A 288358-nucleotide genomic window follows, 5' to 3' on the forward strand; every position below is an offset into this window, starting at 1 on the left:
AGACAATCACAGTTACGGGAGGGTGACCAGATCACGGAGCAATACTCGAGGGTATTCCTCACGAGGGAATTGAAGAGAGCTATGGAGGGTTGGATGAAGTCAAAATTAGAGGAGGAGCGAAAAATAAAGCCTGTCAATTTGGCTACTTGATTGATGACATCGAGGCAATGGGTGTCAAAGTCGAGCTTATTGTCGAAAATGACTCTGAGGTCTTGAATGGAATTTAAGCAGGATAAGGAATGCCCGTTAAGGGAGAGGAGAAAGAAGTGTGCGAAGATTTTAGGGAGTAGCAAATAGAGTGATACTTTCTGAAGTTTAGCGCTAAACCATTAGTCGAGCGCCAACGAACGAGAGTGTCCAGGTTAGATTGAAGGGAAACACAGTCCACAGGCGACGAAAAAGCGGAAAACAGCTTAGGGTTGTCTGTATAGAACAAACAGAGGCAATCAAGGAGGGGAGGAAGGTCGTTATTAAAAAACAAAAATAAGGATCGAGAATAGATCCCTGTGGGACGCCAGGGGAGGGGGAGAAGGAGCGGGAAGAACAGCCATCAAAAGAGACGCGGCAGGATCGGTGGGAAAGGCAAGAGGCAAGCCATAAAACAAGGGGTATGGGAACGTTTAGAGATGAGAGTTTGGATAGGAGTATCTTGGGATCAATAGTGTCGAAGGCTTTAGCGAAGTCATTGTAAATGGTATGCACTTCTAGCCGTGAATGGTAAAGTCAAGCGGGTTGGAGGCAGTAGACCTACGTTTAACGAAGCCGTGTTGCTCTTTCACTATGTGTTGGCCAAAGTGGGCAACTAGTCGCTGACATATCTTTCCAGGATTTTGGAGCAGGAGGAGAGGAGAGAAATGGGACGATAATTCTCGGCAAGCGCACGATTCCACAAGCCGAGAAAATGATTCTCTCCAGGCTTTTGTTGAAAATAAAAGATAGGGGAAGGGAGATGGACTTACTAGTTTTGAGCAAAAAGAGGTTTGGAAGACCATCGTAGCCAGGTCTGACATTGCATCAAGTTTGCCAATGAGGTACTCGACAAGGGTAGGTGTAAGAAGAGGAATGGTAGGAGATGCGGGGCAGGCTACATCGACTATCGGGAGGAATTCGGAGGAAGGAGGGGAACATAGACTGAGGAAAAGTAGCGGCAGAGTGAATCACAAGATAGTTGAGGGGAGTTAGCTGAGAAGTCAGAGAATTTAATGGACGGAGGGGATAACTGGGCAGGGCAGCGGGAGTTACGAAAGTGGGACCAGAAAGGTTTCAGGTTTCCGTGTTTTAGTGAGTCTTCCACACTGGCCAAATATTCGTTTCTGGACTTACGTATTAAAGATTTGATAGAGGAACGTAGAGATTTGAAAAAAAAACCAAGTCGGCATCGTGTCTAGAAGGCAGGAACTTCTTCCTCGCAATCTGTTTTTGACGTAGTTTTTTGTGAACTTCAGTGGTGAATCAGACAGGGTAAGAGAGTAAGCACTTAGGAGAGGCGGGAACGCAACAAGGAAGAAGATCAGATAAAGTGGTATAGAAATTGTTGAGTGTTTGGTCACACGTAAAGGGTGAGGAGGGGGATCCAGGTGATTGACGCCAGGGCTGAGTTCAGCCCTTCGAAATTCGCTTTACGAAAGTTGAACTAGGTAGGCTAGCGAGCGACATAAGAGTGGAGTCGGGATATCTGAACATCGAACACGAGAGCAGGATAATGGGCGTCAGTGGCAACGTAAGACGGAGCATGAAGGGATTGGGAAAGACAATGCAAAGGAAGGTTAGAGAAGAAAAAGTCAAGAGTGCGATCTAAGTGGTTTCTAGAAAGGTTAAACTGGAGGGCGCCACAGGTGCACATGAAAGTGGATAGAGGAAGGGAAGGGTGGGTGGAGTTATTAGAGAGGGAGCGAAGGCCAAGAGTAATGGGCCAGGAGAGCGTAGGAAGATTAAAGCCGCCACAGAGGATGAAAGGAAGTGAGGGAAACAAAACGATTAGGACCTTTGATAATCTGTCCAAGAAAACCTCGTACAGGGAAGGCGGGCTTACGGGCACGATATGATAAAAAGACATACGTTTAGCGAAAAGACACGTATGGCTGCCTTGTCCGAAGGATCTGGAGGAGTTCAATGGAGTATGAGATCCTTGCTCAAATCCCTTGACTACGCTGATCAGATCTGTGTGCACTCTCATCGGGTAATGAACCTTGGTCAAACGGCTCTGGATTTGGAAAGAGAGACTGGTAGAGTTGGACTAAAGATAAACATGAACAGATCCAAGGTTCTCAGTCTGACGGAACATCGTACTCTTCCCTATTACCCCTGAAATTCCTTTTTATCCATTTTCTTCAAACTAAGAAAAGTTGCTTCATTCAAAATGCTTTATTCCGCAAACTAATCGTCCGACAGCTGTCAAATTTTTACACGTGTCTCTTGAAGGATAGGGTTAGCGTTACGAGTAAAGCGCCGGAGAAAATCAGACCGGCGCCAGCTTTGTTTTAACCTTTCTGTAAATGAATTAATGTATAATAAATTAGCTTAAATTTAAATAAAAGTTGTTTTAACTTCTATAATATCAATAGCTGAAATCGTTCTTGGGAAAACTTCCTATGATAAATAGACGGACAAAACCGATTTTATTAACATTTTATTGTATTTCTACACGAAACCCTCAAACACTCACATACATACTTTCAAGTTACACTTTTAATGCATTTGCCAAAAAAGTATCTTAGTTTTATCACTTCCGGGGATGAACAAGCAAATTTTCCCAGACTTATTGTATAAAAATAATTGTCAATTCATGCTTTGCTCTGAATTTCGATTCTGCGTTCTTCTAGTTTTTTCCGCCTTACACCGATAACTATCTGAAGATGATGAGGTAACTGATGATTGTTCCGTACTGCGTTCGGCTAACTGACAAAGAATCGTGACTGATTGAAAAAAGATATTCTGGTAATATCCATAAAATAGTGCAATTTCAAGGGTCGATGACCATTGCATTTGCAATTTGAGTTAATTGAATTTAGATATATTGGTTTAGAGATTTATCATTTTTCCAAGAAATATCTGTATCTGAACAATCTTGCAGGATAGAAACTGATTTAAGCCAGACGCAAGTTTACCGAACTTAGCGGGTTTAGTACGTGCAGACGTGGGGCGTATTTGGATTTAAATATTTTTTTTTTTTATATATTTTCGGTTAGGTTTTTTAATTGGGGCCAGAAAGTGCATTGTAATTAGTGATTCTGGCCTAATGAACCTGGATGCAGACGCTTCCTCATGGTTCCTCGAGACTAACGTGATTGCATGGTTGAAAGGCGGTTACGCGGTCAATAGCCTCCTTCTAACCACTAGAAGTTGACTATTGAAATTTATGGATGGCTTTGGATATTCCAATTTATTAGGTTTCGTTGGAAAACGGTGCTTTTCTTTATTTCCGCGGTTCTATTCTTCTTTGATAGTAGGCTATATGCCCGTGCCTTTCTCAGATTCGTAAATTTTTCATTGAATTTAAATAAATTTGAATGGCGGAAGGGAAATGATGCCTCGAAATTTTGTCAAACCTACTTATCAAAGCGCATCGTCGGCTTATCTAGGTATATCGATTAGCTGCTTTTGGAACATTCGCGGAATTGGATTCGCTCATTAGAATTGGAGATTTCTACTCTTCTTTCTGAGTGTAGGAGCCGAAGCTGTTGCCACTAAGCACCTACAACAATATTTTTCAGAAACTTCCAACTGAACTCTAAGAAGCTGATCCGGCTATACATTGTCTCGTTTGGGAGACTTTGTGTTGTGAGTCAATCTCCTTTGTCTGTTGTTCATTTAAGCTGAATTGCTGTAAAGGTCAATATGTCCTCTGCTCTGCCAGGGTACCTGTTGTAGTCCATCGATGCCATTGCAAAGGCTCCTTTCCATCTAAATTTAATGCCATCGTAAATTGGAAGCTTAACTCCCTCGTGTCAGTGGATTGCACTAATGAACATTCCTCGGTGTTAAATTATTGCATTTACTGGTTAACTCGAGCTTTCACGGCGAATTCGTTACAGACATTGGGGGTGTACCATCCAACCCACCCATTTCTAAAAACACCTGTTACCTCCGCCGAAGAAGTCTCCACATGATGTTGCCTTGCCGTTTGGAAATGTTGAGGAGCTTTTCTGAGGGGGCCACGACATTTTCCCACAACAGGTGCCGGTGGGTGGTGGGCGAAAAGCTTGTCACAGACTCCGCTAGCCAGCCAAGGTTCCGCTCGTGCTGCTCCATGGTACCATAGTGACGGTTACTGTGCAAAATCTGTTAAGCCAGGCAGTCTGAGGAGTGAATGCCGTGGTGCATACGGAGATGGCTCCATTGACCATGTCGCATTGTGTGGTGGTTTGGCAGTGAAAGAATTTCCAGATGCCGGCATCGCTTTGGCTCAGTTCTTCGGTGAAGGCTCTGTTGTCGTGACCGACCGTTGAGTGGCTTCAAAGAAATTTTCTGGGAAAAGCTAAAAACAGTCGGAGTGTCTACTATCTTATTAGCATCACAGTTGGCTGAGAGCTAGTAAGCTGGTTCCTCGTCGTTAGACTAGGGGGAGGCGAACAGACGATTGCCTTTATCATAGATAAAATCGCAGAGTTGTTTTTCTAGATGGTGATATTGAACGTCTTGAGATCCGGTATCTTCAGTTATCATAGCGCGGTGACCGCGAACAGTTTTCGGCAAGGCGCTGGTGAAGCACCAGCGGACTCAGACGTTTCTCCCCCTCTGCGTTAAACGAATAAAACAAAAAAATTCAAAAAATCTACAAGGAAAAACCATCCCAAATAATATTATCATAAACTCCTATAAAATCTCAATGGAGATCCCGACCTTGATCGCTTGACTACAGAAAGAAAGTCTTTTAAGAAAATTTTCTTGAAATTCCTCCCTTGGGTGGAATTCTCCAGCTTTTTCCTTTCAACGCGACTTTTTGAAATTCCATTCGCGAATAATTCGAAGGAAACTTGGTCCTGATCCTTTGTGTGTTGTATTCAGTGAGTCAGTGCAGCAGTTATGCGTATTGTCCTGAGTGCAATTATATCCTGAAGGTAAATATTTGCGCGAAGAGTGGCTTGTGATTATCTTTTCCTTGCAAATATTTGAGTTCCTCTCGACAGTGCTTCAGTGATTTCCTGGAATCGAAGGGTTCCTCCCTTGGCTCGATTTTATATCTGAAATGAAGCGAATCTTGAAGATAGTGCTCGTAGTGGAATAGTTTGTTTGTCTGTTTCCATGCAAACGGTGGCGTTTGAATAGTCATAAATTCAAATCAAATGTCGATAAATTTTTGAAAAAGTTTTACTCCAGCTAAATAACCGGTCGTAGATATCGGAATAAGGCATTTATGCGTGGTTTTGATATGTCAGCGTTGTTTGTTGTTCGGCCCGTTTGTGTTTAGTGTCTGTGAATCTGTAACTAGATATTGTCGATATTAATACATATTCATAAAGAGTCTTTGAATATTATCGCAGTACCTACATGTTCGTATGTAGGTTTAGTTTCGGAATATATGTCATTGTTATGGAGATTCTGATCGGAAAGATAAGTGTTTAGCTGTTCTTTGATGTGGCATTAAGCGGCTAATTAGGTAAGTAGATGCCAGACACACGTCTCAGACATCTATCAAAGACGTTAATTATGAATCTACCCATTTTCAGAAACCTTTGAAAAACTAGTTGAGCTTGGGTAATCGTTTTTGGTGTTTGATTTTGGCAATTTCTGCTCCAAATTCACTGGAAAGGTATCTGAACTGCTGCGTGAAGATTAAGAGAGTAATGAACTAAGTTGTAGCGTGAAATTCCGTTTAACCTTTTTTGGCCACAGCAAACATTGACTCTTGCATTGCAGGTTCTTAGAAAACGGAGTTTTTTTTTTTGTCAGAAAATAGAAAGATCCAACGTTGCATCCGAGAATGAATCTTAGTATCTTTCTCTAAATAAATCATGGGTTTCCAATACTTTACTAATGACTTTGGTTTCTCCTAATGTGTCTCGTAAGGTCCGCTAGCGATGTTCTTTTGACTCAGTCAAGAATGACCTAGATCTATCTTTTGAATTTGACTGAGATTTTTCTCATCTTATTTGCAATGGCTGTTTTAGGTTCCACCCTCTGAACTCATATGAATATTAAAGTTTACTTTATTTTTTCAAAAATACCGCGCCATCCATCCCTTTCGCTTTCGAAAATATTTCTTTTTTTTCAACAATAGATGCTACTTTATAAAATATTAAACCTTTTTTATCTCACATTTCCAAAAGACTATGTAATAGGTCTTACGGACGTCTTACGGACTTTGGCCCCAGATTTGAATTCTGATTTGGACATGGGAATTTATGTATGACATCGCTCGCCCACCGTTGGAGGCTCGCTGTATTCACAGAGTTAATTATAATTATAATGAATGCTAATGGGAGATACTATGAATAATTTAATAGGAACTCACAAAACAGGGAAGAAAAACTACGGTCTTTAGTCGCCTAATACTAAACGAAGGGACAAACAGCAGACATGTTATTCTTTTTCGGGTAGTTCCAATTCAGTCATAGGAATCATCTATGTAAATATTTTGGGTGAGATATATGATTGGCATAGTATATAGGACATACTATTCCTCTACGCCATCGTTGTCGGTTACTGGCATTATCTACCAACTCCCTCCACGATTTTCCAAGAATTTAGGGCTTCTTCCGTGTCAGCAATACTGGGATAGTGGTTTAATAAAATCTATGGTATTCGGTCAAATAAGGGAGTCATGGTCTTCTGCAATGAAAGCTCCAAAAGATTTAGAACTAATCCTTTGATGTGAAATTAGTGAGAATCAACGATACTAAGACAATACTCATTTTGGGACCTACTTGCGGTTATCAGGAATCATAATTGTTCTTCCTCTACCGGAGCAAGAACTAATAGACCTGGTATTGTATGCAAAACTAAGTAATTATGAACTACGCTGATTTTTTTTTAGGTACTCATTCACAGCTGAATCAACTGGTAAACGACGTCGAATCACGATAAAAATCCCACTGCCATCAGTGAAATTTGAACCGCGACCTTCCGTATGACAGCCTAGTGCCTTAACCATTGAGCTATCCGAACACACTGGACCACTAGAGCTAGAGCCCCTCAGAGCTAGAGTCAACGATCACCATCATCAACGGCACAAAAGTCGGTATTCGGTCTTGGTCTGCTTTAATAAGGAACTTCAGACATCCCAGTTTGCGCCGAAGTCCACCAATTCGATATTCCTAAAAGCTGTCTGGCGGCCTACGCCATCGCTTCATCTCAGGCAGGGTCTGCATCGTCTTCTTTTACTACCATAGATATTGCTCTTATAGACTTTCCGGGCTTGATCATCTTCATTCATATCGATTAAGTGAGCCGAATGTTATCCGCAACCTTACGGTCATTGTATGGCCTATAAATTTCGTCGTTATGTAGGGTACGCAATAGTCCATCCTCATATAGTGGGCCAAAAATTCTTGGGAGAGTTCTTCTCTCGAACGTGGCCAAGAGTTCGACATTTTTATTGCTAAGAACCCAAGTTTCTGAAGAATATATAAGGATTGACAAGTAAGTGCAGTAAGAGTTTCGACCTTAAGGTGAGAAGTTTCGAGCGGTACAGTTTTTGTAAGTTGAAATAGGTTCTGTTGGGTATCAACAACCGTGCGCGGATTTCATCGACGTAGCTGTTATCGGTTTTGATTTTCAACCTTAGATAGGAAAAATTTTCAACGGTCCCAAAGTTGTAGTCTTTATTCTTCCCGTTTGACAAGTGCGATTTGATGTTGTTGGTTGGTTGGTTTTTGGTGCTGACGTTGCCACCATATATTTTGTTTTGCCTTCATTGATGTGCAGCCCAAGATCTCGCACCGATTGTCGCCTATTCGATCTGGATGAAGGCAGTTTGTACGTCTCGGGTCGGGTCTTCTCATGATGTCGATGTCGTCAACATAGGCCAGTAGTTGGGTGGATTTAAAGAGGATCGTACCTCTTGCATTTACCTCAGCATCACCGATCACTTTTCCCTGGGTTAGGTTAAAAAGTGTAACCGATAGGGTACCTCCTTGTTTTAGACCGTTGTTGATGTCGAATGATCTTGAGAGTGATCACATTGGTCAAGGTCAGCTGTCAGCCTTATCAATTTCGTCAGGATACCGAATTCTCATGGCAGTGTACCCTAGTTGTGCCGTTACAAGCGGCTTTAAAGTCGATGAAAGATGGTACAACTGATTGCCATATTTTAGCAGTTTTTCCATCACTTACCCGAGAGAGAAAATTTTATCTGTTGCTAATTTTCCTTGAGTGAAGCTACTTTGGTATGGACCAATGGTGTTCTGGGCGTATGGGGCTATCCGGCCTAGCAGGATAGCGGAGAATATCTTATAGATGGTACACAACAACGTAATACCTCTAGAATCGCTGCATTGCATGGTATCTCCCTTTTTATGTATGGGGCAGTTAACACCTGGTTGGCATCTGATTTGTAAGCCGATGGATTGTACGGATTGTTCCTTCTATGCTTCTGGGTGTTGAGTAATTCATCACAATATTCTAAGTGGTATTGCCATTCGATTCCGGAGCACCATGCCAACGAGATAGTGGTCCAAGTCTATATTGGCCTCCTTATATGTTCTAACATTCGTCAAGGCTGAAAGGTGGCGGCGTTCAATCAACACGTGGTCAATTTGGTTGAAAGTGGTCCCATCTGGAGAGACCCATGTTTGTTTGTCGACTGTTTTCCGCGCAAACCAACTTATTCGAACAATCATTTTGTGTGACTTTGAATTTTGTGTGACTAATTGTGACCAATGTGACTAGCACAGCGGCATTGGTTTATATCTTCATATCAGTAGACATAAGGCTTAATTAACGCCCCTGCCGCAATTAAGGCGAACGGTTTGCAGATTGTGCAACTTTACGCATTTATTTAGCAAAAAGCTCTGGCGATATGGTCGTAACCACAACTTATATGAACAAGGGGGAGGGGGGGACCGGATCAAAAGCACACACGCCACGTATGTAGCATAAGCTCTAAAAATTTCGTCCCTGTTTCCATGGTACCAGATCATTTGCGGTGAGGTTCCTTGACAGGAGCCACAGATTGTATTGGCAATAATGGTGTCAATATCAGAGCTTATATCCAACTCTAGTTCCAGTCCGTCGACTCTTAATCTGAATAATATGTCCAGTTATGGACGAAACAAGCAGCAGATTTTTGGTAGTTAAGCACTCCAGTTCAAACGAGTAGGATTACATCCACTGGCGGAAGTCTTGCGGTTCGTAACCAATTTTTTCAATTTTTTTTTTCTTAAAGTCTGGTGAGTCATCTAATGAAAGGCTTCGGTTAGTACTTTTGGAAACTAGTCCTTTTTTGATATCGGGTGAATTATAAGGCAGTGAAAGCTCGAAGTGTGTACCGCAAAACGGAAGTATACTTTCTTTTCTTTACAGGATTGGTATGAAAAGTTAAGAAACACGCTGTTGCTTTAGGTCTGCAATTCACATGTCAAAAACCACCCGAAATGTTATTCTGCTCCTAATCGCGCCAGCTTGCGTTTTCCCGGTGCCCATCTTTTTTAAAGCCACTATTTCGTCTTAAACCGAGATGCAGTGATGAGTCCTTGATTACATTGTCGGATTGAATATTCATATTCACGGCGTTTCTTAATTGCCCCCTCTCCTCCGTAGAATTCAGGTAGTCCTGAATAATTGGACTCATCTAACTCAAAGCAATGCAAATATTATAAGGATTTATATCATGTTAGGTTATTTTTCCTTATTTCCACTCGACTTATTCTTCATTATCTGCCTCCGTTGTCGTGACAAACTGTCTGTCTATGACAATCACAATGTCAATTCTGTTGTTGTTCAGAGAAAGCGCTTTCTCCGGTGTATACATTTAGGAGTAGGTTCTTAGCCTTACACTGTTTTGATGACACTATAATTGTACTTTCAGAAGCTAGGTTGAAAAAATGGGGCAAGGGTGGGGGATTAAAAAATGACCACTTAAATTAAGCATGCATTCCAACTAAGACCCGAATAGAAATGTACGAAAAAAATCTCAATGATTCCTGCATATGACATCTAGGTTTCAAAATAATCTTTATCCCATGTGACCATATTTTCCGTTTAAATAGGATGGAACCTGTAAATTTCCTTTTCATTCCCTTATTAACCCAGGTACTATTTCCCACCTGATTTGTCTTGCGTCCTCCTCTTTCTTGTTTAGCCTTCTTTCCATTCAGCAGTGGGGTCGGCTCATTTCGATCGATTGTGCCATTTCGTTCGGTCATAAACCCGATCTGGGATCACCCTTTAGCGTATCTAAACGTCGTGGTTTGGATTGGCCTTTTGGTCGTTTTGACTTCGATGCTCAAACCCATATCTTATCAAGTGAGTTCTCATGTTCATATCATCGAAAAAGTCTCTCTTGCAAGTTTTGCATGCTCGATGAAACCCTATATTAATTGTGAATTTATTTGGAATGCACCCAAGGTTGTCTTACATTACTCATCCAATGCAACATCTTCGTTTCTATTACCGCGAGCTGCCGTTAATTGTTTTTGATAGTCGGCCAGTGCTGAGAGCCATAGAATGCGTTAGGGCGGACAACAGGATTCGAGACGTCTGTTAATGCGTCAATCACAAAAAATAACAAGCTTTCGCGTGAATAACGAATACAGGGGGCTGAACGTTGAATATCTCCTGCGACAGCGTCATGACAATAACAAAAAGGAACGAAGAGGGAGAGAAGAGAGATATGAAGCGGTTTTGATATGCCTGCTACACTTCGAACTTCATGGAATGCTATTGAGCAATGTATCCCATTACAAAGGTTCCTCTGGGAGAGCATACCAGATGAATTTGTGTGGCTCATGGTCAAAAGGCTTTCTTTAGATACAAGGATGCAATGTAGAGAGGATGACTATTTTCAGGATGCTTCTGCAGGAGCAATCGCGCGGCGTGCATTGTGTCAGTAGTTCCGAAGTTTTTGACAGATCCATCTCGGTTCACGGTTATTTGAACGATGTTGTGAATACAGTTGTCAAGAATGGGTTCAAAAATCTTTCTGATGGTAACTCTTTCTGCTGGAATGTCTTTCTTTTCTCATATTAGAACGGTCGTACTACCCTCTTAATAATAAAATTAAAAAAAAAAAAAAAACACGGTGGTGGGTCAAAGCTCTTCACTTTCCAGAGTTCAGCTGTTATGTCATTGGGTCCTATTTCTTCTCACAATTTGATTCGTTTGATGGCTTGCGTGGGGGGTTATCAAATTTTTCCGTCGAAATTTGTTCAAAGTATTCCCGCCATCTGACTGTTGCTCTTGTTGGTCGGTAAACATAGCAAGTCAAAGATTTGTGTGCGCTGGTGTGGGTTTTTGAAAAGTTGATGCAGATCTCGCCATCCTGCATATTCAGTTTATTATAAAGATCTTCGTAAGGGGCCACTATGATAACAGCGATGCTTCCATTCGTTCCTGGTTGGCATTCTGGCTTCAACATCGTCATTCAAAAGCCAAGTAACTCAGTTGATGAAACGCTTATGGGATTTGGTGATCCCAAGGGTTGCGTAGACCGATTTTTGTATTTAATTATTAGCTTTATTCCATTTATTTGCATTTTCTTAATGGTCGACAGTTGCAGACCTGACAAAATTGCGCTTTTCTTAGGTCACCATTTATTGCGTGGTATGCCAGTGCCTTTTTTACGTTGTTTAAACGTTAGTTTGATTCACAAAGGCCCTAGTTGAGACACGATAGTCTCATAAGGGACCGCGTTGATATCAATCATTGGAAAAATAATGGCGTCTTATGGGAATATTTCGATTTGTATTTTACTGTTTCAACTATAGAATTTATGAAGGTGGTATTAATAAACCATATATTGACAAGTATAAGGCTTGGCAAAATCGTCACTCTCATGGTCCACACGCTTTCCCCTTGGTCCCTGTTGCCGTCTGCCTTTTCTGACATCTGACCGTAAAGGGCACTCACAATGACTGTACGGTCGTTGCCAGACACGTTACAGGTCTTTGTGCCAAGCAGTGGTCAGATGACATCTTTCTGGATATCGAGTCGACTTGCCTGGGGTGCCTATGAGGCGAAGAAATGAATCGTGCTATCAGTTAAGATAATAATGAGCTTCATTAGCCGATCATCGAATCACTCAACTTCTTCAATGGGGCTGCGGATACTCTCAGAAAGTGGGGAAGTTTATAGCCACTTTTACCGGGTTCATATTGTATGTCGCACCTCTTGGCAGCACATCATTGAGTAGAGTAGAATGCAAATATCGATGCGTCTCTTCCGAAGGGATCTTGGGATTTCTTCCCTCTTACCAGTGTTAGTACAAATATTTAGTGTACAAACACGTTTTTTCTTATCTGGATTAATTAGTTTACATCGTGACACGCGCCGCTCACATGTCGAGAGCCCTTGCTGATTTCTCAGCAGGCCTGGGGCCCATTCAAGCGCGTCGAATGAGCTGGACACCCTAGCACTTTCGGAGGCTTGTTAAAGGTAGTGATCATTTTTAGTAACGAAAATGAATGCATTTTCTTGATCGGCCTCTCGTAGAAGTTGTCACCAATGGCGATGAGGTAGGAGGATAGTGTCGTAATTCCAACTAAATTTTATTTATTTGTTTCCCTGATTTTAGGCCGTTTTTGTTTGCAAAACAAAACCTTATTCAAATCGGTTCAATGTCTGTCTGCCCGTCACACGTGATTTTCTCAGAAACTTCGATGCCGGTCTTAGTTTTGTAAATTGTATATTTACTGCAACCAAGTATCAATCATCACAATCATCAGCAGCGCAATAACCGGTATCCGGTCTAGGCCCGCCTTAGTAAGGAACTCCAGACATCCCGAGGTCTACCAATCAATATTACACTAAAGTGAGTAGTCTGACATGATAAATGCATATACATTAAGAACTACGTACAAGTGGGATAGTTCTGCACTGAAATATGCTGATATGAGAAGCAAACCAAATCTTCCATACCAGAAGCGCCAAGCTTTCGGTTTCGCGACTTGTTTAGGGTTTTGTTTATAAAACAAAATCTTATGAAAATCGGTTCAAAGCCCGTCTGTCTATCACACGCACTTTTCTCAGAAACGACAATACTGTGTCACACGAAATTTGGTGAGAAGGTGGGAGCTTTCTACGTTGGGGCTAGGGGGGACATGCAAATGGGCGGTGTACAATTTTTTTTCCAACGAATATAGTGATGTTGGGTATCAAACGAAACGTCTCGATTTGCGTCTCTGGAATCCGGTCTTGGTATTGGCAGTTTTTGGGAAGGTGGGGAAGCTGTGGCTGGAAGGTGATCATTTCTTTAACGGACCCGTTCTCAGAAACTATCCAATCGAAACGTCTGAAAAAAAAATAATGATGCTGTCCCTGTACCGTGTTCAGGCCTCAAAATACTAGAAACCTTTCTTGGGTTAATCCTAGCGTTATACAAATTTGCAGTATTAATGGCTATAGTATGAAGCATGAGATCCCCAAGTCTCATAAAAATCTTACCATTGCTGATAAAGCTACAGTAGCTCAAAATTGTCTTAACTTGGAGCCAGAATTTTCCCTCTATGGCCCCATTCCTCCTTATCTGGGCCTGGGACCAGCGTGTCATACAAATTACATAGCAGAATTTGTAACGGAGGCTGCGAGCTCCGCACAATGAATTAATTATGAGTTAAGGATTTGTTGGCATAATTCCTGTATTAAACACATGAATAGCAAGTACAGCCAGTACTTTATTTTTTGCCAGCCACAGCACTACTGAAATTATTTCACTAGGTTTGAACCCTTTTCACCTTTTGACATTCCTAATCCAAATGAATGAATCTTAAATGAAAACCTGAAATATTTCCACGGCTTCACTCCTGCAAAAGTCTGTTCGATAGATGTATGGATGCAAGGATATGTAGTGAAAAAGGCATTTCTGCTCCTTGTTCTGCTCAAACCTGAAGCCACAGTCTCACCCAATTTATTGCATGAACAAACTCTTATCCTCAAACTCAAACGGACTGTTGGAAGTTATAACGTGGTCTGATCCCAACGCCATCAGAAACACATCCCGCTTGCACATCCTGAACACCATATGTGTTCCCAGCTTGAAGCTGGCATAATCCCGTGTGCAAACTGCAAGGAGTAGAAATAATTAAAGTAAGCTACCCGCCACATATTATCCCTTAAATTAGGAGCGTGCTCATGTAGTATCTGAAATATGTTCCAAATTACATTCTACATTGTTTTAACTGAAAATCCTCTCGTGTCCCGATTTTGCCAAAGTAAATTTGACATAATGAATCCTTTTTTCAGGACTACATAACGATGTTTTCTTGTTTTAGCTCCGAGCTGGTTGCAAAATAACGAGTAAGTCTCCAATTACGAATTATTTTCCTTGTACCCTTCCCGTACCTCCGTACCTTCATTCGCTGGTTCAGTTGTTCAGATCGCTATTGTACGAGTACACTTCTAGTGAGAAGGATTAATTAGGAGCAATTTTTACTCGACATCATGATAATTTGTTCCCAGGACGTGTTCACCTTAGCCGTTGTAAAGTTTTAATTAAAAATTGAACGACTGTAGTTGTGTCACAACTCGTTAGTTTCTTCAATCAATTCTGAAGGAGGACTCCAAGGACTCCCAAGGATAATATGCAAACCGTTTTTTTTTTGCTCAAAGTAGTTTTTTCTCGATTGTTATCCTGAAAAGGCAACATAATTGGAGCCAATATATTCAAATGATTGTGCTTATTGTCGCTTACAACAGTTCTGGGTGAGGGATGAAAACGAAGGACATTCAGTGGATCCGTTCTCCATTCCATAGAGAAGCATAATGACTATGTTTTCGTCCCGCAAAGTTTTCATTGAAGCAAACGAAGTACTTGAATACTAATCTGACTACTTGAGGGACATTTAGAATTCAATAGAATAAACCCCAGAACTTTGCGAATAATTATTCCCACAAGAACATGTAGAGGCGATTATGTAGGTTTTAATGCAAATCGCAGAAGGATACACAATTTCTTACTGCTAAGCTCCCTAAATCGTGGCAGTTTAGTCGGTTGATAAGTGAGTAAGGCTTCGTGGGTATCCTTCTCAAAGTCGGAGATATTCAAAAAAAGTTAAAGGGAACTAGGGCGTGGAATAATTTGGAACGGTGTAGGCCAAATATTTGCGGTGGTTTTCCGGACGGTGGCAGCATATTGGAAATGTTGGCGCTTGTAGGTACACTTTTCCAGGAATTGGACTGATGGTTACGCTGGATTTTGAAAGAAGTATAGACGAAGAGATTGAATGCTTTAGGAAAGTTTTTCAAGGTTGGATGTACAGCTGGGACTAGCCGATGGTGTGTTTCACCGAAATATCAAAGGACTATGGCCATGAAGTAGTTATTAAGCTCCATCTTCTTTATAACACCAGGTGTTAAAATATATACATAAAGATGAAGTAAAATGCGGAAAGATGCGTGTCCTAGTTTGGATTAAATCGATGATGATTTTCTTTGATGAAAATTTGATGGAATTCAAAGCGCTTATGTAATCTAGATGGAAGGAATAGATAAAATTACTTATTAAGCCTGTATATCGAGGTGTCGGATTAATCCAATTTTGCGGACAGTACTACCAAGGGCAAAATTTCTAGGAGGAACTTAAGAGGGGTTTTCCTGCCAATTACTAAAAATTATAGTAATGTACTATTATTAACTTTATTTGATGAGCAATGTACTATTATTAACTTTTATCTGATTTAAGGAACTCCAGACATCCCGGTTTTGCGCCGAGGTCCACCAATTCGATATCCCTAAAAGCTGTCTGGCGTCCTGACCTACGCCATCGCTCCATCTTAGGCAGGGTCTGCCTCGTCTTCTTTTCCTACCATAGATATTGCCCTTATAGACTTTCCGGGCTGGATCATCCCCACCCATACGGATTAAGTGACCCGCCCACCGTAACCTATTGAGCCGGATTTTATGCACAACCGGATGGTCATGATATCGCTCATAGATTTCATCACTGTATAGGCTACGGAATCGTCCATCCTCATGTAGGGGGCCAAAAATTCTTCGGAGGATTCTTCTCTCGAACGCGGCCAAGAGTTCGCAATTTTTCTTGCTAAGAACCTAAGTTTCCGAGGAATACATGAGGACTGGCAAGATCATAGCGTTGTACAGTAAGAGCTTTGACCCTATGGTAAGACGTTTCGAGCGGAACAGTTTGTAAGCTGAAATAGGCTCTGTTGGCTGACAACAACCGTGCGCGGATTTCATCATCGTAGCTGTTATTGGTTGTGATTTTCGACCCTAGATAGGAGAAATTATCAATGGTCTCAAAGTTGTATTCCCCTATCCTTATTCTTCCTGTTTGACCAGTGCGGTTTGATGTTGTTGGTTGGTTGGTTTTTGGTGCTGACGTTGCCACCATATATTTTGTCTTGCCTTCATTGTTGTGCAACCCAAGATCTCGCGCCTCCTGCTCAATCTGGATGAAGGCAGTTTGTACGTTCCGGGTGGTTCTTCCCTTGATGTCGACATCGTCAGCATAGGTCAGTAGTTGCATGGACTTAAAGAGGATCGTACCTCTTGAATTTACCTCAGCATCACGGATCACTTTCTCCAGGGACAGGGTAAAGAGAACGCATGATAGGGCTCCCCTTGTCGTAGACAGTTGTTGGTCTTGAGAGTGATCCTGCTGCTTTTATCTGGCCTCGCACATTAGTCAGGGTCAGCCTAGTCAGTCTTATTAATTTCGTCGGGATACCGAATGCTCTCATGGCCGTGTACAGTTTTACCCTGGCTATGCTGACATAGGCGGCTTTAAAGTCGATGAATACATGGTGCAATTGATGGCCATATTCCAACAGTTTTTCCATCGCTTGCGGCAGAGAGAAAATCTCATTTGTTGCTGATTTGCTTGGAAGCCTCGTTGGTATGGGCCAATGATGTTCTGGGCATACCGGGCTATCCGGCCTAACAAGATAGTGGAGAATATCTTATAGATGGTATTCAGCAACGTGATACCTCTATAACTGCTGCACTGTGTGATATCTCCCTTTTCATGTATGAGACAGATAATGCCTCGTTGCCAATATTCAGGTATTGATTCGCTGTCCCATACCTTGAGCACAGGTTGATGAACCACTTGGTGTAACTGGTCGCCTCCATATTTAACCAATTCGGCTGTAATTCCATCGGCTCCTGGCGACTTATGATTTTTTAGCCGATGAATTGCACGGACTGTTTCTCCTAAACTTGGTGGTGGCAGTATTTGTCCGTCGTCTTCAGTTGGCGGGACCTCCAATTCGTCGATGTTCTTGTTGTAGCTCATCAAAGTACTCAACCCATCGCTCCAATATGCCCATTCTGTCGGAAATCAGATTTCCCTCTTTGTCTCGGTAAGATGAGCATCGAGGTGTATAAGGTTTCATGCTGCTGACTTGTTGGTAAAACTTCCGCGCCTGGTGCGGATGCTCCCTGTACTTTTTCAGTTCACAGACTCATTGCCTCTTCAAGGCTTCCTTTTTCCGTCTGTGAAGTCGCTTCTCCGTTCGACGGAGTTCGCGATAAGTTTCTGGGCGTGCCCGCGTTCTTTGAGAGTGCAACATTATTCGGTATGCGGCATTCTTTCGTTCCATTGCTAGCTTATATTCATCGTCAAACCAGCCGTTCCGACTCCTTTTGCGGCTTGGGCCAAGTGTGTTTGTGGCCGTATCCATGATAACGTTCTTCAGATGGTTGTGAAGATCATTTGTTGATGCTTCATCTCCAGAACCTCTGTTTACTGCGGTTATTGCGGCATCCATTTCCCTCTTATAGGTGTCGTGGAGGGCTGTGTTATAGCTTCAGTGTTAACTCTCACCTGATTGTCTGAGGGGATTCTAGGTGGTGTTGTTATTCGGGCTCGGAACACCATGTCAACGAGATAGTGATCCGAGTCTATATTTTTTTTTTGGGTAGGGTAGGTGAATGCATTTACGCACACAGTGTTGGACTCCCGATTCGGTACATCGTCGGACTACCAACTAAACACCTCCCCATCGTCAGAGAGCTAGCCTGGAACCGTTTGTCACATTACTTCGGGCCAGCCCCCAATCTCTCCCGCCTTGCGGAGCCTTCAAATCAGGGAATTCCTTTCACCAACGGGAGGGGAGAGGAGGAAGGGAACTGTCAGTTCAAGGAACTCCCTGCCATCCGGCTCCTCCACCGGTCGAGTTCTATCTTCTTAGCAACGAGAAGGGCCCGAACGTAATGGGCAACACGGTTCCAGCTGTCAGCAGTCCTCAGCATCTCTTCCACAATGTTGTCTGGAGAGAGATCCCCTGTGTTTAAATAGAGCTGCTGACGAACCCCATCCCACCTTCCACAAGAAAAAAAAGTGTGGTGGGCATCGTCCACAACTCCATTGCAAAACACACAGTCCGGAGAATGCGCCTTTCCAATCTTGTGCAGGTAAGACTGAAAACTTCCATGCCCACTTAAAAATTGGGTAAGGAAATAGTCAGTCTCACCATGCTTCCGATTCAGCCACGCACCTAGGTCGCCGATGAGCCGCGCAGTCCATCTGCCTCTAGTTTCATTTTGCCAAGAGAGCTGCCACTCGTCTAGAGTGTGTTGCCGTTCTTCGCGAGCAACCACCTCCCTTGGCTCATCTCCCTTGCGCTTGTATATGGCCTGACGCTCCCTAGCAAGAAGGGCAACGGGGATAACTCCCGCGATCACCATCACGGCCGGTTCAGAGACTGTGCGGTACGCAGACGCCACTCGTAAAGCTCCCCGTCTCTGTACTTGCGCGAGGCGTCTACGATATACCTCCTTGTTAAGAGCGCCAGCCCATACCTCTGCGCCGTAGAGCAGGGCAGACTGCGTTGAGCTCATCAGGAGACGTCGCCTACTAGACGTAGGACCCCCAATGTTTGCCATTAGCCTACTTAACGCCGAAACTCCAACCGCAGCCTTGTTCGCTGCTGCTTGGATTTGCTCAGAAAAGCTCATCTTTGAGTCAAGAGTCAACCCGAGGTACTTTACCGCTGATTTTGACTCAATTATCGTCTATATTGGCCCCCTTATATGTTCTGACATTCATCAAGGCTGAGAGGTGACGAGGTTCGATCAACATGTGGTCAATTTGGTTGAAAATGGTCCCGTCTGGAGAGACCCACGTATGTTTATGGACCGGTTTCCGTGCAAACCAGGTACTTTCAACAACCATTTCGTGCGATACGGCTTATTAAATAATCCGCAGTCCGTTATCATTTGTATTTTAGTGTAAGCTATGGGAGCCCACATATCGCCTGAATACGGGCTCCTTCCCTACTTGGCTCTTAAAATCCCCAAGTATGATTTTGATATCATATCTGAGACAGGCTTCGAGGGTTCGTTCTACTGCCTCGTAGAAGGTATCATTCTCCGACTCTGCAGTGTCCTCTGTAGGGACATGAACATTAATGAAGCTTATATTTCTAAACTTGCCTCGTAAGCGCAGAGTGCATAGCCGTTCGCTTATGTTTTCAAAACCGATAACAGCAGGTTTCATTTTTTGGCTGACTAAGAAACGTACTCCGAGCACATGGTTTACTGGATGGCCACTATAATATATGGTGTTGCGGCTCTTCTCCAGGAAACCGGTCCCTGTCCAACACATCTCCTGTAACGCTGTTACATCAGCCCTATATTGGGACAAGGTATCGGCTAGCTGCTTATCAACTTCATCTCTTTACAGGGAGCGCATGTTCCATGAGAAAATGCGCAAATCGTTATTCCGTTGTCGTTGCCGGGTTCGTCGTTGTATAATCCGTCCAGTCCGAGGCTCCTGTTGCGGCTTCGTAACAAGTTGTTTTTCATGTAGGGCTGTCAGCCCTACCCAACCCCCAACCTGGAGGACCAGTTGGTACAATTTGTCCCGTTTTTAGGTGCGATGAGATTAGATGAGATTCGCCTTCATCCTTCTCCGTCTGCAGCTTTTCGTTAAGAAAGAGCTTCCAGCGGTCACCACGTGGAGGTGGACATAGGGTTTGGTAGTAGAGCTGTTGGTGTTGGTTGAGCAGACATTTCCCAGGTTTTATGCTCCATCGTGGGTGCCAATCCACATTTCGCCCTGGGACCTATACTGCCCTTTGACCACCAGTTTCTGAGAATGGGTCCGTTAAAGAAATGATCACTTTCAACCCCCCACGCTCCCCACCTTTCCAACAAATGTTAAAGCTAAGACTGGCTTCGAAAAGTGCTAACCGAGACCTTTAATTTGATACCCCACATGACTATATTTGATGAAAAAAAATGTATACAGGGCGAAAACTTGGGGTGGGGCAATTATGGTGCAGGGTGCTCTAAACTTGAAAATATCTAGTGAATACGAATCTTGGCAATGATCAAATAAATGACCCAAGTTGGTTACTATCAACCAGAGAGTGTAAAAAAACTGATAACTATTGACCTGAATAGTTACAGTAAAGTAATTTTAGTTTTCAGCGTCTTATGCTATCTTTCAAGCTTCCGATTGGACTGCGGATGGTATGTGGTGTTTCTGTAACGTTTGAAACCGAGAAGTTTGCCCACCTCCGAGAAAAGGGAGGGCTCTTATTGCATACTCTGGTTGGTGATTATAATTGCTGAAATAATGAAGCGATCGAGGTGGATTGGGAATGAATGGTGGACCGGGGGGACACCCCTGTCTCTTGCAATTCTGGCATGGCACTATCTAGTCCAAGAATTAATGTCCTAGTTTATAGACGGTTAGAAATACTTTCCTGTGAATGTTGCTCGGATGCCTGGGAGATCGTGAATGGCTTGAAACACTTGGCTACGGAAATCGAATGGAATATAGGCTTTGATCTTTTGTCTGGGGTCTCGCAGTATGTACTGGACGTTGAGCCCTAGATAGGAAACTCCCTAAATGTATAATTGGAGTTGGTCCTACGGTTTTGAACAACTACGTCGTACTTCTGCGCCTCTGAGTTTGCCGGTAAATCAACTGTGGCGGAGATCTTGACCTCAGCAACATTTGACAAAGTGTCGGCAATTACGTTAATTTTTCCAGCCACGTGTTGAATGTCAGAAGTGAAGTGGCTGCCGTAGTTGGCGAGGGTATGCTTTGTCAGGCTTTTGTTTCAAAACAAAAGTCGGTGGCTTAGAGTCCATGAACACTGTAAATGACCTGCTTTTAAGGGAATATGGGAAGTATTTATTGCAATTGCGAGGTACGCGGTCAGATCCTCAATTGTTTTTGGAAGAAGGAAGCTTGAAATTGCTTTTTCTTTGATTAGGTCCGGTCGGATACGATCAGTGGTAATCAAGTGGCCGCAGCGTGTCTCCTACGATTGTTAGGATTTGCATTGCTCAACGTTGAGTATTAGACCGGCTTCAAGGAGACTTTGGAAAATTTGTTCGAGTTGTTCCAAATGTTCGGACTTAGACGAAGATGCGAACAGAACATCATCCAAATAAACGAAACAAAAGTAGAGGTTTCGCAGCACAAAGTGGTCGAATCCCTGAACCTGTGCGCCGAATTGCATAGTCCAAAAGTCACCTCAGTAAACTCGAAGAGTCCGGGAAGTGTCCATATTGCCATTTTCGGAATGTATTCGGGTGCCACTGGGATTTAATGGTATGTCGGCAGTTTGGACTAGAGTGCTAAAAATCGTGGATGTGTGGAGTTGGGTGTCAGCCTGGAATCGCTTAGGCATTTAGATACCAGTAATCGACACAAGGTTTCCACTCGCCATTGGGTTTAGAAATCATGTGAAGTGGCGAAGACTAAAAAGTTCTTTGAACTGTTTCCGCGCAACTGCGAACTTCTGTGGTGGTAAAAAGATATTGGGAGTGGATAGTGTTGGTATGGTGCTAAAGATTAGGCTTAACAGGCCCAGAGAGACTATCCTCGGGAGCTGCGTTTCGGGATTTTTGAAGAAGTGCTCGAATACGTTGGTCGGCAACGTCTTCAAAAACGATGGAAAGAGTGTTGGGCTTGCAGGTTTAGATTCTTCCTGAGCACCTAAGAAAAGTTGCTGGGTCAATGAAAGACATGTTATGTAGATCCGCTAGCAACCCATGGTAGCACAGGATGTCTGAGCTTAAAATAGGATTGCTGATATTCGATATAATGAAGCTCGTTGAAGTTCTAATGACTAATGTCTACCTGCCTGTAGCATTACGTGCGGATCGGAATTTACTGCCTTGAGTTTCAACGATTGCGGTGTTCAATTATGACTCCGGTATACGGGAAGACCAAGATTTCAGCCTCTGTCATCGTCTACTGCCGCTGAGCCACCTGATTTGATGTTCCACGAGACAACTCGCCAACCAAGGATAGTGCGCGGTTCTGGTGGATTTTGCCTACGGTGGTGGACAACGTGTACGAAGACTCCGAATCCGCCCATAGTAAGATGGCCGGTGTACCCTTCTGAAGTCCCTGCAGCCACAAAGAGTGTAGCAGCTCGACGCCAACTTTGTCAGCACCCAACTGCTTCATTTCATGCAGCAGCTGTTTTGGCGTACGGTCACCAAGCCTACGTTCTGTTAGTAAGCGAGTAAGTTTGACTGTTTCATTCATTGACAAGCGCTTTATGAACTGCTTCTTTAGATTCTTATAGGAGTAGGCCTCGAGTACGTCGTAGGCAAGCTCAATTTTCTCCTCATTCAGTCTGACAAGTGCGTGATTCAAATGCCTGGCGTTCAATGTGAATTGCACTTGGAGTTGGCGGAACCATACTGCCGGGTTTCTATGCCAAACTGGTGGCACCTGTATTGCAACGGCAGTTATTGCCCTCATTTTGTCCCTGGACGTCTTAGGGCGAAGCGACACAACCCGCAAATAAAAGCGAATATCGGGAAAAACGAGAGCTAAAAAAAATGCGGAGTCTTCTGCCGTATTTTGCGGCATTTTCTGTTTTGTTATTATTACTTTTTTTTTAAACAAATTGACAATAATTTAATTTTTATTTGAACAACAAACTAAATAATAAAGGTCTTTTTCTAACTTGCTCCTAAATTGGCCCCATTAAAACATTGATTATGCCGCTCTAGAAATCCCGGAATCTTTTACAAGGATTTTCGGCTGTTGGCCGGAAATCCATTTTCATCATTCAGCTGCTTGAATCCTTGCAATTTCTTCAACAGACTTGACAATGGATGCCAAATGCTAGCTTTGGTTCCACCATTGTGGATCCTTTGCAAACGTAGGTTACCCAACTGCTGACTCGGTTTTTTGCAGCGATCCGCTTCAACAACAAGGTCCGCTTAAACAAGATAGTCTCTTTTAAAAAACCTCCCCATGATGACCGTTTAGCCGAGTTTATGCTCTTCTTTAGAACCTCAGGAACCTTTTTGCACAAACTTAGCCCAATAGTTGAGATAGACTTCAGAGCTCAGTTGAGAAGTGTCCTTAGCAATTTTCTCTGTGTCGCCTAATCCCAGCGCCACCAAGGTATTTTCCCCTTTTCTAGCGAATTGAGTGAACAGCTCTCATCTAAGTTGTGACCGTTTGAGTTGTTTTATTAATTCCAACAATGGATTTGAGGAAGACGAGCAGATTAGCTGAGGTGCACTTGTTGGTTCATCAGTCCCCGTTGGACCGTCGATCTTCATCTCCTCCAAGAGCTCGTTGGAGGAGTCGAGTCGATCTAAATTGTGGTCCGGATTCGCGGAGCGGAACGCTTTTACCTTTTCATTCCTGACTTCGAACCGCACTTTATAATCCGCCTTTTTCAGTGCCTCTAGGCCGTCTTAATTTATGCGGAACAGAAGAAGTTGGCCTGGGGTTCTTCCTCTTCGATAACCACTCAGTCGTTCATGGAAATCCTGGAGATTGAACGCCTTTGTCCTTATCCAAGTGGATCTTCGACAACCCGATGCAACCGACGGGCCTCCTGGCACTCTCATCCTTTGGGATGACATTGAACTTTACGCCTTGCCAGGTGTCGTTGATTTCAGTGAAGTACTAACCAAAAAAGTCCTTGGGGAATGGGTCCTCGCATGCTATGATATGGAACCCATGGACTACCTGGGAGGAATCCAATCATCTGTCGCCACTATTCCCTTTTGACGTCTAAGAAATGCTCGCCAGTTTGTCGCTAGTAGAATTACCATCCCCTAATGCCACATGTAAATGATTTCTGGCCACGTCGTTGAAGGGTTTCACAATTCGTGCTTCGTCGACTGGTCGTTGTAGTTTACCTATTTGCAGAGGTTGCTTGGCGTCCAAGCCCTTGCACATTCTACTCCGTATGTCGTACGTCGTCTTGAAATCGACTGAGCTTGAAAGCGGTAGGTTGGTTTAATAGGCGTTTGTCGTTGCATTCTTTAACAATCACCTCGTATTTAGCGAGGTCCTTTTCATCCCAGTGGTTGACAATACCGGCCCCCTTATTCTCCGCAATATTGCTTTGAATATGTTTAGCTTTCTGGTGCTAGCTTTTGAACAAGAGTTTAGTGGACTTCCGTTTCTTTGTTGGTGTTCGGTGGCCGGCATTCTTATCAGCCCTTGTTGTTGAGGTTACGCTATATTCAATGGCTGAATGCCAGCAGCTCTCAGGAATTTGGTTGGCGAAAACTACCTACTTTCCTGATGACAAGATTTCTAACGACGAAGTTACTAATTTTGTCGCGCCCAACTGACCTTTTACAATTTAGAATTTTGGTAAGAACTATGTGTGTTTTGATAAACTCCCCCATTCTGATTAACTGCCGCATCATCCCAGCAGGTGTGCCTTGATTTGAAATTGCTACCGAAGATGGGATATTTTTAAGACTTTCAGGTCATGGTCTATTTCGTCAATTAGAGTTCTGCATTTGATATAGATGGAAGAAGAGAAAAGCAGGTTCTCAATGATAAACTCCGCAAAGTCACAGTATTTCTTGACTAAAAGAACAGCGGCGGTGTTGGAGGATAGGGATCTGGTGAAGTTGCCATGATGTTAGACCATTAAATGAGTCTCCGGAATGCAGCAGGGGTCAACACTTGGACAATGGTAAGTTGGACGTGTGAGATTAGGGATGAAGAGTTGAATGTAATGACATTTAACTCCACAAATTCATTATAAGTTTGATAGCAGCGTACTGTCATTGTTTATTATTTTGGGGTGGAGCGAAAGTTTCAACCACATTTCAGAAGCATTGGAAGGAATATCTTAATAGAAATAGGATGAAAGCCAATTTTAGAGGTCGTCTAGTGGCTTGGCTTTGTGACATTTGTGTCTGTTTGGCGCATGTTAACACCTCTAATAATAAGATGCTGAGTCTTTATGGTTAGTGGAGTTCTTGTTTTCCCTCCGATAAGAGAGAATATTTAGCTCTGCCCCTCAATGAACTCATGCTGTGTTTCTTAATAACACTTCATTCGATAACAAAAGTTAAACAGGTCTTCGTCAGGACACATATATTCATTTCCCTCCTTCCTACTTCACTCACGAATTCCATGCTAATAGTCCTGGTCAACGCCGTTCATGTTGGAGTTTTTAGCGCAGATGAAGACTGTTGCGGAGCAGGTAGTTGGCGCATAGAAGGAATCGCTACCTCGAGCTTGCTTTCTAAGGACTTCATTGATTAGCTCCACTGTTTGTTTCCGTGGGTTTTATTTCTTGGACACAAGTTCGGAGTCTTTGCGATTACAAGGCTTGGATGCCATGGTCTCCTCCCCTGGGGTGAACGGCATGTCGCTTTCCCTTCCGCGTTTCGAGCCGCTAGACGATTTACTCATTTCCAAAATCAACAAAAAGACATATAGTAAATGTTATTATGAAATACAAAAAGAAATAGCTTCGGTAAAGACAGAGAACCTGGGCATATATTCCTAAAAGTCCCTGGTGTCGTTTCTGCGTCAGATGGCTAAATAACCTCAATCTAACAAGTTAATTTACTATATTCAGGGAAAAGTCCTGTCCTGGAAAAGTAAGGTGTGTATTTTTTAAGGTGTGGGGCACTTTCTGCGCTTGGCAATGGAGTTATTCCATATGGGATGGGAAAATGTCGGTCAAAAAATGAAGCCGAAAATGAGAAGGGTTGGATAAACTGCTTGTAGCCTTTGTACCTTCTGGGACGGTCGGATGTTGTATTTAATGATGAGGGCATAAGGATCTAGAGGCACACAGTACCTTGGTGATATGGGATACGCTGGACCGATTGGAGTTCATGGTTTCCCTAAGATAGGCCACTTCTTTGGTGGTGGAAATGGGAATGTTGTGGAGTCTGGCGGACAAGTGGCTGTTTCTATGGAACAGGAAGGTTTCGCATTACTGGGAATTTAGAAGTAGTTTCCATAAGTATAGTATGACATAAGCACGTGGACTTGCGTTTTCTGCCCATCTAGGATGCTAAGGGTTAGCTTTCAGAGGTACGAGTGGAAGTTTAGGATCTCGCGAAGCTTAATGACGAGTCCGTACCGTCATACGGAGTGGAAAACCTTCATTAGATCGAGAAGTCAGGCGACTGTCCGGATTTTCCAATGAATAACGGAGAAGGCGAAGAACGTCCAATTTCAAAATGAGAAGGGCTTGTTCAAGAGAGTGTTTAGGTCGGAGAGCCGATTGGAAGTGGTTAGAGCCCTGGGCTGTTTTAGCGGAAGATCGCAGTTCAAATATTACTGGTGGCGGAGGGATTTGCTATCGCGGGTGGATGTCAGATACCAGTCGATAAAGCTGTGAATGAGTACCTGAGTCAAATTAGGGTAATAATCTCGGGCGAGCGCAATGATGACCACATTGCCTCCTATAGTGTACTGTAGTGTATCGTTGCGGTCTTGAATGAAGTGTTCTAACACACTCCAAGACCCTGATCCAATATGGATTGTTGCGCCAACTATTGACAATCTAGATTTGTGGGATGTTTTGCTGGAGTTCGGGGTCAAGGGAGGTTTGGAAGACGAGGCTCGTGCTGGCTTGTGGCGATGGGGAGGTTGGGTGTGAAAGGAGGTTGCAGATGTACTCATTGGGGTTTGGTGGCAAAGTACTGCAATGAAGTATGGAAATATGACACAAGTTTTCTATGAAAATTCATCACACAAAGGCTTACACACATACAATGCACACATTTAAATTTTTAATTCCACGATAAGGAATTCCCAAAATTCACCCAAGACATTATCACACAGATTAAATGTAGGCACTTATCTCTTATTACTGTTGAAAAAGTCCCCCAAAATCCAGACAAAGGACTCAATGTAGAGTGATTCAATTTCAAATTAACGCCATAACATCAAAGTAGTCGTATATTTGCATAAACACGCAATTTTGCGCTCCAGTCCACACAACGCCTTCATATAAATTACCACATCCAAACAAAGATTTATCGTCTAATTTTCGGTAATTAAATTGAAATGGAATCATGTTTTCCTATTCCTAAAATTATCCGCTCCCGGCATTTAATACCAGGACATTTGATCCAGCCCAGTGCGACACATGATGAAGTTGTCTAGGGTTCCCAAATTATTTACGGATTTAGGAAAAGTATGTGGAGCTCACAATTTAATTAAATTTGAATGTTATGTAATTATCGCTAGTTCTGCTGTTGGTAAGGTGCTCCAGTGTCCAGTGGATTAGCTAAAAGTCTACGGAATATGGGAAATATGCTAACAAATGTAATTAAAAGTTGGAGAATGTGGAACTTTCGGTAGTTCAGAGGAAAGTATCTGAGTCGAACATCAGGATGTTTGTGTCGATAAGCATCTCTTGTTGCATGGAATTACTGCCCGTAATGGTCACAGGAAGCAAATAGCGGAATGTTAACTGTTGAGAATTCAGAAGCCAACATTTGTTACATTGAGGAATTTATCTGATAGATTGGAGATCAAGTGCACTGGAATGGCTACAATGGCTAGTTTCCGAGGAAGTTTCGTTAGCAATGAAACTTTATCCTTATAGGTTAATATTGAGATGGCACAGATTGATTTTGACATAGAATGGACGAGGCAATCGATTAACGAGGAAAAAAGTTGATTATTTTCAAGGATAAACTTCAAATCTCAAACTGTGCTTCTCTTAAAATTGTATGATGTAGACAGGACCTGTTTGAGAATCCGAATAGGTGCGAGAATTTCACCTTAAATATCGAGCTATTTCTGAACAGAATAGGGAAAGCTCCTCTATATCCAAATCTGCCTATCTCCCTGACATTTGTCAGATTAAGTTTGAAGTGAGAGAAGGCTTTCAGTTAGATCCATTCACTTTTGTTTGTCTTTCGTTTGTTTCCCAGTGAAGTCAATAATTTTCAATGAAGAAGAACAACAAAACAGAAGATATACTATTGAATCCTGCATGCTTGGGGAAGTATTAGTAGCACGATTCAAACATCACTGAATATCACAACAACACCGAATCACCCAATAGAGAAGTGATGATGATATCACTCTTGTGATAAGTAATGTTTTGCGCTGGTGGAACCTGATCAATTATCACCTTCTAGTACAAAAGGTGGTGGCGAGTACTAATCCTGTCTATCGCATAGGGGATCTATTCTCTTGTCTTGGGGAATGATTTAGGTTTCATGTCTGATAACATTCAACTATGAGGTTTGTTTGCAATCACGAGCAAAGCCATAGAAAATACATATATTTTAGTGAAGTGAAGTAATGTTCGCTCGTAAGAATTATGATTCCGTACTTTTTGTATGTGGAAATATCTTTTTCATTTCTTGCATGACAGGTTCATTCCTACTTACCGCTTTTATACATTGAATGCAATAAATCTATCCCAATACCATTCTAGGAGTTGCTAATGTTTGATTGATATTTGGTGACATAAGATGACAGGTACGGTTAGAGTAATTAAAAGTGATTTTGGTGATATTCTTTCGTGAAATTACGTTTGTTAAAAGTGATGGGAAATCACATTTTCTACTAAGGTGATGTTTTCTTTCGACTAAGGCCTTGCATGTATCTAGGGAGTTCCTTACTATATTCAGGCAGCAGGTTGATCAATCAGTGATGCCTTTATATTTGTTAGAAGGTCCTGTTTATACTTATCATCCTTGAGTGCTTTCAAAATATGATCTGCTTTAATCCTTTGAACATACAGTTGTTGCTAGCATTTTAGAAAGATTCTTTTATAATCTAAAATTATCGACAAAGGAAACTTTCGCCTTTTCTCGAATCTAAATTTAAAGATCTAGGATGGTGGCTGAGGATTTCCAACATTCCCAACCGCTCACCAAACACATTGATTGTTGTTGTAGGAAATTTTTTGGCTTTTCTGAGTCGCTTTTGTGGTACCAATCTGGACCTCGATGGAGTCTGCAGAACAAGATTTTCAGTAATAATTTTAATTGTTGCCGTGACAACCCAATTGGATATGTGCCTTGAAGTTTGTTAGACTATTTCATTCCATAATGGTATACTACAGGTGCAACACTGTTGGAGGCAATGTGGTCAGCATTGCCCAGCTGAGTGGTTTTTTAGTCACGATACAAATCCCTCAGTACCTGGTGAGATTTTAGCCGCGGCCTCCCGTAGCGGTAGTCTAGCGCTCTAACCACTAAGGTTTCCGTAAGATTGGAGATATTTGGGATACATTCTCCATCCATGTTTCTTTCAATATTGCTTTATTGCACAGTTCTATGATGATTTGAATTTAGTTTTGGTTTAGTTTTCGCATTATACATCGAAACCTCCAGCAGCTTTGTTTTGAGTTCCTCGTAGATGATCTGTTGGTTCTCAAAGCATTCTCCACCACAGAAAGGCTCTCCTTCGGTCATACGTATCCTCGGTATCCTCCGGTATCTTCGTTACTTTTAATACCACCTCTTCCAGTTAGTGGTGGACTTCATGCTCTCCACCAAATCTTTCTCTTTCAGGGATTCAGGTCTAAGACTGAGTATCTGGTTGCTTACATAACTCAGCCATTGATATTCAGCACTCGCCATGATGGTCTGTGTGTTCACAGTTCCCATATTTCTTCCAAATTTCATGTCAATCGATCCAGCCGTTGAGCTCCTGCTCTTCGAGCAGTTTTTTTTAGGTCTCAAGAAAACCAGAAGATTTAATCGGGATTATGGGCGCAGCATGACATACACCACTCGACCTGTCATTAGGGGCATCGTAGTCGCAAGAAAGATTCCAGTGGAGTGGAGATAATAGTCAGTCGAGTTTTCCTCAGAGAAGGAAAGTTATTACAGATGTCTGCAGTGGATTATCTGCGGTACTCGCATTATTAGCTTTAGGTTTAGTTTCGGCTTGGACGAAATAGTCAACCGTTAAATTCGCCCAAAGGCCCTCCAAAACATATGAATCTCCATCTGCCTGTAATCATTATGGGCACTAACTCTAAGCAAGACGTACAACCGGAGTAAGTCGCATATCCTGAAATCTCTCTTTCTGTAATGAGTCTGTGTGGGATGTAGTCGGGAGGCGCCTTGTATGGAGGACAATTAGACCTTTGAAATGATGGTTTGGGGGGTCTAGGAAAATGGCCGTAAATTGGAGGAATCTTTTGGAAAACTTTAAACGGTACTAATGGGGGTCTTAATAAATACATAAAACCTTTCATAACTGAAGCGTTCAGTTTCCGGCTTGTTTGATACTAGAGCGATCAGAGGGAATTAAGGTCGACTTTATTTCTTCTTCATTGTGCTCATTATCAGCATATTAATTGTAGGATCATTATGGAATAGAAGCAGGACTTGCGATTTTGTCCAAGGCAGACGCAGCCTTAATCCTGTTCTTGGACTATTGTGGTTAAAAGTCGCTCCTAAGTATTATTCGCTCGGTTAAGTAGTTCCGTAAATCACGTGGGTGTGAATTATGTTGAAGACGAGCAAAGCATAGTTCAGGCCAAAGCTAACTGGGGAGTCCAAAGCCTGTCATTCACTTAATGACGGATTGGACTGGACCAATTGAAGAGAAACTTTCTCTCACTTCTTGGTCTGGGTTTTTTTCATCCAGAGCAGAAGAAACTCATCGGACGCTGATGTTTGCCATACGGGATAAGGCCCAGTTAGCGCATATGGTAGTTTGGGAGTCACAAGGTAGTTTTGATCCTTGGTCTGTCGCGTTACCATGAAATGAATTGCAACGCAAAAGGTTCCGTGCTGTATTAAAGTAAACTGCAACAGAAGTTTGAAGTCCAAAGCGGAAACTACCAGGGTTGTATTTTCTCGCCGATATTTCGTACTCGTTCGTCATGTTGCTTTGACCAGAGGACGTGAAGTGCTTCAATGGACGATAGTATCTAGAACATCTCGAGTTCGCTGATACATCTACTTACTCTCTTACTGAGCTATGGACCTTGGACAAATGACTCTTGATTTGGCTAAGGAGTTAGAATCAGAATCGGATGGAAGATAAACCCCAACAAAATCAAGGTTCTCATTCTGCCTGGTCATTACCTACTTCCCTATTTAGAAGGGGGGGGGGGGTGTACGTCATTCAAAGCGTTGATGAGTTTATATATTTCGAAAGCATTTCAGCGTTTGATACAAGTTGAAATTTTTCTGCACTAATGTTCTTGCCGTGTTACTAGATGTGAGGGGGGGAGGGGGCGGGGGGTTGACAGATATTCGTGGACGTGTTGGAGAGAAGGCGGAAAGAGTAGTGGATAGATCATACATTTAGAAAGGACGAAAACTCCATTGTAGGTACCCCTATACAATGGGATGTAGTAACTCAGGATAGGCAAGGAGTTAGTTGCTCTAGAAATGAATGGCGCAGAATATTGGAGACGGAGTGCAAGCTTTCTGGGAAGTGATGGAGGCAACTGAAGTATATTTCATCAAACCATCAATGATAACACGTATTCGCGGTTGACACGATGTGCCCCAATTAGTGACCAATGACAAACATATGGAGGGAAGACTGCTCTACAGTAAACCGCAGCCATCAAAGGGGAAATCCTCTGATTTACTGAGCAACTTCGAGCAAATATGGTAAAATGCTCTTCTCTAATACAGATGTAGAAAATTAACAGAAACCATACCAAGTAGTAGGGACGTTCCATGTGGTTTGCACGTTATTTCCAGATATATTGAAATAATAGGGGAAAGTTAGAGGACTGCTTTAGGCTGAAAATGGAAGAACATTTGGAAGATGAAGTATAGATCAAATCTGACGGTATGTGTCAAATAAATGTGCCTAAGCAATAAAAAGGTGTGTGAATAGTTGTTTCCATCAGGAGAGAAGGCCAGCACTCTTGCTATATTATCACTAGCGTTTTTCCCTACCTTCCAAAAACTAACTATTGTGAGTTAAAGAGATTGTAAGTTAAAGACGGCTACGGTTTCGTACCAGGGCAGAGGCAACTCATCAGATGCTGCTTCACCTCTGCCCTGGGAGTAGCGTGACCGAAGCGGCTCGCAGATGTTATACGCTCCTTTTTATAATTCCCAAAATACAACAAGAGTGCGAATTATATTCAACGTATATCCGCCCGCAGTTCAGACCAAAGCTTGGCCGGGGCTAGACACTTTTTTTTAGGAATTTGGAGGTCCTAAGTTCGCATTGATGCTATAAAGGACCAAAAGGAGAGCAACTTGCTCCCACTCTATAGTCCACGGACTCCTCTTTTTGAGTTTAACTGCCCTGGTACGAAACAGTAGCCGTCTTCGTCCCTCTTTAACTTTTTGAACCTTGGGTGTTAAACTCAATAAGACAAGTCCGTGGACCATAAAGAGTGGGAGCAAGTTGCTTTCCTTTTGGTCCGGTCCCACATCAAGTGGATGCGGACTTAGGACTCCTAAGTTCCTAAAAAAAAGTAAGTAAGTAGCATCTTTTCAGTTTTGCTTCTTCAGTATGTTCTCTAAAATTAAGTAAAAATTCAATTATTATAATTGTCATTCAAATAATAAAGCTTGAACCCGTATGGGGTTGAGATAGAAATTACAATTACTGCAAAGCGAATGATGGTACTCAGCGGATGTTTCTCTGATAGGTTCAAAACAAAGAGACAAAAGATACATTTTTTTGGTAAGGTTTATCAATGAATGTAAGTTACATACCGACCTCAAACTATATCAAAGTAGAGCAATGAACGATTTTGCCCACATAACTTTCATTGCAAGAGATACTTATATATATTCATGTCATAGAAACCCATGAACTTTCAAAAAGATATAAAAGAAACGCGAAAAATTTTAATACCATTAAATGCTCTGGACTACTGTAGAAAAGATAAACATTTTGTATTCAAAGTCTGCCCATAGTATCTCATCTGATTTACGGCACTAAGTCTGCAGAGTGCCGAAATACAGGCGGGTAATCCTCAAGTGTTTAGAGTAGAATACTAAACGAAGCCATTTGCAAACAAAGGTATTAGTAACCAAACCTGCATTGGCCCCCGCTAAATTAACACCGCGAATTAGCGATAGCGCCAGGTTAGATACCACATTTGGAAATTTCAGCTAAATTTATCTCTCGAATAGGAAATTCCGGATGACATGTAAAACAAGAAAATTATGAAATGAACCGGCGACTTATGACATTCGATTTGGAATGAGAAATTAAAATAATTACGTATTCATATTTATGAAAATTAACAATTTTTTTTATGTATGATGGATGGATATCTTGTTTGGGTTGATTTTCAAATCTTTTCATTGATTTTTAAAAAAGATCAAGAGTCCAGTTGAAAGCATGTTATATTTTTAGATTGGGATATCGAAAAATAGTTCCACATTTTTAAGTAACTTTCAAAAGGTTAACAGCTCTATATTCACATTATATCTTAAGATAAAACAATATTAGATGAATCTAGATTAAATAAAAGGTTTCCTCTTTTATTTGGGAGGTCAATGGTATAAGCAAAAAATTAAATAGAATTTTACAGCCTCTAATGAAAATTTACGATGTGACAGAATCCTTTAAATAGAAAGAGCTAAATTTAATTCTTTTTCTAATTTTATTTCCCAGGATTTATCACTTTAAAAATTTCTTTTATTTTAATTTATTAGTGGATTCGATTAACAGCCTATAAATTAACAATGGCATATTATTAGTATAGATAACCGGTTCAAACCATACACTAAAGCTCGGGAAGTTCAAAGCTATTTACCTTTATTTATTTATCTAATATATTTACTTAAAACATTAAGTGTTAAAACTCAATGGTTCCTTCTTATATTGATAAATAAATTATCGACTTTTTATGTGGTGACCATGTTTCCAGTAAATCTTTACCTTGAAATTCCGCAATTCGTACGAGACCGTATTTGTTGAATATTAGATTAATTAGAAATTTCATTTTTAGATACTTTTTTGAATAAAACAAATTTTCAATTGAAGATACACGTTTCTCACATTGAATTAACTATGAGACGAAAAAGTTTAATTTTGGAGGTCTATTTTAAAATAAAAAGATTTTGACGTCATGATTTTTTTACGATTTCCAAACTAAATATGTCAATAAAATAAAATAATCGTGAGAACTTCGTTTATACATTTGATTTTTTTATTGTCCTGGCAACAACGATCGCTTGATACGTTTGATGGTAATTTGAGGGTTTTTTAATTCCACCTTGATTAGTCCTTTCAACCAAAAAATGGCGAAATCAATCGAGATGAGTCGAACAAAGGTTAAAGATTGCATCTGGTTGCTGAAGATCCGCAAGCTCTGCGCTTTCAAAATTCTAGGGTTCCTATGGAGGATTAGTTGGTTGTGAAGGGGGAGGAGACACAGACGAACAGCTAGCCTTTCATACTCCACACAAACAGAGGATGCTAGAAGGCCCTGGAAAAGGTGTACTACAGACTATAGTTCATAGTCAGGAATGCAAAGGTCAAAGTATTCCGCTCCTCGAACCCATATGTCAAATTGGGACCCAGTCGACTCCGCTAACGAGCACTTGAAGGTCAACAGTTCTAGGCAAGTAGATCATTCTCAAAATAAGGCAGGTAAATCTGCAGTTCACGAAGTACGTCTTGGCTTATCTTATGGCTTTCCCCCAGAGGGAAAACATCGAAATCACACTGATACAGGACTCCTGGATCGGAGATCCAAAGCTCCAAAGCAAATTTAACAACATATTCCACATTTATTACCACTTCATTATACCTGATTTGGCGTCCCTTAACATGAGTCCGTATAGGACTTTCGGTCAAGCAGTTTTGCGTTTGGCCTAGCCCACTGGTAACTTCACAGATACTGCTCTAAACGACGTTATTAGCGCAGTTGAGTGATTTTCTAGGTAAATAGCAAAGCGACTAAGGAGGCTCTAACCACAATAGGAGTTGGGGGGGGGGGGGGGGGGGCGATTTACGACCAAAGAGGCGCTAACCATTATAGAGGGGGGGGGGGGGGGTTGGGGTACCTTGCGAAATAGATAGAGCCTATGCGACGAACCAGGGTAATCCAATTTGATCTGGGAGGTAGCTAGTTGACCACAGTTTTGAGTAGAGGGATGCCCCAGGTTGACGCTTGTAGTCTTTTATTGAGAACTAATGATCTAAACATAGAACTGAGGGTTAATAAGGCCCGTATAGCTCTCAATGTCTGCAAGAAAATCTTCGCAAGAAAAGCGGATCTCTAGCCGTGGATGGTATATTATGTGTTCTGTTGTAGCTCAAGATCTGGTTCTATTGTGTCGTGAATGGCACTGAGGAGGGAATGCAAAAGGACCAAGCTTAATAGGCTCGAAAGAACCGCAAACCGTATGGTGGCAGTAACATCCTAGACGAACTATCACGGATACTATAGGCATTCCTAATAGGCTGCGCCATATGCAAGTCAAGCTTTAAGAAGAGAGCCGATAACCGACGCAAAGAGCGGGAATATTCTCAGGTACGCACAGTGCTGCCTACTCGTCTTCTAAGATACGCCCTTGTATTTCAAGCCGATGCACTGGCGAAAATGAATCGTTATCTGAACTCCAAGTGTAACATAGTCATTTTTACCTACAGCTACGCCGCTATAACACCTTCTTCTCCAGGTTGGTGATGCGCTATAGAGCCACGCTAAACTGTTTGGACGGTAAAGGACAAAGTCACTTTACTCTGAGTTTAGTCACACGCATAGGCAGGATGGACTAGATGGGATTTCGTTCTTGACAGTCTCTTCTTAGGTATAGTTTGCATCCTAATCGTAACTTTGAAGGGTGGAATCTGTTCACACGATTTAATAGCCGCTGATTTCAGATGGTGAAAGCTTACAACCTTTCGAAAAACATCTGGCCCTGCTAAATCAAAACCCGATAACAGAGTTTTGGGCAAGACAACTGCAAGTTATGTGAGTTTGCACGGGGATTGACCCGTAGCCAGCATTGCGGAACGGAAAGCTAGACCCACAGACAATTCCTTTGCGTTGGCTCAATTCTAACTATTATAGAACCATGCTGCGGACACTAAATAATCAGTTCTTTTGGGGGCCTGAAAGAGAACTTTTATCCTTTGTAAATGCACTACTTGCCTCTGAAAATCCAATCCAGCTAGCTTTAATTCTTATTTACATAGTTCTCGCTTCTTAAAGTAGTGATGGTCTTCGAAGTTCCTATGTTCTTCCCCTGAAATCGTGTCTGGTTAGAATAACCTGATTTTATCTTTTAGAAGTCTTGATGGAAGTTAAGACCGTAGTAGGTTTCCTTACAAAAATGTTCGGAAAATACTACAGGATGTCTTGATGAAATTCGAACTCTCGGCAGGCCAATCTGTCAGCGTCTTTGTTACCAGTGATGTTCCAGCACCCAGACACTCATATCAGGAATGTTCCATTCAATTAAGCGATTTGAAACTCTATCTAGTGACCCCTCCATATCAATTAGTTTGACATATCTTGTTGATCGGACGGCAGATACACCGAATAACCCGCCTGAGAATATCGACGAGCAGTAGGGTGGTTTGGGTGCTTTGTAGATCGTCAGTCACGCCTCGAAGGGGCGTCATAAGATCTGGCTGATTGTGGAATCATGGAAGCAGATCGATGAACGGAAGGGGATGAAGGCTCTATTGATTGGGTGAGAGTCCAACGCGCCGCGCCAAAAGGGAATTTATTATTGCACTGAACAGGTTCAGAAGTGTATTCCGCTCGATATTATTTGTTCTTGTTATCCCGGGGCGTGGAAGAATCCAATGAACGGTGACATCTTTTTTCAACCACCTCGACTATGCTCTCTCACTGTGTCATGGAGCTTGGCCATTTGGCTACGGATTTGGAAAGCGAGGCAGGTAAAATAGACAACAATAAAATCAGTCTCAGTCTGTTGGGTCAACGAACTCTCCCTATCTACATTAATCAAAAGAGCCATAAAAGCGTTGATCAATTTGGATGTCCAGAAAACGTGGTTTTTCTCGAGGGTGGTACCGAATTCGGTGTGGCCCAATGCATTAATAGGGCTAGATCCGCTTCGCTGTCTTGTCTAAAATCTGGAAATGCAGTTATCCCAACATCAGGATGAAGTTCAGACTGTCCTGCGTTAGCATGCTTCCTGTGTTGCTATATGGGAGTAGCACATGGAAAGTCACCCCCATTGTTACTCAAAAGCTCCATGACTTTGTCAATACCTGTATGCTTTATATCATTGGAATACGCTTGACTAACATGTAGTACTATAAACAAAGAACTTGGTCGGCGCCCAGGTCTACGTAATGTGATAGGAAGGCGGAAGTGGCAGTGGATAGGTCGAACATTAAGGAGGGGCAGCAACTGCTATGTTGCTCTCGCTATGCAGTGGAATCCACTCTCCCAAGATGGCCGACGAGTGAGTCGCTCCAAAGGTACTTTGAGCAGAACAGTAGAGAGGCTTTCTATGCCAGTGAGAAGAGTACATTTGTGATGGCCCGAGGCTTGTCAATTTTCTCCGAGGAGCTGATCAGTATGTCTTTCGTCTGGTCAGAAAACTAGTGTTCCAACTATCGAATTACAAAAGCAGGCCCCTGAACTTTTAAGTTCATGGAATACGCAAGCGGCAGCAAGCAACCATTAAGTGATTAACTTTTTTCGAAGATGATGGTAGTGCATCTACAGTTGCGTACATCCAGAGAATAACTGCTAAGTTTACTACTGAGGTTAATTGTGTTCGAATAGTGTGCCGCCAGTACGAAGGAGGTAGAAAATGAAGAATACCATAAGCCTCTCACAGTTGTTAGTCGATGAATCTGTTCAAAAGTCCTACATATTACTAGGCATTTGCCAGTCTGATAGAGCAAATATAACAGAAAATTGCGGATACTACCATTGCGTAGGCCGACATAGTGAGTGACCCGGGGAAAGCAGTCTGCGACGAAAAATTAGCTTGGTAGTTAAGCTCATACCAAAGAAATAACACGGAATAGCTCCATAAATAATTGGCACGAAGATAATGGGTTACCGATTTTCCCGTGCCCAAGGAGTAAATCTGACAACGAATAGTGGGCAAAATGGTCAATTGGTTTGAACTATTGTGTTAATTGGATATTGTACGCAAAATGGCCAACTCGAGTGATATCTAGTTAGGATTTATCCTAGACAGCTTGGTTCGTAACGAGGAAAGGGAGCCGACCCTGAATTACAAAACTCCTTTATATCATTAAGGTTGCTCCCTTGGATAATATCAGAAGAAAATCTTTGCGCTGAAATAAGAAATGGGTAGGGGGATCCACCCGCAAAACAGTCCACATAACCATTTCTTAATTTACATTCCACTTCAGTGTGGAAACTTACGTTATGGATTCTCTGGTAGGGTTTCTACGAACGAGGCCGCCATAGTTCATAAGCTGGCTAATAGATAAATGGCTTGGCTTGGTCCGCGTTCGATAAGAAGGAAGGTATTGATTTGATTTTAGGCGCCAAAGTCTTTGAGGAAATGATCGTACGACGCCCTTTTTCCAGCATAAGAGACCAAACTAACTTAAGTAAGTTAACGTTTCAATCTATCCAGGTTAACATCGTGTTGTCAAACATATCGACAAACGGGCGCCTGAGCACAAAATCAACTAAAAATGAATATAAGATAAAATATCAAGGATCATTCAAACTGCTGGAAGACAAATGGTACCCTTCAACGTAGTTAGCAGGATATCCAGTCTGGCTGCAATTGCAGCAGGTTGACGTCTCTGCCGCCGGTTTTGGCCATTCCCCGCGCATGTGGCTTTTTGTGCACTTCACATGCACAATGGAGCAATTAAGGGCGATGTGCCTAAAGTTTTGGAAGTTGTAACACTGCGATTCCTGAATGTGGTGTGGTGTGACTTTCTCAAGCGAAATCTTTTGGTGTATATACTTCACCTTGAATGCTTCATTGAGCTCTTGAGAGGGCTCGAAGGTAACCATGAACTGCCCTGATTTCGACTTCAACGGTGGTGTTGGGTTCTGGCTATGATGAAGCTCGCGTGAACAGATTTTGACACGCTTTTGATCTTCAAGTGTGTGTGCTTTTCATTGAACTCTCGCATTATGTCAGCTGGATTTGTCTCTCTGTGGAGACCACGGATTACCAAGGACTGCATCCTGGTTGTTGTGGCGTGTACCTCCTTTTCTTTAATGAGGTTGAAGATCGTCGCATGGTCTTCAATGCTCTGTGACAAAATGAGGGTCATATCGGTCCTCGTTTTCTTTAGGGTTGCTTTCATTTCTTTTTCTTTTAATATCCGGAGGAACTGAGGGGGATTTCTTTCTTTTTTTGGGCGGTTAATTGTCTATGAGTTTGCCGGAAGGGTGCTTACACGACTAACACTAACCCTATGTTTTTGAGTCCTTTTTTCTTGAAATAGCACTTCAAATCATATCTCTCTTTGCTGCTCCTGTTGTTGCTGTTGTTTCTGGCGTTGTCGACGTTGTTGTTGTTGCTGCTACTGCTCCGTTGTTGTTACCGGCATTATTTCTTCGAGAGATGCCAAGTGCTGCTCCAATCGTTTAAGGATTCCCAGCTGGCAATCCAATTGATAGGCCATGACAATCTTTTCTTGCTTCAATTCCAAGATTCTTTTGAGCAGGGTGGTGTTGACTTCTTTCAGCTCCTCCGATGGTAACTCTTCCGGAAGTATAGTCTTACATTTCTTGATGGACATCCTGTCGCCAAGCCCGTCTCTGGTGTTGGACGAACATTTGAAATTTTAAAGAGATTTTTTCTTTAATCGGGTTTTTTTGTTTTTAATTTACTTTGGACGAAACGGTCGCCAATTTTTCTCGGTGCCATTGGTAGGATCGATATTTCCTTAGATTTTTCAATTTCGCAGGTCTCGAGAGGCTTCCGCTGACGTTTGATCGCTTCAACACATCAGAGCGAACTGACAACTTCACAGAGGTTGTAAGGGTTATACGTTCAACATGTGCCACTCGCGACCTAGAATAAGAGTGGTTTGGAACTCACACGGTTGGGTGTCCTTTATTTATAGGTTTAAAAACTTGTTTTGAAGAGAAGCTGCTGGAAGAAATTTTAAAAAACTGAATTTTGCGATAAATGCATAATAATTGTTTTTACTTATTAAGTACATTGCTGGAACACACCTTATATATGCAGCAGACAAGTCACTTTCCCTTGAAGCTTCATTGATAGACCGAAGCGAATGCTACTAGCTGGTATCATGGTTATTCTTCAGGCAAGTGAACGAACAATCAGGCAGTGAATTGATTTGGCAGTACAAAAATATGCTGTCAGCTTACATTGACTCATCCAACCGAATTTGGCTGGATCGTGACCAAACTCTGGAAAAAAAATAGTCCTTCAGAGAGTTCGTTGAGAGGACACAATCAAATATTTGTCAAGCTAATTACTGATAAGAGTAACCCTTCCAAAGAAATAATATCTGGGTTGTACTCGTATATAAAATCTAGAAAATTTGCTTTTGTCTGCATTCTCCATCGGTACCATACTGGCAGTCTACAAGTAACGACTTGGCTACCTCCAAGTAAAGCATTCCAGAAAAATCCTCTCACTTCCATATTCTTATTTCAAAACATTCCCATTGAAATTCACTACAACTCGTGTCTACAATTTAAAGGAACCGATAATACCAGTATCTATATTTAATACATTCACCGCGAATAGGATCAAACAAGGCGCAAGAAGTTATTCCACCCACTTAACCCTGAAAGAACTGACGCCATGTGGAAAGCAAAAAGAAAAACATGAAAACCACGCTTGAATGTGTCTGAAAAATACACCCCATAGTTCATTCAAAAATAAATTCAACTCCTTCCCCCAAATTTACATCAATCGTCTTGTACCACAAAGGATCCTATAGACCGGACAGATTCAAAGACGACGCTGGGTCGCTATTTGGTCTGTTTTCGTGGAATAATTTACATAAATGCTTACCCGTTTGGAAAATTCAATAAACCGCCATGCATGCATGGTTGTGTACGTTCGACAATATTTAATAATATTCAGGGTTTGATAGGAACGAATTCCAATGAGACTGTATCGGAATATTTTCCAGGATACAGTCAGATACATCTTTGTAGTCAGGATTAAGTTTATCTGAAGGGAAGGGATCGCTGTATCATGTGTGAAATTATCAAAAAACGTGTCTATTTATCATAATACGTACGTATTGAGCTTACTCGTATCTGGATCTTTCTGCTTAGTAATATATGTAAACAAGATTGTAGACGAGTAGATACTGTATATTGTGCTCTTTGGCTTAGCCAGTGGAATATTCCTTGAATTCCCATGTGCGTGATTAAGCCTAATCCATATATATAGACAGAAAATGATTGCAATTATCCTGGGATAGTATTCTATTAGATACGTCAAGGAAGTGGAGAAGTTTGAACATACATAGACTCTCTCCAGTGCACACCTTACCCTGTTGCAGAACAGAATGGAATATTTTTTGAACCAATCTATATTTATAGAATTCTCATCTGTTGGTAGCATTTTGTTACCAAGAAAATGAATTATTATAGAGGTTAACTGTTGTGAACGAACGGACTAGACTCAATTGAAGACTAAGGACCAAAAATGGAAAGTTTCAAAGAGACGAAAAGAAGATGTTTCACATTCAGCCCAGGTGGATACCATCCCTTTTCTGTACAACGTCCAGAGGGCACCGGATCCAAAGCTACAAGATGAAAACTGTAGTAAATACCCAGCTCATCAGGTCCTTTTGTGGTGGTACTGCCAAAAGCAAGATTGCAGTCAGTGGACAGATGCCAGTAACTTTCTCGTTTCACCTTCACGTCAAGTCTTTGAATTCGACGAGGACCCTAAGGAACCCTAAGGCTTCTTGCCTTTGTGAATAAAAAAGAATATACTCCTATATCCGGCCATCTTTATTGGGTTCATCAAATCGAGAGTAAGATTGTCTATTTCCGATCGCTGAATGAAGATTCATCCCAGAGTTTTGTCAAAATTGACTTTTAACGGCGCGATGGTTGAGGGGATGGAGAACCTCTCAATATCGCTGGTCTGAGTTCGAATTCCAGTCGCTATAGATGATTATGTTTGTCTCGCTGCTGTGAGCTTATTATATGCGTTAAGATTGATGATACTAAAACTGAAGCATAGTCTTTTCGAAAAATGGAGAGGGGGGGGGGGGAATAAAAAACAATAACTACAAAGAGACACTTTAGATGCTCTATGCTTCACTAAGGAGCGAACTGTAAACACTATTGCGATCTGACCATTCGACTTTAAGAGTACTACACTATATATTCTTTCAGAGGCTTCTGGAACACACTGAATGTAAGACCGTTTGCACATCTTTTCGTCAAGAAGGCTACAACAGGAGATTTGTCTCGTGGCGCATTGCTCAAATTTGGATGATGAAAGAAAAGCATTGCGCATGTTCACCTTTCTGCCGCATTCTGCCCACATACACAACCATCTATGCGTTTTCAATATACTTACCGTATATGTAACGACATTTCGTGCCGCCCAGAATCTCCATTTGGATCAATCTTCCAGTCCTTCGAATCTTAGGTGTTCTAACCTGGTCAAATCAATCGCTGGGTAGATTTTTCCTTATTATCTGTTAGCATATGGACATATATCTCTTTTGGATAACGCCGCTCCGCAGGGCAGAGAGGAGACAGTGAATGATAATTTGCCACTACCCTGGTCCGTGCACCATAGGTAGAAGTTAGTTAGTTACTCTTCGAAATGAGTGCAGTCCCCATTAAGTGGATGGGGAACTCAGGGTTACTAAAAAATTAAACAAAAATGTTTTTATCTAGGACAAAGTTATTGATAAGATATTTGATGATCTTGCTGCGCTGAATGGTCCAGTCACCGTTGGTCCCATTTCTATTTTGTGTAAAGAATGTACTCAGTACACATCTTGCCTCCTCCCCCTTGGACGCCTTGGACGACAAATTGTAGATCTTTTCATACTGGGAATGCTCGCCTACTATTTAGGACATTCAGGATTCTAAGTATGAACGCCATTGAGCTGCTGGAATTAAGCTAGAATAGGAATGAAATTCATAAATATAGCGAAACATTCAACCAGTGTAATTTTGCATTCGCGATTGAGGCAAATATTTAGACGGCGACCTGATTGTTAAACTACAGAGGCGTTGGTAATTCGAAGACAGTGTACACCGAAAACAGAGCCCGTTACCAGATAGGACTCTTCGGCCAACAGCACTAGTTGGAAGAATGACAGTTTTTGGCATCTTCTCAGGCGTATTTCCAGGCTAGATGAACGATAGGATAATATATTGATTGAGGCTTTGAGTACCCATGAATGTAACATTTAGTAACTGGCTGACTTATAACCCATGCAGTCTGTCGAAACATTTCTTTTTTAGTCAATAGCCGATATTGTATCGATTAAAGCTGTTCTTAAAACCACCGGAAGCCTCTTCTGTATTCTTTCTGTTCCTCATCTACCAAGTTTTGAATATAAAGATATATTTGAGATGCGGGGTAGGCAAATAATTGGTCGACAGTTGGGAGAGCAAGAAACACTGTCTCTTTGGGGGTTAAATACCTAAGTTTGGAACTAGGTCTGGGCCAGGAACAATTTGCAATGTTCTTGACCCCTTCCAATTATTTGCTTTTCCACGGGCCAATTCGAATTGCAGTAGTTGACTCCAATCACCTTCTCAGGAGTCTGGTCCTTGTGTCCGATTGAGATGGCTTGATCAGTCGATATTTTTATAAAATCCCCTTTGGTTTTGGGTGAGGAAAATGCTTTTCTGTCCTCCGTTGAAAGCTTCCACGGGTTAACACCCGGTAATATGAGCGTATTTCATTATTACTATGTAGAATGGCGTTGAAGTCCTAGCAGCAAAATTTGTTCTGACTGCAGGATTCATGGAGTGTCAAAGTCACAGTTAGTGATACAGATAGAGTATTCAAATTGCTTTTGTTTTGCGCCGAGGAGATATTGCCCGTATAGGTTTTCCGGACTGGATTATCCCCATCCATACGGATTAGGTGACCCGCCCACCATAACCTGTTGAGCTGGATTTTATCCACAACAAGACGGTCGTGGTATCGCTCATGGATTTCGTCATTATGTATCATCATCCTCATGTAGGGGACCAAAAATTCTTAGGAAGATTCTTCTTTCCAACGCGACCAAGAGTTTGCAATTTTTCTTGCTAAAAACCCCGGTATCCGAGGAATACATGAGGACTGGCGAGATCATAGTCTTGTATAGTAAGAGCTTTGCACCTATGGTGAGACGTTTCGAGCGGAACAGTTTTTGTAAGCTGAAATAGGCTCTGTTGGCAGCCAGCAAGAGTGCGCAGGTTCCATCGTCATAGCTGTTATCGGTTGTGATTTTTTATCCTAGATAGGAGAAACGGTCTTAAGGTTGTACTCTCCTATCTTTATTGTTCTCGTTTGACCAGTGCGGCTTGATGTTGTTGGTTGATTGGCTTTTGGCGCTGAGGTTGCCACCATACGCTTCGTCTTGCCTTCATTGACGTGCTGCCTTAGATCTCGCGCCGCCTGCTCGATCTGGATGAAGGTAGATTGTACATTTCAGATTATTCTTCCCATAATGCCAATATCGTCAGCGTAGGCTAGTAGTTGGGTGGACTTCAAGAGGAGGGTGCCCCTCGCATTCACATCTGCATCACAGATAATTTTTTGCAGGACCAGGTTAAAGAGAATGCATGGTAGGGCATCCCTTTGTCTTAGACCGTTGTTGATGTCGAATGGTCTCGAGAGTGATCCTGCTACTTTTATCTGAGCTCGCATATTGGTGAGGGTCAGTTTAGTCAGTCTTATTAATTTCGTTGGGATGCCGAATTCTCTCTTACTCAAAGCGCTGAAAATGATATACTCGAAGGATTAAGAAAGTAGAAATATTTAAATACTAAATTTTTTTATCTAAATACTAAATTTTAGTTCAATCTCTCTTTGTCCGATGAAATACCGAAAACTTCAGCTGCGTTTTCTCGAAATTACATTTTTCGAAATGACCGAACTCATAACTTGAATAAATCTTGACCAATTGTCCAAGTCTGATTTCCATCTGTTCGAGATTGCGTTCAGTAACAAGCTCCGTGACATGATCTGCATAACCGATGAGTCGCGACTATTTTGGCATGTCGAGTTTAAGCAGACTATCATAGGAACCGCCGACGTCATCTCCATTCACTTCTAACCCTCTAGCGTCTCATAGAGCAGGAAGCGGTTCTTTAGATAATCCCTCGATATCCATAAGAGATAGCTCGATACTCGGTATATATTGTCTAGTGTAATACGAATGTTTTTTTATCTTGTGGAATTAAAAGCATTTCTGACGTCAAGTGTTTTGAAAAATATCACCCGTTGAACTAGGCGGTTGTGTGCCTCCAATCGATGAGTGGTATCCACGACTTGCATGGCATCTTCAACTGTGGATCTCCCTGCTTTAAAGTCAAATTGCTGTGGGGATAAGTTTTGCGAATCTACTTCTGATGAACGTTTTGAGCACTTTCCTATTAGTGTCAGCATACAAAGTGGTCGGTATGAAAATGGCAGCTCAAAATCGCCTTTCCCTTTGTTGATCAGCGCAAACTTCGCAACCTTTCAACGAGAAAGGAAAATACCCTCTTTCAGGCAAACGTTGAATGAGCCAAGCAATATGTCTGGCCGATTTTGGAGCACTAGTTTGTAACTTCTCCCGGGATACCATCGGGTCCTGGCGCCTTTTTGTTTTTCACAAAGACGATTGCCTCTTTCAAATCTTTTATGGAGAAAGGCAATGTATTGATGGTCACTTGTCGAGAATTCATACAGAACTCGCCACCTCTCCACTAGCGGCACCAATGATTACGACCCGAAGGTTACGTCGGGAATGCTTCCTTCGCAGCCCGAGCGCCGGAACGTTGGGGTGGATATGACTTTTAAGTCCGTTTCGAGAATTCGTTTCAGTCCGGAGTCGAGTGAGACATACCCCATTCAAGTGCCCTGGCATTGAGGTCACCTCTGACCAGCATCCCCCCTCTGTGCCCGAGATTAAATCCTCTAGAGCATCAAGCCTGGGTCGAAAGTCTGGCATCGGCTCATTCGGCTTTAGATAGACACTGAAAAGCGTTACCTGTAAACAACGAATTCAGACAAAGCCACCCCCTCGACCTTGGGCAAAAACTCGAAAGTAGGTGCCCTCCCGAACCAGCAGGTGGCATGAAGCTGGATCCTTGCTTCGGCACTGTTCAGTGATGAGCGTTAGATCAGCTTTGATCTCCGCAGCCAACTACGCTACCAACTCGTGCGCGGTTGCACTTCGGTGCATATTAATCTGTAGGATGCGGATCATGTTAATCGTGTTCTGATTATCATGTGTACACAGGATTAAGGCCCTTAATCCGAATTTTAATTTACTTCATTGTTCCGCTGAAAAAAAAAATCGAAAATTGCCCCAACTTATTAGTCCACTCCAGCAGCCTAACCCTTTAAAAAAGGCCATCTAAATTCGTCCACCATCTCCTAATCTTTACTGACTTGAATACTTTTCCCTCTTCTATAATGGATACTTCGAAAGAAAAAAAAATCCTAACGGTTCAGGCAACTTCTTAACTGGTCCGATCTAGGCAAAACCTAAAATGCGAATCGCACTGGAACAGCAACACGCAAGCGAAATGTCGCCTGAGATATGCTAAGCACCTGTTGCCCTTCAATGCGGCTGACTCACAGCACAACGATCAACTGACTTATTTAAATTGTTAAAGGGAACATGTCTATGAAAAATACATGTAATTGCACGCTGCTATGGGCTAGTAAATAGCGTGTAATTAACATTTCCAATTCAAGAGGGTACAATGATCGTTTTAGTTTTAAATTAATATAATGGCTCGCTTAGGCTGACCTTACATGATCAGTATTTCATCAGTCTGGCGTCAGTTTGAATGATAAAATTATGACAAACAGATCGTATTTGGCAGTGACTGGTGGACTGATAAATATTTAAATTTTTAAATAATAACTGTCAGTCTGTCTGGGCTGATGATGAGTAGAGTTTAGTCCAGTTGCCATTGTGTTGTAAATCGAAATTTGACTTCCTAATGGTTTGGATATTTAAATACATGCAACAAAAATGTCTGTTTGGTCGCCTTGTTTACATCAAACATTCCTTCAGTTTTTCATCAGTCCATTTTTGATTAATTGGCTGATGAAGCTGATGAAATACTGATGGTGTAAGGGGAGCCTTACACCATTGGATTGAGGGTTGCGGAGAGTTTTAAGATTGATGAGGAATATTTTGAAAAACATTTATCATTATTAAGGTGGAGTCAAGACAAAATGTAGGAATTTGGAAAAGTGGCAAAGGCTGCATTAAATTAAAGGAATTTATCCACTGAGTTGACTCTAGGCAATGCAGAAACAAGATGATTTGCGGATAATACATGGCAACTGGGTTTCCAGAACCTGCTTGAGGAATGGCAGCAGAGGGATAACACAGGCGTGGCCAATACACTCTCTGAAATGCCCAAAATGGCCTTTCATTGTAAAACATTTTCAAAAGTCGGTGTTCAGAAATCTACAAATCCATACGTACCATTAACCTTAACAATAAATCAAGCTCGGATTAGCCAAGAGGAAAAATCCCGTTGGGATACAGCTAACTTATCAACTCTCCACCAAGTGAATTGTCCACATTGCAATTCGGTGCGGAAGATAGGTAAGCTCTATCTTAAAAGGACTGTTGGAAAGTAGCTAACTTGGCTACTCCTGAACGAACAGCAGATACGCAAGTGATGACGACTGTCAAACAGCAGGCCGCTTTCGAGAAACTCATCAGGATGATGAGCAACTTCCGTGAGGACAGCCAGGATCGGCATTCGTATGGATACTTCAAGGCGAGGCCACAACGTGTAGCGGAACTCTGGACTGCGATCACCACAACACACCAGGCGATCCTGTCCAACATGAAAATGACGAAAGAGCATCAGCTCAGTATTCCGAAGAGTACGATAAGGTAGAGGAAGTCCCTTTGAAGCTCCTCTCGATTTTTGAGATTGGTGTCAAGGAGCACACCAGTCTACCGCGAATACTTGGAGCACCTAAGCAACATCTGGCTCCAACAGAATCAGATTGGAACGAATGACTATCCCGCAGTTTGATGGCAACCATGGTCGATGGAGATCATTCTACGACCTTTTCTCGTCAATAGTGCACCACAATAAAGAGCTGTCAGCCGTGTAAAAAATGCAGTATTTGAAAACGCATCTTACAGATGAAGCCGCTCGAGTCGTCCCACATTTGGACATCAGCAACTAGAACTACGAATCGGCATGGAAATTGCTGATCGACCGATTTGAAAACAAGTAGGTCTGGAACCACATGCATAAATTCTACCACCTCCCAGCGGCAAAGGAGGAGCGCGATTCAGCGGTAAAGAATTTAGTGGATGCAATAGCTGAATTCCTCGTTAACATGAAAGGGATTGGCATCAACGTCAACCATTGGAATGCACTTATCATCTACATGATCAGCCAGAAATTAGACATCCAGTCGCAAAAGCTACGAGAGGTCTCCCTGCGATGCGCTTCTGAGATACCAAAGCTAGGAGTATTCATGGATTATTTGACCGGTCGTTTCCGAGCGCTGGAAGCATTGGGCACGACAAAAAAATAGGTAAATTAGATGCGCTCATGGCGAATGAAGCAATCGCATGCAGTTGTTGCCGGAAGGATCATTTTAGTATTCAATGCAGCAAGTTTAAGGCAATTAGTATTTCTCAACGAAGAGACCTAATTCGAGAACAAAGGGCCTGCTACAACTGCATGAAAAAAGATCACAGTGTCAAGGACTGCTCATCGAAAAATCGTTGCCGCACGTGCAGCAAGAAACATCATACAGTACTATATAGTGATGGTGAGGAGAAGACAAACTCCAAGGAAGTCGCAAAGCAGCTAGCCTCTGCAACGGCAGCACTCATGACGAACCATCCCGAAACTACCCAGACCGTGTTATTGGTCACCGCGAGAATCAAGGTGATAGTGTAGGTCAACTAATCATCTTAAGAGCCCTCCTTGATTCGGGCTCTTAGCGAAGCATCATCATCGAAAAGGCAGTCCAGTCAATAGGGATAAAGCGGCAGCACGCAAGCTTCGATGTCAGGGGGCTTGGGTCAACTTGGGTCATAAAAATAAAGTCTCTTACTTAATACCAAAGCCTGACAAAACTTTTCGATCGGAGCTACGGTTGTTGGTGAGTCTGCCTCAACATTTTGGTTTAAAGAGCGAATTTGGCACGTTGCCAGTATTGTGGGTTAAGTGACTAACCAGTTGGAAATAATAAGGATCTTATTAAAAACTCTACTCGGAATCTGCCGACAAACTGACGTACTACAATGCTGGCAGGCGAAAATCCTTGTGAAAGAGCCTAAGGTCACTATAGCAGCATTTTTGTTGTCCCTTAAGAAGTGGGACATGAAAACGCTAGTAGGACACTGCTCCTTAAACTACCATATGGAAAAGTTTAGGGTAGTGGTTTCGGCTATGTGCAGTCAATGTGAGGAGGAGGAGGAGGAGACGGCCCTGCACTTTTTATGCAGATCTCAAACGAAGATACATTGGCAAGGTTTTCTTCAATGAAGAATCCGCACACCCTCTGCCTCTGGAGAATATTTTCAGATTCGCTAAAGCCTGCGAACACCGTAGGCGGGAAGCCATTGAATAGGCGATTTACGGGGATAGTACAATGGGCCTAACAATGACCTGAGTGCTCGGAGCTGCGGCTCCCCCCAGCAAACAAAACTAAACTAAACTACTATGGAAACTACATTGGCCAATTTTATGAGCTCGCATTTTCGTTTTGACCTCTTGGTATGAAGGACGAAGAAATTGGCATGGCGCATAAGATGATGAGCTTGACACATGCGCGCCAGAAAATGCGGCTCATATCCTGAACCCTCCTTCAATTAGCCATCGGTAATTATCACTTTGTCTCCGGTTGGCTGTTTGTTTAGAGTACTAGGTTTGTACAATGCAAGGTCGCGGTTTAAACCTCACTGGTGGCAGAGGGATGTATATCATGACCGGATTTTGGATATCACTCGACTCAGTTGTAAATAAGTACCTAAGTCAAATAAGGGTAATAATTACGGATGGGTGTAATGCTGATATTTGGCCTCCTAGGGTACCGTTGCCGTTCCGAATGCAGTGCCTTAACAAGCTTCAAGGACTAGATCCAAATGCATTATTGCGCTCTTCCAGTTCTCCTTGTCAATTGACCATTTTTTTACAAAAACAATATAATCTGCCTTCAACCCTCTTACTTTATTGGGTCTTTACTTCCCGTGACTTGACACGAGTCAAATTGGTTTGCTAAGTGCTGTTTCGTCAGAAAGATGTTTGTCTTAAATTTGTGGTAGAAGTTCTTGACAGATACTTCTGCAGCAGTTCTTCCGTCTCAAAAGATTTCTTTTGCTTTTTTTTGGTTTGACCTACTTTTCTAGGTCTCGCTATTTAAGTACTATCCCCCTTCACTCTTACGTAACGTCAATATTGTTTCAATTCCTCCATTATAGGAAATTATGCAAGAGAAGTCACCCACGAATCATAGCAATGTCAATTAAACTACGCAGTATAAGCCATCAATACCAAAGATACGCATTATGTGATTCAGGACTATTTTCTATGTTCTCTATATATAAACACTATTCGAGAAAGGAGGGTAAACTGCCCTAAACATATCCTTGTCATCTGATATGCTCCACACCTTGCCACAGTCAGGACAGCACACATGAGGGTACGACCAGGACAGACCAACTTTATTAATTCATAGAGAAGAGATAATCTCGAAAATCCAAGGATAATCAAGAGCTATTTGTAGATACCCACAAAAACCTTTGGATTATGTAACACCAAGACTATTTGCTTGTTGATTCCACCACTTAATTGTGTATGCTTGTCATTTGTCAGTCCAAGTTTCAGGCCGATGTCTGCAGCATATTCCATCAAAGTGAACAACAATCTCGTTTCTAAATAATGATTGGATAACCTAGTTTCCGTTTTAAACTCTATTAGGATCCCTTTTCCTTCATCAAACACATGAACAGCAGGAATGCTTTCTTATGCCCTTTACAAGTATGTCTTCATGGACGTCATGGGAATTCCTTTTCTAAATCGGTCAAGTCAGCCCTTTCCTTCAATGACCTATTTCTATTTTCGGGTTCCTTTCCAAGAAAAGAAAATAGCGTTTCGTCTTATGAAAAATATCCCTTGATATGTCCTTTGACACGTTCTAGGTACGCCCAACATGTCAGGCTATGTAATTTGTTATTTCTCAATTTAATTCAGATAAAAGCTATGAATATTGTTATACGACACTCGTCTGTGATTTAGGCACCTTCAGTAGATCAAATACAATATGTTCGTACGTAAACACGAGGCTGGTACTTCCAAGGAAACTTTAACCCCTATATAAATATACATAAGTACAAACCACAATCGTTCTGATATTAGCATGAATCCTTGTATTTGCAAATGGCTCCACATTCTGAGTTAAGCTCATTTGCACAACCTCGCTCCATGAAACGCTCCAAAACGCATTTCGAAACCTTAATTAGAAGTTATGCTCCTCAAAGGAAAATAAGGCACCGAAATTCTTCCCTTATTCATCTTAGAATGAAAGGACCAAGGAGGGTCGTGTGCAATTAGCTAGCCATTTTTTGGAGACCCCACTTCAGTACCTGGTCCCAACTAATTCTCGGTATGTTTTCATGAATGGATTTCTTTTTAGAGGAGTCTACTTGCTGCAAAACTGTAGCTACATGTGTATATGTTACATTAAGGATAGGACACCGCTCCTTCCTTATCAAATTCAAAGGATAATTTATCATGTAGTCAGATGGTGACCTGATTTAACTGGGAATTGTTTCATTGGAAAGGAATCCACTTGGCAGTAGAATGTCTTCATGTCAGTAACACCTTCCTTTTCACATCCTCTCCAAAGGACGAAATTGTGCTCCGTCTTCGGAATGTCGCCAATGTACATTTATCAAGGAATGTCGTCAATGTATCTAAGATGATTGAATGCAAATTGCGACGATACGAAGACATCTGCTTTGCATGACTTGAAACCTGTATTTACTTTCATGTAATGGGATAATACTGGAATCACCTTTGGGGGGAACCACAGGGAGTTGACAGGCTTTCCTTGATAAATCCTAGAATTGATTGGCTTCGTTCATGATGGTTGTGAATATATTGATTGTTTCATGCTACATTTCTCGGTAAACGCTTCAAGGGCGTTTCGTTGACTCTCCTCATTCCACCTGTCCTTTTCCATACAGACGTAAAGTTTAACTATGACGATTCTGGTGCTCAATCAATAATGTACGAAGCGTAACTTTAAGAGGATTAAGATTGATGAAATTAAAAACTATGTAAATACATAGGCATCACTATTCTCTCCAAAGACGAATTGACTTTACGGACAAACAGATCGCAGCAGGTGCCGCTTTATTTGAGTGTAGGTTCTGTATTCATATGATTGGGTGGAAATCTTGTTCAATTTTTCTGTAGCAATAAATGGGTACATCTGTCGGAATAACAACTTCACTTATCGAGAGCCCAAGGAGCTGCTTTGTTCGCCACAGCAGCATTAAGAAGAACCCATTATCGAATCTTTAAATAGAGGGAGATACTGGCAAAAGACTACCAAATTACCCGGAGACCTCCTAGAAAGTGAGCCTTAAGAGATTTCTCCCAATACAGCATACACTAGTGGCATCGATCGGTCCGATTGATGTCGGAGGATGTGGGGAAAAAGGACATATTGCTAAAGAGTGCAATAGAGACCCCAAATGCATTTTGTGCGAAGGAGAGGAAGGAAGGGATAACCGGCATATCGCCGGAAGTGGTAAATGCCCGGAATTTAGGAAGGCGTTAACTGCAGTGAAAAAATGAGGTTAATACAAATAAACCTCAACCATTGCAGGGTCGCACAAGATTTGCTTGCGTAGACCACTTACGAATCTGCGATAGAGATTGCTATCATTAGTGAGACATACAAAAATCTTGACGGTGGTGTATGGGTCACAGATTCTACTGGTAGAGCGGTGATATGGGCGTGCGGTCGTCAAGCCATACAACATAGCATGGGTCAGGCGGCTTTGCGTGGGCAAAAATAACCGATATATTCTTATATAGCTGGTACGCCCCACCGAGCCTCACACTGCCTGAGTTTGAAGACCTGTTTGACGATTTTGTTCACGACACAAGGGGGGGGGGACACAAAGGTGATAGCCGGTGACTTCAATGCGTGGACTATCGAGTGGGGCAGGAGAGAGACTAACGCAAGGTGGCGGTGCTTATTAGAAGCATTCGCCCAGTTAGATGTAGTTCTGGCCACCGAAGGTGTTATAAAAGCTTATCGGAAAGGGGGAACTGGTTCAATTGTAGATCTGACTTTTGTCCTGGCAAGTAAGCGAAGACTTCACGTACAGCGACTACCAGGCAATCATCTTTGAACTAAGGGCGAAGCCACAAGGTAGGAGACACGCACCCCGGAAGCCGAAATCCACAAAAACACGAGGATGGTCTGCAAAAGCGATGGATGAGCAAACATTCATGGAAGTGTGGCTAGACCTGCCTACCAAAGCAGGCACCTCCACGGATAGAGCTCTCCATGTTACACAAAGCATCTCTAAGGCATGTGACTCGTCGATGCCTAGGAGATGCTTATTCCCCATTAGAAGATCCAATTATTGGTGAAATAGGGAACTTGCCAGCCTTCGATCGATTTGCCACAGAGCACAAGGATGTGAACGGCTCAGAGGGCAATAGGCAGGATCGATCAAGGGCAAAAGGAGAATGCCTATAGTGAAGCTCGCAAGAACTTCAAGCTGCTCCAGCGGAGTAAGAGGGAATGTTTTAAGAAGCTCTGTTTGGAAGCGGAAATAAATCCGTGGGGTAGCACCTATCAATTCGTGACAGGACGATTCAGAGGCCGATAATCTCCGCAGATCACATACTCTATGCTCGTGTGGAAAATAATCGCGGGGTTATTTCCCCAGCAAGGGGGGGTATTGACACCTTCCAGAGTTCCTTGAATGTGACGCCGATTCCATCAGTTACCAGGGACGAGCTACTGGAGGTCTGCAGTCGAATAGGCGACGGCAAAGCCTCGGGTCTGGACGGCATACCGAATAAAGCCCTCAAACTTGCCATCACATGTAGACCGGATATGTTTGCGGAGCTACTCGAAACGTGCATGCCCGTGGGTATATTTCCTGTACCATGGAAGCGGCAGAAGTTGGTGCTGCTGCCTAAGACTGGTAAACCTCCAGGGGAACCGTCCTGCTATAGACCCTTATGTCTTCTAGACACTATGGGGAAAATGTTGGAACGGGCTATTTATAATAGATTACTCCCAGCGTCGGGAGCCAAGGGGGCCTTTCAGATAGGCAGTATGGGTTCCATTAAGCCAGATCAACCATTGACGCCCACCACAATGGTTACTGCTTTGGTCGAAAATGCAATTCGCGGAAGGAGTTGATATTGTGTGGTGGTCACCCTGGATGTGAGGAATGCATTTAACTGCTGTGTATTGGGCCGACTACTGTGGAACATCATGTATAATGATGCACTTAACCTTTCGGTTCCGGAGAGGCCACGGTGGTGGGTTATGCCTATGATGTGGTCGCAAAGTATCTCGAGGATGCCGAGTTGTACTCAAGCGAAGCAATCAGTGTTGTTGGGGCTTGATTAGAGAGTGTTGGACTGGCACTCGTGGAGGAAAAGACGGAAGCGGTCCTCATCATTAAGCGCCGCAAAAGAAATTACGCCTGCATTAGAATCGAGAATCGTATCATCACTTCCAAGTCGGCCATCAAATACTTGGGTGATGATAGACGCAAAACTTAATTTTAAGCAGCACGTAAAGCATACTTGTAAAAAAGCATTCACCACGAGTATGGCTCTCGCAAGGATGATGCCGAACGTAGGAGGACCGCGGCATACTTGCAGGGTGCTCATATTCAGTGTGGTGAGTTCTATCATGCTGTATGCAGTCCCAGTTTGGGGAAAAACGCTGCAGGTTTTAGGTAATGCACATAAACTGAGTACGGTTTGAAGAACAATAGCCTTAAGGGTGTGTTCTGTCTTCAGGACCGTCTCAGACGATGCAGCGTTCGTCATCTCGGAAATGATGCCGATTGACATTTTGGCAACCGAAATGATGAACATTTATAACACCAGATCCATCTCTCCCTTATCGCAAGTGGAAAAAGCTGAAAGGGAGAGATCCATAAGCAGATGACAGCAGATGAACTTACAGGTTGATCCCTTCCATCCGGGAATTGCTGGAGAGATAGCATGGGGAGATAAATTATAATCTCACTCAGTTTCTCACTGGCCATGGATGATACCGTCAATACCTGTACAGGTTTAAATTGGACACCTCAGCTAATTGTCCAAACTGCGACGGGGTCCCAGAGGACCCAGCGCACGTATTCTTTCAATGTTCTAGGTTCGTGGAAGAAAGGAGGAACCTAGAGGAAACTCTAGGTAAAGTGCTATCACCGCAAAATTTTCCCCGGAGAATGGAAGTTTGCTTGGAAGACTGGGATGCGATCAATTCCATGATCGGAGGAATCTAGGTCGAAGGCAAAGAAACAAAAACTGATTGCAATTGTAATCTGTTTTCAATAATGAATAATCAGATTTCAATAATCTTATATATTCCGCGACGGCTGTCATTTTTCCATATTTATTCCTCTTCTCTTTCTTCACAAAATGTCTTCCAAATATTTCTTCTAAATGAAGTTTTTCAATATTCTTCTCTAAGACTGATTACGATCAAGGCACCTAAATAGAAGTGTAATGCCGGTCGTCCTCCACAGTTCCGATCTGTGAGGAATCTGACTGCGATTGCTTGCAGTGCATTATCTTTTCAGCATTTTCTTTTGAACTCTCTTGATCTGGTACCACTCTGAACACTGAAGTTCCCGTCTCGTTCGGCGCTCCTGTACCGCACCCAATGCCCCCAATATCGGAGGAATCAAACCATTTACGACGAAAAGGAGAGTATCCTCTGGGCGTATAGTCAAATCAGAGGGTACTACAAGACATAGTTTTTCTTACCTAACTCGTCAATTCTCGCTTTTTGGGCCATCGTCACGATAAACGGCATCCTGTCTGGATAGTTTTTCCAATTGCGCCTTGAACTTAAAAGTCTATGTCGAGCTCAGCGTCAAAAGCAACGTACACTGTCGCTGAAGTGTGCGCCAGGTCTTTCTCCTCAGCCAATAATGTGCAATATAAGTTTATAAAAAAAAAGAGAATATGAAATGGGTTAGTTGAAGTTGAGCTATGAAATTTAAGGGAAAGGGACCAGTTGTTGGATTGATAAAAACAAAAAAATGTTATTACCTGAAGTATTAAGTATTGTATTTACATGAAGGACGGGATGGAAATTGTGAAATAAAGAGGGATAATTGGGAAAACTAAAGCGGTAGAAAAAATGTGAGGATAAAGAGACTATTACACATTATTGAATGTATTATTTGGTTGACCCTGGAAGATCAAGATATATTACGGATGAATACCATGAACAGGGAGTAGTAGTTTAGTTAACTGGGGGGAGCCGCAGCTCCGAGCACTCAGGCCATTGTAAGGCCCATTGTACTATCCCCGTAAGTTGCCTATTCAATGGCTTCCCGCCTACGGTGTTCGCAGGCTTTAGCAAATCTTAGAACATTCTCCAGAGGCAGAGAGTGTGCAGATTCCTCATTGAAGAAAACCTTGCCAAGGTGTCTTCGTCTGAGATCTGAGGATGCCGGATAGCTGCATAAAAAGTGCAGGGCCGTCTCCTCCTCCTCCTCACATTCCATATGGTAGTTTAAGGAGCAGTATCCCGTCAAAAGCCCTACTAGGGTTTTCATGTCCCACTTCTTAAGGGACAACAAAAATGCCGCTCTAGTAGCCCTAAGCTCCTTCACAAGGATTTTCGCTTCCCGGCAAAAGTCCAAATTTCTCCCCTCGGTTGCGTGAATCTTTGCAATTTCACCCTTCAGAGTAGACTTGACAGTAGATGGTCGAATTTCAAGAGCTGGTTCTGGCCCCACCATGGTGGATCCGGACCCTTGGCGAGCCAGTCGGTCAGCCTCCTCATTACCGGCGATGTTAGAGTACCCACATCAGGAATGTTTTGTTCAGTCGGCCAAGTTTCAGCAGCATCTGATGACAACTCCACACCAATTGGCTTGATATGTTGTTGCCATTTAGTCCTGATAGTGCCGCCCGACTGTCGGAACAGATTCGAATGGTGCGACCCCTCCATTTTTGTCGCAGACATTCGTTTGCTGCCAATGTAATGGCATATATCTCCGCCTGGAATATGGTCGTCATTTTTCTATAATCGGATTCTCCGAGAACACCCCTGCGCCCGGTCCATCCTCCATGATTGACCTGTCGGTGAAGATTATTAGGTCTGTAATCTGAAAAGACTCATGGTTACTTGTGTAACCAAGTCTCTGAATCTGCGTTAGCAGCTTCCTGCTGTTAGCAAAGTTCAGTCTTCGCCACCACACGATGCATGCATACATCAAAATGGGTTTTATTATGGATGTATACATCCAGTATATCCGTTTAGGTGAAAGTCCCCAGGTCTTACCTATCGCATTCCTACAGCACCAGAGCAATATGCAGGATTTCTGATACTGTTCCTGGATATGATGCTTCTACGTTAACTAGGAGTCGAAATGTACTCCTAAGTACTTGACTGTTTGTGCGAGCTGGATTTCCGCCCCTGCTAAGGTAGGTAGCATATAGCTGCCCCACCTGACGTTCCTAGTGAACATAACTAGTCCAGTATTCCTAGCGTTCACCGTGAGTCCATTGCGGAGGCACCAGCTGCGGATTACATGCAGAGTTGCATTCAAGCGGTCACATACTGTGTCCGCAAACTTGCCGGTAATTATTACGGCTAGGTCGTCCGCAAATGCTTGCGCGAAGACTTTTTTGTCCTTTTATCCATCACCAAGAGCCATAACAGTAGAGAGAGAACCCTTCCCTGTGGACAGCCCCTGAGACATCCTGTTTCAATAGACTTCTGGCCGACCGATATGTGAATTTTTCTCCAGTCTATCATGTGAAAGATCCAACCGATTAATAGCGGTTCGATTCCATGCATGCATAATTGAAGGCACCTTCGATGTCCATGAATGCGCCTAAGGCATATTCTTTTTCGGCCATCGCCTTTTCAATTTTTGCCGTAAGTTCATGGAGTGGATTTGCCTTTCTGGTAGGCGTGTTGCCTATGGTGAAGTGGCCACTTAGGAATGTGTGTATCCCTTATGAACCGATCTACTAATCTTTCTAGTCCTTTTAGCAGAAAGGACGTTAGGCTGATGGGTCGAAGGGTTTTTGCGTCTGTGTAGGTGGGTTTTCCTGGTTTGGGAATGAACAACACCTTCACATCCCGCCATTTAATTGGAATATAAGCGTGCGCTAGGCATGCACGATATATATTCCGAATGTGTAGACCCAGGACATCCATTCCTTCTATTACTAGCGCAGGGATGATGCCATCCGGACCTGCAGACTTGTATCTATGGAACGAGTTAAATGCCCATTTCACACGCTCCGGTGATACTACTTTGCATGCCAGATTCCAGTCTCTCGGTTGAGGGCTGTATGCACCTGTTGGCCCCAGATTAGATTTTGGATGCTGCCTGGAAAGTGCACTTCAAGCAAATGATTTGCCGTTTCTTGATCGCTTTCTGTGTATCTCCCGCTCTGTAAATGTAAATAACCCAGTTTTTGGCTACGTTCTTTGACCAGAATCCGCTTCAGCTTTGAGGTTGCCTCAAGAGAGTTAGTCTCTTTGCAAAAGCGTCTCCAAGATGATCGTTTAGCCGATCTTATGCTCTTCTTTAGAGCCTTCTGTGCCTCTTTATAGCGATTCCAGCTAGTGCTTGAATCACACTTCAGAGCACGATTGAAGAGCATCCCTCTCCTCTGTTTTGCCAAATCCGAGTTCCACCATGGTGTTTTACCCTTCTTTGGCATCTTGAGTGGACAGGTTTTTTCGAAAGCTTCTCTCATGCTAGTTGTGATCATATGGGTTGTCTTCTCAATTCCAGCAATGGATTTGATGCGCTTCCCAGGGATCGTGACTCGGGCATTCAATTCAATGTGTCTGTGATCCGAGACTGTGATATCGTTTGATACTCTCCACTCTTCGATCAGAGCCGCGATGTCAGGAGATGCCACCGTGATGTCGATGATCTCTCGCCTGACCATGTTGAAGAAAGTGGGTTCATTACCCTCATTTAGGATCTGCAAATCGGTTCCTACTAGATGCTCCAGTAGTCTCGATCCTCTTGTATTGATGTTCGAACTTCCCCAGCATATGTGGTGAGCGTTGACATCACATCCTGCTATTATCCCCATGCCTCTACTTTTGGCATATTGGATAGCTCTGATGAATGTTCCGCTGGGAATGTCTTCTGCGTCATGGGAGAAATATGCAGAGCACCATAGTATCTCTTTTTCTCTCTGTTGACTTTTTATGGTTAGCTTAGTCGATGTGGTGTCGTCATCACATAGGTCGTTAACCAGGTTAGCCTGGAAGTCTTTGGAGACTACCATGCAGGTGCGGGGTCGACCACTTCCATTGGCATACAATAGGTCAGCATGTTGGAAGTTTAGGCCCCTGACTGCCCCACCAACAACCCACGGTTCTTATATGAGGCATATAAATGTCTTGCAGGTATTGATCCGACGACTGCTAAGTGCAGTCACCGCTTTACAATGCTGCAAACATGAACAATTCTTCACGGAGTGGCTTATGAATCCTTATCCAATCAGAGTTATATGTGCTATATATATACATAGCATGTCTGCAATTTGTTTGATCATGCGTGCCGCATTGAAACGTCCGAAACATACTATTTTCTACTGTCTGAGATCCCAGGCTGACGCGACGCATAGTCTGGCGCGATCAGATCGAAAGATTTGATCAGTTACGGAAATTCAAGGCACCACCTGGGTAAAGGTGTGATTTAATGGTTTGTTCGAAAGTAGTAGACCTTGTAAAATTGGTCATATTTTAGTGGCTCGGATGATTATAGCTTAATACCATAATATTCTTATAAAGTTTCCTCCAATCTGTTTTATGGTTAGGGTTTCTTAATTGGAGAATTGCCGATATTCCTGGACAAAGCTGCAAATCTTTTCCCTCTTTTATAGGTGAGTAATTAATGGACTTGTATTGAAAGATTTGGCGATTTTAATCGAGTGATTTAACACAGCTCGCATAAGTTAACGTCTTGGTACCAGTTTCGCCCTCTTGCACCCCCGCTAAAACAATGAAATTTGAACTCCTAAACAATCACTTTCCACACAATACAATGCAACAAACTCCAAGCATCGCAAATTCTATTAAATCAAAGTTACCAACTGACCTTCTCATTTCCAATACAACTCACGCCACCGAGACTTTGTCAATTAGGCAATAAGCAACCAAGGCCTCGCCCAAATATCAGTGAAATAATAAAATGGAGAAAGGCAATGATGTGTGCAAACTTGCAACTGCAATTTCAGAAAACTAGACGTGAACATGGAGCTCACTAGTTAGCGAAATAAAATAAATGAACCCATCACAGCCCATAATGACCACATGCCCAATGAACGAAAATGGAGAGTGAACTAGTAGCGAATTTTTCAGATACATCTTTTGGTTGTCATTCAAATTGGCTTAGTCAAACATAAAATCTGAGATTTATGAATCCTGTTCGCGGTAATAGGCTAGCAAATATCAGATAAAAGTGGGCCAATAAATTTCCGTATTTGTTTTTGATTCCTGTTTCCCAATTCCTTGAAGCAAAATTTATATTGTTAAAAGTTTATTGTTTGCATTTGCAATTTTAATGTTTTCGCGGAAACCAGATTTTCAACATTGAATGAATGTAAAGTTTAAAGAAAACTCTTTTAAATGATTCAGTGAATCATTTAAGAATCAATCGAAAATTCTTTTGAATTGTTTATCATTTATAATCGTCTTAAACGGGTGTTCTCAGATCCGTGTCATGTTTTTGTGTTTTCTGTAGGAATTCACGGTACTTCCCCTCGTTTTTGTAATATATTTTCATATTATGTCGAATGGGAGGCTGGAAGACCGCCTCCTAATACATAGATTTAAGGAGAGAACGTTTTCAGCCTCTTCGCCCAAATATTCTAAAATATATCTAATCTAACTCCTAGGATACAATTACTCTAGAAAGTATCTTAACAGAGTTTTGAGTAAATTATCTTTGGAGGTACTCGCATACGATATTTATTTCCGGTTTTGTTTGATGCGAAGGGGTTCAAAATTTGAGTGCATAATTGGAAATTCAGACGAAACTCCGCGGTACACACGACAAAACCTGGGAGATGCCTGCTGAACCAACACCAACAGCTCTACTACCAAACCCTATCTCCACCTCCATGTGGTGATCGATGGGAGTCCTTTTTTAATGAAACACTACACACGGAGAAGGATGAGCGCGAGTGTTCCGCGCCTAAAAACGGAGCAAATTGGGGGTTGGATAGGTTTGGGTAGGGCTGACAACATCATCATCATCATCAACGGCGCAACAACCGGTATCCGGTCTAGGCCTGCCTTAATAAGGAACTCCAGACATCCCGGTTTTGCGCCGAGGTTCACCAATTCGATATCCCTAAAAGCTGTCTGGCGTCCTGACCTACGCCATCGCTCCATCTTAGGCAGGGTCTGCCTCGTCTTCTTTTTCTACCATAGATATTGCCCTTATAGACTTTCCGGGTGGGATCATCCTCATCCATTCGGATTAAGTGACCCACCCACCGTAACCTATTGAGCCGGATTTTATCCACAACCGGACGGTCATGGTATCGCTCATAGATTTCGTCATTGTGTAGGCTACGGAATCGTCCATCCACATTCAGGGGGCCAAAAGTTCTTCTGAGGATTCTTCTCTCGAACGCGGCCAAGAGTTCGCAATTCTTCTTGCTAAGAACCCAAGTTTCCAAGGAATACATGAGGACTGGCAAGATCATAGTCATCATACAGTAAGAGCTTTGACCCTATGGTGAGACGTTTCGAGCGGAACAGTCTTTGTAAGCTGAAATAGGCTCTGTTGGCTGACAATTACCGTGCGCGGATTTCATCATCGTAGCTGTTATCGGTTGTGATTTTCGACCCTAGATTGGAGAAATTGTCAACGGCTGACAACACTTCACGGAAAACCGATGTTACGAAGTCACAAAAGGAGTCTCGGACGGAATGGACTTTGAAACAACGGACCCGACAACGACAACGGAATAACGATTTGTGAATTTTCTCATGGAACGTGCGCTCCCTGTATAGAACGAATGCTGCTGAGCAACTACCCGATACCCTGCCTCAATATAAGATTGATGTAAAAGCGCTGCAAGAGATGCACTAGACAGGGACCGGTTCCCTGGAGAAGAGCCACTAGACCGTATATTATAGCGGCCATCCAGTAAACCCTGTGCTCGGAGTAGGTTTCTTAGTCAGTCAAAAAATGAAACCCGCTGCAATCGGCTTTGAAAACATAAGCGAAGAGCTATGCACTCTACGTTTGCAAGACAAATTCGGAAATATAAGCCAAATTAATGTTCACGCCCCTGAAGAGGAGACTGCAGAGTCGGAGAAGGATGCCTTCTTCGAAGCAGTTGAGCCTTCGAAGCCTGTCCCAAGTATGAATCAAAATCATACTTGGAGATTTCAACAGTCAAGTAGGGACGGAGCCCGTATTCAAGCGATACGCCGGCTCGCATAGCTTACATAGGGATACCACTGATAACGGACTGCAGATTATTCAGTTAGTCGTGTCACATGAAATGGTTGTTGGAAGTACCTGGTTGCGCGGAAAGCGAATACTGAAATCATTTACAACACAGCCCTCCTCTCTAAGCACGTGGGCACGCGGAGAGACTTATCACGCCCAGAACATAATTGGACATTACCAAACAGGCTTCAATCTAGCAAATCAGCAACAGATCAGAATTTCTCTGTTGGGCAAGTGACGGGAAAACTGTTGGAATATGGCCATCAGTTGCACCATTTTCCTACCGACTTCAAGGCCGCCTATGGCAGTATAGCCATGGTAAAACTCTACAAGGCCATGAGAGAATTCGGTATCCCAACGAAATTGATAAGACTAACCAGGCTGACCGTGATTGATGTGCGAGGCTAGATAAAGCAGCAGGACCATTCAATATCAAGAACGGTCTAGGACAAGGGGATACCCTATCTTGGGTCCTCTTTAACCTGGCCCTGGAAAAAGTGATCCGCAATGCAGATGTTAATGCAAGTCCAAGTCCACATCTACTGGCCTGCCTTGACGATGTTGACATTATGAGAAGAAGAGTCGAGATGTACAGTCTACTTTCATCCAGACCGAGCAGGCGGCGCGAGAATTTGGACTGCACATTAATGATTAAAGGCAAGACGAAGAACATGATGGGAACATGTACATGAAGATGGACGATTTCGTAACCTACATAAAGACGAAATCCATGAGCGATACCCGGCCATCAGGTTGTGGTTAAAATCCGGTTCAACACATTGAAGTGGGCGTGTCACCTAATCCTTATGGATGAGGATGATCCAGCCCGGAAAGTGTATAGGGGCAATATTTATGATAGAGAAAGAAGATGACGCAGAACCTGTCTGAGATGTAGCGATGGCGTAAGTCAGGACACCAGGCAGCTTTTAGGGATATTGAATTGGTGGACCTCGGGGATGATGAGGGTCCTTCTTTAAAGTGAAAATCATAAATGGTGTACTCAATCAATAAGAACCTACCTCATCTAGGCAAATTCTCTGCAAAGCTCCAATGATCAACATGGAAAAGTATTTTTTACTTTCAATTCGAAGAAGTTGTGTTTTTCTGACTTGCGTCTAAAAATTGTCAAATAACTTTCGGGGACGCTTCGCTATTAGGATGTCACATATCAACAGGCCAGCAGGGAACGTTTACTGATAAACCTTGGCGCAAAAATAAGCAGGGGGGCTAGGGATAATATGGAGAACGAACTAGAAGGTCCTTGGAGAGTGAGGCTCTCAAGGTGCTCGGGCAAGTAGCTCTGACCCACTAGCTGGCTTAACACCTGCGCCCTAGGTAGAAAGTTTGAAAAGAGAATCGTGAGTGGACGGAACCGCCGACAAGTCTCTATCAACATCAATGGGGTATGTATTAAATTGATATTAGTAGACTACGTCACGAGCGCTGACTCGCCCGTAAGTTCCAGGTTCAGCCAAACGTAAGTCAAGCATCAGACAACTGGAATAGGAATTTTTGTTCCTGAGGGTACGTCCCTGACTATTGTAACTTGTCCTCTTACATACAATTTCCTGATACTGATTCGACTGTCCCGAATCGAAGATTATGTTCTATTTTTTCAGGAATATGGACGAAGAGAGAACGCTGCTATCGACGGTGTTATGAAAGAGGTCAAAAGCAAAATGGGGTCTGTGAAATGCGCCAATAGCGATACAAAAATGAACTTGGAAGTCAATTAAGTGTGGAAAGCATGAAGGACACATAATTTTAATGTGTCTTTTCTATGAGGTATTACTTCGCGGTGATCCCACCTCAGCGAGTGGGAAGTGTACTTCGTATGAATATGAATGTCATTTAGTTCCGTTGCTTCAAAGATTTTTACACGATACTCAAGAAAGCTGTCTTCCATCGTCGGCTCCCTCATATTTTTTTCTCGTGGATAGTTCTGCTGAGAGTAAGATTATATCGCTCATCTTTGATTTATTCCATAATTCGGCTTCATTATTTTCTTGAAATTTGTCGTGTCTATTAGAGCATTCTGTCAGTCTGTGACATCTCAACTTTACTTACTCTCAGCTGGCATGTAGTCAACCTGTCATTCAAATTGCTGCTATTGATTTTAACCTTACCTGTGCTGGCACATGGATTACAGTCTGCATCCTACAAAAAGTGTTCATAACACTTATAATTTCTGATCCTTGTTATATATTTGAAAGTCGGACGAACTTTCTCTTTTCTCATAGTTCTACCCGCGGCTTTCCTTGTTTCAGCACAACATTTCCTGACTAAAAGATTCGAACACTAAGTGAGGTGCTACATACTCCGTAGAGTAGAGAAGGGAAGAGCTCTGGATACACGAGCTTCCTTCAGAATTAACGTATATATATGGTTGCCATTTACTCCTAGATGGGGTATAGTGGATCAATCACATCCACGCGCCATCGTTCACGGTTATCCGAAATGCCCTTCAACTTCCCACACGAATTACTGAGATGCCTGCACTCCTTCTCTGCTATTCTGCGCCAAGTGCCCTTGGAGCGACTCATATTGGGAGAGTGGATTCTCCTGCATGCGTGTAACATACGATTCGTTGTTACCGGCATAAACCATACTTTCTAGATATATAAATTGATTGAGGCCTTGGATGCTCTGCTCATTAATACAGATAGGGAGAGTGCGATGACCCTCAGACTGAGAACATTGGTTTTATTGGTGTTTATCTTCAGTCCAACTATGCTTGGCTCTCTTTCTAAATCCAGAGCTATTTGGTCAAGGTCTATAACCGATGAGAAGGAAAACAGATGTTCTCAGCGTAGTCGACGTGTTTGATGTCACCGTCCATTGAATTCCTCTACGTCCTAAGAACAAGGCAGCACGAAGAATGCCACCGATAACAATAAGAAATAATGTCAGTGACAGGCTACTTTTGACCTCAAAATCCTCCAAAATTTTACAGCGACGCAGAATATGACATTTTGGATCATCATATGTCGCTCTGATAAAAGCTAGCTTCTCCGGCATGCGCCCTGCGTAAAGTGCTCCAGATTCACTCCCTTTTCAAGCGAGCAAAAATTTAAATAGCGCGCACAATTCAGGAGGATCCGGAGCGAAAACCAGTCTGCTCACTTTCGATCAAAGTTTCGGGATAGCAGAGAGCACGCAGATACGATTCCAATTGTTACACTCATTTTTGGAATCACAGCGATTACCCCCCTCTTCCACTCTTTGGGAAACGTTTCGGATTCCGCAGATTTTCGCGATAAATAATTTTACTGGCAGACCATCAAGTTCAGCGGTTTTACTCTGTTTGAATACTTCTTTTCTGCTTAAAGGAACAGTCGCTATCCGCGACTGGATTCAACCCGCAAGCGGAGGGACCTTACTGGATGTGGTACATTTAAGAAATATCCTTCCATCTCTTCAGTTACTTGTCATCATCGATCAGAAGTTGAAGTTAACATCCTTCAAAGAACCATTGAAAGATTTGCGATCATCACGTAGCACATTACGCTGAAATTTTCAATAAAGCCTTGAGCCTCTTCCGTTCATCGATCCGCTTCCACGATTATGCAGTCATTCAGATTTTATGATGCTCCCTCGGGACTTCGCCGACGACCTGTGTAGTACTTCAGAAAAGGGTATTTTTGATGACGGCTCATCGATATTCTCAGACGGTTTCCGCAGCGTACTTGCAGCCGGATCAGAAAAATAGCTCCCCCCACTGTTCAGAGACAGCTGAGTCATAAAAACCGTCAGTGTTGAAATTTGGGGATCACAGATCTTCAACGCTGCGTGAAGTGGCGGACGCAAGACGCAAGCGAACGTAATAGATCGTTAGATGATGATCCCTTTCGAGGCTGATGTCAGCACCTATCTTGTTACGCACATCTGGGGAAGAACTCCTAAATCTACTGTTGATCACCAAGTGGTCAGTCTGATTGCTCGTGCAGTGTCGTTCAGTTGAGACCCAACTGACCTTATAGCTAGTAGAAAGCTTTCTTCTCCACTATATCTTGTAATTACTTTTTATGACATGCCGGGAAGACTTTGAGTGTATTCTTAAGTCCCACACACACGTGCTCTCTTTAATTGCTTATGCTTCTCTGCATAAGTGCTTCTTGCGTGGGGGTGATAGGTTATAAATCTTTATTTCTGATGTCCCTATCGATGTTTAACTTCGTCTTTCTTCTCAAATGAAACCTGCTTCTCACGGTTGACTGATTCGGTTTCAACGCTTTGTTCTTCCTTTGTTCCCCTTGGTTTTGAAATATGTCATCTAATCAACACATGTTATCATCCATTAGGATTGCGTTTTGTATGCTGAAATTGTGGAGGTCAAGTTGACAATGATCATGAACATTGCCCGCTTGCTCTTTTTTTCTAACGTCATAGAGGTAATTTGAAAAGGGGAATCGTTATTTTCTGGTGCCCCAGTACCCCAATTCTTCTACACCTTGGACCACAGGGATTCTTCTTTATGGCAGGTTTCCATTTGCCTCTTGTAGATTGGCTACCATTGTAGCGAACCTTTTTCTTGATTACGGAAATGACATCCTTACCTTATCTCTCCTTTTGTTTTGTGCAATATTTTAGGTACCTCCTTTATCCCTATTTGGCTGACATGAGAGATTCACAGACCACGCAAAATCCATTCATTTCAAGAGTGTATCCATGAGTATTCTTTCACCGGGTATCCAAAGACGTGCCTGAAAACTTACACATGTACTCTGTTTCCCTGTTTCTATCTTAACATTTGTCTTGGAAAAGCTACAATTGGATTCAATCCTTACATTTTCTATAGGATCTTCTTCGTACAACTTGTCCTTACAATATCAAAATTTCCATGATAAATTCTCGGATTACTACTAAGCAAGAAATCATACTAAATCCACCCTTTTTATTTCCCAGCGTCCTAATAACGCATTCAAGGTATGCATCCGTTCCTCCGAAGCATAGAGGGTCATCTTTCAACTGTAACTCTAATTCCAACTACCTCTAAGCTTCCAAGGTAGTTTTCCCAACTTCTGTTGATTTTCACCGGAATTTCGCCATCATCTCAAGTTCTCAAGTGGGATCAAGAGTCACATTTCAAGTTTCTTCGATTATAGCTTCCTTCCGGGGGTTCTCCCTCACGTCACGAATCGCAATTCGAAACTAATATCAACTAAATGAAAAAGTAAAATGACCACGAGCAATTGGGTGGAAACTTTTACTTTCCTGCTTCACATTGGACATGCCAACTTCCAAATGCCCGACAAGTGCAAAGCGGCTTGTATACACGAAATCTCCTCGGATCCCTCGATGAATACCAATGAGGGTGGGTCCTATCTACATATCTACATATCTTAACATTAACAATTACGAAAAAGGCACCTGCAAATTACGGAGTGGAGCAAGATTTCGTTTGCAGAATACTAAAATGTGGGACAGGGTGGACTGGCTTTGATCCCGTGGAAACAGGAAGGAGTTTCGGAATTTTATGATATGATCTGCTGTGATTTCGGGGGTAATTAATTATATATACAATTCGTTAGATACGTGCGGTTGCTGGGAATAAATTGAAGACATTGTCTGCGAGTGCTACTGATTGATATACATTACATAAATATGATTGGACGTGAAGAGGATGTCAAGTGGGAAATCCAAATTTCTGATAGAAGAAATGAGAGGATTGGGAGTTCCCACGTTCATTTTGGTTTTTCTGACCTAAGTTTAGAATAGGAGGATTATGGCTAAGATTTTAGATTTTTCTAGGTACAATTTCGTACCGATAGTGGTCTTGGATTGCTGTTTTCCTTTTTGGTATTCTGTTGTTCTGCTATTTATAGTGATATTTACTGCATAGCCCTATATTTAGTTTTCACCTGTGCACTTTAGATTATCTTTAATTTTCGAGATTCTCTGCTCCACTTTAATCATATTTGATTTTTACCGGAAGAAAATTCTAATCTTTTAAAATATTTTCAGGAGGACAAATTTCTCGGAGATCTGGTGAGTGATGCACAATTAAGGCATAAATCGTATCTAAGTCAACTAAACACAAATAATGCATTTAAAAACAGAAAGTTGTAGTTTCGTCCAGGGCAAGGGAAATCCATCCGATGGTATCCCTTCTCTGTCCTAAGAGAATGAACTTAAATTTACCCTCCAATACGTAATGTTTCTCGCTTAAGTATATTATATTATAGTATTCGTGCTTTCTCGGCATGGAAATTATTTCGTTTCGCCATTGTCTTCCAATGAGCCAAAAAATATTTGTAAATTTTCATTCGAAAGTGCTATCACCCTAAAACATATGTAATTATTACCTAATGAGATATATTTCCGAAGGTCAAAATGATGCCCATGCTCTTGTATTAACAAATGCATTTTTGCCCAGCGGATCGGCTCAGGCAATTGCGAAACATTAATGTATTTACGTGTTAGGAAACAGGAAAACGCATGCTGTGTCTGGAATTTGTGTTTCTTGGGTGCAGTTGAAATTTTGGGCAATAGAACGAGAAAAGTCCCACTGATGCTGCCTTTTAGCCTCTGGTTAGCGACCGATAAATAACGAGTAATTAAAAGGTTGTGTACCTGGATAGCTGAGTGGTTAGAGCACAAGGCTGTCGTATGGAAGGTCGCGGTTCAAATCTCACTGGTGGCAGAGTGATTTGTTGTCGTGACTGGATGTCGGATTCCAGTTCACTCAGCTGTGAATGAGTACCTGATTCAAATCAGGGTAATAATCTCGGGCGAGCGCAATGCTGACCATATTGCCTCCTACAGTGTACTGTAGTGTACCGTTACGGTCTTGATTGAAGTGCTCTAACACACTTCAAGGCCCTGATCCCCTGATGGATTGTTGCGCCAACGATTATTATTTCCGAGTAATCACAATCTCGGCAGATGCCGGATTTTACCTAATACTAGCACTAAGTGCCAAGCATTTAGACTCGGACGATCCTACCTACTTAAAAACTAAAGGGGTGCTGGTGGTGGTGGCCGGTGGTTGGTTAATGGGAGAATGCGTCAAGAACTCCCCGGAACATCGAACACGCATGCAGAATGGTGAATTTCTGCATGGTTTGAACCAGACTGTGCGAAAGTCCCAGGACATCAAGGGAAGCCATGAGGGATTTAGGTAAAATTCGTGTAGCTGACAATATTATGGCAACTACAACCATCCGCTCGAGGCGCCAAATTTCTTCGATCTCCCGAGCCAGTGGCTCATAGTTAACCTTCTTCTCCACGTATTTCCGTTCGATGTTGCTGTTATGGGGGATAGCAACATCAATAATATACGCCGACCGGCCCGTCTTGTCAACTAACAGTACGTCAGGTTGTGTAGAGTATGGCGATCAGTCAAAACTTGCCGGTTCCAATACATGCTGTAAGCAGAACTATCAAGTACTAATTGCGGCTCATATCGGTAAACCGGACATGTTCCCGTGATCAGCCCATGCATGTGTGCAAGGTTTTGATGGATAACCTTACACACGGCGTTATGCCTGGTGATGTACTGCACCGGTGCCATAACAGTACAGTCAGAAATGAGATGGTCCAACGTCTCTAACGCCGAACCACACATTCTGCGCTGGTTGTTCTCCACCCGTTCTTTCATGATGAGCTTTTTATAAGCTCGGGTGGCGACCACGCCATTCTGAATGGCACACATGAACTTCTCCGTCTCAGCAAAGAGCTCCCCAGCACAAAACCATCTGTTCGATAAATGCAAAACGACAAATTTCTGCCAAAGACAATTCACGTGTTTACCGTGCATTGCTTTCAGCTTACATTCATCTATTTGTTCCTGGTCCGACTTCACTTCACTCAGAGGATTGGAAGATCGATCCTTCAAGTTAAGTGGAGTCAGTCCGCAGTCTGCCTTACAGACAGCCACATGCAAGGGACTCGTCTGCTTTTTGCTGTAAAAATAAGCGCGCAGCGAGTCGACTTGGCGACGATGTTGTGCGCCACGTCAACCACGCCCCTACCTCCGATGTCAGGAGGCGGGTTCATCCACTCCACGGCAGACTTTGGATGATGCATTCGGAATTTGGACATAGTTGTCCGTATCCGCCGCTGGACGTTTTCCAGATTGGTCAACGCACTTATTTTATTCTTCCCCGAGAGATGCAATTTCAGCACCAGCTTTACACATCGCAGGAATTCGGACAACACAGCAACCTTCAGATCACCAACTCGAGCACGGGTTCCTTGCAGAATTGCAAGGTACTTGTAGAAGTCTGTCTCGGTCATAGCCTCGATGTGGAGGTCACCAATGCTATGTCCGGCATGCGACTCGTGATTACCTTTGCGGATGGCTTGGATTCGACACTTGTCTAATCCAAAATCCGTCCGAATATCGTGGCTAAACATGTCTATTATTCGCAACAGACTTCTAAGATGGTTGTCAGTACCAGCATACAGCTTGATGTCATCTAAGTACATCAAGTGTGCCAGTTCGCACTTAGCACGTAGGCCATACTTTATTACAAAACCATGCCCTCTAGCATCATTCGGTAGCCAGGGGGTTCAGTGCCATACAAAACCAAACGGGACTCAACGAATTACCCTGGAAGATGCCTCTCCGTATACGGATGGCGTCTTAGGTATAAGCACCCTCAGATGTACGCACTGATAAGGTGGAATGCCAACCTTCCATTACTGTCGCCAAATACTTTATTAGTTTCGGATCAATGCGATACAGATGTAGGATATTGATTAGCCAGGTATGCGGAACGCTATCAAAAGCCTTGGGATAATCGATATAGCAACTGAAGAGGTTTCTTTGGCCTCTAGTTGCTTGTCCTACAATTACGAATCGATAATGAGTTTCTCTTTGCAACCCCTTGGCCCAAATCGGCAGCCCTTCTGGTCCTCGGACAGAATGTTATTGGTCTCGAGGTGTGCATTGATCCTTCCACTAATAATAGACGTTATGAATTGGTATATGGTTGCTAAGCAAGCAATCGGTCTTGTATTTGCGGGTTTCTGCACCGTGTCTTTCATAGGGATAAGGCAGGTAATCCCCGCAGTGAAGAAGGGTGGAAATTCCGCCGGCCGACTCATGACCTGGTTTATGCTGTGTGCCAACCGACTGTGTACACTGGTAAATTTCTTATACCAGAAATTCTGCACCCGCTCCAGACCTGGGCCCCTCCAGTTCTTCGAGCTGTTTATGGTTCGTCGAAATTCCTCTTCGGTAACATCCGCAAAATTGACGTATTGGCGTATTGGCATGGGGGGTGCCTTCGGCGGTGATCCACTCAGCATGCTGAGCGGGTAACCCCCAAAGCCCACCACAATACTCTTTCGCTTCCGCTACCGAAAACTGCACTGTCTGGACACTCTGTTGGGATTCGTTGAGAGATCTGAAAAAGCTCCGTTGATTTCTCGCGTATGTTGCATTCTGGACACGTCTGGAATGACTTTCGGCATACCATCGAAACCGACTGCATATGACAGAAAGTTTCTGCTTTAGTGTGTTCAGAATTTCAACTACGGGTGTCTCATCGGGGATGGCATAGTTCCGGTAAACCCTCTGCACTTTATTTCTCACTCGTCTGCTGTCATTGCCAGTGATGATCTGAATCAGTCTAGTAGCACCAGTAGCTGTCCTGCCTTAGTGAGTCCCGCCGACATTTCAGGTGAGTTTTGCATGGTGGATCTCTTCGGTCACTCAAACCAATAAAGCGAAAGCGGATCTTCTGACCGTACAATTTGACAGCCGTAACTGCACCACAATACACGAGTGATAGTAGTTGCAGCAGCGACATATCAGCACATAGTCGAGATGCAATCTCATCATTGATTTGAGATAGAATTCCCGGAGTTGCTAGAGATGCATAGAGCCTGGGAATACCTGGAGGATCCATTTTCGAGAATTCTACACACGCTCTTCGGAATTCGTCTCGAACCTCGGCGGGGATTTCAGTCGTACGTTGAATTAGAGTGCTTCGGCGAGTACTGAAACTGTTGTCTGCAATGCAGCGTGTTGTTGATGCCGTCATTTCTGTCTCCATCAACCTTTTGCCACCAGTTTCCACGATGACCTCAAATCAAACATGTTCCCTGATGATGATCTGGATTGTGTCGCTGTTGCGAAAAATGTAGCGGTACGGGTCTGCGGCTCGCTGCGCGACTTACAGGAAACGCTTGACGAATCTCTGGTGTAACAAGGGGTGGTAAGATATTGAACCTGCTCCCACTGTTATTGTGTAGGTAAAGAGGTTCATCTACTCAGTCCACTTCATCCGCTGCCTTCGCAAACCTGCGGAATTGGTCGCCACAGATTGTGGCGCAATAGCTGCATCAGACTGAGCCATCGTGGCGCTCAGATGTCGAACCGGCTGGCGATTAGCGGTTTCGACGCCGTGCTGTCCATTACGGGAACCGACCCAGTCATTAAGTCAGACTACTCCCGCCGATTATCCGTATCAGACCTTAGGTTTCTCCTCCTCCTGTCAGAGTGAATAGTCTGCAAAAGTGGAAAATTCCTGCACTTTCTTCACCTACCCCCGGAGATGCTGCGGTGTCATACAACCATTCAGACTACAGTTATCCATCCCTCCTGCTTTGTCAACCGGGCTTGGGACCCGCTGCACCGGGGTTCTGTTTATTATAATTATCATTATAATTAGAGATTGATTGATTGATTTTTAAAGTCCTTGTCTATTTGCGCTGAGGATGTTGGAAGGCCTGAGTCCGCATAAACTTGACGGATTTCACTTCAATGTAATTCGCACTCATATCGTGTTTGCGATTATATATAAATGGAGCGATTACCACCTGTCGCTAATTTCAGTCACGCCGCTCCCAGGGCAGAGGTGACGCAGCGTCTGATGAGTTTCCTCTGCCCTGGACGAAATCGTCTGTGAACTTTTTTTCCCGTCCAAGTTTGCTTTTCGAAGCCTGCCGCCCCCCTTAATCGGAAATCGTTATCGTCCGTGAGTGACTCAAGACTAGTTCGTAGTTTTTGTATGATTTTCTGATAGCCCTTGGTTCCTTAAATCTGGTATCTTTTGGGCTAATTTCTTCTACTTCTGCTTATTACTCTATTTGCAATAGAGTCCTCCAAGGTCGTCGGGCCCTTCCCTATTAAAGCTAGGATGATGGTGAAATCACATCCACATCGTACCGCAACCTCGTTAGTATCCATACCGGCAATTGTCCCTTGCATAAGCTCGGCGAGGAAAACAGCCAGTTCAGTTCCAATCCTGGAAGCGTCATTCTCACTTTTATAGGAGCTATTTCACTTTGTACACATGGTAAAGATGTTAGAATGTTGCGTTGTTTGTCAATAGTCATGGAAGATATGACCGCCTATTAGTCACAAAAACCTGTGCAATTCCAATCACTTCATTTTGGTATACTCTGACCAACGCAATCGGTTGTACAGAACATAGCTATGCGATTGTGGTGATCAATTAGACTAAAGTCTATATCATATTGATGGGTGCGGTGGTTGAGATAGTTGAGCGCCAGCCACTCGATCTCGTTACTTCTGTTTCGAATCCTGGACATCATGGATGCTTGTATTCATCTCTGTGCTGTATCGCTGCGATAGGTATATCATTGGCACAGCAATAAGTGCGATGATAACGATTCTGAAAAACACTCTCATTGTAAACTACGGCTGTGTGGATGAGGAGGCATAGTATACCGCTCTGCATAATCAATATGGGAATCGCGTAAGTTGTATTTCTGGATTAAATTTGGTATGAACAATGGTAGCACGGGAACTCATAACAGTCCCTCTGGGGCCTAATTTTGGAGTTATATTCGCATCCAATTTATTTTAAGCCCTGTCTGCTTCCGCTTCGATGAGGTTATATAATAGTAATTGGTGATTCATGGCATTATATAATAGTCGAAGACGTAACTAACATTTAAGATAATACAGCTTGAATTTGATGAATGAATGGATCAGAAACCGTAAATCGGATTAAGCCACCTACACGTAAGTGTGACCAAGTCTTTCCGGCAATACCCGAAAGTTTTCGTTAATTTAAGCGGGTCGTAAAGCTGAAATAGTGCTTCCGCTTTTACTGCTGTTCATCTTTAGCTGAAGTAATCCGAGTGCATACTACATAAGCCAGTGGTCATACGACTGCCCGCAACTTTGAGATCTTAAAGATGACATTTCCATTATGGTCTTGAAAGCCTTGGCACCCTGATTATAGACACGCAGTTTTGATCGACGAAGCGAAATACTACGCCAAATAGATTTTTTGTGGAATTCGCTGGTCATTTGCTGAAACCTGGCTAAACGAGCCTCGTACGAATACCAGTCTATTTTTATTGAAATTACGATCATAAATAGTTCCATAACTATAAGTGGGTAATCCAATAAATTTGAATATTCGTGATGAAAAAGTATTTTGGGTTCGTTTTTAACTATTTTTAGATCTAAAATTCAGAGTTAAAAATATTCCCATTGTAGCGGAGTAATCCGCGGAGATTGAGTAGTGACGCACGACCATAATTCACGTTATCAACTCGCGATTCCTTTTAATTTTTTTCTAGCATTCGCCGTGGTTTCGCTTTTTATACATTCATAATTAGAGGTCTTTACCAGAAACCATTATATTCTTGTCTATCAATTGGTTTGATTATTGAAAACGTCTTTTCGGTTAATGTTTAAATCAATGAAGTTAATGCTTGACTTGGAAGTTTTTGCAGCAACAGATACAGGTGAATCAGTGACCAAAGCAAACCAGTTCTTTATGAAAATCCTAATGAGGATTGACATACACATAAATATTAATGTAGTCCCGCGACAGACATTTCATAAAAGAGCTTTATTTTTTTTGAAGATGCAGTTGAAAAGTGAATATGACATCAATTATTCCATTTATGGGAGAATCGTGTCACCCATTCAGAAACCCGATTTGTTGATATGTCCATGCTTATGTGCTCCAGCGGGGACAACTTTCCCCGGTTGATAGTTTCATCTATAATAAACGGAAATTAAGTTATTTTCAGACTAGACTACAATGTCGAGTTTTTTGCTGGAGGCTGTGACTTTGTTTCCAGTTAAAGTCTTACGTATGCAATTGTGGTATGGACTTTGGAGCCAGGAAGCATAAATTAGGTACTTTATGGTTCTTCAAGTTGCATAGAAATTAAAGGTTAAACTCGTGTCTTCAGATATTCAAATCACCGACAGGACCAGAAGACTCTTCGCTGAATGGGACATTTTTATTTTAAAATATTTGGGACCATTGCCCCGGATTCATGGTGAGCAATTTTGCATCATTTGCAAATCATCCCCTTTGTCAATTTTTTCAACGAATACCTTATTTGTTATACATCCATTTTTTGTATGCCACCTGCCCACTGTAGCTTCCGGAAATTTGGATAGTTCTTACATCTGTTGTTTGCACCCCTTTCGCTACTGATCTCCTTCTGAATTTGTTCTAACTATTCATTTAGGAACCGCCCTTCGAAAGCATTCAATGAGATTGAATACAAGGGTTTATGCGAATGTTTAGTCAGTCTTTCAGGCTCCTCCTCTCTGGGTCCTCAGGTGTGCAATATTCAAAGCAAAAGGTAGAATCATCCAACCTGAATTGGTGGAGATATTTATTGTAATCCCATGCCCTCACAAGAATTGGATGAGGCGGTACTTAATCTCATAGTGTCCACTCTTCAATACGAGGAATCAGAGTGTGGGTCTAGCGGCCCCTCTCGGAATCATCCCACCATTGCTGTCACTTTTGCAGCGTCTTCCACCTTGTCGCTTTTCAGTATTCTGTATACTTTTCAGATATTTTCCTTTTCTTACACATACCACCATCGCGATCATTCTACCTTTAGCGGCACTGTACGATAAGACATGTTCCTCCTCCGGCTGTTCTTACACACTAGTACTTCCTTCCTGGCCGGTGTTGCATATAATAGTGTAAAACGAACTACTCTGGCCAAAAGACATAGTTTAGGTGTCCCTTGAAATCTTAACTCCCATCCAGCATGTACTTCACCATCTCCAGCTTATTTCGCAATGACAATCATGGCTAGATCAAAACCGATAATTGTGGTCTCCTTTGGCATGCGAAGGACAAGAACCTCGTTATACACCATGTTCCATAGGAGGGAGCCCTGTGGTACGATGATGGTGTACTGTTTAGGTAGGGGAACCCTTTCCTTATCATACTAGAGTGTCCTTTCCGAGAGATAACTTTCGAGGAGCTTAGTCAAATAACTAGGAACACCCTATTTACCCAGTGAGCTCTTTATACACTCCTAGCTGGCTGAATTGAAGGTATATTTGACGTCCACTGTTATCACGGCACAACATTTATTAAAGGCCATCCGGTCTTGAGCCAGCTTCAAAACCGCATCAACGGCATCAATCGTTGAATGAGATTGATGAAAACCAAACTATCGCTCCGATAGACTATCCCTATATTCAATGATAGGGAGAAGTCTATTGTAGATGACCTTTTCGAGCATCTTCCCTACAATGCCCATAATGTAATATAGATATCCTGGTTGCTTATTGGGCTTCAGGAGCAGCACTAGTTTCCGCCACTTTCACCGATCGGGGAAAACTCCTTCTACCATGCATGTCTCAATACGCTGATAAAACAGTCGGGTCTGGTCTTAACAGCGAGTTTAAGGGCTCTATTGGGAACAACATTTAAACCAGGAGCTCTATTGTTTTCGATCCTTCGGACAGTCTCCGCAAGTTCCTCCACGGTATGGTGAAGTCGTCCACCACTTGTATATATTTTTTGCACTCCCTTTTATTCGGGGGGAAGAGCGCCATAACTACATCAAGAAGATGATACGGGCAGATCTGCGGTGATGTTCGCCCTTTTATCTTCTTCACAACAATCCTGTACGCTGTTCTCCAAGGGTGCCTTGAAACATTTTCGAAGGTTCGCGTGTACTTCCCGTTTCTCATCGAAGTCTGCTCTTCCTCCAGATTCTTCTTGCTTGGGAGCGTGCATGCCTTCCCTTAGATCCCTGGCAGATTCTTCTTGCTAGAAAATTTGCATATTACAATTCCTCGATTAGAGAGCACTCGCCGCCTCGACATGGCAGCATCGCATGCTGTTGTTATGCGTTTCATCATCTGTTTCTGAAGCCATTCTACCGGGATCATAGCCTGCTAGTAGCTTTTCTGTGATTGCATCCTCTTTGAAGGTTTTCACGGGCCGGCCCTGATTTCCAACTCCTCGGAAAGGCACCTCGTTGCTTGCTGCATTTTCGATTGCCTGGTGGTCGTTATGAGTGCAGTGCTCACTGATCAACCGGACCGTTCTTCTCGCCAAAGTAGCACTTACAAATGTCCAATCCCTTACTGAGTTGGAGCTTATTCCTCGAAAGTGGCTACATTTCCAGTGTTAGCAAACACCAAGTCTATCAACGCGAAAACCAGCAGCAAAATAAGACCTCTTGTGCTCGTAGTTCAATTGCTCCAATCCAAAGCCCCCGAGTTGAAATAACCTGCTATGATTTTAGGGTTTCAAATTCTTGCACAACAAGCATATCTAGCATTTCTTCATATTGTGTCTTCTGTGTTTCTTTATATTGCATATATGTTAATACCAGCTATTTTTGACTTGGCTCTGAATGTGTAGATTTCCGCAAACCTATATTGCCACCTTGCCAGTTATATGTGGGCTGGACCTCACTTTTGAACGGGAAAAAGGCTGAAGAGAAAGAAGGTCAGCAGTTCGCCCCTTTTCTGGGAAAAATAAAGTGTCTCGGCGTTGATAATTCGTATGCCGGCACGATGCACTCATGCCTCAATGAATGGTTCACATAGTGCAGCCTGACTCTAGTTAGAGCTAGGCAACCGCAAAAGAAGTGGCTGAAAGATTCTCCCTCCGCTGTTGCAGTTTCAGCTATGCGAATTGTGGGGTAGACCGAGTCTGACGGTATGGTAATATTTTACTCATTTACATGTGTCTAACTCAAAAGCTCTTACGATCGAGTTTTGTTAAAGGCGGGCCAAATTCTCCTTGATTTTGCGCAAGGTGCTGACCCTTCGTCTTCTGAAATTAGTGGCTGCTAAATAGTTCGAGTAGATTTCACTCGAGACAGTCGCCAGCGGGACCTAGACTGTGCTAAAGAACTGCTCTTGGCAGAGTCATGGAAGATGCCGCCACTGAGTATATGAGTTAATCGTCGCTTGGCGTCGATCAGAATGGCTATATTGGGGAATCGACGGGCTTCCAGTATCGCCAGTACTTCCCTGTGGCGAATCCTGGGAGATCGTATGACTGAGCTTCGATGAATGTATCCGAGGAAAACCCAGCTGCGAGTTCACAGACCATCTTTGATCTGTCAGGGAAAAATACTGTGTCATAACCCTTCCACACTCACCGGTCTGCCACTCTACTCTGTTTGGAAAGTCGACAGCGAAGTTCCTCATGAGGTTCCTCATGCTTCGTCAAGAACGTTACTATGGCATCACCGCCTGGTATCTAGACTCACACAGCGTAACAACACTGCATATTGTAGGTCCAGGGGACGGAGGTGTCGGATTACATTGGGAGCATCTGCCGGGCAGGATTGCAAATCCTAATAAGCTCCGTTCTATTGTGCTTCAGGCTCAGTGGCAGCTATCCCACAATAGAATCATATGTTAGGATGGGTGGAATCACGGTTGTCTACATCCAGAGAACCATGCTCGGCCAAAGATCTCATTTCAAAGGACGTAATGCAGGCGTAGGCAGCTATACAGGCTTTCTTATCTCTCAGTTCTATGTTAAGCTCCTAATTTAACTAAGGTTGTGGATCAAACGCAGATACTTTGCATGAGATGAAACAGCCAATCTTTGTTCAGTTAGCTGGCGAGGCTAAATTTGAGTATCCTTCTCTTAGCGCTGGGCAGCATCAGCTGGGTTTACGATGGATTTTGTGTCGAGTCCGCATCTTGCAACTCGAAAGCGTACCTTTTCCAACGCCCCTTTCATGATGTTATTCATAATGGAGGAAAATAACCAGAGCACCGGAGGAGTGGTGCCAAAAATTCCAAGGCGTACCTCTGTTCACAGCTGTTGCTATTTCCTAGGTCAGACTGGATTATCCTTGTTTGGATATTATCCAATACGTTATATACGCCTCAAATTCTATTCTGTGCTAGGTTTTCTTGATAGCGTGATACAAACTTTGTTGAATGTTCCTTCTACAAATACAACCAAGGCAGCTAGAGTATGTAGTAACCGTAGTTTTAGTGTTGCCTCTGAGGTAGGTATGCTGAGGCTTCGAGAAGGGCTTTCTCTCCTTAATCGTCCTTAAATGAATGTCCAGGATGCAAGCTAGGGTTTTCAACACGAAAGAATTGAACCACCTGCCCGCTTTTGCGTCTCCAATAGTGTGGTAGTGTGGTAGTCCCAAAGAAATTCAGCCCGGATAAACCTCTATAAGTCACGGGACAACCACTTCTTGATATTTTTATAGCTTGCCAGGCATTATGCCATCTATGACCAGAGATTTATATGTGGAGAAATTGTTTATAGCCCAGCCAATTTTATCCATCGTAATTATGGATTTCCTGAAATCATACGACTGGGGGTTGCATATCTTCCGTGTATGGTTCTAACCTACAATTCTCTTCGCTGGCGGAGAAATGCATATGGACTAGCAGTTCCAGAGTCTCATGAGCAGATTCCCTCCAGGAGCTTTCCTACTATCTAAGAGAGGATAGGCTCCTATATTCGTCGGCCAAAATCTTACCGAGTCTTGCAGATTTCTTGGTACTTTCAATGTTCTGCCATTAGTCCAAGCAGGCACGCTTCCTGATAATATTGGTGGGCAACTTGTATGTCCTCATGCTGTCCTTGTATGGCTCTTAGTATTTGCGCCTGGTGCAGAGGTTGAACACCTTTTTAATTGACTTGCTGAGACAGGATAGATCATCATTTTACAAAGGTGGCAATGTCTTCTAGCTGTATTTAGCCAGACATGAGACTTAGAAGGCAATTTCTAATGCCTTTTCCAGAGCTCTGTCCTTGGGTTTCAGTTTGTTTGTGGTGCCAATGTTGCCAATTAGTGCACCAGAGAGTTTGTTCTTGATAATCAAACTCATCGTCGATACTTCTAGGGTCTCTGAAAAAGTTGGAAACCCCCACACCGAGATTTAAATTGAAAAGTATCAAACTGTGATCCGAGAAGGATCTTTGGTCAGGCATCGTTCAGTTCTCCAATTTAAGAATCCCATTGTCGGTTGAAGGGGTGATATTGATAAGAAGTCATTACCGTCATAATTCTCCGAACTGGGGCTATGGAAGATTGGTGTGTTAATAATAAAGCCAAAAAAACGCACCCCTTTTGATGTAGTAATCGGTCGTGAGGCATATCATGCGAAGAGATATACACCCTCTCCACTCCCGCTCGCTTCAGTTTGACCACAACTGGGTCACTGGAACTTAGGTCTCAACACAGGGAAGCGCGCCGACTTTTGCTGGCATCAATATATGCTTTAGGTCTTTTCAAAACAGTGTTCCTTTTAAATTGAAATATTTGCTTTGGAGCCCTTCTCTGATGAAGCCCACATGTCTTAAAGAGACCTCGATGTCCTCCTCTAGGAGGAAGACCAGCAGATTAGCTGCGTCGTATTTCGAATGCTGCAGATTTATCTGTGCTTCTCTCAGCATGATCTGCTTGTGTAGGAGCGGGTTAGCCCCTGTCGAATCGTCGATCTTCGTCTCCTTGGCGGCGTCAACTAGATCTGAGAACACCGGGGTTCTGAAAGCGCAAGGATTGGATCCGCCCGTCCTTATCTATGAGGACCTTTTACCAGATGCGATTGGCTAGCCTCCTGGGAATCTGGGGTGACTTTGAGCTTAGCGACGGACGGACCTTGGAGAATTGGTTCTCGCATGCTATGCGGACGACTGAACTGGAATGCTGCGACCTGGAATTAACGGATCTTCTGAGAGGAATGAAAACAGCGAATGCATCGCCTATGTTCTCCTTTGCATTCCAGGAGATGCTCGATGACCACTTCCGGCAGTCTGTTTTCCACACCAGCCCGCATCCCAGCGCCAGTTTGCCGGTAATGGATGGACCGTTTGTCAGGGATTCACCTAAGTGACTTCTGGCCACCTCGCTGAAGAGTTTCGCAGTTCGTTCCTCTTCGGCCAGCCGTTGCTGCTTTCCTGTTTGCCGAAGTTGCATGGCGTCCAAGCTCTTACACACTCTGCTCTTATTCTGCTGTTCGATTGTGCTTGAAGACGGCAGGTTTCGCCCTTTACTTGGTTGCTAGGCGCTGGTTTTTGTATTCTTTGACAATTGTTTGGTATTTAGTGAGCTCTTTTTCATCCCGCTCGTCGACAGTATAAAATCTTGCTCAGAGTCCGTGTGGCTTTCTAGTACTGGCTCGTATGCAGGCCTCTGATAGACCTAGGCTTCTTTGATGGCTTCCGGTTCCCGACATTCTTGTCAGACCCTACTTTTGGAGGATCCCTGTGCATCCCCCGTCGGCGTCGTGAGAAGAAATCCGGGCCCGGAGTGAGAATTTTGCGGAAAAACAGGTGAACATTATTCGGACTCGCTTATATCTCTTTTCTCATTCAAATTTCTATTCCGGGCCCGCGGGAAAACTCTTCCCTACCACCTCCTTCTCGTCAGACCTGCGTTTACCGGTATCTGACTCAAATCTAGGGAAGTTCTTCATTGGCTATTGCCTAAGTGCGAAGTACGATAGACATAAGTTGCTGAAAGCTTAGAGGTTTCGAGTAACTATGATATAAAGGTCACTTTCAATGCGTTATTACAAGCACAGAGGAGAACATTGCTGCGGAACAATCATGTTGGTGTCGAGATAATTGCATTTAAAGATATTGGACAAAAATCAAAAGATGAATTTAGGGCTGTAAATACCCCAAGCGACGCTTAGTTCCGTTTATGTCAGAAAGAATACATCCCCGATATGCACATTAATGCAAATAGGAAGAGTAAGATAACTAGTCGGAGTGAGAGCCTTGGTTTTGTTGGTATTTATTTTTAGTCCGATTCTGTTTAAATTTTTTTCCAAATCCCGGGCTAAGGTTCATGGCTTGGTGAAACACATTGGCTTAAACGAGGTGTTTGAGGAAAGACGACATTGTGCATTGAACTGCTTAATGTCTCCAACTAAGGCTGTAGGGAGAAAATCCGGGCCCGGGGCAAAAATTATGCTGGCCTGGCGTGAACATTATGCGGGCCCCTAATATTCAGGTCACCGAGAAAAATCCAGGCCCGAGAGAACCCCGCCCCCCTTTCCTCCCACCTCTAGTCAGGCCTGTTACTACCTCCTGGCTGAATACCTGCAGCTCGTCCTCCGATGATGCGCCTGGCATTGCCACCTCTTTTTTTCCATAGACCGATTTTTGTTTGTATTTATTGAGTCCATTGCTTGGTTCCACGAGTAATCTGGTAAAAATGTCGACCCTCTCTAGCTCGACTACAAAAGTCAGGGTTTTACTTGAAACTGAAGGTGCCTAGAGTTCGCATACTACAGACCAAACTGCCTATTAGCCATGCAGAAATAGGGAAGTGTGGAAATATCTCGACCGAGATGATTACTGAATAGTGATAACAAACGAAAAAGTCAGGTAGATACTCGAAAAGTGGTGAAAATTGAACAGCGCATTCAGTAGTGTGATTCAGCAAAGATAGACAGTATTCAATCAAACTATAGTTGGTCGAGGGAGATCAATAGAGATAGAGATAGATGGGCAATGCGACGTCCTTAATAGGCCTGAGGTCCTTAAGCTTATGTCTAAAGTTGCGGAAACTGACAGAGGTTAGTCTTCTCTAACGAGTACGTGGTAGAACGTTTAGAAAGCTTTGGACCACACAAAAGGGTGTTCGAATTGGTGAACTGAAGGACGCAATAAAAAAGTCGAAATGGTTTTTCTTGACGTCCGGAATGTCTTGCGCCAAAATTGTATCTTAAAGATATTTTAAAATAAATCCCTGTTCCAATGCATCCTGTAATATAATATTCTCATATTGTGACTGCATTTACACAGTAGACATGATTTGTATAAGATGGCTCCACACTCTCAACGAATATTTAGTGTAATTGGATATTTATGTTGGTAATAAAAACGCAACTTTATGCGGTATCAAATTTCAGAGCAAATTGAAATTGAGATGTATCTTCCCGTCGGAGTAAATTAGTATCGATATTGGCATTTCAATTGCATTCACATTTAGCAGGTGACTCACTTCGCCAATGAAGCTCGGTATTTTTGGAAAAACTGGCAAAGTGTTGACAATATGCTCGTGAGCTTGTTTAGACATAAACCATGATTTTATCAGCAAGGAATGCGGTCCGATCAAAATTCGGATTTTTCTGACTTTCAGATGCGAATAAATTAAAGAACACTAAGATTCTTACGAGACAGAACGAACGTCTCAAACCAAACCACGAGACTTATTGAAGAACCAAGAAACCGTCGAAATGAGGAGCCAAAATCCCGATGAATTTCATCTGAATAAATTGCAATAAAGAATGGATGGATATATTTTCCGGAAACCGGTTCACTTCAGATAAAAGAATGGAACGAAGCGGGCAAAACTTAAAGATTGCATAAAATATAAGCCAATAAGTTTTTGAAAATCCTCACTTCAGATAACTAACGCGGTGGCCACATTATAAAGAAGATAAAACATAAACGGGTACCAGATACTTTGTAAGACAAAACGTGCTGCCAAAAGACAACAGAATATCTGAGTAACTTTATTTAGCTTCACTCCATTAGTTGGTTAAGTGTAAAATATGTTATAAAATCTAAATGGTATTATGAGAATCTTTGCATTCAAATCGGAACACGTGTAGATATTTTTAGAATATTTTTAGATTTTGAGGAAATTTCCTAGACGGGAAGGTCCTTGGGTAAACTTAAAATTTCAATTTAATGGAAAATTTGTATTCCTTCCTAATTTGTGGTATTCGCATATTTTGATAGACGAACGTGAAGCGTGTGTGATACACATTATGTAAACGAGATGCAAACTGCCGCTCGTGATGGTTGACCATCTTAAGATATAACGTTTGTGTGGTATTTGGAATTGTATTTTGGATTCCTCTGAAGAGAAAGCGTAGATTGCTGAGATAACATCTAATTGGCATAATTGGCTTTCATGAATATTAAAAAAGTTTTAAAAGATAATCTTGGGGTTAAGAGTAGGAATCGTGGTTGGTTGAGGAGTCACCTGAATGTTGGCCTCTATGGATTTCGTTCTATATTATAATTTACTCCGGAAATAGCACGCAAATTTCGCATGTTGATCTACTTTTTTAGAAAGGTTCAGAACATCGAATTACTCGGCTGCGTCAAGGAATGATAATATACCAAAATAAGAAAACCAGAAAGCCTCTTAACATTTGGAGGCCTAATGGACTTGGCCATGAACGGTGTGAAATGTAGCTAAATTATGTAGTGATTTGGGGTCACTTATTAGCATGGAAAGCACATATAAATAAAACTTGAATCTTTTTTAGGAACTCGACTTATTTTTATCACTCTGAAAGGTTAGCAGGTTGGTTACCAGTTCTTATTTTATCAGGGCATACAGTAGCCTTTATTTTTCATAGGGGAAAACAAAAACCCCAGATCAAATCGAACAAAAAATCTAAAACCACTTCAAAATCGCAAACTTAACGGTTGTTTATATAGGGAGCTTGGATTGCATGATTGCTCCATTCCCAGCAGGCTTAAATTTACGTGCGTACCCTATTTTCAGGCCACTTCTTACAACGAGTTTACTTTTGCACCCTGTTATTAAGTAAATGAAAGACTGAAGTGTTCCTTTCGGTCACCAATCTAAGTACTAGGAACTCCCAGGAATGCTTAACCTCGGAACTCGGACAACGACCGTTTTTTTCTTTCCAGGACATCTAATTGGAGTTTAAATAGGTTCTGTAAGGTTATTTGGGTAAGATTATCCATTAGTTTACAACTAGTCAAAATACGTATTTAAATTCAAGCTCAAGGGATGGTCCATTGCGAAACGTAAAACCTTAACTACAGAAAGTCAGGGCAAGACATTCTCCCCGACACCTAAGGATCTTCTCTTGTAAGGTCTACACCTTACCCTTTAAAAAAAACTCAACATACACAAAAGAATGACTCAACTTTCGTGGAAAAGACAGGAACTCTACTCCACAAGGTGTGTTGGGAAATTAAGCTTAGGAACACTTGCTTCCGGGGAAAATACTTGTAACCTTACACTGGAAAGATGAAGTCGAATGTACCTGGAGCCTAGCCGGGAACCAAATTAAGAAACTCTATCTGCACCAAAATGAAGTTTGGAGTTGGAATTGGCTATCTGCAACTGATTCACTAACTCGAAACCTAGGATATGGGGGTCCCACGTTGGGCGCCAATTCTGCGATGTTAGAGTGTATGTGTTGAAATTTTGAGAAATGTTTTGTTGTTTGTTTTGGAAATTCTGCCCTGCTTGTCAGTGTTTCAATCCGGGTGGGTTTTCACAGGACCCTAACAGAGCATTGAACGGCGATAAAGCAGGGCTCATCTATGAAAACACACCAGCGAAAAACGGGAGAACGGTCATGTGGACTTCCAGGGATACTATTGCTGCAGTTGATTAGACGGCTATGCTCTTGAATAGAATAAGTTGAACAAGTCGAGAAAGCAGAAGCTGGACGTTTCAGGTATGAAAGGTTTTTGTGTATTTCTTTTATAGAGCGTTTTGAGTGTGCATTTGTCCCATTAGAAATGTGAGTAGTAGTGTTCTGTGGGAACACCGTCAAGCTCAGCGGCTTTACTTTGTTGAAGTCTATCGATTTCTCTTCTGCTTGGTGGGACAGTCCGTATCTATATCTTACGGTCGCTAGCCATTTCATTGACAAGAGATGGAACTCCAATGGATGTGATATGTTCATCATCTTAGATGATGGTCAACTTCTATTGACGTGCTTCACATGGCATTGAAAGATTTGTGACCATTTCAAACGCGTTTGTGATGCGGTATACATTTCGGAAATCATTGCGATCTGTGGCATCTTCCGCTTCCCTGGCAAGTGTAATAGCAAATTCTCTCTTGTCACGCGGTACACTACGATAAACTTCTGGTTTTCGCTTTGTATTTCAACTCTTTTCGTCGATCGATCCGCTTCCACGATTCTCCGGTCAACCAGATCTTATGACGCCCCTTCGGGACGTGGCCGACGAACTGGTTAGCAATCGGTAAAGAGCATTTTTGATGCGACCAAATGCTCCCAAGAGGAGAGAAGCACTCTTCTGAGTTCAACCATTTTTTTTCGCTTAGACCTAGAATGTCCAGCTTATATTTTTGGAAACTTTCCAGCTATCACCTTCGCCCATTAAATTCTCTTGCTCCTCAGTTAGCTGTGATTTCCTCTGCCGCCAATTTTGCTTAGTCTATATTCCCTCCTCTTCCTTCTGGCTAGTGGATGTAGTTTGCTACGCAATGCCTACCATTCCCCTCCTTACTCCTCTCCTTGTCGAGTACCTCATTGGCAAACTTGATGCCAATGTGGGTCCAAACCTCTTTTTGCTTAAAACTGGTCAGTCCATCTCCCTTCCCTTGTTCCCTCTTTTCAACAAAGACAATTAGTTTACCGGCTAGTGGAAAGAGGCTGTCATTATCCATATTCACAAAAATGGCGATCGTATGCTTGCCGAGAATTACCGTTCAATTTCCCTCCTCTGCTCCTGCTCCAAAATCTTGGAAAGATAAATCAGTGACTGGTTATCCGCCCATTTGGGCCAACGCATAGTGAAAGAGCAACGCTACTTTTTTAAGCGTAGGTCTACTGACTTCATCAATTTTGTCGCTAAATGTCTAAATTCGCGGCAGGAAGTGTATACTATTTACATTGACTTTGCTAAAACCTTCGACACTGTAAGTCGTAAGATACTTCTGTCCAAATACTCTCGCCTCTAAGCGCTCGCATAACACTTTTTTTATGTTTTATTCCAACCAATCCTGCCGCCTTTCTTTTGGTGGTTGCACATCCCATTCATTCTCCCCTTCCTCTGGCTTTCAACAGGAATCTATTCTGGGCCCTTTATTATTTGTATTTTTTATCAACGACATTCCTCCTCTTCTTACTTGTCTCTGTTTGCTCTATACCAATGACCTTTAGCTGTTTTCTAACCTAGGAACTCTGGTTCATAGGTGCTGGTTTCGTCCTAAACGTCAGAAAGTGTCACTCTATGTGCTACTTCCTTAAATTTTCACTCACTCCCTTCTCCTACTCTCTGAGGATACCATTATCCAGGTGAACCGTAGGATGAGAACAATACAGCTCAGACATAGCGGTGGGACAGCTAGGAAATTCGATGAGCAAATGTTCGAGGAAAAACTATTCCAGGTGACAACGAAAAACGTAAAAAACAAGTGTTATATATTGTTGAGAAGATATAGTGAGTATATGATGCTTCCGTGACATGCGAGACATGCCAAGATCCTAGTTGTGAAGCCCAGAGACGCAGTAAACTAGAAAGGAACCGCTCTGAATTTGAATAATTGCATAAATAATATAAAAACGCGAAAAATAAACTGCAAGTAGCCACTTCGAGAAATAAAACTGGACATTTCTAGAGAATGTGCAAGAAAACAAACCCCCAGTCATGGGAGAGGAAGGGAGTTAGGTCATCATATCATTAGTCAGTCAGTCATTTGCTGCAGGATATTATTCTCTTCTCAAAAGTACCAAATGAGGCACTCAATGTTAAGGTTAATCCCAATGAAATTCCTTACATAATAATGGAAAAAGTCCTTGAGACTGTGAGGAGGATTAGTGAAAATATAACCCCAGCCTTAGACGACATCCTGAACGAAGCGTTGTTAGTGACCATCATCGTTGGAAACAGTAGTTATGATGATGTCTGCTTATGTAGGTACATAGCCTATTAAACGGCATCGGCAAGGTAGGTAGGTAGGTAGGTATCAGTGGCCGCTCCCAGGAGCCCAATTAGCACTATGCCAAAAATTCATAACACCGTGACTGCTCTTATGAGAGCAGGGAGGCAGAGTCTAGTTGGCTCGGCTCTTTAGAGCCAGCCCGTAGCATTCACGAAGGAAAGCAGCTTTGCTCTGGTTCGAAAGTACAGAGCAAAGTTTCTCGTGAAGTTCAGCTTGCGTCTGGCATAGTCCGTGGGGAATACTCAGATTTCCCGAGGTACTTCGTCTAGGGTGTTACTGTGGTCATAGGACTTGGCTGCCCAGCATCCGGACTCACGTAGTGTGACGGCACTGCATGCTTTAAAGTATTTAATGTGGAGGTCTAGGGGAGGGGAGATACAAAAGTTCATTGAGAGCATTCGCCGGGCGGGACTGCAGAGCCCCATTAAGCTTCACCCTATTGTATTTTCTGCTCAAAGCCTGCCACCATACTTTAGAGCCATACGTTAGGATCAGCAGGGTACATCCAGAGAATCATCCTTGCCGGAGACTCCATTTCTTTGCAAAGGTTCTCTTTCAGGGATAAAAGTTCTATGTTCAATCTCCAATTAAGTTTTAGATGCAGGATTATATCCAGATACTTTACATTGCAGGAAAGAACCAACATTTGTTCATTCAGCCGTGGTAGGTGGAATTCAGATACCCCTGTCTTAGTGGTGAATAGCATTAGTTCCCTTTTGGTTGGGTTTATGCCGAGGCACACAGGCACACCTTTCGCAACGCTTCTTCTAGGATGTCGCTCATAATGGGTGGAAACATCCCTGACACTAATATCACCAAGTCGTCGGCATATCCCACCACCTTCACCCCGCTGCTGTCCAATGTTCGTAAAATATCGTCCAGTGAGTTTTGGATGGTAAAAGTCTCACATGTTCCTCCCGCCAGAAAAAAAGTAAAAGTCGAACGTTGACTTTCAGTTATAAAATGAAAAGAAAATTGAATAGTGTTCTCGTCTCAGTGAAAAACGGATTCTGGGGGAGAAGCCTGAATATAAGAGGAGTAAATCGAGTGTCTAGACGTCACACAAGGTTATTGCATATATGCAGGTTAGGTACGAGGTAGCTAACTGTGTGTGACGATGACAACTTGATAGTTTTCTTGTAAATATCTCCCCACCCCAAGCATCACATATTATATACGACAACACCTTAAAAAAATTCCCGAAATTTTTCATCCGTGCGTGATTGCGGACCATCGAACATGCGCAATGCTTTTTTTCCGCCGCACAAATCCAAGCAATGTAAACGGAGACGAATTGCTTATGTATAGTCTTCTTTTTTCTGGTATAGAATTCATCAGAATTTCAAACTTTCCGTGAAGTGTCGCCCTCCATTCCGTTTGGATAAAATATGAATGTCGTTAACTTCTCGACCCTTAATGACAGGTACCACCTTAGCTGCATAAAATCGTTCAGTCCAATGATCGGATTAACAGTACCAAAGCAGTTAAACACCAATCATCTGTCAAATATCTTAATATGTGGACATGCTAAATTTTTGCATTTAACAAAGATAAAGATTAATTCCTAACCCAGAGTGGGTTCGCAACGGTCTTAACTGCTTTCCAAAAAAAAATCTTATCTATTTTTATTGTTTGGACTTCTGCCGGTTTCCGTATTTTTTGTCAGATTAAATTAGACCAATCTAAATGTTAAACCGCGAGCGGAAAAATCCAATTTGATGATGGGAGTACTAAGATAAAAAGTGCAAACCATTTTGGATGCGGACCCCAAAAGTCTGACTGCATTCAAGGAAAAAGTCCAGAACAGAAGAAGCTGAAGCCCTATCTTTGCGTTTTTTTTTATTATACTTTGAGTAATATCGGACAATTTGCAAGTTTTTCGAATTAGCAGATCGCCCGACTTGTTCAAACTATTCAACCTCATATAAATCATGTCGAAATGTGACAAAAAACCTGTGGTCCAAAAACATGCTAAGCTGTATGCAGATATGCCGTGGTGTTTTTTGTATGAACCTCGGTTCGCTTGTCGGTTTCTGGAACTGGCTGGTGCCAGCGGAACTACCACACCTTTTAGAATATCCGAAGTGTTTTTACCGGCGATGCAACAGTTCTGGGTCCATTCTTGGCAAGCTCGAAGAATGAGGTTATTGATCTGGGCAGATGCTGAGGAATCGTGGCTGAAATCCTATGCAAATTTGACGATTGCAAACAGTTATCGTTGAAATTGGAATTTTCATAAGGTGGAAGTATGCGAAATTGTCGTTGCTTTGGCGGATTTTCTTTTGGTCAATCTCCAGAGGCAAAATCCATGGAGTTCTTGTTAGATTGGTACGGGTGTGTTCGATAGAACTTTGATGTTGCTGGTCGCAATTCGAAGAGACAGAGATGAATCACTGATTGGGTAAGTCAATGTTAGATGTCTAATTGAAAAGCTGAATGTTTTTGTGGTTCTTCTTTGTATTTATATCTATTCTCGATCTTTTCTGACTTTCGGTCCAATGAGATGGTTGCGCTTTTGAAGAATTGTTAGTCAAACGTCTATGTTAATTGGAAGATTTCTACTCAGAACTGTAGAATTAGGAGGGTAGCTAGCTAGGAGGAGGTCCTAGCTAGTTTAAAACATTTGAAATTGCAGAAGATTGAATAATCCAATCTCATGCAAAGGTCACAGATTTTGGAGAGGAGGAACTTCCTTAAAAGGGTTACTTGTTACACAGAAGAAAGTCTGTTTTTACCTAAACGTGGAACTATCCGGAAAACATTGCGGAGGCCTGGAATTCTACTCCATTTTTTTTCCATGATTGGTTGCAATACTCTGAATTAATCCCCTGAAATGAGAGGATAATAAAAATTTCATGTCTCTAAACATTCGGAACATCTCCAGAACCTTGTTTTCAAAACATCTTTAATTATTTATTCATAAGCAATTAAATCAATAAACCCCGGTTCTGTTTCCTAATTTGAGACCATTTCACCCATGAAGTCTTATTAACATGCAGATGTAATAAATGCATGTATTTGCTGGAGAATTATAATAACTTCCATTTTTTATTGGTTTAAGAGCTTTGAGGTGGAATATATACATATGTAATGACTGAAAGCAGATAAAAACCGCTGAAAGTGGTCATAGCTCTTTTTGCGTTTCCTTCGATATTGCGCTTGAATTCATTGTTAACGTGCATGCCTACTTCCACAAGCTTGATTCAATACATGTTTTGGGTAATTAATGCTGAAAACGAAGTCGAGTTGATTTTTATATTCAAATAAAAATCCATATTTTTATATTAGGTGTGTAAAGAAAATCGGACATGTTGGACATGGATCGTTATTTAAAAAAAAAAAATTAATTCTGGTGAATCTGATCTATCAATATTTGACGGGTAGTTAGCCTTGATATTTGTCAACAGGTAGACAAAATTTCAGTCATCTGTCATTCATTGTTATGAGGTACCTGAGCATTTTTCAAAATGGACTTCAGAAATTCACATTGAAAATGAGAAAAGCCTTCAATGAGTTGAGGGGGGGGAATATGAGTTTTAAGGACAGTCAACCCCCCAATGACGTCGAAAAGTCAATGACGATGTTACGCAAGCGTTATTGCTTGACAATGCAACATCGGTTTGCAGATTGGTAAAAGTTGAATTTTTAACCTCGTTCCCGAAGGGGGTGAATTGTTTATGGAGAGGGGGGATTCTTCAAACCCGATGAAAACGCCCTTAAAAGTTATGCTCTTCCCCATTATCCTCCGCTTCTCTAAGGGCGGGGCTGACAAATCAAACTTTACGTGATGTCATGAAAATATTATACTTCCCATTTCAACTGCCATAACTTTCTATGAGGATGTAAGTATTTCCAATGGACTATGAAAGGAAAGACCTCCCACTTTTCCCCTCAAACTACCCTTCCGTCTGCGGGGTTCGGGTTCGAAATCAAGTCCTATCGTTTTGACATGAAAATAGTCCCCCTTTGGAGATGCATAACATTTTAAGGGGGATGGCTTCCACATTTGTTCAACGGGGTTGGATAGGAGGAATTTTCTCCTTCCTATTGTATACCCTCTCTATACTTTTTCTTAGTAGGGTAGGATTGAAAATTCAAATTTTACTATGATGATTTGGTCTTAATATGACCTAATTGTTCTAGATTCTTGAGATATTGGATATGAATATCGTTAGCAACTGCTTTCGATTCGGAGCCTTGACATTTTAAAATAAACTTAGAAATCACAGTTTAATTAAATTTATTGATATAAAATTAAGGGATAATTAGCGAGACTCTCTCAAAGTTAAGGAATAATTAGCGAGACTATCTCAAAGTTAAAATAGCTTTTCAATAATTCGTTTAGATTGACTGAAAATTCAGTGTCAACTCAACTTTTTAAACTTCAATTATTTTTCACATTTCATTTCCAAGCCTACTCCGCCACGGAGAATACCGGTGGTGGCATCTGACAGTCGAATTAACATCATTCGAAATAAATTTCGAATGCTGTTAACCCTGCTGCGCCACAATGATATCAAAAAATCCCACTATCAGTGTTTTTTTTCGTTTTATGGAGAGTCAGCGCTACAAGTTTTCATTGGCTTTGAAAAGGAGGGCCTCCCTCCAAATTGCCCACCTTCTCCGGAGATTCAGAGATCCAATTCAAATTTTTTACAACCGATTAGAAAAGACATTTTTATTATAACCTGGAAAAAAATTATGGGCTGACGTTCTTCTGTTGTAATCTTCAGATTATAGATTTATAGCATCCGCGACTTCATGACAACCAAATTATGACGTTTTCTAATTAGCTAGGCAGATTTCATGCAGAAATCTATTTAATTGCATTGCCCTTTTCATTTTCATTATATTCACCATCCTGCCTTCAACTTCCTATGAGAACTAAAACTTCATTCCTCAAAACTATAAATCTTATAATAATAAAATAGAAATAAAAGATAACGACAATTTGATATAATAATAACTCCGCTGTAGCTGGTCCCAAGCCCGGTTGTGAAAGGGGGAGGGATGGATAACTTCAGTCAGGGAGTAGGCTTGGCGGTTCGACGTCTAGGCGCTATGACGATCAGGATCATTGCTCCGCCTGCTGCACCTGTTTCGTCACATTCTGTGGCGACCACTTCCGCAGGTTCGCATAGGCAGCGGATGAAGTAGACTGAAGAAATGAACCTCTTCATCATCCGCACCTACTACGAAATAACGGCGGGGTAGAACATCTTACCGCCCCTTGTTGCACCAGAGATATGTCGAGCGTTTTCCGCAATTCGCGCACGTGACTGTGCAGCGAGTCGCAGACCAGTACCGTTTTATAATTCGCAGCGACACAATCCCGGCCATCATCATGGAACGTGTTCGACTTGAGATCACCACGGAAACTGGTGACCCAGAGCCGATGGGGGCAGAAATGGCGGCATCAACAACACCACGCGGCACTGCAGGCAACAGTTTCAGTACTCTCCGAAGCAATCTTCTCCACCGTCCAGCTGAGGTTTCCGCTGAGGTTCGGGACGAACTGCAAAGAGCGCGTATAGATTTCCCTGAAATGGATCCTTTGCATAGACCAGGTATTCCCAGGCTCTATGGATCTCCAGCAACTTCGAGAATTCTACCTCAGATCAATGATGAGATTGCATCTAGACTGTGTGCTGATATGTCGCTGCTGCAACTACAATCACTTGTGTAATGTGGTGCAGTTGCGGCTGTCAGATTGTACGGTCAGAAGATTCGTTTTCACGTTATTGGTTTGAGTGGAAAATTCGTCTAGAACGTTGTCGGAATTCACCAAGGCAGGACATTGCTAAACTGATTCAGATCAGCACTGGCAATGCCAGCAGACGGGTGACAAATAAAATGCAGAGGGTTTTCAAAAACTATGCCAACCCCAGTGAGACACCCATAGTGGAAATTCTTGACACACTAAAGCAGAAGCTTTCTGTCATATGCAGTTGGTTACGACGGTATGACGAAAGTCACTCCAGACGTGTCCAGAATGCAACGTACACAAGGAACCAGCGGTCTGCATCGGGTGCAAAATTTCTGGTACAAGAAATTTACCAGCGTACACAGTCGGTTGGCATACAGTATAAATAAGGTCATGAATCGGCCAGTGGAATTTCCACCCTTCCTCACTGCGGGGATTACCTACCGTATCCATAAAAAGGACACATCCCAGGACCCCGCAAACACAAGACCGATTACTGGCTTACTAACCCTCTACAAATTCATTACGTCCATTATTAGCGGAAGGGTCAATGCGCACCACGAGACCAACAATATTCTGTCCGAGGAGCAGAAGGGCTGCCGAGTTGGATTTTTTGTTGGTGCACACCTATGTGATCTATATCTTCACCCATTTGTCTTTCTCCTCAGTGAGGAGGTATACATCACCAAACAAAGGTGCCGATCACTAGACGCTTTACGGAGCATAAAAATTCAAACCAGGCGATTCTAGGGCGTCCTACTCATCGGCTTTTCTGTGAAAGTGAATTCCACTGCATGGCAGAGTCAACAATACATATGCCATTCTTTCTAAAATTGTGACCTATCCACTGCCTTTTCCGCCTTCTTGTCAACACATCCCTCGATAACTGGTCCGTACGCTAACTTACATAGTCGTCGATCGAGATGGTTAGGCAGAGTACACATATAATACTGCGGAGGCAGATGTTAACGAAAGCTTGATACTTTTGAGTGGTGATCACTTTCGATGAGATCAGAGAACTTGATGTTGGTGTTGAGGTATAATCTATAAGACGTGACCAGCATTGTTAAGGCTACGCTTCGCTCTCCGAGATTTTCCGCGTACCGAAGCTGAAGCGCATAACGTTTGCCCGCACTCGCAGGGGTGATAAGGCCCTGTAGTTCCCTACGCTACTCGATATGATGCCAGCTGTCGGTAGGATCTTATGGCGCCCATTCGCGTCCTCATTTGCAACCCAAGGGAAGAGCAAGGTTGAATTTGATCAATTTTATCTGACTTTAATTTTATACATATATTATCTTTAATTATTCAGGGAATTCCATTTTTAAGGCGATTTTCTTTTTTTTCAGAATCTTATCTTCAGAATAAATATATTCATTGTTTCCCCAAAGGTGAGTTTCTGATTTATTATCAAGAAAACTGCTAATTTATATTATTTTTCAAAATTGCATATATGGTTGTCTTTTGCTCCGTGATTGCCTTTCGAGCTGGCATTGGCTAGAAACTGACCCTTCATCTATCACCACTGGCTATTGAAAACCGTTTACGATTGGTTTTTGGAAAGTGAGCACGCTTATCGATAATAATAGCGAGGGCCGGGAAAATGCGTGCTCTCCTCAAACGGAACGAGATTTCCGGGGACATTTTGGCCTTAAGCGGCGTTGCATTTTTCTACTATGGCAAACTGCGAAATTCTAGTCCAGGTTAAGGAGCATTAGGATTGTGCTTCCAACAGGGATTTATGGTAGAGTGGATAATGGGTTCTATAAGCATTTATACGCAGTTCAGGAGAGACAATTCAGGTAGGCTCATCTTTTCGCTGGCGCGCAGGGTGTCGACTCTCCAAATTCAATATGGGCCGATTCCGTTGGAACACCACCTTTCTTACCAAACGCTAGAAAATTCGAATCATTCGCACGAGAATATTGATGAGCACTCAAAAAATGCGGTCATTTCTGAGAGGTGATCATAAGAATAGGCTCACTGCAGAAAGGACTCGCAGATAGTCGTAAGTTTTTGGGTGGTCTCGTGAGGAACGTTTACGGTAGGCTTTTCATCCAGAATTAAGAACAGCTGAAAGGTTGAAAGTTCCACCCCAAGTATATAATGTAGTTAGCTACAGTAATACGCGATGTGGACTACTCTTCTAAAAAGAAGTTAAATTATTCTTGCCATCAATGAGTTCAAGCGAAGCAAAACAGTTGGACACAGCGGCTTACCGATGGAACTCCTTCTGGCAGCTCTTGCAATTTCTGCTAGATTATTACTTCCACATATGCAAAAGTAGATTCCCAGGATTTTAATAGTCGATAAAAGACGAATATTATCATCAAGATACCAAGGCAGGGCATGCGACAATTGAAGGTGTCTCATTAAATAACACATCGAAAGTTTGATTGACATAGAGTACTGCATCGTTTTCCCGCTGTAGCTTCACCTGCAGTTGGAAAAAAACTTTCGACTGTGGACAACAGGGACTGCATCTAGAGTGCTCCACACATGAGCGATACTCTGAAAAAATTAGTGGATGCTACCAGAACGATGTATGACGGCGCAAAATGTCACTCTCAAACCGAGTCTGTCAGGGTTGCATTCTGTCACCGATACCTGACTTCTGTTCTGGAAGCAGCGTGATCGACAGTGATTATCATCTGTCAAAATGAAAAGTTGTCTAGCTAACGCCTATGATCGCCAATGCAAATTAGGCTTTAGGTATGAGTGTATTCTGATCCCCATTCACACACTGGATTATTCGGAAGCATTTGCATTAATGGCCAGAGTATGGCGGATCTTAAACAGCCTGCAGCTGGGGGGAAGTGTTTCTTTTGATATATGAGCAACGCCTAGTCAAGTTCGAGCTATTGCGTGAATGTTTTGTCCAAAAGTGCAGCATGTGTAAAGTGACTGTCGTTGGTACTCAAAAGTTCAAGATTTTCATCATATTATATCTTGGTGGTGTCGACGGCATATTTTGGGCCTTGACAATTTCAAATGCAAAACTTTCTCGGTGTACAAAACCAGATTGCTGTGAATGTGTTGATCAGAAGGCCGAAATTACAGTGGATAGGTCACCATTTTGGGGAGGGGCTACAATTCATATTCCAGACTATAACGTACATTCGACCTCACTATAAGTTTTATCGATGGTAGGAGCTTTTAAACGCCATGAAAACAAACAAAAGATACAAATTTCCCGAGAAGCCATGAGAAGAGTTAAAATATTTTGCAGGAAACCGACAACCGACAACTAAATATTTCAGAGTAGTCAGGTTGGCCCATTGAGATCCTGTTCAAATATACAATCTGTCTTGCTTAGGTAAATTGATACGCAGATTTGTTACGTGGTTTTTAGTGTCGAACTTTTTGCTTGTCCTCAGTGTTTGAATGAAACGAGCTTTTAAATTAGGAACAACCTTAGTGCACTCCATCGCTGATATCGATATTTCGGAAGCCAGTTGCTCCCTTTCCCAGCGCTTGTAATCTAGGAGATCTGGATCAGAGATGAATATCATGCGTCTATACGGAAATTACAAAATCAACCTAAGTTTACTACAGTCTACACTGTAAACCGCTGGAATCTGCCTCTTTGTTTGTCCTCTCGATTGGTCTGCCGAGCTCCGCAAATGACAAGCAGTAGTCTTCATAATTTGGCTTTGAACCGGTTTATATCATTAAAATTCCGAATGCAGAGAAATCAGATACCAGTGAAAGAACTTATTAGAGGCCAGGATTGGTATGCATTAGAAGCTCCCAATGGGGATGTGCGTTGGTCAGGGAAGAAGAAGCTACCGGAAAAACGATTTCACAATACGGAACAATCGACAAATGGCCGTGATACTATCGGTGGCCCTATCAATGGTAGTCTTCTCAACCAGGATGATGAGCGGCGAAAGAGGTGGAACAAGAGCTTCACCACCGTTCGTAGTCCTAGAAAATTCGGTGAAGTTTAGCCTCTCATGGCTAATCTGCCAGGCAACCATCATATAGTTACGTTAGTTAGTCTGATTTAGAATTTTTCAAACTAATGTTAGAAATTTTGCAAACTAACTTCACACTTTTCCAAGTCAATTTCAGAATTTTACATTTTAAATTCAGGCTTTTGCATTTCTAATTCAGAATTTTTTCAATATTTTACTATCAAGTTTACTTTTTATCACTGAAAAGGAATCGAGCTGGGATTCTTTGAAAAAAAAATGTGTGCTGAAGTAGGCTGCTCTTTAAACTACCACATGGAAGAAATCGGAGTCGTGATCTCGACCATATATCGTGAATGTGAGGAGGAGAAAGAGACGACCCTGAAACTTCGTATGCAGCTGCCCGGTCTCCTCAGACTTCACACGAATATACCTTCGTAAAGTTATCGTCAACTAAGAGTCTGCGCATTCTCTGCCTCTGAAAAATGTTCTCTGATTCGTGAAAATCTGCGAACGCCGTAGGCGAGAGGCCGATAAACTGTCGATCTCCGAGGATAGTACAATGGACCTAACAAAGGTCTGAGTGCTTGGAGCTGCGACTCCCCTCACTAAACTAAACAAACTAACTAAACAAACTAAACCTGTTGTTCCCGAAGAACCTCATTAATGTCCACTGACAACTGACAGGACTTCCCAAGTATTATGAAGTTTAAATTGTGGCGTTGCTATTAGTTTCAGACTACTACCCGTCCTAGAGGACGCCATTCGACCACTATATTGTCAGGTTCATTAAAGCAAATAGTGATAGAAAATTGAAAACTAAAATTGATGAGCCTAGAGTTTTTCAAAAATCCCGGCTCCATCCGAACCCAGTGATAAAAAGTTGGCATGAAACTTTATAGTGAAATGTTAAAAAAAATCTGAATTAGAAATAGAAAAGTCTGAATTTGAAATGGAAAGTTCTGAAATTGACTTGGAAATGTGTGAAGCTAGTTTGGGAAATTTTGAAATGGTTTGGAAAATTCCGAATTTGACTTGTAAAACCACTACACGAATCCGGGTTGCTCTTCCCAACAGAAGGGTATTATCTTTGCAATAATTGCACTCAAGCGGAACAAAACCATAACCCCTACAGTTTTTGCTGAGTTAATCCCCCACTCATCAGGAAACCTTCAGGTATTTCTGTTCTTTTGAGGACGAAGACACCAGCAATATTGCGAAGCATTAAGCCTCAATAATCTGGGTTGCGAATCGTCATTGTTTTTGTATTACCTTGATATTCGCTGATTGGAGGATTTATTTTAATGTACATATGCGAATTCTTTTTTCCCTATTACAAAGCATTTTTATCATGTTCACCACCCTACTTCCGATGTTCTGCATCCCATTTGGATCCTGTTCTTCTTTTTCTTCTGTCTTTGTCCCGTTCACAAGCGGGGTCGGCTTGTCGTGATCGGTTTCGCCATTTGGTTCTATCAAATGCCTGATCTGGAAGTAATCAGCGTATCAAGCCAACGTTGTTTCGGCCGGCCTTTTGGTTGCTTATCATCGACTTCGATGTTTTTACCAATCTTGGCGAGTAAATTCTCTTTAGCGCGAATTACGTGACCATACCATCGAGGACACATCTCTCGCAATTTTTGCACGATCGACGTAACTCCATATCGTTCGTGGATATCCTCATTTCGGATGTGATGAAAACCTGTCACGGATTACTAAACTTTCACCTAAATAAAATTTTTCGAAACCCTAAATTCTATTTATTAATCAGTAATTTTCAACCTAAAATAATCATTGGCCTTTTTTTCAATAGTATCACAATGCTATCTACATGCCCATACCGGTATGCAATTGAGTGCACTTTACTTGTAGGATGGATGCAGTCAATGCGGAAAATTCGTTGCGTGTAAGTTATGAGGTAGTCTGAACTGCTTGTTGCTGCTGCGGGGATAATTTTTTCAAGCAAAGAAAAGGAAACCTGAAATATAGAGAAACGGGTTTTCTTTCTTTTTGGATCAGATGACCGGCTGATCATCTAATCGCTGGAACAGTAGGTGAGAAACCACCAAGGCAGCTTGTAGGGTGGATATTTTTTCTTTACTCGTGGGTTGCAATGATTTTCGACGGTTCATATTGGTGTAATAAAAAGTGATAGCGTGCTCGAAATATATTTGTTCGTGTAAGGAGAGCTTTTCTTTTAAGCGTTTCATAGTTTCATCAGGACAGAGGGGAATCGATGTACGAAATCCTGGATTGAATCTTTTCCTTTTATTTTTTTCTATGTTTGAAGGCTGAATCCAGAACAAAGTTTTGGAAAAGGGTGAGTACATGATGTTTGACATGTTGGCAAATCGCGAGAGTTGCTGGGACGGAATAGTGAACGAGTAAATGGTTTGTTCGTGTATTCTAAAGACAAAGTTCTTCTCGCTCCTTTAAGTAACGTTAAAGATTTTTGACGTACGAGAGTGTGCGGGTTGTAGTGTTGTGCTGCCGCTGTATCACGGGGCCAAGTGATTGAGGGTTATATCCGTCCATGCTCGCGCTGCCCACATATATCATTAAGGCTCTCGAGCTACCCTATTGGTCGTCTTAGATTATAATTCGGTCCCTCCGAATTTGTCACTGTTAGTTACTGCTTTCCAAAAAAATCACCATTTGCGTCATTTCTGTGAGTATATTTGCATAAGACGGCGCCATCACAGAAATCTCCGTTTGCACCATTGATGGAGTATAGAACATCATCGACAATGACAATGGCTTGAATGTAAAGGCCGGACCTGATTGCGATCTGAGGCAAAGGAGGCATCGATTGAAAATGGGATTCGTCATGGATCTTCTCCCTCGATTACGGTACCCGAGTCTCAAATTTTCCAGCTCTACGCGAGCGATCTTTATTGTGCAAATTTAGCTTGCATGATTTTCCTGAACTTGCTGTTTCAGGTTCCGGTATGGTCCCGAGCATGAATGAAAGGGTCTCCCCTACATTTTCGAACCTGGCTAGCACAATGGTGTGCAAGGGCATATCGAAGAGACATTTCAAAAGCGCAGTTAGCGCCAGATGCTGGTGGGTCTACACGGTCAACTTGGCTATTTTTTCATGGTTTGGTGGTAGCTTTACCATCACAGGACTAGTCACCAAATTGACGTTCCTGCTATTCCTACCTACTATGTATGTTTATTAAACGTTCTTTCTATGAGATTAGTGATATCTAATTGCTTTTCGATAGCCATTACCGGAGAAAGGCTCGGGAACTCCACTTTCGAACGACTCAGCTCGTATAGTAGTATATCAATCACCCTTCCCCTGATTGTTGTAAATTATAATTAGATCCAATTCAATTAACGCATCTGTCATTCAAATGACAACAAACCAGTTTTCGTCTTAGCCCCAAAACTATATTACAATAGGCAACTCCCCGCCACAACGAGTTGTACGTCCAAACCATTTGTTTTCATACGTTAATTAACCACAACACGAATAAATCGAAGGACGTGATTCACTCCAGTGATTCACCCACAATCCTTCGCATAGCATAGGAAGCATGAATGGTTCACTACATTCCCTTTGGCGTTATCCTTGGGCAGTCAAGTGAAGAGATTACACAGCTTTGTTTCGTTGTACATTTCTTCTATAATCCAGGATACACCACAAGATTGTTTGTATATTAATGACAGATTATTCTTTTCAAATGGATTCCTTGGAAAGGACTTTCAAACAAGCAAACTGAAACCAAAAAATTAAAAAGAACAAGGAAGTTAAGGACTTTTTAATCCAGCATTGCAGGAATCCGACTATATAAAATTCTGATTATTTCCATTCTTTCGATTCCGTTTTTTGCTCGGGTTATCTTTGTATTCTGCTCTGAGCCAAGTAGTCTCAATTTTGTTCGGTTAATCTGAAGGATATTCGAGGGAGCCGCCAATCTCTGGGAGGAAGTGATAGAAGAAAGTCGTTCGGGCAAATTATTGATAACATGGCGGAGCGTCTGCAATTCTTGGCTGAGTATCAAATATCGTCCTCATGTATTATGAATGGAAGCGTGATATATTGGCTCCTAAATTGTGTTGTATTCTAATTTGGACCATTGTTGGCCAGATTACAATGCTGATTGTTGAGCCGGAATATAATGGCGTGTTCTTCATGTTCCCCAAGTTTTTGCATATTGGAAAGGATATTATAATAAACAGGGTGGTTCGTAGGTGCGTTTTTACAAAGGCCCTTCGGTACACTTATGACTACGCTACCGAACTGGCCAAAGATGAGCGAGCAATGGGAAGACGTAGGTTAAACCTTTACTTTTCCTGTCGTTTAGACTTAGTTCCCTATTCATGAATGAACAGTTTATTCAACTCCAGGATTCTCGCAAAACCCTTGTAATTGAATTCTAGGACGGGATACATAAAAGTTCGAATCCTTGTAGGGCTTTAAATTGTCACGTCGGGCTTATTTCGCAAAATGGGGCCGTAAAAGGAAATCCTCAATCTCCTGGTTTTAATCAACAGTCGGAAGGGCAGCCCATACCCAAAACTTGTTGCTTTACTACTATCTCAGCAGGGTCTGCCTAGACTAATCTGATTCACCAAGGAGGCATGTTCGCAGAAACAAACAGACCTTGAAAAAGTTTGTTTATTTTCACATTCAATCTGCGTCAAGTTCACACCACCCTGCATCACTCCGATTATTGTCTTATCCAATCATATCCTTTCCAGACTATTGCTCCGGTCAGGACAATGTGGGAACATTGGCAAGCTCAATATCTGTTACTATTATATTTCGTACGTCCTTTGTCCGGGATGTGCGTACTACGTTGACTAAAAGATTTCGTCGAATTGGCCAACCCATCATTCTTGCCAAGCAAAGGACACCCAATAAAGAAACGTTACGATACGATAAAGAGATTTCAACGATGATTGTATTTGTGTATACGCGAGGAATCATGTGGAAATGAGGCCATGTCATAGATAGTCACATTCGATTTGATGACATGATAAGGAATTCCGACCCAGCCAACTTACGAGGCTACCACACACGACATATGTGTGTAGCTCGTATGGTTGTAGTCAGGATGTAACTTTCATTCTAAATAGGAACGAAATGTTTTTTGAGATATTTTCAAGGATATTATTGCTTCTATGGAAAAAATAATTTGGAGTCATTGTACGTTAGGCAGTTGGGATATGAATTCGGGGAAAATGGGCATGATTTGTAAGAGACATGACCTTTTGCTTGAGACGACGTTGTGGGAAGTACCATGAAATTGGGGCAATGATTGCGTTATGTTCTTGGCACTTTCGATTCAGCTCATTTTCTTTTATTTGATAACATTTTTGGTATTTTCATATCACAATTTGGACTCGGCCGAAGAAAGTCGAAAAAATTAAAATTAAATGAAATTTGAATTTGAAAGTAATTGTCTTTTTCAAGGTTCTATCTTTCTATGCATACAAAGTGGAGGACGCATTTTTTTAGGGAATATGTATCAACTGAAAGGTTTCGATTAGTATTTTTCGTATTAGGTCTTAGCTTTTCCGTCGGTTGTAAATGGAGAAAGTGAAGGATTCCGGGTGATAATAGAGACCCTAATATAACGAATGATAGTGGAAAGTTTGGTGTGGATCCAAACATTATTAACAAATTAACAGTAGGCTGAAGTTGTTTCCTTCAAGTCAATTTTGTATATTACAACTATCTGTGCAATGTCACTATCATATTAAAGTAAATAGTCTGACACACTTAATGGAAATACATGTACTACGAACTACGAGGTATGTGCAAACAGAAACGTCTTGCAGCCATTATTTTTTACCCCCAGAAAGTCACAGAGCTATTTACATCTGCTTGGCTGAGCTTTCGGTCTTCAACCTACTTCTTTTTTACACCCCTGCGTTCCAGACTCCTTGCACTTTTAAGGCTTCAATGTCAACACTGAGATCTAAACCCAGCTCCACCTTCGTGAAACCAGGCAATTTATTTCACTTGAAAGCATTGCGAACTTCAGTAAAGGCGCTGATTGCTATGTAAGTTTAGGAAGGGATAATTGGTCAATGAAAAGGTTATATTGGGATACAGAAGTTTCACCTGCCTTGATCTCAGATCCGCAACCTTGTCCAGCCCCACTATCGTATGATTTAATTTGTAATTACTTTCACTCAGTGCATAATTCCTCTCCTCCTTCTTCTTCTCTTCCCCGAAAGGATGCAGACCGCCCTATATCTTCTGCAATACCTAGCTTTGGAAGGAAGGACCTTAGTCAAGTGCCTCATTGCCAAACATGGCCCTAATATTGGACTAGGTCCCCACATGGGGTTCCTTACCTCGTTTTGCTCTAATTCAATTCCTCTCTCTCTGCACAATGCCTTGAATATTTTCTTTCTTTTAGTTTGTGGAAAGAGATTCTTATTAGGGTGTTGTAGTAGTCATACAAGAGTATGAAAATTGCCGCCATGTTCCACCCCTCTCTCCCTCTTCCCAAATTTTGCAGAGATATTTCACTCCTCTCCACTCCACTCATTCTATAGCGGAACAGTACTATGGTTTTGTAAAATGTCTGTTGACTGCAATCAGCCTAATTGGCTTTACTAATATGGCAAGCACATGTTTGTGTGCGGATTTCCCCAAAGATCTTCTACCTCGCAAATTAAAGATATTTCTGTCCAAACTCGATCCACTAAACTTCTCCTTCCCTTTCCTTAATTTTCCTTTATCACTCACTACCGCCTCGCCCGCCTACCTCTCTAGATATTTGTTTTTTTATCGTTACATTTCCTTGTCGTAAATATGATTGTCTGCTCCCGAAAAGGTTCAAAGCGATTTTTGAAGATCATCATCATCATCATCAACGGCGCAACAACCGGTATCCCGTCTAGGCCTGCCTTAATAAGGAACTCCAGACATCCCGGTTTTGCGCCGAGGTCCACCAATTCGATATCCCTAAAAGCTGTCTGGCGTCCTGACCCACGCCATCGCTCCATCTTAGGCAGGGTCTGCCCCGTCTTCTTTTTCTACCATAGATATTGCTGCCCTTATAGACTTTCCGGGCGGGATCATCCTCATCCATACGGATTAAGTGACCCGCCCACCGTAACCTATTGAGCCGGATTTTATCCACAACCGGACGGTCATGGTATCGCTCATAGATTTCGTCATTGTGTAGGCTACGGAATCGTCCATCCTCATGTAGGGGGCCAAAAATTCTTCGGAGGATTCTTCTCTCGAACGCGGCCAAGAGTTCGAAATTTTTCTTGCTAAGAACCCAAGTTTCCGAAGAATACATGAAGACTGGCAAGATCATAGTCTTGTACAGTAAGAGCTTTGACCCTATGGTGAGACGTTTCGAGCGGAATAGTCTTTGTAAGCTGAAATAGGCTCTGTTGGCTGACAACAACCGTGCGCGGATTTCATCATCGTAGTTGTTATCGGTTGTGATTTTCGACCCTAGATAGGAGAAATTGTCAACGATCTCAAAGTTGTATTCTCCTATCCTTATTCTTCTTCGTGTTTGTGTTTGACCAGTGCGGTTTAATGTTGTTGGTTGATTCGTCTTCGGTGCTGACGTTGCCACCATATATTTTGTCTTGCCTTCATTGATGTGCAGCCCAAGATCTCGCGCCAATCACCGCCTGCTCGATCTGGATGAAGGCAGTTTGTACGTCTCGAGAGGTTCTTCCCATAATGTCGATATCGTCAGCATAGGCCAGTAGTTGGGTGGACTTGAAGAGGATCGTACCTCTTGCATTTACCTCGGCATCACGGATCACTTTCTCGAGGGCCAGGTTAAAGAGGACGCATGATAGCGCATCCCCTTGTCGTAGACCGTTGTTGATGTCGAATGGTCTTGAGAGTGATCCTGCTGTTTTTATCTGGCCTCGCACATTGGTCAGGGTCAGCCTAGTCAGTCTTATTAATTTCGTCAGGATACCGAATTCTCTCATGGCCGTGTACAGTTTTACCCTGGCCATGCTATCATAGGCGGCTTTAAAGTCGATGAACAGATGGTGCAACTGTTGTCCATATTCCAATAGTTTTTCCATCGCTTGCCGCTCAGAGAAAATCTGATCTGTTGCTGATTTGCCTAGAGTGAAGCCTCTTTGGTATGGGCCAATGATGTTCTGGGCGTATGGGGCTATCCGGCCTAGTAAGATAGTGGAGAATATCTTATAGATGGTACTCAGCAACGTGATACCTCTATAATTGCTGCACTGTGTGATATCTCCCTTTTTATGTATGAGACAGATAATGCCTCGTTGCCAATCGTCAGGCATTGATTCGCTGTCCCATACCTTGAGCGCAAGTTGATGAACCACTTGGTGTAACTGATCGCCTCCATATTTAACCAATTCGGCTGTAATTCCATCGTCTCCTGGCGACTTATGATTTCTTAACCGATGAATTGCACGGACTGTTTCTCCTAAACTTGGTAGTGGCAGTCGTCTTCAGTTGGCGGGACCTCCAACTCGCCGATGTTCTGGTTGTTCAGTAGCTCATCAAAGTACTCAACCCATCGCTCTAATATGCCCATTCTGTCGGAAATCAGATTTCCCTCTTTGTCTCGGCAGGATGAGCATCGAGGTGTATAAGGCTTCATCCTGCTGACTTGTTGGTAAAACTTGCGCGCCTGGTGCGGTTGCTCCCTGTACTTTTCTAGTTCGTTGACTTGTTGGTTCTCCCAGGCTTCCTTTTTCCGTCTGTGAAGTCGCTTCTCCACTCGTCGGAGTTCGTGATAAGTCTCTGCGCGTGCCCGCGTTCTTTGAGAATGCAACATTACTCGGTATGCGGCATTCTTCCGTTCCGTTGCTAGCTTACATTCATCGTCAAATCAGCCGTTCCGACTCCTTTTGCGGCTGGGGCCAAGTATGTTTGTGGCCGCATCCATGATAACGTTCTTCAGGTGATTGTGAAGATCATTTGTTGATGCTTCATCTCCAGGTCCTCTGTTGACTGCGGTTATTGCGGCATCCATTTCCCTCTTATAGGTGTCGCGGAGGGTTGTGTTGTGGATGGCTTCAGTGTTCACTCTCACCTGATTGTCAGAGGGGATTCTAGGTGGTATTGTTATTCGAGCTCGGAACACCATGCCAACGAGATAGTGATCCGAGTCTATATTGGCCCCCCTATATGTTCTGACATTCATCAAGGCTGAGAGGTGGCGGCGTTCGATCAACACGTGGTCAATTTGGTTGAAAGTGGTCCCGTCTGGGGAGGCCCACGTATGTTTGTGGACCGCTTTCCGCGCAAACCAGGTACTTCCAACAACCATTTCGTGTGACCCTGCTAATTGAATAGTCCGCAGTCCGTTATCATTTGTTTTTTCGTGTAAGCTATGGGAGCCAACGTATCGCCTGAATACGGGCTCCTTCCCTACTTGGCTGTTAAAATCCCCAAGTATGATTTTGATATCATATCTGGGACAAGGGATATCGAATTGGTGGACCTCGGCGCAAAACCGGGATGTCTGGAGTTCCTTATTAAGGCAGGCCTAGACCGGATACCGGTTGTTGCGCCGTTGATGATGATGATGATCTGGGACAGGCTTCGAGGGTTCGTTCTACTGCCTCGTAGAAGGTATCCTTCTCCGACTCTGCAGTCTCCTCTATAGGGGCGTGAACGTTTATGAGGCTTATATTTCTAAACTTGCCTCGCAAGCGCAGAGTGCATAGCCTTTCGCTTATGTTTTCAAAGTCGATAACAGCAGGTTTCATTTTTTGGCTGACTAAGAAACCTACTCCGAGCACATGGTTTACTGGATGACCGCTATAATAAATGGTGTAGTGGCTCTTCTCCAGGAAACCGGTCCCTGTCCATCGCATCTCTTGCAACGCTGTTATATCAGCCCTATATTGGGACAGGGTATCGGCTAGCTGCTGGTTAGCTTCATCTCTGTACAGGGAGCGCACGTTCCATGAGAAAATGCGGGTCCGTCGTTTTAAAATCCGTCCTGTCCGAGGCTCCTGTTGTGGCTTCGTAACGAGTTGTTTTCCATGTAGGGTTGTCAGCCCTACCCAACCCCCAACCTGGAGGACCAGTTGGTACAATTTGTCCCGTTTTTAGGCGCGGGAGACTCGCCTTCATCCTTCTCTGTCTGCAGCTTTTCGTTAAGAAAGAGCTCCCAGCGGTCACCACGTGGAGGTGGACATAGGGTTTGGTAGTAGAGCTGTTGGTGTTGGTTCAGCAGGCATTTCCCAGGTTTTATGCTCCATCGTGGGTACCAATCCACGTTTCGCCCTGGGACCTATACTACCCTTTGACCACCTACTACCCTTTGACCACCTACTACCTTTTGACCACCATTTTTGAAGATCACCATTCTTTAAGATGAACTTGCAGAAGAGCTTCTCCCGCATTGAATATCCTACCTGTCTAAACTCTTTTAATCTCGGCGAAGTTGACAGTGTGGGTCCGCCAGCAGTTAACTTCAGCTCCCCTGAAGCAGCTGGTTTGTGTGCACTTGCCCACCTTTGTTCTAGCCAGACCCAGAATTGTGGCGCAGGAGGGGTCCCTTTGGTACTAAAGTGAAATCGTTATCAAAAATTTCACTTACTTTGAAACCTAATACGATTGGATCGGATCAGACTCTGAAATAATGTATTAAATGAGTTTTGGAAACGCGCAAATGGAGCCGGAAAACTTCTGACTCGGTTGCTGCAATCGAGGGTGGAGGGTGGTTTTGACCCTATGATATGGGACGCAGGGTCATTCTAGTTAAGATGACTATTTCTTTTTGTAGCACAAGGATGAAACTATGAGCAGTAATCCATCTGCTTTCTCGTGGCATCAATATGTCAAGTCTGATGTGCGCCTGTTCAACAGCGAGCCCGGGAACAAGGGCCGCACGTTTTCTACATAACCGAACAGGCGGGACTCTTCCAGATGTCCGCCCCAAGGATGGATCCCTACCCTGTTTTCGACGTGATCTGCATCTTCCTCTGGCCGTCTAGCGTCTCATAAAGCAGGAAGCCGTCTTTCAGATAATCCCTCAATATTCGCAACGGGTAGCTTGACACGCGGATTGAATTATCCAATGTGCCTAGTATATCTGACCATCTTACGGAATTGAAGGCATTTCTGACATTAAACGTTATGAGCAGCACTATCCGTCAAGATCGGTGGTGACTCGTTCGATGAACCGCATACACGACCTCCATAACAGCAGGGTGGATCTCCCTGCTCTCAACCCAAACTGGTTTGGGGTAAGTCCTTGGCAGCGCGGATCGCTTCAGTGAGTCAGCTCCTGATAACCTTTTTAAGCATTATTAGCCCTAAGCCAGTACAAAGCCAACACAAAGTCAGTCCTAAGCCAAAAAACAAAGAATCGTAACAAAAATAGATTCACAGATGCTCGGCGTCGACATCAGCTCACCACTCGACAAATGTCGCTATTACTTGTGCTATGAAGAGCGATATTGCTTTTTAATTTGATATTACCTTAAAAAATATTACTTTTTAGAGAAGTAATATTATCATCACTTTTGTAATGTGATGATGTTAGGTAATGTGGTAATGCTAGGTAATGCGCTGATGTTAGGTGATGCGGTAATGCGCTGATGCTAGATAATGGCGTAATGTTAAGTGATGAGGTAATTTTAGGTGAAGTTGTAATGTTTGGTGATGTTTTGATCCCGCTCGGTGATGGTGATATGATATTACATATTAAGGTGATATCACTTTTGTAATATTGCATACATATATCGCCTATTTATCTCTACGTGTTAGCTTTCGACTTTACAGTTAAGTGACAGTATTGTCGTAGAAATTATTGTATTTGGACCTTGAGGCCAAATCTACTCTATTTTCGGCGTTTTCCATAACATTGCGCAATTTTTCGTCGATATGACACCAATTGACCTAGCGTCTTTGGCTTCTTTGCGTAGACTTTTGACTTAAAACAAACCACAGAAATGAGAGTCTGTTGACGATAGATGGGGTAATCTAAGTGGCCAGCCAAAATTAATATTTTTCAATAGCAATCATCCTGCGAACTAGATCCCATTGAGTCTTTGTCGAGTTCTGTGGAATGGGGTCACGTGTTCTTTAAACCAGTAGTCACCCGTGTTCTTTTTGCAAACAATGGGCATCGCATAATTCTTTATTATGGTTCGGTAACGTTCGCATTTGATACTTAAGGTAGCACCTATATGGTCTTCAAACACTTTGTCGTGATAGTCATGTCTACGCAAACATCGAACTGAACTGTGACTTTTTTATCAAAAGGAGGCTGCTCTTCCATTAATGGATGGTCCTGGGTAGCACAAAACTGACAATTTTCCCTATATATTGTTCCAGTTAACGAGAAGTGTTCCTCGTCAGACATGATAATTTTTTGCCAAAGAGGGGTCGGCGAGTGGTTCCAGGATAGCTTAATTGTAGCCTTCAGCTTCTCACCTCGATTTCAGCTGCCGTTTTCCTGATAAGACCCATTCTGAGGCAAGTCGAAAATGCATCATGCTCAGTGGATTTTGTTTATTAATATGCAATGAATTCAAGTATCAAATTCTCAGCTTACCTTCTTGAACTACCAGCAAAGAAGTGAGCAAGTGGATATTAATGAGTACGTCGATGGAGGTTGCATTTACAATAGATGCGCGTCAACCTAAATTCAAAATAAGTCGGAATACCGGAAGCTGGGCGCTTCTGGTATAAAGGTTTTCTGTTCATCTTATGTGAGAAACTACTTATGCACGTTTTTTCGTCATTGGTCCTTAGCTAAGAATACAAAACATTCCGTCATACTTTGTCAAACTCCAAGATACACTTAAGTACACATATAACAACGACATGAATAATACATTAATAAATTCATCTAACGCGTCTTCAGGCGTTTGCACTTTACTCCGTTCGCAAAAGCACGTACGTAAATTAAGAACCGATGCACATATGTGTATGTATATGACACGTATCTACTCGACTAATTGACACTGATATTCAAATAATTAAAAAAAGTCGACAAAGGAAAACGAAAATGTCTCCATGGACCCCGACGTTCATATAAGTTCACTTCATATGGTGACGACGTCATACACGTATTAGGGTGCAATAAATTAACTTAAAATACGAAACTTTAATCTTCTTCCTTTCAGAATTATCGCCTATACTGATACCAAATTTTGTACTTCTGGGATGAACTTAAGGAGGGTTTTCCGATACATTTTTGAAACCTGGAAATACTCTATTATCAACTTTATTTGTGCAGATATCGGAACGGGATGTATTTTGAGGGCTAGATTTTATATAGATGCATTACTGTGATTCTTTTTTTTTTCAGATTTTTCGGCTTGATAGGTTCTGTGAACGAGACCTGTTTCACTTTTTGGGACACACACTTTGAATATTCACTCCCAAATGTTTCAGCCAATATCAGGAATCTTTCATTTCATACCCCACATCACCATATTCTGTTAAAAAAAGAAATTAAACCCCCCCTTTCGCATATATGGGGAGCCCCCTACAAACTTAATACAAAATGGGACCATTTGCTGCATGTAAAGGGGCACACAGACCACATGTTCTCCCCACTGCCATTTCATGACAACGGTTTAGTCACTTCGGAGTAAATGGGTGTGACAGATTGACAGGCGGACAGACGGACAGACAGATATTGAGTCGATTTTAATAAGGTTTTGTTTCACACAACTTAATAAAGCTCTACCCTTGCAGTTGTCAATAGTCAGCTGCAATAATAACTTTAACATCCCCCATTAAAACGTATATTATGATTACTCCGTGGTACTCATTATTTACATCCAGATGTTCCAGTAAATTATGAGTATTACCAGAAATACTCCGAAAGAAAGCTTATAGTGACATAATCGTTTGCGTCTATAAACCGGATTTAACCCTTTTGCTGGTTATTCCATCGCATCCCTGTTTGATATTGTAGTAATTTCAGTTGACTTCTTCAGCATTAAAATGACCCCCGTGACAGTGAGTACGCCTGGTCAATACCACTAATTCCCTTACATTGTTCAATACTTTGCATATAATTCAATTGGATTCATTACCGTAAACACATTATCAAACCGATACTATTAAATTGTTTATTATCTAAGCTATGCAGCTATCAGGTTCCGATAGTACCAAGCGAGTCACATTAGCTGCCAGGATTAATCGTCGAAACTCAATCAATTTTACATATCAATATGGTCCTTTGCATATCTGCCGTGGTTTATTCTATGAACTTGATTTATGCTTTTCCGAAAATCGGATGCAATTATTCATCATTTAATTACCCACTTGATTAAACAGAAACGCATAATTATTCGAGATACTCAGGGTAGCAACACATTTAACACATGTTAATTCGCAATGAGGCCCGGCAGCTATGCTAATAAATAAAATTCTGTACTTCGATTACCCAATGGCGAGCAATTTGAAATTTAAATTAACGCCGCGTTGGTAGGAATCCTTTTCAAAAAGGACAATGCGTTTTTGGGTGGCAGCCACTTTTCTCGTAATATTTACAAGCATCATTCTGATAATCTGGATTTATGTATGCTCAGAATATATGCCCTCGCATAATTTCGTCAAAGGATTGATATCTGATAGTGGGCCCGTTGGAAATTTCCAGGAAAAAGAACGCAGCGCCAAGTAATACAGAGCATGATGTACAAAGTTCATCCAAAAGGATTGTCTGTCATGGATTGGGTAGGTCCTGGGCTTAACAATGACATTTTTTTTCATTGTAAAATGTTCGATAATAAATGCTGCAAGCCTTTGTGTCCCTGCTCGTGCTTTCTAGAGTGAGTACGTCCCCTTTTTACGCCATAATTGGTTAGCTGATAATCTCATCACGATTGACACAACTAGTGATGGCTTGCATAAAAATTCCCTTTATTTTCAAGATGTATCTTGGACATATGTAGCACGTTGGGGGGTGCTACGTTCATGATGCTATTATTCAGGTCTCACAAAAATAACATAATAAATGAAATGAAAGCCGAGAATTAACCTCTGCAGTGCTTATGCACGTCATACGATTTTTTGCAATTTCGGAGAAATTCCTCTGAGCCTTTTGTGGCCCAGTAGATATGAATTCTAAACGAGTTTTGTCATCTTGTGCCTCTATATCTATTTCCGTCGAAGTACTAAGATTTTTGAAAGAAGTCTGCGAAGAGAGAGCTAAGTATCCATATTGAAGAACTGTTCCTTGAAATCCTCTGTAAAACCCGGAATAGAAGCGAACGATACTCATGAGTTAAGAAGATGAACTTTTTCTTCTTCTTCTTTTTTCTTTTTCTTCAGCCTTTCTCCCATTCACAAGCGGGGCGGGCTCGTCGTTATCGGCTTCGCTATTTGGCTCTATCGAATGCCTGATCTGGGTGCAATCTCGAGGCTTTCAAATCCCCATCCAACGTATGAAGCCACCGTAGTTTAGGTCTGCCTTTTGGTCATTTACTATCGACTTCGATATTCAGACCAATCTTGGCAAGTGAATTCTCGTTTGCACGAATTACGTCACCATACCATCGAAGACGGTTCTCGCCCAACTTTTCCATGATCGGCGCAACCCCATAACGATCGCGTATATCCTCATTTCGGATGTCGGATCTAAACGTGTGACGCCACTAGTCCAACGTAGCATCTTCGTCTCCATTACCGCAAGACGCCGTTCATTCTCTTTTATAGTCGGCCAACACTCAGAACCATAAAGACCGACTGGACGACATTGCGGTAAATTTTAGATTTACGACGTTCGTTGAAACGGCGATCACAAAGAACACCCACGCCACTTCATCCAGGTTGCGTTAATGCGTGAAGCAATTTCATAACGCAGTTCTCCATTGGTTGATAGCGTTGTCCCGAGGTATTTAAATCGCTCAGTTCTGGGCAGATCACTGCCGCTGACAGTGATTGTGCCCGTTTCATGGGGATCGGTCGTCAAAAATTCAGTTTTGTTTAAATTCAATCTGAGACCGTGTTGCATGAGGCGATCATTCCATTTTTGAACAAGTTGCTCGAGATCATTTTTGCAATCAGATGCTAGGAAAACATCATCTGCATAAAGCAGTGTGTAGGGTACTGGACGTTGGATGTCCCGTGTGACGGTGTCCATAACAAGAACAAAGAGGAGTGGTGAGAGGGCGCTTCCTTGATGAACACCAACAGAGACACGAAGCGGTTTTGATACATCCGTCATACTTCGAACTTTACTGTTCGAATCGTGGTAGAGCAATTGAACCCAGCGCACGAGTTCTTCTGGAATGAAGTGTTGTCGTAAAGGATACCAGATGAGTTCGTGTGGTACACGGTCAAACGCTTTCTCTAGATCCAGAAATGCAATGTAAAGAGGGCGATGCTTCTCACGGTGTTTCTCCATGAGTAACCGCGCAGCGTGTATTGCGTCAGTAGTTCCGCAGTTCTTGACAAATCCGGCTTGATTCACGGTTATTTCAACGATTTCGCGAATACGGTTGTCAAGAATGCGTTCAAAAATCTTCATGGTATGGGAAAGTAACCGGATCGGACGGTAATTTGAACATTCTGCTGGGCTACCTTTCTTTTTCCATATTGGAACAGTGGTACTTTCTTGCCAGTGAGATGGTGTTCTTCCTTCCTGAATAACCCGGTTAAAGAATTCACTGAGCCACAGTGTTGGATCCCAGCTCTTCGCTTTCGAGAGCTGAGATGCGATGTCGTCCTGCGGCTTTCCCTGATTTCATTTGTTTTATTGTCTCCTCGACTTCAGTTGCGCTGACTGATGGAACTGCTCCCAATGTCGACAATGATTGTGGAATTGATTCTTCAGTTGAAATCTGCTCGAAGTATTCTCGCCATCTATCCGTTGCGGCTCGACGGTTGGTAAGCAAAGTACCGTTCTTGTCATTAACACAGCTGAAGTGTTCGATATCCTGTGTGCGTTCATCACGGCTTTAAGTAAGTCGATACAGATCTCTCTCGCCATCTCGAGTGTTCAGCTTATCGTAAAGATTTTTGAAATGGTTCGCTCGGGTGACAGCGACCGCTTTCTTTGCTTCCCGGTTGGCATCCTTATAAATTGATGTGCCGCTTACCCGGCTTGGTGACCCCGAGGGTTGCAGATGCCGCTTTGTGGATCGTGTCTTTCATTTGGTTCCATGATTCTTCCACATTCATAATGGTCGGCAATCGTTTGAGTGAGACCGTTTCTTCTTTCTTCTCACCAAATCACCATCATTTAAATGCGCGGCGGGCCAGTGCGTTCCTCACGCTGTTTTATCGGTGGCTTAATTCGCAGGACGGCAATCAACGGCCGATGTTGAGGTGCGATGGTCTCATAGGGAACGACTTTGCAATCAGTGCCGGGGTAAAATGGTGGCGTCTTATGAGAATATAGTCGATTTGCGATTTGTAAGGTGGAATGGCAACGCGGGCAAAGCGTTGAGATTAATTTCATTACCTTCATGGTAATAATTTTTCAAAATTTCCGAAGATAACCTGGCGATGATAATGTTGATGAGGATCTACTCGCAATGATGACTGTGTTGTACACTGCTAAGCAATCGGGGAAATTTTTGGTAATTTGGCAGTTCAACAAGCAAAACTTTTGATGCAAAATAAATTGGTTGCGATTGAACAGAGTATGATAACCTTTTTACTAATTGCAGGTGAACTTTGCCGGAAAAGTTAACTATTTCTGATAAGAATCGGTTCATAGTCTATGAAAAGTTTCATTGAAGCGGTAACTTCCGCTAAACTGAGGTTTGGCGTTTTACTATTTTGGAAGTCAATTATTTGATGTTATTTTTGATGCGGATTCTCTATTTTTGGGGATATATTTTTAAACATTCTAATTAATGCTCATATCTTTTTATCTTTTTAGTTTTGACAAGTAAAAATAGTTTCCCTTTTGAATAGCACTAATTTTTGCGTACATCCGGTAGCGAACTTTACACTGCTCGATTTGATGAATTTTAACAGCATATATTATACAATATCATTGAACAAAAGATAGGCCTAGATACCATGTAAGCTTTAATTACGTTTGTTGACTTCTCGGTCCGAAAATGGTCATTAAGGAACATCGACGAATGATTCATTTCTATCATACATGTCAGATTTATTTTATGTACTCTAAAAAATTTTTTTGTTTTGGATGTTTTTTTGGATGATGCATCAAATCAGTGTGAAAAGGTTCAGTGTATTTCCTTACATACATAGGTTTTGGGTTTTTTTTTTCATTTCATCCTCATTGAGGCTGTGCTCCGATTTCATCCTCTTCACACTTAACGCTTTGTAAGAGACAAGCACATAGATGGGAACCCAGGGAACGCCAGGAGCCGATTGAATTACAACCGAATTGGTTAAATATGGAGGCGACCAATTACACCAAGTGGTTCATCAACTTGTGCTCAAGGTGTGGGACAGCAAATCAATGCCTGACGATTGGCAACGAAGCATTATCTGTCTCATACATAAAAAGGGAGATATCACACAGTGCAGCAATTATAGAGGTATCACGTTGCTGAGTACCATCTATAAGACATTCTCCACTATCTTGCTAGGCCGGATTGTCCCATACGCCCAGAACATCATTGGCCCATTCCAAAGAGGCTTCACTCTAGGCAAATCAGCAACAGATCAGAATATGGACACCAGTTGCACCATCTATTCATCGACTTTAAAGCCGCCTATGACAGCATAGCCAGGGTAAAATTGTACACGGCCATGAGAGAATTCGATATCCCAACGAAATTAATAAGACTGACTAGGCTGACCCTGACCAATGTGCGAGGCCAGATAAAAGCAGCAGGATCACTCTCAAGACCATTCGACATCAACAACGGTCTACGACAAGGGGATGCCCTATCATGCGTCCTCTTTAACCTGGCCCTCGAGAAAGTGATCCGTGATGTTGTGGTAAATGCAAGAGGTACGATCCTCTTTAAGTCCACCCAACTACTGGCCTATGCTGACGATATCGACATTATGGAAAGAACCACCTGAGACGTACAAACTGCCTTCATCCAGATCGACCAGGCAGCGCGAGATCTTGGGCTGCACATCAATGAAGGCAAGACAAAATATATGGTGGCAACGTCAGCACCGAAGACGAATCAACCAACAACATCAAACCGCACTGGTCAAACAGGAAGAATAAAGATAAGAGAATACAACTTTGAGACCGTTGACAATTTCCCCTATTTAGGGTCGAAAATCATAACCGATAACAGCTATGATGACGAAATCCGCGCACGGTTGTTGACAGCCAACAGAGCCTATTTCAGCTTACAAAGACTGTTCCGCTCGAAACGTCTCACCATAGGGTCAAAGCTCTTACTGTACAAGACTATGATCTTGCCAGTCCTCATGTATTCCTCGGAAACTTGGATTCTTAGCAAGAAAAATTGCGAACTCTTGGCCGCGTTCGAGAGAAGAATCCTCCGAAGAATTTTTGGCTCCCTACATGAGGATGGACGATTCCGTAGCCTACACAATGACGAAATCTATGAGCGATACCATGACCGTCCTGTTGTGGATAAAATCCGGCTCAATAGGTTACAGTGGGCGGGTCACGTAATCTGTATGGAGGGGGATGATCAAGCCCGGAAAGTCTATAAGGGCAATATCTATGGTAGGAAAAGAAGACGAGGTAGACCCTGCCTAAGATGGAGCGATGGCGTAGGTCAGGACGCCAGATAGTGTTTAGGGATATCGAATTGGTGGACCTCGGCGCAAAACCAGGATGTCTAGAGTTCCTTATTAAGGCAGGCCTAGACCGGATACCGGTTGTTGCGCCGTTGATGATGATGATGATCCACCTGTTAAAATGTCAAATTGTGCAATTTTTTGTGGTTGGCTGGCACGCTAGTAAAATATGGACAGACTACGTCGCGACGGTTGGACTGAATGTAGTATCGCGTCGCGTAGCGCAAATGCAGTCGTACCGTTACAATCAATTTTCAAATCAAATGATAAGGGGAAGTCAAATTTTAACAAGTATGGATTCATGTAAGGAGAAGAATAACTAATAATTTCTGCCAAAAGGAATCATAAAAATGGTAAGCTAGGAAAACAAAATCATTCGTGTCAAAGGAGGGAAAGAAAGACGGTTAATCTTCTAAAGTAAATAATTCAGAAGAAAAAGGTGGGGTTGAATAAAAGCAGAGAAGTACAGATTTATCAATCGTTGGTACTTTCATGGTGTACAGCAGAACGACACTTAAGTGAGAACACATGGACAATTTAATTTTATTGTATATTGTATGATTATAATATTCGACTCTTGAGCGATAGACTAAGCACAAGTATTACAAGTATATTAGGACCAAAATCATCATAAAAGTTATGAATATCCATTACCTTTGATCCAGCAGAACGTCAAGATCATTTGGAAATACATAGGAAGCCGAAATACGCTTTTGCTAAAATTTACGCCATATAATTCCGATACTACCAATCCTTTCAAAAAATTCGTTGAGCCGAATTCTCTTCATCTTATTCATACAATGCTTCGGTTGGCCTTCATTTGAATGGCTACCTAATCAAAGCTGTCAGTGAGACTTAAAGTTCCTGTCTCAGAATGGGCTAGTGATTGAAGCACTAAATTTGGCAAGGGACGGTCAGATGTCAAATGTAGCTGGCGTCAGAGAAAATCGGCGACCATCTCCCACACGTGGTTTGACAAGCTGTAAATATAATACCTCCCATGAAAATTTCCCGCCCATTCTGGTCCCCTCAGCTACGGAAGAATCCAACTGATTTGTGGGTAGAGTCCTATATCCGGAGATTTGCTTTCTGGCAGAAGAAGCGGCCGCCTGGTATATATGTTCCCCTTCTGAGTTAGTCTTCCCGTCTCTTCTGTACCTCTAGCAGAAAGAAGCTTGGTCTGATCAGTAGTTGCAAGGTTTTTGCATACACGTGGATTTCCAGGTGCTGTGAATAAATATCCCCTCCAGGTTATTGGAATGTAAACGTATACGAGGAATGAATAGTGTATTATTCAAAAATACCGAGAATGATGTCATCTGGACCTGCAGGCTTGCATCTATGAAATGAATTAAATGCTCACTTAACTCCCTCAAATGACTACTTGACGTACCGAACACTAGTCCCCTGATTGAGGTTTCCCCAGTCCAGAGCTGTAATGTTGCTTCTGGAAAATTACTTCGAGCAGGTGGCTCGCTGCAATTTCGTTGCTTTCCGCCTACCTTTTTCTATAGCGTTACAGACCGAGTTCTATCTTTAAGTTCCTTACGGAACCCTATTTGGAATAGTCATGTGATTGCGACCTGCAATTTTAGAAACCCAGGCCCGAAACCAATTGAATTCTTTCCTCTATTTTGTGGCTTCTCAGATGATCATCATCTTCTTGTATTCTTTATTCGGTATATCCATACATTCCAAGTAATCGGTCTATCACAGTTTCTAGGCAATGTAACGAGCTAAGGGAAGTTAGTGATGGTCAGATGACCATCCTCAGTGGCTAAAAACAACCTAGAGGAAAGAGCTATCCCAAAAAATCTAAAAATTTGACAAAATCGACCATGAAGGACTGCCCGTATATATTGAAGCTCCATCAGATCTTTCGGTTGACATGTGCTTGCGCGCCTCTGCGCTAGTCAGGCTCTCGAATATGGTGGGAGGTAGGCCTTTGAGCACTATGATTCCACACGTGTTATTATATAAAATTAACATGTCTATAACAATGTGTGAGTCCGCACCGGATCTTGAAAATAACTGCGCAATCATAGGGATAGGGAAGCCTAACGACCACACGCATAGAGCCGTAAATTTCTGGACCCGGGTGCCGCGATTGAGGGTGATTATCTACGACGAATCACAGTCTCGACCCTTACTCCTCCTACCACAGATATTTATTGAGGTTCCCTCCCTTACTCAGGCCATTATTCTGGAGGACGTCCCTAATTGTCAGAGCTTTGCAGGGACTAAGGAGAAGAGGAAAGAAATCCTCACAATACAGAAGGTTAGTTATGCTTCATTACGCCAGATATATTCAAAGGAAAGAATCAATTCAAAAGAAAACAAGAGAACTAAAAACCGAGCTAAAATAAAAAATAAAAAAATAATTAAATAATAACACTAATATAAAAAAGTTTAAAATAAAAAGACAAATAAATAAAAATAAGACAAATAAGTGCGAACTGACACACCTGATGTACTTAGATGACATCAAGCTGAATGCTGTTACTGACGACCACCTTAGAAGTATGTCGCGAATAGTAGACATGTTTAGCCGTGATATTCGGATGGAGTTTCGATTAGACAAGCGTCGAATCCAAGCCATCCGCAAAGGCCATCACGAGCCGCATGCCGGACATAGCATTGGTGACCTCCACATCGAAGCTATGACCGGGACATACTTCTAAACGTACCTAGGAATTCTACAAGGACCCCATGCTCGAGTTGGTGATCTGAAGGATGCTCGGCTGTCCTGATTCCTACGACGTGTAAAGCTGGTGCTGAAATCGCATCTCTCGGGGAAGACTAAGATGAGCGCATTGAATCCATACGCTATCAGTTCACTGGCTTATCCATTCGGAATATTACCGTGGATGAAGACCGATCTGGAAAACATCCAGCGGCGGATACGGACTACTATGTTCAAATTCCGAATGCATCATCCAAACTCTGCCGTGGAGCGGATGAACCTGCGTTGTGCCATCGGAGGTAAGGGCGTGGTTGACGTGGCGGCATAACATCATCGCCAAGTCGACTCGCTGCGCGCGTATTTTTACAGCAAAGAGCAAGCGAGTTCCTTGCATGCGGCTGTCTGTAAAGCAGACTGCGGACTGACTCCACTTAACTTAAAGGATCGATCTTTCAATCCTCTGAGTGGGGTGAAGTCGGACCAAGAGCGAATCGATGAATGGGAGTCGAAGGCAATGCACGGTAAACACGTGAATTGTCTTTGGCAGCCATTTGTCGATTTGCATTTGTCGAACAGATGGCTGTGTGCTGGGGAGCTCTTTGCTGAGACGGAGGGGTTCATGTGTGCCATTTAGGATGGCGTGGTCGCCACTCGAGCTTATAAAAAGCTCAGAATGAAAGAACGAGTGGAGAACGATCAGTGCAGAATGTGTGATTCGGCGTTAGAGACGTTGGTCATGTCATCTCTGGCTGCACCGTTATGACATCGGTGCAATACACTACCAAGCATAATGCTGTATATAAGGTTATCCATCAAAACCTTGCATACAAGTATGGACTGATCACGGGAACATGTCCGGTTTACCGACATAATCCGCAAGCAGTACTTTTTAGTTCTGATTACAGCATGTATTGGGACCGGCAGGTTCTGACTGATCGCCATACTGCACATAACAAACCTGACGTAGTATTGGTTGACAAGATGGGTCACCCCGCGTATATTATTGATGTTGCTATTCCCCATAATAGCAACATTGAACGAAAATACATGGAGAAAAAGGTGAACTATGAGCCACTGGCTCGGGAAATCAAAGAAATTTGGCGTCTCGACCGGGCGGTTGTACATAGTTCCCATAATATTGTCAGCTACAGGTATTGTACCTAAATCCCTCACGGTTTCCCTTAATGTCCTGGGACTTTCGCACAGTCTGGTTTAAACCATGCAGAAGTACACCATTCTGCATTCGTGCTCGATGTTGCGGGGAGTTCTTGACGGATTCTCCCATTGACCTACCACCGGTTACCACCACCAGCGCCCTTTATAATTTAAGTAGGTAGGATCATCCGAGCCTAAATGCTTGGTATTAGGTAAAATCCGGCATCTGCCGAGATTGTGACAATTCAGAAAAATAAAGTTATTAAAAAGGAATAGAAAAACTCACGATGGATAAAAATGAAAAAAAAAATAGTTACACAAGAAACTTCCAATAATGTGCAATCTGCGATCTGTTGCTTTCCCGCGCTAGCTGGACATCTCTCGAGTGTTCCAATAGATGTGACAGAAGCCCCTTGGAATTGTTCGGAAAGTCAACTCAACACTTTCACCGCCGAAGGAAACTGGAAGCATGACCGAGTGAAATATTGAGTCAATATTGGCGTAGATTCGAGGACAGGGTTGGTAAAAAATTGGCTCTCGTGTAAATTCTCCGATCAAGAATAACAAACACTACGGGGAAACGCGACGGCTGTCCTGATGAACGGCGAGAGTTGATGTTCACTGAACACTACGATTACAATGACAAAGAAAAATTCTTTAATTTTCTTCAAATTCTGTTCATGCTTGGGCAATTGGATTACCGGACCGAGCGATAAGATTCCCGAGATATTCAATGAGCACGGAGTTGCTTAAATACTAAATACAATAACTACATCCGGCCAATGATATAGTCAAGCCAACACTCCTTCGCGAACAGTATTTCTTCGGAATCGTACAACAATTTACAAAAATCGAAAAGAAAATCAACAAAAAATACGAACTCGTCCCAAACTATAAGTAATTTCCCAAGTGCCCGCATTCGATATTACACAATTTTAAGCGAAACTGACGCAGAAAAGAAACTCTACACTGCCCTTGTTGCTATTTAAATTTTCCATTCCAAAGACAGAATTTTGTACTTCACCACGCTCGGTGGCTTACTTTGCAAGTTTTCAGGCTATCAAATCCACAGGAAACTGCGCCAATTAACTACGAAAAATTCTACGAGCTACAACGTCTTTAGATAAATTCTCCTTAATTGAAAAGAAAAATCGCAGAAAACAAAAGCACTCCTCCCGTTCGATGTGACTCCATTGCAAAAAATTCACGTTCTCCTCTGTTCCCTTGGCCTCCCCTGTCCATCAGGCGTCTCTTGATCAGCCGGTCCCGCTAGACCTATCAACTTCTACAGTTCAAGTTGCCAGCAACATACGCAGTAGCGTTGACTAATGCGGCAGATCATTCACTCTCTGCCACGATCAATTCGCCCGAATGCATTCAATAATGTGCAATATGCGGCGAAATTTAAAGTAGTTTCACACTATTGAATGCATTATTTGATCAAATTGATCTTGAACAAAGGTTAGTAAAATACCGCTACCATTACGAAGCCGCGGCCACTACAATTAGTATAAGAGTGGCGGCTTCCAGCCCGTCACTAAGCGTACAACTCTCCACGTTATATTTTACTTGTGGGCTCAATGATCAGCTGAAGCCTCATCATTCCAAGATGTTTATGATTTTCGTTCCAGCCTATTTTTCGTAGTGCAGGTTTCTCTGCTGTATCACAAGGCAGACCGAATTAACATCCTGCATGACGCCACTTTTCTTGTGATCTTGAATATAGGCAACAGGAATTAATCGATTTTATTCGTAAGCATGATCCGTCTATGGATTTCCTCTATTTCATTGATGCCGTTTGTTAGTAACGACGCCCAAAACCAAAATCGTGGTAGTCTACTGCCATGTTTATCCTCTCCGCCTTCTAAGCTAGGTCTTCGTTTTGCTTTAGTTTCTAAAATACATTCAGCAAAGTTGCCTCACAGCAAAAGGGTGATGATCGATTGGCCGATATTTTTCCCTTCTTCATACCTTTGTATCACCCAGTTTCCATTTGACTCTTTGGAGCTAGGCTGAGGACTACCTTTGCCTTTCTCCTGTGTTTTCTTAAGTGTGAATTCCACAACCATATAATGGCTTTTCGACGTATTTTCCGTATTTTCCTCCAATATCATCAAGGGCTATTCTAAAAGTTCAGTGTTGGAATTGATGTGTATCTCAAGCATCCCAACTAAGACAATCTTTTCCTTTTTAAAGTGGCGATAATATTCCTTTCTTTTCTGAGCTCTACATAGAAGCAAAGATACGCAATGAGAGAAATACCAGGAATTTAAAGTTTCCAAATATTTTTTTCAAATTTCTCTTCACATTCGGTTTCCTTTCCTTTTCCTCTCCAGGTTGGCGATTATGAAATTATGATTGGTGACGCCCTTCGGTGGAAGACATGGAGGAGTGCAATAAACTAAGCCATCTTTTCACAGATACCTCGACTAGACTGATGACATCCCTTCAGCGAGTCATTCATCTTTTCCAAATAACTCGTGATTTGGGCAAAAAGGTATGGGTAGAGCATTAAACTCGTTAACCAGTTTGTCTATCTTGGTAGCCTGGTTTTTGATAACGGTAGCACCGAACTTGTTGTCGTTTGACGCATTATCAGTCCCACATTTGCCTTCGTTGTGTTGTTTAAAACCGGGAAATTTAATTGTCTCAAGTCCGACACTGCTTTATGGGAGGAGCACAGGTAACCTACCACTTTTATAAAAAAGTTCCCAGCCTTCGTCAATACTTGGCTGCGTTGTATCAACAGCGTACTCACGTTTGATAAAATTCCGAGAACTACCCCGAACGTGTCAGATACCAGTAGATATGTGGATCCGAAGTTGGAAGTCTCAGTGGGTAGGTTAGACATTAAGGAAGGGCAACAACTCCATTGCTGGTTACGTCGTGCAATGGAATCCACTACCTTGGGATGGCTCTACTAGACAGGCATGTAAACGCATGGGGTAGAGCAGCGAAGATGTAGAGCAAGCTTCTCGGCAAGAGCTGTAGGAGTTGAAACGACAATTTGTTGCCTTGTTAAGGCGTAATAAACTCCAAGGTTTCCATGTTCAACGCTATTTTATCTTGAAAAGCCAGTCACGATAGGATAGAAGCATAAACAATATTTCTTTTCTGAAGAAAACCAAGACAATTAGCGTAAACTCGGCAAAGCACATTTTTTCCGCCCTTGACAAGAAAAAAATCCTCCTATCTTTGCATTATACAACATATGCGGGGGTACATAAATAACACGCAACCCCTGATTCAAGCGAATTTATCAGATTACAAATTCAAAGAAGACAAATGTCAAGGCAAACACAACGTACGAGTACTCGCATGTAAATTGTTTTTCCTACTTTGTTTCGAATGCGTAATCAATGCCTGGGGATCAGAACAGGAATCAGCTTCAAAGTACTTGTTCTGAGCACTCCATTAACGGAAAAGCCAGCGAAAAACCTCCGCTAAAAGGTTTATCAACTGAGCTCTTAGCTTGAAAATTGAATGTGCTTACCTTCAAGTATTTGCAGGATTTTTCTTATTTGTATCCTTTAAGAAGGACGAATCACGAAAAGGTCATAGGATAACGACGACTTTTGAAATTTTTTAACGTTGTCTCGTACTTCTGCATCTGACAGGCGAGTTTTTCGTGCTTCAATCAATTAATTGCCACCGACGCTTTTCATTCTCTTCATTTGTAACGAAAGTATGGATTCTTGTTTGCATAATGCAAAATCATTTCGCAAAGCAAAACCAATTGAAATATCCAAACAAATTAATTAAAATTTTGAAAATGATTAGTTCAATACTCGCCTGGAATGAGTGCTTTTGATGATATTCAAAATCGGCGGAACTGAGCGAATAAAACCATTTGAATTCGCAAACTTTATTGAAATTTCCTCGTCAATACGATTTGGTCGAGAACTTAATTAACAATCGAATTGAATGAGGACATTCTAAAGGTCACTCAAAACATTCAAATTCAATATAAATTTGCACGTGCATTCACGTATTCCAGACAGGATAACGTCCCCATGCCAAGATTGGTTTCGCAATCTGAAATCCTTCCAGATAAATTCAATTAAATTTAATTTAATTGGTCCCATCTGAACGCAAGCCAATCGAGGAAAACATAAGTTCTCAGGAAATTAATGATGGGAATTAGGAATTTAAAGACTTGAAAATGAAGATTTATGTGGACTCAACAGGTAGCAGCTGGGGATTGTGGAGTATCCACATCAATTTCTCAACTAGTTTTTCTAATAAATTAAGGATGGTATGCCAGGATGCCGGAATAAGATCGAATTGTGAGAAAAGATACTTCAAATGGGTATTAATTGATTGGAGATTGCAGAATGGGTTTTAATGCGTTTTGGGATTATTCGGGGATTGAAAATTAGTTTCAATTTAACAGGATTTAACCGTAGAGAAGGGGGTTCCCTTCATAGGGATTAGACAATGCAAAGCAAATAAAGATGCATTTAGAACACTCCTCAAAAAGTATGCCCTTCATAAGGACACTCATCATACAATTTAGGCGGATGCATGAAGTTCATAGTCGCAAGTTCACATGATACAACCTGCATATGATCGGGAGAGGTAGCAGAACTAACTTATGAGAAGCTAGTCGATTCTGAAATTTCTTTTCATGTCAATGGTGTGACAAAATATGGAGCGGAGCTTCGGGATATCGCTGCACAAAGATGGGAGATGTCCCCTTCTTCAGCCTGCTTCATTGTCACCTAGCAAGTATAGTACTTCATAATTTCCATGACATTGGATTATAGTGATTCCCTTTCGCATACTTGCTAAGATTTTTCCCACCATTTATGAGTCTTTAATTAAATATAGATGAATTCAATCCACATAAATTTCTGCACTTTTTCACAATACACATTTTTTTTTTGCTATTGCTACCATTATGGGCAACTAGATGGATGGTGGAATGTTGAATAAAGGAGTCGATTAGCGATGTTTCAGCAATTGGCCGTGTTTTGAATAGGATCCGAAGCTGAATCACAGAATTTCTTGAAATAGGTGACCGATGTAGTGAGTATAGGAACAACAGATCTTACCAGCAGTTGGAAGGCCAATGAACATCCCAAGGGAGGAAGAAATCAAATGGGCTTGTTGTGTATTTTTAAGGCACAGTGGAATTTCGAATGAAAGGGAGTGGTTCGTGGTAGAAGTTTAATTCTATCAAATAGGGGAAAAGCCCAACCTTGAGCTTTTTGTCACGGATGGCAGAGGGACTTCTTATCATGACGGTATGTTGGGTACCAGTCGACTCAGCTGTGAATGAGTACCTGGGTCAAATTAGGGTAATAATCTCGGGCGACCGCAACGCTCTCCACATTGCCTCCTAAAATGTACTGTAATGTACTGTTACGGTCTTTAAGGAAGTGCTCTAACACACTTCAAGGCCCTGATCCAATATGGATTGTTGCGTCAACGATTATTATTATGATTGGGCTTTTTGCCAATAGCAATGGGAGTTTCAATTCTTTTATTATTTTATTCGTAAACTAATGAAACAAACAAGACTGTGGAAATCAATGAAATAAAAAGATATTTCTCATAAAAGGATCTTGAGGTCCGGGCGGAATAAAGCTGATCGATTTAAAACCGCTCGGTATAAGTTTACGCAGTAATTTCCAGCAGTAAGCATCTAGCAAAAGCCCCATATTGTGTGATTATGATGGCTGGGAGCCTGGAGATGATGATTGTGAATCTCTAGCCAGTAGAGAGAAAATTCGGGGCTGTGGTGAAAATTATGCGGATAATCTGGGCGCGGAGTGAAAGTTGTGCCGACCCCCATCTTAACAGCTTTTCCATTGAAATTTCGTTTTCAGGCTTTGGGAAAACTTAATGCCTCGAGAAAATTCTACGTCCGGAGTGCTTATTCCATTCGCCTCCTTCTCGGCAGGCCTACCGACAATCATGTTGCTTATAACTATGTGGAAAACATTGCGGTCTCATTGCCGTATTCGTACTCCTTTCTTATAAAGATTGAGTTCTAAGTTCTACTTGTTGCGAAAAACAATGTGTGTAGGAGTAACGGAAACAAACTGATAAAGACAAGATATCTTTGCTATTTGAGAATCAATTCTTATCTACCTACCTCCGTTTTCACCCTGCTAGTTGGCGCTTAAGAATACCCTGCTTGTCGTAAGAGGCCACTAAAAGAAATTTATGGGCAAGCGACCTGCAAATTTTGAAATTTTATTCACACCATAACTTCAACAACGCCTCAGATAGTGACAGACTTCACGCCGAAAACCTTTGGCTATCGAAAACGGGCTATGAATGCTCGCTTTCTCCAACTTGAGCGGGAATCCCAACGATATAAGCTGGACATTCTAGCCTTAAGCGAAGTAAGATGGTGGAACTCTGGAGAGTACTACTCTCCCTCTTGCCATACTAATGATAATATATTTTCATATTCTGGAAAGCCAAGTGGTAGCTGACGAATCCGGTGTCGGGCGTCGTGATGGATGATCTAAATGTCAAGATTTGCTCTTACAACAGCTTCCTTGAACATGTAATGGGAAGCACAATTTTGAGGACGGTAACAATATTGTTGGGATGTTTGTGGACTTCTGCAACTTCAACCGCCTCGTCGAGCACAGAGCCTCCCATAAGGTCAGTTGGATTTCACCACTTTGCCAACAACAGCAGATGTATGAATTGTCTCTTCGAGGTGCGTAGGACGCGGTGCGGGGACGCTGACATCGACCTCGGAAGGGATTTTCTTCTGATGGTCGCTTACCTTCGTTTACGTGCTGCGTCCGCTAGCTCTAACAGGGCTGGAGAGCAGGTCAACATCGAATGCTTGCATAATCCAGCTTACGCTCGACAGTGGGTGAGCTACCATGCTAATCGGACATCAGATATACTGAGTAGCCCACCTGACAATATCGATAAGCTTCGGCCTGTAACAAATGCTCTTTTCTTGGATGCCCCGAAGGAACATCATAAGATCTGGCTGACTGCTGAATCATGGAAGCGGATCGATGAGCGGAAGGTGTTGAATGCTCTATTGGCCGCTGTAATCACAAAAAGCTTGCATTTGGTCACAAATCTTTCGATGGTCCTGTGAAAGACGTTAACGGTCCACTTCTTATCCACGATGACGAGCAACTGAAGAAGTGCAAAAACATTTCACCACGGTTCTTAACTGTTTCATATCCGGTGAGGATCCCCCTCTTGGGAATTCGTGATCTTTCTCAGTGAATAGAAGAAGGGGATGATCGTTAATATTCTAAAGAAGGGTATCCGTTTTGAGTGAGAAAATCTGGAGGAGGAGATTTTCGTTCTCCCTTCCGTTGCGAAGGTAAGATCATCTTGGTATGGACTAAAAGACATCTTGAAAGCTTGATCGACAGAGACCAGCCTGCTTTCCGCTCCAGATGCTTTTGCGTTGACCACAACAACACCTTACGAATCACTTCGGAATAATGCACAGACTTTAGACCTTTGCTGCACCTGCTCTTCATGGATTCGTTTGTTGTTATAGGTGACGTTCATCATGCAGCTTTGTTCAGAAGACATGGAGGAGTTTAATGGACGGTTATGCCTTTCGTCAAACACCTAGACCACACAAATCACAGTTTCTTTACTATCTCACCGGGTCATGGACCATTTCCAAACGGCCCTCGATTTTGAAAGAGAGGCAAGTAGAGTTGGACTGAAGAAAAACACCAACAAACCTAATTTTTGCAGTCTGATGGGTCAAACATTCTCCCTAACGGCATTAATGGGCTTAGCATCGAAGGCGTCGATCAATTCGTATATCTAGGAAGCGTGGTCTTTGTCAGCGGTGGGACCGAACTGCAAGTAGTCAGATGTATTAAGAGCCCTTGATCCGTTTTCGGTGCCTTGTCTAAAATCTGGAAATGGAATTGTCTCAATACTAATATCAAGTTGAGACTGTTCTGTACTAGTGTTCCTTCTGTGTTGCTATATGGGAGTAGTACATGACCAGCGAACCCTACAATTACTAAGTCCAAACGGAGAACTTGGTCAGTCCACAGGTCTCGCATTCTTACGCAATGTGATCGGGAGTTGGAAATGGCAGGGGATAGGTCGCACATTAACGATGGGTGGGAATTGCGTTGCTGGCTACGCCATGCAGTCGAATCCAATCTCCCAAGAAGACCAACGAGTGAGTCGTTCCAGGGGTACTTGCAGGCCGAAGCCGACTAAATACTCATGAAACCAACAATCACTGAAGACGATATATATCGCTGCAAAGCAATCTAGATATCAAGCTATTATATGTTATGCTACGAATGAGCCACGTAGTTTCCAGTTGAAAAACAAGGCAATCCTTACCGTTTTCATCGATTACAATGGCATTTTGCATCATGAGTTTAGGCAGAAGGTCAGACAGTGAACAAAGGGTGTTAAAGGTATTGTTATAAGAAACACATTCACGAATGAAATATGAATAACAACCAGAAATATGTCCATTTGGCAAACTTGCAAATTTCCAAGCTATCTTGCTACCGAAAGGCGAGACACGTCCCAGGCCAGAAAAGGCTCTACGGCTACGGGATTTGACTGTTAAAGAGGAAGTTTGGTTGGTTTTTTGGACAGGTACTCACTTCCACCGATTTAGCTATATCGGCTGGGCATTCTGTGCCAGAATGATATAATATGGCACTCGTCTTCTATTTACAGCACTTTGTACTTTCGCAAATATAGCGGTAGTTGGTCGTAGCAGTGTTGAACTATTGTTGGCTACCAATGCAAGACGTGCTCTCGTGGCGTAGGAACCAGATTTTGACAAAAGTTCATGCTAAGGAGCGTTACATTTCACTACCAAAGAGAAGAGAGAATGATGCTTTCTATGACCTTTATCAGCAACTACAAGTAGTTCAGGGGATGATTCCTAAAGGTGTAATTGTGATCGCGCAGGGCGATATGCCAAGGTGATTTAACAACATCTTGCTCAGACCTCGTTTACTTTCGCCCATATATGTGGCTACTCAATCTAATGGCAGATCCTGCCCCATTCTCTCAAACTCAATGCGTGAAAATTTGGTGGTCATCCATGAGTAGAAAACAAAATTTTCTATTTTTTTTTTTTGAGAAATGTGGGGTCCTAAGTCCGCAGCTCTTGATGCCGGACCGGACCAAAGTCGCTTCGGTTACGCTGTTCCCAGGGAAGACGTGAGGCAGCGCCTGATGATTTACTTCTGCCCTGGTAAGAAACCGTAAAGCCGTCATCGCCTGACATTTCTCTAAACTTTTCTAGTTACATGAATAACAGGGAACCTTGAACAACCCACTAATTAAAATTGGAAGGAAGAAGCTGCCGCCAAACCCTGAGATTTTTCCCTGGAAGTAGAAGTAGTTCATCGTGAAGACTGCTGCTTATTGTTACAAAGGTAATAAATAATATAATCCTGAAGCGCATTAAGGCATATCTTAAATAGCTAATTGGCGGGGATCAGGCGACAGAAGCAGAAGTATGTTTGAGATGCACTATACAAAGGGGCATTCAGGAGAAACGTCATAATGGTTTTTACTATATCGAGGTAAAATCTAAAAAGCATTTGAATTCCAAAACGGACTCCGCCAGGATTTATTTGTATCATCGATGTTTTTCTTCTCGTTATAAGTTACGTTTTCCATGCTACCTCGGCTGAAGGACCTGGTGAGCTCAATGGGCGATGTTATTTTTCCTTAAACGCCTAGACAGTTTGGTTCCTCATGAGGAAATAAATCTTGTCCAATTGGCTTTGAATTTGGAGAGGAAAGCAAGCAGAGTCAGACTGAAGATAAATGCCAACAAAAGCCAGGCGCTCAGTTCGACAAGTCATCGCACTCCTCCTATTGGTGCTCAGAGGTGGCGGTGAGGAAGACGAGGCGGCAGTCCTGTCGGCCAAACTAAAACCAAGTGGTCGAGGAGAACCTCCATAGTAGTGGCACCGGGAGACGCTGTACTCACTTTGGCTTGCCGGCCGTGATGCAGTAAGCGAATGCTCCAAAGGCCTGGACAGGTGCTTACGTTAAACCCACAAGGACTTAACTCCTCCTATTCGCATTGATGGGCACACTATGGGGCCGCCGAATCTAAGTAGTCCTGTTTTCAATGATGGTGGAACCGAACTTGATCTTATACTACATTTAACAGCACAAAGTCCAATTTCTCTGTTCCACATAAAATTAGGAATTGTAACTATCTTAATACCAACATCAAGTTGGGGATGTTCATCGCGAATGTTCGCTCTGCTACTATACGCGGAGTAGCACTTGGAAAGTGCTCGTTACTCGTTCCCTACTTTCGTCAACTCATTTATACGAATCATGGCGCAGAACTATTAAGAAAAATACGAGCTTCTCGGAAAATCTTGGAGGGAGTTCAGTGTGCATTGGCAGAAACTGATAAATGTGCTATGCTTCACATATGGATTCATGGTAGCCAGGTTTCTTATGGTTATAGTTTCTTCGCTTAACTAAGTACCATGTTAGAGGAAATTTGAAAATATGTATGCCATTATTGCCGATTACTTGGAGGCATTCGGTACGATATGAAAATCAAATGATACCAAAAAACGGAACATTCGAAAGGTTTTTATTTAAAAGATTGGTGACAAAATATTCAGGGGTGCAGTTAGTGAAGGTTTTCCGCAACTCAGCATAATACTGGCAATAAAATTGAACCATACACCTATCGCAGGATATCCTTTGGGCAAGTTCCAAATTTTACCTTCATTAGTTCTGCGCAAATAATGTCGGCAATGAAGATTTATTCAAAGTCAGTGTAGGTTTGCACCATCGTCCATCTGCAATCTAACTACACAATATTGGCAAAAGTATTCATCAGGAACCGTAAAGTCTGTATTTAGAAGAAGTTTGTATTACGTCTTGTTCTTCTTTCTTCAACTTATTTGGCTTTCCAGTCTGATGTTGATCCTTGCTCCCGAGAAGGCCTTACTCTCATTCTTATGGATTGAGAAGCGGTATACCCTAATAGGTGAAGTGAGCTTCTCATGGCTCGTAATTCCTGGGGTATTTCTGGTGCTCACCTCCCTTTAATCTTGCCATTGCATGAACTTTTTGTCATTCGTTCGATCAGAACGTATATCCGGCAGCTTTTGTTTCATTGCATAAAAGAACCACTCCCTTTCGTATCTAATTCACTACCCACCATCCTCCGCTATTGAGTTTAAGGGCTCGATTTTTGGAAGCCAGCCTTGTTCAGTGTCCTCTTCCCGCTGCCGTAAATTTTATATTTACATTTTCAGTTTTTTTTATGTTCTAATTTACACTGAGACTGTTTAACTTATCCCTGTTTAACGGCAGAGACAATTTGATACTCACGCTTCCTCGCCTACTGTATTGTCTTCCCCAGGGGTTCCTGTCGGATTTGGAGATAAGTGTTAGGCTTTTTTGATGGAAGAGTCATGTAAGCAGGAACTTTAAGCCTAAGAGGTCATTGTTGACAACGGGCGATGTGATGTTAAAAGCAAAGGTGGAGTTTGAATCTTGAGGTGCTGATCTGTCATCCCTTTCATTTTCAATGGTGCTCAAGTGCCCTTATAACCAAAACAGTTCCCATTCATTTAATCGGTCCTTTTTCTTGGGATCTTTTTGACATTCAATCAATAGCTGAGTATTGTGGCAAGGAAACTTTTGATAATGGAAGACCTTAATACTAGAATCCGTTCTGACAACTCAGATGTGGGTCTCTTTTATGAACTTCAGCTCTGACGAAATATTTTTGGGAAACGTCAGAGCCATAATGTCAGTCGTATTTTCACGGGCTGATAAGGAACATATAATCTTCAACCAATTTCAAATGAAATTTAGGACTTAATGCTTAGATACACGTCGTGCAGGATGAAGACATTTACTTTTGTATAAGCATAAAAAATGGGAATTCATTCACATGAGTAAACCTAGAAGTTGTAGACATGTACACGCTCCTTATCTTCAAGGACCCACCACCTTTTATTTCTCATCCTCGATTGAACAATTCTTCACCAGAAGGAGGAATTAAACTCATACAATGTCGCAACCGTATATAATCCCAGCAGTTCGTAATTTTAAACAAATTTGCACGTGGGTACAAAGATAGGTAGTCTCCGGCTTCCCCTGGTGCATATGTGTGCATATTTACAACCCCAGTTCAACACGCGACTTCAAATCCTGAAGTAAATCGTGTGTTTTGACCCCACATAAACGAGAAATTTTCCCGGGAGCGCATTCCCAGGAATGCTGGATACAGGTCTGGTTTTCAACCCCATACCATCGAACTGTCGAACGTTCCTAATCATTGTTGGGAAATCCTTGGAAGTTTCCTTTTATGTAAAGTATGCCGACAACCACAGCTATGTCTATTGTCTGAGAATCTATGCACATTTCCCAAGAGTTTTTCACGGATGAGATTGAAAAGTAAAAAATTCTAGGTAAAGAATTATGGAATTTGGAACAGAAACGATCTTTGAAAACAGTTTTTATTGAAAAGCGGACGAGGGAATAGAATTTTTTTTCTGATGTGAAAACACGGCAAGCATTGTTTGTACTATAATCGAACAGATTACATCTATTAGATCCATCCATCTGAAGGTCGAGAAAAGGGTGTTTCTTGGGAGCAGTTGCTTGATAGACTCATGGATGAAATTCAACGTTATTGAACTCGGAACTCGGAGGTCTTTCATTGTCCTTTGTCAAAGGCAAAGGCAGCAACAAAGGCTTTTAGGTCCCTTTGATTGTTACCATTCACACATGTGGACTTATTAGGCATATTCGCTATGAATTTGCACTGCAAGTTATAACCGTACGCAGTACTTTTCTTTGAAAAAATATCAAGGAAGCAACTCCTGACTTATTTTCAGAACTAGAAATATATTTATCATGCAGTGAACCTGTTCGGCAAGAGGCGTCAACTCATAGAAGTAGGAAACCTAACCGTAGATTCCAAAATAGTTTTTGAAGTCTCCTGTCCTGTTTCTGTCTCATAAGATACATTTGATGCTATCAAAAATCTCTTTATATGATGCCATATTATAAAGGCTCAAATCAAACCTCATCGGCATCAAACAATTCTCAAGATCTTTAGCATTTTGTCCTTGAACGCACTTAAATATCATATAGAATTCTTAGAGCGAAATCTGATTATCCTGGTCTTGAATAGGATTAACATGAAAAATTCTTTTAGGTATTCACAAAAGGCAAATAGGATATAATGTCCATTTCCTACTGCTTTGGCAAATCAAGTGCTTATGTAGCTCGAAGTAGTAGACGCAAGAAAAAACTCCCTTTAAGTATCTAATAGCCTTATGTGATTTTAACGAATTTCTGTAATATACTTGTGTATCTTAAGCTCCATCAGTACATATGGATTGATGTATTTGCGAGTATTTCAGAGGTTTTTGAAAGTTGAGTGTGTGTAACAACTTACGAGTAGTGTTTGCTCAAGAAGGAATTTGACCAGATGTGGTTTACTTCACTAAAACCTGAGAGAATAAATGTTAATTCCTTAGTTGCTCATCATCAATGAGCAATAAGAGGCATGAAAACTCAAACAAGGGCGAAAATGTCCATGGAAGGAAGCTTTCATTCTAAATGTTCACAATTAGAAGAGCAAAAAGGAAGACGATGTTCCTAAAGGACGATACAAGATCTGCACAGCAGTAGAAGTGGGGGGGGGGGGGGGGCACTTTCACATATTTCAGAATGAATGCATGATATGGTAACTTACACTGACGTACAATTACCGACTACCCCTCCAAACAGAAGCGAAATTGCCTTTCTCATCAAAGCGCCAAAATAGGGATGTCCTCGTGGAGATTTTCCGGGCGGCGTCGGCAGTCAGGTAGAGTTGGTATTCCAGCTATTCGTAAATGCACAGTCCATAGGCGATGATTAAGCGAGGGGTGGGCGGGTTACCGATAAAGAATAAAAATAAGTGGTGGGCCCAGAATAGAGCCTTGTGGGACGGCAGAGGAGGGGAAATGAGAGCGGAATACGTAGTCGTCAACAGAGACATGGCAGGATTGGTTGGAAAGGCAAGACAAACCATGTTGGAGGTGGAAATCTTAAAAAGACGCTGTTGCGCCAGGTTGCGGCAGTGTGTAGGATTTTCACTCACTAAAACCACCCGCACTTCTCCGTCCATATCCCCGCGGGACCACCGTGAAGCATCACTTTACGAGGACCCTCTTCTGGTTTACACCAGCACAATTAAGTCACGCGTAGGTCGCGCTTTCCGGGTTCATTTAAATTCCTGCAGCTTCTCCTGTATCGCAGTTACTGTTGCGTTTATCGAACTCCAATTTGCTTCTCACCTTAAGATATGCACTACAAAATTATGGGGTCCGATAACTGCGTTGAGGGCGTCGTTTAACTTCTCTCTTTCATACGCGAATCTCAGACAGTGGAACGTGACATGCTCTGGGTCCTCGGGAGTAGCGGCGCATTCAGGACAGTCTGAGGACTCATCCAATCCGAAGCGATGCAAGTACTTCCTGTATTTACCGTGTTCCGTAAGGAACGACGTTAGGTGATAATTTAATTCTCCATGTTTGTCCTCGACCCATCTCTTAATACACAGGATCAGTCTAGGCTAGCGGCCTTTTTCAGAATTATCCCACTGTTGCTGCCACCTTCTGTACAACTCCTTCTTAGTGGCCTTTCGGAAGCCCGCATTCACTTCGGTCGAATTCACCCTCCTTCTCTGTTAGGGATAGTGTGCCTCTTTCGATAGGAGATTCAAGGGAATCATCCCCGTAAGAACACATACTGCCTTACCGGATACCTTCCTACTATAAATGTCCTGCACACCTTCAGGGCGATTGGCCGGTATGCCGAACTTACCCTTCCCTGATTCACTGTGTTATCAAGTGCGCACGCCCAGACAGAAGCCGCGTATAGCAAAATGGGTTTGACCACTCCCGCGATAAGTAGGTATCTAATGATCGATTTTGAAACGACCCCATGATTACCAAACCAGATTTTGACAGTGTTGTTTTTCCTGGGATTGGTAATGAAACCACCTCCTTCTTATCTTGTGCCAGGTCATGTTGCCCCTTTTGGAGCCATGCCTTGGGGGCCTGAACGGCTTCACTTGCATACAGTTCCACGTCCTGGTGGTGTTTCACAACTACCACTACTTCCAGGTCGTCAGCAAAACAAATCAATGTTGCCTCCTTTGCCACGCGAAGGCTGAGCACTCCGTCATACATTATGTTCCACAGCCAGGGCCCCAGTATGGATCCTTGGGAAACAACTGCTGTCACAACATATTCTTTCGGCCAGAACACCCAGTTTAGTCAGACTACCAATAATCCAATCCCAGTTGGCCTAGTTAAAGGCATTCCTGACATCCAGCGTCTTCACCCCGCAGCACTTACCAGCCGCCGATGGCGCCCAAGCCAGGTCTACGACCATTGCTATGGCATAGACCGCTCTGCGAAACCAGTTAGTTCAACGAACGAAGCAGCCTGTTGTAAATCATCCACTCCAAAATCTTTCCCAAAGTGTTTAAAGACATATAGGGTGTTATGAAGAGAGTGCGCCCGGTGGTTTTCGGGGAATCGGTAGCAGAACCAACCTCTGCCTTTTCACTCCTTCGGCCATGCACGATTCAAATATAGTTATGAACAACGCAGGCTTGATTTTGGCAGCCAACTTCAGGGCTTTGTTCGGAATTCCGTTAAATACCGGAGCCTCCAATTTGTCCACAGATCTCCCGTAGGAGGAGGGGGATGGTGGTGGGGAATGACAGAAGATATGCGGTAAACTGCACCTAGTCGGAGGGGAGGAGTGAGCAGAGGAGCTGAGCAGAATTGCGGGAGTTGTGTGAAACGAGGAAGGTATGAGGTTTCTGCACTCCAGTGAGGCTTCAACATTGCCCAGATTATCCTTCCTGGACTATTGCCCAGAGGTACCTCCAGAAAACAGGAACTTTTACATAGCAATAAGCTTTGAGGTTTAAGTTTCTTGGAATTATGTGGTAAACTAGACTAGAAGGCGGGATATCTAACAGAATTGTATAGTAGGTGCTGAGTGCTTGACTGCACGTTAATGGAGAGAGTAGAGACGCAGAGTTGGTTGTTGCCAGGGTTGAGTCCAGATCTTGGAAATTCGCTTTACGAATGGTACAGTTGGCAAGCTTGCGTACGACAGGCGAGTGAAACCACGTGATCTGATCATCAAACTCGAAAGCAGATTGATTGAGATCAGAAGCAATGTAAGAGATAGCATGAGAGGGTGGGAAAAGAAACGCACAAGGATGGAGAGGAGAAGATCAACAGTGGTAAATCGTCCGTGATTTCTTGAATTGGAGAGCGGTGCGGTGTTCAAGAAAGTTAATCAAGGAAAGGAAGGATGGGAGTAGTTACTTGGAAGGCTCGGAATAATAGGCCGAGAGGGCATAGGAAGATTAAATTCGTTACAGAGAGGAACAATAGAGCCAGGACCTTTGGTAGTTTGTTAAGAAATCTCCATTCAAGAGACAGTGGATATATACGCTAGATATGGTAAAGGGACATGCTTTTTTTGTTGATAATGATGGGAGCCTTGAGTTTATATATTAAGTGGACGCAAACTCAAAGACCGGAGCACTTGGGAAGCAACTTACTTCCTCTCTTGGGGTACACGGACCCTCTTTTTCGGCCACGCTGCTCCCAGGGCAGAGGTGAGGCCTACCCCTGTCCTGGACGAAACCGTCAGTCAACTTTTTTAAAAAACTTAGCCCAAGAAAGAGGGGTCCGTGGATTTACTTAAAACTCAATTTGATAATTGTCTTATAGTACTTAGCGCATCCACGGTTAGCTATATCTTTTAAACTGAGTAAAACGGGTTAACCGAATGGCAGTCGATCTGAAATTACTCTTTCAGATTAAGCAGTTGGGTTTCAGGATTTTCCAGAGAGTCCCCAACAATGAGGCTTACCTAGCCTTTGTTAAAGCCAGGGGCGATTCGCTCCAAAAAGTTAACAGACTGTAGAAACCCCAAAGAGCTCTGGGAGCAAGAAGAGCGTACTGCTCCTTCAGAATATATAGAAATAATAAAATTGGCGAGCCGCCAGCGTTCCTTCGATCCCGTGAGTTTATACAGTGGACAACCCTTCTCAACGGTGCACTTAATAGGCACAAAAAGATTTCTTCCTTCGGATCTGATGGAATTATCGATATCTATGTTCAGTGGTTTACCCCACCGGCAAAAATCTTTCCCCTAGAGTTTCTAAGCAAGATATTCTGCAAGGCTATATGATTCTCTTATTATTTATCGATACCAAAAACCCTGGGTAACAGAAGAGCCCTTCTGATGGACAGCGAAATTGTTAACTATAAGGCTAACAGACTATAGACTACCATCAATCAAAACCTACTAAGAAGAGTGTTCACCTACACAATTATGGATGGAATGGCAGTTAATATTTTCCCAAAGATGTCCGTAAATTTCTCGGTCAAAAACCACTATGAGGATGGGTACTCACACGGCAAAGTTAGCCTTGTTCCTTGAGTAACAGACTCATAAGCTTGAATCGGAGGGTTACACAGTTCCATCAACAAAACTAATAGTCAGCGTCGAAATAGCTGAGGAGAAAAATATTGGCAAGATCGTCATAATCACAGAATCAGTTTCTCTCAATTATCTGTCTGCTTACGCATACGAAAATGAGGAGGGCCTACATGAACCAGATCGGGTTGCTGGCAGTGAACCATTAGCGCTACGGGGCGCGAATAAGCAATGGTATTCCGCACCTCCTAGATACTTGATTTGCTACTCGGATTATGACTGTTGAGGATGAAGAAAACAAATAAGATCATTTTCTCATATGAAAAGAATCACAAAATACAGGTTTAAGTATAATTGCGTGAAGACTTTTGATTCCTTGGCTAGCCTGTTTGCGAAAGCTGATCTCTGCTCCTCTTCCTCCTACAGAAGGCTGCGATCTGGTTTTTTTTAGTACTTCAGCAATGATTGCAGGTAGTCCTAGGTAACTTGGTTGCGGCCCTTTGGGTGAATACGGTGGGCAGGCGTCACTTGCGAAGCTCCCCGTCTCTGCACTTGCACAGCATACCTCCACGCCGTAGAGCAGAACATATTGAATTGTGACCATTAGAAAACCTCCCCTGCTAGAGGGTAGTATTTGCCAACGTTGAAACTTCGGCTGTACCCTTGTCCACCGCTTCTTTGATTTCCTCAAATGCAAAGATCGCGTCGGTAAAACGCTCATAGTCTCGCTCCGGAACATTGAAGTGGGTCCCGTATTTAAAAATGAGTCCTGTTTTCGCCGTCATTTCTAGCATTCTTCTCCTTCTGACATGAGGCATGCGTCATGCTACTACCCTGGCATTGAAGTCACCTTTGAGTAGGATTCGTCGCTACTTGCCCGAGATAGTGTCCTCTAGAGCATCAAAACTGCGTCGAAGGTCTGGCATCGTCTCATACGGTGTCAGATAGACCCTGAAAATATTACCCCCAAACACTGAATCCAAGCAAAGCCATCTCCACCTCCCTCCCGAAACCAGATGGCAGCATTACCAGAAATGTCGGAGTGCCTTGAAGTTGGATCCTAATTTCGATGCGGTTCACTGATGAGCACTAGATTAGCTTTAATCTTCGAAGCGAGCTGCGCTAGCAACTCATGAGCGGTGATCTGTACGATGCCGATTATGATAACCAGTCCCTCTTTTCAGTTCTGCTCTAAAGACTGCAGTGTAATGTAGCCAACACGCTCATCAGACGCACCACGATTCCTGCATAGAACGCAACTCTCCTTTTCGATGCAGATGTGTACTTTATGACGTTCTTGGCCACATGTGCGGCATGTTGCCCTCCTGTCAGATCGTCGGCAGGTTGCAGGCGTGTACCCACAATTTAAACATCTGTAATATTTGGTGGAGCTGGGCCGAATTCGTATCCAACATATATCCTAAAATTAATTCTCTATTCTCCGCTGCTAAGGAGTTTCCTCGCATATTGCTCAGCAACTTCCACGACAGCGAGATTTTTGCCTCGAGAGTTTGCAAAGGTGATACCAACCCGGACCTTGATTACCCCCGGACATTCACTCTTGATGGTCTTCGCCTTTCTTCTTTGCCGTAAGGAAGTCAAATCTCAGATTTCCAGAGAGCGCGTGGGTCCTAGGCTAGAAACGAAAGTTTTTTCCCCCCTAGCTACTTGAACGCTTCACAGAACCTAACTTTTTTCGTTATCTTCAGGCCTAATTCGACTCCACCACCCTTCATTTTCCGACTGCACGGAGGAAACGTTTGTTTCGCCATTCTCGGGCTTGATCCTATAACAGACTTTACTGAGGGCTTCCGCAAAGATCTTACTTTTCATCAGCTTAATAAGCAGAGCTTGCGGGTTAGTCCGACTTCATCTCGCCACATTTCCTTGAGGTGTTCCACTATTCGTGTCCGCCTAAATTTCAGGCAGAGTTTTTTCTGAGGACGTGGGTTGTGGTTGCCTGTTGTCCCTTCTTGACTTCTTCGTTTGAGCCCTGAACACTAACTCGGTGAAGTCAGATACCTCCTACTCTTTTCGCCTCCCCAGTGCGCTCTGCAACAGGCAATCTGCGATCCGCTTCGTGCTTACAGTGCTCTCAGCAGGGCAAGTGGTTGCTTTTGCTTTTCGCACATCTCCTGTCGCTTACATGTCCGCCTGTAGTATAAAATACGATCCAGAAGTGTCTTCCGCTACACCAGCCCTTTTTTCATGCCGTTGCTAACATTTCACAACTGCCGTGCATTTATTGATAAGCCTTCTTTGACGTTTGCAAGATCAGTTGACTGCCCCCCTCCCCCTCCTCGGCGTATATACGAAACCATTTCAGTCTCAGTTTCAGCAGTTTTCGTTGTGTTTCTTTCCGGAACAATAGCACTGCGTGATACTGTCCGGATTGCCATTTCCATTTGGATGTGCGCATCCCGATGTCTCATTGAGTATTTCAATCCTTGCTGACACTTTCGCTAGGTATTCCGGTGAGAGACGAATTTTTGTGCTACGAACAAACACAGCCATCTTTATCATCATCCCTACTATCTCCTCGGTTGTGAGATTTTTGTTCCGCGTTGAAATTTTTACCAGCCCATCAGAGTGGTCCGCAAAAATCCGAATCGGGTCTCCCATCGGCGACAAGACCCCTACCCCAGTTGCCTGAGGCGTGATCTACACTAAGCCGATCCCGGAACTCACGGATGGATCACCGTTCACTCGCGCCAACGCGGTCTACTAATGCTAACCTGACCAAGATCCCGAAGGGACTGACTCCTGATACAAGTCACAATTAACACTTTGGAAGAGCTAAGCTCAGATCACCCCATCGACGTCAGCAAGGTGTTGTCGGCGTCTCCGGAATTGCTAGTGTGTCATTAACAGTTCGCTCTTCACCAAGAAACTTCCTCGAGGCTACTACCTAGGACGCTGGTGTAATACTAGCCATGGGTGTTCGGGTGTTATTCGGGCATTTCGAGGATGCTATTCTCCGTATCGTAAGCAACCCCTTAGTCATCGCTGACGACCCCTCAAGGGACGACCCCTCAAGGGACGACCCCTTATCTACACAACAGGCTTGCACATCACCATGGAAGTAAGAAGGAATTCACGAGGAGAGGAAAGTTTAAAGATGACATCATCGTTTCGGGATTCCACTCGATTAAGCCATCGCAATTCAAAGATCTAAAAAGTCATCCAGTTTTCGATGTTGAGTTTTTTGCTGCTTAATCCGTCCACTTGGCTATGGGATATGACGAATATGAATACATTCCATGCGGCAATTAATATTTAGTTCGGTCAAAATAACGAGCAATTTTCCACTTGGCTGAAAACGTTGAATCTGACATTGGCCAAATGAAATATTCATTTAATCACTTCACCAGAAATTATAGTTCCAACCATGCTTACCACAGTTTGCTTCCATGTTGAAAAGTATGGTCTGCAATGAGTTACCCAGAAAAAGAGGGCATCATGTCTGCATACCAACGCCAGGCTGCGTAGTACTCATTTAACCCGATTACATCGATTCTTCCGTAATATTTTTGCCTGCGATTGCAGCTGCATCACTCAAATCCACTCTCCTGGAACATAATTGCTACTCTCTTCTCTTGCACCAAGCGTCGGAAAAGCGGAAATTAACAGCATCCCTTGAAGCACGGCTGTACCAAATGTCTGTCATTAGAATTTTTCAACTTACATCGTTTATCCTTAAATGCACTTTCACAGAGGCAGTCTCTGCTTTATCAGAAAGTATAAAAATCCTGAGAGAAACCATAGTGATTCCTTTGTCCTGATTCAATGAAACTTCCAACAGGATTTCAAGCGGAAAAATTAAGTTCTTGTTGCCTCCCAATTTCGTTGCAATGTCTAGAAAATCATAGCGTGGAAAAGAGCTTGTCTGATGTTTTCGCTTTTGTGGACGTGGCAACGAGTGAATGGCTGGGGTGGAATGAAAGACGTGGCGCTATCACTAATAAAGGACTTTGCGCTTGACATTGACAATTTTCGTAGAAAGTTGTATGGAAAATTTTGCGAACAATTTATCACGGAGATGGCATATCTATAATGCGGTGTAGATCCAATGGTTCCAAGGTTGGGCTTTAATTATTTGATTTTGGATTCGGGGGATGTTACCCATACTCCCAGTAGGAGCTAGTCTGCAGGAGAAAGTTTTTATCTCTACATCTGCATCTTCAGCAAGTAGGATCTTCTGGAACGAGGAAATTTAAAAGGATTGATAAGCAAATGTGGTATCCTTTACACGTAGAGCAGGAAAGTCGGGTGTGCCAAGTCGCATGTAGGTGAATAGTTCAGTGCTAATCCCAAAAGAGGCTCCATTGCGCTAGTTTCAAAGGTTTCGTTTTAGATTACATGCCAATTCCATCCGCTGAAAACTACGAGAAAGTTAAATGAGTTAGGGGAGACGAAGAACCTTCATCAGTACCCGCAGCGTAAACAGGATCGAGCGAAAATGCGATAATTTGTTTCCCTGAACACTTTTAGATTGAAAGTTAATTGGATAGAAAGAGGCTAGTCTAGTTCATTTTGGAATCACATCCTGAAAATATAACGATGCAAGGTACATACACAGGATGCGCCATGTTTGCACAAAATGTTTTCTAAAAAGGTTTACATCCAGCGAATCTAGATTAGAAAAGATTGATGCTAATACTTTTTGATTTATGACCTCTTTATTTGGAATCCCGTACAAACTCACGACAGCTTTGAATGCATCAATCCTCCCCATTGCAGAAAGGGTCTCGAAACTAGCCAACTTTACCGCCTGCATCAGCACAAAATACAGACGGAACTTTTGAGTGAGTTTAAAACTTTACTTGTGCAGCGGAAGCGCAGGAACATATGTGAAGGACTCAGGTAATGTAATAAAATCTTCTGGTTAGGGTTGCAACTTTTACGGGGAAATTATGGGAATGTTATAAGATTTTGGTATGCATGTTGCACAAAATTGAGCTCGTGTTTCAGATTGTAACGATGACACTTTGCTATCAGCTGAAAATATGTGTATCCCTATGTTCCTGGAAACTTTCTCTATTCAGCTCTCTCTTTTCTGGGAATGCTGGAGCAGTACAAGTATCAGAAGTTGGGGCGTGATGAGTGCATATGTAGTGCTCTCTAATCATAAAATGCACAAGAAGTTTGAGTCAGGCCATCTGGTATTTTTTCAGGTCAGCTTATCATATTAAGCCAGCTTGCAGGCAACTTACCAAGTAAACTATGCATTCTGTCCCCTCCGTAGCAGTAATGTAATATGTACGGAACAAGTATACAGTATCCATCTCAATATTATGGTGTATATTATTGTGGATTTTATGATCCTAAGATCAAATTGAGGGTAGTCCCCAGCAAATTTACAAAATTTAATAATATACTACCATTAATCAGCTGTCATATGAAGGTATCACCATGATTTTTTTTAGATTAGACCGTGTGGGGAAAGGAGTATATATTGGCACAGAAAGGGATGAAGCCAGCATTAAAGTTGCCTTAATTGCAGGTACAGTTTAGGGACAATAGTCTGTCAAGATCCAGAGTTCATGTAGACGTCACTTGTTTGACTTATAGCTGTCAAACAAGTGACGTGTCGATCTTCGCCCATGGGCTGATACCAATACCACGGCTAGACCCATAATGTTATTATAAGATCGCCCATTGCTTACCCTAGCATGACTACATAAGCAAGAGCTGTCAGTCTCCTGAGCGGATCCGAATGTATATATAACCACACTCAAGGCTGCTTGCCCTCGACTCCGAAAGTTAAAACGCTAAAATGCATACTCCATGAAACGCTGAGAAAAACTTAAAAAGGCAAAACAAAACATGCGATGGCTACCGATAGCAGTGAACTAACCCTTCCTGAATCTCAGCATTGCAAAATATCAGGCGCTCAAAAAAATTCCGATTCTTGCATATTGTTAATATTAAATAAGTGTTCCGAAACAGGAAGGGTCATCAAAGAACAGACCAAACTTTCATTGTTCTCCTTCAGATAGGGGACCTCCCTGCACATTGTACAGGAAAGCTTCCAGCTAGATTAAAAGAGGAAGCTATGCAAGATGCAAGGAAACTAGGTCTCGCATTCTTCTGAACAAACTCCCCGACAAGAAAGATCTCATTACCCACAGGAGTTAGGTAATCAGGCAGGAGTAAACCACAGGGGGGCAGGCCCAAATTGTCGCTTTACTACAGCGGAGAAAAAGACACAAAATGTCAATGTAAAAGCATCCTGAATTGACAGGATGATGAGAACTTCTGAAGGCTAGGGAAGATAGGGGGGCCTTTGGGTATTTGCATCAGCTTAATATTAGGGGCCTGCATTGCAAGAAGGGAATGAGATTTCGCAAGTCATTGCTCTCATAGACTGTGCGACTAACCGACACTCACGAGAAACAGAGTAGCATAAGCTTTTGTGTCTCGTACACCGTATTTCCCTGCATCAGGGGCTCCCGAGAAACCTTTTTTACCTTTTACTGTAATTTTCACCACAGGTAATGTACCATTAATGCGCTATATTATTGTGGTCTTATGGATCCTATTAGAGTGCCACTTGAAAGAATGGGATTTTACGAGAGGCTTATATTTTTCTTCTATTGCTCGGTTACTACTACGACTATTCTAGGATAACTTGACACTTACCGTGTTGACATCTATGAGTTTCAAATAGCAGTAGCGGTCGCCTGTCAGATTTCAGATTTATTTATTGAGCAAAGAAAAGAAATACATGTGTTGTACAAAGGAATAATAACTTAATAGCTCAAGCGTGACTAATTAAGTATGTAACGTTAACCTACGGAGATATCTGGCCTAGCCGGTTACATGTTATAAAGTGAGAAGGAGGTGCATGTCAGTGCTCATTTGACATAGCTTGTGCTTAAACCTAATAATAATTTATAACTTACGAGTAAACAAACTAAACAAACATAACACAAAATAGTACTCCGTACTGGGAAACGGGAGAACGGGAGTTTTTAGGCACCGATGGACAGGATTGATTAACGGAATTGGAGTAAGGCGCAGTCCTTTCTCGATGGTGTTAGCATTCTGAGAAAGGGCTACCTTTTACTCGTTTTGGGCCTGTGCGAGGACAGTGACCCAAGGAGGGAGGGATGAAAAGGGCAGTGAGATTGCGGGGCATGTATTGTGGGGCTAAATTGGTAGAAGGAGGGATCTTAATTTAGGTAAGAAATTAATGCTTGGCGGTATTACATTATGTATAGGCTAATTAGTGTCTATTGTCTTAATCTGTACTAAGTAAAGAAAACAAAAAAATTGGGGAGGGATTGACTGCCAGAACAATGGGCTTACGCGGTTAGCCTCTGTGAAAGTCCGGGGAGGAGTTTTGATAGAAGGAGGGGATGAAGGAGGGAGGGGAGGCGTGGTGGTTGAGAGGAGAGTCAGCCCTGACACGTAGTACCTCTGTTCGCGTAATAGTGCATTGCGTTTAGCGAGATTTTTTATCAGCGGGTTAGGGTGGGACAGCCACTTTTTCAGTCTGACTCGCGACAGCTTGATCATGTGCGGAATTATGGGGCAAACCCTGGAAAGGTCGTACAGAAGAGAGTTTTGGTGGAATTTTAGATTTGGCCTTCTGTATTTGGCCGTGCATTTCCTGAGTATCGTCCTTTCAGAGCGTTGAAGGGCTTCTGCTACGTTCGTAGACATGGTAGCCCATGCTGGGAAACCGCAGGTCAGGATTGGACGAATGAGAGTCTTGTATAAAAGAGTTTTGGTCGCTGGGTACAGGGCCCGGGATGAGAGGAGGTTTTTTAGGGCAGCTGAGGCCTTAGAGGCCTTGGCGATAGCAGATCTGACGTGGGGTTGGATTTGAGTTTGTTGTTGAGGGAGATTATTTAATATTTGATTTCGGCTTGAGAGTGTGGTTAGCAATGCGTAACTGCAGGTTTTTGCTTTCTGGAACTGTGCGCCAGTGGCACTTCCCACTGGGGTTTCTGAAGCAAATAACCTCAGACTTAAGGGAATTAACGGTGAGGGCCTACCGGTTGAAATAAGCGATGACCCCAATGGTTAGGATATTGAGAGAGAAGGAGGCTATTGAGGGCCTGAGACCACTCGCATATAGGATGGTGTCATCGGCGAAGAGGATCCCTCCTGACGCGGGAGCATCATTGTCGTTGGGGGAAGAGGGCGGGATAAGGTCTGCCTGAGTTGCCGTTGTCGTGAGGGATAAGTTTACGGCAGGAAGGGGAATATCGTGGAGGAAGATGTTAAAAAGTTTGGGGCCTAGAATAGATCCCTGAGGGACTCCTGAATTTACCGGGAAGTCGCTGGAGCGTATTCCATCGAAACGCACGTGGCAAGTTCTGTTGGAGATGAAATCTGCGAAGATTCTGAATAAGGGGAGGGGGCAATTGGCTGGATTAGTTTGTAGAGCAGTCCCTCTTTCCAAACAGAATCAAACGCCTTTTCGAGGTCTAAGGCGCAGGCTACGGTGCAATGCCTGTTTTCCAGTTGATTGAGGATATGGTCTTGCAGGTACATGATTGCCTGCTCGGTGGATCTGTGGTTTTCGAAGCCGAATTGGTTGAGTGGAATGATGGAGGAGTAGTGTCTATTGAGGTGACTTAGTAGGATACGTTCGAAGATTTTTCCGATATTGGAGAGAAGGGAGATGGGCCTCATATTTTTGAGATCGCCCGAGCACCCCTTTTTAGGGATAGGTATGAGGAGGGCGGATTTCCAAGCCACCGGGAAGTGGCCGTTGTTCAGGCAGTTGTTGAAGAGGATCGCGAGCCGATCACAGATGGTAGGCGCACACTTCCGCAGAACAAAGTTCGAGATGATTTTTTATTGTTGCACCGGGAGATTGCGAGTTCAACTTCTTCTAGGGAACTAAAGAAGGGGGCGAATGGGCCTGTTCTGACTACATCAGCCGGGCATCTGGGGGAAAAGGAGCAAAGGTAAGAACCTTCCAAGCTCAGCCTTTTAGCGCTGACAGCATTGGCGACCACCGAGTTTCAGATGGGGTCCGCTGGCGATTTTGCTCTGAATAAGTGGCTGAAGTAGTCTACACAGGCGGATATTTTTTCCTCGGGGGAGTGACACTGGAGGTTACCTATTTTTATCGGGGTTTGGTGGAAGTTAGTATATTTTTTCTTTCTTCCGGTCAATCGATTAATTACTGAGAAAACTTGTGGGCCGGGTTTGAGGGATTTGAGGAGTTTCTTGTAGGACGCATTCAGTTCGGACCGAATAGCTCCGTTGATTTTGTTGGATAGGTCTTTGATGATCTCGGAGAGGAGACGGTAGTCAGCGTTGCATCTGTTCCGTGATCGGTGAAATAAACGTTTCCTGCGCTGCAGTAGATTGTACCTATCGCGGACTAGGAGGAGGGTTGAGGGGGAAATGCACCCGTATTTGTAGTACCCAGGTTCTTTAACTGGAGCGTGTTTGTCGATTGTTGATTCGAAGGCAGAGTTCACTTTCCGGATGTATGAATCCAACTCAGCATTAGAGTGTATGCGCGATTTGTCCAGGGGAGGTCCCAGCACGCTGTCTAAGTCGCGTTGGAATTCGTCCCAGTTTGTCAGGTTGAAAGATCTGCGTTTGTGCGAATGGTGGGGTGAAGGGAGACTTTGCTGTAGATGTAGAGAGAGGCTGAGGGCATGATGGTCCGAGTGTGCTGCTAGAGAGGAGCAGCTAGTGACACATGCTGAGAGATTGGACGAGATTATGAAGCCGTCTAGGAAAGAGGATCCACGAGGAAAGGATGGCACTCCCGCGTTAATGATGTCCGCGCTAAGGAATGGACCTGATTGGAACCAATCAAAGAGCACTTTGCCGTTTTCGCTGTTGACTGAATCGCCCCAGGATGCGTACTTCGCGTTGAGGTCGCCGCCGAGTATGAAGGCGTCGAAACTGCTCGCGAGTTCCCAGAGTTCGTCCAGAATGGGAGTGAGGTGACGACCTGTACCGCCTGGGAAGTAGAGAGAGCCGATTAGGACTCGAAGGGTGCCACCACCCCTGACAGGAAGTTTGACTACTACTAGCAGGCAGTTTGACGCTAGTGCAGCCGATGGGATACTATTTGCCCTTAGTCCCGCTTTGACTAATATGGCTGTGCCTCTGCCCGCGTCGTTGCGGAAGGTACTGTAGCCGGGGGCATGTAATTTTACGTTGGGGGCTTCCCCCAGTCTGGTTTCGTTTAGGAGAGCGAGATTAGGATTGGAATCCTCTAAGAGCTTGTGGAGAGCGAAACGTTTGTCGTTAGAAATGAGCGAATTAGTGTTGAGTGTGAGCGCCTTCATTTTGGTTGTCTAGCAATTTGAAGAGGAATTGTAGGTATGCTTCGGGTTTGTCTTCAGGGGGGAGACGGAGATAGTTGTGATAGAATTCGGAAATTGTGCTCCACAGCGAGGAGAAAGACATATTGAATAGAGACCTCGCTTCCATGAAGAAGCCCCTTGGAATGGAGGAATGTGTAGGTGATAAAGGGCTAAGGGTTTCGGGTCTTGCTTGCCCCCTGCTCACTGCGGCAAAAGACGGGGTCAGTGAGGGAGGGGCGGTCCAGTTGGCGTGAGTCACAGTGTTAGGCTGCGAGACACGAGCAGGGGAGGGTTTGTCGAGGTGGGGGAAGAACGAAGCAGATCGAGAGTGCGGGATGTTTTTTGCACTTTCTTTGCGCTGGATAGATTCCAGTCTGTGGGGGCACTTAGAGAAGTTGGCAGGGTGACCCAATTGACCACAATTTGCACATTTTAGTGGTGCCGCCGACTCCTTTTCGGCGTTGTCTTCTACATTGGAGCGGGGGCAATCCCTGGAGGCGTGTGGGCCCGCGCACTTCACGCATCTGGGGTCGTATCGAATTGTCGGCAATTGAAGCATTGGGTGACTTCCCCTTTTCGGGGCTTCTCCCAGCTAATCCGTTGATGCAGGAGGGTGTTTTTTTTGTGACTATATTGGCCTCTGCGTCAGAATTGAAAGTCACACGGAAGAGGCTCAGATTAGTGTTGTTGGCTCGTGACCACGGGGTGGGAAGCCTTGTTACTCGTACAGGTGTGATCTGCGTTAGCTCTTTGATTTCCGCAGCCTCGTCTTCGGGGGTGAACTCATGGGGGGAGATTCCTCTGAGGATGAAGGTTGGCTTCCTCTCCTCTTTCAGAGTGAAGGAATGTCCTTCCAATTTGGTGATCTTAATTAAATGTATTAATTTCCTGTGTAAAATAGTACAAGTGAGCCGGACTTTGAGCCTGTCTGCCGGTAAGTTGGTGATTTCGAAAGTAGCATTTTTGTTTATGTTTTTGATTACGAGGCCCACTGCCCTGGCAGTCAAACCGTACAGGAAAATCGGGGGGAGAAAGCTTATTTTATTCTTAACTAACGGTGGAATGGCCGAATCAGCGGATTTCGATGTTCCGGGTCATGCGTGCGTCGCTTCGGGGCGATGCCCGTTGTCCGAGAGTAGAAGGAATCGGTTTTTATTCGCTGGGGCCTCGTTGTCCTCTTGGCATTCTTGTATGTAGTTAACGCAGTAGTCTTCTTCACCAGTCTGAGCGTCGGGCTGGACCCCAGGAGGGCAGCTCTGGTCGTCGTCGACAGTTATGACGGGGTCGTCGTCGCTTATCATTTGTTTGACCGTAGTGTTCTTGTCGGCCGAGTGGAGCGGTTGTGTCAAGGTATTAGGATTGTCCAATCCATCGGCGGCGGCAGTGTACGCTGCTTCCGCGTCCTTTATCCGCTGTGGTTTCAAGTCCCTCGAGTAAGGGTGCGTTCCGCACTCGCGGCGCGAGGCTTGCACCGGCTTCACTTTGTTAACGCGAAGTCACGGTTATTAGAACTCTAATTGACACTGTTTTACCGTTAAATAAACCGTTAATCGAACACGGCTAAACAATTGAATAACGATGATCGTAACTTGGGAACAGCGCACAAGCCCAATCTGAACACATTCGAGAGCAATCGTCAGAACGAACCATTCGCTTTGGCGGACACAAGCGAACCGCGGTCACCTGTCATGTGCTGTCGCATCTTAAATCAGACTCTTCTCGCCCCCTTGTATAGAGCCATTTGGGCAAGGCCCAGAAATCGGTAAAAGAGCAAGCATATATCATTAGCTTAGTCGTCCTATTTGTCGAAGTAACGATCACAGTGCGTATGATTGAGATAGTGTCAGACCAGCGTGTTCCGATAATACAACGCAGACAGGTACTGACAAAGGTTTGGAGCTTCCGAGTGAACAGGAGAATTCACTTCCCATGTGCTATTGCCATATAGAAATACACCGACCGGGCAGGTCGTTTTAGTTTCGTATTTTATCTAAAACTAAAATAATAATTGTAGATACAAATCGTTCAACTTATCGAATTTTTGATGGACGTTTTCATTCAAGTTGATCAAATTTGGAGATCTAAATAAAAGGAGGACATATTGAGCAAAATGTGATCAAGCAAACAAGTGTGAATAGTTATGGAAAAAATCCTGCGAGCTGAAAGAAACAATTATGAGAAGAACGAATATTAAGAGAGTGACAAGAAACTCTTGAACCGGCAAGAATTTCTAATTTTAAGGCCATATTTAGTGGAATCAGGGTTAGCGGGACCGGCTGATTGGATGGACAGCCGCTCAGCTCGAAAGGCGATTGAAGACGAATACTAGGGAAGATCATTGTTGACTGTTGAGGGAAGTAGATCGTTCTGAAGTGGTGATGGGGAGACGATTGATGATAGTTGGAGAGTTGCTGCCGTTGGACGATAGCCAGAAAGAAAAGAACAAAAAAAGAAGTAGTGCAGGTGAATTGGAGTGAAGTCGTTCTGGTAAAGTCTTGGCCCACAACATTTAGGATTAAATTAAGGTCACTCCAAGCGCATGTATTGACACCTGAGTTGAGAAGAAGTAATTTGAAATTCGTTTGGTGAGGAACTAGAAGGTGGCGGTTATGGGTAACTGAGTGAATTTTACTTTGTGAAAGAACGTGGACGTAAGTGATGAAAGATCCATAGATCACCGTATATTATATTATGTGGAATATCTTGTTGTTGGAATTTCTGACATGCGTCACTCTGCATCGGTTAGATTTGATAAAAATTCTATTTGTCGCGAATGGCGCAGGAACCGCAACTACTCCGAGTTATCATCGGTTGACAAGTGAGTTTTGGATATATTTCGTCAAGGAGTCCTTCGATCATTGTGAGATGTATTGGGAACCGTAAGCTCCTAGGAATGAGTTGGGTTATGTGTACAGTAATGGCAATTGTTTGAATACAAATCGGGAACGTGTTTTTATAAAAACATTTAGACGGAGTTATTGCAGAAGTAAATAATGTGCTCGTATACCTAGAAGCCCTGACATTACAAATATTTCGTGATGAACAATTTGTTCACCGGTCCTGGAGCTCTAGGTGAAAGTATTTCAAAGCTTTTTTATTTTTGTCTCTGCTTCTTTTTTTCTTTTTTTTTTGTTAATTAAAATTCCTTTTTTGTGTAAAACAAAACGTTATTAAAATCGATTCATTGTATATTTGTCTGTTTGCCTGTCACACACACTTTTCTTCAAAACGGCTGAAGCGATCCGAACGAAATTTGGTGGACATATGGGAACTATGAAATTCCTCGCATATGGTGAGTGACAAAAATTTACCTGCAATTTAAGGGGGTCATCCCGTGTCGGACCCGTGGAATCGATTTTTTTTTACATCAATTGTATCTAGATATAGTGTAGAAAATATGGGCAAAGTTATTTTTTGAAATTCGGAGCCCTTCGGAAATTATAGTGTTAAATACTTAATAAGTCACATGTCAGATTTATGTCGATCGCCGTAATAAAGCGAGTATTTATCGGTCCGAATGACGTTCGAATGACTTCCCTAAAAGGACAAGAATTGAAGCCAAGGCTGTACATGGGTCTCTTCAAGAAACCTAAGGTTTATGGACTAGGTATAGCAGATTAAGGTTCAGTTAAAATTTTATGGTTCAAAATTGCATTTTACTTTTTAGATGCGTTTTTCTCAAAACTGCATGTTGAAAATCGGCTGCCACCATAGCCCAAAATCTGCAAAACGGAATTCTTTGAAATTTTCACGACTTATTCAGAACATATTTCTACGATCCGAAAACTAGGATAATTGCGATTCGTTAAGTAGTTTTTTTTTTATTCATTCAAAAAGCCTTAAAAAAACACCAAAATTCGCAAAAAAAGTTTAAAACGCTGCCAAAAATTTAGCTTTTCACATTTCTTAATAATTCCAGTTTGCGGACTGTAGTTAAGTCTGTACGTTAAAATGCTGTTTACTTTTTTTTCGTTAAAATGATCACGGCGCCAGCTAGCGTGGCAGCAGAAAAACACCTTTTTTGGAAATGGGTGTATTAATTGCTCCGTATTTCAATAACGAACTATGCCATCTGGCTGAAAAAAATAGTACATACGCTCAAGATATAAATAAATATATGGCGAAAAATTCGCATTTGTATCTTCATCCAGTTCTTCACAAAAAATTTCGAAAAAAAGCGAAAAAAACGGCCTACACACGGGATGACCCCCTTAAAAAGGGGCTCTCCATACATTTAAAGGGGGCTGTAAAATTTTTGTTTTATCTAATATAGTCATGTCAAATGAAAGTTCTCGATAAGTACTTTTCGAATCTGATGTTAGTTTTAACATGAATTATAAAGTGTGCGAGTAAGGAGTCAAAATGGGCACACTTAAAGTGAGACAGGACTCATTTTCGGAAACTATCCAACTCAAAAATCGGAAAAAAGTCAGAAAGATGCGCATATATGAAATCTAGGCCTCAAAATATATCTCATTCCGATATCTGCTCAAATAAACTAATAGTATTGACTGAAATACCCGCTTAAATTCATCCTAATTTTCACGCAAATCCGTCATTATAGCAATTTTGGGCAAATTTATTGCATCTGAAGCCATGCAAATGAGTTCCTGACGTCACAATTAGCGAGAATAATCAACATTCGCATGCAATATTAAAGTCGCGTTTATGAAAAATCTGCTTTTTCCCAGCCCTTTTTTAAAAATATGTTCCACTCCGATATCTGCTCAAATAAACCTATTAATAGCATATTACTAACTTTTAGCAATTGACAGAAAACCCCCCTTAAGTTCACTCTAGGAGTAATTGCACAGGTGTAGAGGATAGAATCGCGCATACGAATGCCAAGTTTCATGGAAATCCGGCTTAAAACAGTTCAAACTTATTAATTTTGGGCGAATTAACTGCATTCTAAGCCATGCAAATAAGATGACGTCATAATTAACGAGAATAATTGACATTCAAGTGAATCTACTTCTCCCCAGCCCTTGGCAAACAAAACCTTAGTAAAATCGGTTCAATATCTGTCTGTCATACACTTTTCTCAGAAACGGCTATACCGATTGACACGAAGTTTGGTGAGAAGGTGGGAACTGTGAACGCCCAGACATATCGTGAATGACATCTTTCCACGTTGTGATTAAGGGGGATCATACATACAAAAGGGGGTGTACCATTTTTTCCACCGAATGTAGTCATGTTGGGTATTAAATGAAAGGTCTTGATTAGTACTTTCCGATGTCGGACTACTAACTACCATCACTAACAAAGTTACAGTAGTTCAAAGTTGAGTTTACTGCCTAAAATTTACTGCAACTAAATACCAATATCTCACTAAAGTGAGTATTCTGGTATGTTAAATGCATACACATAACGGGCTACGTACATATGGGATAGTTCTGCACTCAAATATTCACAGAAGAAACAAACAAAACCTTTTATACCGGAAGCGCCGAGTTTCCGGTTTCACGACTTGTTTGTATCTGTGGTAGGTTAAGTCCGCCATATTTGTGAATAATATTGAAATCCTTGTGTGAAGCCTATAATGTTCAGTACTATCAATACAGTACTTTTCAGATCAATTTTTTCCTGTAAATGGATCTTTGAAAGATAGCGCACAGTTGCGTATTTAACTATGTACACGCGGAACTGTCATGCACTCATCGTTTCTCACATAGGGAAACACAAAACCTTTTTTTTCTCTTTTGATATGAATTATTGTTTTTCTTTTGACTTTGATTTATTGTTCTCCCGTTTTTGTTTGATTTTGGTTTGAATAGAAACATGAATTCTAGATAAATTTCTTTTAATTTGAGGACTTTCCTTTTCCTTCCTCCTCTTTAACCCCGGAAAACTCAGTTGAGAAAGGGACATCCTCTTATGTAATGGGTTGATGATGTCAAGGCATAGAGAGAACCTTGAAGGCTGCGGCTCATAATATATCTGAGGTAGGGGAAGCATCGATCGAGGATGCGATCCGTCGTGGATCCTCTTTGCAGCACTCTAGTCTGGAATTTTGCTACTCCACGTGCGTGGTCGAGACGTTTTTTTTTATTTTTATTTTCAAGTTTAACTCGATAGGCTCATGCGAATCCCCTTTTTGTTAATTTTTCTCCTGTGCCGACCCACTGACACATGAGGGATCGAATAGCTCAAAGGATCTCCCCCACATTCCCGAACCTGGTGAGCACAGAAGCATACAAGCAGGTGTCGTCGGAGCACTTCGATGGAGCTTCAGAATTTGCGGTTTTAGGTTCTTGGGATAGCTCTCCCCTCTTGGTCGTCTTCAGCCATTCAGGATGGTCTTTTTGACAATGACATTCCAATTTGTCATTACAAACTCTATATGGCCAAGATTTTCACGTCGGCATAAACTCATATCCTCAAACAAAAAATTGGGCTAGGTCTAGGCCAGATAAGGCTAGAATTTGATTATTTGTCTCTCATATTAGTTCATACCCACGTAACATTTATGTAGCAATATAATCGGAACAAATGCCACTTGGAGCCGCTTTCAGTGAAGCTGTTCCATAGGACAGAGGTGTCTGAAAATTACTTCTACTGTGTGACGCAACCGTTAGTTACTTTTCAAGCTCTTATGATGAAGGAAAAGATAGGACACTCTACTCCACGAAGCGTGATAGGAAGGGGCGAACTAACACTTACTAAATACGGAAACAAGTGTAACTAATAAAATTCGAAGGGTAAGAAGTGTATGTCAACCCAATAAAGTTTAGAGAGTTATGTCATTTCTATTCGGCGACAAATCCACAAACGAAATTAGTAACCGGAATATTACTTACTGTAACATGGCATTGATGAACTCAATGGTTTAACAGCCCCATACTCGTATATCACATCTTTTTATCTTCTTTTGAATTTGATACGTAGAATCCCATCTATTTTACGTAGATACACTTTCAAATACCTCATAAGACCTTGGAATATCTCATAGCAATCTTACCATCTACCAGGATTGCGATACTATTGGAAACGCAAAATCATCCCGGCTTATTATAAGTCACCGGAAGGATTTGGTTTACGACTGTATCTGAATATCTCCTCGTAATATTTTTATATTGAAAAACCGGCCCCCAAAACTACCGTTCCAGCAGATTTGTAAGAGAATAAATCTGATGCTATCATACACTATAAAACTGAACACTCTGCTCGACTCCTTTAAACATGACCAGGATTTCTTGAGTATTCCTGTTTTTGAATTGAAATAAAATTTATTACAATTTTATAGTTGGCATTTTCTTATGCCAGGCATGATTTACTCAGATGTTCTCGGTACGACAACGGGTGGTGTTCCACTTGAATGGCTTTCCGCAGTACAAGTCTTTCCTTGCGAAAAATGCCATAAAAGTTCGTGTCGAGAAGCAATAAAACAAGATTGTAAAATTCAATGGAAGAGATGATATCTGCTCATCACAGTTTTGTCTGCTATAGATGAATATTTATCCATAAGGAATCTTTGGGAAAGATGGACGGATGCAGCCATGTAAGGGTATTCCTGCTTTTGGCAATAATATGAATTCCAATCATTTAATTGAAGCAGCGTTGACTAAACGATTTACCTCCTAAACCCGCAGATAGGCGCCACAAAATGGCTGTGGTAACTCGTCTTTCGGCTCTCTTCTGCGTTAATATGCCGAAATTTATTGATGCTTTGCTCATAAATGGAGTGTAAATTTTTGGAGGCACATTTACTGGGGATCATTATTTGGTTAACAATTCAAATTCAGCGCTTGAGAGGAGTCAATAGTGTGTTTTTGGGAAGCAATAATGGCTTTTGGTATTAAAATGAATGAATATCGTAGGCTGTGAGCTCATTGTCGAGTACTCTTGACGAAAGGGTGAAATTTCCATTTTGAGTGACTGAAAAAATGATATATGAAACGAATAAAAATTTACTCTGAACATGGAACCATTAATCAGGCATTTCAGCTTTCCATTATCTTCAAATTTAAATCTGTAAAACTTGCTTGAGAAAAAACCTTGAAGTTTTGAGGTTTTGTTTGCAAAAATCTTCAAAAGACACTGGTCTCACCAGCGTGTGAGATTTTTATCCACTAAAACCACTCCCGACTTCCCCGCGGAACCACCATAAAGTATTACATCACGGGGCGGAGTCAGCTCACACTAGCGTTGTCATCTTTCTTCTATAGGCGGTGCACGTCACCGCGTTTTTCTCCTCTCCTTTGCTTTTCGCAGTTTATTTTGGATAGATGCGATCATGCAGTTGACCGCATCCCAATTCACTTGATGTGCTAGCATTTTCGGCACCAGATTTTCCGGTACCAACACCTCTCCTAGAGTCTCCTCTAGATTCCTCCTTTCTTCCACACATCTCGGACAGTGGAAGAATACATGCTCTGGGTCCTCTGGGACTCCATCGCAATTTGGACAGTCGGGCGAGGTCTCCAATTTAAACCCGTGCAGGTATTGGCGATATCCTCCGTGCCCCGCGAGAAACTGGGTGAGATTATAATTAATCTCACCATGTCATCTCTCCAACCACTCCTTGATGGCAGGAATGAACCTGTGAGTCCACCGACCCTTTCTCGAGCATTCCCACCGCTCTTGTTATCTATTTATGGATCTCTCCCTCTCAGTCTTCTTCGTCCGCGATGAGGAAGAGAATGGCTTATCTATGTTCGCCATCTCAGCTGCCAAGATGTCGATCGGCATCATTCCAGAGATGAAGAGCATACCCTCAGGGCTGCCCTCCTGTAGACTGAACTCAGTTTGGTAGCGTTCCCTGACATCCGCAACGCCTCCCTCCAAACTGGGGTTGCATAGAGCATGATCGAGGTCACCACCCTGGCTATCAGCAACCTAGAGGTATGCCGTGGACCTCCCACGTTCGGCATCCTTCTTGCCAGGGCCATAGTTGCAGTTGATGATTTGTCGCAAGCATATCGCACATGTTGCTTATAGCTAAGCTTCCTGTCTATCACCACCCCTAAGTATTTGATGGTCGGCTTGGAAGTGATGATATGATTCCCGATTCTAATACAGGCGTAATTTCTCTTCCGGCGCTTAGTAATGAGGACCGCTTCCTCTTTAGCCAACTTTTAACAGCACCGATCGCCTCGCTTGAGTATAACTCAGCATCTTCGAGATGCTTTGCGATAACAACCTGCGCTATGTCGTCAGCGTAACCCACCACTGTGGCTCCCCCCGGAAGGGGAAGATTAAGTACATCGTAGTACATGATGTTCCACAGTAGTGGGTCCAATACGGAGCCCTGCGGGGCACCCGTGGAAACAACGTCGGAGTCCGTCATCAGTGTCATACCAGAGCCTCCTTTCAGTTAAATAACTATCAACGATAGCAGCGAGATAGGCGGGAATACCAACCTTCGCTAAAGATTTGCGTATTAGATTCCAATTGGCCGAATTGAACGCATTTTTCACATCCAGGGTTATTACCACGCAATATTTGCTGGTACTACCCTTTCCATGGATTGCATCTTCGGCCAAACCAGTAACCAATTTGATGGCATCAATGGTTTATCTGGTTTTACGGAACCCATACTGCCGATATGAAAGGCCGCCTTGGTTCTCAACAACCGGGAGTAATCTATTATAGATTACCCGCTCTAGCATTTTCCCCACCGTGTCCAGGGGACATATGGGTCTGTATGAGGATGGTTCACCTGGAGGTTTACCAGGCTTAGGCAGAAGTACCAACTTCTGCCGCTTTCATGCCATTTGAAATATCCTTCGAACAACTCAGCGAACATGTCCGGTCGGGATTTCACGGCAAGATTAAGGGCCTTATTCGGTACTCCGTCCAGACCCGGCGCTTTATTGTCTCCTATTCTACCGCAGATATGCAACAGCTCGTTTCTGGTAACTGGAGGAATTGCCGTCACATACAGAGGTGGTTGGAATATGTCGGTGCTCTCTTCTTGCTGGGGGAATAACCCCTGGATAATTTTTAGCAAGAGGGTGGGACGCGTGACCTGCGGAAATGAACGACCTCTGAATCATCCCATCACGATCATGTAGGCACCCCCCTCCCCGCCCAACGGGTTTATGTCCGCTTCTGAGCAGAGCTCCTTAAAGCACTCCCCCTTACTTCGCTGGACGGCGAGCTTGAAGTTTTTGCGAACTGCCTTATAGGCGCGCTCTTTTTGTCCCTGATCGACTCTACCTACCGCTCTCTGAGGAGCTCTTCAGGCTCGGTGGCAGGCTTATCGAAGGCCGGTCAGTTCATCATTCCACCAGTAGTTTGGTCTTCTACTGGGGAATGAACACCTTCTAGGCATGGACGCGGCACATGCTTTGGCGATGCATTGAGCCAGATGGACGGCTCTTTCCGTAGAAGCATCTGCTTTATCAGGTTGATCTAACCACACCTCTATGAAGGTCCGCTGATCCAAAGATTTTGCAGACCAGCCTGAAATTTTTTTGGTTTGGGGCATGATGGTTCTTTGCCCTGTGGCTCGACACATGTCTCAAAGAAGATTGCCTGGTGATCGCTGTGCGTGTCTGTCTGTCTGTTTGTCTGTCTGTCTGTCACAGGCACTTTTCTCAGAAATGGCTATACCAATTGACTCGAAATTTGGTGAGAAGGTAGGAACTGTGGACCCCCAGACATGCAGTGAGTGATATCCTTATACGTTGCAAAAGGGGGGTATACTTTTGTTTTTTCACCAAATATGCTCACGTTGGGTATCAAATGAAAGGTCTCGATTAGTACTTTTCAAAGCCGATCTTAGTTTTGACATTTGTTAGTAAGGTGGGGAGTGGGAGGGGTGGAAAGTTATGATTTCTTTAGCGGAGCCATTCTCAGAAACTATTTAACCGAAAAATCTGAAAAGCTCGAATCTTCATCCTTTGTACGTAGATACCATGCGAGACCGCATTAGGTGGTAAACTATTTCTTCCTTCTCTTTCTTTGGTCTTTTTCCCTTCAGTAGCGGGGTGCGAATGGACCATTTTTGGTTCGGGTGGAATCGTAAATCTTTCAAATGACTTCTCCCTGACTGAGGTCAATGTATTCCCTAAAGCAGCGACCACCAACCCTTTGCAAATTCATCTTAGCTACACTAAAAGCTATTACAGGACATCAACTGTACCAACTGATCGTCCAGGTTGGGGGTTGGGTAAAACTGAAAACCCTACACGGAAAACAACTTTTTACCTTGGACTAGACTGACAACACAACGACGAACCCGGCAGCGAAAACGGAATAACGATTTGCGCATTTTCTCATGGAATGTGCGCTTCCTGTACAGAGATTGAGCTGCCAAGTAGCTACCCTGTCCCAACACATGGCTGATGTTACAGCATTGCAGAAGATGCGCTGGACAGGAAGCGGCTAGGTCGGATAGGCCTATATGCCCAGGACATCATCGGCCCACACCAAAGAGTCTTCACTCCAGGCAAATTAGCAACAGATCAGATTTTCTCAGTGCGGCAAGTGATGGAAAAACATCAGTTGCACCATCTTTTTATCGATTTTAAGGGGGATGATGACAAAATATATGGTGGCAATGTCAGCTCCAAAAACCAACCAACTAACAACATCAAATCCCACTGGTCAAATGAGAAAAATAAAGATAGGAAAGACAAGAGGGCCACAGCGAAAGAGAATCCTTCCACTCTCTGATATTCCTTAGCCAGTACGCTCAATAATAAATAAACCTCAATAATTGCAGGTTAGCTCAGGATTTACTTGAACTTACCACTTATGAATTTGAGATGGAAATTGACATTATAAGTGAATCCTACAAAAACCTTGATGGTGGTCTACGGATCACACACTCGACAGGCGGAGCGACGATATGGGCTTGTGGTCGCCAAGCTGTACAATCTTCTGCATGTCAGTCGGCCAGTGCTTCGGGTAAGCGAAAATAAGCGGAGTGTACGTGTATAGCTGCTATGCTCTATTCAGTCTCACATTGTCTAAATTTGTTCTCGACGCAAGGGGACGAAATCCAAAGCTGATTACCGGTGACTTCCGGAGATTAGCGCAAGGGGTCTAAGTCTATTGGAGACTATTACCCAGTTGGATTTAGTTTAGGTGAACGATGGTGCAGCAGGCACTTTTTGCAAAGAGGAGTCTTCCCCAATGGTATACCTGACCTTTGTCAGGCCTGCACTGGTATGTGGTGTGTCCTGACACTTTAGCGAAGATTAAATCTACAGCGATCTCCAGGAGAGAGACACAGAGCAGGGAACCAGTATACCTCAAACCGATACTGGCATTAGGCCGGCTGCTAAAGCACTGGATGAAGAAATCTTTTTGGAAGTGTGGCTAGACGGTCCCATGGAAAGAACTCCCCATGCGACACAAAGCATCGTCGAGACGTGTGACGCATCCATGGCTATGAGATGCTCATTCTCCAGTAGAAGTCTTACTACTACCGGTGGAATAGTGAATTGGCAAGTTTTAGAGCAACCTCCCACCGAGGCAGAAAAGCGGGCCAAGGGCAGTGTGTAGAATCGATCAAGGGCGAAACGCTGGGGAAACTTAAGCTAATCGTGGAATCCAGACTGGATATGCTCGCTGAGTTGTTCGAGGCGTAAATGTCCGAAGAGATATTTTCTGCGGCATGGAAGCAACAGAAGTTAGAACTACTACCTAAGGCTGGTAAGCCTCTAGGTGAACCATCCTTTTACAGATCTATATATTTATTGGACACAATGTGGAAAATGTTAGAGTGTGTAATCTACGTTAGATCACTCCCGGCTGTTGAAAACCAAGGAGGTATTTCAGACCGGCAGTATGGGTTCCATAAAACCAGATCAATCATTGATGTTATTAAATTGATTTCGCAATTCACCAAAGAGTGGTGCCAGCAAATATTGTGTGGTGGGGACCCTGGACGTGAGAAATACATTCAATTCGGCCAGCTCCTTGCCCTGTGACTCGGCACATGTTTCGAAGAAGATTGCCTGGTGATCGCTGTGGGTGTAGCATTCGCTGACGCACCAGGACATACCACGCGCCAGCGCAGGGCTTACAAAGGTCAGGTCTCCCTAGCATTTGATTCTCTGCTACCCCATACTAGGGACCAAGCATTGAAATCACCAGCAATCACCTTTGGACTTCGTTCCCTTGCGTTGAGAACAAGATTATCAAGCATTTCCTCGAATTCAGACAGTGTCAAACTTGGTGGGGTGTTGCAGCTGTATACATATACACCACTTATTTTTGCCCACACCTACTTTTCCAGATCCAAATCACTTGTACCATGATATGCCAAGGTGGCCAAGTTGTCTACCACCAAGGCACTGCGGTCGAGGAATATCGACGACTGGGAGCCCGCTTCCTTACTCTCAACAGCCGCCGGTACTGGGGTTCCAAACCCCTACATCGTAAGTTTCCTCCTTCTCTCGTCTTCCATGGTGGTTTTATGTTCTGGGTATCCTTCCCATAGCCATTTTGGTCTACGCGCCAGAGATGAGCAAACAGTAGCCCATGCACAGTCAGAAAAGAAAGTGCATGATCCATCCGCCAACTAGAGTCGCACCTGATGGGAGATCTGGTAACTCTTTACAGTCTGTCTGTATGCTTGTCTGTCTATCCGTCACACGCATTTTTTCGAAGACCGTAGCAGCGGTTGACACCAAATTTGGTGGAGAGGTGGGAGCTGTGAACGCTCACGCATACAGTGAGTTACATACCCTTCACGTCGAATTTAAGGCGAGGTACATGCACATGGGGGGTGTAAATAAATATAGTCATGTGGGGTATCAAACGAAAGGTCTTGGTTAGTACTTTCCAAAGTTGGTTATTTATTTCACGGGGCCATTCTCAGAAACTGCCTAATCGAAAAATCCGAAAAAAATCAAGAGGTTGCCACTATATCATGGCTAGGCTCCGAAATACCATCCGTAATGAGTTAATAATAGTATATTACTATGATTTTCAGTAATTGGCTGCAGAACCCCCCTTAAGTTCATCCTAGCACCACGAATTTCAGCAATATGGGCTATAATATAGAACTTGATCCTGCCAAGTTTGATGGAAATCGCACTATTACTAACAAAGTTATAATAGGTCAAAGTTTTCATTTCTTTGGAAATTCAAGATTTTGAATGTCAGGAGTTGCCCATCTTCGGCTCGAACCTCTCTCTTTGCTGCAAATACTCGGAAAAAGGACCCCGGTCATACATTCCGGTCACCTTTCGCGAGAAAGTGTTCCACGCGGTTCACGACGTAGCGCATCCAGGCATCAGGACGACAAATTGGTTAGCCATCGAGAAATACTTCTGGCTCTCCATGAATAAGGACAGAAACCCCTGGACTAGAGAATGCATCGCATGCCAGAAGTGTAAGGTCACCAGGCATGTAAGGAAAGAAGTGTGCTCACTTCCCCGCACTACCAAGCGGTTCCATACCTTACACCTCGACATCGTAGCAATTAGCTGGGAGTTCGATCGCCCAACGACAAACCTGCCAGCAAGTGATCCAGCTTAGCTGACTCACATACCGACAGGCGCTTGATCAACTTTCAATACCGCGTAGGAGGCCGATTTTACGATGTCAGCCACCAGAAGGATGGACTCCTCATCCAGGCTTACAATGGCATAATTAAAGTTAGTCGCGTCGGCTGTGATTCCGGACATCTGGAATTGCGCCTCCAGATGGAGGAACTACAGCTCTGGATTCCGTCGCCAAAAGGAAGAGACGCGCACATCGAGGGCGGTCACCTGAGGGTCCGATGGCCCAACCGGGTCTTTATTGTCAATCGACATAACAAAGCTAAGTTTACGACACGAGTTTTGTCGAAGACCGAATTCTAAAAGGCCCTACTCTAACTATCGCAGACCGCACCCACAAATGCCCCGTTCGACAGAAAAAGAGACACCTTCAATTTCAAATGCTGTTAATCCGAAAGCGGATATTCTCATATAATATATGCGTATATTAGGTCTTACGTACTAATGGACCAAATTCACACGAACATGTCTTTATAAAAGAAATACACAAAACTTATCATACCTGAAGCGTCCAGCTTCCGGTTTCCCGACCTGTTTTCTGTCTTGAATGACAAAATACAGCCTGGAACTGGCACGGGAGGATTCCTGTTCAGTAAAAATATGTATATTGCCAAGGATTGATTTTTCCACTGACCATTACAGTATTTGACCTAAAAATACATGACTACCTTGGAAAAGCAAATCTCAGATTACACTAGAAAATCCAGCGAATCTCATCACACATCCCTGTTAACCCGTCAAAATCCTTATTTACATGTGCTTATAGCCACAGATATATCCTCCCAGACTGCCCAGACCGATTTTGTCAACAATTCCAATGGATGAAATAGAGTCTCGAATGCAATCCATCATCAGCAGGCTTATCTTGAAATCCAATAATAAGCGTCTGATGCAATTACTCAATACTTTGGAGATGACCTTGGGTTTGTTGTGAACGGAATGCTCTCATAACATGTCGATAGTAATTCCAATTTGATACGACAAATTACCTTAGTTATCGTCTTCGTCCTTCAATTTAATCCTATCCCAGATATGAGTAGGACCCGATAAAAGTGACTGGCACTTTCTATCTATTTTGATTCTTGGATCATGATGTGTATCTTAGGTACGTAGGCTCATATGTAGATAATATTTTTAGTTCGCAAGAAAGCCCAGCCATGCATTCTTGATAGATTTATTAGTGCCCCTGGCTTTATGATAAAGGTGGTTATTTTTAGAGAGGAAATTTGATGTGCTAATCTCTAAGGTGTAACAAGCACAGAAACCAATGGCAGTATATCCTCGAGTACATTACTGTGTTATTGCTGGCAAATTTACGTCCCTCTTGGCAGAAGCGTTCAACTTAACAACAGCAGGTAGACCTCACAGCTCGATTGAATACTAATCCCTTGTGTGCTGGTAACCTACATTCATTAGTCTACCTTTCATACGAATGTCGATGGATTTATAGCTGGCAGTCATCCCCCACCCCCTCTCCCTTGTACTATATTCAATAAATACGACCGTAGAGACGAATAAGCCCAAAATTGTGGCTCCATTCCCTTTATTGCTGCGGAGGGAGCACGTTTGTTGGTGGAGCTGGCATCAATTTAGGGAGCTCCTACAAACTCTAGAGAGAAGAAAATTAACTGATAAATGTTGTTTTCTTTTGATTACATGTAACGAGGAAAGATGCTTTGATACGGAACAGCGCCATAATCAGCTTTTCGATGCAATCTTTGCTGATGTGGTTACAGCGCAAATATTATATTATGAATTTCGGGGAAATTCAAACGTATGCTTCCAGTTTTGGCTTCAGGTGATATCTGGTTGGTTTCATACAGGAAAGACAGGAAATTCCTAGTAATCTTAATAATGGAAGATAAAGCTTTGCTTTCTAATTATGGCGCCTTGTCCTTGCAGTATGTTGTTCTCTCTATGTTCTCAGGAAACCGACCGATTCGTGGGATAGGTGGGTAGACGCAGTGTTGGTTTTGGATGAGCAACAAAGACGAAGAGCCAGTGATTAGGGCATATTCTACCTGTACCAGATTAATTTCTGCTGAAGTTTGGCTTGTTTTTGCAAGAACTTTCCTGATAAAGCGCCATTACTTAAGTTGAGCAAGCTGCGGAAGCGCACACTTTCGCTCCTCCTTTAAAAGCATAAGCAATATGTGCACTTGACACTTTTTATGTAATAGAGGGTAATAAATTGTCTGGAACCGATGGAACTATAGCTGAACTGATTAAATATGGAGCCAACCAACTAAACCAAGCAGGCATGGACAGACACAAGGTGTGGAGCACCGAATCAATGCCTGGCATTATAAGGGGAGATATCACGCAGTGAAACAATTATAGAGCACACAAGCCAGGGAATTACATAAGCTCCAAAGACTGGCTTGCGTGTGTATCAGTGGGGCAATGAGAGCATGCCCAACGGCATCCCTAGAGGTCCTTCTGGGATTGACCCCTCTTCATCTGTACATACAAATGCAGGCAAGGAGGGCAATATGCAGGATGGCCGGGAGTATAAATGAGGTGGGGAGCTGCCTAAACCGAAGGAAGATTGATATTCTTTCTAGGCGGTATGCGGAATTACTGATCTTTCTTCTTTTTCTTCAGCCTTTTTCCCGTTCACTGATATCAAGGGATAACATGACAACGGGGTTTCACTACGATAAGAAATTTGAAACACATTGGAGTAACAAGGCAAACTGGGAGAAAGTGGCTGCGACATACGGCTTGGTACACTGACGGATGTCTCACAGCAGAGGGAGCGGGTGCCGGTGTCATTGGTCACAGGAAAATGTACTTCGAGCCAATGGGTAGGTACACTAGCATATCCTAGGCGGAAATATACGCCATAGACAGATTTGCCTCCATTAATCTCCAAAGGAACTACAGGGGGAAGAACATAGCTATTCCCATCGCTGCTTGGCTATGATCAAGGTACTTAGGTCCAACCAGGTGAACTCAAAACTGGTATGGGAATGCCTGGAGAGACTGAATGTACTCGGTTCGTCCAACAAGTTCCGGATACTTTGGGTTCCAGGCCATGCTGGGTTGGAAGGCAACGAGGCAGCGGACGAACTAGCCAAGAAGGGAGCCAGGACGCATTTACACGGGCCAGAACCCTTCCGTGGAATCGGAAACGGTTTCATGGCTATGACTCTAAGAAATGAAGAGCAACGGTTGAGGGAACTATACTGGGCGGGCTTACCAGGGATGGAGCAGTCCAGGGTGCTTATTGGCGGATACGAATCCATGCGCGCAAAGTATTGCTAAACTCTCACCAAAAAGAACCTCCGAATCATAGTGGGAATTCTCACTGGTCACTGTCGGCTGAGCTACCTAGGCAAGCTAGGAATATCTACCGATACTCCCTGCAGTTTTTGTGAGGAGTGTAACTAAACCTCTATACACGTCCTGGGACAGTGACCGGCACTTGTGCAAAGTAGGTCGAGGAATCTGGGAGAACACTTAATACCAGATGCAAAGTTGAAAGATGTGGAAGTAGGGAACACATTAAAGTTACTGACGATTATAGGCCTGCTTGAGATACTATGATCAATAGTCACACTGTAACCAGTAAAAGGGACACAATAGTTCTTTAATGGCGCGGTGCGCTTTCCCTTAACAGAATAATAAATTATAGAGGTATCAGGTTGCTTCTATAATATTTTGCTGGGCCGGATAGCCCAATACGCCCAGAATACCGTTGTCCTATAACGAAGAGGCTTCACTCCAAACAAATCAGCAGCAAATCAAATTTCCTCTCTGCGGCAATCAACCCACGTGCAATGTAGTAAATGCAGCAGGATCACTCTCAAGACCAGCTGACATCAACATTGATGTAAGACTGGGGATGCCCTGTCATTCATTCTTTTTAAACGGCCCTGGTAAAGGTGACTCGTGATGCTGAATTAAATGCGAGAGGGATCATCCTCTTCAAGTCCGCTCAACTACTGGCATATGGTAACGATATCGACTTAATGGAAAGAAGAGCCTGCATTCAGATCAGCGAGTTCTTGACTGCACATTAATGAAATCAAGTTGAGATACATGAAGTCGCGATGTTTGGGGCATTAGAGCGCTAGCATCTTGATGTCGTTGCCATGGGTTCAAATCCCAGTTGTCCTAGATGTTTTTATTCGTCTTAAGTTTGCCTTAAATCTGAGCTTATCACATCATCATCATCAACTGCGCAACAACCGGTATCTGGTCTAGGCCTGCCTTAGTAAGCAAAACCACCAATTCAATATCTCCAAAAGCTGCCTGGCATCCTGATCTATCTCAGGCGGGGTTTGCCTCGTTTTCTTTTTCTACCGTAGCTATTGCCTTTATAGACTTTTCGGGTTGGATAATCCTCATCCACATTGATTAAGTGACCCGCCCACAGCAACCTATTCAGCTGAATTTTATCAATAACCTGACGGTCATGGTATCGCTTAAAGATTTCGTCATTATGTAGGCTACGAATCGTCCATCCTCATGTCTCCGAGATATACATGAGGACTGGCAAGATCATTGTCTTGCATTGTCTGTAAGCTGAAAGAGGTTCTGTTGACAGTCAACAACCGTGCGCCGATTTCATCATCGTAGTTATTATCGGTTGTAATTTTCGAGCCTGGATAGGAGAAATTATCAACGGTGTCAAAGTTGTAGTCCTCTGTCTTTATTCTGCCTGTTTGACCAGTGCGGTTTGATGTTGGTTGGTTGGTTTTTGGCGCCACCTTATAATGTGTCTTGCCTTCATTTATGTGCAGCCCGAGATCTCGCGCCGCTTGCTTGATTTGGATGAAGGCACCTCAACATGATGGATCACTTCCTCGAGGGACAGGTTAAAGAGGACGCATGATAGGGCATCCCCTTGTCGTAGACCGTTGTTGATGTCGAATGGTCTTGAGAGTGATCCTGCTGCCTTCATCAGGCCTCGCACATTGGTCAGGGTCAGCGTAGTCAGTCTTATCAATTTCGTCGAAATACCGAATTCTCTCATGGCCGTGTAGAGTTTTATCCTGGTTATGTTGTCACAGGCACAGGTTTTAAAGTCAATGAATAGATGATGCAACTGATGTCCATATTCCAGCAGAGGAAATCTGAGCAATTGCTGATTTGCCTGGAGTGAACCCTCTTTGGTATGTGCCGATGATGTTCTGGGCGTGGGGGCTATCCGACCTAGCAAGATAGCGGAGAATATCTTATAGATGGTGCTCAGCAACGTCACACCTCTATAATTGCTGCACTGTGTGATACCTCCCTTTTTATGTATGAGACAGATAGTGCCTCGTTGTCAGCCGTTCCGACTTTTCTTGCGTCTGGGGCCAAGTATGCTCCTAACCGCATCAATGAGAACGTTCTTCAGGTGATTCTGAAGTTGTTGGTGCTTCATATCCAGAATCTCTGTTGACTCCGGTTTTTACGACATCCATTTCCCCTTATAGGTGTTACGAAGGTCTCCGCTGTGGATGGTTTCAGTGTTAAATCTCACCTGATCGTTAGGGGGAATTCTAGGTGGTGTTGTCATTCGAGCTCGGAGTACCATGCCAACGAGATAGTGATCCGAGTCTATATTGGCCCCCTATATATTCTGACATTCATCAAGACTGAGAGGTGGCGGCGTTCGATCAACACATGGTCAATTTGACTGAAAGTGGTTCCGTCTGGAGAGGCCGACGTATGTTTGTACAGCGCTTTCCACGCAAACCAGGTACTTCCAACAACCATTTCGAGTGACACTGTTAACACAGTAATATGCAGTGAGTTATCATTGGTATCCTTATATAAGCTATGGGGGCCAACGTATTGCCTGAATACAGATTCCATCCCTACTTGACTGTGAAAATCCCCAAGACAGGTTTCGAGGATTCTTTCTACTGTCTTGTAGAAGGTATCCTTCTCCCACTATGCAGTCTCCTCGGTAGGGGCGTTAGTAAGGGCTATATTTTTAAATTTGTTTCACAAGCGCAGAGTGCATAGCCGCTCGCTTATATTTTCAAAGCCGATAACAGCAGATTTCATTTTTTGGCTGACTAAGAAACTTACTAGGAGCACATGATTTACAGGATGACCACTATAATATATGGAGTAGTGACTCTTCTCCAGGAAATCGGTCCCTCTCCAACGCGTGTCCTGAAACGCTGTTACATCGGCCTTATATTGGGCCCGAGTATCGGTTAGCTGCTTGGCAGCTTCATCTCTGTACAGGGAGCGCACGTTCCTTGAGAAAATGTGCAAATCTTTATTCCGTTTATGTTGCCGGATTTGTCGTTGTGTTGTCAGTCCATTCCTAGGTTCCTTTTTTGGCTTCGTAACAAGTTCTTTCCCGTGTAGGCGGTCTGTCCTACCCAACCCCTAACCTGGAGGTAAGAAACCGTAAAGCCGTCATCGCCTAATATTTTGAAAGTTTGGGTAGCCTTAAACAAGAGATCCGTGGACCAAGAAAAAGAGGGAATAAGTTGCTCCTCATTTGGTCCGGTCCGGCATCAAATTGCGGACTTAGGACCCCGTAATTATCAACAAAAAAAAATTTTTTTCCAGCTCTAGTCATGTTGTGTTCTGTGAACTATATAAGGGAGCACTTAACATCTGCGAGCGGCTTCGATCACGCTGCTTGCAGGGCAGAGGTGAGGCAGCGTCTGACGATTGGCCTCTGCCCTGGTAAGAAAGCTGTCATCGCCTAATATTCTGAAGGACCAGTTGGTACAATTTATCCAGTTTTAGGTACGACAAATTCGCCTTCATCCTTCTCCGTCTGCAGCTTTTCGTTAAGGAAGAGCTCCCAGCGATCACCACTTGAAGGTGGAGGTAAGGTTTGGTAGTAGAGTTGTTGGTGTTGGTTCAGCAGGCGTTTCGCAGTTACTCCATCGTAGTTACCAATCCACGTTTCGCCCTGGGAGCTATACTACCTTTTGACTAGTAGCAGTTAGTTTAGCCATTATAATTATTGTTATTCTTACTTGATGTCAAACTTGAAGAAAACAGTTCTTGTTGGTTCAGGAATATCCTATGTAATCATATTTATTGAAGTCAACCGTACTGGTCTTTAAATTCTAGTTCTACCTCATTCTTGGCTTCCAAAGGAGGGTTCCTATCGCTAGATATTTCACTTGAGTGCCGAGTTGACCTTATTTCTGATCCAAACTGCCAGAAAACGCAACCGAATGTGTTCGATTATTGTTCGCTTATAAAACACGATTTAAATATGGTCACTTCTAGCTGGTGACAACAAGAAGTCTAGATTTCAAGGGGAGGAGGGGGGAGAAAAATTACCATTCGCACTTGCAATGAGGGTTTACCTATTCCAAAAATCGTGAAAGTAATGCAAGTTGACCTTTGCGAAATTCTATTCTAGCTAGGCTCGAAAAAGTTAGGCTCTGGTTCTTGATTGTTTCAGCCCCTATTGCACTATGAACATTAATTTCGTATGTCTGAGTATACTGGTCTGCTGACTTCCAACCAACGTGAATTTAAAGTTCCTCTTCGTTAGGGACAATTAGCATATTGGTTGGAAGCGCCCGAGAGCGGAAATATAGAGCACGTCTTCCCTTTTCAGTTGGCGGGGGAGTCAGCAAAATACTTGATCGATTTTGTGAATCCCGACATTAATGGCAGAGGATTGGAAAATTTTGGTGGCAGCGCCAGCCTTAACTGCTTATGGAACGTCAACTTATATTGGTTGACTTCAGAGACGTTTTTGATCTAAGGTATAGTAGAAATTGTATTAAAGAGGGGATGGGAGGAACGCTTAAGCCTTCATTGGATCACGAAACGAGACGCCAGCTGTCATTTTATTTTCCGAAAAGAGCGTAATCCCGTCAGCTGCCCTAACATTGATAAGGTAGGTCTACTTGTTTGGTAGCTGCCAAAGTAAAGATGAGTAAAAAGGTTTTTCTTCTATCGTCCAATGATTTGCTGAGCGGCAAGTTTTTGGCGCAAAGCGCTGGAGGTATTGTCGTTTGAAGGTATTAGTGGCACCACATTCAGAAGAGAAGACGCTCTGATCCCTTTGATACTCCTAGGAGGGGGATGGGGGTGACACTGCAGTCTAGACACTATTTTCAGGACTTTACCAAAATTGTCTGAAAATTATTTCTGCAATGTCCGGTTTTGTATTGGTTGTCAAAGGTCAAAAGGGAGAGAATTTGAAGAATCCGCGATCCGCCTGAAAGTGGATTTTTTTCTAATGCTTGGCTATACAGTTGTCAGTTGTTTATAACATCTTCGTTGGACCTTTGACTCATCATCGATTTGGCTTATAATCGCACTAGCCAACTTTAATGTGAAAACTGGGTGAAAGGAGACTCAGAGAGGACCGACAGGAGAAAGCAGCCTCTACCACGCTTCAAACAACAGCGGCCAACTAAATCATACCATTTGAAAGTGAAACATTTTGAAAAGTTCACTGAGTCTATTCGTACAGAATATTTTAATCGTCCCACATTTCTCAATTTCCAAATGTCAAATAGGCGGGTATGGAAGGACGAATAACTGAACCAGCAAGATTGTCTTCAATTACGTATTTTTCATCTAAACCATTATTTTAATTAAAATTCTCGCAAAATCATCAAATTCGATTCAATTGGGATACCTACTATCAGCAGTCATTGCCAGTTTGCTCCTGAATTCCACCGCCTCCACTTCAGGCGTAAAATTCCAACAGAATTTGGATGCCACAAAGCAGATTTAATTTTGGGAAAACATGATACAGTATTGGAAAGGAATTCCTACACTAACCATTGTGCTGAGCCAAAAACAATTCCTAGAAAAACGTAATTGAGGTTGTATTACCTGAGACACAAATAGACGGAAAAATCATGATACCCTCAAATGAGGGAAATTCATTCAATTTGATTTTCATCAATTTATGTCCGGTTGGCTCCTATAGGCTCCTTAGTTGATTTTTAATTTAAAATGCTTCCTTACACGTAGGTAGACCAAATTATCGTGAAGAAATGATAATTCCTAAAGTGGGAAATCCGCATATTTTTTCTTCCGGTTTTATGATATTCCGTGGACTGGCAGACAAGGAGCGAACTTGCAAATTAAATGTGAATAGGAAGAGTAATTGAAAGATTATAGGTTACTGTATCCGGGAACATGTTTTTTGAACCCAAAATGTGAGAAACTGAAAATAGAAAAATCTGGAATAATAAGGGCATTTTTTTTTAATGCAAAAACTGTTAAAAGTAGTTAACCTTTTGTGGCTTAGGCTACCGAGGGTTGATAGATACTTGATTTGTGGATCTTTAAATATTAAAAATAAGTTTTTGAAGAGTATCTAGGAGGTCTGCGGTAGTTAGGTCCTCAAAAAGTTACAGTAGCTCAGAAAGGAGCGAATGTCATATCTTTTATAAGCTTAGGCATAGCATAGGCTGGAAGGAGTGCTACCTTTCCCTTCTTCCACCTCCTCAACCGCGCCAGTGCAGAGCGAGAGTAGAAGTTTCGGAAGAGGGGGGAAGAGAGTTAGTTTCAGTGGGTGTAAATATCCATACCACTGCCTATTCAAGATTTCTACCTCCAGAAAGAGGACAGAGACACAGATTATAAATTGAATTTAATAAGGCCAGTCGTGTGTAAGAGTGTAATTATATCTGTGAGACTATGTAGTGACTTAATCGAAGTAACACCGCTGTGCCTTAAGAAAGCAAAATAACAACCGTGGCAAAGCAGTGAAGAATTATAAAAACAAACTTTCGACATCCGACATTCTGTCTTACACCTCTACCGCAACTAACGGGTACGGTGCCAGAGTTATACAGCGCAACTCCCATAAGGAGAAAAACCGCCAATAACCGGTCTGAGAGCACATTTCCCGGGAATTCTCCTGAAACATACGCTTTCAAGGGACATCCCGGTTCCCATGGTATCAGATAACCTCCGATGTGGGTTCCTGGAAAAAGCCAACTTGATGAGTCCCTTGCGGACTCCGGTCTGATCGTCCTGTTCGAGTACGTGGGGACGGCCATCCCCAACGGGTTGACTGGAATCAGTTCGGTGCGGAGAACCTCAACCAAACGTATCCACCAGTCAATTCCCGAATGCCTATGTCGTCTAGATTACGGATGCCACAGTGCGCTGGATAGACACTCGGAACATGAAAACAGTCCTCAGAATCTACCTCACACAGAACACAACCCTGACATGAGAGAAACTCATTTAGGCTACTATGCTCCGTCAGGTCAGAGTAAGGTTAAGCTCAGAGTCCACGACGGAACTTCCTCTGGTAGGCACACGTTTAGCGTAATCGTATGTGACCCTACCTTGCTTACATTTGTTTCGTCTAAGCTGCCACTTAAATGTTAGCCTCTCATCTAACAGCCTTTAACCGCAAGCGGTTCTAACCCCTCCTCCTGATCCGCTCTAAGTAAATTACTTTCAAGCAAAGGTATGTACTCATGATCTTGTAGGCCGTACCACGCCAATCCGCCTCCGGATCAAGAGGAGGAAAACCCAACAAAATCTCTATGACGTCGATCGAAACCATACGGCCAACAGAAAGACAGACTAACAACGCTACTCGCTGACAAGCATAGAGCAGTTTGCTGCCCTACAAACTCATTCAGCAGAGGGGACCCGTACATAGAACATGTAAGGAAGTGTCTCACATACATATAGTATATGTATCCAGCAGCTGTCCTGCTAACCGTACACGCTCAATGACACATTGGACGAAGGCTTTTTTACCATGGAAGTAGCTCTTCCACAGAGTTAATTCCTGGCAGCCACACTAATGAAGTTTCAACAGCGCAGATGATTAACTCAGGTAATCAAATGCGCCTTTGAAATTTACAAGGATTCAAAGGACGGACTTGCTACAACAACGGACAAGAGAGTTCTTCACATACATGAAAGCATCGTCGGTGGACCTGGCAGTACGGAAGTCATACTGTGTGTCAGACACCAGATGGAATGTTTTCACCCCTAGTCGCTGGATCATAATCCTTTCCAGGACCTTGCCAAGGGCCGGGAGAAGCGATATGGCCATGTATGACCAAGGATTATTCTTATCCTTCGCTGGTGACTTAAGGAGCACAACCATCCTGACAGTCTTCCAGAATGCAGGAAAATAATCCTCCCGCAAGCAACATTCAAACAGACACATAAGATGGGATGGCCTGCCTTGCACATCTCGCCAGTTATCCCATCCCAACCAGGTGACTTCCGAGTCCTGAGCCTCACCATGCTCTCCCCGATCCCACAACACTTCAGGGGAGAAATTTCTTCTCCTGCTTCAGCGCGACTGCCGAAGGCTAGGATCTCAGAAATAGTTCACCCAGCAAAGCGCAAACACTATCACGCCAAGTCAGTATAGTTTCACCTTGATGCCAGATATGTTGTGACTACGTTTCTCTCTGCATATCCGGTAGACCCTACCTCAAAGGTCATAACTACGCTCACCAAAGAATCGCCTCCAGTCTTCTTCTTTAGACTGCCTAAACAGACCTTTATAAGACGAGACACTCGGAAAGGCATAAGTTGATCAATATCAACAGCAGTATTGACAACACTTCCATCGCTTAATACGAAGAGCATTCGTTCACCGCGTGACATGTTTACCAAGGGCATTGGCCCGTGATTGTGATGCATACGTCCACTCATTAGTGACATCAAAACAGACGCGCAATCATTAATGACGACGGACGCCTTGGCCGACCTGCTAGCAGTGAACACCTGCATGTCTCCGGGTAAGCTTCTGACGCAGTCATTGACTGCCAAGGGTTCCTGCAACATGGCTACGCTAGTGTTGTGCTCGCACATGAACTGGCCGAGATCATGCATCACGGCAACCGCTCTGGGGCAGTTCTACTGCAGCAGGCGGGCGTTAACCCGAGCCACCTTTGCGGCGTAAATCGAGCACAACATCGACTTGATCGTATGCCCGGCATGAATTCCCCGGAACGCACAGTTCCAGCAGTGAACCTTGTTGTTGCAAGAGGAGAGCATACGCCAACTCTGGGAGCAACGAGCGCAGACATGGTTTTTCGCACGGCAGTCAGCAATTCATTCGACCTGAGCCTGTAACTAAACCATTTTACATACACCCTTTCTGTGAATGTAATCTAATCTATCACTGCTGGCGTGTCCTCAATTCCAGCATTGCTGACTGTCAAAACCCGACCGTATTGGGCGACTTACAATTTTCGCCTCTTTCTTCAATGGTTCAAAGGACATCTGGTCCCCCAAGTGATTCTCATGAATCTGCAACCCGTGTTCCGATAACTTCGAGTTCTCCACAACCTTCCTCTGTTCTTTTTTGGACGGCACGCGTAAGACCACCCCAGCGGGGAAGTACAAGAAATTATTTCCCTAAAAAGACAAAATGTGAACTTATAAAAAAAAGAAAATCAAGCAACTAGAGGAATTCACATCTTCGCTAGCCGCCACGCCAGTGCTGATTACAGTGCCAGTGCTCACTATAACTGTCGCTGCAATCCAACATGCAATATCTGTCAACCCAACTAAGTCTGACCAGCAAAAACTATGGGCAATCAAAGGACAACCGGTACCTCAGTTGAAAGTGATTATTACTAAAATTCTACCAATCTTAGTTTAAACTGAAGGACTACATAAAGCTCTATCACCAATCCTGTTACCATGGACTTCCCAGTCAAACTATCAAATACTCCTCAAGAATAAAGGGGACTATGCTGCAACCAACAAACTTCGCGTGGAAAACAAGGCGAAGTTTTATACATATGCTTTCCCCTTCCTAGTCATTGGTGATCTAGACCACACTTAATCACTACAGGGGACCTGCTGATCTGCTGAGGACCGGAACGCTTTCTGTGAAACCGTAGTCGTTCCGTAGGATGAGCATATGACAAGTCACCTTTGTGCCTCAATCCAATCAAAGGGATAAGTGATACTTTGGACCGCTTTGTGCAGATCTGCCACGCGGCGTAGAAATTCTATCCTCAGTATCGCTGCACAAAAAAGCAAGGTGAGTGTTTCAAGACACCGAACGGAAATCTTAAGTGCGTGAGTTACAGAGGAAGCCACACAAATTACCAACTATCGCAAGTGTCCTAACTTCGTTATAATTATGACCAGCAAGAACGCTCCAAATGAGCGTGATTTTAACGCGCTTTTTCAGTTGGCCACCCGTGTCTTCTGCCAATGGGTTACGTAGTGCCAATCTAACCATAGCGACTTTTCAAACGGAAACCAACCCTCAAAGATACCCTTCAGATCATCAAGCAATTTTACCTATTTTTAATGATGTTCAATACAGTGAATAACCTTATGGCAGATGTTACAATCATTCAATTGAGTATCTACTTTGTAGCCAGTTGGTCTTGCAGACACGAGTTTCAATTGTCGCTCGGTGGGTACTGCATGATCTGCAAATATTACTCCTATGTGAATCCAAGTATGTACACCAGCCTCATAGGTCCTCAGTTTCCAACTTCAACCACAGTCGCTTCGAAAGGCACTGACTGATGTACCCATCCTGCCGGAGGCACTGCAATACTTATCTCCAGAAAGTTCCTTGAGGTGGCCATTGTTCCATTGAGACAACTACGTCCAGGTTTATATACAGCATTTCCCTTTACTGCCACAACCAGCTCTTTGACCCATCCATCCTCAAATCGCAAATCATGGTTCCTGAATTTGGAAAAACCGGAAGTTGATTGGCAAGTTGATTGGCAAGTTGATTGGTCTGAAACTAGTTTGGAAAATTTTAAATTTGGTTTGGAAAATTCTGAATCAGACCTGCAAAGCCTATGTTCTTAATACATGTCAAGAGGAAGAGTCTTATTCAATTGTAAGCCTGACATTCGGTTATAGAACTTTAATGAGGAAGATTCGCGTAATGACTACCAGGTAATTCCTTTCAAAATATAGAGAGGGTCTAAAGGAACAAAAGAGGCAGACTGTCATGAAGCTCAGCGCAAGTGGTAATCCAGCCCAAGTGGTGATCCACTTATAGGAGTGTTATTAAAGCAGGTACCCGTTCAAAAAGAACTTTCTACAGATCAAAGTACAACTTAATGTGGAGATAGTGAACTGCGTAAAATTCACTTGGGCCGCCATCGAAGCGACTAATTGCCCTTAGGGGAGCTGGCAAGATGTATCATGAAAAACGAGTAAGCCTGTAAAGAAGTGTAAGTAAACTTGAAGTTAGTTCAAACATCTTGAGTGACGGTTTCGCCCAGGGCAGAGGGAACTCATCAGACACTGCCTCACCTCTGCCCTGGGAGCAGCGTGACCGAAAGTGGCAACAGGTGGTAATCGCTCCATTTACATATAATCGCAAACACGACATGAGTGTGAATTATATTGAAGTGAAATCCGTCCTAAGTTCAAACGTAGACCAGGCCGCCGGTAAACTGACAGGTTGGCTCTCCAAGGTTCTGAACCCACAATGGCGGAGGCAGAAGCAGCTTTTAGCATCCGGTCATCTACTGTCAAATCCACTCTGAAGGGGAAAATGGTCGACAGGTGACCATTTTTGTGCAGGAATCCAGGGTCCCTAGAGCATTCTTGCTGTCCCTTAGAAAGTGGGACCTGAGAACTCTAGTAGGGCTTTTAACGGGACACTGCTCCTTAAACTACCACATGGAGTGGTGGCCTCGGTCATATGAAGTCAATGTGAGGGGGGTGTGGAGACGACTCTGCACTTCATATGCAGCTGCCCGGCCTCCTCAGACCTCAGACGAATTTACCTTGGTAAGGTTTTCTTCAACGAAGAGTCTACGCCTTCCCTGTCTCTGGAGAATGTTCTCGAATACGTGGAAGCTTGCGAATGTTATCAACGAGTGGCCGATGAATAGACGATCTCCGGGGAGAGTACGATGGGCCTATCAGAGTTCTGAGTGCTTGGAGCTGCGGTTCCCCCACTAAACTAACTAACTAACTAAGGCTCTGGCGAGAATGATACCAAAAGTAGAAAGTATGTTATATAACTTTGGGTTGCTCATGTTTGGGGACAGGAGTTGATTCTTCTCAGGTCCGGAATCATCTCAGAGGCCCGGAATAGATACACACAACAAAATACCTGACGTGGAAGGGATTACTCACGCCCTGGACAGACGGTAGATTGTAAAATGGCTCCTGGCTCCTGCTAATTAGTAAAAAGCAAATGGCCAAGAAAGACCTGGGTAAAAGCATGCAATAAACTGTTGTTGTCAAATTGTTTACCGTCGTCTATTGACAAAAGTGGGTAAAGCAAAGTTAAATAACCTCGTTGGTAGCCAAGCGTTACACTTTAAACCAGATGTCTGCAGTCACATCCTATACGTCTGAACAAACTTCAACGAAGTTGTTGAAAATCTTTGCTTGAAATTCGCTTTTCTTTCAGTTTGAATTGTTGAGACGCATTACTTCCATTCCCCGGAGCAATGCACACCCATCTATCCTTGAACAGTAGCAAGGACTGACACACATTAAGATACTTGAACGCAAGCTTGCTTGAAAGTGAAATTAGTCTGGAAAATCACCAGACACAATACTACACTTGCCAATACTCTGGGAGACTAGAGGGTTCCTCCACAATGCCCGTACGTGCAAAAATGTGTTTAATGAAGTTGAAAATTATTCCGTTGCATGCCATTTAAATTAATTAAGATTCCCATGAACTAGTTTTAATTGATTCTGGGTGTAATTGTTCTCCCAGAATGATGCCGTCAATTCAGGGTGAATCTCCACCCTCCGCCTCTCCCTTGCAACTTTTCATGAAATTAGACAGTTTTGCGTGGATTTTTGGTAAACAGAAAAGTTCAGACGAGTTTTCATGACTCCAAATTGTTGGATAGGCCATTGGATTGAATTTTCCGATAAATATCGATAAAAATGTAGAGATGAGCTGGAAATAATCACTTGTGCCGTTCAGCTGGATGGTGATGGAAAAAACGCTGAGGAAGATATCACTTCAAATGTTCGATAAATTTTTTATCAGAGTCGAACGCCTTCGAACCCATTTCGCTCTTTTACGAATTTATGCAAAGTTCGCTTTCCAATCTATTTACGACCCACATACATACATAGCGGGTTGAACGCTGAAAACAAAATTTTCCAATTTAATTTTTTTTTGTTGCTATGCCTGGATGCCGGCGGCACATCGAAAGGAGTCTTAGTGGTGAAAATAATTTAAACTTTCTCATGCAGGAATGGAGGAAGGATGCTGTCCGTGGAGAATTAAGAGTGGAATCCATTCGAGTGCATCTGGTGCACACTTTGCGGGGTGGGTGGAGTCTGCGGAAATTCTTTATTAGCAGCGAAGAGCTAATGTGTTCCTGACTTAGCATTACATCAAGCATTCCTGGAAAATTAATTATGAGTTTCATCTACTTTGGTGGTTTGGGTTAAGGACAATATGTGCTGAGTTCCTTAGAACTTTTCGTTAATTCATAATTTGGACATGTTCCTTGAATTGGGATAAATTTAGTTACAGAAATGCACTCTTTCAACGGTCGTAGTTACTAATTTGTGGTAATACGTTTGCATTATGTAGGAAATTCAGATGTAAGGATTAAAAACTGCTGAAGTTTTACTTATGTAGTGACGGGAATCTCAAATTCGTGGAAGATCCAAGCTGCATAGACGTAACGATGATGTGCCCCGGTTTAAGCGATGAGCTCTTCGTCCGTTATTAAAACTATACAAAGACGTTCAAAGAACCGGATTGGACGAATTTGTTTGGGTACTGGATGAATTTTCAACCCGATCTCCCTAGGAGGTGAGGGTTTTATGAAGGTCGAGGGGGAGGTGCCCTCTCTTCAATCCAGATGGTTTAATTGTCAATCCCGTTCCCTCAAATGAACAGGAGGGTATGCAGGAATAAGCGGGAGCCTCTATTCAAATCGGGGCGGTGACACCCCTCAAAAAGTTATGGCGCTTCAAATGGGGAGTATCTTGATATTATCATGGTAAAAGTTGATTAGCCAGCGCTACTTTACGAGAAGGAGGGGATAAACAGGGCGCAGAAGGATAATTTCAATTCCCTACTGCAATTTAAAGTCAAGTTAAAGAAATGGATTTATTGAGAGTGCTATGCCCGCAACAGCCTGAGAAGTAAACCTACCATAGTTCCTTTTAATACGGTGCGGCGGTGATCAATCATAAGGGCAGAGCTGGTAAAGCTGGCAAAAGCAGGAGTGGCGTGAATAGGCTATGTTGGTACGCTCGTCCGCTAAATCCAGTTCTACTGAAGTACGCCGTCGACATATGCTTTTATGTCCCCGTGTTAGTCAGGCGCAGGAAAATTGTATATATACTTTCTTTATGCATAAGGATCCCCACTGGATCTCAATCAACAATTTGCGAAGATCCCCCCCCTGGATCCCTGAATGCTATGGAATGGAAAAAGCGTGAAAAACCAACTCGGCTACATGCATGAAGCCTACCTGAGATCTGTGCGCCGCAATTAAGGAGGGAAGTTCCTCGATGGATTTCATCTTCATCCGATGTCTCCCTTGTTGCGTCGGTATCTACCGGCCATAGAATATGGAAATGTACCTTCGCATATTCTATAAAGGAGAGATCAAGGGACATAAAGGCAAAAGTCGAACCGCTTGTCCTTGAAACGGTCGCGAAGGGTCCATTTAAATTCAGTTAACTCACTAACCCGTAATGTTGTCAACATCAGTCGGCGTCATGTGACTGAGTAGCGTATAGGTAAGAGGTTCATTTTTAATCGAGAGGTGATGGAAGCTGAAATAGAAATCGGTCCCTGAAATGGGAAGTTGTAGTGGGGTAGATGTGATTGTCATTGCCCATTGGCCATTCCTTTTGGCAAGGTCAGAAAAGTTGAACTTTGCCAATTCCTCTTGTAAACGGCCATTTGTTAGGGTCTCGATCCTTGTCAATACTGCTTCCGCTGACAGAGGTGCAAAAAGGAGGGACTGAAGAAGGCACTTGAACAGTAGAATTCTGAAAAAAAATGGATCATTCACTGGTGGCAATGTGGATCCCCGGACTTTTGTTGTAGGAGTTAGTATCTTTCGTTTGTGGAGTATAAAATGATTCGCCACTACCTAGGCACAAAATATGAACCTAAGAAAAAGAAAACGATTCGGAAGCAATATTCATTTTTTTTTTGGAGTAGGCAGCATTAGGAATGACCCGATCCAACACCAAACGACGAACCTCGTTATCCAACCAAATGGTCCACATAATCAATACCCTCTTCCTGACAAAGGAATTTGTACGATCTCTACTCCTATGTAAGATATCCAAAATGAGGAAGAGCAAAGTATTGGAAAGGATCACGTGTAGCAACTTTCAGCTTCTTTCTCCACAAGAGACAGAGAGAGAAGATCAGTAACCGTGTGTCGGAAATTACGAGAAGAATCTTCATTAAAACAAAGGTTATGAAAAGCAGTTTCGAAAAAGCGAGGATTAGACACTTCCTAACGCCTAAGAGCAACTGCAGAGACATTTACTGCTTCTGGCTTCAGAGGGAGCAATTCAATGTTAATCTCGGTGACACCAACATGGAAACGTTGAACACCACCAGCATAGTTTGAACCAAAGTTTTGCTAGTTGCAGTCTGAAATAGTAGGCGTGATCTGATAAAACCTTTAAGATCTATGCGAAAACTTGAGCAGACAGGTTTGCTGAGTTGTTGGAAGCATAGGAGGGGATCTTTCATGTATTATACACTGGCAAGTACCCAAAGTCAATAAACCTTCCTGGCCATCCATTTTCCTATGATCCCTTTGTAAGGTTTTGTGTAAACACAAAACCTTATTAAAATCGGTTTACTGTCTGTCTGTCCGTCTGTCTGTCTGTCCATCACACGCATTTTTCTCGGTGACAATTGTAGCGATTCACACCAAATTTGGTAAGAAGGTGGGAACTATCAACGATCACGCATATAGTGAGTTACATCCCTTTACGTTCAATTTAAGGGGGGTTCCCATATATGTAATTTTTTTTTCATCAAATATAATCATATGGGGTATCAAATTAAAGGTCTCGGTTAGTAATTTTTAAAGCCGGTCTTAGTTTTGACATTTGTTGGAAAGGTGGGGAGTGCGGGGGGTTGAAAGTGATCATTTTGTAACGAACCCATTCTCTCTGAAAAAAGTTAGGGGTTTCCCAATGTAAGATGCCTATGCTCCGAAATACCCTCCATACCGATACCTGTTCAAATAAAGTTAATAATAGTACATTACTATAATTTTAGTAATTGGCAGGAAAACCCCCCTTGAGTTTACGGTAGAATCACAGAATTTTTCAGCAATGTAGCCTAAAGTAGGGAGCATGATACTGCCAAATTTGGTGAAAATCGCACTATCACTAACAAAGTTATGCTAAGTCAAAACTGTCGCTTCTCTGCAAATTCAAGGCTATGAATGTCAATATCACTTGAAAGTGGAAATTTTCACATAATATATGCATATTTTACGTGCTACATGCTAATGGGACAAATGCACATTCAAATCTCTTTATAAAAGAAATACACAAAACCTTTCACACCTGAAGCGTCTAGCTTCCGGTTTCCCGGAGTGGAGTACATCGTCTATAATGAATTGGTCCGCATGAAATTGGTTATTGGCTTGACTGAAAGTGGAATTGCGTTCAGTTTCACCGAATGGGGACAGAATTGATATTGCCACTTGTGCTTTTGTCAGCATCTATCTGATTGAAAGAACTCCATGGACGGAACTCCATTAAGTTGATATCCCTATCTGCGGCCTTGCTGATCAACGAATCGATCTATCCGACGCAAAGTCTACCACATCCTCTTTTTCTACCATTGCTATTGCTCTATCGACTGATACAAGATGATAACGTCATTGTCTCCATTACTGCGCGGCGCTGTTCATTATGTTTTATGATCGGCAAACACTCAGAACCATATAAAGGCGAACGACACTGCGGTAAATTTTAGACATTAGACGTTCGTTGATGCGTCGATCACAAAGAAAGCCAGTTGTGGAACTCCATTTCATCCAAGTTGCATTGATGCGTAAAGCAATTTCGTAACGCTGTTGACTATTGGTTGCAAGCATTGAACTGAGACATTTGAACCGCTCAGTTCTAGGCAAGTCTGATCGTTTTTGCGTTTGATACCAAATATATTTTTGGTTGTATTAATGATAACGTTCTTCCGGTGGTTGTGAAGTACATTTGCGGATGCTTTATCTCCAGGACATCTGACATTTCCGGTTATTGCGACACTAATTTCCCTCTTTTAGGTGTTACTGAGGACTTTGTTGTGAATAGCTTCAGTGTTCCATCTAGCTCGATTTCAGAGGGGATTCATTGTGTTGTTATTCGAGGCCGGGGCACTATACCAACGAGATACTTATCTGAAACTAACTCCCTTTCTCATCGCCACTAACAGTTTGACCGGTGCAATTCGACGTTATTCGTGTTCAATGCCTCGGCCAAATACTCTTGTGGTCGGGTATCTTCTTCATCTAATAACGCTTGCAGATCAGCGTCCTTTAATGTTTCTGGTTTTCCGGAGTATTCCTTTTCCTCTACACGCACTGAGTAGATGCGGACTCTTCTACCTCCAACCAAACTATGGTTTGAAACGTGGGCGAATTTACGTTCGATATAATTCGCACAAATGGAGTGTTTGGCCAATTATAAAAAGGAGCGTATAGCAGCTACGAATCCCTTCACTCACGCTGTACCCGGGCAGAGGTGAAGCAGCGTCTAATGAATTGCTTTTGTCCTGATACGAAATTTTAGATATTTAAAGTTAACTAAATGCGATGCTAGTGCCATCTATGTATGAAGCTCGGAAACATAGTTGCTTCATTGTAGGCACTAAACTTTGTTTTCGCCCTGGAACTATACTACCGTTTGACCGCTCATTGTTTGTCTGTTAAAAGGCTATTATCTTTCATTAACCATCATCAACGGCGCAACAACCGGTCTCCGGTCTAGGTCTGCCTTAATAAGGAACTCCAGACATCCCGGTTTTGCGCCGCGGCCCATCAATTCGATATCCTTAAAAGCTGTTTGGCGTCCTGACCTACACCATCGCTCCATCTTAGGGAGGGTCTGCCTCGTCTTCGTTTTCTACCATAGATATTGCCATCATCCTCATCCATACGGATTAAGTGATCCGCCCACCGTAACCTATTGAGCAGGATTTCATCCACAATTTGACGGGCGTGGTATCGCTCAAAGATTTCATCGTTATGTAGGCTACGGAATCGTCCATCCTTATGTAGGGGCCAAAAATTCTTCTGAGGATTCTTCTCTCGAACGCGGTCAAAAGTTCACAATTTTTCTTGCTTAGAACCCAGGTCTCCGAGGATTACATGAGGACTGGCGGGATCATTGTCTCGTTCAGTATGGACCCTATGGTGAGACGTTTCGAGCGGAACAGTTTTCGTAAACTGAAATAGGCTCTGTTGGCAACCAACAACCGTGCGCAGATTTCATCATCGTAGCTGTTATCGGTTGTGATTTTCGACCCTTGATAGGAGAAATTATCAACGGTCTCAAAGTTGTATTCTCCTATCCTTCTTCTTCCCGTTTGACCAGTGCGGTTTGATGTTGCTGGTTGGCGTGCAGTGCCGTCAGACTACGTGAAACCGGATGCTGGACAGCGAAGTCCTACGGCCACAGCAACATCCTAGACGAAGTACCTTGGGAAATTTGGGCATCCCCCACGGACTATGCCACAAGCAAGCTGAAATTCCCGAGAAACTTTACTGTGGACTTTCCAACCAGGGCAAAGTGGAAGACCGGCGGCGTCTTACAGGGTTTTGACTTAGTACTCTCAAAGATCAAAGATGGTCTGTGGAGTCGGCGTGGGGGTTTTCTCGAATACACACAGTGTATGCAAGTCGTATGGTCTTGCAAGTTTCGCCAGAGTATTCCAAGTGGAAGTACTAGCGATTTTGGAAGTCTGTCGATCGCTGGAGCGAGATTCGAGCCCCAAGCGTAACATAACCATTCTGACCGACAGACAAGCGGCCATCAAGGCCTTGTACTCAACAACGATATCTTCCAGGCTGGTGGGGCAGTAGAGAGACGTGCTGAACCGTCTAGGCAGCATGCTCAAGGTCACCCTCCTCTGCATTCCCGGGCATAGAAACATAGAGGGGAATGAGCGTGCTGACGGATTGGCCAGGCGAGGCTCTGCTCTTGGCAGCCGTTTGGTGAATACAGTCGGTGGTTCGTTGGCAACTGTCAGGAGCGTAGTCTACTCGCACTACCTGACAGCTGCGGGTCTTAGATGGCGAAGACTTGCGAGCAGTGCAACGTCAAGGAGAATTTGGCTCGCTTAAAATATAGCTTGACCACGAGAGCTCCTGTGCCAGACACGTGCAAATGCATTCAAGATTACGGCGGTCTGCATGGGGCACTGGCCCATAGGCACATGGCCGAAGCTGCAGAGAAGGCAAGGAAACGCTAATGCACTTTCTCTGCGATTGGCCAGCTCTAGCTAGAGTCAGGCTACGGACACTGGGCAAACCATTCTTTAGAGACCTCAGAGATATTTCTGGCTGCACGGTGATAGAGTTGCTTTCCTTCGTGATTGCTACGGGTTGGCTCTGAGGATCCGAGCCGACTAGACTCTGCCTCTCTGCTCTCATAACAGCAGTCACGGTGTTAGGAGTTTGTGGCATCAAAACGTCGCAACACAGTGCTAATTGGGCTGTTCGGAGCGGCCACTGATACCTACCTACCCCCATTGCCGGCCATTAAAAAGCTTACGATAGCATTTGTCGATGATTTATTGAATATTTTTCAAAATTTTAAGAAAGTATAATCTGCAGGTAGCACTAATTGAACATTTTTTTTTTCTTTCCAGGCATACACCAGAAATAATACGTCCATTAAAGATGAGTGTAATATCCTCAAAGAATCTCAAAATATTTCCACATCTACTCATCTGACTGTGCTTAATTGTTGCGGTTGAAGGAAGGATTTCAACAAAACCTCAAAGAGCATAATTAGCAAAGGCAAAGCATTAGAAAATTGTCTTGAACGATAGCCGTAAAGGCATCACACGCGTGACCAAAATGAATATCTCAGAAGTTCTGGATGAGCTTTGTCAGTTGGTTAACCAATCATCTGAGACAGCCTCGTGGGACGAACTACTGCAGAACTACAGCACAGAACTGAACATAAGTCATCTCCTCAACACAAGTTGCATGACGCTCACCGATGATTTGGTGAAGGAGTCATCGCGGGACGCGATACCAATTTTAGCAACAATAACCATTTGTTATATTTTTATTTTTATTGCCGGCGTTTTGGGCAACCTAATTACGTGCACTGTGATATCTAGGAATAAATTCATGCATACCGCTACCAACTACTACCTATTTAATCTAGCTATATCGGATTTGTTGTTGTTACTGTCAGGTGAGTGGCTTCGATAATTGAAAATGGTTAACCATAGCCAGAAAAACACATTATCACGGAACAGGATCCTTAGTCCATTTTCCATTAGCAAAAATAGTTTGTGGGTGGTCCAGAGTTTATGTTGGTGAATTTAATTTAAATGGGCTCCTTTGTTCGCTACAAAAAAATGCACACAAGTTGAGTACCAAGTGCTGTTTCAGCAGAATCTGGACCATGCATGCTCTGAAATTATTACGATTTTTACATATTAATATTCTCAAATGGACTTCTGGATTCTGGTACTTGGAAAATTATTTTTTGAGTATCCTGTGACCATTTTGTGGGGGAGCACTTTTAAAACTGTAGCAGCAGTGACGAGCTTTTTATAGTGAAAAGTTAAATTTTTTTCTAATTTTCGCCCACACGAAATGGTTAGATTAAAGCTGTGCATATCGAGTGGAATATTTTTATTATTTTCAACATTTTCTTTGTTACCAGGGATGCCGTATGAAATCTATGATATTTGGTTCCCGTCGTCGTTTCCCTTCACGGATCCTATCTGTATCCTAAAAGGGCTTCTATCAGAAACATCAGCGAATGCAACAGTATTGACCATAACAGCGTTTACCGTCGAAAGATACATTGCGATATGTCATCCGTTCAGGTATTTATTGTAAACTTATGACTATGATTAAATCTGATTACACATATAAAAGATCAATAAAGAGACAGCTCTTCGGTGAGAAGAGAGAGAGAGAGAAGAAATAGAACAATTTCTTGGTGGCTACTTTTTTCGATCACCCTCGTGGTGAATTCTAGAATGAAAAGAAGCTCCAGGGAAACGCCCTTTAGACGTATTCATGAAAGTCCTATAAATGCATTACCCCACTCCAAAAAGTTAATAGGACTAGAAACGGAGACCTTGGTTGAGGTGTGGAAGTAGGACTGGATTACTAAGATCAACGAAAGTGGCATCCGCTCCCAGATTAAAGGACCTGGGCGCCACATATCGAAAGGTTGCGTCAGTCACTTCGAATGTCATGCCACCCGCCCACCAGCGACCTCGTACCCTGGACGGCATAGTGTAGATTTGATCGGTATTTAAGACTACCACCATTTCGAGAATTCGTTTCGCTCCGGAGTGGGGATTAGGTATGCCCCATTCAACTGCCCTGGCAATGAAGTCGTCCCAAACCAGGATCTTCCTATCTATTTCCAAGTTAGCCAACCCATATGGCAGCGGCACTTGATAGCGGTAGAATGGAGATGGATCTTTGTTCCGATACTGTTGTAGTAGTTGTAGGATGCGGAACTTGTCAACTGCGTTCTAGTGCTTTTCAAATTTACTCTGAAGTCTGGACAACGCCCCGACCCCGCAGTGTGCCCAACGATCTCATCAATCGCACCACGATTATTGCATAAAATGCAACTCTATCTTTCGTTGCAGCATGATGCCCTCCTGTCAGGTCCCCGGAAGGTTGTAAACGCGTGCCCTGTAAAATTTAGTGTGGTGGCTCGAATCTATATCTTACATGGTGCCCAACCAATTTTCGCTGTTGGGAAGTTGGGAAAGTAACACCAATCCGGGCATTGGTTACCTCCGGATATTCGCGAGTGATGGCCTCCTCCACTTCTTTCTTTTCTGTGAGGCAGTCAATATCTCAGTTTTCCAGAGAGCAGTGGGTTCCAGGTTAAAACCCAGTAACCCCTTGATCGCCTCAAACGACATGCCTTTGTTTGTTGCCTTCGGATTTAATTCGACGAGTACTCCACCAACCTTCCTTTTCCAAATGGAAGACACTTGTGCTCCGCTATCTTCTGGCTCCGGATTTCGCTGAGGACTTCCGCGAAGGTCTTGCTTTTCGTCGGTTTGATGAGCAGAGCTTTCCTTTCCAATCCTCCTTCATTTCCTCATCTTTTCTTTTGGTACTCCACATTCGTGACCACCTTAACTTTAAGCAGTGGTTTTCTGACGGCGAGTCGTATTGCTGCCTCGTCTCCCTCTTCATCTTCCTTTTTTTGGGCTGGACACTACTTGGATGAAGTCTCCTTCAAATCCAATTTCCTCCTTCCGTTTTTTCTTCAATTAGCTTTACAACGGGCTACTTGCAATCTGTTTGGCGTTTATGGTGCTCTCAGCGGCAAGCGCGGTTTCTTGCGCTTTTCCCACATTTTGTGTTTCTCTCCGTGTCCGGATGTAGTAAGAGATATGATTCAGAAGTTGGTCCAACTCCATCAGCCAGTTTTTAATGTCTTTGTTGGCTGCATGCGTTTCACAACTGCCGCGTAATTTCTTGACAAGCCTTCCCTCTTTGACTTTCGTAAGAACAGTGGGTTATATTCAAAGTTATCTGCTCAGTTTCAGTGATTTATACTGTGCCTCTTTTCGGAATAATAGCATTGCATGATACTGTCTGGCCTGCAGTCTTCACCCACGCAACACCTTGCGAGTCGTTTAGCGCCACCACTTTGCTAGAAATTAGTAAAAGAAAAAAACAACCTAAGCTACTAACTATGTTGTCTACAATCACAGTAACCTTTTCAATAAATTAAGTTTCAGAATCAGACCCAATGTATTCAACTTAAACAAAATCTCCTTTATAGGTAGATGGTTATTTAAGTAGCTGATAATAATGAAACACGATACGCCCCCTACATCTTTCTCCTCAAACTGAGTTCGTAGCTCGCATTCAGGTTATTCTCTACTACAGCGTTCCACAGTAAGTTCTTCAAAGAGGGATGTCAGCTGAAAATAAGGAGGTCGCGGGACCTTCTTTCGCCCTAATTGCCGTTTCGGTTAGGTATCATAATTTTGGCGACGGAACTCAGAGGCTGCAGCTGGAGCACCCTGGCGGGTGCCACGATAGACAATGCTAAGTTTAATTACGCATTGGTCATCCTGAGGGATGAGTCAGTTGTACTCGACGTCAACGTGCTGAGCGGGGGCTCCTACGCCCCATTTAGTGGACAGCTTATCAGGTGCCGTTCAGTAAGTCAGAGAGTCAAGCTGAATCAGTTGTTGATGGATCTGACGCTTGGCGACTGCACCCACCGCCAGCTATTTCGGGAGATGAAGCAGCTAGTTGGGAACAAAGTTGGCTCGGAGCTACTGAAGTCCTTGTGGCTTCAGCGATGGCAACAGAGCACTCTGCACTTTTGGTAGTGGAGGTATCGTGTAAAGCCGCCAAAGTGGCGGAACCGGGACGACAATTTTCGCACTTACGGCCAATGTGGTGACACTGAGGGCGGCAATGAATGCTTCGACGTGCACTTCGAGAAATGGATGTTCGAGTAGCTGTTCGCCCCGATCAGTATGGAACTTCGGCGTGTGCTGGTACCATCATAGGTTTGCAGAACAGCTCACTAAATGTGCTAGCCCATGCAAGGCTCTCGTCCCCCTTTAAAGAAAACTGAGTTCGCTGGAGCATGCGACGTCGTCTACCCGGATTCCAGCAGCACACCGGATTACAGAAAACGATCCCTTTAGCGAGCTACCCGGATTCCAGCAGCACACCGGTTTACAGAAAACGATCCCTTTAGCGAGCGCAATTACCAGGTAGATATGACCGTGCAGGTCTCGGTCCTCGACATCTCTGGACTCAACAAGCTTTTTCCTCAGCAGCTGAAGTTAGCGGTAGCCAACTCCACCCATCGCAACTTACGTCTACACGCAAGTAGACGTAGGTCTTGGCTTGGGTAGCACTTTTTCATGGCCTTTCATACTGGTTGGCCTAAGTGTCCTCGTATTAGACGGCGACTTCCTGTGTCACTGTCGGTTGGTGGTGAATATGCAGCGTAGGTCCCTGACAGATCTCACAGACCCTCTTGGGTTGTCAGGAAAAATTTCAACCTGCTCAAACAACAGCAGTTGGTTATCTAAAATCCATCTGCTCCCCAAACCTAACGGCGAATGGTGAGCTTCCAGACGCTTATAGACTCCTGGATGCTCACATTGTCCCGGACCAATACCCCATTTTCCTCATTCAAGACTTTGTGCATTATCTGGCAAACAAACAGTCTACTGCAGGCCTTTTAACGCCTTCCTGTCTGGTCCTAAAACCAAAGCATCGCAAGAGCTTATGTGGTCTCCAGAAGCCGTCCAAGTTTTGGAAACCCAAACAGGATGCATCCCTAGACGCATTCATCGGCACCCCAGACAGTGGAGTCGGTGCTACTCTTTACCATATTGTGAACCAAAGCCGACTAACTTTGGGTTTCTTCTCAAAACAGTTGAATGCCGCTCAGCGGATCGCCTACGATTGTGAATTACTAGCCACATATCTGTGTATCAAGTACTTCCGTTTTTCTCTTGAAACCAGGGCGTTCACCATGTTCACAGACTATAAGCCTCTAACTTTTGCGTTAAGATAGAAGCCCGACAAAACGTCTCTTCTCCAATTTTGACACTTTGCCTATATTTGTTTACATTGGACTTTCAATATATGCCCGGTAAAGATAAATTAATAGCTGATACTTTGTCTCGGATCTCTGAGATCAACATCCTGATCGCAGTCGACTTTTCAGCAATCGCTGTGACCCAGACGGATCTAGCAGTTCTTCAGCTGTAAGATCACTAGGCACGCTGCGATGAAAGTGGGTGTTTTCTTTAAATTAACAAAGCGTTTTCACACTGTATGGTACACTTCGACATTCGACTCGCACGGATACAAGTATTGCCTTAGGATAGGTGGCCTGAGAGAGTACCTCTGAGGGATATTATAGGACAGTCATGTGCTGAGGTTCTCTGCCAAGAGGGGATTCCACGCTTTGGTGTTTCCACGGTCCTCATCATAGAGCAGGGAATGCAATTCGAATATACTCCTTTCTCTGAGCTTGGAAAACTCGTTGGATTCAAACGCCAGCGGGTAACCGCATAAGATCTGCAGCCCGATAGGATACTAGAACGTTGACATCCGACGGTGAAGGCAGCCATTATTGTGTGTGACACGCCGTCTTGGTCGCAAGTCTTGCCTTTCGTTCTGCTTGGTATCTGTACAGGAATTCGGGAAGAATTTACTGCTAACCCCGCTGATCTACTGTACGGGGAGACCCTACGGCTCGTCGACGACTAGGTCCTCGACAAGATAGACGGGCTTGAACAGACCAGATTGGTGCGCCTGCTAAGGAAGGCCGTTCCCAAATTAAAGCCGCTTCCGCCAGCGGTGTACACCTCTAGGGAGCTTGAAGTCCGCAACCACATTCTGGCGAGAAGTGATACCACCCGAAACCCGCTGCAGCCACCATTCGGGGGTCCCTATAAAGTCCTCGACGGCGGGGAGCACATTTTCATTTTGGACATCGGTGGGAACCTCACGACATTCTTCTTGGACAGCTTGCAACTTTTTCTCCAGGAGACAGACGGCACTGGAAGGAAGCGGGAGAGCCGTGTACGTTTTGCTATCCGCCAGTTGACCACGGCCGAGTAGACCCATCGAAGGGTTCTTTAAGAAAAGTCTAATTTCATAACTGCATAAATTTGTGGAGTAAATATAAAAGTGAAAGATGGAAGCTTGGAAAACGAAGGCTATTTCCTTGATGGTCATGCCATTAAAAAATACTGCCAATCCACGGAAGGACGTAGAGGTTCTTTCACTGAACAGCAGGCTAGTGGGTCGTCCCACAATGCAGAAATTTGAAAGCAAGTAGAAACTTCATGGGAAGCCCAGTCCGATATTATTGCATGATCTCAGGAAGTTTAGTCCCCACAAACCATCACAAAATTGAATCAGAATAATAGTCTATTACTCCTATCCTTCCACTGAATATAAAAATAGGACATATCCAGACATGGACATGGACATGGACACAAATAAATACATTTTTTCTATAAGTTGTCACGCTTGCAATAACTTCTGAAGGATTTATGATTGCACAGTAAAATATCGGATCACCAGACAATCCCAGTTCATGTTCATGTATCCGGGGAAAAGTTGTTGATTCCCAAGTTTTCCAGTCCCTACTTTACCATTATATGCTGGCATCTGCAGCCCAGACGAACATTGTGTGATGTTTTCTATATTTGAGCTCCTGCAAGTGAGTATCCTGGATACTACCCCTTGCATTGTGAGTGCATTGAATTGAATGCAATATGAGCTTGTGCTTTTCACACGTACTATATAAATATATGAGTAAGGATGCATATATGCATATGTTCACATGCTGCAATGTCCTTTTTTAGAAAGTCAGCTGGTAAGTACCAAACGATGTAGTACTTCGAAAGTTAGTGGGTGTCAGTTCAGTTTCAATAAAGAAGATATTTTGTGGTTTATTCTATTCAAAATGCAGAAAGCATTTGAATCGGAAAGAAGATGAAAACGTCCAGGGTAGATTCTAAGCCTCTTATACGCCATGTATTCAAAAGGACCATATTTATGGGCATATGCATACATACCACGCTGAAGTACGAGTGTATCTATGTTTCCATGAATTGCTCACTCTGCACCGAATCCACTTGATGACAAACGAAGACCAGCCCAGCTGGACTATTCATCCCCATAATCATTGCTATCGCAGAACAGCTTCCTTTTAATATATTCCACTTTTCCATGTTTCAATTGCAGGCAGCACACTATGTCAAAACTATCGCGTGTTGTAAAATTTATTCTGCTGATATGGATGTCAGCATTCATCCTGGCCATACCACAGTCAATGCAGTTCGGCGTGAGAAATAGTGAAAATGGAAATCTGTGCACTGTTACGGTAAGTGGCTGTTGAATTTCAGTTTTAAAATTTAAACAACCGAAAAATGGGACCAATTTCCGAATCAGCTTAGCAAGGAGCGTTAGACTGGCACAAAGTCAATATTTTGCTATGAATCCTTTCTTGCCTTGTATGGAAGCAAATCTACTCCTTTCCGTTTGTCTGTATCTTTTTTTTTGGGATTTTCCAGAAGAGCATCTACATGGCACACGCTTTTGAAGTGTCTGGATTTCTGTTTTTCATTGGACCCATGACTGCCATATGCGTCCTTTACGTCCTCATTGGGATCAAGCTGAACAAAAGTAAATATTTGCAGGAAGTTAAACGAAAGCCCAGCGAACCGAATCGGAACGTGAGCGGACAGACGCGTGTCATACGGATGTTGGGTAAGTAAATTTTATGTTATATTTATGTTGGGGGTTACAGGCTTGCTACAGGACTTTCCATTTCCATTTCCATATTTTTTCCCATAGGCTAGGAGTACGCACTAATGGACCTGATCTATATATGTAGGTTGAATGGATTTCAATAATACGTTCACTGAGTTAACATGTCCGCGATTTTATTATAAAATTACTCAGTAAAATATTGCAGCCTCCTCCTCCTCCCTTGTGTCACTTAGCACTTCATAGCAACAAGGCACAGAAGTGACTCCTTCATGAATTTTCACGGGCCATATACTTCTCACATCGATGATAATTTCAATTTTTGATAGAACTGAATCCAATTAATTAATAAAAGCTCAGCATGCTAAACTCTTCTAGACTACAATAGACAAATTCGGCTCCATTAACACAAATTGGTATTGCACGAATGTAGCCGCCTGTTATGCATTTAATTAAGACCATATCTGATTGTGATAGAAGAAATGATTAAAACCAACCTTGAACTTGTCCGCCCGAAATTGACATGGTAATAGACCCAAATTTATGACAATTCAAAGAGGACAAACCGGCTACCATCAATTAGACAAATTAGGTAATCTTGGTCTGCCAAATTAGGCGAAAATAATCCACAATTGAATCAAACGAATGATTTCTGTGCAAATGTTTGCTTTGCAATCATCTGAAATGAGGGAGTTGATTCCGATCGGAATTTTGTTTAAAAGGACCCTCATATGGAGGTGCAACGACTTCCGTGAAGCGTCCACTCTAATAAGGACCTAAAAGCATGTCTCGAGGGTGTATCGAACTCCGGCGTCGTATATCGGGAAGGTGGAGTCGGCCACAATTTCGTAATCTCATCCCTGAGTAGACGCAGCGAGTGGCTTAAACCTGGTCTGGTGTCCAGTACAGGGTCGGCGGGGAGTCGCAGATTCTCCTCGTTCACCATCTCCGCGCGGCTGGCCGCGAGTTTCTCCCGGTGGGCTGCGCGAAGGCCGAGGAGGACTACGACGGATCATCGCGAGCCCTTAAGACGGCTTTCAGCGTCCGGTACTAACGTTCCAGCATCACTTTGGACTGCGGATGGTATGCAGTGCTTTTGTGGCATTTGAAACCCAAAAGCTTGCCTAACTCAGAGAAAAGGGTAAACTCAAATTGCATTTCCTGGTCGTGATGACCACGGCACGTACAACAAAACACGCGATTCATTCTCGACAGAGGGCCTCGGCACATAATTGTGCAGTAATGTAAGCCGGAGGTTTTGCTTCAGGCCACCGCGTAAACCTATTTATGATTGTGAATCAATACATGTAACCGTGCGAGTTTCGCAAAGGGTCAACGATGTCGAGGTCGATGGGATGGAATCGCTTGGTTGAACGGAGAAATACGCCTACTTTATTTTTTACGTGCTTGTTGATCTTTCATTTCTGGCACGCGATGCACTGTCTGGCCCAAAAGTTTACGTACTTTCCGGTGAAGTACTATTAGGCCAGTGTACTTCGATGATACAACGGAGACAGGTATTGACGAAAGCTTAGAGCCTTTGGGTAACAGTGGAGTTCACTTTCCATGGGCTACTACCGTATAGGAACACAGAAACAACACTAGCAGAGAACAGTTTCAACTTGATGTTGGTGTTGAGATAACTCCATTTTCAAATTTTAGGCAAGGCAGCGAAAGCGGACCTAGCGTTGTTAATATGTCGACCGACATCGAATTCGCTGCCAATATCGGCAGAAACTACGCTTGCTAGATATGCCAATTAAATGACTACTTCGAAAATCTGTCCATTAGTGCAAATAGGAAGAGAATGCTGACCCATCGGATTGAGAACCTTGGTTTTGTTGATTTTTATCTTCCTTGTCCGCATAGGAATTTGGAAGTTAAACAAACACGGGACCTCGGATGCATCTCGTGCAAGATCAACACGCGAGCTAAATCTGCAAAGTGAAAATCATCATGATCAACGGCGCACCAACCGGTATCCGGTCTAGGCCTGCCTTAATAAGGAACTCCAGACATACTGGTTTTGTGCCGAGGTTCACCAATTCGATACCCCTAAAAGCTGTTTGTCGTCCTGATCTACACCATCACTCCATCACAGGCAAGGTCTGCCTCGTCTTTTTTTCGGCCATAGATATTGCCCTTATAGACTTTCCAGGCGAGATCATCCCCATCCGGATGGATTGGGACCCGCCCACCGTAACCTATTGAGCCGGATTTTATCCACAACCTGACGCTCATGGTATCGCTCATAGATTTCGTCGTTATGAAGGCTGCAGAACCGTCCAACCTCATGTAGGGCCAAGAGTTCGCAATTTTTCTTGCTAAGAACCCAAGTTTCCGAGGAATACATGAGGACTGGCAAGATCATAGTCTTGTACAGTAAGAGCTTTGACCCTATGGTGAGACGTTTCGAGCGGAACAGTTTTTGTAAGCTGAAATAGGCTCTGTTGGCTGATAACAACCGTGCGCGGATTTCATCATCGTAGTTGTTATCGGTTGTGTTTTCGACCCTAGATAGGAGAAATTATCAACGTTCTCAAAATTGTATTCTCCTATCCTTATTCTTTCCGTTTGACAAGTGCGGTTTGCTGTTGTTGGTTGGTTGCTTTTTGGTGCTGACGTTACCACCATATATTTTGTTTTGCCTTCATTGATGTGCAGCCCAAGATCTCGCGCCAACAGCCGCCTGCTCGATCTGGATGAAGACAGTTTGTACGTCTCGGGTCGTTCTTCCTATGATATTGATAACGTCAGCATAGGCCAGTAGTTGGGTAGACTTAAAGAGGATCGTACCTCTTGTATTTACCTCAGCATCACGGATCACCTTCTCGAGGGTCAGGTCTAAGAGAACGCATGATAAGGCATCCCTTGTCGTAGGCCGTTGTTGATGTCGAATGGTCTTGAGAGTGATCCTGCTGTTTTTATCTGGCCTCGCACATTGGTCAGGGTCAGCCTAGTTAGTCTTTTCAATTTCGTCGGGATACCGAATTCTCTCATGGCCGTGTATAGTTTTACCCTGCCTATGCTATCATAGGCGGCTTCAAATTCGATGAAAAGATGGTGCAACTGATGGCCATATTCCAACAGTTTTTCCATCGCTTGCCGCAGAGAGAAAATCTGATCTGTTGCTGATGCGGCTGGATTGAAGCCTCTTTGGTATGGGCCAATGATGTTCTGGGCGTATGGAGCTATCGGGTTTAGCAAGATAGTGGAGAATATCTTATATATGGTACTCAGCGACGTGATACCTCTATAATTGCTGCACTGCATAATATCCCCCCTTTTTATGTATGAGACATATAATGCCCCTTTGGCAATCATTAGGCATTGATTCGCTGTCCCACATCTTGAGCACAAGCTGATGAACCACTTGGTGAAATTGGTCGCCTCCATACTTAACCAGTTCGGCTGTAATTCCATCGGCTCCTGACGACTTATGTATTTTAAACCGATGAATTGCACGGACTGTTTCTTCTATGCTTGGTGGTAGCAACATTTTTTCGTCGCCTTCAGTAGGCGGACCTCCAACTCGACGGTATTTTCGTTGTTGAGCAGTTCATCAAAATATCAACCCATCGCTCCAATATGCCCATTCTGTCGGAATTCAGATTTCCTTCTTTGTCTTGGCAGGATGAGCATCGAGGTTTGTAAGGCTTCATCCTGCTGACTTGTTGGTAAGACTTGCGTGCCTGGTGTGGTTGCCCCCAGTACTTTTCGAGTTCACAGACTTGTTGGTTCTCCTAGGCTTCCTTTTTCGTCTCTTAAGTCGTTTCTCCGGTCGACGGAGTTCGTGATAAATCTCCGTGCGTGCCCGCGTGTTTTGAGAATGCAACATTACTCGGTATGCAGCATTCTTCCGTTCCGTTGCTAGCTTGCATTCATCGTCAAACCAGCCGTTCCGACTTTTCTTGCGGCAAGTCAAATCGCTACGCCCTTATTTTTGCAACAAGCAGTAGGTGAATCCCTTGCATGTGGCATGAAGGATCAATCTTTCAATCCTCTGATTTGATTTGAAGTGGATTGTCTTTGGTAGTCGTTTGTCGATCTGAATTTGTCGAACAGATCAAAGGCACATAATATATGAGCGACTGGAGAATGACCAGTACAGAATGTGTGGTTCGGGACTTTGGAGACGTTTTACGTGCGGCTGTTTGAACAGGCATAATGTTGTGGCTAAGGTGATTCATCAAAATCTTGCATGTAAGCATAGGCTTACAACGGGAGCATGTCCGGCTTGTAGATATGAGCCGCAAGTGGTACTCGATAGTTCTGAAACAAATCCACGTGTCCAGTTAATCATCGGTTTACCCTCTTCAACTAATTGTGCTTTGGTTGACTCCGACCTTGAATTTGAAGCTCAACGTCACTGGGACCATAGCAGAAACCGTCTCGAATTTTTCCTAATCTATATGGCTCGAAGAAACTTAATTACAACAACGAAGTCCATTGGCATCCGCCTGCATCCCACCTTAGCCAGAAACAAACGGTGGAAATCCATATAGTAATATGCATCAAAAGCAAGTCTATGCGAAAGCAAGAGGTCAAGGATCCGAGAAATTGATATATTAAATCTTGAAATATTTAAATGGAAATGGATTAGAGATTAGAGGGTGGCTGGATTTTCCGCTGGTTCGTTCTGCACCGATCAAGTTATCATCCTTTGGGTCATTGTAGAGGAGTATGTAGGGTGTAGATTTCCGCTTTATCTGAAATGATCTACGCAAGAGGGCCTTTTGGAGTAGCTTTTACTTATTGTCAAAGCGACGTATGATAGCGCAAAATGTGACCTGCTACATTGAGATAAAATCTGAATTCGCAGCCTGAAGTAGTCGTTTAGGAGACATTGCTGAAGCCAGACTGATACCAGAAAGATCGTATAAGCCCTCTCCAAAGTTAAAGCTCATATTCCGCGAAATTTCCATTTAATCGAGGATTTTTGGAGAAGAAAATCATTCATAATGGATGCATTCCTACTTAATCCCATGCCATATTTCGTTAAACTCTATTGGTTTTTGTTGAGTATTCATACTATCGAAAGAAATTTATCTAGAAAAGCTTTGAAATTTGGGAATGTATGTGTTAAATCACCCGAATTAACATGTGGTGTAACCCCAGAAACCTGATTCAATTATAGTTGAAATTCAATCTGCCATTGGGCCACATTCCAAGCATCTAACTTTGGAGTACATAATTTCTAACATACATATGTATTTGGTAGCATTATTGTTACGCCTCACTTCCAAGGATATCACTTTTATTGACTTCAGCAGGTGCTGATGAGAGGATTACGTTGGAGTGGGCGAAGATAAGGGTAACCTCTGAGATACTTGTGCTGGAGTATTGTCCAGCATATGTGAAAGCCAATTCTGGAATGGCAATGTGAAGTTCAACCACAAATTTCTGGACTATAAATTCCTGGCACTACCATATGTTGCACAGGGGATGGAGGCAATTAGTATGGACTCAATGTGGCAAACATTCCAAGCAAGAGAGCCATATCATCATTCGAAAACAACATCTAATCGAGTTAACTGTGTACATTAAAACGTAAAAAGCTTAAAGTAATGAAATTTAGTCCAGTTTGCGTAGATCTGCGCGTTTACTTGCATCTGCACAATTGTTGCTTAGATACGTTTCTCGAAGTTGCAGAAAGGATGCAGGATATACGTGGCTTCATAAATATGTATGCGGCAGAGCAAATGACAATGGAAATACTAGAAATGCACATTTTACGAGCTGAAATGTCTTTTGAATTCTTGTGAAAGCAACGATGCTCTTTAGTCGCACATCCATTTTCATTAGGTATCTGCGTAGGATAACATAAAATTCAATGAAACCTGTCGCGAAGCCTTAGAAGTTTTCTGCGACTATAGATATACAAAGTTGATAGTTTCCAACCGGTGAAATAATGTGTGATATAGGACGCTCTTAAAATATACATATACATGTCGCTCATTAACCATAGTCAAGTCTCTTTCTTCATTTTAGAGTCTGGTTGTTTGGACAATCAGGTGAGAGGTCCAGTTGGCGATATCTTATATGCCCGTAGAGAGTAAGGTAAGATAATAATTGACCACACCGTCCCGTCCCTCCAACCACTCCTTGGTGGTAGTGTTGAGCCAGATCTTTCCCTTTCGGGAATACCAATCTTTGCCAGGGATTCCCGTACTCGATTCAAATTAACCGTATTCAATGCATTTCTCACGTCCAGAGTCGCCATCACGCATCTTCGGTCAAAACAGTAACCAATTTGATGGCATCAATGGTTGATCTGACTTAACAGAAACAATCCTGTGAATCTGACGAGTATCCTTGGCTCTCAACAAGCTGAAGTAATCTGTATTACTCACTCTAGCATTTTCCTCACAGTGTCTAAAAGACATCTGGGTCTGTGGGAGAATGACTTACCCGCATTAGGCTGCAACACCAACTTCGGCCGCTTCAATGCAGCAGGAAATATCTCATCGGACATGTATATCTTGAGGCATACGGCGAGCATATCTGGTCTGGATTTCACCGAAAGCTTAAGGCCCTTATTCGGTATGCTTACCGCACATTTTCAGCAGCTCGTCTTTGGTGATTGGCGGAACTCCTCTTGCTTTGGAATACCCCAAGATGATTGTCAACAAAAGGATAAAACATGTTATCCGCGAAGTGAACGGGCTCTGAATTATCCCATCTCTATTATATAGGCGCTCACCAAAGGCTTAAGTACGCTTCCGAGCAACACTTGTTATCGTATTCCCTCTTGCTTCGTTGGATGGCAAGCTTGAGTATATTGTGGACCTCCCGATAGGCTTCTTTTGCGCCTGATCAATTCTACCTACGGCTCTTTGAGTGGGTCGGTGGCAGGCTGATCTAAGGTTGACTACTAAGGAATGAGCACCAGAAATGAGCAAACACTTACCCATGAACAGTCTGAAAAGAAGGCAGTATGGGGTATGCACATATCCACCAAATGAGTTGTGCCTCATGGGGGATCTGACAGTTCGTCACAGGTCTGTCTGTTTATTTGTCACACGCACTTTTCTCAGAAACGGCTATGGTATTCCTGCGGTGACCGTGTACTGCTTGGATCCCTCATCCGTATAGTACCAAAGTGTCCTCTCCAAGAGATAACTTCCAAGGAGCTTCGTCAAATAACTAGGGACACCCATTTTAGCCAGTGAGCTTTTTATTCACTCCCAGCTAGCGAAATTGAACGCATTTTTGACGTCCAACATCACCACGGCGCAGTATTTATTAGACCACATCGCGTCTTGAGCCAGCTTCAAAACAACATCTACGGCGTCGATCGTTGAGTGGGCTTATCGAAATCCAAATTGTCGCTCCGATAGTCCATCCTTATATTCAATGAAAGGAAGCAGTCTATTGTAGATGGCCCATTCGAACATATTTCTTACCGTGTCGATGAGGCAAATCGGGTGGAATGATGATGGATGTCCTGGGTGCTTATTCGGCTTCGAGAGCAAAACTAGTTTTTGCCTCTTCCACCGGTCGGATAAAATTCCTTCTACCATGCATGTTTCAAATACACTGATAACCCAGTCGGGTCTGGTCTTAACAGCGAGTTTAAGAGCTCTATTGGGAACAGCATCTAGACCGGGTACTTCGTTATCACCAATTCCCCGCAAATTTGCCCAAGCTCCTCCTCAGTTACCGCAGGCGTGGTGTAGACGTCGAATGCTTGCTTGTGTTGTTTGCGCTCCCCTTTATCCGGGGGGAAGAGCGCCATCACAATATCGACCTGGAGATGCAGGCAGGTCAGTTCTGGTGTTCGCCCTCCCATCCTCTTCATAAGCACTCTGTACGGTGTTCCCCACTGGCTTTGGTCTGCCTTTCCGCAAAGCTCCTTCAAGCATTTCTCCTACCTCAAAGCTTCACATTTATTTACCGTTTCTCGTCGAAGTCCGGTCTTCCTCTAGATCGTTGACAGATCATTCTAGCTCGAAAACATGCATCCCGTAACTCCGCGATCTTTTCGTTCCACCAATAGTTTGAGGGATTTTTTGCGACGACCCGTCGCCTCGGCATAGCAGCGTTGCATGCTCTCGTTATGCGTCCCATCATTAGCTCTACTTTTTCTGTAGCCGCAACACCGGGATTGTGGTCTCCCAATAGCATCGCTATGAATGTATCCTCTTCAAACTTTTTCACGGACCAGCCCTCGTTTCCAGCTCCGCCCTAGAGGAAAATTGCCTGGTGGTCGCTATGAGTATAATGCTTACCGACAAACCCATACCATTCTCCTTGCCAATGTGGTACTCAGATGTCAGATCGACTATTGAGCCCAATCCTGTCCCACAAAAACTAAAAACATTTCCCGTATTTGCAAACACCAAGTCCAGCTCCGCGAAAGCCTGGAGCATGATACGGCCCCTAGTGTTCGTAATGCGACTGCTCCCATTCAACGCCCACGTGTTGAAATCACCAACTACGCTCTTGGGGTTTCGACTTCTTGCATCCGAGACTAGCATACCTAGCATTCCATCCAATTCTGCTATCGTCGCGCTTGGTAGAGCATAGCAATTATATATATAGATGCCAGCTATTTTTTCCCTTACGAATCCAACTTCTGGAAACTCCACCACTTCTTGAATCGCTTGATTTCCGCACGCCCATATTGCTGCCTTGCCAATTACATCTGCAGTCCAGGCACCGCCGTTATTATTGTGATAAGGCTGGCAGATTATGGCATCTTCGATTCACTGCCTCGCAGTGGTTGAGGTTGATTTGTATCAACCTCATTTCTTTATTGCATTCAAGGCTCTCATAAACACCGGGCATCTGCTGCTGCAACGTGCCGACAGTCGACGCCCTTTTTCTCCTTGCAAAGCATACATTCAGGCTCAGCCTTGCACTCCCTGAACATACGACCTTCTCCCCCACATTTTCTGCTTTCTGACCTGTACTTGTGCTTCTTCTCCTAAAGACTTCTTCACCTTGCCGAGGAAATTTTCAACCGTTTTGCCCGGAGATTTCTCCACCTCCAGCATCAAATCTCCTTTTTGGGAGCGCTTGTTTCGGCTGACGTTTTCTCCAAGGTCCATCAACTCAGGATCGGATTTGACCATCCTGAGGATATCGGTATAAGTCAAGTCACCTTTTTTGGAGATGATAATTAATTCGGGCTGTAATCTTCTTGTATGGGTCGCATTTTTCTTTCCGCCAACCTTGGTCCATGCTTCCTAGGTTCCTTTTTGGGGCTTTACCTCCCTTGGGTCGATTAGAGCCAGCTCCGTAGTTCCCACGATTTTGGTAACTTTGTTTACCTTCCCCTATGCCTATGAGAAGCCTTTTTGCATCCTGCGAGGATACGCAACAATTCTTCGCGTCCTCCTCTTTTCAAGCTTACCGCCCTTCGGATTTTGAGATCGTGCGACTTGTCTTGCCTGGGTGACGCTTGATTTTTTCGAAGCATTTTTTTCGTCTTTGGCACTATTGTACAATACACGAAAGGCACGGACCATGTTTTTGTTGGCCTGGTGCACATTGTGTTTGTCCTTTACAAATTTGAACAGCTCTACTATTTTCCTCCGAGTAAGCAAACGATGATTCGTCCGTATTCTGACACTGCTCCTCTGCCTGCTTTTCCCACTGGACACTTCCGTATTTATTAACTTTCCGGGAGCTTCCCTAATTTCCTTCTTCATCAACGTTGATTTCGAAGGAAACCGCAGGATCGTCGAGTTTCTCCTAAATGGATCAAACACTAAGTCCTGCAACATGTTCCGACCAGGTCTAGTCATCCCACTATGGGGTAATGAGTGACCAGTTTGTGGGGCATCTTTCCATGTTTTTGAACAGACGTTCTCGGGGGTGATGCACTCCTTTTAAATGCTTCTTTCTTCAGGGTACTTGTAGTATTCGATGCAATGGTGGCCAAGGAATCCACCACCAAGGCACTGCACTCGAGGGATATCGACGGCCGGGGGCCTGTTTGTCCACTTCCAAAAGCGGTCGCTAGTGGAGTTCCGAGTCCGTGAACCGTACATTTTTCTCTCCTTTCTTCTTCCATATTGGTTGCCCTGGGTGCCCTTCCCATAGCCATTTTGTCCACGGGTAGGGGTTTTTCTCCCATCTACCCGACCAGCACATAAACATGCCCATGCGCGCACACCTCCAAATGCATACATATGCATATTCTTACGGATCAGCCGAGCATTCCCTTATCCGCACGAAGGGACGCGCCTGATGGGAGATCTGGCAACTCCGCACAGGTTCGTCTATCCGTCTGTCCGTTTGTCTGCCTGCTACATGCATTTTTCTCGGAAATGGTTATAGCGATTGACACTGAATTCGGTAGAAAGGTGGGAACTGTGAACGCTCACGCATACAGCGAATTACATCATTCTAAGTCGAACTTAAGCCCCATCTATGCGAAAGGATGGTGTACATTTTTTTGCACCAAATATAGTCATGTGGGGTATCAAATTAAAGGCCTTGGTTAGTACTTTCCGACGCCGGTCTTAGTTGTTGGAAAGGTGGGGAGTGCGGGAGGCCGAAAGTGATCATTTCTTTCCCGGACCTATCCTCAGAAACTACCCAACCGATAAATGCAGCAAGCAATGTACGCCATAAGATGGAGCACGATCCTGCTAAGTTTGGTGGAAATCGCACTGTTACTAACAAAGTCAATAGGTCAAAATTGTCGCTTCCGTGCAAATTTAAAACTTTGAATGTCAGTATCACGCGAAAGTGGGTATTCTCACATAATATATGCATATATTACGTGCTAGGTTCTAATGGGACAAATGTCCAATCAAATATTTTCATATAAGAAATACGTAATACCCTTCATACCAGAAGTTTCTATCTTCTAATTTCCCGATTTGTTGCATTTGCATTTGATACCTAACTGCCAGTTGTGGTGATGGCTTCCTCACTGAGTAATTTTCAAACCTGCCAACTTCCTGCAGTTTCCCAACATTCCCCCTGAGGTGTTGCGTTGGCGTACAGCCATTCAGACTGAAGCTATCCATCCCTCCTCTTTTCACAACCGGGCTTGGGACCGGCCACGGCGTAGTTATTATTATTATTAATAGGGTGAAGTCAATAATGTTCGAAACATGTCATTATTGACCAGCACCAGTGAGATGTAGGAGGAACCCTCTATAGAATATAAAAAAAATTGAGGACGATCCTGAAATAGTAAGATTGAACTTCTGATATAACAACAGTAGGGATCATCTAGAGGTGGGCAGCAATTCGGAAACAAACTTGAGACAGTGGTGAAAGACTTCAGTAGGGTCGCCATTGGCGCATGTGAATGCCCCAGTTAAGACAGAAACTTCATGAAGGGACATCCATGGTACGAGAGGACCGGGGAATCAAACTAATGCCACCATATTACCATTCACTTGGAAGTAAAGAACTTAAACAGTTAGGAGGTTTATAGCAGGGAAGAAATAGAGTTGCTTTCTCAAAATATTGCTCCCCCACCCGCAACAAAAAGAGTGTATCTTAAAAAGAACTATTGAATATCAAGTACACTGATAAATTCCTCAAAGCAGAGGGAGCTGCCGAAGAGGTCGTTTGTCCAAGGATAACATGCTCTGTTGTGTTCATTGGTTTTTAAAATTTTGGGTACTTTGCCTTTTAGATTCTTTCGAGGATCCAATATTTCCTTCCTCCCTATTTGCTTTTTAAAATTTATCACTCTTTGGGTTTTGATTAGACGTCATTTATATTTGCGTGATTTGAGTGACATTCGCTTGTTCGCGACATTTTTTTCGTCCTTGACATTGTTATACAGAACCCTATTCATGTGCACGCTTGTTGGTCATTGTGTTTTGTGTCCTTGTGGATTCCTTTATGGATTCAGACAGCTTTAGAGCTGTTTCCTCTGAGCAGGACGCAATACGATTCGTCTGTATTCATACACAGCTCTTCTGCTTGGTTTTCTCACTGTTCACTTAGGTGTTTGATTTACAGGGGCTTCCCTCACTTCCATCTTTCGCCTATTTTGGTATTGGGCAAGATAGCAGGATCATCGAGCTTCTATTAAAGGGATTCAGCGTGTAACATTTCCCCCCTAGGCGCCTTTATAACTCTGTAAGCAGACGAATGCTTAATCTGTCATGTCATTCAAGACTAAGAAGGATACCATGCAAAAATGAGGCCTACTTTATTCGGTCGCCCTCTTTATGCAACCAGGATTACGTGTTCCCTTTTTCAGTTTTTCTGGTTTTTGGTTTAGCATTTAACCATCGAGTGGTTCTGTTTGAGATATTTCGTTTGCATCTGCATTAAAATTCGTCAGACGTTGCTATTAAATTATGGTAGTCCGCTATCATGTGATCTACGAAGTAACTGACGAAGGATAACTACTTATCACGAGCATCGTGGAAGAATTTCTAAGGGTTCCGATTCGCAAGCGAATATTGTAGTTCTTCCGCTCACCGTTGAATACTTTTATATATCTAAGTCCTCTGTAGCGTATGAGAGAGGCAGTCATCGATATTTCGTCGTAGTTGACAATTCCTTGCTACTCGCAAATTGAAGGTAATAACAGAACTGCGCGGTTTATTTCCGTAACTTTGAGTTGCATGATTCCTTCCTCGTTGTTCAACCCTTGGATATTTTTTGTTCTCTGCTCCACCCAGGATAATTCCAACTTATTTTCAAGCTTTTTACTACAATGCAACTGTTTAGTATTAGCGATCATGAATTTCGACCCCTCCCTCGAATTGTAATCGCGAATATATCGACGGACTTTTCTGAAGTTTTTTGAACCTTTTCCAACAAGCTGCAACTTCCAGCTAGTACCGGATAAATCTCGCAGAAGTATGGTAAGTGCACTCGAATACCAAAAATATCGGGTTGAACGCTCTTTAGAGAAACATTCCTCAAATTGTCCATTCATCATAACGTCACGTTCCCACTGTAGGCTTTACTCATTTACTTAAAATATCACGCTTAAGTGTTCACTTAAGTGAGCAATCACCCCATTGTTTACAATGTCTAGCCACCCTGAAAGTTTTACGTAATTCGAGTAAATTCTTATTTTACGTCAGAGATCACACCCCCGCTATAATAAGAATTCCAGTCCATAATGAATTACATAAGTTCCATAATTTGAAATCCGCCAGCAGCGTCATATCTGAAAAATTTGAACTTGCTTCGCCTTTGAACTTCAGAAGTGTTTATTTACCTTTTTCTTTAATATCATATGTTGAAGGTTATTCACCTACATTTTTGTGAAGAACAGAATAATATAATACTTTAATTCTAGGGGCTGAAATACCAAAAAAATGTATTCCTGCTTAGTCAGAACTATGAGTTTGTTGTCCTTTAATAAAATAAGATATCTTTTCATTAAAATATGGAATTAATGAAAGTGCAATGAACTAATAGTGATTCCATTCATGAATAGATTGTATCACAAAATTATAAACAATCGCGTGATGGTCCCAGATTCTTACCCGCAAGATAATTTGAAACTACGTATTGCAGGTTTGCGTTGTTTTCCACGAAAATTATATTATTCTCTATCTTAGAATATTATGCGAAGAATGCTCACTTTCCTTAATCTCTCAAATTAATTGAGTTTCCTTCAAATCTCCACTAGATCTTCGAGCAATCTTCTACGAATATTTCATAAAGATATTATACAAAAGAACCGGACTCCAAACGGCAATTGTTAAAACTTCTGCAGAAAATGCTTGTTTCACCAAATGGGAACTAATTTAATGAAATTTATAGGAATATACTAAGAATAGCTACCGAATTATGGGAAAAATTACGTTTAGATATTTTGTAGAATTATTTTCACATTCAATTGCTGAATGACTACTATCTTAGACTTCTTGACAACGTTATCCCTGGAAAATAGGACGTTGAGGCAATAAGATTTTTCAGGTTAGCAGTAAAAGGTTTGGGACTCCCTTCGCTTAAAATTTGTGAGCTATGACAGCCAGAATCATAGCTATAGTATTATATTTATTTATTTAATCTACAATTATCGGAAGATACTCCAACAACTTATTGTATAGACATCTAAAAAATTATAATGCGCCAATTATTTTGTGAGTTGCTGGGAATGAAGGCAGAGGACCAAGCTATTCTGTAATGAACTTAAAATGGATAGGAGGATCAGACGATCAACCTAAGTGGCCGACAACGACCTAGAGGGCAGAGCTATCCCGGAAACCTAAAAAAATTGGCAAAATTGACCGTGAAGGTCCGCCCGCAAAGAGTGAAGCTCCATCAAAGTGCTCAGTCGACACGTTCTTGCACGCCTCTGTGCTAGCCAGGCTCGGGAATTTGGGGGGGGTCCTTTGAGCGTTTTGATCTCTCACGCTTCATTACTACAAAATTAACGTGTCTATTCCGATGCCTGGGTCCGCACCGGATTTCAAAATAGACAACAAAAGGGGTTCGCGATGGCCTAACGAATAATAACCAGAACGCGGGATAAAATTGAAAAATAAAAAAAAGGGCTCGACCGCGCGCGTGCAGCTATAAGTCTCCGGACCCGAGTGCCGCGATCAAGGGGGGAAGATCCACGACGTGGATTGAGGCGCGGCCCCTGAGGCCCCCACCCCTCCTTGACATCCTCAGGACATTTCGTCGTTTAGAGGATGTCCCTTCTAGAAGTTCTGCGGAAACAAGGAGGAAGTCCTCAAACCATTCAAACGTTAGTTAAAATAATTCATTATGTATTCCTCACCCGAGCAAATTTCAAATATATATATATAAAAAAAAATAAGCAAAAAAAAAAATTCTGAAAGAAAAGAAAATAATAATAATATAAAGGAATAAAAGCGAAAAACACAAAGATGAAATTTCAACTCACCACAGAATCACTCCGAGTTCGGCCTGTCGATGTAGAGGCTTAATTCGTTTAGCTAAAAGAAAAAAATTGTTGAACATTATTATACAAATTGGTAAATATATTAAGCATAAAATAGAAATATATCTATTAAAAAACACTAACAATGTGTATATTGTCTGAAAAGCAGAGTTAGCACCAACCGTTCAACCAATCGACGATTTGGGGTTTCAGTTAACACCGACTTCTGGACGAGAATGGCAAACTCAAAAATCAAATCACTCTTTTATCGAATCGCCCACTTTATTTTTCATAAGGCATCCAGGAAAGAATCATAAACAGATCCTGCCAAATGCGAGCTTCGTCCCCGTTTATTGGGTTGCTGAGTCTCCTTTTGGCTGATATGTACTCTGTCATTATGGTACATGCCTCCTCCCCGGCCGTTTAGGTGTTGTGTTAAGCGGTGGAATCTGTGACACTGCTTCCGGTGCTCTCCAATTTCCTCCGTCCACCAATATATAGAAGGTTTGCAACGTCCGATGCCCTCCTGGCCATGGAGGCCACAACTGACTTACGGCAGTATCAGCTGCAGCGCACCACCCCCAGGAGTAGCCCCACGTGTTCCAAGAGTTTCAACAAACCTTCCGGTGTTCACTTTCGCAACATGCCGTGCACAGAAAGAGCGTTGGGGTGGCGCACATCGAGAGTTTGTGTCAATCACTTTGAAGGTAATGTATTGATGCTCACTTGCCAAGAAGTCTTCCAGAACTCACCACCGGTCCACCAGTGACTCCGACGCGAAGGTTACGTCTGGAATGCTTCCCTTTCAGCTTGGGCGCCAAAACGTTGGGGTGGATCCGGTGTTTATAACTATGAGTCCTGTTCTCGCCGCCATTTCGAGAACTCATTTCCCTCTGGAGTCTGAGGCATGCGCCATTCAAGTGCCCTGGCATTGAAGTCACCCCCGACTAGGATTCGCCCACTGAGGACTTCCGCAAAAGTCTTGCCTTCCGCCGGCTTAATAAGCAGAGCTAGCGGTCTAGCCCTCCTTCGTCTCCCCAACTTTTCTTATAGTGCTCCAGTTTTCGAGTCCACCTTAGTTTTAAGCTAAATTTTTTCTGATGACGCGGCGTGTCTCTTGTCCCTCTTCGCCTTCTTCTTTTGAGCCCTGGAGAGCACCTGAGTGAGGTCTCCTTCAGATGTCCCTTACTCCTTTCGTTTTTTAGCATTTCGCCCTGCAATGGGCTGTTTTTGATCCGTTTGGCGCTCGCAGTGTTCTTATCAGGAGTCGCGGTTGTTTCTGCTTCCCGCGAATTTTTTCTTAATTTCCATGCCCGCCTATAATATGAAATTCCGTCCAAGAGCTCCTCTAGCTCTATCAGCCCGTTCTTCACTCTTTTACTGACGTTTTACTGGAGGAACGTCGCAGATCCCATGCGCTTCACAACTGCAGGTCATTTCTTAATAAACATCAGCTTTCGCCAGAATAGTCGACAGCGCGCCGACTCGGCTTATATTTGAAACATTTTGTTAGTTTTGGCAGTTTCCACCTTGCCTTTTTCCGCAACTATAGCACTACGTGGTACGGTCAAGATTCCCGTCTCCGTTACAGGTCCCCCATCACCTTGCGAGTTTTCTTCTCTATTTGCGATGGTTTGAAGGTTACTTTTAAGTGTTATAGATCGAGTAAACCTCCTTTGAACAGATCTCAATCGCAAAAATGGTAAGGTTATCACACTATGGAAGCACATTCTGACTGAATACGTTGACATTATGAAAATTAAACCGGAATTTGCTGTCAAAGGACACACATAGATCCCTACAAGAGACAATCAGCATTAAATGGCTTGCAGGCAAGCGGTTTTTAGTGAATAGCGTAATGAGTAGGATCTTCTTACATTAAATGGCAATTTGTTTTGAACCCACCATCGATATAATATATGGTATCACAGTTTGACTAAAAGATGGTCTGATCAGTAGGCGAATCAACAACAGAAATAAGAAGAAAAAGGTCTGCAAAGTGTAATGACAATGATTGGTTCGTTGATGGTCGGGCCACCATCCGGAGTAACCCGAGAGGGCTATCCCAAAAACGTAAAAAAAAAACAAAAGTTAGCGAAATTGGCCGTGAAGGTTCGCCCGCAAATATTGAAGCTCCATCGAAGAGCTCCCTCAACACGTGCGTGCGCCCTCTTAAAAATCTTCGAAAATATTCTGATTTCTTAAATCGTCCTATATCTAATCCTTTAAAATTTGCGTGCATGCGAGATATGCTACTAATAAAGACACAAAGTCTGATTTACCAAATTGAAAAAGAGCAAACTCTAGGAACAGAAATTGCCTCGTGCCTGCAACAACCAAAAAGAATCCCAAAGACCGGCACCGTAGCGTCAGTCCTCCTTATTCCTTCCTTCTTAAATTGGCAAATATTAAAATTCATTATTGTTTTCAATATTTTATTTCAAATTCAGAAACTCATTAATTCTCAGATATTTGTTACTGGTATGTTATGTATTGTCGTATTGACAATTGAATGGTGACTAATAATGTTCGTCGTAAATATGGAGTTTTAACGCTAGAATGAGTTGCTTCTTTGTAGAGGATATGGACAATTCGAGCAACCTCTCAATCCGTTGCGAAATGAGATGAACTGGCAGAAAAGAACAAGGATTCTTCCACCACTAAAATGCATATAGAAGAAGAAAATTGCGGGGTGTATCTATTTCCCAAAAACCATTAGTTTGATCCATCACGGGTAGAATTCCAATTTGAAATAAAGTTTCAGTGAGTGAGGGTGTGGCATAACACCAATTAGCAACAAAGCAAAGACTGTCTCACTTTTTGGTTTTGAATGCATTCAATGCTAAGCAAGCCATAATTATGAAATAATTTTGGAGGGCCAACAGGTCACTACTATTTTCTATAATAGGATGTTTCCCTCCAGAGTTTCTACCGCTGAATACAAGTGGACGAGCCAATATGAAACAATGACTTTAGCTGGTTCAGTGAGCTGGGATAATAATACCAGTTTTGGAATACTCCTGCTTTGAGAGCAGTCTTCGCGGTGCTGTCAACTTTGATCAGATTTGACGTCTATTGTGAGGAACTAAACTATTTAGGAAATATTTGAGGCCTTGTTTTTGGTGTGCACATTTTTCGCATTTTTCCCGCTGTTCCTCCTGGTTAGCTGGAGGAGTCATGCGTTAGTTGAATTAGGTCGGCGTCTACCTTTACGATAAGTTGGAATTGTCATCATTGGTATAAGTATTATCCATTTTTTAGAAAATACCGGCATCTGTAGTCATGTTTATGGTTGCAGTCTCTTTGTTTTCACCATGTAAGCCATGAGTTATGACCTTATATCGGCTTCTTCACAACGTTGCTTGAAAGGTGGCACTCACATCCCCAGGAAATATTAGTTGTTACAACTCATTGCCCATTGCAGGAATCTTGAAAGGTAGAACTGCACTTCTCCTGTTTCTTTTTCGGTGGACTGTGGAAAATCCCATGTAAGTGAAACAATTCAAAATTAATGTAAACTATGCTGGGCATAGGAATACAAGAATGGGGTTTCTAATATTTAATTCGACATCAACACCAGAGAATTCAGTGTAGAAAGATTCTCTTGGCTGTTGGCCAGAGGGTAATTTCAGTTACGAATCGGGGTTATATTTCCTGAAGACTATTACTAAGAAGTATTCGGGTCCAAGACAACAGTGGTTCTTTATTGCTTCTCTATTTTCAACCAAACTCTGTGTCCGCCACCGTATCTAAAAAAGTAGATACAAGCAATTTTACCGGGGGGAGTTTTGTTGTGATCATGTATAGAAATTCATAAATTTCAAAAATATTCTTAAACACAGGATTCACGTTCGGTTGAACTTCATCTTCTTCTTTTCCTTCAGCCTTTGTCCCGTTCACAAGCGGGGTCGGCTCGTCGTGATCGGCTTCGCCATTTGGCTCTATCGAATGCCTGATCTGGGTGCAATCTCGAGTCTTTCAAATCCCCATCCAGCGTATCAAGCCACCGTTGCTTAGGTCTGCCTTTTGGTCGTTTACCATCGACTTCGATGTTCAGATCAATCTTGGCAAGTGAATTCTCGTTTGCACGAATTGCGTGACCATACCATCGAAGACGCCTTTCTCGCAACTTTTCCACGATCGGTGCAACCCCATAACGATCGCGGATATCCTCATTTCGGATGTGATCTAAACGTGTGACGCCACTAGTTCAACGTAGCATCTTCTTCTCCATTACCGCAAGACGCCGTTCATTGTATTTTATGGTCGGCCAACACTCAGAACCATAGAGAGCGACTGGACGGACGACATTGCGGTAAATTTTAGATTTGAGACGTTCGTTGATACGTCGAACACAAAGGACACCAGTTGTGGAACGCCACTTCATCCAGGTTGCGTTAATGCGTGAAGCAATTTCATAACGCAGTTCTCCATTGGCTGATAGCGTCGACCCGAGGTATTTAAATCGCTCAGTTCTGGGCAGATCACTGCCGCTGACAGTGATTGTGCCTGTTTCATGGGGATCGGTCGTCAAAAATTCAGTTTTATTTAAATTCAATCTGAGACCGTGTTGCATGAGGCGATCATTCCATTTTTGAACAAGTTGCTCGAGATCATTTTTGCTATCAGATGCCAGGAAAACATCATCTGCATAAAGCAGTGTGTAGGGCGCTGGACGTTGGATATCCCGTGTGACGGTGTCCATAACAAGGACAAAGAGGAGTGGTTCGATGGCACTCCCTTGCTGAACACCAACAGAGGCACGAAGCGGTTTTGATACACCCGCCATACTTCGAACTTTACTTTTCGGATTGTGGTAGAGCAATTGAATCCAGCGCACGAGTTCCTCTGGCACGAAGTGTTGTCGTAGAGTATACCAGATTAGTTCGTGTGGTACACGGTCAAACGCTTTCTCTAGATCCAGAAAGGCAATGTAAAGAGGGCGATGCTTCTCACGGTATTTCTCCATGAGTAACCGCGCAGTGTGTATTGCGTCAGTAGCTCCGCAGTTCTTGACAAATCCGGCTTGATTCACGGTTATTTCAACGATTTCGCGAATACGGTTGTGAAGAATGCGTTCAAAAATGTTCATGGTATGGAAAAGTAACCGGATCGGACGGTAATTTGAACATTCTGCTGGGCTACCTTTCTTTTCCATATTGGAACAGTGATACTTTCTTGCCAGTCAGATGGTGTTCTTCCTTCCTGAATAACCCAGTTAAAAAATTCACTGAGCCACAGTGTTGGGTCCCAGCTCTTCGCTTTCCAGAGCTCAGATGCGATGTCTTCAGATCCTGTTGCTTTCCCCGATTTCATTTGTTTTATTGCCATTTCATTTTTAAGGTTTTGTGTAAAACAAAACCTTATTAAAATCGATTCAATGTCTGTCTGTCTGTCTGTCTGTCTGTCACACGCATTTTTCTCCAAAACGGCTAAACCGATCCGAACGAAATTTAGTGGACAGATGGGAACTATGAAATCCCACGCATACAGTGAGTGGCATAAATTTAGGTGGAGTTTAAAGGGGGGCTCCCCATACATGCAAAGAGAGGATTCAAAATTTTTTTTCACCGGATATAGTTGTGTAGGGTATCAAATGAAAAGTCTCGATTTGTACTTTCCGAAACTGACATTAGTTTTGGCGTAAATTGCAAAGTGCGTGAGTAATGAGTCAAAATGTACGCACTTGAAGTGAGACAGGACTCATTTTCGGAAACTACCCAACCTAAAAATCCGGAAAAATCGGAGTGGTGCGCCTAGATGAAATCTAGGCCTCAAAATATGTCCCATTCCGATATCTGCTCAAATAAACTTACTAATAGTATATTACTACTTTTTAGAAATTTACTGGAAAACCCCTCTTATGTTCATCCTAGGACTTCCGAATTTTGTACCAGCATATAGGACAATATTTTGTATATACATGCAAAATTTCGTAGAAACCTGGCAATTAACGCCAAAGTTATAGCAGTTCAAACTTAGCAATTTCGCGCGAATTTACCGCTTCCAAAGCCATGCAAATCAGATGCTGACGTCATAATTACCCGGAATAATTGACATTCGCGTGAAATATTAAAGTCGCATTTATGAAGAATCTACTTATCTGCAGCCCTTTTTAAGGTTTTGTGTAAAACACTTATGTGAAATCTAATCTTCGAGAGATGTCCTATTCCGGTATCTGCTCAAAAAATTTACTAATAGTATATTATCAACTTTTAGAAATTGACTAAAAAACTCCCCTTAAAATCATCCTAAGTGTACCAAATTTTGCACCGGCATAGAGGGCAGCCTCCTGCATACACATAAAAATCCAACTATTAGTGGGAAAGTTATAGAAGTTCAAACTTATCAATTTCGTGCTAATTAACAGCATCCTAAGCCATACAAATAAGATGCTGACGTCATAATTAACGAGAATAATTGAAATTCGAGTGAAATATTAAAATTCCATTCAAGAAGAATCTAATTCTCCCTAGCCCTTTTTTTTATATTTGATGTTGGTTAAATTGTTGGCATTTGCTAATAATATTAAACTCAGAGTGTGAAGCGTATGAGGTTGACTATTTCAATATAGGGCTTTCCATCAAATGATTTATTTAAATTACTTTCTAAAAAATAGATGCCGATAGAATTTTTAACTATGTGACACGGAACTGTCAGGCTCACCGCTCCTCACATCTTCTTCTTTTTCTTTAGCCTTCACTTCACAAGCGCGGTCGGCTCGTCGTGATCGGTTTCGTCATTTTATTTTATCAAATGCCTGATCAGGATGTAATCGCGAGACCTTCAAATCCCCATCCAGTGTATCATGCGACCATTGTTTTGGCCTCCTTTTGGTTGCTTACCATTGACTTCGATGTTCTGACCAATACTGGTTGCTGAATTCTCGTTAGCGTGAATTACGTGACCACACCATCGAAAACGCCTCTCTTGCAGTTTTTCCACGATCGTTGCAAACCCATATCGACCGCGGATATTCTCATTTCAGACGTAATCAAAACGTGTCTCGCCACCAGTGCAATGCAACATCTTCGTCCCCATTACCGCAAGACGCCGTTCATTGTCCTTTATAGTCAACACTCAAACTATAGAGAGGGACAGACGGACGACATTGCAGTAAATTTTATATTTGCGACGTGCGCTGATACGTCGATCACAAAGAACACCAGTTGCGGAATGTCACTTCATCCAGGTGGCGTTAACGCTTGAAACATTTCATTGCGCAGTTCTCCATTGGCTGGTAGCATTGACTCGAGATATTTAAATCGCTCAGTTCTTTCAATGGCAGTAATCTGCCCCTCCAGATATTTAAGTCGCTGAGTTCTGGCAATGGTGGTAACCTGCCCAGAACTGAGCGATTTAAATATCTCGGGTCAATGCTATAAGCCAATGGAGAACTATCTCACATAGGGAAACACAAAACCTTTTATACCTGAAGCGTCAAGCTTCCGGTTTCCCGACTTGTTATTTATTGCCACGCACGTCGAGGACTTCAGTTGCGCTGACTGGTGGAACTGCTCCAAATGTCGGCAATGATGGTGGAAGTGGAGGATGAGCAAATTCTTCAGTTGAAATCTGCTCGAAGTATTCTCGCCATCTATCCGTTGCGGCTCGACGGTTGGTAAGCAAAGTACCGTTCTTGTCATTAACACAACAGAAGTGTTTGATATCCTGTGTGCGTTCATCACGGCTTTTAGCAAGTCGATACAGATCTCTCTCGCCATCCCGAGTGTCCAGTTTATCGTAAAGATTTTTGAAATGGTTCGCTCGGGTGACAGCGACCGCTTTCTTTGCTTCCCGGTTGGCATTCTTATAAATTTACCAATTAGCAGGCGTTTTATCGTCGAGAAATTTGTGGTAGAGGCGTTTCTTTTCACGGACCTTCATTTCAACATCATCATTCCAAAACCAGGTATCTCGGTTGATGTACCGCTTACCTGGCTTGGTTACCCCGAGGGTTGCAGAGGCCGCTTTGTGGATCGTGTCTTTCATTTGGTTCCATGATTCTTCCACATTCGTAATGGTTGGCAATCGTATGAGTGAGACCGTTTCTTCTTTCTTCTCACCAAATCGCCACCATTTAATGCGCGGCGGGCCAGTGCGTTCCTCACGCTGTTTTATCGGTGGCTTAATTCGCAGGACGGAAATCAACGGCCGATGTTGAGGTGCGATGGTCTCATAGGGAACGACTTTGCAATCAGTGACAGTGGTAAAATGTTGGCGTCTTATGAGAATATAGTCGATTTGCGTTTTATTGTTCCCACTATAAAATGTGGGAAGATGAGACAATCGTTTGGTGAACCATGTATTCATAAGTACAAGGTCATGGGTGTCCGCAAAATCGATTATACGCTCGCCACCTTCATTGCGCGCTCCGAACCCCTTTCCCCCATGGCACCTGTTACCGTCTGCCTTTTCACCCACATGACCATTAAGGTCGCCGGCAATGATTATGTAATCGTCAGCAGGCACGTGACAAGACTTTTCATCGAGAAGTTGCCAGAAGGCATCTTTCTCGGCATCAGGTCCACCTGTCTGTGGTGCATACGCGGTGAAGAAGTGAATAGTGCGATCAGCTGATATAATGGTGAGCTTCATCAGCCGATCATCAAATCGTTCGACTTCTTTAATGGCATCACGGAAACCCTCTGAGATGACAATGCCAACACCATATTGAGTGTGTGGGTTACCAAAATAGAGAAGTTTGTAGCCATTTTTACCGCGTTCGCGTTCAATGTCGCAGCTTTTGGCACCAGACCATCGGGTTTCTTGCAGAGCGCAGATGTCAATACGCCTTTTCCGAAGGGCTCTTGCGAGTTCCTCCGTCTTTCCAGTTAGGGTACCAACATTTAGCGTGCAGACACGTATTTGTTTTGTTCGTTGTGTGCGGATTAACTTGCTTACGTCCTGACGCCGTCCATGCGTCAAGAACCCTTGCCCATTTCTCGACAGGACCGGGGCCCGTCCTGCCGCGTCGACTGAGGTGGACGCTCTAGCATTTCTCCGAGGCTTATGACTCAATCCGATCATCATGTTTGTAACGACATTCTATGCATTTTCTTGGTCGACTTGTCGCGGGGCCTGTCAGGTAGGATTTAGCATAGTAGAATAACTCCAACTATACTCTATTTATCTCTTTCCCTGATCTCAGCATTTTATTTTTGTTTTACTGAGGATAGTACAGAGTACGTTGCCTCAAACCCTCCTCCTTTACCTGGGCTTGGGACCAGCATACTATGTTAACAGCATGGCGAAGTTATCGGTTGAACTTCATAAATAACATAATATTACTAACTGGAATGACCACTTAGTAGAAGTTTATTTTTATTATGGGCATTATCTGTGCTACCTTCTTCCAGCTAATGCAGTCTTGGGATCACAAAATTGCCATATTGCTAAATCATTTCTCTCATTCTTAGTACACCATTATAGAAGTGAGAATGTCATTAATAATTGTGTACCACTTTGTCCACGTAGACCAGGTGTTCCCTTGATTTCCATAACATTGAGACGACATAATTCCTAGAATTTAACCAACTATCCATAAATAAGTCACGGGATATTGAACTTGAAGTCTGGACTCACTCTGATATATTAACATTGCAGAATCGTCCTTATTTGTCTCGAACAAGGATCCGCCCAATCCACGTCCAGCAAAATGCTATGAAAAGTGATGTAGATTCTTTTAATAGCCGCCCCTGGAAAAAAGAGGCAGCAACTTTGTAATGAATATGCATTCATGGAAATCTTGACCTGAATTCGTTGCTCATTGGATAGAAGCCCACTGCAAGATGTCTTTAAACTAACAATAGATCGTTGAGGACATGTCCAAGAATTTACTCTTGATGCTCCTTAGTATGTGAGTATGTAACTGCTATAAGAGGATTCCAAATTCTGAGATATAAGATAGAGAGGGCAGTCAACTCTGAACTTTCATTTATTTTTCTGTTTTGATTCTAAGATAGTTTGGTTCGAATTTTATAATACTTTGAATCTAAGATATGCGCAAAAAAGCCAATCGTCATGTCTACATATCTTCCGGTACATAAGATTTTAGTATAATAAAATCCTCAATTCAGGAAGTCAATTATGGAATATTATCGGAAGTTGAAATCGAAATGGATAAGATTTGCGTTGTAAGATGAAGCCCAGAAGCGTGAAAGATGGAGATATGGAAATCCAACTTTCAGATTCTAGTCCTTCCATACTTTATCTCGTGTTTAATTAAGCACAGCGAAAGAAAAAATATGAATTTATATTATCCAATATAGTGAATTTATTGAATGGAAAATGAGGTCACAGTGTCTAATATTCCTAGCACATGATCTTGGAAAAAATGATACGAAGTCACAACAAAAGATGAATCATTATTTCTGCATTGCGAGATACTTGTGCTTTGATCTGAGATGGACATCATGGCTTATCGTGAGTTTGCAATATATCAGATTGGATTTTTTCCGTGCAATTATCAAAGAAATCACAAGTCACAAAGTACAAAATGTGTAGACCCATCTAAGGCGAAGTGATTTGAAAGCACTAAAGTGCCGGATGTAGGCTGAAACTGACGCAAGAGCTTGAAAACGAGTCGATAGATCAAGCTGTATGCTGTCTTCATCTTATTTCAAATCCATATTAGGTGCATCAAGCCACCGTTGTATTGGCCGGCCTTTTGATCGCTTACCATCGACTTCGATGTTTACATCATTCTTGGCGCGTGAACTCTCGTTAGTGCGAACTACATGACCATATCATCGAAGACGCCTCTTTCGCGGATGTGCTCATTTCGGATGTGATCAAAGTGTGTCACGCCACTAGTCCAATGCAACATCTTCGTCTTCATTACCGCAAGACGTCATTCACTGCCTTTTATAGTCGGCCAACACTCAGTACCATAGATAGCAATAGCGCGGACGTCATTCCGGTAAATTGATAAATGGATACGTCGGTCACAAAGAACGCCAGGTGAAGAACTCCGCTTCATCCAGGTTGCGTTAATGCGTGAAGCAATTTCAAAACCCGACTCGAGAAGTTTAAATCGCTCACTTCTGGGTAAGTCACTGCCATTGATAGTGTCTGTTTCATGGGCATCGGTCGTCAAAAGTTTTATTCAGATTCAATCTGAGACCGTGTTGAATGAGGCGACATTCTGCTGAACCCGATTGAAGAATGCACTGAGCCACAGTGTTGGGTCCTAGTTCTTCACTTTCTAGAGCTCTGATGCGATATCCTCAGGTTCTGTGGCTTTCCCAGATTTCATTCATTTTATTGCTCCCGCGACTTCAATTGCGTCGACAGTTACTTCTCAATAGTTTTACGTGGTTACCTCCCTCGAGAACTTAATCCCACGGTCTTCTTCAAACGCGGATTGATTTTGTGACCACAATCAGAGCCCCGCTGCAACAGGCTTCAAGGTACCAGTCTATACCGAGGGCATGAGTCACCATTCATACTGATGGATGCTAGACCTACCTAAATCTCTACCGAACTTCGTTTAATTGTCAATATTACCTGCGCCTTTTTCCAACTAATTTCACCGGCCAGTTTTTGGGTAATATTTTTACTAGGATGACGGGTTCGTTGACTTAAATTGTAACATACTCGGTGTCTTTCACGACTGACAAAGCCCAGGTCTTTGAGGAAGAAGCTCTGTTATGTTATTATACATAACATTTCGGAGGAATACTAGCACACCCGCCACAACCATGTGTTAATCTATCGTTCAGCAGTTTCCCTATTAGATCATTCATTTCGCTTTCTTTTTGGGAACGTTTACAGTCTCATCGTGGAGGCATCTCATCTGTATCACTCTTCCCACGGCAAAAATTTTATAATCTAGCCCACTGTCAATGTCCTGTTCAAGGCATCCCCTTTGAAGGCTCGCCATCGAGCCATAGCTCCTTGGCATTTTTTTTTAGGAAACCGTCTTCTCCGTACTGCTTGTTTCAACATGTGGAAGAATGGTCCTTTGGTTTCTATCAGTTCATTGATTGCTAGAAATAGAACCAACGCCTCTAGCCAACGTGGCACTAACATACGTTGCATCAATACCTAAATGGCCAAACTCAGTCCAGAAAATAGGCGTGCTTTCGAAATTGGAAAGTATTAGTAAGCGTCGAAAAGGCCAGAAGTAGGACCAAGAGACCACCAAAAGTCGACGAATGCAAGAATATTCTTCCCATTCTACAGGCCAGACATTGAAAATGCAGGCTAACTTTTTTTATAACAGTACGAAGAGAATATTGCCGGGAAATAACTTCAACATGCTGAGGTACGCGCATTTTCAGATTGTAGACAAAGCTACAAAAGTGGATACAACGCAATCCAGTTGAATTTCACCATCGGCAGAATCCACGCTTCCTGGATATACAGATTCATCGACGCCTTTCATGGTCGAGGTCTACTAGATTCGTCCACGTTCCCCGGACAAGGTGGCTAGAAGAACGTCACATATAACAAGAAGATATTGTACCGCGAAAGAACGCAACCTTGCCGGATTCCAACTATTTTGCCCTGCTTAAGCGTATCGATGGCCAAGTTGATTTCAATTTTGTTTATAGGAATAGTCCGTATCCGGTGGCCCGCGCCGGATTCTCGAGAACAAGACCTTAATCAAAAGAAAAGACGGCTCAGATTCGGGAAATGCAAGAATATTCACGCCGGAATATGCCGCCGGAGAGGCTGGCCGAAATCCTAGAAACTTGAAAATTTACATGACCCCCGGGTCGACAAAATGATCAAAAATGCAAAATTGTCGTTCCTGTTCCCGCAAACGATGTCTCGATCGGAAGGGGAGTTGCCCAGATTCCGGAAGTCCAAGATGCACAGAGGATTCAACCGTTAACGTCCCTCACAAGACCATCGACAGACTTGCAATCGGCAGTTAGTTCTGCGGCAATTTCAGCTTTTCTGATCAGCGCAGTAATGAATTCCACATTTTCATGGAGCACACAAAACAGCAATAAGACCCTTCATTTCCCTAAACTCTTCCATCATTCTCCCTGGGGCCAACAACTTCATTTGCACCGGGGAGCAGGGTACTTTTATGGCAACCAAATGCTCATCAATATTCTTCGGCAAGTTGTTCAAGATGTTTTCCATAAGCCAACCGTTTTGAGCTTCTTCGGTTGACGTTCTGGGTTCCTGCGAACAGACGTGTTCGTGATAAGTAACTAAAAGGAGGCGACTATCCAGTGATGGTCGTGCTCGAGGCCGGTGTCAGTTCCTCTTATTTCGCACCACCCTACTACCCTACTCTACCAGGCTCTATCTCCACCTCCACGTAGTTATCGCTGGAAATTCTTTCTTAATAAAAACCTGCAGACGGAGAATGATAAAGGAAAAGTTGTACCAAATGGCGCTGCAGGTTGGGGGTTGGGTAGGGCTGATAACACTACATGGAAAACGAAGTCAGAAAGGGAGCCTCGGACCCGATTGACAACACAAAGATGAATCCGGCAACGAAAACGGAATAACGATTTGCGCATTTTCTCATGGAAGGCGCGCTCCCTATACAGAAAGAATGTTGCTCAGCAGCTAGCTTATACCCAATCCCAATATAAGGCTGATGTAACAGCGTTACAAAAGATGTTTTGGACAGGGACTGATTTCTTAGAGAAGAGCCACTACCCTATATAGTATAGTTGCCATCCAGTAAACTATGTGCTCGGAGTAGGTTTCTTAGTCAGTTAAAAAATGAAACCTGCTGTTATCGGCTTTGAAAACGTAAGCAAATGACTATGCACTCTGCGTTTGCGAGGCAAATTTAGAAATATAAGCCTCATTAACGTTCACGCACCTACAGTGAAAACACCAGGTTCGGAGACGGATCCTTCTACGGGGCCGATATTAAAATCATATTTTCGGATTTTAACAGTCAGTCAACATAATATCAAATGGTTGTACTAGTTTGCGCGGAAGGCGGTCCACAAATCATGAGCCTCTCCAGATGGAACCATTTTCAACCAAATTGCCCACGTGTTGATCAAACGCCACCAGCTTTCAGCCTTGATGAATGTCAGAACATATATAGGGCCAATATAAGGGCTTGAATAACAACACCACATAGAATCCCTTCTGATAATCAGATGGGAGTTAGCACTGGAGCCATGCACAACATAGCCCTGCGCAACACCTATAAGGGGGAAATGGATGTCGCAATAACCGCAGTCAACGGAGAAGGAGATGGGGCATCATCTAATGATTTTCACAACCACCTGAAAAACGTCATCGTTGATACAGCCACAAACATATTTGGCCCCAGTCGCAAAAAAAGTCTGAACTGCTGGTTTGACGATGAATGTAAACTAGCAATGGAACAAAAGAGTGCCGCATACCGAGTAATGTTACTTTTTCAAAGGACGCGGACACGCGCGGAGCCATCAAGAAATCCACGCACGGTTGTTGGTAGCCAACAGAACCTATTTCAGTTCAGGTCGTAGCTCTTATTGTACAACACAATGATCTTGTCAGTCCTTATGTATTCCTCGGAGACTTGGGTACTTAGCAAGAAAAATGCGAACTCTTGGCCGAGTTCGAGAGAAGAATCATCCGAAGAATTTTTGGCTCCTTACATGAGAATCAACGATTCTGTGGCCTACAGAACGACGAAATCTATGAGCGGCACCACATCCGCCTGGTTGTGGATAAAATCCGGCTCAACAGGTTGCGGTGGGTGGGTTACTTAATTCGTATGGAAGAGAATGATCCAGCCCGGAAAGTCTATAAGGACAAGACCTATGGTAGAAAAAGAAGACGAGGCAGACCCTGCCTGAGATGGAACGGTGGCGTAAGCCAGGACGCCAGACAGCTTGTAGGTATATCGAATTGGTATGCCTCGGCAAAAAAATCGGGATGTCTGGAGTTCCTTATTAAGGCAGACTTAGATTGGATGCCGGTTATTGTGTCATTGATGATGATGATTCTTTTCTACCGTTACCGCTCACTGGTTGCCTTCTTCCTTTCGTAATTGCGAAGTGCTGATGTAACCAAATCCCTCACTAATGCAGTACTCTAGCAAACAGCTGCCAACCCTGGCTTCTGATTTCCCATTGATGGTATAAAGTTTTCATTGTTCATAGGAGAGAATATGATTCGCAGATCATAAGTATGGTAGTCTCTGGTATTTGCCTCTCCCACTTACCATCAGCGAGCAGCCGCTGGAAGGTTCGTCATTCTTCAGAAGAAATCCCCCTGTATATCTTTTGATGAAGCTTGAATTGACTGGCTCTCTATATTTTGTTTTGCTCCAATGATGTATCCTCCAGTTTAATTTATATTTATCTGTTCAAGGAGTCAGTTGCCTCAGCTGGCCAGTTACATTTTTGGGGGAGAGAAACATGGACTTCCCACTGACATGTACGAATGGGAAGACCGCTTATCAAATAATACAGCTGGTTATCATACAAAAGTGTGTCAATAAAAGAGGTGTAGGTGAACTGGCAGAAAGTCCATACCCCAACGACTTAGTCAGTAACCTTGGAGTTTCCGCTCCTGCTTCGCTTAGTCTAAAACCTAAGCAGAGGTGAGGTTTTTTTGTACTTTTGTCCAACTAATGGATGTTTTTACTAGAAACAAGGAGATACTTTTCCTTTAGTCAGTTGAGGGAAGCTATCTTCTGACTTTTTAAGTCTTGCTCTCTGGCATTATGACTTATGAGAGATTGTCCCAACAGTGGAGGATAATCAGGTGTCCAATAACCCCCACCACTCAGGATTGATCAGCAGTCGAGCTAGTAGATTTAAAACAACTTCTAAAAATATCTGGACAACTTATTAATCTAATCGCTCCACGTTTTTCCGTTAATTTATATATTATCCAATTATTCCTTTTTCGCTGCCCCATTTCAATATCTAACATCTTAAGCGCTTACTTGATGACCTTTTGTTTACAATTTGATTGAAATAAATTACGTTATTACCAAAGTTCTGTCGTCAAACATACTAAATGTGACGCAACATAACATCGATTCATAAATTAGCTGATTCAAATGCATGGCGCGATTCCTATCTTTTCCCACAGACTCTTCTAATATCTATAATTTTCATTAACCGGTAATGTTCACTGACCCCCATTCCAGCGTCGTATGCCGTCTTAAAAAAAAATCTTTCTTCAAATTATCACAAAGCCTTCAACGAGTATTTTCCAGATGCATAATTTTCAGAACAATCCGACCGCACAGGATTAATTTAAATATTATTTATGAAGACATCTCTGTGGGGTGCTAATAGAAAAGATTTCTATTTTCGGAAAAGCAAGCATGCATAAAACTTGTTGAGCTTGCGTAGATTTCCTCACATTTGCGTAGTAAAGATTCATCTTTAAAAGTCTAACTTGATTTCTTCTTCCTTTCAGTGGCCGTGGCTGTTGCATTCTTCCTATGCTGGGCTCCGTTTCACGCGCAACGTCTTGTCGCCGTCTACGGATCCAAATCAGTGACGTCTCACAGTGATTTGTTCTACAAAGTCTACAAAGTCCTGACGTACATCTCGGGGGTTCTCTATTATCTATCGACGTGCATAAATCCGCTTCTCTATAATATCATGAGCTATAAATTCCGAGACGCTTTCAAGGTAGGTTGAGTAATGAATGACCGTCATAACTCATTTATTTTGCTTATTTAATAATGCCTTTGGGGTCCTAAATGTTTGAGTCCACAAGATCGTAAAGTTTGTGACTTACCTCTAAGGAAATCTGGACACAGAGCTAATCAGCTATTCTAAGCTATACTAAATGATTTATCTTGCGATTTGCATTTTGGCTTTGATATCTTTTCTTCAAGGTTACTCGTCATCTAATTGCATTTCTTTCTCCTTTCACAGCTCACGCTGGCGCGTCAGTTTGGTCTGGGTAGTAAATATCAAGTAAAAAACCACAACTACAGCGCCTTGAGCCGGCAGAATGGCTCCGTCCGCTTGACAACAACTACGGTGAATAATCGTCACAATAACTTTAACATTGACAAATTGCAAAAACGTGAATCAGATCTTTCTCTGCAGGACAGCACAAGGGCCAAGCCACATCGTCTCAGGTGCGTTTCGGTCAGTAGCCAATCGACTCTGATGACCTCCCTTAGTAAAAATGATATGTTCGCGGGGAATCCCCTTAATCGCGGCGACCTGCAAATCATCTCCAGCGATGAGCAGGGCACTTCGTCCGAGTCTCAGCAAGAAATGCCTGCAATTCGTCGTCAGAGTAGTATCTTGCGCGAGGGCTCAATGAAAATGGATGTGTTTCCGCGAACCCATGGGGGTGCAAATGGCATCAATCGCCTAAACTACGGCGGAAAAGGATCTTTCTCGCGAAATGGCTCTAACCTAAGCAACGGCCACCAAAACGGTCAGAGCTGCTATACAGTGCAGAGCGGACAAAACGGGAATCATATTAATGGGAAATCTTCTCCGAACCCTCCCATCTCCAGACCAATTACGATAGAAAGTTTGTCAGAGAAGCTACGAAAAGGGACTCGCAAGGTCCTGTCGCTGCGTCCCAACGCGACAATAGCGTCTAAACAAGAAAGCAATTCCCAACTTGAGAAGGGTGCGCTGTCGAATCAGGGCGGGTACGTCACGAGACAGGGAGAACCAGCTTGGGACAGCTCACCGACGGCAGAGTACATACATCGTGTCCTCTGAAATCAGGAATATTTGGCTCCCCAAGTATACGACGACGACGAAGACGAAACGTGTGATTCGTTCTAATGTGATGTTGGAGGCCGGTAGCTGCCGCTGCTTCTTAAGACTCATTTAAGATAGTGTGAATTATTATTCTAGAGCATTAATGTATATAGTCATAATTATAGTGATTAGTAGATGTAATTTGTAGCTTTTATTCCTCCAGAATATTTTGTAATATTCAGATAGAACTTCAGTGTTAAATATATTATATTTAACGATTTTATTCTTTCAAAGAAATTGTGTTTTATTGAATTACTTAATCGGGATTTCAGGTGATCAAAAAATGAACCAGGTGCTTACATATGTTATAGGCCACATACTCCTGTATAATGGCAGCATGTTATCTTAGGTTTAAGCGGTACCCTCACTCAGGAAACTCTAAAACGAAAGTTTTTTCTAGTCCTGATGACCAAGGCCACCTTAACTATTCCATCCCTCGTTAAATTAAAAGACTGTCACCCAAGGAAACGAAAAGAGTCACTAACGTTGGCTGCTTTAGATCCCAGGAGCTAAGTGCCTTCAACCAAGGACACAAACGATGTATTAAATACCCACCTGCAGAATTCCTCCATCACATTTACACTTACCGAAGACCCATAGACTGAACCAGAATAACATACGTTTCGGTGAACCGAGGGGTAGAACGAAGTGGATTCAAAGGAGAGCATAAGGCTCAAATGGGGAGGGAGCTAGATTATGGCGTGGGTCATTTTGCTTAGGTTGAGAAACGTATTGAGTACGAAGGTAATTTATATAGAAAACTGCTCCACCTTCCTTGTCGACTAGGTGCCAAAACTATTGAAGAGAACTAGGACTTGCGAGAGTTGGTTTTGCGGATAGAATTTTCCTCAAGGATCGAAGTCCCCATACACCCATGCTGAAATAGTTGGGATGTAACAGGCATCGGATTTGGTTGTGACAGGCTCGGTTGAAAATGTACTTCATTCCACCTTCAGGACTTGTTTCTGAAAGACAAAACAAGCCGTATTTAGCTACAAATCTAACATATTCCTTCATATTTTTCCAAACTACAAGACAGACGTACCTATTTCAGCCATAGATAGGGTAGTAAAGGTCCCAGGGCGAAACGTGGATTATTACCCACGATGGAGCATAAAACTTGGAAAACGCCTGCTGAACCAACAGCAATATCTCTACTCCCAAACCCTATCTCCATTTCCACGTGGTGTTCGTTGGGAGTTCATTCTTTACGAAAAACTGCAGACGGAGAAGGATGAAGGCGAGTTTCCCGCACCTAAAAATGGCACAAAATGTACCAACTGGCCCTCTAGGATGGAGGTTTGGTAGGGGTGACAACCCTACACGGAAAACAAGTTGTTACAAAGCCAGAAAAGGAGTACCGGAATGGATTGACTATAGAACGACGCACCCTCCAACGACAACTCATTAACGATTTGCGCATTTTCTCATGGAACGTGCGCTCCCTGTACAGACCGAATGCTGCTGAGCTGCTAGCCGATACCTTGTCCCAATATAAGGCTGATGTAACAGCGTTGCAAGAGATGCGATGGACAGGGACTAGTTCCCGGGAGAAGAGCCGCTACACCATATATTATAGCGGCCATCCAGTAAACCATGTGGTCAGAGTAGATTTCTTAGTCAGCCAAAAAATGAAACCTGCTGTTATCGGCTTCAAAAATATAAGCGAAAGGCTATGCACTCTGCATTTGCGAGGCAAGTTTAGAAACATAAGCCTCATAAAGGTCTACTCCCCTACAGAGGAGACTTCAGAGTCGGAGAAGGATAGCTTCTATGAAACAGTTGAGCGGACCCTCGAATCCTATCTCAAGTATGATATCAAAATCTACTTCTAGATTTCAACAGTCAAGTAGATGTAGACTCGGAGCACTATCAGGTTGGCATAGTGCTATAATCCTCTCTGACAATCAGGCGAGAATGATTACCGAAGCCATTCACAGCACAGCCCTCCGCAACACTTACAAGGGTGAAATGGATTCCGCAATAACCGCAGTCAACAGAGATCCTAGAAATGAAGCATCAACAAATGGTATTCACAACCACCTGAAGAACGTTATCACTGATACGGCCACAAAGATACTTGGCCCCAGCCGCGAAAACAGTCGGAACGGCTGCTTTGACGATGAATGTAAGTCAGCAACGGAACGGAAGAATGCTGCATACCGAGTAATGTTACATTCTCAGAGAACGCGGGCACGCGCAGAGACTTATCACGAACTCCGTCGAACGGAGAAGCGACTTCACAGACGGAAAAAGCCTGGGAGAACCAAACAGTTCTGTGAACTCGAAAAGTACAGGGAGCAACCACACCACACCTCGGAAGTTTTACCAACGTGTGAGCAGGATGAAGCCTTATTCACCTCGATGCTCATCCTGTCGAGACAAAGAATGGGCATGTTGGAGCGATGGGTTGAGTACTTTGAACTACTGAACAACCAGAACATAGGCGAGTTGGAGGCGCGCCAACTGAAGACGACAAACAAATGCTGCCACTACCAAGCATGGAAGATACAGTCCGTAAAAGCCATAAGTCGCCAGTAGCCGATGGAATTACAGCTGAATTGATTGAATATGGAGGCGACTAACTACACCAAGTGGTTTATCAACTGATGTTCAAGGTGTGGGATAGCGAATCAATGTCTAGCGGCCGGCAACAGGGCATTATCTGTCCCGTACATTGCAATGAACCTGGCCGAAATAGGATGATCAAACGACCATCCTAAGTAGTCGAAGAAGATCTAATGGGAAGAGCTGTCCCAGAAACCTAAATAACTGGCGAAATTCACCGTGAAGGTCCGGCCGCAAATACTGAAATTCCGTCAGTGATCGGTTGACGGTTCGGGAATATTGGGGTTGGGGGGCCTCGCCACACTTTGGTATAATACCGATGATAGACTCAAGAGTACGTTGTTTGTGCGGGTATCCCACAGGGTTCTGTACTGAGCCGACTACTGTGGAACATCATGCATGTAGTTAACATTCCGGTTCCGGAGGAGGCCACGGTGGTGGGTTACGCCGATGATATAGCACTGGTTGTGATCGCAAAGCATCTCGAGGATGCGGAGTTGTAGACGGAAAACTCAATTTTAAGCAGCACATAGAGCATACTTGCAGAAAAGCATCCACCACGAGTGTGGCTCTGGTAAGGATGATGCCGAACGTAGGAGGATCACGGATACTTGCAGACTGCTCATAGCCAGGGTGGTGAGTTCTATCATGCTGTATGCAGTCCCATTTTGGGGAAAAGCGCTGCAGGTTTTAGGCAATGCACATAAACTGAGTACGGTTTACAGAAAAAGAGCCTTAATGATGTGTTCTGCCTTCAGGACTGTCTCAGATGATGCAGCATTCGTCATCTCGGGAACGATGCCGATTGACATTCAGGAGACCGAAATGATGAACATTTATAACACCAGGTCCATCTCTCCCTTATCGGAAGTGAAAAAAACCGAAAGGAAGAGATCCATAAGCAAATGACAACAGCGATGGGACAATCAGAAAGGGTCGTTGCACTTGCAGATTGATCCCTTCCATCGGGCTGGAGAGAAAGCATGGGAAGATCAATTATAATCTCTCCCAGTTTCTCACCGGCCGTGGAGTATACCGTCAATACCTGTACATGTTTAAATTGGACACCACACCTATTTGTCCAGACTGCGACGGAGTTCTAGAAGACCCAGCGCACGTATTCTTCCGATGTCTTAGGTTCGTGGAAGAACGGAGGAGCCTTGATCGCCGTAATCCAGGATAAACTGCGAAAAGCATAAGAAGTGAGGAAGGCGCGATTTTCCGACTACGCGTCCACCATACCCATCTCCTCACTCGCCAACTTCCTATCATAATCCTAAAATTTTCCAACTCTCTTCTTACTAAAAAAATCCACTGGGATCTAGTTATTGTGAGGATGGAATGCATTCTTTGAGCCAGTATATTATTTAGAATAATTTTAAAAAGTAAATCTGCCTGGTAACAAACAATTGCACGAAGGGGAAATTCAGGGGACAAAGAAACTACTACTACGGTGTTCACCTTTTTTGTATCAAAAATTTATCCGAATTGAAACATTGATGTATTATGATATTTTCGGGACACAACTACAATTTACTTAAAAAAATATGCTTAAAGCACTACAAAATTCACTGTGATCACTGTATTTTCGTGCCACTAGTTCTTAGAAGACTCCTGTCATCCACCGTCTCGCTCGGGGAGTCGACAATCCCACCGACCGTTGATCAGCTGTCCACCTACGAACCGCAAAGCTTGCCTTGAACTCCGCTTCTACTCCGATAGTTCATATTGCGGCTACATGCGCATGCGCCTACGGATATGGCAAATCATTCCCATCCGTCAAGACCAATTCGCCCGAATGCATTCAATAATGTGCAATCTGCGGCGAAAATTAGGGTAATTACACATTTTAGAATGCATTATTTGAACAAATTAATTCAGAAAAAGGCGAATGAGATTGCGCTCCCACCGCGAAGTGCGGTTACAACATCATAAAAAGGGGGATATCACGCAGTGTAACAATTATAGAGGTATCACATTGCTAAACACCATCTACAGGGTGCGGCAGCATAACTTACTTTTTTCAAAACTCAATACAAACTATTGTATGCATCGGAAAATATTTATTTATTTTTTATAATGGCTCAAGTGGTTAGAGCGCTGGGCTATCGTAGCGGAAGGTCGCGGTTCAAATCTCGCTGGGGGCAGAGGAATTTGTTATCGTGATTGGATGTCGGACACCAGTCGACTCAGCTGTGAATGAGTACCTGAGTCAAATCAGGGTAATAATCTCGGACGAGCGCAATGCTGACCACATTGCCTCCCACAGTGTACTGTGGTGTACCGTTATGGTCTTGAATGAAGTACTCTAACACACTTCAAGGCCTTGATCCAATATGGATTGTTGCGCCAACGATTATTATTATTATTATTTTATAATGTAGGTACATGTCTAAAGTTTTTATTTACATTGTTTTCAATATCAAATCTGTTAGGGGACGTCCCCCATTCTCCATACATTGCGTAAATTGATTTCTGGCGTTTGTCATGACTCTTGTTAGCATAGCAGGTGTTATGTTGACAATTTCTTCTTGGATGTTGGTCTTCAAATCTTGTAGGGTTCTTGGACGGTTCACATAAACACGGGATTTCAAAAAACCCCATAGAAAAAAATCACAAGGGACAGATCGGGAGAGCGTGCCGGCCATTCCTAACCGCCTCTAATTGAGATAAGGCGCTCTGGAAAGTGTTCCCTCAAAACAGCCATCGATGCTCTTGAAGTGTGTGCTGTTGCACCGTCTTGTTGGAACCAAGTGTCCCCCAAATCCAAATTTTCTAGCCGTGGGAAAAAAAAATTCTGTAGCATGTTTACATACCGGTCCGAATTCACTGTCACTGTAACCTCATTTTCCTCAAAAAACCAGGAACCAATAATTCCAGCACAGGAAATTGCACACCACACTGTGACTTTGGGTGAATGCGAAGGCTTTTGATGCAATTCTCTAGGGTTGGTGTCAGCCCAGTAGCGCATGTTTTGTTTGTTAACCGACCCACACAAATGAAAATGGGCTTTATCGCTAAAAAAACAATAGCACCCTCGGGAACGACATCAAGAAGAAGCTCACATGCGTTCATCCGAGAATTGAAGTCACGTTCTGAAAGTTCCTGCACTATCGCCATCTTATAGGGATGAAAATGAAGATCATCACGAAGAATTCTTCTCACAGAACGATCGGATAGTCCAAGGGCAGATGCGTGTCTGCGCGCAGAACGCCGTGGCGATCGCAACATTGACGCTCTCACTGCTTCAATGTTCTCAGATGATCTAACGGGCCGAGGGACTCCAGTTCTTCCTTTTGTCGCACTTGCAGTTTGTCTGAATGTAGTGACCCATGTAACAATTGATTTGCGATCTGGGACGGGAGCCAACGGGGCTAAATTAAAGTGATTCCGAAATGCACGCTGTGTTGCAATAACCGAACATCCGCTTGAAAAGTAAACCTCAACGACAAAGGCACGCTCCTCACTATTCCAACGCATGATGGCGACTGAACCATGTCGGGACAAAACTTTACAGTATCCCCTCTTGAACGAGACCACTAGTGCTCCGCTATGACATCAACTAACTGAGTGGCGCGGATTTTAAAAAAGGAAGTTATGCTGCCGCACCCTGTAGAAAACTGCTCCACCTTCCTTGTCGAGTAGGTGCCAAAACTATTGTAGAGAACTAGGACTTGCGAGAGTTGGTTTTGCGGATAGAATTTTTCTCATGGGTCGAAGTCCCCATACGCCCACGTTGAAATAGTTGGGATGTAACAGGCATCTTTTTATAAAATTCAGGGGGTAGGTATCTAGTCATGTCGACAGCAATACGTGGCATTTGGATTTGATTGTGACAGGCTTGGTTGAAAATGTACTTCATTCCACCTTCACGACCCGCTTCTGTAAGATAAAACAAGTCGTATTTAGCTACAAATCTAACATATTCCTTCATATTTTTCCAAACTACAAGGCAGACGTACATATTACAGCCATAGATATTATGCTCACCCTAAACAAACAAACTGTCTATTTCCGAATACTGTACTGTACTCAGGCAGGGTCTGCCTCGTTTTCTTTTTCTACCATATACATTGCCCTTATAAACTTTCTGGGCTGGATCATCCTCATTCATACGGATTAAGTGACCCGCCCACTGTAACCTACTGAGCCGGATTTTATCCACAATCTGACGGTCATGGTATCGCTCATAGATTTCGTCGTTATGTAGGCTACGGAATCGTCCATCCTCATGTAGAGGGCCAAAAATCCTTCGGAGGATTCTTCTCTCGAACGCGGCCAAGAGTTCGCAATTGTTCTTGCTAAGAACTCAAGTCTCAGAAAAATACATGAGGACTGGCAAGATCATTGTCGTGTAAAGTAAGAGCTTTGACCCTATGGTGAGACGATACCCCACATGACCATATTTTATGGAAAAAAAGTTTGCAACCTCCATTCACATGTAAGGGGAGCCCTCCTTAACCTTAACACAAAATGGCGCCACTTGCTGCATCTAAAGGAACAACAGATCACACGCTCCCACCAATTTTCGTGACAATCGGTCTAGCCGTTTCCGAATAAGTCGGATGTGACAGACAGACAGGCAGACAGATAGACAGAGGGATGACGGACACTTCGCAAAAGCATGCGTTAGCAGCTTCGATTGGTCCGATTGATGTCGAAGGTGTTGGGAGAAAGGACATATTGCCAAGGAGTCCAATATAGACCCCAAATGCATTTTGTGCGAACGAAAGGAGGGACAGGGTAACCGGCATATTGCCGGAGATGGTAAATGCCCGGAATTTAGGAAGGCGTTACCTGCAGTGGAAAAAAGAGGTTAATACAAATAAACCTCATTCATTGCAGGGTCGCAAATGATTTGCTTGCGCAGACCACTTACGAATCCGCGATGGAGATTGCTATCATTAGTGAACCGTACAGAAATCTCTACGATGGTGTATGGGTCGCAGATTCGATTGGTGAAGCGGCGATATGGGCGTGCGGTCGTGAAGCCATACAATATAGCATGGGTCAGGCAGCTAGTAGCTTTGTGTGGGCAAAAATAAGCGGTATATTCGTATACAGCTGCTACGCCCCACCGAGCCTCACACTTCCTGAGTTTGAAGACCTGTTAGACGATCTTAATCACGACACAAGGGAACGAGGTCCAAAGGTGATAGCCGGTAACTTTAATGCCTGGGCTATCGAGTGGAGCAGCAAAGAGACTAAAGCAAAGGGGGCGGTGCTGACAAGAAGCATTTGCCCAGTTGGATGGATTTCTAGTCAACGAAGGCGATGCAAACACTTATCGGAAAGGGTCCGGTTCAATTGTAGATCTGACTGTTGTTAGCCATATCCTGGCAAGTTAGCGAGGACATGTACAGCGACCATCAGGCACTCACCTTTGAACTAAGGACGGAGCCACAAGACAGGAGATCCGCACCCCGGAGCCGAAATCCAAAAGAACACCAAGATGGTCTTTTAAAGCGATGGATGAACAAACATTCATGGAAGTGTGGCTAGACTTGCCTAGTAAAGCGGGCACCTCCACGATTAGAGCACTCCATGTTACACAAAGCATTTCTAAAGCCTGTGACGCGACAATGCCTAGGAGATGCTCATTCCCCATTAAAAGACCCAATTATCGGTGGAATAGTGAACTCGCGAGCCTTCGATCGATTGTCCACAGAGCCAGATGAACGGCTCACAGGGCAAAAGGTAGGATCGATCAAGGGCAAAAGGAACATGCCTATAGGCAAGCTCGCAAGAACCTCCAGCTCGCCATCCAGCGGAGTAAGAGGAAATGTTTTAAGGAGCTCTGTTTGGAGTATAGAGCACCTAAAGCGACTTCTAGGAAATACATTTCCGGAGAGTTTTGCTCTAGGCTACCTACTTATTTTTTGATAGAAAGTTAAGGTATTCTTCGTATCAAAGACTGCGAAAGATACCTATTCAAACTCAAAGAACTTTACACATATTAACTTAACATAATCCTCATTAAAAACTCTGAATTGACATGGTGAGAGTCACATTGACGAGGAAGCGCTAAGATTAACCAACATGTTTACCAGCGTGGAAAGTCCTGTGAGTCTGCTCTTCATGCGATGGGGACATTTAAGATTTGATTTTGCATCGTTCCAGAAGCTTTGTGGTGCTGCCACAGGGTTATTGAACTCTTTCCTCACAGCTCCCTTGCAGGGTTGCTATTCCCACTTCTATGAAAATCCTGAAATTCCGAAAAGTGGATGATCTTTAAGATTTCGAATAGCAACTTCCGTGGTGGTCAAAGGGTAGTATAGGTCCCGGGGCGAAACGTGGATTGGTACCCACGATGGAGCATAAAACCTGGGAAATGCCTGCTGAACCAACACCAACAGCTCTACTACCAAACCCTATCTCCATCTCCACGTGGTGACCGCTGGGAGCTCTTTCTTGACGAAAAGCTGCAGACGGAGAAGGATGAAGGCGAGTCTCCCGCGCCTAAAAACGGGACAAATTGTACCAACTGGTCCTCCAGGTTGGGGGTTGGGTAGGGCTGACAACCCTACACGGAAAACAACCTGTTACGAAGCCACAACAGGAGCCTCGGATAGGACGGATGTTAAAACGACGGACGCGTTGCCGCAAAGGAACAACGATTTGCGCATTTTCTCATGGAACGTGCGCTCCCTGTACAGAGATGAAGCTGATAAGCAGCTAGCCGATGCCCTGTCCCAATATAGGGATGTAACAGCGTTGCAAGAGATGCGATGGACAGGGACCGGTTTCCTGGAGAAGAGCCGCTACACCATATATTATAGCGGCCATCCAGTAAACCATGTGCTCGGAGTAGGTTTCTTAGTCAGCCAAAAAATGAAACCTGCTGTTATCGGCTTTGAAAGTATAAGCGAACGGCTATACACTCTGCGCTTGCGAGGCAAGTTTAGAAATATAAGCTTCATTAACGTTCACGCCCCTACAGAGGAGACTGCAGAGTCGGAGAAGGATACCTTCTACGAGGCAGTAGAACGAACCCTCGAAGCCTGTCCCAGATATGATATCAAAATCATACTTGGGGATTTTAACAGCCAAGTAGGGAAGGAGCCCGTATTCAGGCGATACGTTGGCTCCCATAGCTTACATGAAAAAACAAATGATAACGGACTGCGGACTATTCAATTAGCAGGGTCACACGAAATGGTTCTTGGAAGTACCTGGTTTGCGCGGAAAGCGGTCCACAAACATACGTGGGCCTCTCCAGACGGGACCACTTTCAACCAAATTGACCACGTGTTGATCGAACGCCGCCACCTCTCAGCCTTGATGAATGTCAGAACATATAGGGGGGCCAATATAGACTCGGATCACTATCTCGTTGGCATGGCGCTCCGAGCTCGAATAACAACACCACCCAGAATCCCCTCTGACAATCAGGTGAGAGTGAATCCTGAAGCCATCCACAACACAACCCTCCGCGACACCTATAAGAGGGAAATGGATGCCGCAATAACCGCAGTCAAGAGAGGACCTGGAGATGAAGCATCAACTAATGATCTTCACAACCACCTGAAGAACGTTATCATGGATACGGCCACAAATATTCTTGGCCCCAGCCGCAAAAGGAGTCGGAACGGCTGGTTTGACGATGAATGTTAGCTAGCAACGGAACGGAAGAACGCCGCATACCGAGTAATGTTGCATTCTCAAAGAACGCGGGCACGCGCAGAGACTTATCACGAACTCCGTCGAGCGGAGAAGCGACTTCACAGACGGAAAAAGGAAGCCTGGGAAAACCAACAAGTCTGTGAACTAGAAAAGTACAGGGAGCAACCGCACCAGGCGCGCAAGTTTTACCAACAAGTCAGCAGGATGAAGCCTTATACACCTCGATGCTCATCCTGCCGAGACAAAGAGGGAAATCTGATTTCCGACAGAATGGGCATATTAGAGCGATGGGTTGAGTACTATGATGAGCTACTGAACAACCAGAACATCGGCGAGTTGGAGGTCCCGCCAACTGAAGACGACGGACAAATACTGCCACCACCAAGTTTAGGAGAAACAGTCCGTGCAATTCATCGGCTAAAAAATCATAAGTCGCCAGGAGCCGATGGAATTACAGCCGAATTGGTTAAATATGGAGGCGACCAGTTACACCAAGTGGTTCATCAACTTGTGCTCAAGGTATGGGACAGCGAATCAATGCCTGACGATTGGCAACGAGGCATTATCTGTCTCATACATAAAAAGGGAGATATCACACAGTGCAGCAATTATAGAGGTATCACGTTGCTGAGTACCATCTATAAGATATTCTCCACTATCTTGCTAGGCCGGATAGCCCCATACGCCCAGAACATCATTGGCCCATACCAAAGAGGCTTCACTCCAGGCAGATCAGATTTTCTCTCTGCGGCAGGCGATGAAAAAACTGTTGGAATATGGACAACAGTTGCACCATCTGTTCATCGACTTTAAAGCCGCCTATGATAGCATAGCCAGGGTAAAACTGTACACGGCCATGAGAGATTTCGGTATCCCGACGAAATTAATAAGACTGACTAGGCTGACCCTGACCAATGTGCGAGGCCAGATAAAAGCAGCAGGATCACTCTCAAGACCATTCGACATCAACAACGGTCTACGACAAGGGGATGTGCTATCATGCGTCCTCTTTAACCTGGCCCTCGAGAAGGTGATCCGTGATGCTGAGGTGAATGCAAGAGGTACGATCCTCTTCAAGTCCACCCAACTACTGGCCTATGCTGACGATATCGACATCATGGGAAGAACCACCCGAGACGTTCAAACTGCCTTCATCCAGATCGAGCAGGCGGCGATTGGTGCGAGATCTTGGGCTGCACATCAATGAAGGCAAGACAAAATACATGGTGGCAACGTCAGCACCGAAGACGAATCAACCAACAACATCAAACCGCACTGGTCAAACACAAGCACGAACAAGAATAAGGATAGGGGAATACAACTTTGAGACCGTTGACAATTTCTCCTATCTAGGGTCGAAAATCACAACCGATAACAATTACGAAAACCGGGATGTCTGGAGTTCCTTATTAAGGGAGGCCTAGACCGGATACCGGTTGTTGCGCCGTTGATGATGATGAACTTCCGTGTTAAGTGTCATAATTGTAGCGGTATTTGCGTGCTTTCTACTCTCGCAAAGATGTTAACTAAAATAATCGTGGAATATATGAAAGAACATCCGGAAGGCCTATTGCAATGGTTCGCCATACCATGTTTGTTGACTCTAGAAGTGGAAGGAATGCTCGAATGAACATTCAAATCCACTATTTCCAACCAAGAAAAATCCGTGAATTTAGATAGTACGGTACTGAGGGCAGATCCGCGCGTAATTTTATCAGCCAATACCTGCTGCTGGCGGTAGTATAGGTCCCAGGGCGAAACGTAGATTGGTATTCACGATGGCCCATAAAATCCGGGAAACGCCTGTTGAACCAACACCAACAGTTCTACTACTACAAAGTACATGGTGGTAACGTCAGTGCCAAAGAACAAAGAGCAAAAATAAAGTTAGGAGACTACAACTATCTAGAGTCGAAAATCATAACCAATAACAGCTATGGAGATGAAATCCGAGCAAGGTTGGTAACCAATAGAGCCTATTTCAGCTTACAAAAACTGTTTCGCTCAAAACATCTCACTCATCTTGCTGTACAAGACAATGATCTTACCAGTCCTCATGTATTCCGCGAAGACTTGAGTTTTTAGCAAGAAAAACTCTTGGCCACGTTTGAGAGAGAATCCTTCGAAAAAATTTTGGCCCCCTACATGAGGGTGGGCGATTCCGTAGCCTACATATCGACGAAATCTTGAGTGATACTATGACCGTCAGGTTGCGAATGTTATCCAGCTCAATAAGTTGCACGGGGCGGGTCACTTAATGCGTATGTATGAGGATGATCCAGCCCGAAAAGTCTCAAAGGGCAATATGTATGGTGGGAACAGAAGACGTAGCAAACCTTGCCTGAGATGGAACGATGGCGTAGGTCAGGACGCCAAACAGACTTTCGGGATATGGAATTCGTGGACTTCGGCGCAATACCGTGGTGTCTGGAGTTCCTTACTAAGGTAGACCTACCGGTTGTTGCGCCGTTGATGATGATGATGAATCCCCGAAAGTGGGTGGCGTCTTTAATATTTCAGCCTTCTGAAGGATTGTAATTACAGTAAGAGAAGAAGAAGTCGTGAAATTAAAAGAACAAATTGTGTATATAACAATAATCTTAAACTAAGTTAAGGAAAGCTACCAAAGAAATAAAATGATTAAATTAATGAAAAGTAGCTAACATTGAAGTAAGAACTTTCAACAGCATAATCTAAAACTACGTCAGTATTAGTTCCTTTTCATTAGTTTACTCATCATATAAATAATGCTCCACGGAAAAATATGTGACCACAAAATAATAAGTTTCCATTAACTGAAAGGAAATAATATAATATTGAACTTAATAGTAAAAATTAATAATTAAATACTCATAGTACATTAGATAAAGAAAAACAATAAGAAAGCAATAACGATTATATAATAAGAAATAATAATGACATAATACTATTGAATTGAGCAGAGTAAACTAACAATGAAATACTATTTATCAAGTGAATAACGCAAACTAATAATATCTGTAAGCAAATAATGGTGGAGTTAAATAATAATCTTAAATTAAATAATTGGTGATTATAAGGAATTAAAAATGAAAATTGCACAGCGAACACGTCCTAAGATAATGAAATAATAATTTTAAATTAAATAGAAACCAAAAGAGTAGTAGCTAATGGAATAGTACTTACAAAACAAAGCTTTTAAAATTGATATCCTAATTATGTAAAAAAAATGTGAGAGCAACCGGTAAAATTCGACATGAGAGATTCAATAAAGAGGTCGATACTTCCGGGGTTCTAAACTACATCAAATTATGTCTTAGTGTTTCCTGTTTACTTCTTGGCGTATAGGACATCCACAGATTATGCTTCAGTTTCACTATCATCAATAAATTTATTTTTAAGTAATGGTAGGATTTGCACCAAACTTCCTAATATTGTTCAGGATAACTGGCATATCGCTGGATGTGACAGTTATCTAAAACTCTGAAATGCGTTAATTGCAATGAGAAAATTAAGTTAAATCAATTAAGCCTCGCTCGTTAGAGAGTCGCTCGAGATGCGCTTTCTCAGAGGAGTAAGGAATTCGTGATCGATATTGGCACTATTAACAACCTTTATAGACCCATTGACGGATATATACGGACTGCAGATGGATTAGTGCGGCAGCGATAGAAGCCTATGGTTGACATACCCTACAATGTATCATGAATTCGTCGGCTAATTATTGTTTAACTAAGGAGTGAGACGAAGCCGAACCAAGGCCTTGGTACCTGGATAGACTGCTTATAGCTATAATTGTGGAATCTATTTTGTTGTATGTAGCCCCAATTTTAAGAAGATCACTACATACCTCGCGTGTATTGCACCTAAACAGAGGGTACACTACCAGAAGATAGTCCTAAGGTTTTAGGACCGTGTCAGAAGATGCATTAATCATCATTTCGGGAATGATGCCAATTAGCATCTTGGCAAACCAGTTGACAAGGAACGCCGAAAGAAAGAGATCAATAAATAGAAAGCTACAGCGATTGGAACGTTCAAAAAGTAATGGGTGGAAACAAAGATTGATTGTTAGAAAGAAAGCGTGAGGAGGTCAATTACAAACTTATTCAGTTTTCCGTCGCTCCCACTGCCAGAGACTTGTGGATAGGAGTTGAAGCATTCAAGAAATTTTTAGGCAAATCGATGTTACTGCAAAATTTCGTTCGTTGGGTGCTATCGTGCCAGGAATGTTCCGATGACTCCATGATTGGATCTATGTAATATAGAGTAAGGAAAGCGGAAGAGACCAGGAACATGCATGCGACTAAGAGCACTATGAGTAGAAGAAAGAAACTTAGCTACAGTGAGCTATCTGCGCACCGTGTGGTTGTTTATTGAGTAAAAAATAACCAGTTTCATTTGAAAATTTGAATTTCTTCTCCTTCTTTTCAAAGAAGTCCGATTTTGAACCGATTTTAATAAAACTTTGTTTCCACCAAAACCTTAAAAATGGGAATTGGATAAAGTGGCCTTAAGAGACTTTGTATTGAGGAAGGAGGAAGTTGTGTGTTTGTATCGAGGGGTTCTGAAGCAAACTAAAGTTTTGATGAAACGATTGAAACTGAAAAGCTGCAGTAGAAAGTAGTTTGGTGGAGTCACTTATGTTACATAAGAGGACGCTCTTATGTGAAAGAGGAGAAAGTTATGACGCTTGGCAAAGAACCATTCCAAACTAAGTCTATTCGAAGAAACACAGCAATCCCTTTTCATAACTACATTGGAGCTTCTAAAAGAAGACATCGGAAGTGGCACTAAAATACCAAAACTGATTATATAATAAAAGGATAGCCGCGACAGCGACTAACATTTAAAAATGTATGTTTCCTTACGGTACGGCAAGAAAATGTCAAGTATACTGAGAGAACTCACCAACTAAAAACCCTTAGCCTTCGTACAAATACAGTATGATTCCTCCAAATGGATATTGCATCTGTGTTCTAGATCTTTTTCTACTGCTTTTGGCGCACATGCTACGTTCGGTAATTTGCGAGCTCCATTCCGTCATTAGCAAAGTCAGTTGGATGGCACTCCCGATACTGGATATGCCAAACGAAAAAAGGGTACTTGAATTTACCCCTGGAAATGACCGCATTTGACTTGAGTTTCCTGGCGTACAAAAGACCGACCGCTTTCGAGTCTCTCTCAGAAAACCCAGAAGGAATTCCTTGCACCGACTATGATACTAACCAGGTTGCCAAGTCAGCATGCGGCTGTCTTCATCTATGCGGGCCTCTTTTTTGAGCTTAACATCCAAAGTACAAAAATTAAAAGAGCGACGAAGACGGCTTAGGGTTTTGGATTTCAAACCTTAAGCACAAATTGTCTAGCTCTGGCGAAGCTTTGGTCTGAACTGTAGGTGGATTTACTTTCGACATAATTCGCGCCCTTCCTGTGTTCTGCGAATTATAAAAGGAAGGAAGCATGTAACACCTGCGAACCGCTTCGGTCACGCTGCTCCCAGGGCAGATGTGAGGCAGCGTCAGATGAGTTGCCTCTGCCCCGGTACAAAACCGTAAGTCTTCGTCCCTCTTGCTTATGAAAGTAATTATTTTCAGACTTAAACCAACGTAAAGCGCTCAACTAAGGAATCCGGACTGTTTTCTGAGCAAAAAGGAGCAAGCGATCAAATGTAACTACTCACTTGGGACCAATCTCCGAGCCCGAGAAGAAAGCAAAGTTACTTTTCGATGGTGCAAAAATAAAGATCGGATGGATCATTTGCATGATGAGAAAAAGGGAAGTTCTGCCCCGATGTTTTAAGTGTTAATCTTTGGGCACATACCTGGGTTTCACAAAGGTTAGGGCAATGGTACTTTATGTTGCAAACATGGCTAGTCTAGGTATACCACCAAGGGTTCTGCGCCGGAAGAATATGTTCTTTACAAATATCTCGGTGTGAGGAAAAACGACTTGGTTCACGTTAATGCATTTGAGCGACACTGGATCTTCAAAGACGAGCAACTTGAAATGAGAAATCAAACAGGGTTATCCACAGCCTTTAAGTATATATGCAGGAGTCTAACTGCTTACTACCTGATAGGGCAGATGGTTCGAGAATGAGAAGCCAATTTGTTGTTGTTTGGTGGTTAGTATGAAGATTGAGGCTCACCATCGTAGTTCTCCGGCATACTGCTGCTGTCGCTTACGTTCGAGATGTCGTTAATTGACCGTTAACTGAGCGAGTTCTAGCCATGTTCATGTAACAGTCAGGTTTAAAGGGTCGCTAAGACGGGATTCTTTGCAACGAATATAGCGAAAACTCCAACATGCTGATGCTCTAATTGGGATAGTACTGCGACCAATGTGATTGTTGTTACTGAGACCTTAATGCCTGCAATGCAACGATTTAAGGTACTAGAAAATTGTGTACTGCTGGCAGGAGTTCTTCAGTGGCATTAACATTTTAAGTTTATCCAATCCCTTCACAGAACTCCCTGAAGTTATTTCTCTTTGCTTCTAGATGGATCATGTTATTACTCAGATGACTTACATAGGAATTCCAACCTGCTTTCCTGAATTTTCTCTCTACATTTCAACATTATTCTCAATGTGGAATACTCTGCTGACTATGACTTACTGTTCCCAACAGACGAAACCTCCCCTTCCTCACTACCCCCTACCTTTTCCGCTTCCATAACTCACGATCCTTTGAGGAATCTCTGTCGATTTTCCCTCTGATATGTTCTACGAAGTATCGTTCTTCGGTTTCCCCTTATGCATCCACACTGGAATACTACCGAATCTGTTATTCAGTCGACATTTGTTGTTATTGATTGCCTCGTGGGATAGGCCGTCTACCCCGAATGTAAGGGCTTTGCTCCTCACTTTACTTCTAAATACACTCTATAGCTGTGCGTGGAGACCCAGAGATGTGGAGGCGATAATGAGATTCAGAAACTCTTCCGTCTCCATTACTGCGGTTTTGGAAAGGTCGAATGTGACCAAGTGTTCCCTGATAATCAAGTCTGGCAGTCTAGGGGCTATGGTTTCAAGCCTTCATTAAGCAGTCAACCAGTATTAGACACGGTCGAAAGCATATACCGCTTACACATCTGCCCGATGATAAGGTTGCACTGCACCCCTTGCACATTTGCCCGACGATAAGGTTCACGATGTTTGCTCCGGAAGTGATCTAACTAGTATGGCCAATAACTAACGTAGTGGGTCTCCAGCCTACCTGATGTCTCCTGCCTTTGGGCTTCGGTTTCAGTTTCTTAAACGAGCGTTCCGTGTTGGGATCAGATCTCTGCCGTTGCCTGCTCCTTCAGTTTCGCTCTTGTGCCCTTGAGTGATACTTCTGCTTTTCAGTGTTGTCTCCGCTGATCTACCAATTTGTGAGCGGTATGGGGTTCCACTCGTTTGGTGCTTTGGTTATTGATCTGTTTATTAATTTTGAGAACTCAAATGAATCCTATGGATATGGGACTAGGAGCACCTCATAGAGAGTAATAAGCTGGCTCCTAAAGAGCTATATTTCATATCAGTCTATACCGTAATCCACTGGCTGACCCCTTACACTGCAAATGGTTATGCGGGGTGTTATCAGACGGACGACTGAGCCATTCTGTCATTCTGCCATTCTGTGGAGATAATAAGTGCGCAGACCTACAGTAAGCGGCTAGCATAGGGACAATAGTGGAGAGCTTTGCGGGTATTGCCCGCTGATGTTATTGTCTTATTGGCGACAAGAGGAGCTATCTCCACCATTCTGCATCCAATGGAGTAGATTTCGATATTTTTCAGGAAAGATGAGGATGACATGAAAGGGTCCCTTGGGGCTGTGGCTTAGTAGGACCCCTACGAGAGTCAATTGAGGGGTGAACAGACTTTATGGTTGATCATAGGTACACGGATGCATGGATATAAGTATGGCCAGATTTGAATATTTCATAAATTAACTGTTCAGGGGGTTATTTTGGATGTTATTTACTATAAAATCTTGATATTGCTATTATCCAAGTGTGCACACAGCAAAAGATGGTTGACACCGCTTTCCACATTTTCTTCTTTAATAGAAAGTGGAATACCGCTTCTATTGACTCTTCAATGAAGGGAGTCCCATTAATTGACACTCTGCCGCGAACTAGGGACACGTAGAGCTGGGTTGCATGTTGGCCTTTTTAAGGCATGGCAATGACAGCGGAGCTGACATTTGAATATTTCAATTAAATAGGTTTAGCCCAACGTAATGGATTAAAGGGTTTAAAGTTAGTGGCCTAGAACACCGCGCTATGGGTGTCAATGTATCTCATCTTTCCGATTGAAAAAAAGGTAATCGGTAGGATGAGATCTTTCTAAAACTAATTCATTTAAATCATCTCATCAGAGAGAGGGAGAGAGATCAGAGTGTTCTGAATAACATGGTCCCAAAAAGCCCATCCACTACCATTCATTTGTTCATCAAACATTCATTTTCATTGCTTAATAGATTCATTTAACGTAATTCCCTTTAGTGGCTCCCAAATACTCTGAACTAATATAAAATTTACTTTCAACCATCCAAGGATAAACAGTTGTTTACTCGTTTCCATTCAGCAGGAGTCCCCAAAGTGCTTAACCTGATTTTATTTGATCACCGTACATATCCTAAATTTTTATTAAACCAATTTAACCCAACCATTTTAAATGAAGGTTGCCAAAAAATGGGACAAAGTCAACACACTCGTACTCTGTTGTACGTAATTATCCTTGCTCGGGATTGACGGAAATTTATTATGTTCGTTATTTGGATTTTGGTAATTGGCCGAATAATAGGTTCACTCATGGGCTTTTGAGTCATTCAATTCGTGCTACAAATGTTCAAATCCAAACCGTGGGAACCCACCAGCAAAGGTGCGCATCCTTTAAAGGAGATCTCCCGCCACAGGCCTGTAAAGGTGCTCGTAATCGAGGCCACTTTCCCTTTTTCGCTAGCAGAATTAATCACATATCCTTGTGTGCAAATACTGGAAAATGGGAGAAAGTTTGATAACAGGAGCTGGTACTCGCTTTAGGCAGCACTTCTTAAGGGGTAGAGTCAATGGGTAGCTATAAACGTTAGTCGGTTTCGAAATAAATTGAACGAATTTCCTAGGAATCCAGCAAAGAGTTTCTTCGGAGCGGGAGCATGGAAAGCGCCAGGCAATAACCCGGTCAGTGGCTTCTCCAACTTTCAACCCTTCTATCAACACAGATAATGAAAGAACACCAAACAAAGCCGTTTCACCAAAATGACCGGTTTTTCAATAAAAGAGAATTTCCTTCGGAATAATTGTAGTCCAAGTGGATAACTTCGCAGAGGAAAACTTCCTCCACACTTCCTCGAAGCGATCGGCATTATAATTTCATCAAGAAACTCTTCAGTTCGAACGCGCTCAAGTGTTTCCCATAAAAATGGATTCCTATTTCGAGGATTCTGGCAAAGTCGTCATTGAATTGAAGCGTCTGGCAAATAAACAACTGATTTATTCCGTCCCAATCAGGTCAGGACGACAAACTGCGACATTATTTCAAAGGATACAAGTGCGTGTCCCGAAAAATCCAGGCCACACACTACTAACGGCGGTGGGCATAATTTATTGGGAACACTAAGAATGATGGGATAAAACAGCAGAAATGATTCTGTTATCGCTCCAAGCAAATAAAGTAGACATGTTGAATGTGTCCTTGTTCAATATTTAGGACGCTGTAAGCAATGTGACTAGCGCAGACATGATGGCAGAGAAAACGAATTTATAACTCCCATTTTCGGGAAGCTGTTGTATTGTAATATAAAACGTTCCAGGAGATGGATCTGGATTTTGTGAGTGACGGGAACTGGTAGCGTAGGTTTTTATGATATTACTGAAACAAAAGCAGACGATGAAAATACAAGGACTAGGTTTCTTGTCGTGGATAAAGCTGTGAGCACTTCCAGGAACAATTCCCTAGATGACACCATCATCATAAATCATACCTGATGAAAAGCGAATCTATATTAATTATCCTTATTGAGTGTTCATTATTACAGCCCCGAACTAAACTTTGAAACTATGCTCCTTTTTAGGACTATTACTCATATTGGACATAGTTCTCTCGTATCCTTTCCAGAGCTTCCAATTAGTACTCTTTGGCGGAAACTCCTGCAGGCCATAGTGGATCTAGACACCATGGGAGAATCCATCATCCATCGAAGGGCGTACCTCTGTAAGGTGGAACTCAACGCTTCGGAGCGATGAACTGTGTGGTGGAGACATTTTAATAGGATTATATTCTTCAGAGTAATTAATTCTAAGTTTGTCATTTTCGGAACGAGAATAATGAAGCAATCTCTAACGTAATTACCGTGAAATTTCATTTAAAATTTTAAATTTATGAAGCGCAGAGTTCAACTAAGAAAGGTTTCGCCTCTGGCGGCAATGTCGTCGCGGATACCAACATGTTAGGGATGAGAACAATGGTCCTTTCCATAATGATTAGATATGAGGGACAATTTTTTCCTGAGGAAACATTTTCAAATATTAGAAGAGTTAGAAGGTCTCAAAAACAGATAGGCATGTTGACATTTAGGCATGATACAATGTAGGACGCACAAGGAAATAGAACAAAAATTCTTCGAAAAATGTTGACGGTTCTGGGACAAGGACCTGAAGTTGCGATCACCTGAGGAAAAACTGAAAAATCCTTTGAAATGATTTAAAGGCCAAATATTGAGCTTTCGAAGAGAAAGAGGTTATTTCGTGATCACCAGCTTAGATGGTGCGGAGGTCTGCAAGCCGGTATATGGGTAGTGGGGTGGTCCGGTGTCGAAAATTGAGGGAAAATCAAAGAATCTTTTCAAAAATTTGAAAGGCGGATATCTTGCTTAATATTGCGAATTCGAAAAAAGGATCTTCATTCGTGGTCACCAGCTCGGAGGGCTGTCTGTCGATATATGAGTTGTGAGAACGACTGGTAGCGAAAATTGTAGAAAAATTGAAAAATCTTTTGGAAAACTCGCTTAATATCAAGCTTAATTCGTTATCACCAGTTTGCAGGGCGGAGCAGTACACCCGTATGCGGGTTGTGGAGTTGACGGTTAGTGAAAATTCAGTAAAAACGGAGAAACCTTTTGAGAAACTTTCTTTCAGGCCGATATCTGGCAAAATATTGAGATTTCGAGAAAAAGGAGCTTAATTCGGTATAACCAGTTCGGAGGGCGAGGAGAGCTCTATGTCGGCATATGGGTGGTATTATCGGCCGGAAGCGAAAATTGAGGATAAATTGAAAAACTGAAATGACTAATTGAAAATGCGGTGGTCAAACCACCATCTTTACTGGCCGAAGCGGACCAACCTAAAAAACCTAAAAAGATAGCGAAACTGACCGTGAAGCTCCGTCTGCAAATATTGAAGCTCCATTAAAGTACTTAATCGATACGTACTTGCTCGCCTTTGAGCACTTCGATCTCTCGCGTGTCATTTCTCAAAACTTTACGGGTCTTTTCCGATGGATGCGTTAAACAGGATGCATGATCGGGCATCACTTTATCTTAGACCGTTATTGATGTCGAATCGTCTCGAAAGTGACATTGTGGTTTTTATCTGGCCTCGCACATTGGTCAGCCTAGTCAGCCTAATCAGTTGGACGAAAGCATTGCATGCTGTGCTGCTAGGCATTCGCACAGCTTTGAAGGAAAACCTAAGCACAACTGTAGCAGAAATTGTGTACAAACAGCCATTACGCCTCCCAGGCGAATTTCTCGACCTACAGTCCAACAACGAGCAGGTAGGGAAAGTCTAGTTCAGACTTTCAGAACCAGACCATGCCGTACATGAAGGAAAGCAGCTCCCTCGAATTGTAAGATATACCGAGCCTGACCCCATGGTAGTCCATGGGTGCAGACCGCCATAATCTAGTATGCATTTGCATGCGCCTGGCACAGGAGTTCTGGTGATCGGGTTTTGTTATAGGTGGGCTAAATTCTCCTTGACTTGGCACAGGTGATGAGATTTCACCACCTGAGGTTCGCGCTGCTAAGTAGTGCGAGTATACTCCGCCCTTGACAGTCGCCAGCGAGACATCGACTGCACCCACCGAAGGACTGTCAAGCGCTGAGCCCCGACTGGCCAATCCGTCAGCCCGCTCATTCCCTTCTATGTTCCTATGACCGGCAACGCAGAGGAGAGTGACGTTGAGCGTGTCGCCTAGACTATTCAGCGCGTTTCGGCACAGCTATACTAGCCAGGAGGACATCGTCGCTGAGTACAAGGCCCTAATGGCCGCTTGGCTGTCTGTTAGAATAACTATGTTACGCTTGGAGCTCGGATCATGCCCCAGCCAGAGCATCTGCCAGGCTGGACTGCAGAGCCCCAGTAGCACCTACACAAGCGGTTCTTTGAATCCTATTAAGTTTCGTTCTGTTGCACGTTTTCCTCAATTTCTGCAACCATGCAATAGAGTAGCATTAGTTCCATGTTGGTTGGGTTTATGCCGAGTCCGCATCTTGCGGCCCAGAGGCACATCTTTCGCAACGCTCCTTCTATGATGTCGCTCATAATCTACGGAAACATCCCTAACACTAATCATAAAGTCGTCGGCAGACGCCACTAAATTCACCCCGCTGCTGTCCAATATTCGCAAAATTTTGTCAGCCACTATTAACCAGAGCAAGTGGTAGCCTTTCAGATCCGACTGAATTATCCTGGTTCTTAGCATGAATGTAATTCAATGCGTAAGATACCCCTCAAATCCAACACTGGTCAAAACTTCCTTGATGGCGTTGGTACTTGTTTACTGCTCTCACTTTGTTGAATGCTCCCTCTATATCCAATAAAACAGCTACAGCACTGCTTGTATTGCAGTGACCGCTTAATCATGTCAATTACCTGGTGGAGAGCGGTTTCTATGGATTTGCCTTTGAGGTAGGCATGTTGGTAGTTAGAGAAAGGCATTCTCTCCATAATCGCCCTTAAGTTGATGTCCTGGACACGCTCTAGGAGCTTCAATACGAAAGTGAGGCTGATTCGTGGAAAGTCCTTCGCGGACTCGTAGCCACGCTTGTGGTACGTATTCTAAAGGGAGGGGTAAATCTCAACAAGCCGCGGCACAAGCCTTTCCTGCTGCTTCTGTAGCATGACTGGCATTATGCTATTTGGACCATTTATATGCGGAGAAGCTATTTATAGCCCAGCCGATCGTATTCTTGGTAAATACCGATTTCATAGTCACACACTGATAAGGTGGCTGCAAACCCTCGAACCAAGGCTTTGACTCACAGTCCTTCTAGCTCTCGGGAAAGTGCGTCTGAAGCAGCAGCTTCAAGGTTTCGCCAGAAAATTCCGCCCAAGAGCCCTCCGGTTTTTTAAGGATGCGCTCCTGTGTTCCTTGGACAGAATTTTACTGAGCTTTGTGTTTGCTCTAGTTTGACCATGATTAGGTCGCTGGAACTCACAAAACATTCAAAAGCGTGCCGACTTTGCCTCACAAGGATACAAGCTCTCGATCTGTCCTGATCGGCGCCTCCTTTGCTGTTGAATAAATTATAATATTTGCCTCGGAGCCCTTTGATGGTTCGGTCGCCTCGAGGGCTCCTGTATTAGTGCGATATCGATGTCTTCCTCTAGGAGGAGGACAAGCAAATTAGCCGAGGCGCACTTTGAGTGCCGCTGATTTATCAGCGTTAGCTTCATCATGATTTGCTTGCGTGCGGGGTAAGTCAGTCCCAGTTGGATCGTCGAACCTCATATCCTCCAACAACTGGGTGGCGGCGTCGATTGGATCCAGGTCATCGTCCGGTTTTGCAAAGCGGTGAAAACAGACTCTGAACCGCATTTTATAGTCGACGTTTTCCGATGCCTCGTTTATACGGATCAAAAAAGGTTAGCTGTTTATCTGGGGTGTCTCCTCGTTGACAACTACTCAGTTGTCCAAGAGAATCCTGGGATTTGTAAGGCGCAGGGATTGGACGCGCTTGTTCTTATCTATGCGGATATTTGGCAACCAGATGCGAGCGACCCGTCTCCTGGGATTCTCGTCATAGGAGATTTTTTTTTTTTGGGAGTACGGTAGGTGAATGCGCTTACGTACAGAGTGTTGAACTCCCGCAACAGTACGCTATCGGACTACCAAGTAAACATCTCCCTGACATCAGAGAACTAGCCTGGAACCCTGGTAATCCCATTTACAAACGGGAGGGGAGGAGAGGAAGGGAGTTGTTAGTTCAGGAACCCCCTTACCATCAATCTTCGCCTTCTGCTCGTCTGTTAGGTGTTTGCTGTTATATTCCTCAACAATCGCCTGGTATTTATCGAGGTCTTTCTCATAGCGCTCGTCGACAATACCGACCTGTTAGCAATCTTGCAGACAATATGTATGGAATTTCTGGTGGTGGCTCTTAAGCAGGCTACCAGTAGACTTTCGCTTCTTAGCTGGTTTCCGGTAATCGGCGTTCTTGGGATTCCCCGACGTCGAGGGTTTCTATGTCTGGTACTCGATGCATCCAGCTTGACGGCAGTGGTATCCAGGCTGGAAACCACAAGTCCTTGTGCAGCCGGGGAGGTTCCTGCGGTTGGTTTCAGCACAGCAGTGCTGTGGTTGGCACCGATTGCACTCCCTACGACGGTTACTGTCTCCTGGTTGGATGCCAGTCGCTCATCTTCCGATGGTACGTCTGGCATCACCACCTCTTCTTCTCTCGCCAGCTTATTTTTTTTTGTAATGGAGTCCATGTCTTGGTCTCACGAAGAATCTCTACCCTGGCTAGCCCGGCCACCAGGGTAAGGGTCTTATTTGAAACTGAATGTGCGCAAGATATTCAGAGTTCACGTACTAAAGACCAAGCTCCTCATTGGCCACGCAGCCCTCGGCGTATGCTGTTTCACCTTAGCTTGGAGTCCTATTAGTACATTATCCAGTGCAAGAAAGATGATCCCCGGGCTGTTCCATCGGTTCATCCCTCCTTCAGATCCATCGGTCCCGAACATATGACCAGCGGCCATCGCGAGAAGGTCGTAGGAGGACTAGCCAAATTATGCAACTTTAACCTGCAGCAAAATCAGACCAGACCGCCAGAGAGACATCCGAAAAATTGTCTACTCACAGCTCTGACTTTGTGAACACCACATGGGGAAGCAGAATCGATAGTGGATTTAAATAAACAAATCAAATATATGAACACATCTTCCATTCAACTTCTACTATCAACTTCACGTGGTAATTCCAAGACAACAGTCAAATCTGAGAAAACCAAATACTTTTTCGTAGTTAACTCCCCAGTTTTCACTTCCAGGGACTTTTCTACAAAAACTGCCACCCGGCCCGAGCACCTCTTCCCAAATCGTCACCTTCCGTTTATCTTTTCGAAAGGTTATAGTCAAATCACAGTTTCCTCAGTTTACTTAGGCAAAACTGAACTATAGGTTTGCGTTCGATTTATCACAAGCCGCATTAATTATTATGAATTTTTTGGACGCGTTCAAATCCACCCTTTTCACAATCAGCTTCGCAGCCGGTGTCCATCTAAGTTTTCGTTGACGTTTCGGAAGCAAGAGACTTGCGAAATTTTTAGGCTACAATCCCAGAAATTTCGTTCCCTTTTATTGACCTTTTTACATAAAGTAGGGAATACTTTGAGTATATTCTTAAAGTCCAGGTCTTTGTTCACTTTTATCAGAAGTTCACTCCCGATATTTCGTAATACTCTGAATAGCCAAACATTCCCAACTTGAAATGGAGTTTGCAAAGTTTCGAAACTTGGGTCAAAGCCGCCTTTGATTCTCTTGAAGGAGAGTCTATATTTGGCTAGGTCTGAACTTTAAACATGTTTACTTATCCGTATGCATGTGTGCATATTTCTCTCGTCAGTTACTTTGTTAGTAGGAATAAATCAAGCCTTAATTTGCAGGAAATTACTTTGCGGAGAACAACCGAAAATTCAATTAATTTAGCAAGTCCATCCGTCTTGGTAAAACAAGCGCTTATCTCCATAGTCCACGCAGACAGGGAAATTCCTTGAAACTACAAATTTTGCCTGCGTGGTCTGAGCATATTATTTATGATATAGAACAACTCGCTTGGTATAATTCAACCACGCTTGCAACAATAAATTTTTCTTTATTGCCCAGGATAAGAACACGTTGATAACTTTCACCGGTTCTTGCAACAACAGGAGAGAGATATTTCCCTGAATGCAGTTTTCTGTTGTCTCGCCATATCTCAATTAGGAAGAGAAATGCTGGCGAAACTGTTCAGGATTTCAGGACAGTTGGAAAATATTAGATTTTCCTCCGCAGGGCAGAAGTACATATATGTGAAATATTTCCGTTCAGATAACAACGCATTATTACTTGAATACAACTAGCGACAACAATGCAAGTGGATGCACTTAATTATGGCTGCATAAGCAGTGTAAGCCCCTCTTACTGGGTGGAAAATATGCAAATGGGTTTTCGTAAGTTGCTAGGCCCGAACTGTGCTCAAATATACAGCGAAAGCAGCGACTTTCAAGATTGCGAAGGCTGTTCACAAAAAAATAAAATTTAATTTGGGCTTTTGTCCCATTCAATATATTTCCTATATATACTTTTCCTATATATACCACTTTTCCGTTTTTGTTGCCGATTCCAGGACGGCCACCTTTCTTTAAAATGGACTTAAGACGGCAAAGAATTTCTTTCGATGTCATCAACAATCAGAAATTCTTTTCTTTCAGAAATAATTACAATATTGAAGGATCTTAGAGAGCCTGGTCTATCAACCCCGAAGGTCGTGGAAGGCAATCATTTATTTATTTAGTTATTTAAAAGAGGACAATATAGGAGAAGAACATAGTCAAAGTCTCAGAAAGAGGCGGAAGAAGGAAGTTTAGCCTGCTTTTAAATTTATATTAGAAGGGAAAGTCTAACGGAGCAAGCTGTAATGTGTAATATCACCGTAGCAACCTCACAATCTTGGAGTCGAAATAAGGGTAGATCTCCACGACGGGCTCTAAGAACATTTCTTCACTACGCGTGCAGTAGAGTAGTCCATCAGACTGATAGATATTTTAAAAAGACTATAAATATCAAGGAAGGGTTTGCTTAGTTTTAGATAAGAGAGGTTAAAAAATGGCGACGAGAGGAATCGTGAACCTGAAGAAGAATTTTCTTAAAGGAGAGATATCGGGCCACATTGCGTTGAATTTTTCAAAGGGCAAGACAATCATTGTTACGGGAAGGAGATAGATTATGGAGCAACAAAACTTCGAACAAGGGGATTGAAGAATATTATGGAAGATTAGACAGAGTCACTCTCAGCAGAAGTAGGCAATATGAAGCCAGAAATTCTATAAGTGCAATTCATGACATCAAGGCAGTATCTATCAGATTGGAGCTTATCATCGAAAGTTACGTCAAAGCCTTAGCTGGAGTTCAGATACGATAAGGAATCATTCCAAGACAGTAGGTCTAAAACTTATATTATATTAAAAAAAATATCAATTTCGACGTCCGCACTTCCCAACTTTCCAACAAATGTCAAAACTAAGACCGAACTCCGAAAGTACTAACCGAGACCTTTCATTTGATATCCCACATGACTATATTTGGTGAAAAAAGTGTACACCCCACTTTTGCATGTATGCCCCCCCCCCTTAAATTCGACGTAGAAGGATGTACTGATTGTATGTGTGAGTCATCACAGTTCCTACCTTTCCACCAAATTTTGTGTCAATCGCTACAACTATCTTCGAGAAAAATGCGTGTGACGGGCAGACAGGCAGACAGTAAACCGGTTTTAATTAGGTTCTGTTTTACACAAAGCCTTAACAAGAGTGGGAAAGGATTTAGGGGGGTGGCATATCGAATGTCATTTGCTAACTCGTTAATAGAGCACCAGTGAAGCGCAATCTATTATGGAAGCTACTTAGAGTTACAGCAGTCATCGTAAAACATGTAAAGACAGGTGACAGGAAAGGGAAGTTCATTAAAGAAAAATTGAAATAGCAATGGACCCAGAATGGGTCCTTGTGGTACACCAGAGGAAGAAGATATAAAACCGAATATGCGAATACGGTTAGAGAAGTAGGAGGCATCATTTTCGCTGAAATGTCTAGAGAGACTGGTTGAGCGTCATATTCGCGAGAAGGCGCTAAGGTGACACCATCTAAATGAAAACCATCATGCTTACCAATCTGAAAAGTCCTGTGAATCTGCTCTTCATTCTTTGATTTCAAAGATAGAGGACGCAATTCTGAAACGCGAGTACGTGATGGAGGTGTTTGTGGACATTGATGGGGCTTTTGACTGTGCGCCCTTCCATAAACTCTTGATTCCGCCAGGGAGCATAGTGTTGACGATTTCTGTGTGCTGAAGTTGGTGTTGATCGCTGCATAACAATGGAAGTGACGAAAGGCTGCCCTCGAGGAGGTGTGCTGTCGCCCTTTTTGTGGAGTATGCTGATCAACTCACTACTATGCGAACTGCAAAAGTGGCTGTCCTGGCTGTTGATCGCGATCTTAGAATGGTGTGTAGAAATATAAAATGCGCCATTGATTTGATCAATGGCTGGTTTCTCAGGCATGGACTTTCAGTAAATCAATGGTAAACCACAATGGTATTATTTACAAAAAGGAGGACTCTGAGCGGTCTTTGCCTTCCAGGGATGAGGGGTACAACCCTTCAACTGTCCGAAGAAGTGGAATATCTGGGAGTTGTTCTAGACAAGAAGTTTCTTTGGAATAAAAATGCAGAGGTAAAGATGAAACGAACTCTCACAGCTTATGGGCTGTATAGGCGGACCTTTGCCTCGACATGGGACTTAGACCTCAGGTAGTCATGTGGATATATGTTGCTATCATTATGCTGATGTTCGCTTACCCATCCTTATTGTGGTGGGTTAAGGTAAAAAAAAACACTTTTCGCTTTAAACTAGCCACACTGCAAAGAATTATGTGTCTGGTTGTCACCGATGCCATGAGCACGACATCCGCCGCAACTCTAAATGCATTACTCAGTTTGCAGCCCTTGGATTTTTTCATTCAGAGCACTGCAATAAGAGCAGCTCATAGACTAATTCGATTAGGTTTATGGGGAAATAATGGGCGTGGGGGCACAGAGTATTGGAATAGCTATTAGGAGAACCGAATCTAGAAACTACTCGGATCCCCATACATCTGTTAGGTAGAAGATATGCTGTTATCTTGAAACAGAGAGAACGCTGGGAAGAACCAGAAGAATGCGTGTCAGGATATACTGACATCTTCTACACCGATGGCTCAAAAACAGAAAATGGTTCTGGAGCAGGAGTCTACCTCTCGAATAAAAAAAGTGGGCTTTTCCTGTGAGACGTTCCCCACGCTGGTCTTTCAGACTGAAGTGTATGCGATCCTAATGGCGGCAACCTCGATGATTGACGAACGGTTGAAGGGCAGGCGCATCACAATTTATAGCTGCTTTGAGGGCGTTGAGTAGTACTTTGATCACTTAAAAAATCGTTCAGGAATGTTGAAACCGATTGAACTCTGTTTCTAAATTCAATATTGTGGCATTACTCTGGGTATTGGTCATTGTGGTGTAGAGGGAAACGAAGTCTTGGATGCTTGAATGTTTCAATTACTAACTGTCAGCACCAAACAAACATACTGCCAATTTATCCTGCTGAAAAGCAGAAAGACTTTCAGAAGTATTGTGAGCATCCTGACTGGCCATAATTCACTAGCTGGGCATATGTTCAGGATAGGAATTTTCCAAGATGACACGTGCCCATGCTGTAATGAGAAAGTGGACTCCACGGAATATTTTCTATGTGAGTGCCCCGCCTATGGACGTATTAGGCATCAGATTTTTGTTGTTGAAGGGCTACAACTGGCTGGCTGCGGAAAAAAGGGAGGAATTATACGTAGATGAAAAATGACAAGTTAACCGAGGTTCCCTTTCTTGATGGGAAAAAGCTAAATCTGAATGCTTCGGAGTTTTCTCATCCCAATATGGTCCCAACACTGCTCTGATATTGCTTCTATTTATCAGGAACTTTACTGAAGATCGCAGATTATGGCGCAAAATGTCACGTGCTGGGCACCGAGGTAAAATCTCGGGGGATTTTGAGGTCTAAAACGGAGTCCGCCAAGGTTGCATCCTGTCACTAATATTATTTCTTTTTGTTATCGGTGACGTCCTTCATGTTGACGTCGAGGAATTCAATGGACTATGACATTTTTCCTCAAACACCTCGACTATGCTGATGATATCTGTTTGCCTTTTTACCAGGTCATGGACGTTGGGAAAATGGCTCCGGATTTGGAAAGAGAGGTAAGTAGAGTTGGACTGAAGATAAACACCGACAAGCCTGAGTTCTCAGCCTGACGGGTCATTGGACTCTCCCTATATGTAATAATGGGCAGAGCATCCAAATCGTCGATCAATCTGTTTGTCTGGGAAGCGTAGTTTCTGCCGACGGTGGCATCGAACTGGATATTGTCCGACATATTAACAGTGCTAAATTTGCTTTCGCTGCCCTGTCTAAAATCTGGAAATGTAGTTATCTTAACAACAAGATCAAGTTGAGACTGTTCCGTGGGTCTGTTCTCTGGTTCTGTTATGTACTATCTGTATTGCTCTATAGGAGTAGCACATGGAAAGTGAACTCCATCGTTACCTGAAAGCTTCAAGCTTTCGTCAATACCTGTCTGCGTCATATCATCGGAATATGGTGGCCTGATACTGTCTCAAACGAAGAACTGGTCGGCGCACAGGCTTGCTGCTCGTATGCGATCTGATAGGAAGACGGAAGTGGCAGTGGATAGGTCACACATCATGAAGGGGCGATAATTCCATTGCGGGCTACGCATTGTATCTTTTCTGCCAAGATGGCCGACTAGTCGGTCACCCCAAGGACGCTTGGCGAAGAACACCAGAGAATGGGTGCTAGCACCTCGGGAAGTATTGGGGAGTGCTGAAGTGCATTTCAGGTGTGGTTGATGCGCTATACCCTACCAAGGGGTGAATGGAAACCTTATCTAGATTTAGCACTGTTCACGCTGCGGGCAACATTTAGTTTGGTGCCACTGTTCGCTTCCTCAAATTAATCAACGCTTTCGATGCTCTGCCCATTAATGCAGATAGGGAAAGTGGAATGGCTCGACAGGCTGAGAATTTCGGCTTGTTGGTGTTTATCTTCAATCCAACTCTAATTTCCTCTCTTTCCAAATCGAGAACCATTTGGCCAAGGTCCATAACCCGGTGAGAAAATAAGCGGATGTCATCAGCGGAGTCGAGGTATTTCAGGAAAGATGTTATAGTCCATTGAATTTGCACACGTCACGTCACGTCACGTCGACATCATATGTCGTTCTCGCTCGGTCCGGATGGCTCAAGTGGTTAGAGTGCATAGCGGAATGTCATGGTTCAAATTTCACTGGTGGCAGAGGGATTTAGATGCCAGTCGACTCACCTATGAATGAGTACCTAAGTCAAACCAGGGTAATAATCTCGGGTAAGCCCAATGCTGACCGCATTGTCTCCTACAGCGTACTGTAGTGAATGAGTTTATTGGGTAAACAGTACTCTAAAGTAGAATGAATATCATCTGAGATACGTGAGTCACACATAAGCTGACTCGAAATGTAAACTATATAAAATGCTCCACATAAAGCTCTGCTTGCTGCTCTGGATTATCGTTAAATAAGTACATATATCTTTTCCCATTCGTACAAAGCCTCCTCTGAGATTCCAAACGTTGCAAAGCTACCCAATTTGCACACCGTGTATCTTCCGTGCCATTTAGCTGAATCTACAACAGTTCGTTCCCCAATTTAAATAATAACGCGCAAAACTGGTGCAATATTATTCCTTGCTAAAGGATATTTGTTCCTGCAAAAATAAGGTTCGACATCCTAATATAATGAATTTTTCAATTGACTAAAGTACCGTGAAATCCAAACGATTGTCGATACAACGGAGTCCATTCTGCGGTTGCCATACACAACACTTAATTGAGATTTTCATTGTGGCTATAAATCCATTACTGAGGGTTGAAAATTGATTTCTCTGTTTTCGTCCCACAAATGAATGTGTATTGAGGGAAATTTACGAGGCATGTAATTAACACAAGGAATGTAATGATTGCAGTTACAGATATATTGAGAAGATTATCTGGTATACATATATAAATGGTGAATGGATGCCACAAACATTCTAGCAGCTATTAGATTAGAAGTGGAAAGTATCTATAGTACATACCTACTCATCCAAAAAACTATGCCCATCCGCAGTTCCTATTTTTTGATATATATATGTGCACGCTCCTGCTCTTCAACAACGCAAACATTGCAGTAAATTAATTTAGTTTAGCACATTTATTTTCTGCCGCATGTCCTTATGGGAATTCTGTTCCCAGGGACAGATAGCAACATTGGCCAATGCTACCAGCATTGCAATCGCTGTTTTCAGTCCAGTCATAGGGTAGGTGGAATTCAATCCAATAGCAATTTATTGAATTTGGGTATAGCGTGCAAACCATTTCTTCATTCCTGAATGATTTCTAAAGTAATCAACGGACTACCCAACCTCTAAGCTACTTACTCATTGTTGCAAATTGCGACGCGCCTGTTCTTGACTCGTTGATCATCCAGTTTGTCGCATATATGTACCTCTGCCTAAGATTGCTCCAGAGTTTCGTTTTACTTTTGAGCCATCAATGTAAAGTTCATGCCTCACCATCTTTGCCAGGTCTACCCGAGAACCCTTGTACTCCAATTTTATTTTATTGTTCCTCGCCATGACACACTCGTCGGCTACTTCCTGATATGAACTTGTCGTCTTCTCATAAAGATTGACCTACCCACTGCCACTTCCACCTTCCAATAATTGGAAACTCTTACAGACTACAATGTGGAGAATCGATGAAGATACTGAACAGAAGTTGGCCATTTCCTTGGGGGCAACCTTCTATTCCTTCTAACCTCAGGAACCGATCGACATATGCTTCTTCTGCATTAACAAAGCATAGGTTCACTTAACTAAAGTATCATTAATCATTCTCTTTGGCTACCTAAGGACGTTTTCGAAAAGCCAGTCAAATGCTCATCAATATAAACGAATCGAACCTTTTTTTAGAGTTCTCTTGTCCTCAGTCCTAAAATTAGGGAACAGATTGCAGACTAATACACCATAAAAGCATGTTGCTTTTCAATCAGTCGGTACAGCCAGTTCCGAATGTAATGCTCCCCAGATATCTCTAGACATTTCAGAAAAATTGTATAAAGCCAGTTTGCCTGAAGTTTTTTTTACGTTTCAGTAGACATCCTGAAGTCTTTGCTAGAAAGACAGCCATAACATTTTGTCAAAAAATAGGAATATAACCCAAAGGCAGCCATATTAGAAAAATATTTCGTAGAGGACCCTCTAGATGCTCAACATTCTCCTTGTCGATCTTTCATCCTAGAAGATTCTGATCTTCTTCATTGATCCAATACTCCCGCTCTAACTTCAACCGAACTCAGCTCTTCCACCAGAAAGACATAGAAGTCGCATTAGCTTTGTCGAAATTGCTGCCAAGCAGTTTAATTTGCAAATTCCATGCTTATATGCTAAACAAACAGTGGAGCAATGCCCATGCACTTCGTAAGGGACTTTCACTTTTTAAGTACAGTATTCTTCCGTTTTCAGCGAAGAGCCTTTTCCAATTTGCACTGTTCGATCTATATATTTTCCATCTCATAAACTTGCATCAAGCCCATTCCATTCACGTCTCCAGCTCTTATCCCATCTTGCTTTTCAGTTTAAGACCTTAGAAAAAGTTTTAGCAGACCTCCATTGTCCGAGATCTTTGCCCCGGTTTAATTTACAAAATATACAAACGATACCCCGTGCCTTCTTTCCAGGGCTCAGTGTCTAACATCCGGCTTCTAACTCTATCTTGTGCAGCTCACGAAAGTAAACTCGGACCGATCGGCAGAACATGGAGGAAGATAGTCTGCTGGAACCACCTTAAGATTGGCAGTATATTCCAAATAGCGGAGCCCCAAATAAAAACCATCGTTATTATTATCCTTTGATTTCGATCCACCCTTAGTATATTTTCCACAGACACTTCCACCAAATAGTAAAATCTTCCTTTGGCACTTTAACCTTGTTACAGAAAATTCCCACGGCCCAAAGGCCAGAAATGAAGGGGATGCTTGCGCTTCTTCGTTCCTAAATCCGTGCTTGTATTCGTTTGGAAGGCGAACCTTCATTTATTTATTTGTTTAATTAACGGACAACAAACAGAAAGAATTCCAATCAATTATTGTCCTCAGGAGGAGGAGAAAGCAAAAAACTTATCCTACGTTTAAAACTATTTAAAGTAGGGAAGTTAAAAGGACCAAGCTGTTTTGCATTATAATTTCGGCAAAGCCTGGGAATTGGGGAATGAAGATAGACTTCGAACTCCGCGAAAGGCGCGTTGAAAATATCTGCGTTACGTGTGTTATAAGATGCAGGACGGCAGGTGATCTCGTCAGCGGCGGAGCAGTCCATCAGGCCCGAGGAAAGAATGTGCATAGATCCAGATAGGATCTACGCTGTTGTAGGAAGGGAAGGTTTAGAAAGCGGAGGCGGGAGGGGTAATCCACACGAGGGAAGCTTTTCTTAAAGAAGAGAGAACGGGTGAATTTACGTTGTACATTTTCAAGGGCAAGGCAATCACAGTTACGAGTGGGTGACCAGATCACGGAGCAATACTCGAGGGTATTCCTCACAAGGGAATTGAAGAGAGCTGAGGAGGGTTGGATGGAGTCAAAATCAGAGGAGGAGCGAAGAATAAAGCCTGACAATTTTGCTGCTCGATTGATGACATCGAGGCAATGGGTGTCAAAGCGGAGCTTATTGTCGAAAGTGACTCCGAGGTCTTGAGTGGAATTTAAGCAGGATAAGGAATGTCCGTTAAGCGAGTAGGAGAAAGAAGTGGGTGAGGATTTTAGGGAGTAGCACATAGAGTGACACTTTCTGACGTTTAGCGCTAAACCATTAGTCGAGCACCAACGAAGCAGAGTGTCCAGGTTATTCTGAAGGGAAACACAGTCCATAAGCGACGATATAGCGGAAAACAGCTTAAGGTCGTCTGCATAGATCAAACAGTAAGGAGGTCGTTAATAAAAAATAAAAATAGCAAAGGACCCAGAATAGACCCCTGTGGGACGCCAGAAGAGGGGGAGAAGGAGCGAGAAGTACAGCCGTCAAAAGAGACGCGGCAGGATCGGTTGGAAAGGTAAGAGGCAAGCCATAAAACAAGTGGTATGGGAACGTTTAGGGACGAGAATTTGGATAGAAGTATCTTGTGATTTACAGTGTCGAAGGCTTTCGCGAAGTCAGTGTAAATGGTATGCACTTCTTGCCGTGAATTTAGACATTTGGCGACAAAGTTTGTAAAGTCAAGCAGGTTGGAGGCAGTGGACATTCGTTTAACGAAGCCGTGTTGTTCTTTCACTATGTGTTGGCCAAAGTGGGCGGACAACCAGTCGCTGACATATCTTTCCAGGATTTTGGAACAGGAGGAGAGGAGGGAAATGGGACGGTAATTCTCGGCAAGCGAACGATCGCCACTTTTGTGAATGGGGATAATGAGAACCTCTTTCCACAAGCTGGGAAAATGATTCTCTTCAAGGCTTTTGTTGAAAATAAGAGATAGGGGAAGGGAGATGGACTTACCAGTTTTGATCAAAAAGAGGTTTGGAAAACCATCGTAGCCAGGTCCGACCTTGGCATCAAGTTCGCCAATGAGGTATTCGACAAGGATAGGAGTAAGAAGGGGAATGGTAGGCGATGCGGGGCAGGCTACGTCTACTATCGGGAGGGATTTGGAGGAAGGAGGAGGAACATAGACTGACGAAAAGTAGCGGCAGAGTAAATCACAAGATCGTTGGCGGGAGTTAGCAGAGAAGCCAGAGAATTTAATGGACGGAGGGGATAACTGGGCGGGGCAGCGGGAGTTGCGAATGTGAGACCAGAAAGGTTTCAGATTTCCGCGCTTTAGTGAGTCTTCCACACTGGACAAATATTCGTGTCTGGACTTACGTATTAAAGATTTGACCGAGGAACGAAGGGATTTGAAAAAAACTAAGTCAGCAACGTTTCTAGAAGACAGGAACTTTTTTCTCGCAGTCTGTTTTTGACGTAGTTTTTTGTGAATTTCAGTGGTGAACCAGACGGGGTAAGAGCGTAAGCACTTAGCAGAGGAGGGAACGTAACAAGGAAGAAGATCAGATAATATGGTATAGAAAGTGTTGAGTGCTTGATCACATGTAAATGGAGAGAGCATGGGAACCCAGTTGATTGACGCCAGGGCTGAGTTCAGACCTTCGAAGTTCGCCTTACGAAAGTTGAACTTGGTAGGCTTGCGAGCGACAGGAGAGTGGAGTCGGGATATCTGAACATCGAACTCGAGAGGAGGATGATGGGCGTCAGGAGCAACATAAGACGGAGCATGAAGGGATTGGGAAAGATACCGTACAGGAAGGTTAGAGAGGACAAGGTCAAGAATGCGATCTAATTGGTTTCTAGAAAGGTTAAATTGGAGGGCCCCACAGGTGTACATGAAAGTGGACAGAGGAAGGGAAGGGTGGGTCGAGTTATTAGGGAGGGAGGGAAGGCCAGGTGTAACGGGCCAGGAGAGCATAGGAAGATTAAAGTCACCACAGAGGATGAAAGGAAGTGAGGGAAACAAAACGGTTAGGGCCTCTGATAATCTGTCGAAGAAATCCTCGTACAGAGAAGGCGGGCTTAGGCAGGGAAAATATACACACGATATGATAAAGGGACATACGTTTGGCGATGATTTCGGCACGGAGAGGGGACTTAACAGCTACTAGGGCACCTCCGCCAGTTGTCTTGCCAAGCGCAACGCAGTCTCTGTCACAACGAAACACAGAGTAACCTTCGAGGAGCTCAGAATCTAAAATCCTAAAATTTAGATTCCATTTAGCTGATGAGGTCCCCTCCTAATTGAAAAATTGGTTTTAAATTTTCTAACCGCATTATCGCTGACTGAATTTTTAGAATCCAATGTGAGCTTAGCCGAGACTACCAGATTTTCTTGGTTTTTCACCGAGTTCTGTTTGTTCGTGTCCGATTTATATGGATACCGGCACAACTCCTGATACCACTAAATCCGTGAGTTCATTCCGAAAGGACGTTGCTTGCACACTACTTTCCTATCCCATTTGCCAGGAGCCTTTCTAGGATCACGGTATGGAGACTTCGTTCCCATAACCCGAAACTAGTTACTTCCGCGTCATCAGTATCTCTTTCTTCTGCTGTCCTTGGTAGAGTTGGTAGAAAAGGTTCTAATAAGTAAGGTAGAGGTTTATTCTGTGGTCCATCCTTTTTGACGGCTCCTGTCGTTTTCGTGTTTCACAAGATTTAGGCGCTTATCCCACTTATGAGCCATCTTGTTTTTCCGACTTCTCCCCTTAGAGGAGTTGTTGTACTCTCCTTTTTGGCTTACTGCACGACAAACACTAATGGCAACATTCCAAAGTCAGGGGCCACATGATTTTCCGTTCAAGGAACATGCTTTTAGTAAGGCCTCCAAAGAGCCGTTTCGGCGGCAATTTGTTTGATCAAAAGCGTTTGTGAATTATGTTAGTTTTAACTTGGGGAACATATCATACATAAATAGTTTCCATATTCAAATTTTTTAACGCAGTATTGTAGTGAACTTCTACAAGGTACTATATGTCAAGATGAGTTTCTTGAAGGGATTATCTCTTATACTGAACACTGATTTGTTTTTATTTCTCTTACTTTGCCTTCCTCTTTTCCTAATTTTTTTTTTTTAGTTTTTGCTTATGGTAAGTTGTTGAAATCCTAAAAATACGCTTCTGCCCCAGTTTACAGCAGGTAGGGGTGACTCTCGTTTTCAGAGCCCGATCTGGTTCCTGGAGCATTCCATGTATTGCAGTTACGTTACGCTTACCACGCTCCAATTTGCTTTCAACCTCGGTGTCCCTTCCATGAAATTATGAAAATGTCGTTTAACCTTCCCCTTTCACGCACAAAACTTGGGTAATGAAATATAATACGCTGTTGTTCCACGGGTGTAGCGGCACATTCGAGACAGTCGGAGGACTCGTCCAAAGCAAAGCCTTGAAAGTAGGTGGTAATTCAAAACTCGGTGTTTCCGCTCGACCCATCTCTCAATAGACGTGATAAGTGTATGGATCTAGTGGCTTTTTGCGGAATTATCCAAACGTTATTGTCATCTCCTATACAGCGCTTTCCGAGTGCTTTTGGGCCTCGGTAACATCGAACGAATTTTCCCTCCTTCTCTGGTACAGATAGCGAATCTAGAAAATCCATGTGAATCATTCCCGCAATATACATATATTGCTTCACGCGGTACTAACCTATAGGCATTGCACATCCTCAGCGCGATTGGCCAGTATGCCGAACTCCTCCTTCTCCGGCTCAGCACTAGCTCGACAAACGGAACCAGCATGTTGTATATCACCCCCTCCAACATCGTCGCCATAATTTGTAAAAGACAGATAGGGTGATTTGAAAAGCGTTCACCATTCGGTTTTTGGGGACTTCGGTAGTAAAGCGAACCTTTGCCTCTTCCACTGAACGAGAAACGCTCTTTCCACTAGCCGTGATTAAAATATAGTTATGAACCTTGACCCTAATGACCCTATTTTATCCACAGATAGGTTGTAGTTCTCCCCAGTTACCCAGACGGTCGAGAAGACGTCCTATTGAACCGTTGGCAAAGGCCCTAATTCATACACAGATCTATTGTGTTGTGTTGAATCGTTGACAGAGGCCAACTTTCTTCGCAGTCGCATGCACGTCACTTGGGGTGATTTGCTCCCACGAATCTTATTCATTACAAACTTGTAGACAGCGCCCCACGGCTGCGTATTTCCTTCAAGGCACAGCTGCCTGCAGTCATTCCGCTTACTTTCCCGTGTGGTCTTTTTAGGGCTACTTCAAAGATAATAGTATTATTTCCCTGTCCTTTGGCAAATTTTCGTAGCTCCAAGATACGGTTCCACCAGTATTTTGGTTTCTTACTGTATGGTGGAAAGGCTGCTGCGGCATTGTAGAATCGCATGCCTCATTTACATACTGACTTAGCTGACTAACTTTTTCTAGTGCCATTCCTTTTGGAGGGGAATGTCTAGGAATGTCTCTTTCTCGAAGGCTCCAGTGGACCAGCCAACTATCCGGGTTTTCCCATTTCTATTGCGTATTCATCATTTTCATCTCCTCCATTTTCCGTTTCTGACACTGAGAAAAAAAGCCTGATGGTCACTACGTCCATTTCTCTCGCCAACGAGATACTGAGGTAAGTGAGATCCACGACTGAGCCTAACCCTCTGCTTCGTAAACTGGACCCATATGCTGCGTTGACTTATACATTATCCAGCGGCGCAAAGGTTTCATGTTGGCCTCTAGTGTTCCTCGCTAAGCTTTCCTAGGCCCAGTGCGAGAGCCGGTCATTCGCTACCTTGTAATCTCTCCTATATACCGGACGTCTGCCACTACCAGCAATGTATCGATCGCTCATTCCCACCTTTTTTTTGTAGAACATCCATCCTGGATCCCGAGTTCTATCTTCTCGCACCTTTTTGACCTATCTTGCTGATTAATGCAGTCGGGGCATGGCCCAACCGATATCTCCCTTATCCGCGGTAATCAGTTTAACCGCTGATTCCGCAGACAAGCTAGCAATAACAGTCTGGATACCCTACCCCCCTTAATAGTTTCCTTAGCGCAACCCAGATATCCTTTTGTGACGTACCCTAGTGTATAAGCTTGGATTCGATTACTATCTCTTGATTTCGAGCTTTCACTTCTGCTTGCTCACCTAGCAACTTCTCCACCAGGCTGCGAAAAACCTTGGCTGACTTTTCACTAAATTTCTTTAGCTCGAACATCGTGTTTGCCTAATTCGACTCATATTACGACCCAAGTCGGTCAACACCGGATTTTCTTTCACTTTCTAAAAGATATCGGCGTAAGATATATTTCCTTTCTTGGGAATAATGATTATCTTCGGACCAATATTGCTTTTTCCCTTATGAAATTTCTTGTTTTCCAATTTTGTCCATTGCCGGATACGAACTGCCGATCTTTCCCCTTGTATCCAAGTTGAGATTGTAATCGAGGGGGGTCACTAGCTGGGCACCGATTCCATGACATCTCAATTTTCCCGCGTTTTCACCTACCTTGTCTCGAAGAGGTTACAACCGCGTTTCCAGCGTGACTGCCGCAAGACGTTTGAGCGTTTTTCTCCTTTACTCCCCTAGTATAGGACAACATAATTCCATTATCAGAGCTTTAATATTTTGGTTGATATTCCGCCTCTCTTTTTTGAAGAATTCACCCAATGAAAGAGACGTTGTTCTAGTTGGGTGGTTATACAACAGCAGCATTGATCCGCGGACTATGTGTAATCTTTTCCGCATCCCGCGACGGATCTGAACTTCCGAGGGATAATGTTGCTTGTGAACTTTACTTCCATTTAACTATTACCTCTTGCCTTTACGTCAAAGTAGACAAGTGGACCCGCCTTTATGAGCTACTGCGGTTGTTAGATATCTAAGACCTGAAACCCGCTTGCTCACTCCCGAAAACCGCTAGTACTGCTAAGCCCTGCATCAAAAAAAGCTCTCATTCTCGTCCTCCATATTTGGTTTGATTTCTGAGTATCTTTCCCATAGCCAATTTTTATCCACAGCTAGATGTTTACTCCCACCTATCCAGCTCATGATACGTAACATACGTATCGGTAAACAGTCACCACAATGCAAGTCCCACGGGATGCAGTTAGCACTCAACCAGAAGTTTGATCTGGTAGTACCAGAGCTGAGACAGCCCTCTATAAGGTGGCTTTCTTAAAATTGCCTTTTGGCCCAAATATTTTCGGTTGGCTCATTCTGGAAGATTCGTGTCAGGTGGGTAAAACTCCAGATTTTCTTAAGCTTAGTCTGGAGATTCGGTGGATAGGTGGAGGCCAGTACCGAAAGTAATAGAAAATCCTCCCATCCACTGCATCAATGCGAAGTTTGCACTTGGCACTTGAAGCTGCGAGGTGTTTTTTGGGACCTTTCAAGGATGACAAACCTAATCCCGCGTTTAGAACTGCACTGAGATGTAGACAGAGAGCCTGAAGCCCCCTTTGTTAATTTGAGTCCCCAACTACACTAACAAACCATTACGAAAAGAATCGAGAGACACTTATCGAACGCGACAGCCAGTAGCGTTTGCAGGCATTCCTGCGTCAGTAACCAACCCAACCACATATACATTATTTTATCGATAACTAACGTAGCATGGATAATTACCTTTTTCGGAAGACATTCCCGGCAGTTATTTGGATATTTCAGGGTTCCACAAAGCAAAAGTAAATGCATGGTGGCTGCATCACCATGAAACAACCCGAGGTTGGTAACATGCATAGACGGAAGCACATCAAGCGCCATGTGCAAAGATGAATTCCACTGGGAATACGTACACTCTATTTTATTTTTACGGAACTACTACTGAAAACTAACGGTAGCTGATATGGAAAAATGGTCGCAGGAATGAAAACATATGATAAATCCTTCAAATTCTAAACAAAGAAATAGTTCCGCGAAAGATGGAAAGCTACCCTGACCTATGGTAATCTCTCTCTTCCTCTGTTGGCGAAAAAAAAGTCAGTCAGTGCCTCTCGTGGGTGATGTGATCGGAGGGCGGAAATGGCAGTGGATAGGTCACACATTAAGTAGGGATGACAATTCTATGGCTTACTACCCCATGCAGTGGAACTCACTATTTCAAGAGAGCCGAGCCAGGGTCATCCTAAGAGTACTGGCGCAGATCAGTAGAGGAAGTCCTAGGGGGAGTTGAATTGCATTTCAGCGGTTGTGGTTGACACGCTTTACTCTGCAAGGGTGAATAGCAACAATATAGTTGAAGTTCGGAAGTTGTTTAGCCAGTAGTTCAACAAAATGGGCTAATTCAAAAAGAATGTCGGTTTCCTTAAAACTGTATATTTGAAGTCATATACTGTATTTGGAGAACCAACTGCCCTCTTTATCAATATGAAGCACACTGACAATGGGGACAAATCACTTTGTAGCTCTGGACATCCTTAAGTATACCTTTCCAATATCGAGTTTTCGTTTTGAAATTGTCGATTGTTTGGACATGGCTAAAACAATTTTCTTTGTCGACCCCCTGGGATCCCTACAATCGGCCAATATATGCACTGATTGCAACATCTTGTATGTGTCAAGGACGCAATAATACAAACACAGAATAAAAGCAGGATCAAGCCTTCCCCATTCTTCCTACCAGATACATTCAAACAGTTCAACTCCTCACCTAACAAACCAATAATCCAGAGTCCAGCAGAACTTTAATTAGGTGTCAGTCTCAATTTGAGCCAAATTGGAAATAAGTGTTTGAATCTGACTACATCCAATCCATTCTTAACAGTCCACTTTCCACTAAATTAGGATTTATTCTAGTCGACTGGCACGTAGAAATTTTATCCTCAACTTGAATTTTATTGGTTTTGTGGCAAATCCCAAATCCCTCCCCCAAGCAAACAGGATGGAACAATGAGGAACGCAAAAGCAGCTCAGAAAATTTCCAACGAAATTATGATATTTTAAGTGGGTCAATTCGATTATCTGAAATACACACTCTTACAAATTGCCAGTTTTCCATTTATTGTAGGATCTTCTATTTCCGGAGATGGTAATCAGCTTATCGTCCTTCCATTTTTCAAGCAATACAACAATGCGACAATGCGTAGAATATTGAAGAGATAGAAGTTTACGTTAAAAAAAAGCTCTTTCAGAACAGGAAGGTTTCTGATTGTTATTTAGCATTTGTTTTTCTAGGCAAGGTGGGGTCTGGGATGTTTTGGGTTTTATCTGTTTCTTCGCGAACGTTCCAAGTTATTTCCTCTCCACTGCGTCTCAATTATTTTATTGAATTGTTCTCATTTCAGATTTCTGTCAAAGAAAATGCATTTTAAGGACAGCTACTACTTGACAAAGGGAGCAATTTTTCCATCAGAAAATGGATAATTGTCAATTCTATTCATTTACGGGGTCTGTTCTTGTATGTCCAATCCAGTCCGCGAGTCCTATCGTGGTTCCGTCGTAGATAAGTTTCCTTAGTAAGGTTGTCATCCCTACACAAATCTCCAGCACCCGCAGCACCAGTAGGTATATTTTTTACCGTGTTTGGCGCGAAAGACTTGCCTTCGTTATTCTCCCTCTACAGTTAACAAAGGACTCCCAACGATAACCACATGGAAATGAAAATTATATTTGACAGCATTGTTGTCCATGTCGTTTCAGCTTGCGTTCTCCAAGTCCATCAGTGGTACTAGTTCCGGCGGATCTATATTACCCTTTGACCGCAAGGCATACTCCATATTTGACATTAAAACCGTATGCTACTTCTTCAAGCTCGCAATAAGCTCTACACTGTCCTGACTGTTTTGCTCCGCAGTTACGCCCCTTCCTTTTCGATATGCTACAATGTCATTCAATTTAGTTAAACACAGAGATTCAAAGGAAGGGTCGAAGCGCGTACTGGGCCGTAAGTCCAGATGGCTTTGATATCTTGAAAACTTGGTACTCCTCGCAGCAACTATGTTCTGATTTAATGTGTACTAATTATCTTCTTCTTTTATCGCTTATCTGAGTCACAAGGATTTCACCTTCTGTGACTCTCGCCATAGCCTTATAAAGTCACACCCTAACCACCCGGCAACATTTGAATTAATTACTTCGAACAAGGCGAAAACAGATACCATGTCGTATGTCCCAAGGGCCCGTTTAATTGGAGGGAGCCGAGCCTGAGATGTCAATAATATTGACTTGTCGGACTTGTTAGTTCCTCAATGCTGAGCGAGATGGTCGCCACCTGGGGAACCACAAGGTCCAATACGCGACCTTATGCCATGGAATGTGATGTATAAAAGAGTGCTTGTGTTGCCTGTCCCCGTAGAGGCTATAATTGTCCACCTTGCGGATAATCTAGTCGTGGTTTCTACAGTAAAGTAACCAAAGAATATGGCACTATGGCTGATGAGAAAACGAGAAACCGACTATCAAAGAACCTTAGGCTGATGGTTAGCAAGTTTCAAGAGGCACCCATAGTATGCTAATCAAAGGATAACTCCTGGGTCACTTGTAAAAATGCTGACGAATATTGGAGGCACTTGAAAACGTACAATGGTGGAACCGGTTTATCGTCTGAAGGCTATGAAGGTGTGTAAAGTTTTAAAACCGCCGGGTGTAATATCAGCTGAAATACTTGCGGAGAAAATGAATCAGCTATACTATAGAAGGCATATGGGGCGTGGTCGGAGTTACAAAATAGCTTCCAACGCAAACGGAACAGGTCCACGATGGATCCATGGGCACTCCAACTAGCACTTCACTCAGTTCCTCACAATACCCGATGGTCCCTGCAGAAAATGTCGACGCCATTGTAGATTAGATGATTCCCCAAAATATCTGGACACATCTGGCAACATATGAGAAGGTGTGATATTTCAGAGAGAATTATAAATGAACGAAGAAACCTTAAGGAAATGCTAAGGAGATCGGAGAATATAATTGGAAAAATTCTTAAGTTGGAGAAAAACGGTTTTGCTGCTTTTACACCTTCGAATGGGAACAACGAAAAAACAGAGCTCCTGCCCCCTCCACGGTAGCCACTTCACCCTGTCCATCAACGGCGCTGGGAGCTACATAAAGGTTTCCGGATGAAATCATTCGTTTGAATGATTGAACCGCGAGGTTCCTTCAGTTTTGAAAGTGTTGTCCTTCTTCCCAAAGTCGCTAGGGTGCAAGATTTGAGTATGTACGTTAGTTTTGTCCCCGGGGTCAAGCAATGCACTGCAGGATAGACTGATGCGGAACATAGCTCCCTGAGGCCAACCTATCTCTCTCTGAGAATGAGCTGTCTCTCCTCCGGGACGGTGTGTGCCTTTTCAGGGGCCAAGCCTCTCGTCTACCAAGACCGTTAGTGAGAGGTGATAGCCACACTCTGTACGAGGTGACCCTACTATTAACAAAACGCTACGGATCTAGACTGGGGAGCCGAAAAACACCTCCCCCAATCCAGGGTGTCATGCGAACAGTGCCCATTGGATAGTTTGCAGTCGGGGGTAACTGACTGTATTCGAACGGAGCCTCACTGGTCGCCTTAGTGAGTAAGTTAGACCTTACCGTGCTACGGGGGGCTATGGCACGGCGGACCTCTTAATCCCCATACTCGTGGGAATCAAATGAGTACAAAACAAGAAAAGAAAACAAAAACCAAACAAGCGGGGCCCCGTACCGCACCAAAACTGGTTAATCAGGCGGAGGCACGTCTCCGAATTACTGAGAGCCACGTGACTACACCCAAGAAGGGAGAAGTTGGGACGTCAAGCAGTGGATCCAAGATGAGCATTGGTATACTGCGTGGACAACAGCCAACGAACACCACTGCTCAAAGAGCAGGGACCAGCAAAAGCACGTCTGAGATAAATATAACAGACGTCAGGAAGGAGACAGGTCTCAGTGGCGTCGGTGTTAAATGGTACCTGCGCTATCTGAAGGAAGGTCTGAAACCAGAAGAGGCCCTTAAGAAGGCTCAGGACAGACCTAAGCCATCTCTACCGGAGCCGAGAAAGCGGGGAGCAGAAGAGATCAGCCCGCATGAAGGGAATGCTCCCAAAAAATCCAAACCTGAACCCAAGGGAGGAAAAAACCCGGGCAGGTCAGGAGTAAAGGCAGAACCCAGGAAGCCCGCCATTAGCTATGCTAGTGCGGTTAAGGGCTTTCGACTGGCCATACTGCCAAGAAGGTTTCCCGAGCAAATACTCACTCGGGAGGAGCAGGAAATCATTGAGGACCTTTTCGTCAAGCAGATGATCAAAGATTGGACGTCGAAACTGGTGTTCACCGGAATACGCTTTCGACCAGGCCTTATACTGGTGGACTGCGCAACGGAAGACACCGCAGAATGGGTTAGAGCCATAGTTCCTAGATTGCCAGGCTGGGAAGGGGTGGAACTGTCAACATGTGCTGGGATGATATACCAGGAGCCCACATGGTGACAGTTTTTCTGCCGAAGGCCGCGGCAATAGAAACGGAAGACCTTATGGGACTCCTAATTGCTCAGAATGAAGATCTCCATACTCGACTATGGAGAATCTTCAGAAGCAAGGCAGAGGGTAAGGGTAAACTCCTCACGATCGGGGTAGATGACCGATCCCTGGAGGCAATTAAACGTCGGAGTTGTCATATCAACTACCGATTTGGCAACATACCCGTCCATGTGCACAGGGAAAAGCCGAGGAAAGAGACCTCGGAGGATGCATCGGGTGGAAAACTTACCGAGGTCCCTGAAGAAGTCTCGGAAGCCATAGAGGCGGAAAGAACTGGATCAACCAGGGAAATAGACCTGCTGCCCAGTGAAGAGCAGAAGCTGAACGACCTAGACGTAGGACTCCTAGGGCTCGGGGTGGACAGCGGCGCGCAGGAAAGCGCCATGTCGGAGGAGGAGGGTAACACTCCAACAGTGGAGAAGAGCTCCAAACAATAACGGAGCCAATGGATAGCACTAAGATAGCCCAGATAAACCATGCGAGAGCTGCATCTGCAGTGATTGCAAGGGAAAATTCCAAGGAGAACATTGGAATAGTGCTGGCTCAGGAGCCCTGGATGTACCGGGGGCAGATTCGCGGTCTGCAAGGAGGAGACATGCAGGTAATTTGGGACTCCTTTTGTGAAAAACCAAGAGCTTGCATAATTCTCAAACGTAATTTAAAATACATATGTCTTTCAGAGTTCTTAACCGGGGAACTTGTGGCTATACAAGTCTCATTGCAAGCCGGGAGGAGCACTCGAGAGGCAGTTGTAGCATCGGGATACTTCCCAGGAGACGACATCCGGGCTCCACCGGAACAAGTCGCAAAGCTGACGAAGTATTGCGAGGAGAGGGCGTTACCACTCCTTCTCGGCTGCGATCCCAACGCCCACCACGAAGTCTGGGGAAGCAACGACACTAATCGTAGAGGTGAGTACCTTCTCGAATTTATTCTTAGCAATGAGTTAAAAATATACAACCTAGGGAACACTCCAATATTTGTGACCAGCACCAGACAAGAGGTACTAGATATAACTGTAGGAAATACCCTAATGAAAGGGATGGTCAGGAATTGGAGGGTGTCAGATGAACCCTCAATGTCTGATCACAGAATAATCAGATTCGACATTGAGGGTAACCCCGAAATAAAAAGAATAATGAGAAATCCCAAGAGAACGGATTGGGAATCCTACACAACGCACTTGAGCAACAACATTTCCCACCTTTAAGGGGGCGGTGACATCAGGAGCGAAGTGGAATTAGAAACGGTGGTGGAAAACCTCAACACAATCATCATTGAGGCATATGAGGCCAGCTGTCCGGCCAAGACAGTCAAGTCATCAAGGGATGTACCATGGTGGAACAAGAACCTAGCCAGAATGAGAACAGAGGTACGAAAACTCTTTAACCGGGCAAAACAAACCGGGGACTGGCGGAGGTATAAAAATGCACTCACGGCGTATAGCAACGCGATCAGGGAAGCGAAACGGAACAGATTTAGGGAATTCTGTGAAGGGATTGAGCAGATCGCAGAAGCAACCAGGCTGTACAAGGCTGTAGCCAAAGACGGGGGAATATCCTCTGTCTGCTTGAAAAAGGAAGATGGGACATTCACCGAGAATGAGGAGGACAGAGTACACCTGCTTCTCAGAACTCATTTGCCAGGGTCCTACCCCTTGGTGGCAGGCGACAACAATCTGCCTGACACCCCAACAACGAATAAAAGGGGAAGGAAAGGGAGCTGGAAACTAGCAAAAGAGGTATGCTCAGAAGTTAGGCTAAGATGGGCAGTGGGAACTTTTAAACCAATGAAATCTCCCGGAGTAGACGCATTTTCCCAGCACTTATCCAGAGAGGCCTAGGAATTATCTTAGAGCCTCTTCTGAGGGTGGTAAGGGGGAGCATAGCACTGGGTTACATACCAAGGGCATGGAGACGGGCAAAAGTGGTCTTTATTCCGAAAGCGGGTACAAAGGATCCTTTCCACCCTAAATCTTTTAGACCAATCTGCCTAACATCGTTCGTACCCAAAACGGTGGAGAAGGTCATAGACAACTATATTAGAACTAACGTTCTAAAGCGTCATCCCCTACATCACTGTCAACATGCTTACCGGGCAGGACGGTCAACTGAAATTGCTCCGTTTCAGCTGACAGAGGTACTACGGGACGCCATAGAAACGAAAGAAATTGCACTGTGCGTGTTTTTGGATATCGAAGGAGCATTCGACAACACAGAGATACAGGATGCCCTGAGCCGCAAAGGAGTGGGAAACACCCTGACACTCTGGATGGGGAAAATGCTAGAAAGCAGACAAATAGAGGTACCGACAGGCACAAATTCTATTGTCATGAACACTATTCAAGGCTGTCCACAGGGTGGAGTACTATCGCCGCTGATGTGGAGTATGGTAGTGGATAAACTCCTGGACGTGTTAACAAATACTGGGATACAAGTCTAGGGCTACGCGGACGACATTGTCTTAATCTGTAGGAGCAAATATGAAGATACCCTAAGTGATAGAATCCAAAGTGGATTAAGGGTTACTAGTGCCTGGTGCAGGAAGGTAGGACTGCGGATCAACCCAACCAAAACCACCATAGTACCATTCACTTGAAGGCGTAAGCTAGATCACCTGAAAGCCAAAACATTACATGATATGGAGGTGAAACGAGAAACAGAGGTCAAATATTTGGGAATCACGCTAGACCAAGAATTACTCTGGAAGACACATGTCGGAAACACTTGTCGGAAAGCATGAGGGCTCTGATGACTTGTAGATCCATAGCAGGAAAAAAATAGGGTTGCAGCCCGAAGATACTACTTTGGATATATACTGCAATAGTAAGGCCTATGGAGCGGTAATCTGGGCAGAAAGAACCCAACTCAGCACACAAACCAGAGAATTACATAAGCTCCAAAGACTGGCTTGCGTGTGTATCAGTGGGGCAATGAGGACATGCCCAACGGCATCCCTGGAGGTCCTTCTGGGATTAACCCCTCGCCATCTGCACATACAGTTGCAGGCAAGGAGATCAATATTCAGGATGGCGGTAGTATGAGTGAGGCGGGGAGCTGGCTAAATCGAAGGAAGATTGATATCCTTTCTAGGCGGTATCCCGAATTACTGATACCAAGGGACAACATGACAACGAGGTTTCACTTCGATAAGAAGTTTGAAACACGGTGGAGTAACAAGGCAAACTGGGAGAGCGTGGCTGCGACATACGGCTTAAACCAGCAACTGATTACTTGGTACACTGACGGATCCCTCACAGCAGAGGGAGCGAGTGCCGGTGTCATTGGTCCAAGGAAAATGTAGTTTGAGCCAATGGACAGTTACACTAGAATATTCCAGGCGGAAATATACGCCATAGACAAATGTGCCTCCTTTAATTTGCAAAGGAACTACAGGGGGCAGAACATAGCTATTCTCACCGATAGCCAAGCAGCGATCAAGGCACTTAGGTCCAACCAGGTGAACTCTCAACTGGTATGGGAATGCCAAGAAGGGAGCAGGGATGCCTTTACACGGGCCAGAACCCTTCTGTGGAATCGGAAACGGTTTTATGGCTATGAATAAGAAACGAAGGGAAACGGTTGAGGGAACTATATTGGGCGGGCCGACCAGGGATGGAGCAGTCCAGGGTGCTTATTGGGGGATACGAACCCATGCGTACAAAGGATTGCTTAAACCTCACCAAAAAGAACCTCCGAATCATAGTGGGAATTCTCACTGGTCATTGTCGGCTGATCTATCACCTAGGGAAGCTAGGGATATCTACGGACACTACCTGCAGGTTTTGTGAGGAGGAGGACGAAACCTCTATACACGTCCTGGGACAGCGTCCGGCACTTGTGCAAAGTAGGTCGAGACATCTGGGAGAACACTTAATACCAGATGCAAAGCTGAAACATGTGGAAGTGGGGAACATACTAAAGCTCCTTACGGTTACGGGCCTGCTTGAGATACTATGATCAATAGGTACACTATAACCAATAAAAGGGGCACAATAGTTCTTCAAGGACGCGGTGCGACTTTCCCTTAACAGAATAATAATAATAGTTTTGTCCCTGGCGTTGTCATGGAACTGTAAAGGTATTACCGAATGAGTTGTCGGTCACCCCTTTCACCGTAGAGACCGACTATTGAATTTGGATTCGCATTCATTGCCAAGCAGACAATATGCATATTGTTTTACTTAACGCCAAGGATTTTAGAAATAGTGTGAGCCCATATCAATTATGAGTTTTAGTTATGGGCGACTCTATGCAGGAAATCAAACAGGATGAGGCTGGCAGAAGTGTATATATTCACTGAAAAGGATACTCTCAACTTCTCTCAAATAGTAGCAAGGATAGGTATCATCGTAGCAACAAGATCTCATGATTTTGGGTCCATAATACAAAATATTTCTAAAGTACATAAATCACCCCTCTAGCATGCTAATGCTACCTCTTGTACATATGTGTCTATGGCTGAATGGATGATAATGGCGACACAATTCACAAGAACTGTTGTGTCTTGCGGGTTATGTGCTACATCCGAAATTTCGAGCAGATTCGTCAGTGAACAAGGCTAAAACGCTTCTCTGAACGACATTCTCAGATAATTAATAACAACCTATGCCCAAAGTCTACTTCATTAATTCGCCCCTCATAATAAAGGATCAGCACTAATCGGATTAATCCGCTCACACAGCGATGTTAATTATTTAAAAGCAATCCGACACTAATTGCCTTTTGAATGCGTCTGCGGAATAGCACCACCATCACTTTCATTGTTTCAAATTAGTAGTTTGGCATTGTGTGAAATTATATCCCAATCTATTCTATACTTCCAAATACACATTCACATATTTCATCGCATTTTCCTGCACATGGTATCGCCTCTACATTGTTGAATCAAGGACCACTTACTGCACTTCAGATGGCATGAACGTGGACATAAAAACAAATTGAGATTAGAATGATATCAAAACCCAAGTCAGCTCCGATGAGTACATCTGAAATGATCCTTATTGTTTTGTATCGAATAAATGCATGGAGTTTTATCGCGTCTCCATAGCGCCACTGGAGACTGGAGGGGTTGGCCTGATACTTGAACATGTACAGAATGAGGTAACGAAGTTCAAAATCCTCGTTAAGAATGAACTCATGGACCTAGTCCAATACGTAGAAACGGAAAGTTTTTTGAGAGAGCGTACAGAAATGATGTGATTTGAGATGGCATAAACAGCGCAATCATGGCGAGTAAGATATTGTATCTGATAGTCCAGACAGGCAGAATAACATTTATGAATTCAGTTTTAAGCCGGCGGAATAACATCCTTGGGAAAGTTACAAGAAAGTTTAGTCATAAAGTTTCATACTTGAAGCTGCCGTAATGCGTAGGAGAATCGTTCATAGGAGAAACTTACAGTTCTGGAAAATATTTATGCCTTGTGAAGTTGAAATATCTTATTCAGTAGACGTGAAGGAAAATCCTATTTTGGGAAGATATCTAATGACTTTCAAGTAGGTACCTAGGTCAACCAGGAAATATGTGTGTATACCTTACGTAAAAGAGTGGGGCGTTATCAAATTTATGCATGTGTTTCGGCACGTACTTGGTCATCTCTGAAGCGTGAACCAAAATGGCTATGGGAAGGATACCCAGAAGGCAAAATCAATATGGAAAAAGTGAGAATAGTAAATGTTACAAGTAATTTTAAGTTAAAAGTTGGAGAAGAAGGTGTTTACGGGAAGCGAAGCGAAGCAGGACTTTACCAAGAACACCAATAATGAAGGCGCATTTGTCTAAGAGGGACGACCTCAGGAGGTACACTAAGATCCATTCAGGGTAATCTCCTTAGTTCTCCGATCTCCATCAATACCAAAGATGACAAAAAATAAATCACGAGAAAGCACATGTAATGCTACGGGTGCTTAGAAGGAGAACTCCAGTCACGGCTCATAAAGTACGGACCCCTGAACCGGAGAAACTACCTCTCATACAGCTTTGAGCTAAAATTGTTGAGCTGACCGAGTTTATCAAGGAAAAGCACAAGGTGCACCAAGCTATCAAAAGGGTCCTCTATAATAAGTCGCAGGAGGAGGAAAGAGGTCCCAAGAAACAGCCGAAAGCTACTATAACACTAGTGTCAAAGGCGTTCCAAGTGACACCGAGCACAGTGTTAGCAATCTGCCACCAATGAAGAGAGTCTCGGTGAAAGATAATGATTTGCTAGGGAATCAGCGCGCACCTAAGGGTAAAAAAGAACACTAGCAGTTCCCAAGAACGGAACCAAAATTACGGGAAGGACAAAATCTACGCCTTAAGTGCAAACGTAAAAAATTGAAGTGAAACCTAAAGGAAATGAAAATAGTGAATGGGCAAAGGTCATTAACAAAAAGGCAAAAGAAAACAAAAGTTCGAATTTGCCAAAGGCAATTGTTATCTTCAGTAATGGCAATTTTTCGTACGCAGAGATTCTAAAGAAGGTCAAATCTCACCTCGGCCTAAAAGATTTGGGTGGAACTGTCAGCAAGTTTAGAAGGACCCAGAAAGACGATCTCATGTTTGAGCTGAAAAATCCGGCTCGGGCAAAACCGGCGGCTTTCACACCCACGTGAAGAATCCGCTTGGGAAAAATGGTACAGTACGAGCCCAAAAGCATGAGACCTACATATAGTGCAAAGATCTCGACGAAGTGACATCCAGAGAACAAATATGCACTGCGTTGACAGAACAATTTAAGTGGAGGAAATTGGGAGAAGAATCCATTGTGAGCTTGATAAAGGCTTCTTTATACAGATGATGTTTTCCTAGCATCTGATAGCAAAAATGTTCTCGAGCAAGTTGCCCGAAAATGGAATGATCGCCTCATGTAACATGGTCTCAGAATAAAACTGAATTTTTTACGACAGATCCCCATGAAACAGTCACAATCACTGTCAGTGGCAGTGATCTGCCCAGAACTGAGCGATTTAAATACCTCGGGTCAACGCTATCAGCCAATAGAGAACTGCGCTATGAAATTGCTTCACGCATTAACGCAACCTGGATGAATTGCCGTTCCACAACTGGTGTTCTTTGTGATCGACGTATCAACGAACATCTTAAATCTAAAATTTTCCGCAATGTCGTCCATCCTATCGCTCTCTATGGTTCTGAGTGTTGGCCAACTATAAAAGACAATGAACGGCGTCTTGCGGTAATGGAGACGAAGACGTTACGTTGGACTAGTGGCGTGACACGTTTTGATCACATCCGAAATGAGGATATCCGCGATCACTATGGAGTTGCTCCGATCGTGGAAAAGTTGCAAGAGAAGCGTCTTCAATGGTATGGTCATGTAATTCGTGCTAACGAGAAGTCGATGGTAGACGACCAAAAGGGAGGCCTAAACAACGGTGGCTTAATACGCTGGATGGGGATTTGAAAGCCTTGAGATTACACCCAGATCAGGCATTCAATAGAGCCAAATGGCGAAACCGATCACGACGAGCCGACCCCGCTTTTGAACGGCAAAAAGGCTGAAGAAAAAGAAGAAAAGAAGAAGATGCACCAGCGGCATTGATCGATCCGATCGGTGAAGAGAGTGTAGGGAGCAAGAGCGCATTAGGGACCCCAAATGCCTATTGTGCAAAGGAAAAAAAGGACGGGATAACTGCATCTAGCGTACATACACAGATTGCGCCCAATAGAAGAACAACCCTAAGGGTGTGTTCTACCTTCCGAACCGTCTCAGATGATACTGTGTTAACTAAAGAATGATACTGCATTGAAAACCTCACCTGATTGTCCAAACTTGGATGCGGTCCCGAAAGCCCCAGGGCGTGCGTTCTTCCAATACCTGAGGTTTGTGTAAGAAAGAAGGAACTTAGAGGAAACTTTAGGTGTAACGCTATCACCGGAAAATTTTCGGCCGGAGAATGGCTACGATCGCTGCAAGGAGATATGGCTAGAGTAAGCTCACTCTGGCCCGTGATGTAACCTAGAGGTGGTTCCAAGGGGTCGGGAGTAATTTTAGTGGGTAAATATCCCACACATTGGCAGGACCAGGCCAGTGTCTTTTGAAGATTTCCACCTCTTTAACCGAAAATAAGTCGGGAAACCGGAGCTGGACGCTTCAGGTACGAAAGGGTTTGCATATTTCTTAGTACATAGCACGTAATATATGCATATATTATGTAAGAGTATCCACTTTCGTGTGATATTGACATTCATAATCTTGAATTTGCAAAGAAGCAACAACTTTGACGTATTATAACTTTGTTAATAATAATGCAATTTCCACCAAATTTGGCCCACATCACTGCAAAATTTCGTGGTGCTAGGATGAACCTAAGGAGGGTATTGCAACCAATTACCAAAAATTATAGTAATATCCTATTATTAACTTTATTTGAACGGATATCGGTATGGAAGGTATTTCGGAGCCCAGGCACCATACAGCCTCCTGATTTTTTTTTTAGATATTTTTGTTTAGTAGTTTCTGAGAATGGCTCCCTAAAAAAAACCATCACTTTCAACCCCCTGCACTTCCCACCTTTCTAACAAATGTCAAAACTAAGACCGGCTTCAAAAACTACCGTAATTTGATACCCCATATGATTATATTCGGTGAAAAAAAAATTTACACCCCCTTATGCATATATGGGGACCACCCTTAAATGCGACGTAAAAGGATGCAACTCACTGTATGCGTGAGCGTTCACAGTTCCTACCTTCCTACCAAATTTGGTGTCAATCGCCTTAACCGTCTCCGAGAAAAATGCGTGCGACGACAGACAGACAGACAGTAAACCGATTGTTTTACACAAAACCTTAAAAAGGACAGACCGACAGACAGACGGATGTACAAACAGATAAACAAACCTCGGAGGGGAGAATTGCAATCGGTGGTAGACCTCACCTTCGTCAGTGATACTCTAATCAGAGACTTGCAGCGGCGTGTAAGTGAGGAGTACACACACAGTGATCATCAGGTTATCATCTTTCAAACCTCGCAAAGGAATATTATGAAGCCATTAAAACGAACAACGATGAGCTGGGTAACCAAGAAATTCGACGCAGAAATGTTCAAGGAGGTACTTCTGGAAGATACATTGCTATCGGGAAGCGCACAAAAAAAAGTTTCAGAGGTCGTGGAAAAATTGCAGCGGGCATGCGATGCCGCTATGCCTCGACGTAGCACTTTCCAAAGACGAAATCCTAATTTTTGTGGAATTCCGAAATTGAGGAATGCCGGAAAAAGTGCCTCAAAGCAAGGAGACGCTCCCAGCGTAGAAGAAACCGACCTGAGGACTGGAGGAGCTACACGTGCAATATAAAAATGCGAGAAAAAATTGCAAGTAGCTATCGCAAAGAGCAAATCCGGACATTTTAAGCGGATGTGTACTGAAGCTGACTCTGACCCATGGGGTGGCTCAAATAGGTCGGTGATGTCATCACCAAAAGGGGAGCGCTCCCTACCGATTATTTGTCCAGAGTTGTTGCAGAATATAGTGAACACTCTATTCCCAGTAGATGTGAACTGTACAAGTAATGGAAGCTACAAAAGCTAATACTCATTTCGAAGGTAGGTAAACCATTGGGTGATTCCTCCTCGTATAGGCCTATATGTCTAGTCAATACCATTGGCAAACTATTTGAACGAGTAATATTGTATATAACAGACTGCTGGCTGTTGCGGAAAAGGGAGGAGGTCTTTCTGGCAAACAATTCGGATTTCGTAAGGCGAAATCAACTGTCGACGCAATCAGCATGCTGACTGGCTTGGCTCAGGCGGCAATAGAAGAAGGAAAATGCTGCGCAGTAATAACCCTCGACGTAAAAAATGCGTTCAATAGTGCAAAATGGAAAAAAATCATCGAGGCACTCGACAAGATACAGGCCCCGAAGTACATTGTACGCATTGTGGTTGAGTTTCTCCTTGGGAGAAGACTTTACTGCGACTCGGATGATGGGCTAAAAATATTCCCGACAACTTGCGGAGTACCACAGAGTTCTGTCCTGTTGGCGAAAAAACAATTTACTCCTAACCATAGCTCATATACTTGGGAGTAATTATTGACAGAAGACTCAACTTCAAAGGACACATTGAGTACGCCGCAACTAAAGCGTCTTCCAACGCTGCAAGAATCTCAAGGATACTACCGAATATTGGTGGACCAAGACAAAGTTGACGTTTTCTGCTTTTTGGGGTAGTCAGCTCCGCGCTACTCTATGCGGCTCCAGTTTGGGCAACTGTTCTGAATAACAAAGTGAACTGCCGAAAATTGGGAATGGGGTATCGGCTAAGTGCACAAACTGGTCGTTGGACATACCGCATCATTCCGGATATTCGGAGATGGTTTGAACGAAACCTTGGGGGATGAAGCTACGAATTAACACAATTCTTAAGTGGACATGGAGGTTATCGTGCTTATTTACATCGATTTGGTCACGACGGATCACCATACTGCCCAAGATGTGGTAACGTGGCTGAGAATGCGGAGCATGTCATATTTGATTGCCCCAGGTTCCCTGCGCACTGAACAAGAATTGAAGCAGTCGCAGACAGGTGTTTAACACCCGAAAACATTGTGGAGTTCATGGTGGAGCCAACGAATGCCTGAAACCAGGTTGTAAAGGAACTGCAAGCTGTTCACCAACAGCTTAGGCAGGAAGAACTACGGCGAAAACAAGGAAGGGAGAGAACCATAATGAGCCGCAGTTAAAAGCTGATCCCGCAACGCAATACTTTATAGAAGTTCCGTGGGGAGAGTGGAACGAGAAGGAGGTGGTTTTAGTGAGTAGAAGTCTCACATAACTGCGTGGCAGGAGCCACTGGTAGGTTTTGAACCTTTTCACCTTCCAACGCCAAAAAAAAAAGAGAGACAAACAGACAGTAAACCGATCTTAAAAAGGTTTTGCGTTACATAAAACTTTAAATAGAGATTGAAGGGATACGCTATATTCTACAAAGGGGTGAATAGGAAGGGTACAAGCTCTAGTAAAGAAATAAAGCGATGCTTTACATTTTTTGCAGCTCTCTTTCTGCACATTCATTCTGCATCAGAATCCCTTTATGTGTGTCTTCTGAGAAAGAATCTCGCCAAAAATTCAGTTCTGTTTTGTCCCACAAGCAGTCATATCTTAGAAAGTTTGCAGCTGTAACTCATCGCAATCTCGTCGATTCAGTTGGTTTTTAATTCATTCGAATTCGGCATTCCCACAATGGAACGTGAGATACCTCCATTATGTCTCTTATAATGTGTTTTATTTTAACTGCACTCGCTCCTTCGAGATCATACGAGACATTTTTTTATTTGCTTCAACCATGCCTTATAACCTTCGGTGTCGCATCGCTGCTGGTATTGCTGAAAGCTTCTGAAGTTATGGCCCCTGTCATATTCTTTTCGCAAATGAATTTTGAGAGTAGGTTTCACATAATGATTAAAATTGGTTTACAACTTTATCTCTTCAGATCAGTAGGCTGTCGTAGCACCTTTCAGAACGTTATTGATTCAAATTCTTCCCTCCTTGAATATGTCGGTTCCTCCTCAACAGTTCTTCTTAAGCTGTCACATGCACCAGTGCATCTGCTCGGGGCCACCGGCTCTCTCCATCAGTGGACGACCGCCTATATTTTTAACTCAAGCCATCGGTAGTTGGAGCATTACTTCCTCCGGTAATTACTGTTTGCGTGTCTCCATACACTCCACTGAGTCCTTAAATTGCCGACTTTTACAACTCTTCCTCGAGGGGGAGGGTGTGAGGTTGCCATGCATGCAAAATTGGGGTGTATCGGGTGTGGTCATGTGGGGTATCAAATGAAAGTCTTGATTAGTAGTTTCTGAAACCGATATTAGTTTTGACATTTATTGCAATGGGGAGGCTTTCGGGGGTCCGAAAGGGGGCAGTTTCTTCAAGGACCCATTTTCGGAAACTACTCAACGCAGATATCTGAAAAGAAACAGGATGGTCCATGCATATGTTATCTAGGTCCCAAAGTGCTCTCCATACCGATATCATATTAATTATAAATATATTTGGTAGAAATTGACTGGGAACCCCCTTTGTGTTTGTCGGAGCAGCATCTACTTTCGTAGTAATATAGACCATACTATAGAGAACCTTTCATGTCTGAAGGGCTTAGTTTCCGGACTTGTTCAACTCTAGTGCTGTTGCAGAAGTTCCGGAAATGTCAGGACGAATCTTTTCTATCCACAGATATACAGAATCAAATTCGCTTTTCGGGGCTGGCACCGAGTTTTTTGTTTCGACACTCTTTGCTTTGAACATCCTTTTTCTAAAGAACTGTTCGGACACATAAACAATGAATAACGAGAGATATTTATAGATTTTTAGGTCAATTTTATTAATTAAATCGAATTTATACCAATAATACGTCTTCAATTGGACATTGTAAGCTTAGTACGCACATAAGGACATGTGGTTGTATTTCGATATTTTCTACCCAACGTCTAGAAACCAATTACCCTTGACCTATGATATCTGATGAAAATGTCATTTTCATTTACATCTAATATTGTAAGAAGTGGCAATTGATGAACAGCTTGAGTATTGAGTAGCTTGTCTATCGACCTCCCTGCATTCCAATCTATAATATTTTGTCGTTTCTAAGTTGCATGCGTAGCCAAAAATTACATTTCCTCACCATGGGGCCGTCTGATATGTTGCGATAATGAGGTGAAGTTCATGGAGTTCTTTTGATCAATACAAATAAGATTTCTATCAAAAGATAGTGAAATTTCTAGGTTGAATGAATAAGTTGCCTAATTTACAAGTTTTCAAAGAAATGTGTAATCCAATTAAAGACCATCGATAGATCCTTCTTAAACCTAATACAAAAATTCTATATTTCGTATTCAGTGTCTGTGTAAGTTTCGTCGTGACTTCTGTTGCAAATGGGAGAATTACGTGGAAATCATGTAAACAGTTGAAAATGTTCAATCCTTATTTTCAAGGTCAGCGATGTTATATAATGAAATTAGGGAGGGCGCACTACTTGTACTAAGAAAGACGACACATTGTCGGCGAAGACTCCTGCACAGACAGCGGAATGGACAAATCGCTGAAGCAAATAGGAAGGGTCCTACGACAATGCCTGTTTTTCTTTGCAATACATCTTTCGACACTTCGCTGTTTCTCCGATTTTACGCTTCAGTAATCATCCATGACGGTGTAGATACATGTTCACCCATTGTTGGTCCTATTGAATGCAAGATGTCACTTTGATTTGCTTCTTTACAAATTCTTAAGGAGTATAATTTTCCTTAGGATTTGTCTGAGATACGTATTAATGAGTTGGATCTAATGATGTATATAAATGTAAGAAAAGTAAAGGAGCACCGCAAAAATAAAACAGAACTGATATCGGATATGTGTGTGTATGTGGTGGGGGATAAGGTATAGCTTCCGAGCGCTAGGGCCGTGTTGGCCCATTGTACTCGATTCCCCCATCAAACGGAATATTCCAGATTTGTTAAAGTGCCGCAGGATTTCCGTTAGGGGATGCGGTGCTACCCGTCGCAACTGGGGACCATCGGCACCAAAGATCTGATGCCTGATGCGTCCATAGGCGAGGCATTCACATAGGAAATGCTCCGTGAATTCCGCTTTCTCATTACAGGAGGGACACGCATCATCTTGAATAGTTCCTATTCTGAACATATGCCCCGCTAGTGAATTATGGCCTGTCAGAAAGCCCACAATACTCCTGCGAGTCCTCTTGCTTTTCCACAGGATAAACTTTGCGGCATGCATGTTCAGTTCTGGCAGGAAAAGTTTAGTATGTCAAGCAGCATTTAGGCTCTGCCACCTGTCATTGTGGGAAGCTTGTTCACAATTTTTGAAGGCAAACTTAGCCAATGCTACTAATATTCCAATTGCTGGTTCCGGTCCTAGCATGGGGAAGATTGACCCCTCTCTCGTTAAGGCATCCGAGATTTCATTTCCCTCTACACCCCGGTGACCAGGTACTCAGAGTAGTTCCACCGTGTTGAATCTAGAGATAGAGTTCAAACGGTTTCTACATTCCTGAACGATATTCGAGGTGATCAAAGAAATACTCAACACCAGCAATGCAACTTGGCTATCACTGCAGATTGCGATGGGCATGCCCTTCAGCCGCTCGCCAGTCACTTAGTTTGCCGCCCTTAAAATCGCATACACTTCGGCTTGAAAAACCGTTGCATATTGTCCCAAAGGAAAAGCCCACTTCTCATTTTTATTCGAAGGGTAGGCTCCGGCTCCAGAACACTGTTCTGTTTTGAGCCATCGGTGTAGAAGGCTTCCGCATAATCCACAACACATTCTTCTGGGACTTCCCAGTTCTCTCTACGTGTCAGGGTAACTTCATATCTTCTACCAAACAGATGTATGGGGATACGAGAATCAGATGGCATTGTAAGAACTGGATTCAGTACTAACAGTAACTCTTCCAATGCTCTGCGCTCCGCACATCCGTTGTTTTCCCATAGATAAAATCGTATCAGTCTATGAGCTGCTCTCATTGCAGTACTTTGAATAAATATATCCAGGGGCTGCAAATTGAGTAAGGCATTTAGAGCTTCGCCGGATATCGTCCTCATGGCAGTGATACCCAGACACACAATCCTTTGTAGTGCGGCAAGTTTACGGTGAAAATGAAATGAAGATATACTCCTGGTAGAGAGTAACAAAACGCGCACCAGCGTATTAAAAATTATTATAGAGAGAATACAAAGAAAAGTAGACCAAATTTTGAACGGTACAGGGATTCAGAAACTTAATACTGGTGATTTTTGAGAGCATGCAAGCGGACTTGCAATGATCGGTATTCAGCGCAGGAGTGCCTAAGTAGGAAGAAACCAGGCTTTTAGGCTATCTAGTGTTGCTAGAAACAATAATGAAATAGAAAGGGATACCACACCGAATCCCTTTCGGAAAAGTTTCAAACTAGGGAAATGAGTATTGACATGGGTGCTATCGCTCGACAGTCGAAATTTGTCGTAGTATTCAGAAAAGAATGCAAAAAGTCGATGGATCAGTACACTTTTAGTGCAAATGGTAAATGTAAAAGGTAGCAAATCGGAACAAAGGAATTTTTTCCCGTGGGGGAGACGCAAAAAGTGGCAAATTCACACAGGAAACGCAGATGATACCTTCTGTAGGTGAGGTAGCT

General features: G+C 43.1%; 1 protein-coding gene across 4 annotated transcripts; it reads left to right on the forward strand.

The window, feature by feature from the left end:
* Positions 1–4393: 4393 nt before the first annotated feature.
* LOC119652498 (pyrokinin-1 receptor-like) lies at positions 4394–227175 on the forward strand. Of its 4 annotated transcripts, XM_038056684.1 has the most exons (10): positions 4394–5599; positions 68975–68998; positions 95909–95950; positions 186855–187411; positions 187889–188054; positions 193951–194089; positions 194280–194475; positions 225623–225840; positions 226090–226197; positions 226267–227175. In XM_038056684.1, the coding sequence occupies exons 4-10, from the start codon at positions 187066–187068 to the stop codon at positions 226900–226902; spliced, it is 1809 nt and encodes a 602-aa protein (XP_037912612.1). In that variant the 5' UTR covers positions 4394–5599; positions 68975–68998; positions 95909–95950; positions 186855–187065; the 3' UTR covers positions 226903–227175. The 4 variants fall into 4 exon arrangements, with proteins under 4 accessions (XP_037912612.1, XP_037912609.1, XP_037912610.1 ...); XM_038056681.1 differs by having other exon boundaries at positions 226090–227175; XM_038056682.1 differs by lacking the exon at positions 68975–68998 and having other exon boundaries at positions 226090–227175.
* Positions 227176–288358: the final 61183 nt, after the last annotated feature.

Source organism: Hermetia illucens, chromosome 3 (genome assembly GCF_905115235.1).
Source record: "Hermetia illucens chromosome 3, iHerIll2.2.curated.20191125, whole genome shotgun sequence".
Taxonomy (NCBI): Eukaryota; Metazoa; Arthropoda; class Insecta; order Diptera; family Stratiomyidae; genus Hermetia; species Hermetia illucens.

Bases quoted from the DNA above. Each gene is read 5' to 3' on its own strand.
- LOC119652498 (XM_038056681.1), top strand. From the start codon at position 187,066: ATGAATATCTCAGAAGTTCTGGATGAGCTTTGTCAGTTGGTTAACCAA. The intron at 194,090-194,279 runs GTAAGTGGCTGT...GGGATTTTCCAG, and splicing joins GAAATCTGTGCACTGTTACG to AAGAGCATCTACATGGCACA. The intron at 225,841-226,089 runs GTAGGTTGAGTA...CTCCTTTCACAG, and splicing joins AATTCCGAGACGCTTTCAAG to CTCACGCTGGCGCGTCAGTT.